Source organism: Maylandia zebra, linkage group LG13 (genome assembly GCF_041146795.1).
Source record: "Maylandia zebra isolate NMK-2024a linkage group LG13, Mzebra_GT3a, whole genome shotgun sequence".
Classification (NCBI taxonomy): Eukaryota; Metazoa; Chordata; class Actinopteri; order Cichliformes; family Cichlidae; genus Maylandia; species Maylandia zebra.
In genome coordinates this window covers 15184100-15451227 of record NC_135179.1, presented here as the reverse complement: position 1 = coordinate 15451227, position 267128 = coordinate 15184100, and the positions used below count along the sequence as shown (strand labels likewise).

Below are 267128 nucleotides of genomic sequence, written 5' to 3'. Positions count from 1 at the left end.
TATGGCATGTGCATTGGCTGTACCCATCCACAGCTTCCAGAGACAACACACATAGTACATACTGAGGGCTGCGCACAATGATAAATAAACACACAGGCTTATGCCAGTTCCACTCGCATTCATTTCAGGCTATTAAGCAAGACAGGAAACTGTTGCATATCTATAAGGTAAAAATGACACAACTGCTGGTGTGAAGAGAAAGACACACAATGTGGCTTTCCCGTAGACCACAAACACTACCTGAAGTAAGAATGGCACTGCTGTAACATTATGCATGCATGTGCAAACTGAGTAGGTCATTTTGGACTTTTGTTACATGCTGACACACACGATTTCTTACTCAATTTCTTTTCAACTTGAGCACCAACCACACAATTAGCTCCCTGGAAGTTAATGACTGGTCTTCTCCATTGCTTTTAAAAACACCAGAAGGCCAAGAAATCAAATTTTCCCTGCATATTTAGAATTAGAATTAGAATTCAACTTTATTGTCATTGCACATGCACAGGTACAGGGCAACGAAATGCAGTTTGCATCCATCCAGAAGTGCTTTAGTGATATAGATATATTACAATATATATTAGCAATAATATAGATATGTGAGTATATTACAGAAATGGGTCTATTATGGTATGTTATAATGTACACGGTATGAAGTATGTTGTGAATATTCTATAACTATAAGTATGTACAGGCTGTAGTGAGTACAAGCTATGTACAGGATATGAACAGGATATAAATATGAAAAACTATACAGAATATGAAATAAATAACTTTACAGAATCTGGGATATACAGCTATACAGAAATGGGAACTATGCAAGTTGTAAACAGTTGTAGGATTAAAGATTATCGAATGTACAGAATGATTATTTACACAGAGCTATACAGTAGTGCAGTTAAGATAAGTGAGGGTGTAGATAGTTTCTACAGAGGCTATATAAAGTGCTAGTGGTTGTGAGTGGTGGTTCAGTCCATGTTATTATTGTGTTTGAGGGTACAGTTGTCCATTGTGGGTGTGTGTATGTTCAGTCCATGAGTTTAACGTGGGTCAGATGTCAGGAGGCAGAGTTCAGGAGTCTGACAGCTGTGGGGAAGAAGCTGTTCCGGTACCTGGTGGTCTTAGTCCGGAGGCTCCTGTGGCGCCTCCCAGAGGGCAGGAGGGTGAAGAGTCCATGTGATGGGTGACTGGGGTCTTTGATGATTTTCCCAGCCCTTTTCAGACACCGCTTCCTGTAGATGTCTTTTATGGCAGGAAGTGGTGCTCCGGCGATGCGCTGGGCAGTTTTCACGACCCTCTGCAACGCCTTCCGGTCCGAGGCAGAGCAGTTCCCGTACCAGACTGTTATACAGTTGGTCAGGATGCTCTCGATGGTGCAGCGATAGAAGTTCACCAGGATGTCTGAGGACAGGTGGTTCTTCCTCAGAGTCCTCAAGAAGAAGAGGCGCTGGTGAGCCTTCTTGACCAGCTTGGAGCAGTTGGTCGTCCAGGTGAGATCCTCGGAGATGTGGACTCCCAGGAACTTGAAGCTGCTCACACGCTCCACAGCCGTCCCCTTAATGTGGATGGGTGGATGTGGGTCAGCATTCCTCCTGTAGTCCACGATGAGCTCCTTGGTCTTCTCGGTGTTAAGCAGCAGGTTGTTTCTGTCGCACCACTCAGCCAGACGATCCACCTCCTCCCTGTAGGCGGCCTCATCGTTGTCACTGATGAGGCCAATCACCGTGGTGTCATCTGCAAACTTAATGATGGTGTTGGAACCATCAGCAGGTCTGCAGTCGTGGGTGAAGAGGGAGTAGAGGAAAGGGCTCATCACACAGCCTTGTGGTACACCGGTGTTCATTGTGATGGTAGATGAGCAGCGGTTATCCAGCCGGACATGTTGGGGGCGGTTGGTCAGGAAGTCCAGTAACCATTTGCAGATGAGGGAACTGATACCCAGGTCTGTCAGTTTCCTGATGAGTTGTGAGGGGTGGATTGTATTGAATGCTGAACTGAAGTCTATAAACAGCATTCTGGCGTAGGTGTTGTTGTTGTCCAGGTGTGAGAGGACAGAGTGCATTGCGATGGAGACTGCATCCTCTGTGCTCCTGTTCCGGCGGTATGCGAATTGGTGGGGGTCCAGGGTGGGGGGGAGACAGGATTTGAAGTGTGCTAGGACCAGTCGCTCTAAGCACTTAGTGATGATGGGGGTGAGTGCTACTGGGCGGTAATCATTGAGGCAAGATGGGTTGGAGTTTTTGGGTATCGGGACGATGGAGGTGGATTTGAAGCAGGCCGGTACCACAGCGTGGGCCAAGGACAGATTGAATATGTCTGTGAGCACTCCTGCAAGCTCCCCAGAACACGCTCTGAGAACACGCCCGGGGATGCCATCAGGGCCTGCTGTCCAAATATTGAACTATTTCAGCTCACAAGATTGGCATGCTCTGTATAATTTACAATATTTTTTCTTCTTAAAAAGCCACCTCATTCATGTTTAATGGGAAATATGCATTATTGAAGTCGTATCTACACTGAACTGGAGGTTAACCTTTGCTAACGAGAGACAGATGCAGCGCAAGTGGGAATGGAGAGAGGGAGAGAGCGAGATACGAGAGAGGAAAAGGACATAAAAGTGGAGTAAATTTGACGGCGGTTCACCACAATACACTGGAGACATGAGGGATGAGTCAGAGAGAAGATGGCCGTGTCAAAGAAAATTACAAAAACAGAAGAAACAAAGGGGGATTTTAATGCACAAGTAGCATTCTGTTTGAACTTGGCCCTTGATTTTGAACCCGGAGAACAAAGTTATGACGATGTAATCGTATCTGAGTCAGAGACAGCTTTTTTCTTTTGCTCAGCGCTTCAGTGGGGCTTAAACTAATTGGTTTGAACCTCTTCCTTTTGTATTTAGTCCATCTGTGTCTTCATGTACACCAGACCTACCAGATTTTTTTTTTTCACACTTTACAATTGCAAAGCAACCCGCTGAAACCACATGATCAAGAATGTCCCCACGCCCTTAAATAACGGTTACATGCCCGTGTATGTGTGTGTGTACGTGTGTGTGAAAGAAAGAGAGAAAGAGGTAAAGAGGTAAAGAGAGTGAGAGCACGCCCTGATGTTTCCTGTCTCCAAATAAAGCTTACACGTTCACATGCATGCATGCATGCAGCAGTATAATGCATGTGTGTGCACAAGCGAGCCTATCAGAAAGAGCCTTTTTTTCCACGAGGAAAACAGGCGATATGAAAATCAGCTGCAAGCTGCTGTGCTCATTGTGTTAAACCACCAACATGTTTAATAAATGTCAGTACAATGAAATAGATCAAGGCCGCAGAGTCACCGAGACCACGTATGACACTGCCAATTCCAGGTGGGTGGGTTTAAATCAAGATAAGATGACACATCGTGCAGCCATTTGTTCTGCAACACGGAAACTTTTTTTCTCTTGTTTCCAAATTTAATGGAACACATGACACTAGTGATGGCTTATATGACCTGACGCAATGGCGGAGATGTAAACACACAATTTCGGTGTCACAATAAACGCTATACCACGTGCTGGATGAGTTCAACCGTGACAAGAGACTTCCATCAGATAGAAAACTGACAAATTGCTGAGGTTTCATGTCTGTTCACTTCCTCTGTGATTTCTCGAGAGAGAGAGAAAAAGATGGTGTGGGGTGGGGTAGGGTGGGAGGACGGAGGCAAAGAGAAAGTGTGAGTGTTTGTGTGCATGTATGAGTGCGGCCCTATCTGTACTCGAACACTCACCACTACCACAAATAAGTGAGCGTGATTCATCACTTCCTTCCTATTAAGCATGAATAGTGTGAGAGCAGAGGGTGTAAACTAAAAACTACAGTTCAGAGCACTGGTCTCTCCACCTTTTCGCATGCATGCATGCTTGTAAGCGTTGAGCACAGCGCTCTGTGGACAGCTGGACTTGTTGTGTTACTGCACGCCTCCACCCACTGCATCACACCTGACTTTTACTCACACTTAAATCCAATCTGAGAACCTGCAGCAAGGCGGCTCTTCTGATCATCAAGTTTAGTTTCTTTCTATGGTAAAGTGTGAAGCTTTGTGTGTTTGCACGTGTGTGTGTGTGTGTGTGTGTGTGTGTATCTGTGCGCAGTGTGTGCTGCGTTTGAGATGGCCTCCAAAAAAAAGCTCTGCTCTCGACCTCTGGTGCCATCTGCCAGTGACAGGGCAGAAATGCAAATCAGATACAGTCAGATAATACACCAGGCTCACTCCTTCCATTAGAGCAGCCTACAGAAATAAACTAGGTCAGACATACCAGCAGCCAGCTGTGTGCGTGTGTGTGTGTGTGTGTGTGTGTGTGTGTGTGTGTGTGTGTGTGTGTGTGTGTGTGCAATAAAGCACATGCGCCTCTCTTTGTGTGGGGAGACAGCTAAGTGTGTGTGTGTGTGTGTGTGTGTGTGTTGGGGGGATGGGTTTTTTTAGCATCGAGGGTGCATGATATTCTTACTTATGATATTGCACACTTAACAGTCAAACGTAACATACAGACATACAGCATCTCATCCAGTCAGCACTCCTTTTTAAGATTTCAGACTGAGGAGCACTTCTAGGCTGTGTGACAGGGCAAAGGAGCTGGGTGACAAATACAGGCTCTTATCTGAGGCTGAAATTAGACCACAGCCAGAGCGCAACTGATAGGGAGCGTATCAAACTCTCGAAAACGAACCTCCTGGGAGGGTGATGCAACGCAGTGGCAACGCTGGCGTAATGCAGACAGATGCGTCCTCCTCTCTCCTATCGCTGCGACGCCTCTGAATTATGAATGAGGCCCCATGCACCTCTTCGGTGCAAAAGGCTTCGTGTCTTCGTGCTCACAGTTTACCGTTTGTTTTTTCTAATGCCTTACGCTCATGCGCACCGTGTTAGCTGTGCTAAAAAAATCTTAAATAAAGGTTAACGCAGTGTTTGAGAGGCGTTTTTTTTTAATCCCCTTTGTCTGAGTGTAGTCACACTGTGCACAAAGCAGATGGCTGATATGTGCTGAGCTAAGACAATTAGATTGTCTGGTATTGCATTCGAGGAGCTGAACTGATATATGCTTTAGAAGGATACAGCAATTTTCTTTCCTTCTTTCTTTTTCTTGAAAATACACATTTGTAGCATCAGAAATCCATTTGCTAATAAGGCCACTTACATGTAAATCTTAGTTTAATTACCCCAAATACTCGCTCGCTGTAGACGTCTATAAATGCAGCCGATCACAAGTTTTAGATCTGCTACAGTCAAGTTTCTTTTCCTCTTTCTAATATGATAAACATGGAGCAATATGAGCTGAATAATAAATGACTGCATGCCTTTCAGAATCATTTCAAACACGGGCCTTCTATTTATAGATGCTCAAACATTTCCTTCTCCAGCTAACTTTCTCTGTTTTCTTTCTTCCTTCAACTGATTTCAAGCACAGATTGTAAGTTCGGTCACAAGGGAGGGTCAATGATTCTCATTTCCTGCAGTTTGGTCCTCTTTAACAAAATGACTCTCCACTCCCTGAATTCTCTGAAGTTCCTCTGAGATATCTGCAGCTGCCTTTGTGTGTCTCTGTGTTTGTGTACACGAGTCTGCAACTGCTTCCCCTGTAGTTCACGATGTGCATGTGTCAGGGGTCTGTAGGCATGTGAGCGTGGTGCTTGCAAAGGACAAAAAAGGTGACATGAGATGAGGAAGGTTAATATTTTCCAGGATATAGGGTGGGAGGTGATAGACTGGTGTGTTCATGCAGTGTGTGTTTCATAACACATTTATCTGTACTTTCTGCGTGGGTGAAGAAGAAAAGTTTCATGTATGAATATGTTCTCAGAAAGTGGATTATTTTCTCTGAAGTGAATGAGATACATGAGGTTTGTTCGCTGTTTGTATTTATTAAACTATCTGAAAGGGTTGAGTGCACACGTGGGAGAACATCAGGTGAAAGGCCGGGGTCAAAAATGGCTTGGTTGCTGCAATCAATAAAAGATGTCTTATCAGTATAAGAAAAAAACAACAACAAAAAACTGATCTCTGTTTCTGTATACAGATTTGATGCATGAACACTACAGGTCACAAAGTTATTTACATCTCCATTTTTTCAGTTACTTAAATGCATGTTCTGTAATGTCTCTGTGTCTTTATTAGGTATACCTCAACCACTCATTAGTCAGCCATGAGTATTTCAGAAACTGCTCATCTGCTGGGACTTTCTCACAACCATCTCTGAGGTTTACAGAAAATGGTCCGAAAAATGAATCTGATGCAGAAGCGCTCCAAAGCTGCATTCTATCTGAGGACCACCAGATGGCGATAACTATGATTGCAAAAAGACTTCCGGTCCTGTAAATGTCTGTGGGAAAACAGCTTTGTGACTTGACCTCTGTAAACCCTTTCCTGCTGATCCTATGAGCTTAGTCACTCATTTTGAGTCATACTGAATACAGTGAATAAGTTTTGCAAATCTTGGTCATGTCATCATACTATCATGTTCGTATGTTGCTTATACTCAACAAGACATGTGGACCAGTCTTCATGAAACATTGCACAAACATTGCCTGTATGGCATAGACGAATATTTTATACAAATCATCCATCCATCCTCATCCGCTTTGTCCGGGGCCGGGTCGCGGGGGCAGCAGCCTAAGCAAAGAGGCCCAGACCTCCCTCTCCCCAGCCACCTCCTCCAGCTTATCCGGGGGAATACCAAGGCGTTCCCAGGCCAGCCGAGAGATATAATCTCTCCAGCGTGTCCTGGGTCTGCCCCGGGGCCTCCTCCCGGTGGGACATGCCTGGAACACCTCACCCAGGAGGCGCCCAGGGGGCATCCTTGTCAGATGCCCGAACCACCTCAGCTGGCTCCTTTCGATGTGGAACAGCAGCTGCTCTACTCTGAGCCCCTCCCGGATGGCCGAACCTCTCACCCTATGGGGCAGGGATAGCTCAGTAGGTAGAGTGGTTGCCCCATAATCGGAAGGTCGGGGGTTCGATTCCCCTTAACAGCTACCCTGAGGTACCCCTGAGCAAGGTACCGTCCCTACACACTGCTCCCCGGGCGCCCAATGGCTGCCCACTGCTTCACTGAGTGAATGGGTTAAATGCAGAGAGCAATTTCCCCACGGGGCACAATAATGTACACACTTTCTTCTTCTTCTTCTTCTTCTTCTTCTTCTTCTTCTTCCTCCTCCTCTAAGGGAGAGGCCAGCCACCCTTCGGAGGAAGCTCATTTCTGCCGCTTGTATCCGCGATCTCGTTCTTTCGGTCACTACCCACAGCTCGTGGCCATAGGTGAGGGTAGGGACGTAGACCGACCGGTAAATTGAGAGCTTCGCTTTTACACTCAGCTCCCTCTTCACCACGACGGACCGGTGCAGCGTCCGCATTACTGCAGCTGCAGCCCCAATCCGTCTGTCGATCTCCGGCTCCCTTCTCCCATCACTCGCGAACAAGACCCCGAGATACTTGAACTCCTCCACTTGGGGCAGGAACTCATCCCCGACCCGGAGTGGGCACTCCACCCTTTTCCGGCTGAGAACCATGGCCTCAGATTTGGAGGTGCTGATCCTCATTCCCGCTGCTTCACACTCGGCTGCGAACCGTTCCAGTGCGAGCTGGAGGCCCTCACCCGATGAAGCCAACAGAACCACATCATCTGCAAAAATCAGAGATGAGATTCTGAGGCCACCAAAGCGAAAGCCCTCCGCCACTTGGCTGCGTCTAGAAATCCTGTCCATAAAAATTATGAACAGAACCGGTGACAAAGGGCAGCCCTGGCGGAGCCCATCACCCACCGGGAACGAGTCCGACTTATTGCCGGCAATGCGAACCAAGCTCTTGCAACGGTTGTATAGGGATCGAATGGCCCGTAGCAATGGGCCAGACACCCCATATTCCCGCAACACCTCCCACAGGACACCCCGAGGGACACGGTCGAATGCCTTCTCCAAGTCCACAAAACACATGTAGACTGGTTGGGCAAACTCCCATGCACCCTCAAGTATCCTGGAGAGGATAAGGAGCTGGTCCAGTGTTCCGCGACCAGGACGGAAACCGCATTGTTCCTCCTGTATCCGAGGTTCGACTAACGGACGAACTCTCCTTTCCAGCACCCTGGCATAGACTTTCCCAGGGAGGCTGAGGAGTGTGATCCCCCTGTAGTTGGAACACACCCTCCGGTTCCCTTTCTTAAAGATGGGGACCACCACCCCGGTCTGCCAGTCCACAGGTACTGCCCCTGATCTCCACGCAACATTGCAGAGGCATGTCAACCAGGACAGCCCTACAACGTCCAGAGCCTTCAGGAACTCGGGGCGGACCTCATCAACACCAGGGGCTCTGCCACCAAGGAGTTGTTTAACTGCCTCAGTGACCTCGCCCCCGGAAATTGGCGGGTCATTCCCCTCATCCCCAGACGCTGCTTCCTCCTTGGAAGACGTGTCAGTGGGATTAAGGAGGTCCTCGAAGTATTCCTTCCACCGCCTGACAATTTTCTCAGTCGACGTCAGCAGCGCTCCGCCAGCACTATACACAGTGCAGGTAGAGCACCACTTTCCCCTCCTGAGACGTCTGACGGTTTGCCAGAATCTCTTCGAGGCAGTCCGAAAGTCTTTTTCCATGGCCTCTCCGAACTCCTCCCACACCCGAGTTTTTGCTTCAGCCACTGCCCGAGCCGCATTCCGCTTGGCCTGTCGATACCTGTCGGCTGCCTCCGGAGTCCCACAGGCTAACCAAGCCCGATAGGACTCCTTCTTCAGCCTAGTGGCTCCCTTCACCTCTGGTGTCCACCATTTGGTTCGGGGATTACCACCACGGCAGGCACCAACCACCTTGCGGCCGCAGCTCAATGCAGCAGCTTCGGCAATGGAGACGCTGAACATGGTCCATTCGGACTCAATGTCCCCAGTCTCCCTCGGAATGCTGTTGAAGCTCTGCCGGAGGTGTGCGTTGAAGATCTCGCGGACTGGGGCCTTTGCTAGACGTTCCCAGCACACCCTCACTACGCGTTTAGGTGCACCAGGTCTGTCCAGCGTCTTCCCCCGCCACCTGATCCAACTCACCACCAGGTGGTGATCAGTTGACAGCTCAGCCCCTCTCTTTACCCGAGTGTCCAGAACATATGGTCGCAGGTCTGCTGATACGATTACAAAATCGATCATCGACCTACGGCCTAGAGCGTCCTGGTGCCACGTGCACTTATGGACACTCTTATGTTCGAACAGGGTGTTCGTTATGGCCAAACTGTGATTAGCACAGAAGTCCAATAACAGAGCACCGCTCGGGTTCAGATCACGGAGGCCGTTCCTCCCAATCACGCCCCTCCAGGTCTCGCTGCCGTTACCCACGTGAGCATTGAAGTCTCCCAGCAGGACAACAGAGTCTCCAGGTGGAGCACCCTCCAGCACACCCCCCCCCCCCCCCCCCCAGGGACTCTAAGAAGGCTGGGTACTCTGAACTGCCACTCGGCGCATAAGCGCAGATGACAGTCAGGACCCGTTCCCCGACCCTAAGGCGCAGGGAACATACCCTCTCGGCCACCGGGAAAAACCCCAACGTACCGGCAGCAAGCCGAGGGGATATTAGGATACCCACCCCAGCCCGCCGCCTCTCACAAAGGGCAACTCCAGACTGAGACAGAGTCCAGCCCCTCTCCAGGAGACTGGTTCGAGAGCCCAAGCCATGTGTAGAGGTGAGCCCGACTATATCTAGCCGGTACCTCTCAACCTCACGCACTAACTCAGGCTCCTTCCCCACCAGAGAGGTGACATTCCATGTCCCTATTGCCAGTCTTGGCAGCCGGGGGTCAGTCCGCCAGGGCCTCCGCTCCTGGCCGCCACCCGGGCCTCCGCTCCTGGCCGCCACCCAGCACACAATGCACCCGACCCCTATGGCGCCTCCTGCGGGTGGTGGGCCTGCGGGAGGATGGGCCCATGTCTCCTCTTCGGGCTGTGCCCGGCCGGGCCCCATGGACTAAGGCCCGGCCACCAGACGCTCGCCCTCGGGCACCCTCCCCGGGCCTGGCTCCAGGACGAGGCCCCGGTAACCCTATCCCGGGCAGGGTAAACTGTTCCCTCGGTTTCCTTTTCATAAGGGTCTTATGAATATACAAATCACACAATTGTATATATATTTGTACATTTGTTACTTCAATATAGCCCCAAATGGAATGTCAGATTAGAATGGTGTGTTACAATATCTCATAGCATTGTACTAGAATGATTATACTATATGTATATAGCATATGTGTACATATACATACATACATACATACATACATGTATGTATGTTCCTTGAAGGTTTGTTGGTGTTTCAAAACAGACGACAAAATCACACATTGGCTAATGAGCAGTCATTAGCTAGTGGGTCTGCAGTTTCACAGTCAGACCCACCCTTCCTTGTCAGATTTTTTTTCTCTGTTGCACTGTCTATAGCTACAACCAAGGTATGCAGAAGAGCATCTATCAATGCTCAACACACTGAACGTATGTGTCACTCCTGTCAGCTGAGAAGAGAGAACTGAAGCTAAAGTTTGCACAGGCTCATCAAAACTGGACAACAGAGCATCGACAAAAATGTTGCCTGGTCTGATGAGTCTTAAATGCAAAATTTGTTGTAAAGTACAGATACATCAGGACTTGCAGTTCAGACTATGGGGTTTTCTATGGAGGATTATTAGCGACCATTTCCATCCCTTTATAGTGGTTTCCAGTGTTGGGTAAGTTACTTTAAAATAGTAACTTAGTTACATTACTAGTTACTTCTCTCAAAAGTAACTCAGTTACTTCAAGTTACTCGTTACTTTCAAAGTAACTAGTTACTAGGGAAAGTAACTTTGGTTTTACTCAGAATTCTCTTGTTAATGTGTTTCTTCCATAACTTTGCCAGTCTTCTAGCTTGCTTACTTGCCACAAGTGCACTGTGCCACCTACCAATAGAAAGGAAAAGATAATGTGCATATTTCCACGAGAGAAATCCCACGCCTGGACCGTCATTGACTGCTGCCATGATTCTAGCCTACGTCACAGCGTCATGTGCGTCTTTTACATCCAACACAAAAACTGCAGTCGTGGTGCTTTCGATTGTACTAAGAACTCGGAAATTCTGCCTTCTGAATAGGAAGATGTAGGTAACACCAGACTGCAGATGAGCTGCATCAGAGCGTTCTCACTCCCGAGGCGTAACATGTCGACGTTTTGTCACGTCCCGCGGCGTTCCTGAGGAACGCGAAAGGAGACCTTCGGCGTTCTTATGGTACGCGGCGGGTTATTGCTGGAATCCAGTGCAATGACGCTCCCGCGGTAGTAGACGTTCCAGCCCTGTATTTCAGCCCTAAACCTAACCTTATCCCTAGCCCTGACCATAACCTTATTCCTGACCTTAACCAGGACTTTAATGATGTTAAATAGCGTGTTTCTAAGCGATTTGAAGAAAAAGAGCGAACATGTGTAGGTTCAGTCCAGACGGTTCTCATATTTCCTCTTTTTCCGAGGTCGTCATTTAGGAACGTGGTGGGTAGCCGAAAACGTAATATGGTGACAATTTGTCACCTAGCGTAAAATGTTACGCTTTGGGAGTGAGAACGGGTTGGCTGCATACAGGGCTGGACTGGGACAAAAAAATCGTCCTGGGCATTTTGACTAGAGACCGACCCACCATTATAGGAAAAATCATAAAGCCTTTGAATGAAAACAAACGCTGTTGTGACAGTGATGTGCACTGTTTTGATGGTACATATGCATCAATCTATCAATCGTTTGTTGTAAGATTCAGATAATTATTTTTTAAAAGCGAGACATTTTAAATGAGAATAAGAAAGAAAAGTATTTCTTTGTGCCCCCCTTTCCCTGTTAATGCCCTACCTGCCCCCCTGGCAACACTTTGCTAGATCTGCACCTGCACAGTTACCAGCTGTCAGCTACCTAAAAAAGGATCCTGGGGTTATTTGTCTCTCAGAAACAGTTCATAACTTCCCTTCAACTCATTCATGTCACCTAAAAGGTTAACCTGTTTTTCCATCACCTGTTCAGCTCTGATGATTCAGTAAGGACATCTCCTGGTTTCATCTTCATGTTTCCCTCTCACCACATATCCAAACCGACATCCTGACCAGCAGCTTTTTTGCAGCTGTGGCTCCAGCAAACATCAGCTGATACTAGAAATTAATATTAAATAAATTCTAACAATAGCTGATCAAGCTTAAACGTGCTGCTGTTGTTTAGCGCGACATCCGCTGGTTTCCTCTTTCGGCGCAAAGTGGGCGATAAACAAACAAGAGAGAAAAGCTGATCATTGATCAGTTTCATGATTGAAGTAGAAACAGGAGAGGGAGGGGCACAGGATGAGAGAAGAAGAGGCAGCTGTGCAGCAAAGACACAGAATAACTCCAGCTTTGTGCCTTTTTCATTGTAGCTGAATTACGGGACAAACTGTTCCTTTTCACCTCAATAAGAAACGCCTAATATTTTCTCTGAATACCAGACGGGACGGTTGGCAACTCTAATAACTTATGAACAAAATAAAGTGCAACATCATTAACTTCATAGCACCACCCAGCTGTATAGAAACTCTGTCATGCTAGCTAGCACGCAGTACGGAAAAAGTCAGAATGACGAAAATAAACTCCACCTAAACTTGGTTCATATCTGACCCAGAGAGACTGCAGGTCATAACTTCTTACCTGAAGTTCAGTTCACACTTGGACCGACGGCCGCCTCGGGTCTCTTTTCCTTCTGCGTCCCTTTTCCTTCATCCACCTGCTGGCCTCCACCACTTGCTAATGTTACTGAATCTGTGGAAGCTCCGCGATAGCCACCACACGAAGTAACGAGTAACGACCCTATCTAAATCCCAGTAACGAGTAACGCGTTCCTGGTTTTGGCATAATAACTAGTTACCGTGCTCGTTACCACAATAATAACGTAGTTACTGTAACGCGTTAGTCCCAACACTGGTTGTTTCCAACAAGAAGACATACCACGTCACAAAGCCCATCTCAAACTGGTTTCTTGAACGCTGAAACTGAATATGAGCCAAAATCTACACGAATCCTAAATCATAAAGAAGGTCAAAGGGATCCAACGTGGTATTAGTAAGGTGTATGTAGTAATGTGGCCGGTGAGTGTCAGTGTGAGTACAAATTAAAAATAAGTGTAACCGAGGACAAGGGATGAGTAAACGGGGCAAAGAAATAATTGATCATTTATTTATTACATGAGTTAAACATACAAATTCCCAGTCGTTTCCAGACAGGACTTACAACACATCCTGCTGATATCCCAGCTGCACATGAGACTTACCATACAAACTGCGCGAAATAACACTGCAACCCGTCACACCCCGCTTAGCGACACTGCAATCGTGGCACACACTGCAAACAATTCGGGTCTCAGCGCAACTGGGAATCAGTGCTATGTATGGCCTGTGATCTGAGAGATAAAGGGAAGTGGCACAAACATTTAAAATAAAAAAACAAAAGAGAGGTTAGTCCGCCCTTACAAAACTTACTCTCAATCAATAACCGCCTCTACGGCTGGACGGACTAACCAAAACAAAATTACAAATCAATCAAAAGAACAAAAAAAAAAAAAAAAAAAAGGACAGCAGAGACAGCACAGCTGAAAAACAAACAACATTATCAATTAAAATATTACCCAATAAAATAGCAATTTTATAAAACCATTCAAAATCATGAAGCTAAAACAAACACTCAATATACCTACAATATTGATCAGTTTCCCTGCGCGCAGTCGATCTAGGGCTTGATCAATTCTTCTATTAAAATTCGTGGTCACACTAAAAAAGTCCAATGACACATTAAAAATAGGCACATACAATAGCAAAAGATCCAAACAAAAATGGCAAAAGTCTCTTACCGACAGTATACCCACTCGCACCTGAGTGAATTAATTGCCTCTGGTTTTTTCCACAGAAGAGCGCTGACTTCACCCCACACACCCACTACCTTTTCACAACTCTTCAGCCAATCACCTGGCAGAGAGCAACAAACTGCCAGGTGACACTTGTTACATAAGTAATTAAATTTTAAATCCTAGATTCAATGTGAAAACCTGATGAGCACACTTATGACATTCTTCTTACATTAAACGAAACTTTGGTTGAAACATTTGTCCAAACAGTGTTGCAGAAATGTGTGGCACTTTGGTTACTTTGCTTTCTCTCTGCTATCCACTTCATCTCAAAGCATCTCAGTGAGATTTTAGTCTGGAAACTTCCATTATTTGAAGCCAATCACCTAGTTCTCTCCTTCTAATGCTTTTGGTCATTATCTTATAGCTATAGGAGGAAATAAGTTAACCTGGCATTGTTACGCATTGTTTCATTACTTACTTTTATGACCTCAACTAAAGATTCTTATATTTTATTGAAGAAATAAAAAAAGGAGTCATTGATGTGTAGTAAAACATTTGACTGGTTATGCATCCTGTAATTCGATACATACCACTGACTTCTGATTGAAATGCATAAACATCCATGTATTAAAATAATAAAATGAAATGATTGTGCAGCCAGCAGCTGGGATTCTGTTAATGAAAGTCAAATTGTTTAGCTAAACCCCCTAAGACCCGAACTCTTTCACGGCATGCATTTTTAATTTCTCTTTGCTATTTGGGCTGATTGGGACGAGATGAACGTAAAAACAAAGAATTACCAGATTTTTATTTATTTTTTACCTGATTTTTGTTTCTGAGAAAAATGAGATCCACATATGAGGATGTCTTTGATAGAACAGTGGGAGTATAATGTCCTCATAAGGGGATATCAGGCCCTTGTAGAGCAAAATTAAGTATTTTGGTCTAGACGGCCCAAAATGTGATGTCCACACATGTGGACGCCAGGTTCCAAAGAACCATTAAATAAATGAACTTAAAAACGTCACTTACACAACCTTCATGTACCAAATAAGCTTAAACTGAACATCATTGGACACTGTTGTATAGTTTTATTGTGTTTGTGCCTTACATTTGATGTATTATATCCATATTCTATGTGTTCTGTTTTATTCCTGATTAGTGCTTAAGTAACTCTTGAGGTCTAGGTATCCCTGATTTGGAGTTTCACAGCAAAACTCTGCACACAGACAGAAAAATGTTCGTATATTCTGCATGAGGTCACACGCAGAAATGAGGGAGGGCTTATCCTTGAGGACAGGAAGGGAGGACGCCCTTTCATATAATGGCTCAGACAAAGGATAAATGAGTGGAGTGGACCCACTCTGAGGACAGAGAGGACAGGTAAAGGACAGGATATGCAGGGCTGGCTTCAGTTTGGCCTGGCCTACAGGCTCAGCTTAGTCTCTGCTGCTGTTGCTGCTCTGTTTTGATTAAGTCCCTAACCGGATTTTTCCAATACCAGCACTCCCAATAAATCCATCTCTATGGGATATTCAACCGGCATTATTCTTTTTTTCCTCTGGAAACAAGAAATCCAATCTGCAGCCCTCACCATTGTCTTCCCACCAGACAGCCGAGTGAATGAATGCTCCCGGCCAAATCCCCTTTACATTTGCAGATACAGACTCCGTTGCCCACAGATACACTCGGCTCTAATTAGGCAGACCGCTGGACGTGTTGCTGGGGGAAATCTCGCTGCTCAGACTTATCATCTAGTGGCAGCTTTACAGATTTACGTCCTTTCATCTAGTTTGCGTGCATGTGTGTAAGCTGGTGCTGAGGGAGAGAAAGGCATATCCTGTAGTTGTGTTTGACAACTAAGTCAAACTTAATTGTATGCCATAGTTTTAACATACAACACAAGATAGAACTTAAAGAAATAATGTATCTCAATGCGTGAACGTTTGTGTGTGTGTGTGTGTGTGTGTGTCCATGCTGAAATATGTTGCACAGCTTTGCACAGGCAGCCTTGCACTTACACAGTTTACAGTTTGCTTCACCTCTACAGAATTTGCTGAGCTTTCCCCTGAGACCTGCGTCATCGGCACAGAGGGTATTTCCTGTAGTTGAAGAGCAGCGTGATTCTCTTCCTGTTCTGTGTGTGAAGAAGCATCAGGGTTGTCCTCCCAGTCCTGATTACTGCTACACTGGGCAAAGTCAAAAGCACATTTTATCTCCACAAGACCAGTTACATGTGAATCTTAGCTTACTTACCCAAAATACTCTAAATACTTGCTGTGGACTTCTCATTCAAGATATGTCCAAAAAGCATATTCATACCTGGTTTTAACCCCTAAATATAACTTTAAATTTGTGCATTCCTTCCCCAAAGTTTAAAATAAAGTCTCTTCGAGACACAAAAGGAGAAAACTAGCATGGCAGTTATGCTTAAATTTCAAAGCTGCTGCAGTATAGCTTCTCTGAATTTAAAAGCAAAGCCAATATGGATTTGGTATTCAGTCCCAGTGCATTTGTAGATTATGATTACCACCTGTAGGCCTAAAAGCGCCAGCTCTATAAACAAAAAAGATGCTCTGCAGCTAAATTTAAAGAAGTTCAACTTCAAGGAAGTTAAAAAGAAATAGGAAGCGCTCTGCCACAACATCGCATGAAAATTGAAATGAACAAATGCATAGTGCACTTAAAAGGAGACGTGTCAGCTTCAGAGCAGATTGCAGCACTGACATGCATGCAAAACAATTTCTGGAAAAAAAACAAACAAAAACCACAAAACAAAACTTGTTGCTTTGCTTGTTATTCTGAGTTTACATTGATGTGACCCAGTTTCTAAAAAAAGACCCAGGGCATTGTGACTAAAGTTAGCTAAATCTATGAAATGCACACCATTAATGAACTTCAGCATACGTGAAGCTGCATGAGTGGGAGACGAACTGTTACCTGCCGCCTCCCCTGAATCATCTCCTTACCGTTTCTTCTGTGTCCCTAGGGATGCTTTGCAACACGGCCCCTTCCAGCAGCCTCTTTAAAACAACAAAAACATTGTCTTACTTTATTTTATTTTTGTTCCTTTCCTCCATCTCAGTGGAGCTACTACACTGCCTTATTCTGCATATGACCCGGGGGCGATGGGAGGCGGAACACATTGGCTGCGGATGATAATGCTGCTCCACGGAGCAGAAATGTACGAGCAGCAGCTCTCTGGTGGCGGTTTTGCAGCTATTTGGTTTTGTTGTAGTAAAGCAGAACGCAGCAGAGCAATGCTCACATTGTGGCCTGTTGGTAACAGCTTTGTGTGCTATTATTGCATTAAGCATTAAGCCCACACAAGACACAGGACAAAGCACCAAAATTATATGCATCTGTGCCAAGAAGACCGCAACCAGCTCATCCACTTACTTATCCTCCAGACTCGCAGCCTAGGAAGCCGATTGTTTTCAAATCTAACTTGTGTGACGTCCATATCCTGTCACAGCCCTTCAAGAGTCACTTTTTAAGGTTTGACTATGCAGCACACATTGCACTGGGTCTGTGTGTGTATATATTTATCACATCTGCAAACCAAGCAAACAAAAAAAGGACTTTTTTGTGCACTTAAATAACAGACATTAACTATGAATTCACAGAAAACAGCTGTTTTTTCTATGTAAAAGAAAAAACTGAAAATTAAGTTGTAAATAGTAAAACAAATGTAATTTTCTGTTATTAAACTGAATTCTAACAATTGTTCTTCATTTTCTTAAGACCTATAATGTTTAGCAGGCTGCCTGGAAGTATTTTGCTGTTTTAGCTATAAAAGTGTCCTAAAATCTCCTGTGAGTATGTGCTTGTGTCATTTATTTTAAGGACCACTACTTCTTTCAACATCTGCTAGTTAATTTGCTTTATTGTATGTTATAAGTGTGTAATAAGGGATTAAGAACAGAAAAACACAAAACATTTTTTTTCATAATAAGCTGATTCTCAAAAGTTTGCCCTTAATCATTGGAGCTGTTTAAATTACTCAATTCAAACTCAAGCACCAGAATGAACTGTGCAACTTTTTAAAGTGTTTCATTGCCTTTATTCTATAAATCGAGTTCAAGCCCCTCGCTGCTGCAGAGGACTGCTAGCTTCAGTATACAGGATACCTCTCAACCAGATGATCCATCTGATCGCCTGTGAACTGTGCAACTTAATACACACTGAGATCCTTAGCCAAAGATTTGACCAAAGATATATTTTGAGAATTACTTAGGAAGCAGGCTACTGCAAAAAAAAACAAAAACTGGTTGACACTGCCAGCAATGGTCTGAGGGATGATGGTGTCAAATATTTTGTCCTCCCTCACATGTCTCTTCGCATGTATCCTTAACCTTGCAATGTCCTGAGTGAACAGCACATCATAATGTTAGAGTTGTAAGTTTTTACTGAGAAAAGGTGGTCTGTAGACTTTGCAGGGCACCAGCCAGGTCATCAATTCTGAAACCCTTATCCACCATTACAGCCATATATTAATCCAGAATCGGGATACTGCCAGATTGCCTAAATAATTCTTTTTCACTTTTTCTCTTCATCTGTAAGAGTAAAGATGAAGGCATTTGACATCTCACAGTCATGGAGTCAACAATGACTTGGGTGTCAGAGTACTTTCCAAACACACTTGGCATCGTGGTTCTAATCACCTCAGGAGACAACCATATCTCAACTGCGCCGAGTAAGGTGTACAAAAAACTGACCCGGGTTTTGATGATCCTGCTGATTGTGGACTGCTGAATGTTGTTGGCCCATATCCAATCATGGTATGACAGTTTGAACAGCATAAATCCAATATTTTCAAATCCGACCTAGGTCACTTTTGTATGTGGTACTGAATCTGATACATTTCTGATGTTTTAGAAAAAGCGACTGCTGTTTGAATGGTCATGTCGCATTAAATCCGTCTTTTATGTCACTGACACAAGACAGACGCCAATTATCAGTGCCAGAGAAGACAAACGAGAAGCATGGCAGCAGAAACTGGGGGCGGAGCGAGTCAGTGGACAGAAACTGAAGTTTTGAGGTTTTCTCTCACATCCCAATCCCACCACTCCTGGTTCCAACTCCGTGTCCATATATACCAAACAAGGCCATTGTTAAAGCACGGGCTCTCTTTTTTCTCAGTGTCCTTCTTTCTCTAATTAATTTGTCAAAATTCTGTTGGTTACGACTGTGCAGAACTTGATAGACTGCTGGAACAACACCTACTAGCTCTGTAGCTGACATTTTTACTTCCGTAAACAGAGCGCGTTGTGTGTGACGTCTTCTTTTGTGCATGCGGGCCGTTTTGAGGGCCATGAACCATTCACACTAGAGCGCATTTGCGGTCACATTTTATTTGTAGTGTGAACAACCAGACAAAAAAAAATCAGATTTTATAAAAAAAAATATCAGAATTGAGCATTAAGACCTGCAGTGTGAACGTAGCTGTAGTGGCAAAAAATGTTTTTGAGTGCCTACTTATCAGAAAGCTGTAAAAGAAAAGAAAAAGAAACAAAAAACATGATGTATGAACTATGCCTACTGGTCGGTGAAGTGGATCAGTGGCCTTGTCAGGAGCTGCTATTGCACCAGAAGTGGATGAATGTATCACAGCACGCACAATCCTCTTTGTTGCGGGTTCAGTGCCAAAACGTCAGTAGATGACGGTAGCTTGCAAACGTCAAAGTGAAAAAAAGTCATTATTACATGTATAGAAGTTTTTTTATTTTTTATATGCCAGATAATAGTTTAATTAATCCCCAAAGGTAAAATTCACGGCGTACAGCAGCACATAATCTGCTTAAAAATAAAACACATAACACATAACATGTAATAAAAGAACACACAGAAGACTTCCAAAAAAAAGCACAGCAACGACCGAAGTTACAGTTACAGAATTGTTATATGTATATATATATATGTATATATATATATATATATATATATATATATATATACACACACACACACACACACACACACACACACACACACACACACACACACACACACACACACACATATATATATATAAATACAGAGACAAATATAAATAAAATATACAAAGGGGATAAATAGAATAAATAGGAATAAAAAATAAACTTAGTTTTAATATTACTCTTTCTGGCTCACAAAATAAACTTTTAGGATACTTTCAGGCGAGAATGTAGCTATGTAAACTTCAAATATCTCCTCGATTTATCAAGAGCACATAAGTGGTCTGCATTCGCTGTCAGAATAAAAGACCCGCACCAGATAAGAAGTTGCAACGCCTGTTTGCATACATAAAATTTTCTGGAGGAGGACAGACATTTGTTTAGAACTCTTAAGGATGTCGAAGAAGCAAGCTCCTTTAAGCAATTAGTTTGGTGTTCCTCCACCTCCAAAGAAATGTCAGAAGGAGTCCGAACCGCAAAGGAAGCGCGTATTCTCGGAAAAGTGGTTGCAGGTGGTGAGCTGGCTTCAAACAAATGATGAATGCGCAGAGATGTGGTGCAGAACATGCCATGAAAATCCCACTCTAGCGGACAAAAACAGTGCCTTTTATTTGTATGCAAACGCGTGTTGCAACTTCTTATCTGGTGCACGTCTTTTATTTTGACAGCAAATGCGCACCTGCGGACCACTTATGTGCACCCCTGGTTATACAAGTGTCTCAGCTGATTAAGATAAAGTGAGGGTTATTACCAGTTTTCAGAAGGCTGACCTCATGGATGGTGATGGTTGCACCCCATCTCAGAGGAGAGTTAGATCCTCCCTTGGCATGGTTATGTTTTACCAGCATTTTATTCTAGGATGCTCTCGTATTGCAATGCCACTCTTTGCTCCAACTGCCGGTCAGAAGAGGATTAAGGGCTGCCATGGGTGTTGGAAACCTGCGACCTTTCATGAGCTGACCTCTCATGACTGGACTCCTGCTTGTGAGAAGGCATTTGAGGAACTCAAAGGTGCACTCCTCAGCTGTGTGGTGCTGGCATATCCTGACTTTGAAAACCCATTCATCCTTTCAACTGATGCTTGGACGGCTGGGCGCTGTCTTATCCCAGGTGCCAGCTGCTGAAGAGAGAGTAAGACCTATATTCTTTGCTAGTAAGTATCTCAGCCGCAGCCAGGCAGCACACAGACTCGAACTTTTGGCTCTGAAGTAGGCTGTGTGCAATAGGTTCAGCCACTGGCTTAAGGGTCATTAGTTCATTTTCTGGACTGATAACAGCCCTCTCACATACATTATGACTAAGCCACATCTGGATGCCTGTGAGCAGCTTGCGCCATATTTCTTTGAGATCAAATATGTTCCTGAAAAGCTGAACATTGTGGAAGACACCCTGAGCAGAAAACCATTTGTGAGACCTTTGGCCCAGCGCCTCTAGCAAGTTGTGAAAGATTCCAGTATCCAAGATGGCTTCCGTTTGACCTGTCAACCTCAGTCGATACGCAGTGCTCCTACCTCTGCTGCAATTAATGTGTCTCTGTCAACTGATAATGTCTCTTCTCTCATGTCCTCCCTCTGTGAGTGGGAGTCTGCTTCTCACCAGCGCGCAACATCCCTCGTTGCTCACCTGATCTTGATTAGTCCACCTGCCTGTGATGTCTCTCATGTTGATCTCCTGTCTCACCAAATAGGGGATCCTGTGATCTCTAGAGTAGCCCACTATGTTGAGCATAAGCACAGGCCCTCCAGAGTTGAGCGCTGTCACAAGAACCAACAAATATTGCGGCTCCTAAAACAATGGGACAAGCTCACATTCCCCATTGGTGTCCTCTACAGAGTTGTGAGGGACCCAATGACCAAACACAAGAGATTCCAGTTTGTGGTGCCTGACTCCCTAAAACAAATGGCACTGTCTGACATACACGATGATGCTGGCCATCAAGGTCAACCTTGCACACTCTGCTTAGCTCGATAGCGTTTCTTCTGGTATGATATAGAGAAGGATGTGCGCAATCATGTGAGAAATTGCCACAGGTGTATCCTCAGCAAGACCCCAGAGCTCCTTTGGAAGGCATTAGGACCTGTTCTCCACTGGAACTTGTGTGCATTGACTTCTGGTCAGCTGAGGACAGAAACAACAAGTCTGTGGATGTCCTTATGTTTACTGACCACTTCATAAAATTAGCACATGCATTCAAACGCCAGTATCAGACAGCTAAGAGAGTTGCTAAAAAGCTGGGATGGATTAATTCTTCTGTATGGATGGCTTCCCTCAGCGCATTCACTCTGACCAGGGAGCTAGTTTTGAGAGTGAGCTGCTTGCATAGCTTCTGGTTTTGGGTGGTGTTGGCCATTGGGTGGTGTTCACCATACCACCCCATGGGTAATAGTACCACAGAGAGATTTAATCACACCCTTTTAAACTTGTTATGGTCCCTCACCCCCAGAGCTAAGCAAAAATGGCCACAGATGACAGTCCATGATATTTGGCTTACAGCACATCACAGAGTACAGGGATGCCATCAGCACCATCAGCTCTGCAGGCAGTCTGTTGAATGACCTCAATCGATTCTACACCCGCTTCGAGACCCCCCAGACTTCCCAGACCTTCCAGAACCCCCAGACCTTCCGAACCCCCCAGACCTTCCAGAACCACCAGATCACCCCTATTGACCATAGACCAGTTGCACTCACTCCAATCATTACAAAGTACTTCGAGAGAGTGGTGCTGGCCTACATCCAGAGCAACATCGCAGACACCCTGGATCCCCTGTAGCTTGCCTATCGGCCCAATAGGTCCACGTCAGACGCCATCGCTGCTGCCCTTCACGATTCCCTTTCCCATCTGGAAAACAAAGACTCATACATCAGGGTACTTTTTGTTGTTTACAGCTCCGCCTTCACTACTGTCATCCCACACAAACTCACTCACAAGCTGGCGCTGCTCTTGCGGCGACCAGCAGGTTGTCTCTGTCTGTCAGTGTCAGTGTCTTAACTTATTTTTATTCCTTTATTTTATCCTATTTTTCTTTCTTTTTTTTTTGCCTGAGGAAATCCTACAGCATCGGCTTGTGCTTTGTGGAACTTCTTTTAATGAAGATGGGTTTTTTATTTCGCTTGGTTTTATTGGCAATCCTGACGGTTGTTTGGAGTCAGTGCTACTCCCACACAATTACATACTCACGGGAGTTTCTTCTGGATCTTCGGTGGACAGGCCCGTCTTTGGACTCTTTTCACCCTCCAGTGTTTTCCAGCTCTGGATTATCCAGTAATCACAGGGGCACTTTTGTTTTTAACAGAGTCAAAGCAAGGAAGTGGGGTAAGAAGGGAGGCCTACGTCAGCGATTGCGGAAGCAAATACGGTACAACCGTATTCCTTTACCATCAATAATCCTGGCTAATGTGCAGTCTCTGAGTAGTAAATTAGATGAACTGCATTTGAATGTTGCACATTTACGTGACTACAGGGATGCATGTCTAATGGCATTCACAGAGACTTGGCTCAAGGATTCTGACCCTGATTGTTCTCTGGAATTAAATGGCTTCGGGGTTCCCATACGTTTGGATCGAGACCCCGGAGCTACCCAGAAATCGCAAGGAGGAGGGGTGTGTTTGTATATAAATCAGAAATGGTGTAAAAACGTGACCGACCGTTCGTAGACAAGTGTGTCTGCCTGACATTGAGCTCCTCTCTGTGTCTTTGAGGCCGTTTTATCTGCCGAGGGAATTCCCACAGATCAACGTCACCGTCGTTTACATCCACCCCAAAGCGAATCCTAAGATGCGACTGACACCATCTCCAATGCTATCCACTCTCTACAATCTCTCTCTCCTGAAGCCCCTAATATTGTTCTTGGGGACTTTAATCGCTGCGACTTGAAGAAAACACTGAGCAGTTTTTATGAGTATGTGCACTGTCCCACTCGCTTCAATAAGACTCTGGATTTATGTTATGGCTCCATAAAAGGTGCGTATACATCTGTGGCTGGCCCCGCCCTCGGATCCTCGGATCACAACACGGTGCATCTTCTGCCAGTCTATAAGACTGTACTGAGAAGAGAGAAAGTGAGGAAACACCGCATAAAGGTTTGGAGTGATGATGCCTCTTTAGCCCTGCAGGGCTGCTTTGACTGTACAGACTGGTCGGTGTTTACTGAATCATGTAGAGACATTAATGAACTCACTGACGTTGTCTGCGGATATATATCCTTTTGTAGAGACATGATTATTCCCTCAAAGGTTGTGAATTCTTTCCCTAATAACAAACCATGGTCCTCTAAAGTTCTTACGAGGCTGATTTACGAAAGGAATAAAGCTTTTACTGAAGGGAATACCTTGAAAGTCAGAGAAATTAGGAAGGAGATTAGATCAGAAATTAAAAAAGCTAAAATAAAATACAAGGATAAGGTAGAGGCGGAGATGGGTAGCAATAACTTAAGGGTGGCTTGGGCTGGCATGAAACACATGACTGGTCACTGTCTCAGTGACTGTAATAAGATAAGTCTCCCTGGTTTTAGTTCAGATTTTCAGTTAGCCAATGAGCTGAACAGATTTTATTCGAGATTTAATGATAACTATATTCCAAGGAATACACTTGATTCCTTAATAGAGAGCACCAGAGGCCCCCCAGTTTTGTTCTTTGATGAAAGAAGGGTGGGAAATCTTTTTAAAATGAGTAAGACTAATAAAAGTCCAGGTCCTGATAATATATGTGGCCAGGTGCTTAGAACATGCGCTGAGCAATTATGTGGTATTTTTTATCACATCTTTCTTTTATCTCTTCAGCAACAGAAGGTTCCAGAGGTATGGAAAAAATCAATTATTTCTCCAGTTGCTAAGACCACAAAACCTACATCATTAAATGATTTTAGGCCTGTTGCTCTTACATCTTTAGTGATGAAGTCCTTCGAAAAACTTGTCAGGAAGGAGATCCTGCAGCAAGTAGAGAAGCTGATAGATCCACTACAATTTGCATACAGGCCTTGTAGAGGTGTGGATGATGCAGTGGTCACTCTGTTGAACTTCCTTTATCGCCATCTTGATGGCGCCAAAGCTCATGCTCGGCTTTTATTTATCGATTTTTCTTCTGCTTTTAATACTATCCAGCCACATCTTTTAGTGGACAAGCTTCTTAACCAATTTAAACTTAATTTTAATCTCGTTGGTTGGATCTTAGACTTCTTAACTGATAGATCACAGTGTGTGAGAATAAACGGCTGTTTTTCCAAACAGCTGAACTCTTCCACTGGCTCACCACAAGGTTGTTGTCTCTCTCCTCTTTTGTATATTTTGTACACTAATGACTGTCGCAGCACACAGGCCAATAGGCATTTCATCAAATACGCAGTCATTGTAAGCCTCCTTCATGGTGAAGAGGATTCCCATGGGCCTGTTGTGGATGAGTTTGTTTCATGGTGTGATCAGTCCTTCTTAATGATTAACACCTTGAAAACCAAGGACATGGTTATAGATTTCAGGAAGTCATCCCCTCATCCTGCGCTTACAGTGGTAAATGGTGCAGCCATTGAAATGGTGGATAGTTACAAGTACTTGGGGGTTGTTCTTGATAAGACCCTGTCCTTTGAGTCACATCTTGCTGCTACAGTGAAAAAGGCCCAACAAAGACTGTACTTTTTAAGGAGGTTGAGAGGTTTTAATGTTTCATCTGAAATGATGACTCTCTTTTATAAAAGTTTTATTGAATCTGTTTTAACTTTCTGTATCATTGCTTGGTACGGTAGTATGTCCATGGATAAAAAGACCAGACTTAACAATCTGGTTAAAGTGGCGGGCAAGATTTCAGGGAGGTCTCAGGTCCAGCTTGTGGACTTTTATAACAGGCAGGTGCTGAGGAAGGCAACTTCTGTCCTGTTGTGTTCAGATCATCCTCTCTTTAACGATTTTCAACTGCTTCCATCAGGTCGTCGTTATAAAATGACTGCAGTGAAGACAAAGCGACACAAATTGTCGTTTGTACCTAGTGCTATTATCTTAATTAACAACACTAAATTGTAAGTGTTGTTGCCATTGCACATTGCACTTTTTTCGATGGAATATCTAGGTTGTTTTATCAGGCTTATATTATATTATAGTATTTTTTTTAATGAGTGTACGTGATGTGTTGGTTGTATGTTTGTTGTTTGTTTTGACATACTGCGAATCAATTTCCCATCAGGGACAATAAAGTTACCATTGACCATTGACATTGACCAACACTTGGCTTACATCGCACCCTATGTGACTGGCTACAGGACTTTTTGTAGGCCCCAGTCCATCAGGATGGGCAACAGGACTTCAGCCAGCATTAGTACTAACACTGGCTTCCACAGGGTTGCGTCCTCAGTCCCATCCTCTACGTCCTGTCCACCCACAACTGTGTTGTGGACTCCAATAGGGATAACACCATACTGAAGTTTGCGGACTACACTGCAGTGATTGGTCACATCACTGGAGGGGACAAAGCGGCTTATAGGAGAGAGGTGGCCGGTCTGGTGCCATGGTGTGAGGACAACAAAGCTCACCCTCAACACTGATAAGACCAATGAGATGGACTCACTTGCAGAAGAAGCGAATCACATTCTCCTGGCTGCAGGCACGTGGAGAGGGGGGGGCTAGAGGGGCTTGAGCACCCGCCCCTTTCCTGATGGGTGCCCAAAGTGCCCTTTTGTTGAGGCAACTTTTTTTTTAAATTTTTTTTTTTTTTTAATGTGTGTGTGTGCGTGCGGAGTCCTGTCTGTGCCCCTCAACAATAATATTTAACTATTAATCATAGTTTTGCTAAATAAAAGGATCTGGCTTGCATCAGTCACATGATCACATTTAACCAATGATCGCCCTTGACGGCAGAACGCGCTGGTTACGAGCCGGGAACGAGCTCACAAAGAGCACGCGCATTTGTTGCGGTCCGGAGCTGTAGGAGAAACACAAGTTAATTATATTTCACTAAAAACGATCTAATATGCATGTCCACATAATTATGCATTATTATATTTATAATATTTTAAAAAACACGCGCTGTATTTTAAAGAACATACATTAAGTGGTAAATGGCCTGTATTTGTATTTTACTAGTCCCTAAGGACCCCAAAGCGCTTTACACATCCAGTCATCCACACACTGGTGATGGCAGCTACATTATAGCCACAGCCGTCCTGGGGCGCACTGACAGAGGCGAGGCTGCCGGACACTGGCGCCACCGGGCCCTCTGACCACCACCAGTAGGCAACGGGTTAAGTGTCTTGCCCAAGGACACAGTGACCAAGACTGTCCAAGCCGGGGCTTGAACCGGCAACCTTCCGATTACAAGGCGAACTCCTAACTCTTGAGCCACGATCGCCCCAAGAAGCAGGTTATATTAGATTTATATTTTAAATAAGACAAAATTTGGATTTTATAGCAGTAAAATGATTGTATCTCTACAGTTTAAAAATGTAATAAGCTTTGCCCCTGCACAGAGTGGATAGTGAAACAAATGGAATCATCATAATGACATTATTTCATATTTATTACTTCCCCCTCCTCATTGCTTTATTATTGTAGCTCTAGTAATAAATAATAATGTAAGGATTCTGGATCAGCACCATGGATGCCCATAGTACAGTATTCTGAAGAAGGTCTAAAATGTCACTGTGCGTGCATGTGTTTGTTTTATGTATATGAATTTTTTAAAATTATTACTCATGATATAACATTGTCCAGACATGGCTGGTAAGGACATGAGGAGGAAACAGTAGGAGCTGTGTGAGGCTACTAAAGGCAGTGCTATAACATTTTTCTGTCATCATTTTATTATAGATTAAGTGCAAGAGTTGTTAGGTGTGGATAATTAAATTATAGTTTATTGCAATAGCAAGTTGTGCCTTGTTCTCAGATGGACAGCAAGTGGAGAGTGATATATGAAATGATGGGATGGAAGGAAGAAGAGAAGCAAAGAGTGATTCACAGGCAGAGCCTAAATTATTTCTCACAGTTTTTTGCTGCCTTATGGTTCCAAGCGCTGTCACCAATCTTTGCAATTTTGTTATTATCTCATGACACTTGTTTAATCAGCTACCATCTCTCCTATGGACTTTTTACTGTCTACAGTCTCAGATCAACACAGCCCTGCCCTCCAGAACTATCCACAGCAACCCCTCAACAGCAACATTGTACCCATCAGGTAAAACATCGGCTATGTTTGCTTTGCCTTGTTGCCCATATTAGATTCTTGATGAATGTGTGTCGTTGTTATTCAGCCTGGTTCAATGTGCCCCTTTTTAACTTTGAGCACTCGCCCCTTTAAACCTCTCTGCACGGCCCTGCCTGGCTGCCAGGAACTTCAGCATCCAGGCAATAGTTCCCGACTCACCAACAACATCTCCCGCGATTCTCTCGGGGGCCTCCAACTCATCGATGGTGGCTGGGAACATGGCACCGTGGAAAAGGGCTGTGTTTTTGCCATCAGCGTGACAGCGCATTGCCGCCTTTGCAGGGAAATGAGTCCGCCAGGGCTCTGTTGCTGGCGATAAGGAAAGGCTACTCTTTATAGAGGACTCACACTCGGGGACATGTTTTCTGGTGGACTCTGGCTCCCAGAAGAGCCTCTGGAACTCTCGTGTCATCTTTGCATTCCTCCACAATGGTATTTTATTTAATATTTAAAAAAATTGGAGATTTGCCGTGTACCACCAGCGAGAGTACCACACTTTGAGAAAGACTGGGCTGTGTCCTGGCATCTTACTAGGTGCTAAGCTGGTCTCAGGTCTCTTATCCTCCTTGGAGGAAGCTATGTTGCTGATCTAATTCAATATTGTATATGTGATGACAATTTGTTTGAGGCTAATGAATTTGTTATTGTGGTTGTATTTCTAGATTTGCTTCTTTTTTGTGTGTGCTGTTTAGGATTTTATGTAGTTCTTGGGGGGGTGAATGTAACCGGGTTTTAATGCAATTAATCCATCTGGAATGCAGAATGACTCAAAATCCCTCTGTCAACGCATTTCAGGCGGTTTGTCCAAAGTTTGTCCATTCTGCACTTCAGATGGGTTGTTGCATTAAAATTTTTAATCGCGTTAATTGTGATGACGCGTTAATGTTTTAACGTTGACAGCCCTACAACAAACACAAAAATAAAAGCCATCATTCTATAGACTTATAATTTGCACTGATGTGTTTTCTAAATTCTATCACACACATATACGTGAAAAGTGTATATGTGCGCCTGTTTGCTGCTGTTGCTTGTGCTGAAGTCTCACACACAACCAGTCGAAAGGGGAGGGGGCGGGCTCCTTCCAAATAGTGCACATTTCAGTCATAATATTGTCAATCCAAGTCCATTATGTATTAATTATTTTTCCTGGATTGTGTGAAAAACAAAACCCTATATCATCGAATCTGTGCATTGAGGTGTAGGTCTGTTAGGTTATGTTTTAGGGTTGGGTGTTGATACTGGAGTGCAAAATTACTGATGGACAAGAAAAGGTCAAAGAGATCAGGTTCTCAGTTTAGAAAAAAAGAGCAAAACAAGAGGAGAAACGAGCAAAAGATACAGGCAAGCAGATGTGTCGTTGGATAATGACAGGTATTATGTATCCTGAAACAAGATAACATTCGTTAGTGGGGAAAACTTCTGTTTACCTTTGTTAGCCACTTGGCTACTATCATAGCCAAGTGGCTAAACATTTGTTCTGCTCGACTGACCTGATATCTTAAATGATTAGATTGAACTTTATTTAATAAAAAGAAATATCGTTTCAATTAAGATTTTCCTTTAATTTATGATAAATTAAAGGAAGTGTAATATGTTTCTTTATAGATAAATGCACATCAAAATAGCACATATGCACCAAACACTTTGTGGGATGCACTTTACCCACGTACACACATGCACAGACACACACGGTACGTTATTGCAGATGTAACGTTTATTAGTTTTGACAGTCCGCCGTCTGGACAGCTCCCGTCTCAGCTGATCCCAGCTTCCCCTCCGCTCCTCTCCCGTCTCACTAAAAAGGGGAAGAAAAGACGTCATCAGCCCAAACTCCATCAGTTGTGTTCTCACCTGCCTCTCCAGCACCGCCCCATTGAGCTCACTGCACCACTCCTCCCCTGCAGCTGCGCCCGGGACCACACCTCCGCCACACACTTACTGTAAAAAAGTATGGCCACTAATTACAGTGTTGGCTCTAAGTTAAAAAATGTCCCAAAACATTTTTTATTAGTAATCTCAATATGAATTAAAACAAGCTGTTGTATTTTTTTTTCAGTATATTGCTTGTAATATGAATTTTACTCACATAAATGTACATATTATAGTCCTAAATATATCTTCACTTAAATGTTATTGAAGTTGCAATGTAATATCTATAATTAAATTAAATTAAATGTAACACAAAGTGCATAGTGCAGTCTAAATCATTCAGATATTAGTTACTATACAAGACGCATAATGGTCTTTATACAATGTGTGCCTGAATATTTTGTGTAACTGTACCACTTTTTGGCAATAACTTCAAAAGATACAGAATTACAATAAGAAATGTGCTGTGGTTGCAACTGTTTCCACTTATAAAAGCTCTATAAATTCTCTGTTGATTAACCAACATGTAAAATGTGCCTCTTTTTGTTTTAATTTCCACTGCTTTCATCTAATTTAGAGATGTACTTACAGCATTAAAGTACACTTAAACAGTTTTATCAATTAAATAAACACATCATAGCTATGAAAAAAATATAAGTTCTCAACTGTGCTACAAAATACTACAATTTTTAAAAATTCATGCACATTAATAGTAGACTACAGTAAAAATAAAATCATATTTACCACATTCCTTTCTTCCTTATGCTGAAGAAGTGGTGTGCGTCAATCAGACTGTATGTTTTCTGTTATTTATCCTGTTTATTCTTTGCTGCAGACATTATCCTCACGTGTTTAAATCCTTGGTGTACACTTTGTTTGCCGAATGCTAAGAGGGTTAGGGTTAGCCTGTCCAATAAATGAGTGAACGACAAATACATGAGTGGAAATGGATTCTTTAGATAAGCCATCTGTTCTTATCAGAGAACCCTGTTGAGATTGTGGATGTATAGAGTCAGCATCTTATCATCCTGTCATGCATAGTTCTGGAGGTGAAGTTGATCTCTCTTAAAGATGTTGCATCCGCATTCTGCCACTAGATGTCGCCATAACACAAGTGTTGGGGCACACAGAGCAGGCGAGACACAAGAGGCTGCTTCTTCTCTATCCTGGAGGACAGAGAGATGGGCAGTGCTGTCAACTTCAGCCTGGGTGGTCAAAACTATATCACAGGGCTACGGGGTTCAGAGCCTGCAAATCCTGGATGGGGATTTGCAGGCTCTGAACGGAATTCTCAGAAAATACAAATACAATTAGCACCACTGAGGCAGTGGGGCATTCGTCTGGCTACATACACTCAACAAAAATATAAACGCAACACCTTTGTTTTTGCTCCCATTCCCCATGGGATGGACGTAGAGACCTAAAATTCATTCCAGATACACAATATAACCATCCCTCCCAAACAGTGGTCACAAATCAGTCCAAATGTGTGGTAATGGGCACATCTGCTATATTGAGATAATCCATCCCACCTCACAGGTGTGCCACATCAGGATGCTGATCTGACATCATGAGTGACATCATGACAGGTGTACCTCAGACTGCCCACAAGAAAAGGCCACCCTGGAATGTGCAGTTTTTTGCGCTATTGGGGGTCTGGGGACCCAGAACCGGTCAGTATCTGGTGTGACCACCATTTGCCTCATGCAGTGCAACACATCGTCGCATGGAGTCTATCAGATTGTCAATTGTGGCCTGTGGAATGTTGGTCCACTCCACTTCAATGGCTGTGCGAGGTTGTTGGATATTCGTGGGAACTGGTACACGCTGTCGTATACGCCGGTCAAGCACATCCCGAACATGCTCAATGGGTGACATGTCCGGTGAGTATGCTGGCCATGCAAGAACGGGGACATTCTCAGCTGCCATCTGCCCTGAACAATGTGAACCATGATTCATCCGTGAAGTGCACACCTCTCCAACGTGCCAGACGCCATCGAATGTGAGCATTTGCCCACACAAGTCTGTTACGGCGATGAGCTGGAGTCAGGTCAAGACCCCGATGAGGACGACGGGCATGCAGTTGAGCGTCCCTGAGACGGTTTCTGACAGTTTGTGCAGAAATTGTTTGGTTGTGCAAACCAATTGTTCCAGCAGCTGTCTGGGTGGCTGGTCTCAGACGATCTTGGAGGTGAACCTGCTGGATGTGGAGGTCCTGGGCTGGTGTGGTTACACGAGGTCTGCGGTTGTGAGGCCGGTTGGATGTGCTGCCATATTCTCTGAAACGCCTGTGGAGACGGCTTATGGTTGAGAAATGAACATTCAATGCACGGGCGACAGATCTGGTTGACATTCCTGCTGTCAGCATGCCAACGCTCCCTCATTGCTTGTGGCATCTGTGGCATTTTGCTGTGAGACAAAACTGCACATTCCAGGGTGGCCTTTTGTTGTGGGCAGTCTGAGGTACACCTGTGCACTACTCATGATGTCAGATCACCTGTGAGGTGGGATGGATTATCTCAATATAGCAGATGTGCCCACTACCACACATTTGGACTGATTTGTGACCACTGTTTGGGAGGGATGGTTATATTGTGTATCTGGAATGAATTTTAGGTCTCTACGTCCATCCCATGGGGAATGGGAGCAGTAACAAAGGTGTTGCGTTTATATTTTTGTTGAGTGTATTTAGATCACTGCCTGCTTCCACCATGGTCGGAAGAGGAGGCTTCCACCAAACTTCTGTTGTCATGAAGCATCTGGCCAACTTGGGCTTCATTATAAACACAGAGAACATTCCTCGGACAGTCCTCTGGACTCGATCTCATTTGCAGCTCGTTTGTCAGTCATCTTTTGATACACTGTCAAGGTGAGTGAGGTCACATCAAAATTGATAGACTGACCTGGTTTCCAAACTGTGGCACACTGAACCTCAGAGTTTTTTAAGACAGAGTTTTTTGTTTTTTTATTTTCTGCAAGAGTTCTGACCTTGCACCTGAGGAGGTTTTGCCTCACTCAAACCTACAGGCTTCAGGACCCCGTCAGGCTGCAGAGAGACTTGGTTGTGTCATCCAAACAGGTAAAAACAGACTGCAGAACATCTCAGAGAATCAGCCTAATTATCGCACTGATGTGATTCTTTAGCTGTCATAGGGCGAAAGGCGGAGTACACCCTGGACAGGTCGCCAGTCTGTCACAGGACTAACACACAGGGACAGACAACCATTCACACTCACATTCACTCGCACATTCACACCTAGTGACAATTTGGATTAATCAATTAACCTATCCCCACAAGCTGCATGGCTTTGGACGGTGGGAGGAAGCCGGAGTACCTGGAGAGAACCCACGCAAACACGGGGAGAACATGCAAACTCCACACAGAAAGACCCCGGCCTGATGGTGGAATTGAACTCAGGACCTTCTTGCTGTACGGCAACAGTGCTAACCACCGCCCTATGACAGCTGGGATAGGCTCCAGTGACCCCCGCAACCCTGAAAAGGATAAGCGGAAGCGAATGGAATGGATGTGATTCTTTATAAAACTAACACTCTTTGGCTTTGTACCTTCTCAGGTTGGAGGCTGTTACAGTCTTGTAAGCTTCATTCATAATTATGGAAGCACAGAGTCAGGTAAAAAAAAAAAAAAAAAAAGACAGAGAAGGATTTAATAGAACGTGTTACTTTTCATTGTCAAAATCATTGTATGCTTAAATCAGTTGACCTTCAGAAGTTGGATTCATTTGTCCTACTATGATTTCAGGGCACTACAATGGTAATTCTGTCCATCCTGAGGAGAGTCCAGACTCTACAACAGATCACTGGCTCACCTACAAACAGGTGTTCCACACAAGTGGGTCTGTAGTACTTGGCCTAAATCCTGTTTTACAAGAAAAACGTAAGAAGACAGAGCATCTCATCCTGAAGTGAGAGAATTTTTAAATGTGCCATCACTTTGTTAATCAGTTTTTTCTTCATCCTCAGGTCTAAAACTGGATGTTGGGAATCATCATGCCGAGAAAGAACAGCAATCGTCCTAGCCCACCATCGCCAACTGGAGGACAAATATTGGTAATAACTGCCCTTAGGAGGAAGGGTCCTCCCAGAGAGCCTGATTGCTCCCAAGATTTCTTCCTCGAAGAAGGAGTTTTTTTTCTTGCCACTGTCGCCCCACATTCATCTCATCAACAGAGACATTGTTAAAACCCACGTAGAGTCCATGTCCTGCTGACAAGACTAGGGGTGCACCGATTTACAGTTCAAAGGGTTTGTGTTACATTGCTACAAAAAGAGAAATTACAACCAACAAAAGACAAAGAGACAGTTCTCCAGCCAAAAACAGGCCATTTCAAAGTAAAACTTACATGAATTAGAGCACGAATTTGACTAGGAAATTGGAAATTCTAAATGTAAAACAATGAAAAATATTTATAGCTATATCATTTATGTCTGATTAGTCTACATTCAACTTAAAGTAAAACAGCACGCAGCACATTTACAAAGAATTAGAGAACTTATTGATGAAAGAAATGAGTAATATCTGAATCTGCGCACCACTAGTAGAGATGGTCCTTTTCTGGACCAGTGTACTTTGGTTTGCTCTCTGGGAACATCAAAAAATAAATAAATAAACAATTTATATTTATAATATTTACCATTTTTCTAGCAGAATGTAATGATATGAAGTAGTGTAAGACTTTTGCACAGTACTGTATTTCTAAAGATACTGGTGTGTGGAAGGTATAATAATCAATTGATGATAATCACCAGCTACGACTTATATATTTTTATTAAAAACAAAGTACAGTTTAGACTAATTGGTGATATCATTAATTTTACAGACATTTTATTTATACATGTATCTATATAGCAGAAATGATACATGGGAGAAACTCAAATTTATGCCAGGTTAGTGATTAGAGGGGAAACAGGGAAGCAAGCACATCAGAGCCTTCCTGAAGATTACTGCAGTCATCTGTGGGCAAAACGGTACACTAGACACCACCTAATGTAGATCTGGGGCATCAGTGTGGCTAAAAGTAGGTGTGGCTGTGGTTCGGGATTTAGAGCGGATCATCTACCCATTGGAAGGACCAGCTACTGTAGTCTGCATGCAGGTGTCCTTGGGCAAAATACTGAACCCCAAGTTGCCTCAGATGAATACATCCAAGTGTGTGTGTGTGTGTGTGTGTGTGTGTGTGTGTGTGTGTGTGTGTGTGTGTGTGTGTGTGTGTGTGTTAGACAAGGAGTTGGGGTATAGAAAAAAGCACTTTTATGAATATGTGTGTGTTTGGTTGACTGAGGCTTGTAGAAAAAATAGAAAAAATAGTGCTTAAAATAGAAAAGTGTTATACACCATTTAAAAATATTAACTCATGACTGTCCTGCGACACCTATTTGTATGTGTGTTCATTTTGATCTACAAAGTGGGCCACGTGAGCATGCAGTAGACTGGTACAAATCTGACACAGGGACTGAGTGTGACAACAAAGAGCTGAAATTTGATATAGATGAAAAAAAAAAAAATCCCACAGGAGTTCTCTTTCAAGTTAAGTTTTTTTTTTTTTTTATTCCCTAGTCAAACCCCCTTTTCTAGTTTTGTTCAAAGATACATTTGCTGTTAACTACAGTTGGCAGAGATCAAACAGCATTTTATGGGGGGGTGAAGCAATCATTTCCTACATGAGTGGCACTGGCAGGAGGGATTTCCTGCTACAGAAGTGGCACTGGGAGCTTAATAAGTTCACTCTAAAAGAGACGTGTTCAAATCAAAGACTATTTTTTACTTCCTTTAAAACTTTAGTATAACATAGACGTGAACAAATCTGACTTCCTGCAGAGCTTTCTTTTAGCTTTGATCATCTGCGCAATTTTATTTTTAGGCGGCAAATTTTCTTTTAAGAAACAACAACAAAAGGGAGAGAAATCAATCAGTAACTGGTTGTGAACGTATTGTTTCACATATTTAACTCATTCCATATTTTAACACCCATGTTAAAATATCAGTTGTGCCAATCTTTTAGAACATTCTGATAAATCAAGTCAGAATCGATAACATATCTTGTTAAATGTTATAAAGAAAATCATTTTGTTAAGTCGAACTAATGGATGTGGTAGGCTCCACCTCAGAAAAAGGTGCAGAGGGAGCAAGAAGAAGAGCAATAGCACCACCTAGTGGCAGAAGTTAAAATACGAAACTTTCTTTTTTGTCATGTTCTTCTTTTTATTTTTATCTGAAATAGATAATAACAAACAAAATAATGTCATAGTAGCTCAATGTGTATCGTTTGTTTTTGAAAAGAAGAACAACACAGACTAAAGCGATAAAAGATGATGATGATCTGGTATGTGTAACTTTCCTGTTGTACTATTAACGTAATTTTGTTTTTGGTTATAATTGTGTTTGCTTTTGCAACATAGTTCTAGAGATATATGTGATTTTCTGTCATTGCTGACTGCTTGACTAAGCGGTGGTTTCTGGGACTTTCCGTGGGGATTAGACAAAGCGCAACAGAAACAAACAGGAAACCCCGCCCCGTCGTGTTGCAAGCGCGCCTCTACACATTTCAGGCTCTGGACTCACTGCGCGATGGCGACGAAGTTTTCACTGTGGTTTAGTTCCTGTGTTTGGCTCGCTGTGTCACTGTAAGTAATCAGATGTAGACTAGACAGTCCTCTATTATCTGTCTCTACTAGCTTTACTAACTGCTCGGCTCGGTGTGAGGTGGTAACCACAGGGGCGTTTGGGAACGAAGGGTGATACAACTTACCGTAACACCTGAGTTCAGAAGTGTGCGGTAAATGTAATCTTTAATAAAGCAATGAATTCGTCTGTTTGGCGTCTTAACACCACCTATAAACTGCTATTTAACCTAAACGAACTTATTATTCTAAAAGGAAACCAAGCTGCTGCACTTTCACTTTCGTTTTGAGCTTCTGGGTTTTTGTTTTTTTTATACAGATGCGTTTGCTTTGCCTCGTCCCAGCGCCACAGGTCAGTTAATGGGGCATCCCGCATCAGAAGAGAGCCGAAATGTTTGGATGGCACCTACAACTTTACAAACTGGAGCTGTTGTAACTGCCCTGTTGGTAAGTGTCAGTGGTTATGTGAACTTAAAGAACTCAAGCAATGTAGTTTGTAATTTGTAGTCTTTGTAATCTGTAGGGTTTTTGTTCTCCATTTAATCAAAACCCGGGATGTCCAAACTTTTTTCGAGAGTGTCATAAATTGACAATCACCCAGGGGCCAACAATTCTTCTTGCCTTTTTGTGAAGCATAAAAAATATTATTTAAAAAAAAAAAAAAAAAAAATATATATATATATATATATATATATATATATATATATATATATATATATAGTGTTAATCATCACAGTGATCAGGTTAACAAAATAAAGCAATTGATCATTCACATGTTGCGAGAACATAAGAAAGATCAAGCTGTCTGGAATACCTGAAACTTCAATGAAGCTGCTGAGTATCAGTGTCTCAGGTTCATTTTGTGAGTGTACAAAACTTTTATACATTCATTGGTTGCACAGCGCAGTGCTGCCACCATGTTGTGAAAAGAGAAATTACACTATATTAATTCTGTTTGTGGCCATAAATAATATATTTAAGGTAGGAGTGAGGGGCCTGCAAAGGAGAATGACCTGGACTTGCTGGACATGCCTGATCAAAACATTTACTTTTGCCAGCCTGCAGACCAGCAACTCTGCAAGTCGTATGCTTTACGAGGGCTTTCCAGATTATGTTTGCTAGAAAATTTCCGTTCATATTTCCAGTTATTCTGACACCTATGAGTCATCAATCTTATGACTGAACTTCTCCCAGAATTTCTGTAACAGAGTGAGATAGCACAACCTGTTGAGCCAGAACAGCCAAATAACTGGGAAAATAAGCCTTAATTAAAGATTAAAATAAAAATAACAACAGCAAAACATCACTAACCTGTCTTTTTTTTTCTCCCATTAACTTATGACCCCCTTGCTTATCTCTGGTGGTGCTGTGGAGCAGTCAACTCTTAGGATAGGACCCATTAGAAAGGTCTATGAAGCTTTAAAGGGGGAAAAAAGTTAAAACTTCACTTTTTAATTGTTGCTGTATCTATAGTACCAATTAATTATGTAATTGGTACTATAGATACAGCAACAATACTCTCGCGATATAACAGAAAACAACAAGTTAACACAGATAAGAAGTTGCAACGAATGCGCACCTGCGGACCACTTAATTGCACCCCTGGTTATTATATTCTATTCATGTAAACAGTGTAATACCATTAACAGACTTTCTTCTGCATCATCTCTCTCCACTCTGTAGGACAGCGAGTAATAGAGCATTGCACTAATGGCAATAAAATGAATGGAAAATGTGAAATCTGCGAGAGGGACACATACAACAGTGAGCCTAGTGACCGGGAGACCTGTCACCGCTGCACCTCCTGCGCACAGGCAAATGGTACAATTATGATAGGACATGGCTGTTCCTTTTATTCACAGCTAAACTAAAGACAAAATATTAGAGAAAAGTTCACCTTTTGCTGCAGAATGTTTGACTGGTCACAGCTCTAACGATGCTTAAGTCCAGTATGAGGACCCTGAAATCAAATCAGCTATCATTAACCATTATCTACTGGATTATACATGTGCTATATTGATTAGCAGTTTCTTAGATGTCATATTTTAATATTTTATTTTTAAATATATAAGGTTAGCAGATAATTAAAATGCAGTACCAGAATTATCCAAGCATTATTTCAATTTATATATGAAAGTTCACATCCCATCTTTTTATACGAAAAAGTGAAGGAAAACCATCCTTGGTCTATTTCACAATTAAAACAATGCAAGTTTCTTTTTTTTTAAAGACTTTATAGCCTCAATAATAACTTGTGTGACTTTTCTCAACTTTTCAGCTAATTTAGAAGTAGAAGAAGAGTGCACTGCTGGTAGGGACACCAAGTGTCGATGCAAGGAAGATCACTTCTGCAGCAGTGAAAGTTGCACAATCTGCCATCCATGTAAAAAGTAAGTTTGATTTGACTTTGAAATCACATTCAGCATGTAAATCTGTGCATATTCCCTAGCGCTAATGTACTAGACCTGAGTACAGTGTTCATATTAATACATTGTACAAAATAATAGGAACACCTATTAATGTAATGTAGCTCAATACACCGCCATCTTAGTAATACACTTAAATAATTGGAACATTTCCAGCATGATTTGCTGAAACTCATTCATTTTGTAAAAGCAGAAGTGATGGCAGAGCTATTGTAATGGTTTTCATTAGATTGCAAACATGTTTCTAATAAAGAGTTTGTGACATGTGTGTGTAGCTCCTTTAAAGAATCTGTTGTCTATTGACTTGTCCTTTAAGGCTTTCCGCTCCCTTTGTAGTTATTTTTGATTCATTCGTGGTTGTTTGTTGTTTTGGTTCAAGATGTGGAATTGGTGGTGTTAAAGAAGCCTGTACAGCCAACAGTGATGCAGTCTGCAATGGAAATGGTGGAGGTAAGGTGTTCTTAAGTATTATTGGATTTTAATAAATCATATTGGACACATTTTGCATTGCAAAATATTAATGGTCATATCTTCTCATTTCAGCTATTGCTGGAATTATTATTCTATTCCTTGTTTTTCCTGGAGCCGTTGTAGGAATAATCTGGATAGCGAGTGAGTATTTCTGCTAATATATGAGTAAAGTACCACCAGACGACATTGTGTGTTTCCTTGCTCAGCACTGAAGGCTTTATTTATATTCAGTTCAATATTTAGTCGTATCTTGATTAATTTTTCTGTGTAATTTCTATTCGTGTTTCATTAGAGAGAAAACAAAAGAAAGAGGATGAAAAAAGCAAAGAGGTAAGTTATTTTCTTTGGACACCTGTGACGTGATATTTACTCTTTGATCTCTGGTTCATCCAATTGCCTTTCTGCACACACTCTCACACACACACACACACACACACACACACGGACATGAGCAGTTTGTTACTTCATCGCAAACAAAACTGAAAAGAATTAAAACTTTTATTTTGTTTCTGCTTCACAGAAGCTCATCCGTCGTCTTTCAGGTAACAAACATGACTTTATTCAAGCCAATATAAGAGCTTTAATTATTCTCTGTCTTTTGAACTAACCAGTCAGAATCAGATTTTAGAACAAGTTATTGTGCATTTGCATTTTTTCATGTGGTTAATTTTCTCTAAACTTTTAATTTCTTTAGAACAAAAGTGTATTACCCTCTTTTCTTTCTGATCATGACTTTACCATTTTCATCCATTAATCAAAAAACATTGCATATTGCCTGCTCAGTAAATTATAATATTGTGCGTTGTGGTCTTAATACCCATCTTTTAATATTTTTTCTTTTTACATTATTTTCAGATGTTGACATTGTTCCTCACCTGCCTGATATTGCAAGGGAGCTTGGATGGAAAAATGCAAGAACCCTAGCTCTCCACACTGGGATAAGTGTGGTTACTACTGAATCTTATGAAATGGAGTATCGAAATGATGCTGAGGAGCGAACGCTGCAGCTGCTGTTTAAGTGGGTGGAGAAGGAAGGCAAACAGGCTTCAAAGAAACTTATCGAAAACCTTGTGGATATGAAACAAAAGAAAAAAGCGACACAGATCAGAGACATATTGTTAAAACATAGTTCACCATCAAACAATCCTGTAAATAACTGCTGACATGTATACACAATGAACTTGAAGAACTTTGAATTCTAAAGAAACAATCTTGCAAAGTTACCTCTTGATTTTCAATTCAGGTTGTGAAAGCTGATTTCGAGTTGCAATATATCTAAATTTGATTGTTTTTATTTTTCAGTGTTTTTAATTTCATGATCATAATAATAATGCTCATTTTAAAAAATCCACGTGTCATAAGGGACAGATGAATGTCTTGCTACAGCTTCTATATTATGCGATAATATTTGATGAACCTGGAGTTTGTAAAAGCTTGGTTTTGGTTTTGGTTCCTTCCTTGCTTTTCATGGCTTATTTTTAGGTCTATTACATAGCTGTTATCTAATGCTAATAAACATTTTTCAAACGTCAAAAGAGAAAACACCTGACAAAAAAACAACTAATAAAACTGTCCTCTTTCATTGGCCCTTTGGCTCGGTTTTGCACAACAAGATCTTTGTTTAAAGGAAATATATTAAAAACTATCACCACTTCCGTGCTTTTTAACATTATTAAACCCATCCATCCAGTAATTTCTGTTAATATAAACAGTGTGGTTGTGGTGTAAACAGGCTAAGAAGGGAATTCCAGGTGTGCAGCACTTCCAATCTTTCCTGCCTGAGAAGAACTGGGGTGTTCCCACATGAGATATATAATCTCTCCAGTGACTTCTCGACCAAGGCTATTGCTGTTTACCAAAAACAAACTAAAATCTAAAACTGGAAATGAAAAAAAAGTTAACTAAAAATAAAAACTAGGCTTTTGAAAAATGTACTAAACATAATTTTGTGAACATGGAAAACTAACTAACATGTTTTTTAGTTTTATTGGAAAAAAAAAATCCAAACTTTTATCCTTATGAGACTTTGTTGGGATGTTAACAAGACAGGGAGTCAACTGTTTTCAAAACACTGTAATACCTGTACTGATTTTCCTAAATCTTGCCCTTCATACAATGATGTCACGGTTCTGGGTCTTTCTGACCCAGCTTTTTGAGTTCTTGTGTTTTTATATTATGGTTTATGTTTTGAGTCCTTTGTTGTACTATGTTTGTTATTTCCCTAGGTTTCAGTTATGGTTATCATAGGTTTAGTTCTTAGGTTTTGTAATACGGCTTCACTGTGTTCCATGTTGTGTCTACTGTGCCTTTCTGTACCATGTTTCTGGTCCCTATGTTCTGTCTCCACAGTTGCTGTTAAGTTTACATGTCTAGAGTTCAGTCAGTGTGTTTCCTGTTTTACTTTGAAGGTCCATGTCTCATGTCAGTGTTTCTAGATTGCTTCCCTTGTCTCATCCAGCCTGATTACTCCCAGCTGTGACAAATAATAATTAATAGAGACTATAACTAATACAAAAACTGAGTAAAAATACCACCAACAGCTGACTGTGGAATATTTAGAAGTAAGGAAATTTCACAACTGGACATGTTGCACAGGTAGCATCCTATCACGGGTATTTACTGGAAAAAATGTATATACTGCAGTATTTTGTTTATAATAAAATGGAATGGTTGTATCTTTGTATTTCAGTTATTGCAAAAAAATTGTTGTGGTTGGTGTTGTTATTGGCGTCATCTGTCCAGTGGGTTATGTTGCAATCTGGAGAACTACCACCAGAGGGCACAAGACCTATGAAGAGTTCCTCAGTGCAGCACTGAAGGCTATGCAGCACCATATGCAACAAGCTGTGATGTGCTGTGTATTCTGACGCCTTTCTGTCAGAACCAGTTGCAGTAACTTCTCTGTTGGATCTTAACACATAGGACCACTTTGCATCAGAGAAAAGCTTGACAAATGTAAGGCACTCAGCAGCTGAGGTAAACATGAAGAGAAAATAAAACTGGGACAAAAATTAACTCTATGATCTCTTAGTCAGTCCCCCAGAACCAGGAGAACTTGCCTCTCTGTGTTTCTCTACGAGTTTGCTGTCGCTGACGAAGCAAAATGTAACTGCGCTGAGAGTTTTCTGAAAAGATTGCATGATGATGAATCATTACATGACAAACAAAGCATTTCCTGCTTTTTCATGTCAAACAGCTTCCAGACTTTGACCGCGCTCATTCAACAGAGCAATACTAAGAGCAATGGTGAAGGCTAAGGAACTCTGAGGAGATCTAAGAAGGAGAACTGAAGATTTACACAAGTGGGGAAGATCTCATGGAGCCATTTCCAAATAACTGCACCTCACCCCCAATCAGTGAGTGGCAGATGGCTTCCCCTCCATGAGACTCGATCTGCTGGAGATTTCCTCCTGTTAAAAGAGTTTTCCCTCCCCACTATAACATTCATCCCATGATGTAGGTAGACATCTGACCACAACTTTCAACAAGCTCGGTGCACTTTCCTTTAAGAAAAATAAGGTCATATACAGCTTTAATCTATGCTAATTGTAAGGAATAATGGTTTTACTCGGAGAAAACTTAAATAATAAAAAACAGAACTGAGAGAGACAATTTTGGTATCTAATCAGTATAAATCTGCTTTAAAATTTAATAATTGATCTTGTGCGCCTGTGTGTGATAATAGTTTTTGTCTGTTTCCATTATGAGCTCGATGTAGAAACATCGTAACTATAAATGTCATTTGATGCTACTAAGTATACATTTACACAGAGGCACGTCACAACTTCCACTAGTGGCCCAATCCAGGAACTCGCTGCTGTTACGTAATGCAATGCTGCTTTCACTTGCATTTGGAAAAAGCTGTTGCATTCACTGGAACTGGAACTTCACAGCTTCGGTGAACAACTGCCTATCAGATTCGGGGTGGTCACGTCTGTACCACAGGATTACTACTAATAGGCTTATTACTGTGTATTTTTGTGCCGTTTCCAAGGTAGACTGAGATTTTTATCCACGAACATGAAGCGCAGTTCATTTATTATTTTTATATTGCCCATTAAATAAATATATAGATCTTTTTAGTGTGCTCAATGACTGCACACACACGCTTTCACATTTTAAGACTAAATATAACGGACTTAGTATTTGCAACTGTATAACACTTTGTAGCAAAAGCAGAAGAATCACTAAATAGGAAAAAATAATCAGATTCCTTTACACTAGAGCTGAATTTCACAATATAGCAGTATCTTGCAATGTAACATGGCTACGATTAAATGTTGTGAAGTTGATTTAAATTGCAATATTTTATATAAATATAAAATTTATTTAAGATGTATTTAAAATTCTGGATGACATTAAGAATTGTTGCACGTAATTTATGCTCCATTTCATAAAAGTCCCTGCTGTTCTGGGTGATGAGAGGAAGCAGGGCGGTCCCTCTGTCTATGCATGGGTGGAGCGCGCAGTGAGGAAATGTCAGAAGGAAGCTGAGAAACGGTCCCCGCGCCACTCGCATGAGGCTGCTCTCACCGGATGACCCGAACGATGAACTTTATCACCATGAACTCACCCAGAAACACCACACGGGTAGGTCTGCTAACTTTTTACAATAGCATTCGTCTTTTACGCGCACGTCTCCAAACTTGATGGGACGACAGGAGCTCCAGGCTGCTAAGCGTGCAGTTATTTTACCAGATTACGCGAGGCACGTTTAAGCTGCTCTTTGTTGCTTTATGAAGCTCCACGCAGGATGAAACGGAGCAGCGTGTGGTAAGCGACCGGCCTGTGAAGTGAGTGATGAGTGTGGAATAATATTTTTTTAGTCTGTTTCCCTTTTTTAGTCCCTCTCTATTTTGTTGCTAAGACAACAGAGGAGGTGACCGCTCGTAGGGCTATTAACCACGTCACTGTGTCAGCACGCAGCTACGTCAGCGTGGGAGAGTCGCTGTTTAGTATTTTCCCCCCAAAAACACCAGGAGATAATTGGATGTAGGGTGGTGCAGCAACAGTGGTGGAAACATCTTTCATTCATTCCTGTGCGTATGAATCATTTTAAAGTAGGTTTCGTTTGAACGCAGGATATTTCATGTTGCTCCTAAATCAGAATATTTGCAAAAAACAAAACAAATCATATGTATATACGGTTATGTCTTTGCTTCATCATTTATACGCTTCTGTTTCGTATCTATATTTAGATGCTTTGGCATTTCATCTGCTGTTTATAAAAACCTCTAAGTTGCCACAGACTGCAGATAAAAAAAAATGAAGCCTGCGTGGTTAAACCTTGCATAAAGTCATGCCTTTGAAAAACTACACCCTTACTCCTCCACAGGAATTAGGAGGGTAAGTAGCAGCCAGGTACTGCTATTCAAATAGGCATTATTAGTGGATAGTCTGTCAAGTGTCACCACCTCTATAAAAGCACAGGTTTGGCAGTTTGCTGGTCTGGAGTGTGTTAACAAAATGTCACAATCTGCCCAGCAGTGGACGTCCCAGCAAATTGAGGCCTCAGTTAGCATGTTAAATGTTTAAAATAAAAACGGAAAAATTATAGCTGGGTTTCCAGGAGAAAACCTTGTCTCTCTTAAAAGAATATGGCGGTATGGCTTTGCAAAGTTACATTTGAACAATATCCTTTGGACAGATGAGACCAAAGTGGAGCTGTTTGGATATAATGTATAGCACCACAGTGTGAGAAAACCAAACACAGCATATCAACACAAAAACCTTATACTAATCTTTCAAGCACGGTGGTGAAGTGGTGATGATTTGGGTTGTTTGGCAGCCACAGAACTCGTCTGTATACCAAAGTATTAAAATTAAATTTGAGGCCATCGGTCTGACAGCTCAAGCTCGAGCCAAACTTGGAGGTGCAATAGGACAATGATCCCAAGTACAGGAGCAAATCTGTAACAGAATTGCTGAAAAAGAAAACCTTAACCTGATCAAAACACCATGGTGGGAACTTTAGAGAGCTATGCATAAACAAATGCCCACAAGTGTCATTACATCACGTGCTGCTAAAGATGGTTCTACAAGCTACTGAGTCATAGGGTGTACTTAGTTTTTATAGGAGTGCATAGAGTCCTATGAAGAATTTGTCTTTCACATGATTTTACATGATGGAAATAACTGCTCATGACCTTTTAAATAAATTAAGCATAAACATAAACTGGGACAAGCTTCCTGTTGCCAGGATGACTAATAAAGGTGCCTAACTTCAGCTATGTCTGTAGAATTTCTTCTTAAATGCATGCGTGGCAGAGAAATATTTTTATGAAGCTGCACTGATCATCAGTGCAATTATATATTAAGTGCAGGTACTTTGTGAAATCTAATCGTTTATGAAATCTGCCCCTTTGCCATTTTTACCAACTTGAACTTGAACTAGAAATCTGAAATAAAGGGAATTAAAACCTTTCTTTTACCCTTCCTAAGTGTTAAGTGTGTGATTAAAAAAACACACTTAACACTGCTTTGATATTTTCACATGATGGTGTTTCATTGAAGAGTATGGGTACTTGATCCACCTCTGACAGTCTGTTCTTCTCTGACTTTCTGTAAACCCTCAGTTGCAAATACTTGAAAAGAGTCAGTCTCCAGTTATGTTTCTGTTATGTAGCAATCGCTACTCCAAAATGATTGAGAAGAGCTACGTCTCGAGGCTCTTGGCTGTCGCAGTGTTTGTTTGGGTGGTCTCATTAATGCAAGTCTTGGAAATCTTCCCAGTGAATAAGTCATGGGAAGTTTCCCCCTGCTCTTTGGCCTCACATACTTCATTACCGCTGTCTTTTTAAAATCTTGAGTCTTGCAGAGAACAGTTCATCATCTCATGATGTTACGGTGAGATCACGATGCATACTTCCCTGTTCTTGTTTCACTTGTGTGCTAGAGGAAACCTCATTTTTGGCACCTTTTATGACAAGATTTTATTCATGTCAGAGTTGACAGTTTCCGTTTTTCAGTCCGGCCAGCCAAGCACGGATGCTTCTTAATCTCCTACCCTTTAAACATCTGTAACACAATACTAAATAGTGAGTATAAGCATCACACAGGGGCAAACTTGAAGCTTAAGAAAGACATTTATGTAATATCCTCTTTCTCCTTGTATATTGCATGTTGGTTATTTGTTGAAATCTAGGAAAGTAGATATGAAGTCAATGGAAACTGTTTTCTGTATTGTTTTACACTGATGCTGAATTGCACAGTGTACAAACTTGGATTTTCTTTCTTTTAAGAAAGCAGTATTGTTTTGCTATATCTTCGATAAAAGGATATAAATGTCAACAGGCACAATGTGTGGTAACTAAATATGTTTATCGGAGGAGGGCAAAGTTATTCTCATGGGCTCGGTCTTCCTTCCTCCTGTGTTGCAAAGCCTGATACTGGACAAGTGCGTCACTCAGCGCACTTCTTCTATATTTAGAGGTACAGTCTGTGCTTCCCTTGGTGGGTGGAGAGCTTGATCAAAAATAACTGGATTTTGTATACAAATATGTCATGATTTTATACATCACCCCTACACCAGTGGTCCCCAACCTTTTTTGTGCCACGGTCCGGCCTTTAAGGTGTCACGGATAAATACAACAAAATAAAACCTGCACAGCTACCAAAAAAAGAACATTTATTCGTAATACACGGGAAAAGACCCAGTGAAACCGGGTTAATGATAAAAACAATAACAAAATGACGATGAAAACCTGAAAACCACAAATTTCACACTCGAGACTCAACTCTCGCGGCCTGGTACCAAACGATTCATGGACCGGTATCAGTCCGTGGCCCGGGGGTTGGGGACCACTGCCCTAAACCAGTGGTCCCCAACCTTTTTTGCGCCATGGACCGGTTTATGCCTGACAGTATTTTCACGAACCGGCCTTTAATACAACAAAATAAAACTAGTACCGGTACTGAAAAAAAGAAGATTTATTCATAACACACGTGAAAAGACCCAGGAAAACCGAGTTAACGATAAAAACGATAACAAAATAACGCTGAAAACCGATAAAAACCCTGAAAGCCATACATTTCACACCTGAGCCTCAACTCTCGCGGCCGGTACCAAACGATTAATGGTATCGGTATCGGTCCGAGGCCCGGAGGTTGGGGACCGCTGCCCTAAACCATTTGTATCTGCTCTGACTGTATTTATGTTTCTATTTCAGGATCTGCTTGAATGTGCACATTAGAAACGAGCTAAAGATGCAGGGGGCCATTGCACGGCTGTGCGTGGTGGTGGCTGCTGCCATATTAAACCATCCCTCGCTCTTTCCGCATGAAAACACCACACTCCCGGATCAGGATGAGGAGCTGATCGCTCGAATGCGGGAGCATGAGGCAAGACTGGAAATGGAGAAGGCCAAGTTGGAGAAAGAGCTTTCACAGATGGACTCAAAGCAGGAAGAGACCAGCTTGCAGGAAGGTTATAGTTGGTACTTCTGGAGCACGGTGTCTTTTATAATATTCTTCACCATCGAGATGTGCAGGGTGGATCTGGCTGATGGAGAAGTCCGGCAAGTTGAGGAGGAAGAGGTTTTTTCAGAGAGTGGTTCCATCAACCCCAGGATGATGGTACTGGATAAGGACATCCTGAGTAACTTCTGTGATAAATGCACCTACACTTCAGCACATGAAAACTGGAGGGTGAGGGAGTTTGTCGAGGGTTTTGCAGATGACTTGCTCGAGTCACTCAGGAGCGTGTGCAACAGGGACACAGACATGGAAGTCGGGGACTTTGTTGGCATTGGAAGCATGTTTGAGTCCTGGAAGTTTTGCAAACCGCTCACATGTGACCTCATCGTGCCTTTCTCACCTCCAGATCCGCACTCCTTTCAGTACCACCTGTGGTGCAGCTCCTCCAGTGACATACCTCCTGATATGCAGGGCAGTGGGAAGATAAAGGTGACCACACCTGGGGAGAATAGTGGGGGCTGTCTCTGTGGCTCTGCTAACCTCGGAGAGGACATGCTTTGTCTGCTGCATGGCAGAAATGACACACCCAAAGTCAGTCTCAGTCCTGATGAACTGCTGTGCTCCAGAGACACAAACTGCTTGGCGAAAGACCAAGTCATGAAGTGGTTTCAGATCTCTGTAACCAAAGCGTGGGGACGCATCTCTCACAAATATGACTTTGATGTTACCTTTCGCAGCCTGGATGCTGCCGGTGCGCTGAAGATCCGATTCCCGTCAGGAAAAATCATCGTAATGAACATCATTCCGGTGGTCCAGCTTGAGGATACAGATGCTTATTTTGTCTCGCACTTTCCATCGGATGTTGACAGCTTCCCAGACCCATACTGGCCCCTATCTGTTGCTGTCTACGAGAGGAATTTGCTGAAACATTTTTCTAAACGCCTACCAAAACATTCCTGTCATTTACACTGCCTCCAGATTGTTACTTTCTTACACAAAAAGCAATCAGGGCTAACTGGAAAAAGTGCCCTTACAAACTATCACTTAAAGACTGCTCTGTTGCACTTGTTGCTGAGTAAAAAGACCATCACGTGGAGCATTGAGAGTATGCAGCACAGGGTCCAGGACTTGCTCAGCTTTGTGCAGAGGAGCCTGCAGGAGAAAAGACTTAACCATGTCATGTTTGGCAACACTAAAGTGCCAGAAGAGGTCCAGGTTCCTGAGATGATTCGCAGAGCAGAGCCCATCAACCTGTTCAGGACACTGGTGCTGCAGAGGGAGCTTTATGCAGCAACAGTCAGGCATTTTCAGGAGATGCTGAGAAATGCACCTGTGCTCATACAGGAGTATACACCGTACTTATCAAACGGAGGTTTACATCACAGCCTGGATGAAAGTTTATAGGCACTCAGCAACTGAACTATTTTAGACACATATATCAGACATATCGTTCAGTGATACTATAAGTAATGTTACTAACAAAAGGTGCACGCGCATCAGCTGATTCAGCTCTTGCTGGTAACTAAATTTGTAGTGGTTTTGCCGTAGCTGCTACTTACAAAACCTTTTTAAATAAAATATGGTCTACTGCTAACACCGATGCTAAAGGAGGAACTGGAAAATTTAGTGGAGAAACCCAGAAATATTATTTACAATCTTATTGTAATAAATGTTTAGATTGAAATAAAAACAAAAAACAGCACAGTCGTGAAGAAACACGTGCCAACACGACTCAGTACCATTAAAAACAGCAGCATCACTGCTCCACCTAGTGGTTGCAGATTGTATCAACCAAAGTAAAGTAGTCACAAATAGAAGGCTGATATGTAGACTTGGTTTTATTGCAGCTGCTTTTTTTTAACATTTTCTTGAGAATACAGCTTACCGCTATCAGACGCTGAGGGAAAAACCTCAACATCTTAGTGGAGATGCCAGCAATGTATACTAACTGTGACACTGGTATCCCTCGGCTCCTGGATGCTACATTTTAGCAGGAGATCTTAACATAAATACCTCTCATATTATACGGAGCCACACAGGAATCTTTAACAAAACAGTGCACTGTCTGCTTTGTATAACTGTGTTTTATGTATCATTGTTACTGTTGCAGATCCGATGGCAGCTATTAAGGATTGTTATTCTTTATGTATCTTTTATTGCTTGTTAGAGCTTATTTTCTGAATTTTGCTTGTTATATTTTTACTGTGTGTGTCTCTAGGTTATTAAATGAGACCATAAAAGGGAAACAATGTATTGTTTTTATGTGTCTTAAAGCACAAATAGAAAAATCAAATTTGCTGTCATTTCATTGACAGTATTTTTATTTTTTTATTGAAAAATCAGTCATAGTCACTAATGCAGTAACATTAAATGATGGCTGAAGGTTTTGTTCAGTACTCTAACTAATAACTTCCTACAGGCCATAGTCAAAGTCTGGGTTTCCATCAAGGAAGGTCTTGAAGAAGGCCTTGTGGGCGTCTGGGCTGAACATGAGGGCTTTGACAGCCGAGTCCTGCAACATGAGTTCTGTCCACTTCTTCAGTTCAGGTGTGCCATCCAAAAACCTAATAAGACAAAGGGTAGAGCCATTTAAATACAAGTAAATTTGAACACTCAATTTTTGTAATAGTTTCAGCAACTGAGTGAAAAGTAAATCCATTAGCTTTGGCACACGGTAATAAATATTCCGCTAAAGTCACTTTGTTACTCCGTTAAAGAGACAAACGAGAGGCATTTTTTCCAGGTGCAGAAGTGGATCAGTGAACTCGCCACAAAATCGGACATTTGACTGAGAGTGCACAATATCCTCAACACATTTCCATTTCTTTTTTAATTTTTGAGTCGGCTCAGGCTTTAAAACTAGTTGCACAGCTGGTGAATGACCTCTTTTTGGTTTCAAAGAGACATGAGGAATACATGAGCAGTGTTGCTAACTATGGACACAGTGCTTGCTGTGGCAATAAAACACAGCAAGCGATGCCCATTTGGCAGAGTTACACCTTTGTCTTTTAAAAAAAAAACAAAAAAACTAGAGATGGACCGATCCAATATTACGTATCGGTCCGATACTGAACAACAGCAGCACGTTGAAGCTTAAGCTGTTGTTAGAATTTATTTAATATTACTTTCTACACCAGGATCTTTTTCTACGTAGCTGGTAACCGTGCAGGGGCGGATCTAGCGAAGTTTAGCCAGGGGGGCCGATAGGGCATGAACAGGGAAAAGGGGGCACAAAGACATACTTTTCTTTCTTATTCTCATTTAAAATGTCTAGCTTTTAATAAATAATTATCCGAATTTTACACCCAAATTTTTAATCTGATGAAAAATGTATAGAAGTCCATTACTGTATATAGTAACTATTAAGTCTAATATACCCTAGTAAGCTATAGTACTTTTTCCTTTGGGAAGGTACCATCTGTGCAGTCTGCAATTCTGTTGAAGAAAGATGCTGAATCTATTTAATTATTCTTGAAAAATAATTGAGTTCTGTGCATTTTTCCCCACATTGCATCAAATTAAAGTTGATTATGTCAATTAAGCATCATGGGGCGGGGGGTGGTTCCCTATTTTTTTTTTTTTTTTTTTGCTGGGAATTTGCAACCCTATTAGTTAGGTTGCTTACTCTTTAAAATACCAGAATAGGGAGGATGGAGTAGGTTTAAGTTTATTAGATTGATCAGTATTGCTGAACTATGAAATATTTTGGGTGCAGTATATTTTTTGCATACAGGTATAACAGAATAGCTTTAGTGTTTGTTTTTTTTGTAACTTGAATATGAACTTATACAAAAAGCAGCAAGATATTAAAAAACATTTTTATTGATTAAAAAAACACACTATATCGGATTCATATCGGTATCGGCAGATATCCAAATTTATGATATCAGTATCGGACATTAAAAAAAGTGGTATCGTGCCATCTCTACAAAAAACAAAAACGGCAACATTTGGAAAAGCTGGAGTAAAAAGATTAAGGTAAAATTTATCTCTGTTGACCACAATAGTGCAACTAGTGGCACAGGAAGAACAGACTCCACTAACTAAAGTGTAAAACATGTCGGTTTTAGAAAAGGATGCTTCTCTCGATTGTTCATTTCTAACTTTTGTAACATTTCTAGTAAATAATATACTTAGGCTCCCCACAGTTGACCTTTTTTTTTTTTTTTTTTTTTTTTTTTAATGTTTACAATTTTCTATAGGCTAAATATCTGTAAAGATTATTACTTACTGTTTGACCTGATACGCTTCTACCCTCTCAAACCACGGCCACATCATGTAGTCGATCATTGTTATAGAATCGCCACCAAAGAACTTGGTCTTCTTGTTAACGAGGTCCTAGAAATTGAATGTTACATTTATTAGAGTTGTAATTAACTGGAATAACCAGGCACTGACAGGAAAGATAAACTTATTCGTTTTAATAAAAACAACCTTTGATCAATGACTGTGATTCACAGGCACACACTCATTCACACACAGTGTATCACCTCATATGTTGGGTTAATGGATAAAGGAACCAGAGGCCTCAAAGGTGTGGCCTACCTCGTTTAACTTTGCAAACTTTTCTTTCAGTTCAGCTTCCAGTCCGGAGACATCCTCTCCCTTCTTTTTATCCATTGGGATCTTGTAGAAGTACGGTATCACCTGTAGGAAACAGTGACATTAATATTATTATTTGGTGGTGGTTAACAAAAAACAAAACGTTAAGGTTTATATGCAAGTCTTTGTGTGACCTACTTTGGAAAAGTGCTCCAGCATCATCTTTTGTTGAGCCTTAGCAAAGGGAGAGGAGGGAAGCAGCTTCTTTTCAGGGTAAACTTCATCCAGGTATTCACAGGTGATGGGTGACTCGTATATCACCTCACCAGCAGGTGTCTCAAGCGTTGGGACAAGACCAAGAGGATTCTTCTTAAGATACCAATCGGGTTTTTCTTTCAGGTGGACATTTATGGTTTCGTATCTGAAAACAAAAAAGCAGGTTATGTGTGCATGTTTAAGCACAGGTTGAATGACTGTGATGATTTTTCATTTCTACAGCAAACTAGAATAAAGAGTAGTCTTACTTGATTCCTTTGGCTTTGAGCACCAGTCTGGTCCTTTGGGCAAAAGGGCAGAACCTCATGCTGTAAACCCTGATGTAGTCTTCAGGGACTGGGCCAGGGGCAGCGCTACCTGAGGGATACAAAAATGTTTCTTCCATTAAAAGACTGGTCAGTAGGGAAACCTGAAGAGGGATTACGTAAAGACTTTTCTCCTGTTTAACTTACTAAAGTAAAAGAAAAAAGAAAAAATCTATTTTGTACAGTAGTATAATTTTCAGAGCTGACAGTTTGGGTTATGTTGTGCTTCCACATCAGCATTTTGTCTTCGTAGTATTTTTACACAACATCCCAAGCTTTTTGGAAACAGCATTAACTGACCTTTATTTTCAAACTTACAGTGAATTTAGCATTTCTATTTGATTACAGGGCAGCTGACTGTGGATTATGCACATTTATACATTTGTGCTTGTACTTCAACTGGATTTTTTTTTTTTTTTTTTCCTGACGTCTGCTTGTTTTCAGAGACGCCACAGTGAGTCGCTGTTTGTTCAGACAAATTGGTTCAGGCATAAAGAGTTTCGTTTATAAACGTTTATAAATCAATAATCACCTGGACCGTTTTGCGCTGCTTTCAAATCGGCACGAAGAGGTTTCATAGGACTAAAGCATGATTTTGTAAAAAACGAAGCTAAATCCTTACCACAGATCGAATCGGAGGGAGAAAACTATTGCATTTCACATCGATAAGCAGCCTTCAGTTAACAGAGTAATACTTTATTTCTTACCTTTAGCGAGACACTTTTCAGCAGACATGCTGGCGCTTGAAATAACGAATGATTTGAAACAGACTGTAAAGGACGGAGCTAAAGTTTATATTTTACGCTCTAGTTCCGCGGTGGGCGTGTCAAACTGAGTCGACACGCCCACCGTTGTCTCAGAAGGCTGGTAAAGACGTGTTTCTTTTCTTCTCTTCAAAGGAGCCGCCGTGGAAGTTTAAACTATGTTGCTCATACAGACAGTCATATGACAAATAAAGTTCCCACAACACGGACTTTGTGCACTTTAGTGAAAATGAAGCACACCCCATGATTCAGCAGCTTGCAGAACCAACTTTGGCAGCAGTAATGTAAAGCAATGGTTTTCTGATGACTTTATTAGTGTCTCACATGTAGAGGAATTTTCTCCCACTCGTCTCTCCAGCTTTGTTTCCGTTAACTGGGGCATTTGTTTATGTACAGCTCTCTGAAGGAGTACAGCACTTCAGGCAGTTTGGTGTCTGGACCTCAGCCCTTGAAGCACCTTGAGTCTTTTATTTTACAGCCATTCTGTTGTAGATTTGCTGCTGTGCTTAGGATTATTGTCCTGTTGCACTTTGGACCAAATGTTAGCTGTCAAACAGATGTCCTCAAATTTGACTCTAGAATACTTTGCTATGCAGAGGTGTTCATGCTCCTCTGCAAAACAAAACAAGCCTTAATCATCACCCCCTCAATCACCATTTTCAGCTTGCAGTAAAGAGAAATCACACTCACCCTGTGAGAGGGTGCGCCCTCCTAGATCAGTCACATAAAGATAATTGTTTTTATGATCAATAGTTAACAGTGAATTAGCTGCTTCTCTTTTACCTTCAACACTGTCAGAAGTGATTATGTAATGAATACTCATAATGACATTGCAAATACTTTGCCCTTTGTTTCCTTCTGACATCTTCACTGTAAATCATGACTTTACAGACATTTTGCTCCCTTTATTTTTCAGAAGCCAGAACTGTAAACCCTTTGTGAAGTCTGGCTTTTACTGAGGAACAGCAAAGAAAGTTGTCATGATGAATGATGGATCCCCTGCAGGTTAATATGTCACCATCTTTTCCTTCCTTTCGCCGCCTGTTTGAATCAACTCCAGATTTTTTCTTTGCTTATTTTCTCATGAGGGTCATTGCCTCTCAAATCAGCCTAAGCTTTCTGCTTGGCCATCTCTAATTTGCATAAAATTTTTATAGTATAAAATTTGCTTTATATCTTCATATCTGAAATACTTTAAGATATATCTTTTTGGAAAATGGTCAGTTGACCCATTTTCAGGCCTTTTGTTTTGCACATTGAAACTGAGGCAGTGTTTAAACATAAATAACTTAAAGACTACTAAAGATAAAAGCCTGAAACTTCTCATGTTTCTTTTCTACAGTAGAAATACTTTGGGATACCGTCTTTAAATATTGTTATGCCATGAGGCAACTCTTGTTGTGATTTGGCAATATACAATTAAATAAAATACAAATAAAACTGAATTTTCATTCTCAAAATGAACCAGAATCTGTCATTTGGGACAAATGTATTAAAAGAATATTAAAATTAAATTAAAATATGAAGACAAAAAAACCCTCCTAAGTCTCATATGTGACCACAACTTTGAACCGTAAAAGACAACTACTGATGTTTTTTCAAAGGTATAGTTGAATATAACTTTATTCAGAAGGAAACATGTAGAATACTAATAGGAAAATATATTTTCTAGTGCTTATTTGCAGTGTATTTTGTTTTATGCATTTAATAACAGGCCAGTATATTAGAGGCCACCTTTTAAGTTATAAACTGTGTCATAGGTCATTAGATTGCTTAGCCAGACTGAAACTGTGCAGAACAGGAAGCTTTGTACAGAGTTGCAGAGAACATCGCCTATTTTTATGCTGCTAAGAGAGAATAATAGGAAACAGCTTGGAGTGAAAGAGCGTTGATACTGTTAGTGACGTGCAAGAATACTGCCTTAGTTACAAAAATGAAAAAAAAAAAATCCAGATTTCATTCAGTTTTCATACTGGATTTAAGCAAATCTGAAATAGAACAAAATATGAGAGTTTGCAGGTGATACTCTAATTATAGTTCTAAAAATGATGTAGTTAAATATGTGCATATTCTTCATTTTCGAGACCTGGGTCACTCCATCTCAAATGATCAAACTTTTAGAAAATTGTCTGTTCCTCCGCCTCTGATTTGCACTAAAAAATGTTATGGTTCAAAGTTTGAATATACAATATATTCTGTTAACGACTGCCGTTACTTTTACCTTCATATATCATATGCCTTTTTATTATGACTTCCTGTGTTATAATAACCATCTTGAAACTTCAGGATTTTGTTCTATTGGGTTTAGATGCTCTACGCATATTTTTGTTTTGTTATACATCGTGTTAATTTCACAGGTATTTCAGCTGTGGCTGATATCTAGACTTGCAGTGTTTTACTGTGGCTGCTTTCCTTAAATCATTTGTAAATAATATTGCTGCATTTCTGCGATCTTCTTGATTGTTTTTAACTCACAAAAATATAAACAATAACCAGCACAGTCAAGTATGAAGCAGAGTCGGAGGCAGACATTTGATACACCCGGGGCTTAGCCCTAAAGGGTATATATGTATATATATATATATATATATATATATATGTGTATATATATATATGTGTGTATATATTAGTCATAATAATTTGACAATACTATAATATTGGCCATATTATATTTACATTACCACAGTGAGATGACTTTAGTCTCATGACCAACATTAACTAATTGTCATTTACTAACTAATCTTAAATGACTGTTCAGTACAGAAATGAAGCCCAACAATCATGTTTTACAGTCCCGTGGTCTCAGCCTCAGATACTCAACTAATCAAAGTGATGTCATGACAAAAATGAATGACCAACAAAACATTTTTCTCCTTCATTTCTGTCAAACAATGCTGTATGTAACGTGTCTCGCGGTTAGTATCATGGTTGCTAGGCAACCTGAACAGCGCGACGAAGCGTATACTGTCCCATTTCACGAGCCTCCCACTTCCGCACTTCTCGTACTTATAGTACGCACCGTACGTAGTACGCGTAGTGCGCGTACTTCAAGCGTGCAGACCCTGAATTGGGACACAGCCTCAGTCTGCTTAGTAGCAACCCTGCTCCACCTAGTGGTCACAATGTTATCAAGTAGAGTACAGTAATCTCCCATAGATCTCCCATGTACAATAGTTATTTCAGCTGTGGCTGATATGTAAACTTGTAATTGTTTTTTTGTAGCTGCTTTCTTTTATCATTTTCTGGAGAATACAGCTGATCAGGCACTGAGGGAAAATCCTCAACATCTCAGTGGACATGACAGTAATAGAGACACTTTGACACAGGTGTCCCTCAGCTCCTCAAAGAAGCAGAAACAAGTAATCTGCATGTAGGATGATACATTTTAGCAGGAAATGTTAACATAAAAACCTCTTATATTATACGGAGCCACACAGGAATCTTTAAGAAGACAGTGCACTGTCTGCTTTGTATAACTGTGTTTTATGTATCATTGTTTCTGTTGCAGATCTGATGGCAGCTATTAAAGATTGTATTACTGTATGTATCTTTGACTGCTTGTTTGAGCTTGCTTTCATCATTTTGCTTGTGATGTTTTTTAATGTGTTGATGTCAAAGTTTTGGACAGGGAGATCTAGGTTATTAAATGGGACCATGAATGGGAAACTGTGTTGTTTTTATGTGTCTTAAAGCACAACTAGAAAAATCAGAATGAAGACAGTTATTTCATGAACAAATTTATTGAAAACTCAGTCACTATCGCTCTTCACAATAACATAAAAGTAACACAGTAACATTAAAGGATGGCTGAAGGTTTTGTTTGATACTCTCATCAATAACTTCCTACAGGCCGTAGTCAAAGTCTGGGTTTCCATCAAGGAAGGTCTTGAAGAAGGCCTTGTGGGCGTCTGGGCTGAACATGAGGGCTTTGACAGCCGAGTCCTGCAACATGAGTTCTGTCCACTTCTTCAGCTCAGGTGTGCCATCCAAAAACCTAATAAGACAAAGGGTAGAGCCATTTAAATACAAGTAAATTTGAACACCCATTTGTTTGCAATAGTTTCAGTAACGGAGTGAGATGTAAATACTTCAGCACACAGGTAATAAATATAGATATACTGTATACAGATAGTCAGTGTTACAAGGGAGGAAAAACATGATTTTGATGTTAAACTGTTACTTTACGTTAATGAAGTCTTAAAAGTCTTAGAATTTTCTTCATACATTAGACCTTAAATTACTTTTTATTTTGATTTAAGTAAAAACAGCCAAACTGGGAATCTGAAAAATCTTTCTGAGGCTGTAAAAACACGTGTTTTCCACTACTGTAGAACCAGCTCTGCCTTTTTGCCTTGAAAATCAGTCGACATTTCCATAGTCTTGAGAACCAAATATAATTTATGTAGCAAACGTTTATGTAGATTATGTAGAAAGCAGCAGACAGAGTCTTCAGGCTGCTTCTGTGAATTGCTGTGTCTTGCATTAGCATCTGCTAAAGTCAGTAAGTACAGTGATCCCAACGTTGCACAGTTATTTTTTGCCACAAGCACCAGTTTTCTGAGGTGAAAATAGTTAAATCCTGATCTAGATTGGTTACTGGCACATCTCTAGTTGAGTTAAGGTCCACACAAAAGAGTTAAACTTTCACTGTTTGTCTGTAAGAAACAGCAACATTTGGAAAAGCTATTATTTAGTCTAACTTACGGTTTGAACTGATACGCCTCCGCCCTCTCAAACCACGGCCACATCATGTAGTCGATCATTGTTATAGAATCACCACCAAAGAACTTGGTCTTCTTGTTAACGAGACACTAAAAATGAAATGTTATATTCATTAGAGTTGTATTTAACACTCTGAAATAACCAGGCACAGTAATGAAAGATAATCATCCTAATACTGAATACTCAAAGGTGTGGCCTACCTCATTTAACTTGGCAAACTTTTCTTTCAGATCAGCTTCCAGTCCAGAGACATCCTCTCCATTCTTTCTACCTGTTGGGATCTTGTAGAAGTACGGTATCACCTGTAGAAAACAGCAATTTTAATATTCCTTGATGCATGCTCAATCATTCAGGTAAGTAAATCTCCAAAAGTTGATGCTGTTCATCTGGACGTAGCGTAGATGGAGATGTCAATATTATTATTTGGTGATGGTTGATAAACCCCCCCAAAGCTCAAGATTTATATGCAAGTCTTTGTGTGACCTACTTTGGAAAAGTTCTCCAGCATCATTTTTTGCTGAGCCTTAGCAAAGGGAGAGGAAGGAAACAGCTTCTTTTCAGGGTAAACTTCATCCAGGTATTCACAGGTGATGGGTGACTCGTATATCACCTCACCAGCAGGCGTCTCCAGTGTTGGGACAAGACCTAATGGATTCTTTTTAAGGTACCACTCTGGTTTTTCTTTCAGGTGGATGTTTATAGTTTCGTACCTGAAACAAACAAACAACAACAACAAAAAACAGAAGGTTATGTGGGCATGTTGAAGCAGACATCTGATAGATTGAAGTACTATCATGATTTTTCATCTGTACAGTAAACTAGAATAAAGAGTAGCCTTACTTGATTCCTTTGGCTTTGAGCACAAGTCTGGCCCTCTGGGCAAAAGGGCAGAACCTCATGCTGTAAACCCTGATGTAGTCTTTAGGGACTGGGCCAGGGGCAGCGCTACCTGAGAGACACGAAAAAGATTCATCCATTAAAAAAAGTAACAAGGAGAGCAGGTGGCAGTATTTAAATGTATGCATTGTGCTTCACATTGAATATTAAAGTCATATATGGTTGTAATAATCCACCAGAAAAGCAATGCATTAAAATTACTTGCAGAATTGACATAAATCACAGGTCGGTAGCGGATTGTGTAAAAACTTTTACCAATTAACCTTCAAGTAGAACAACCGTGGCAGAAAATACTCTGCTATTACTGTAAAGCACAGTGAATTTAAAGTAATTTTATACTTGCAAGTTTGGATCAGTGTGTTGTATTGTCAATTCAAGGGTTTGATTGTGTTTGTCTTATTTACACTTTACTTAACATCCTAAACTTTATGGAACCAATCTTAAACCAGCATCACAAATATCTTTGTTTGAATACAGTGAATGTTGCAGTTTTATTTATGCCTGTACTTTAGTGCGAATATTTTTTTTCTGACGTCTGTTTGTTTTCAGAGAAGCCACATAATGTTTATTAACGTTCATAGAGTTTAGTATTTAGATGTTAATGAAGCAATAATTATAAGGACCATTTGCAGTTACCTGCTTTAAAATCGGAAGGAATAGGTTACTTAGGTCTAAAGAATGACTTTGTAAAAATGTTGCTCTCGGTATAATAACTCTTCATCATGCGAGCAGAAGGAAACAGCTTTTTGCATTTGAGCTTTATAAGCAGCCTTCAGTTCCTCGAGTAATATTTTAGAGTCTTACCTTTAGCGAGACACTTTTCAGCGGACATGTTGGCACTTGAAGTAATGTGTGAATCAAAGGGCTTGAAACGGACCGCGCTCAGAGTGGTGTCAGTGAACAGCGCTGCTCAACTTTTCATTTATACACTTGTGGGCGTGTCCAATCAGTCTGCCATGTTATTCTTGGAGATAAGAGGCGTTTTCCTGGAAACCAGTCATAACCAGTTCTAACAAACAATGCTTATTCGTTTTTTTTCCTAACTGTACTGTCACGAACTTTATATTTTGTGTTAACTTAGACTCTGAGATGTTGCTCTTGAATTATTGACAGTTGCCTGGGCCTTGTACGGTTTAATCTTGAGGTGAATTTGCTGCAACAATTCCTCGTGGTCACAGTTGTTGATGATCAGTGAATCGATTGCTTTTGATTAGCAGCACTGGCTGCTACTTACCTACATATATCTTAATTCTTGTGGAGGTGGTAAGGGTGTAGATGCTTAATTCTTTCACTCGAATGTAGCTTATTATCATTACTATGTTGGTTTTTGTCGGTGTAATTTTTATACCCCCTTTTTAAAAAATACATTTTAGGTCATTTCCTGCAGTACAAAATGTTTGCAAAACTCAATGTTGTGTAACACATGTGGGGAAAACGTGTCTCGTGAACCTCCTGAACTTGGAAATGAAGTGTGTTTGTACTGGCTAAGATAACAATCTTGAAGGAATTCCTTGAGTAATCTATTTGAACACAAGACTTTAAAAAGTATTTTTATTTATTTATTTCACATTTGATTTATAAAAAAAAACCATTGGTAAGTGAAGCTGCTCAGTAGCCTACTTTCTTAAAAGCATTTCTCATCGTATCTCTTATTAAATTGCAGTAAAGACAAACCGCATCAACTGTCTCCTATCTTCGGAGCATCCACTGTGAGAGGCGGTACCCGCCTGATTCAGGCACATAAAAGTCACTATTTATATGATAAATTGGACTTGTGTTAATAGTTGACTAGCTGGGCTACTTTTACCTTTAAAACCGCCAGGATAGACGTTTGTGTAACGCATATTCACAGTGACTTTGCAGATACTCCACTCCCCGTTTTTGTCTTGTTTTTACATAACCCAGAAGAAAGTAAGACTAGTTATGACTGCGAGATTACCGCCCCCTTTGTCTCCTTCTGATATTGTTGCTGTTAGACATGTTTTCACAGAAATGTTGCTCTCTTTATTCTCAGAAGCCAATACTGGAAGCCATTTCTAAATCCTGGCTTTCACTGAGTCGCAGTGAATAAAGGCTGTGATGACAAATGATGGATCTCTTGCAGGTTAACATGTCAGCATCTTTTGCTTTCTCAGACAGCTATTTGGAATCAACTCAAGATCTTTTGATCTGTTTATTTTGTCATGTATTGAAGAGGTTACAGGTTTCACCTGCCACAAAACTGCCTCTCAGCAAATCTTAACACCCCCCCCCCCCCAAAAACCCCCCCCACCCCAAACACGTGTGTAGATAGAAATGGCTGTAATTTCTTTAGTTAAAGCAACATGTTTGTTAAACCCCTTTAATTAAAGCTGAAAGTCTTCCGTTTCAATCACATCTTGACTTTTTAGAATTTAAAATCTACTGTCATGTAAAGAGGCAGGACTACAAAAAAGTGTCATTATCCAAATACTTTTTCAAAGATTCCAGGTGGTTGACATCTTTTACCACAGTGGAGGAAATTGTTATTTGACTCCCTGCAGAATTTGTAAGTTGAAATTTATAAGTTGGAAAAATACCACACAAAGAAAGACCCAGCAGAAACATCTGTCTGTAATCTTCACTCAGTGAAAGGGAAATCAATTTATAACTTTTATGTAATGTCTGTTTTTTTGTTTTTGTATTTTTGGTTGATATTCTGTCTCTCACCAATAAAATGAAACTACCATAAAAATTTGAGACTGCTCTTTTTGTTGTAAATGAGCAAACGTACAAATTTATCAGGGGATCAAATCATTATTTCACCCAATGTATATTTTTGTCTGGAACCTTTGGTTAGACTGCTTTAGCTTTCAGACACAGAGCAAAAAAGCTCTAATAAATGGAGAATTGCGGAGGATCTTCATCAAAAACAGGAATCTCTCTTTGCTGATTATACAGGTGCAAGTTTTTGACCATCGGGATCTGAATCTGACTTTTGTCCTTTTGTTTCACCGGATGTTTCCCATTTTAAATCTCATGTGAGTCTGTTTCCTTTACTCTCTCCACTACTGACCAAGTGTCAGCCCAGAGGGACCATTTCTGCTGGTTCCTTTTGTGGTTTTCGACTAAATGCCGTCCCTTTTTGAAATATGATTAATTCATAGACTGTTATTCAAACTGTAATGTTTGAATAGTTACTCCTACACAGCGCATTGGATTTTAAGTGCAAAGCTTTGTGTGCACCTTCAACAACAACAGCCACACCTGTGCACACATGTACTGACTAACTCTGTCCTCCTTTGTTGACCCGCAGCACCTGCAGCACCTGCAGCTCCATTGCAATCCAGGAATCCTGGTCATAAATAAGCACAGTTTTCACTATACATAGTTTTCATTGCATTTTTCTTGAGAAATTAAAAGTTCAAACAATGTCTTTTTTTCCTTGCAAATATATATAAACAAAAATAATACAGACCAACATGAATCAGCACTGTTAAAAGCCTGAGCAACACCCATGTCAGTTACATAACACCAGGCTGACTACCTAAGTGCTCCACCTAGTGGTGGCAGATTTTAATCACCAAAACTACACTGTTCATAGAGTAATTACTGAAGCGTGGTCACACATTTCAGATGGGACTGATCTCTACACTTTATCTGATATTTTTCTTGTATTGTTTTGGTGGAGCTCCAGTTTATCAAATGACCACACTCTGTGGCCTAGAGAAAAGCATGAAATTGTTTGTTTTTTTAAAGCACAACCCCCCCCCAAAAAAAAAACAAAACAAAAACCCAAACAAACAAAAACCCAAACAAACAAGGATGATCATTTCATGGATATTTAATTGAAAAAGTTATTCACATTTGTTCTTCAGATGTTTCCCTTTACATGTGCCACATCAGTATTTTGATACAGACCTGACTCATCGGACATATAAAAGGACGGCTGAGAGTTTTGTTCAGTGGTCTCACTGCTAATTTTCTACAGGCCATAGTCATAGTCAGGTTTCCCATCAACATAGGTCTTGTAGAAGGCCTTGTAGGTGTCTGTGCTGTACATGGTGGCTTTAACAGCTGGATCCTCCCGCATGCGCTCTGTCCACTTCTTCAGCTCAGGTGTACCATCCAGACAGCTAGAAGACAAAGAAAGTAATTTAAAGAAAACTGAATGACAGAACATGAATACACAGATAAATGAAAACGTTAGGCAAATGAGACGTTCTGTTTCAGTAATATAAATATTCAGTTTGATTTAAATAGCACCAAATCACAACAGCAATTGCATCAAGGCGCTTTATATTGTAAAGTAAAGACCCTACAATAATACAATAAGAGCAGGTTCCATTAATAAAGATGAACTAAGATTTAATTTTAACCAACACCACTCTTACTTAAAAAACACAGGCTGAAGCTGTTGGACTCAAACTCAGTGACTCAAATGCTGTTGCAAACATGCTATGTGAACAAGGCAGCATTCAATGTAACCACACTCGTCAACTCGTAACTATCATCAAGTGAGATTAATGCATCAGTAAAGTGTGCTAAGCACAAATTTAGAGTTTTCCCTGTCAAGGAGCCCACTCTTCTTTTACCTTATTTGATCAATGTTTGCAAATTATGCTTAACACCATCAACATCTGTAAAATTCACTTTGCACTTTCAATTTTAAAGAGGCAAAATAAATATAACTTAGGAGTTCTTAAGATCTGCTCTTCCCTGCAGCATTGCTTTACTTGGAGCTCCTTTTGCCATTATATGGATTTTATAGTGATTCTTTATGGGTCCCTATCAGCAGTTCCTCTGATAATGTCTATGACTAAAAGGAGGCCGCATTCGATTGATCCACATTGTGTGGCGAAAGAGCGAAATTATGTCATGTGTCCCCCTTTGTGCATTGAGCGCAATGCAGAAAATCTGTCTTTAATCCAACACTGTGAGGCGTGTAGTGTCTCACTGGGTTCTCAAGTTTTGACAAGCCAACAAACACAAAGAAAGCCTGAAAGTATACCACTTGCTTCACAGCATACCCTTCTGGTCTCACAAAAGGAACAATGACAAATAGCACTGATCAATGTGGGAATCCCTCTTCTTTCTCTTGTCTAAACCTTTGTATAGTTAGGTTCCACTCAGATGACCTCAAGTTTCTTTAAATTATTGTATGAGTTAAACATTCATTTTAAACACCCTTTAAACTTAAAGACTGCTACTTACTGTTGCAACTCAAAGGTCTCCAGCCTCTCAAACCAAGGCCACATCATGTAGTCAATCATTGTTATGGAATCACCACCAAAGAACTTGGTCTTCTTGTTAGCAAGGTCCTATGATTGAACATTTTTGCCTTTACAAGCTGTAATATTACATTTTGAGTTAATGGACAAAGAAACTACGGGATTCAAATACATTACCTACCTTACTTAATTTGGCTAATTTTTCTTTCAGTTCAGCTTCCAGTCCAGAGACATCCTCTCCATTCCTTCTACCCATTGGGATCTTGTAGAAGTATGGTGTCACCTGTAGAAAATAGTGACATTACAATTATTTGGTGATGGTTGAAAAACAAAAACCAAACCCTTAACATTTTTATTAAAGTTTTCATGCAACATACTTTGGAAAAGTGCTCCAGCATCATCTTTTGCTGAGCCTTAGCAAAGGGAGAGGAGGGAAGCAGCTTCTTTTCAGGGTAAACTTCATCCAGGTATTCACAGGTGATGGGTGACTCGTATATCACCTCACCAGCAGGTGTCTCAAGCGTTGGGACAAGACCAAGAGGATTCTTCTCAAGAAACCAGTCTGGTTTGTCTTTCAGGTGGATGTTGACGGTGTCATATCTGAAACACAAAAGTACCTACGTTATGTTCAGTGAGTGGGATGAGATTTGTAAAATCAATTGTAATAAAATGCATGTTTACGTGATTCCTTTGGCATTCAACACTAATCTGGTCCTCTGGGCAAAAGGGCAGAACCTCATGCTGTACAGTCTAATGTGGCCTTTGGGCACTGGACCAGGTGCGGCACTACCTGAGGGAAACAAGAAAAGCTTAAAAACTAGAATAAAAAAATACTGAGGTGGAAAGACTTCTGAGGGTCATTCATCAAGTTATTTTTTGATTTCATTAACCACTCCGAGAAGAAACTGTCAAGTATTACTGCTTTCATTTTTTTGTTTGGGCTATTTTTCTGTTATTTCTGCACAGTTATTTGTCACTAGAGTTAGACCTAGGACACAGCAAATTTATGTTTTAGCATTTCGTCATAGCTGAGACAGAAAATGTGATGCAGTTGTAGACTGGCAGCTGTATGCTCTTAATTTAGTCTTTATTTCACAACACGTTTGATCAGTGGCGGTCTTAGCCTGTTTGGCGCCCTGGGCGAACACACCCTCTGCCCCCCCCCTCCTGCCCCCACCCCACCCACACACACACACACACACACACACACACACACACACACACACACACACACACACACACACACAAAGGATTGTCCATTGACATAAAACTGTTGTCGGACCCATACTGAATTTCACCAGAGAAACACACACACACACATATGAAGAGAGAGAGTATGCATAGTATGCAAACAGCTACCAAACAGCCATCATAATTCATCATACAATGAGAACAGGACAAATCAACAATTGACAATGTCTAATTAATATTAAAACCTGTAACATAATGTATTGTTTGGAGTTTAGTCTGTTACTGTTGCTATTTTTACCATTTCTTCTTGGAGCAACTGTAACCCACATAATTTCCTTAGGGATTAATAAAGTATTCTGATTCTGATTGTTTCAGGATGACCTGCCATTATCCAATGACACGTCTGCTTACCTGCATCTTTTGCTCGTTTCTCCTCCTCTTCTTTTCTATTTTTTCTAAACTGAGCACCTGATGGCTTTGAACTTTTCTTGTCCATCTTCCATTGGTTTTAATTTTGCACTCCAGTATGAACACAAATCCCCCATATCGAGGAGCACCACAACATAACCTAACAGACCTACACCTTAGTTCACAGATTCACTTTGTCTAGGGTGTATTTCTGGGATTTCACACAACCCAGGATTCAAATCATGAATACATAATGGACTTGGATTTACATCATTATGAATGAAATGTGCTCTATTTGGAAGCAGCAGGGCCGCTCCCCTTTCGACGGGTTGTGTGTGTGAGACTTTAAATCATCAAACTGTAAAATATAAATTTTAAATTGTTATTGATCCCTTTACCCCTGGTCCTAAAGTGCATATTTATTTTCTTACTCTTCTTATATATATTGTTTGTTTACTTGCACTGCTGTGGAGCCTCGTCGTCTCGTCTCTCTATATACTGGACTGTATGTAGCGGAGATGACAATAAAGTTTTACTTTGACTTCAGCAGCAAGCAGGCGCACCGAGGGCTCTCGCGCTCACTTTTCGCGTATAGAATTTCGAAAAAAACATTGGTGCAAATTATAAGTCTGTATCATAATGTCTGGTGTTTTGTTTTTATTTTGCGAGTTGGTTATTAGATGCTGCTCCAGCCAGCCAGTGACTCCCCCGCCGCCCCGCCCTCTCCTCCCTGTGCCGGAAGCAGCAGGAGCACCTCGCAAACGGAGGGCGCCCTTATTCCAAGCAAATGGGCAATAGAAAACCGATCGGTGCCTATGCCATTTCCAGTATGCACTGGCATGACGTCGGGGCAGCATGAGTACGAGCAATTTTTATTTTTATAAATTTTTTTTACCGATGCCCGTGATGCCGCCCCCCGCCACGATGCCGCCCCGGGCAACCGCGCGTGTCGCCCATATCAAAAACCGCTACTGCGTTTGATGACACATACTAAAAATGAGTCCATTAAATGGGCTATTTGATTTGCAACTACAGTGTATCTGCGTTTAGCTTTAGTGTTGTATCTCGTTACTTCCTAAATTCTCCCCTGTAATCAGTTCAGGGCAGAGGAAAATTCATCAATAGAAAGCCTCCAGTTTTAGCCGAGTAACAGCGTAGGTCTTACCATTAGCGAAACATTTTTCAGTGGACATGTTGGCACTTGAAGTGGTAGACGAAGAGCCGAAACGGTGACCGACTACACCTGACCGAGAAAGAAAGTCAGAGAGCAAGCAGTATGGCTGATTATTAATTTTATACACTATTTCCGTGGTGGGCGTGTCAAACAGCGCCTCAGCCAATAGTGTGAAAGGCGGGTTACTATGGTTACACAACGCTCTCCCGGTTGAAAGTACTTATAAACATTGCGTAGTTTGGCTTTTTTTCTTCTTTTTAATCGTAAAATGAACGAGTTTGGAAGTTTAGAACTCAGGTATGTTGTCGCTGCAATTACGACACTGGTTATTTGTTAACAATTAACTGATATTGGATTGTTACAGGTGGATACAAGGTTTCGGAAACAAAAATACCGAGTTTGTTGAAAATAAAACAGTATGCTACACATGTGGGAATCATATATGTTTCCTGAATTTGGAGACAATGACGCAAAACGCGTTTCCGAGTCCTGGCAGAGGCATTGGTGCATTGACAGCCAACGGAAACAGTGGGATTTTTGCTTTTTCCGAGGAAAAGCTATCCCCGTCGATATATGTGTACAGTTTCCCTGAGCTTCAGTTGAAGAATGAACTTAAGGGTAAGGCAGACGTACTTTAATTTGTTAAACTGCCACATTTTTTACTGTAATCCTGCCAAAGATGTGGACTTTTGCTCATTCATCTCTTTCTTTAGGAGGAGCACAACTGGACTACACATCTCTGGCATTAAGCCACGGTGGTCCATATTTGGGCTCCTGCTCCTCTCTTCCTGACCACATCATTACTGTGTGGTAAGCCACTCAAAGCAGAACACTGCCCTATACTGTGTACCATGTGTTTTCAGTTACTCGGGCTGAGCGGCAGTGTAATAGTAATCATAACCTTCTGATGCAGGAACTGGGAAAATGCTGAGCCACTTTGTTCTCAACCACAAGCTGGACAGGATGTCGTTTCCTTGGCATTCAACCCCATGAATTGGCTTCAGCTTTGTTCCTTGGGCACTGCTTCACTCACTGTCTGGAATATTGCAAAGAGTGACAGCCTTCATGTCCTGCAACCGAGGTAAACGCAATACAGCAAATGCATGTGTTTAAGTTTCTTTCAGCCTTGCTGCAAATGCATGGAAGGTTGAAAGAAAGTGGGGAAAGTAAAGAGTCAAATAATAACATATATGTGCATATCATATTTGTCATATTGCAGTACAATTAAGCTTCCAGCACCTGGTGGGACCTTTAGTGAGAGCCAGGCACCATCCTCTCAAAATGTCAGCAACATTATGGTAACTTTCTAGTTTGTGTGATATAACTGCAGTTTTTAGATCTTTAATTTATCCATAAAACAATTATGTTTTCCATGACCCAGCTCTACATGTGTTTGCACAGGCCAAACTCCACCAGAGCACCAGAGCCAGGCTGACTCCTTCTGCCATCTGCTGGACAGCCACTTCAAAGCTCTATGTGGGCTGTGCTGAAGGATTCCTGCTTCTTGTTGACCCAGAGAGCCACTCTGTCTCTGTCCTTTTCAATCCTACAAGTAAACAAACCCACACTTGGATGTGGAACATATTTTTTACCCAATTCAGAGACTAGAAAACACATTGGACATATTATTTGTTCTTCATTTTTGTTCAGGTGCTGAATCTATCCCTGAACTCAGAAGAAACAGCTTTCAGCGTTTAACTCCTAACAACAATGGTTTGATTGCTGTAGGAAAGGTACAAGCCCACTCAATGGTTACTGTATTAATGTATACAAGCACATCAAACATCAGGCAATTTAATATTGTTCTGTGTTGCAGGAGAGCGTGGTACACCTGCAAATCAAAGGGAGTCAGATAAACATTGCACAAACGTGGAAGTTAGAAAGACCTGTCACAACTGTGATGTACTCTCCTGACTATAAAACATTACTTTTTTCCTCTAATACCGTAAGTACTTAAGTGCGCAGGAGCATAACATGATATAGCCTAAAATATCCAAATAATAATATGTTACATGACAGAAAAGAACAAACTCTGACACCTCCTGCTTTTCAGGGGCAGATATATGTGTTGAACCCAGCCCAGTCAGATAGGATTGTGAAGATCTTCGATGTTCTCAGTGGCAACTTTGTGACAGCAACTCTCTTGCACAATGACAAGAACATTTGTGTGGTAAAGCATCTGTGTTGCTCAAGAACTGCAGCGTCTTGTAATTTGGGCCTGTGTCTCTTAATGAGCAGTGATGTTTGTGTTTACATTGGTTGCAGTCCTTGAAGGAGTCTGGAGAATTGCAACTGTGGTCCTCAGATGGCATCTGCATCAGTTCTCTCTCACTCCAAGTGGAGGTCAGATTGCCACCAGGAGAACTTACAGGACAGAGCACTTTAATATAAAATGTGTAAAATTGACATTTTTAAGAAAAAACACAAGTCTCTTTGTCTTTAGGTGACATGTCTGGCCTGCTGTCCTGTTGCACACTATGCAGCTGTAGGAACAACTACAGGAAAAGTGCTCTTTATTGACCTAAACCAGGAGCAGAGGCCTCGCCTGGTGCACGAGGTTCTCCTTTACCACAGTGCTGTTGATCATTTAGTGTAAGTATCTTCCATTTTTGTGATGCTTTCACGGGCATTTCAGTTAAAAACTGCACACAAAATTATATTATATTATATTATTATATATTATTATATTTGTGACATGGAAGCATGAATTAGAGGGTGACTTCTTCTCCCCTTCTGCTCAGAAAAGCAAATAAAAATGTGTTTACTTTTACAGTTTTGATCATGACGGGCACTATCTTTTCACCGGTGGCTCAGATTCACATATCTATGTCTTAGAAGCTAGGCCGTCCAAGATGTTTTCAGTCATAGGGTACACAGGTAAATGCTTTTATTCTTACTCCTTTCAAAATATTATAAATCAACATTAAATTACAGCACACATCAGTGTAACTAGATAAGAACTGTCACACACTGTAGCGTTGCAGAAATGTGTGGTCCTACTACTGTAACCAATGCAATGTGTGGGTTTATTTTCCAGTTCTTTCTGGATGCATTTTGTCTCTTTCCACTCAGTGCAACAGGGACATGAACGAGGTGAAAATTCTTGCACTGTGTGCTGGTGAAGAGGACAGAAAAAAGGACAGTAGCCTGCTTACATTGCTCTCTCTGCCTACCCAGAACCTTGGAGGTACAAAACTAAAAGTGTTGATGAATTCTCTACTTAGTCTCTAGATGTTTAAATCATTTTAAAACAGTTTTATGATAGGACAGAGTTGTTCTTTAAAAAAAAAAGAATCTGTAGAACATAAATTACTGTGGTACCTTTTTAAGAGCGTGAATCCCTCTTGAAAAATAGTAGGATTTTTTGGCAGTGTCTCAGAGGCAATGTGAGAATCTCAAGTCTAATAAATGAATCATTAAATCATGGGGTAGTAAACTAAGGCAGTTAAAAAAAATGTAAACATTTAGCCAAGGAGGGGCACTGCATACATGAGAGGAGTGAGGTTTGAGAATCTGCAAAAAGCAAAAATTCATTTTGAAACCAAAAGTTGAATCATCTCCTGTGGGCGAGGAGAGGTTTGGAAGGTGATTAATGGAAATAAAGTACAAGCGAAACTTAAGGATCATGTCCTGGTTCCCGTGGTTTCCTTTATATTCCACTTACAGTACTGTGAAAAGTCTTGAGTCACCTATCCATTCTTTATGATTTGTTTCCAGGGAGCAAGGCTTTCTTGTCTTTTCTTAAAGTGGTCTTTAGCAGTAGTTCTCCTGGCTTTCTGAAGGTCTTTTGAGTGTTGACATATAACAAAAAACTTTGGAACTTCTCACTCTTATTGCTTGTTTATGCCCTGCCCTTATCTTCAACGTCATGCTGCTCTGTTGTATCTTAATTGCCCCTTGGGGATAAATAAAGTCTTTCTGATTCTGAAAGAATCAGTTTTAAATTGTATCTTTAGGACTTTGTTATTAGCAGCTCGTTGCAAAGGCATGAATTTTGCTTCCATTTCTTTAGTCAGATTTTAAAAAGTCCCAAAAAATGCATTTTGAAAGGCATACAATTTTATTTTTTCTTCAACAAGATGATTCCCAAAGGTGATTCCTTTTAGCTAAAAACTTTGGATATCTTGACATGGTGTACAGTGTGTCCTTAAAAAAAATTGAGGAAACTTGAAAAATGAAGACAAAAGAAGTGGGAGGACTAAAAAAACACACACTGGGACACTATGAGCCATAGATCATCCTCCCCAGAACCCACACCTAAACATTATGGAAACCACGTGGAATCTTCTTAACAAAAACAAAAAAAAGCAGCCATCATCCAGAGAAGAGCTTTAAATTTCCTTCAAAAAACCTGGAAAATTACTCCTGAAGATTACTTAATGAAATGACAAGAAGGCTGCCTAAAAGAGTTCATGCTATATTGAAGAATGAAGCTGGGCATACCAAATATTGACTTTAAAGATTTGATAGAACTGTGGAAACTGTTCTTGTCTCATGTACTATATTTCCATTTATGTTTGCACGTTTCACTGCACCTATCTCCCATTGTAGGAGCAAAATATAAAGAACTGGGAGACAGCCTGAGATTTTAAACAGTACTTTACACAGGTTTAATAAACGATGAATGATAGGCTTCTTCTTGTCTTCTGTTCTTATTGTTTTAAGCCTGAAAAAATGCATTATTTATCCATTATGTTTTATTTATCCAAGGAAATATCTTGGCAGTGTTCAAAACAAGGAACCGACACTAGACCACGTTCCCATAATGGATTAATAGTACTTAACGTGATGTATCACACAGAAATGTTTAGACATGTTGTTACTGACACAGTTAAAATGAATACAGCGAGTGAACAGTTTACAAAATCACACCCTTTATTTATACAGCAGACTGGAAAACTATGTTGGACAACACACACAAAGACACAAAGAAGAAGCAAACACCAAATTGAGAGTTCTAATACTAACGCTGAGATGCTAGTTTGCTTTAAGGGGCCATCTTTGAGATTAAAGCGCCAGAAAAAAAACAGGCTTGGCAGTTTGTAATTCTCAATTTATCTGTTTTTCATTGCATATTACAACGTGTCTGCTGTTCTGCAGGTCCAGATAGTATAGACCGACATGGTTGCCTGTCTTCTCACGTCCTCAAAGTGTTCACATTCACCGTGCCTCGTCCACTTACAAGCTGTGTTCTGGGATTAAGTGAGATCTTTGCTTACTGCCACAGGAGTAAAACACTTCAGCGATTTGTACTTCCTGAGGTTTGCTGCTGTCTTTTTTGGCTTTTTTCTTCTCAAATCATCTGTATAACTAAGTCACAGCATAGCATCACTCTGATTTGTTTTTGTAGTTTTACATACGTAATGGTCTCAGGTGTGCATTTTGAATCTTATTATTCTACTCTCTGATCTGTTCTCTCAGGACAAAGGGGATCTCTCTGATCAACAGAGAGTCGAGCTGAAACCAGTGCAGGAAGTAAGGGGTCATCCACTGGGCCCTGCCTCTCTTGCTCTCTCCCCTCACCGCTTATGGTTGGCTTCTGTGGCCCGAGATGGCTTACTACGGATTAGACAAACTGCGTCCATGGTTAGATCTCATTTAATTTCCTGTTTTTCATTTTTACTGTGAATGTTTTTGAATCCTGCTTTTCATTCCCTGTGGCGCTGCCACACCTCTAGGAGCGGTACATTGAACTGCAGTGTCACTCGTGCCGTCTCGGTGGAGTCCGGAACGTGTCCTTTTCCACAGACGGTTGCACACTCCTCACTGTAGGCCTCAAAGATGGCTCTCTTGTGTGCACTAACATCAGGTAAAACAAGTTGCACGTCACGCTTACATAATGCACAGATGTGAACAGCAGAGGGAACCGTTGCTCACAGTCACCAATAGGCTGATGAGGGTTACGTAAGGCAGGGCTTTTTCTCTATTATAACTGGCAATGAAGGACAAAAGTAAGTAAATATAACTTAGTGTCCAGGGGAATATCAGCAGGAAGACAAAGATCTAATAAAATTCACAGCACAATCTTTCCTCAGAATAACATCCCACTCACATTCCACATCTGACTACAGCAATTGTTCCTGCATGCTTCTGTTTTCAAGTCGTTTTTATCTTAAAGGTTTTAGTGCTTCAGAAATATTTTGTTTTGCATGCACCATTTGCGAGATCATGGTGTGTATAACCCACTGCCTATATTATTTATATAATAATAATATTGCGAATAATCTGTAAATGTAACCCCAATTGACCAAGCTATATATATAATGTTTAATTTATCTGTGACAGATACTCTAAAATGTTCCCATGTTATTAATTATAGTTTCAATTGTTTTTTGTCAAAAACACAAAATTTACAAACAAAATTACATATTTTAGGCAATCCTTGTGTGACTTTTATCTTTGTTTCAGTACTGCTAAAAAAGACTGACTGAATTAAGGATTGACTTTATTAAAACATGGCAGTATCATTTTATTGGCAAACATATATCAATGCTTTTGTTTAAAGCAAAAGCTAAGAAAACATCTTTCCTCTCGATTCTGTTGTGTTTTAAATGTTTTCTGACGTTGAGCTGTTTTCATTGTCACTTTGGAATCTGCCTCAGGGTGTTGTAGCGGAAAAATGTCACTACTGTAAGTCTGTTAGCCGTGGTTCGCAGACCTACTCATAAATTTCCATCTTCTCATCACTGATTTAGAAGTTGGAAATTTACAATAAAATCAAAGCCAGTAATGTTAAAAACGGGTGTGCATGCATGTTTCTGGGATCACAGATGATCCCAGAAACAGATGATGCCACATAACAATCCATCATATTTTCAGTAGGATACTTTCTTTGAGAAACAATGAAAACCTTTTCATTATGATCCATATAAATATACAGCCTGGGCCATAAACAGACCTCTGAGGTGATAACCCTATTCTAACTCTGTATTTTAGAGAAGGAAAAGAACAGATTTTTTTAAAATACTTTTTTCTTTTGTGCTTCAAGTAAAATTATTATTATTTTTGTTCCCTGATTGACAAAACTGTATAGAACAGTTTAATTGCACAGTCCGATCGCCTAGGGTTAAAGTTACATGCTTAGGCTCTACAAAGATTCATTGCACCGTTAAACCTGAGGGGGTTAAAGGACATGCTTGATGATAACATATATTTTTATTAATAGCAACAAATTCCATGAAAAGATCAAATATTATCTGTGCAACCAAGCTGTGTAGTCTGTTCTCAGAGATTCTTTTGTCTAGAAACTCTTAAATGGATTTGTGTGCGCTGTTACTTGTGCCTTCATTATGATCAATTCACCGTTGACTGCGGTCTTCTCTTAAAATGACAGCTGATAAATACCTTTGCATATTTTTGTGTATTTCTGCTTGGGTTCACACAGAGTTAAAGGTGGGGATGTCAGTACGATGAATGAAGCTACTCAGTACAGCAAGTCTACGGCTTATTTCTTGAAGAATATCTTTGATACTGAAAATCCCATCCTGATTAACTTTCCTGTGTGGGGTCAAGTGTCTCCGGTTGGCACGGAAACTCTAGAGGTAAGTAAGGTTAAATTGATCCATTGCGTTCTGTTTTACTGTAAAAACATGCTCTATTTGCTCAGGACAATGGGCTAAAGCTATTAACTAACTGCAGTCTAGTGCTGTAAAAGTTTCCTTTGTGCAGACTTCCCTGCTTCCATGGCCTCTAGTAGCTCAGTGCTGTTTCTTAACTTCAGCTGTTAATGATTTTAATGTGGTAGGAAAAAAGTAAATGTTTTTCAATGCCTCACAACTCAGTTCCCAAACTACAGCCTCCAAATCTGAAGGAACGCCTCCCCGACAGAGCTTTAACATAAACAGATTTAAGTTATAATGTTTTGTTATGCACGTGACAAACTTATTTTAAGCACCAATTAAACCTAACTTTTTCTTCTTAAGAAAGGGCCTGATGTTTTTTCGTTACTCCATTTAATACACTGTTTTAATTTTCTTATATTTTGTTTTTAAAATATGTTTGTTACTGGATTTTTCATGTAGGTTTTTTGTTTTTAGCTCATTTCTTTTGTTAATTGTCATATATGTCTTTAATTTTTTTTAAATCTTTTTTTGGCCATATTGTACTTTATTACTAAACTATTCAGCTTTTTAAGCTGGTTTGTTAGAGGCTGTAGTTAAAGTTTTGGCTGTTGTAACATGGGAATTTTCCAGCTCTTATGCTAAATAAAGTATATCTTATCAGTTGTAATAGATATAAACTGCTATTTATTGCTTGTGTGCCATTTACTGTTTACTTATCTAAATCTTTGAGTTATTTTTATGTGTCATAGGTCAGTGGTGGACCATCTGTCAATGTGACAGAGCGAGATAGGGACGATAACAACCTCCTACGTGCTCCACCTTCACAGCCCACCTGGCTGGAAAGCAGGCGAGAGGGGGTCAGTGACTAATATGCTGTGATATTTGTGGTGGTGGAATGACATCTGGATGTTGTCTACTATTTTTAGATACTTATTCTGCTGGGGGGGGTTTTCTACGCGCTTGCAGATTGGAAGGTTACAAAAGTCCCCTTTGCACCAGTGTGTGGTATCTAGCTGGAAAAACAGCTGTGTGGTTTTTGGCATGCAGTCACTCTGTGCAACAGCTTGATTTATTTTTTTTATGGAGTAAGAAAACCAATTAGCTATAGGTATAGCGCAGTAAAGAACATAAACATGTGTAAGAGCATGTTAGGTACTTTGTCACCTGACAAAGAATTTTGTTAACAATAAATTGATGTTGAAGGTGTGGCAGGTTTTTAAATTTTAGGTTTAGCAAACCTCACTGATTATCTTATCACACATCGGAAAGAGGCACTTTCTAGTCTGATTTATGCTACATCTACCACGGCGTTGTGGGTGGGCCTAAGGGGCCTGAACCCACCCACTCCACTAACGGGCCCACCGTGATAAGATGAGTAAGTGTCTTAGTATTTATTTTCAATTAATACAAAGGAAATATTTAAATAAATAAAAACTAAATGTGTTTTCCTTTATATATAAGTAAAAGGTGATATTTATGAAGTTATCAAAGGCAAATTCTGACCAATCACAACAACCCATTTCACATGAACCATGACCTGATAAATCTGAGGGAGCACATCACAGTTCAGAGGTTGTTCAGCAGAGGATGAAGAAACTTCTCTGAATTTTTCTGATACGATCATGAGGTTTTACTCAGTTTGATTCTGGGATTTTGGTCATACTGAACCTTCACGGCTTCTTTGTTTCAAAATATTAGACGAGTCTCAGCGGGGACAAAATAAAATTTGTCCTGAGAACTGTTAAAAAATAGGTGGCCTGTCTGTTTTATATTCTCTTTCAATGTAGAGGCAGTTTCTATTGGGTTGATGAATATACAGGGCAGTGCTGTTTTCTCACTGTTGTTATAAGTCAGTGTAGCTCACCCTCTCATCCATAAGAGGATTTATTTGTTTCTTTGATTACACTTTGGATCTCTGTGTTTAAGAGGATGAACATATTGGTCTTCACAATCCACAGCAAGAATATTAATGATAGATTGAGTATTGTTTTTTTCATTTACACATGCTTGTGGGTACGCGCATGCACCCACTTGTAATAAATATAAGCGTCAGGATTAAAATCAACTTCTATAATTACTTTGTCCACAATCGGGATCCTGGCACTGACTCTGTGCTACAGGCTGAAGTGTTTTCTTTTCTTGTCAGTAATTACTATTTCTAATTTGAATTTTTACGAGAGATTCTCGATTCTTGTGAATCTGACAGTCTACATGTTGTCAACAGCTTCTAAAAGAAGATCAAGAGAAATACTCTGAGATGAAGAAGAACCTGATGGAAACCATCAAAGAGTTACGCGACAGTGTAAGTGAAGTTTATTACAAATGCTGGTATTAAAAAGATTAGGAGAAAATTATAATGCCCATGCATAAAACCTGAAAGAATTTAACACAATTACTGTGTCAATAAACGTTTTTCAATCCACTGAGAATTCTCCGTACTTACAACTATACTTAATACCTGAACAAAACCTACATACACGTAATTAGAGTGATCTAAAAACAGATTTCATGTAGCCAAAATACTCCATATCTAAAAGCTAAAAACTTTATGGTAAATACTATACAGCAGATAAAGCATAACATGATATTTGAAAAAATGATAACAGTTCCACAAAGAGTGGGATCCCTGCACTGTATTTCCTGTGATGTTAGATCCAGGAGATGATACGTGACAGTGAGAACCAGCCTGAACACTTTAACCTGGATGTTGAGGAGGAGAGGAGACTCGAGGCCATGGTGGAGCAGGAGGTCACAAGGGTACTGCTACACACACACACACACACACACACACACACACACACACACACACACACACACACACACACACACACACACACACACATACATAAATGGGATGACACTTTAATTCTGAATTCGGGTGATTGTGAATTTGTTTCCCTGTTGTAGGTGAGGACGGAAATTGAATGGGACATTGTAGAAAAATGTTACCTCCGTGATGTCCTAAAGAGAGAATGCTGGGATACCATGAAGGTCATCGGCAGAACCATAAAGGTGAGAAGGGTCAGAAAAAAACAGCGAAACATCACACTGATGACTTTTAACATTTTTTAATCATCGCAGTTTCTTTTTCTCTTGTCTGCCGCAGGCCTTTCACTCTGACCTTGAAGTGCTGAACTACCCTCTGAAAGAGCAAACAGCAAAAGAACTTGAGGACCTTTGCAGGGTTCAAAATATGAGGAAGTTAGAAAAAGCTGCCTGCAGCGTAAGAAAAACAGATCCAGAAGCTCAAACAGTTTAGATTCTGAGTAGCACTGCAAAGAAAGGCACATGTGATGAATTTGAACCAGTTAAATCGTGTTGCTGTTTTGAAATGTGACACAGAAATGCAGTAATGCAGCGCTGAGTGGAAGCTGCGACAACGCAGCCTCCTCTGTGTTTTGGGTTTTCCTCTCTGGAAATACATTTTATGGCTGAAGCGTTCAAGTCAAAACAAGTTTACAGCTACAAAATGATTGGATGCCATGAATCTCAGTCCTTCATCTGACCTTTCACTGCAGTAGCATTTTGAAATGCTTGAACACATGCCAGTCCACCAGTGTTGAAACTTTTTTAGATTTATAGCTGTGTGGCTAAAAGTGAGTTGTTTCGATAGTTTTATCTTAGTGCAATGTCCTGTGGATGAAGTTTATAATCACATGGCCACAGATTCAGTCCTCACTGTTTATCTCAGCCCTTGTGTCCACCTTTAACCCTCAGCTAGGCAACCTAAAGAAAGATCTCAGTGCACAAGAAGAAGAGGAGGAGAAGAAAGTCCAGGACGCTGAGACTGCCACTGTGACGGGGAGTATCTCGGCTCAGTTAGGATATTCAAATCCTTATGTCTACGATCAGTTCAGCCTGAAAACCATAGAGCAGAGGATCAACCAGATTGTTTTGTTACAGGTGGGAACCTGTTTCAAAAAGGTGCAATAATTATGTCTTTATATTCAGGGAATATCCAGAACTGTAATTAAAACACTTTCTTAAAAATAATAATTATGGAAATAAAGAGCAACTTCATCATATTGTCATGCTGATCATTAATAGCAGGTTTTCTTTGCCCAATTTCACTAATCTGCACATTGCAGGATGTGATTTATCGCGTCAAGACGGCTTTCAACGCTGACTTTGAGGCATTACACAAGCAGAAGATGAAGGAGCTCAAACGTGTGAGAGACAGGAACAAGCACATCAGAGAAATCATGCTGCAGCTGGACATGCACGAGGAGCTGTGGGAGCCCAGCCTGACCAACAGCGAGTGGCCAGAGAGGCTGCTCGCAGTGGAAGTCTCTGAGGTTACTGTCCTCTTGAAACATCTAATCAGTTCACAGAGGGTTCAGAGAAAGTTCAGGGGACAAAGCATCTGTACAAGTTGAACTGCTCGTTTGTTTGTTTGTTCTTTTACCAAAGTGTGAAATGGTGTGTGGTTTTTGTCTTATGAGATGTCAACTTTGTCCAACTCCAGATAAGAGCTGAACGGTACCTCACAGCGGAGCAGAAAGAAGAGGAGGAGAGGAGAAAGCTGGAGGAGGAACGTCGTTTGGCTGCCCAAGTATGCTGCCACAAAACAAAAAAAATATGTTTTTGTTTTTCGGTTTTTACATGTTAAAATACTTCCATAAAGGATGATTGCTTCGATGGTGAGGATAGCTCAGTTCTGCCATGTTAATGGGTTTTGTTGTTCTATTGTTCAATTGCAGGCTGATGATTCTAGAGAAAGGGCTCTTGATGACATGATGGATGGAGTACTTGAAGTGAAAAAAGAGGACATCTTGAAAATGGTGACCATCAAAACATTTTTTTAAGACATTAATGCTGAAGTAGACCAGTAGACAGCAGAACACAGTATGAAATATTATCTACTCACTTCTTTGATCAATCTGTTAATTTTGAGATTGTCTCCAAATGCAGAATACAATTAAATATAAAATAGAGTTTTATGTTAAATGAACTGGTACCTATGAAGTGCCCTTCTCCTCTTAAGCCCGATTCAACCGGGCTTAAGAGGAGAAAAAAAAAAACAGTATAGTTATAAACACACACACATTCATGTAGCACTTTATTCTGTGCCTTTGAAAATCATGCTTCAGCACCTTGACTATTGCCGCTTTGACATGCGGACTAGAGTAGCCAGGAATTGAAACACTGACTTTTTAATTGTTAGATGATCTGCTCTCAAGTGGGAAGACGGGGTTTCGGGGGTATATGGTTGAATAAGACATTTGAATGCTGTTGTAGAATGTAATTCAATTTAAAAAAACAGAAAACCAAACCAAAACAGTCTTTTAAGTGAGAAGATAATATAAATAAATACAACATGATGTACTTAGCTATTTAAAACTATACTGTTTTTTAATTACTGGTAGTTATAGATAATAATGTATTCTGTAATTAGATAATATAACATATTAGAAAGCTGGTCCACATCTCATGTCTTTGTTTCATATTACATACAGTCTAGCCAGATGAACCACGTGTGTGTGTGTGTGTGTTAATGATGTCGCAGGATTTCTTTCTTTTTTTTAAAACTTGAATTCTTTTCTAAGCAGCGTCAGTTAAATTAGACAAATGAGCAAGAAGGGCACATAGTTTCTATTGAATTTACTCCACAGGAAATACCTCTGCCTGAGTTTGTTTTGACCAAACCTGACATTCAGTGGAGTGAGGAGGAGAAAAAAGTTTTCAAAGAGTATGAAAAGAAAGCCAAGGAGCTCAGCGAGGAGAAGGAGAAGTACAAAAAGGTATTACATAAGATGCTCTTTTTGCACTGATCTGAATTATAATTCACTCCTGATGTGAATGGTAACAGTCTGTGGCCTGTGTTGTTGCAGCTACTGGAAATTGAAATAAAAAAGCTTCACCAGTCCACCAAGGAAGCGACCGAAAGGTTTGATGAAAATCTGGCAAAGCTGTTAGAGAAGAAAGTGAACTGCACAGTAGCTATATACCAGGTAAGCCGTCTCTTCTCATTTGCCCCTTGCAATGTCTTTTATAACATCCTGCTTAAAATTGGTTTCGGTGTATCTTACAGGAAGAGCTCAAGATCACATATCTCGTTGAGTCAGTCCTCAGAGAAGAAGAGATGAGAAGCCAAGAGCAGGAGCTCAAGCTCCAACTTGAAAAAATGTTGGCATACAAGGTCAGAAAACTGGTGCACAGTAATGCTGTAGGAATTTATGAGTGCCAGCTTCACACTCTGTTCTTTGTGAGAAATGGCAGCAACATCATCCAAAACTGTAGAACAAAACCTTCTCTTCGTTCAGGCATGTTTTTTTAAGAGCTAACCTGTGTGGCACACTCATTTTGTAGGCTTCAAGACTGCTTATCGCTAATTTCCATACATGCTCGTCTCCTCTAAAATTGGTTCCTCTGACAGGATGAAACTGAGGAGAGGTTGAAGAAGCTGGAAGATGAAGTAGAGTTGTTACAGGAGACGTATGACAATGTTGTCCTTGAAGACAAAGTAAGCCAGCTGATTAAATACCGTACTAAAATCATGGCTGAGAGAGATGGCAAACATAACACAATATAGTAACCTAACGTCTGTGTCTCTGAAGTCGCTGGATAAAGACTTCAGGAGGGCATTTTCAGACCTTCCGAGCCATATGGTCGATTGCCTCTATAAGATGTTCAAACGCAGACCCAGGTTTGTTTCCTGATTGATGGCTACGCATGAAGAAAATTACATAATTTGAGTTGTAAACTGTTTATCGTTTTTTGTGGGCAAATTTTCACCCCACAGGGCTCAGAAGATGAGGGCCCAGATGGACAACAGCAACAATTCTGACCCGTTTAAAGAGCATCGTCTGTGTGGTTCTCAGGCCCCTGATGCATTCAGCCAAATGCTCAGAGCTATGGACGAACTGGACGCTCCAGCGAACATACCAGAGGGCTTGAGCACAGTAGCCTGGGAGAAATTCTGTCACGTTCGCAGAGCTAAAGTAGAGAGCGAGCAAAAGGTATGACGACGAGGAGAGGTTAAATATGGAGGAGAGTTGCTGTTCCATTAAGATATGCATAAATGTGCACAATATCTTACTCCGGCTCAACTTATGAATAGATGTAAAAAACAACTATTTCCATTCTGTGCTTGCAGTCATGCACTCACTGCTGGACACGTCTTTTTCAGGTAAAAACAAAAGCTTTGACTCTCGCTGAGATGCAGGCGTTCCTGCAGAAGAAGAGAAATGAGGATAAAGCTGCTCAAGAGGAAATTAAAAATCTTTCTAAAGCGCTTGAAAGGTATAAATCAGATTTTTCACTCTGATTCCAAGCAGTTGTAAAACAAGCCTTAAACTTAATGACTAGTGTAAGTACATTAAATCTATTTTTTAATGGAAGAATGACCCGTGAGTGCTCCCCCCCCCTTCTGCTGTAGTCTGCACCGGAGGAGGACTGATCTCCTGATGGACACCATGGTCCAGATAATACTTAAACAGGGACAGGTGGAGGTGACTACCACAGACCCAACTGCTGACAACGCAGACACCGACTTCATGCTTTACCACAGGAGCGTCGTGGACAACCTGAGAAATGTCATCAGGGTCAGCCTTTTCCTACTCTCATCACAAAGAATTTGATTTGATTCAAACCAAATTGGTCAAATTCAGGTGGTTATGGTGTCGTTGCCTGCTACTGATTATTATCGCTATGCTCAGACACTTGCAGAGCAGAAAATAACATCCATGGTGGCGTGCAAAGACGTGCGTAAGGGCATGATCCAGCTGGAATGGGAGAACAAGGTGATGAGGAAGCAAATAGAAGACCTCTACGACAAGGAGAAGAATATCAAGATGCTACGACTCTCAGAGGAGCAGCAGAAAATGACAGTAATGTAGATTCTAAAATATGCTAACACTGCCTCTTTTTAAATGTTTTATTCTAAACTAAACTGAGACAGTGAATAGGCATTACGCTGTATAATTCCAATTTATGAAAACGTTCAACATCTGCTTAAAATAATAACAAAATGTCTGCGTTTGAGGTTAAACATTAATCCCATTTGCATTTCTGGCCAAACCTCAGGCGGTGATATGAAGGCAGGTATTTGGCAGCATCACATGTTTTGCGGGCAGCAAATTGTTACCATCCTCCAGCACAGATGGATGATCTTTTATTGAAGACACACACCCTATTCACGCCAGCTCCCCACCCTGTTTTTTTCCCTTTTTCAGCTCTTAAAACTCTTACTCAATAGGCGGAGACTGGTTGGAAGATTATCCTGTCCTTCCGTTCTTTTTTTTTTAAAATACGTTTTACTTTGTTTACAACCTAATTCGCATTGAACACGAGTAATATCACAAGTTAGAGCGCTGCAGTTGAGAAATAAAAAATACAGATCAAATGAGTCATCCGTCATCTTATTTTTAACAAGTCAATGAGCATCGCATGTGTTTCCAGGCCTGAATGCCAGCTTCCGTTGGAAAAAAAAACTTCAGGTAGATCTTTGGTGGCCATTTCCTGCCATTGTTCAAGCCCATGAAACCAACCAACTAAATCCAAAGTTTTATGATGAAGGTGTTTTACTTCAACTGTTGTTGGATGCTGATTTTCTGTTCTTTCACTGCACACTCTTTTCTTTTCAGCATCGCAGCAAGTCAGATCAAGAAAGTCACACATCCAAGCAGATTTCCAGTTTGGAGAAAAGTATTGCCTTGATGGAAATGGTAATAAAACAGTAGCTACATGTGTGTAATTTGTGCAGCTGACTGTTCAGATAAAATGTGCATTTTTATTTCAATTTTATGCAATTATGCAAATGCAATTATTTTTAATTTCAGACTCATAAGAAGAGTGTGCAGCAACGCTTAAGAAAGATTGAACAGTTAAATAAGCGGGCAGCAGCAAAAGCTAAAAAGAGCGCCGATTTAGAACAGCAGCTCCCTGAAATGCAGGTCACCGTGTCAGAGTTGAGACACATCTGCAAAGCAGCAGGTAACGAAAACAGCCATTTCAGCTCTAATTAAACACAATGCAAATGGGAGTTTTCTTCATCTTCTAGCATGTTTGGTATTTAGCTATGGCAGAAAATGAGGCTGCTGCACGAGAAGAGCGCTACCAGGAAATCGTTAAGAGGAGCAAGTTGAAGGAACTCGCCAGAGCTCAGGCAGAGAACCTGGCTTTCCTTGGGGCAGAAGTTGAGCGTCTCACCATGAAGAACTTTCCTTCGCTTGATCAACTGAAACACTAATGAGCAAAGCTTTCTTCTTCAACAGATTTTTACGGTTTTATTTAAGCTTCTCTCAGCAGATAAATTGAACATAAAGTGTACAACTTGAACTGTAGCAGCAACAAATTAAACAATAAACAGGACATCTGAAATGTGATTGTTCCCCTGTAACATTTTATTAGGTAGTGAAGTCGTCCTCTGTGCGGTCAAAGTGCAGAATGCTCTCATCCAAATTGAACAGGTCAATCAGCTCAGACAAGCTGGCTTTTCGTCCATCAATAGGGACTTCTGATTGCAGTTCATACAGCGCAGCTTGAGCACAATGCCGCCACTTATCAATCAATGTTTGGAGATGAGTCAAATCATTCTGTGGGAGAAAGATGGGAGAACCTGTCGTGAGAAATTGCCAGCTTTGGTTTAAGTAACCAAAAACATATCCCATTATGTTCCATTTAAATGTCGCCAATACCTTGCTTCTGTACATTTTAACCATCTTGAGTCTACGTAGAGTCTCTGTTTTGTCTTTCACCTCCTTCCTGAGACGTTGTGCAAAGTCTCCTGAAGGATATTGTGTTGATTTGGGAGCAGGCCCAGACAACGTTTTACTCCCTTCTCTCTCCCCATTTCTGTTTACATCAACACTGCTTAAAACCACTGGAGGATTATTAACGGGCTGCTGGGAATCTGCTGAAACTTGTTGGCCATTCTCCTCATCATCAACACAAAGGCGTTTGGCCACAGAGAGGGGAGAGATGAAGGAGCGCCTGGATCTCTTCAGCCTCTCCCTCAGTGAGGCACTCAGCTTCGGTTGATGCTGTGGGGGTGACAGGAAAGAAAATGACTCACAGGGAAAGTGCATGGGCAAGTTTTGATAGTTAATTACAAAAGTTCCTATAAAGTCAACCATCATGCCAGGTTATATTATGTAAGACAAATGGTGCTTAAGCCCTTCTAACACCTTACCTTCTCTTTGTAGTCACACGGGCTTGACTCTACTGAACTACATGGTGAACAACAGTCCCTCTGTAATTTAGCTGCTTTAGGTGTGATCTCCATCGCTGAAACTTGCTTTGAATCATGTAAACTTCATAGTTTGGAACGGTAGTTTAAGTTAGCCAAGTGGATATCGTTAGCTAGGCACTTATCCATTTATCACATTTTAACAGACGCGGCTGAAAAAACAAAACTACTTTCAGCACTTACAGTAAATGAAGGGTTGTTAAATGCTGCTACAATAACCACTGAGCAGCCAACAACTTTCACTAAACGCAGACTGAATCAGAAAGCTAGGACCGACGCGAGACTTTTTCCGTATTTTGCGGCTCGAAACCTTCGCAGTCTGTGATTGGATAGAACGTAATGACGTATTACAGAAACGCATCTTGGGAGCTGTAGTTAGTATAACATGTAAGGCACAAAATGTTCTTTGTGCCTTAAATCCGGTGTTTTCATGATATTTCTCAAACTTACAATAAATCCGTATGATTATATTGACTCGCTCTTCTGCTTTGAGAAAATTATACATGCAAAATTAGTTAAGTGTTCCTAAAAATAATTTTTTTGAACTTGAAAAAACCTGCTGGAAATACAGGTTACTTACAGTAAAACTAAATAAAGTCAGGTAATTATAAGAAGAATATTAGAGCAAATTATATTTCTCATTAGATTTTAAAGGATAAAGCGTAACATTCAAGAAGTAAGGACTTCCAGTGAAATTAAACTCAACTATGCTGCTTTACAAAATAAAGTGCCACAGGAAACACAAAGTAAAACTGATTTGTGTGGACTGTTGACAGGTTTAGTGCTGCTTGTCACCCTTGTTGCTAGGGTCGAGTCACATTGTGATTCAGCTCTTCTCATCAGTTGATTCATTTCCTTTAATGGGCTTATTTTTAACTCCTCCAGACCGATCCATTCATGGTTTGTTTGGGATGGCGTTCAGACGTTTGCGATCACCTGCTTTTTTTTCTGCTGCCTTGAGGATAAAAAGTGGGAATTAAAACGTGAGGCTGCCTGGACTTGAACTTCAGCACTTGGCAGTCTGATATTACACACCTTAGGGATCTGGGGATTTTTGTCATATTATATGGATGAATGTTGCAGGGCTGAAAGCTGCAGTTAATTACTATGTGTGAGTCAGGAGACAGTTTTCAGTGTTTTTTTTTTTTACTTTTGAAAACTTGACAAAAACTCTGTGCTCAGTCCCCAGCAATATGGGTAGCAACAGAGCCAATGTGAGACAGCGAACGCAGGTGCCATGTCTTTCATCAAATACAGGTGTGCAGGCTGGGCACTCTTAAATATAGACTCTAGCCATGTTTTTGCATGCTATTGTCCCCCTTACTTAAATTATAAGATATGGTCAGCCTTTTGCTTCCCCTTTTCCAGTGGATTAGACGCTACTGGGCTGTGCACAGACTGTCACTTGACTTTGGCTGAAAGGGTGTTTTGTATTTTGGGTTAGCGGGTTATTTTGATTTCACAATCCGCTGTGTGCTGGTTTCCCTTTAATGCGTTGCCAGTGAGCCTCATCTGTAAAACACTTCCTTATCTCCCCTCCAAGGTTTACATAAACAGCACATAAAGACCAGTAAACTACAGTCTGACACAGGGGCCACAATATGGGGACACACAGGTGATAAAAATCACCTGGCTAGCAGCGAACTTGAGGCCTCCTGACATTTGGTGTCACATTTTCCACTCACTTTCCATATTCATCCAAAGAAGGAAAAGGACAGGTGTTATTAATGGCAGCTCCTTTCTGTTTAAGTGTCCCAGTCAGAGTCACAGTGTCTGCAACACTCTCACTGTCAAACTGAACGGTATCAGTGCCCTGAAACCCAAGACCTATCTGGACCATAGCCATCAGTAACTTTGATTTACACTTGTTCTTTTCTCCTGCGAGACGGTAAAGTGTCTGCTTGTGAAAAAGGATGCAAAAATAACGTGGTTTCAAAATCAAAGTCAATTTGACCTTTAACCTGCAGTAGCTCAGTGATGGCTGTACGAGTTGGATGACTGTGGTTGTTACGAATCCTTCCTGATGATCCCCCTTGAAATAGCGACGTGTCATCTTTCACTGTCAAAGACTGAAGCAATTATGTTGACCACATAGATCAAAACCCACATTCCTTTTCAGAAATAATAGTCTTTTCATTTTGGAAAACAAAATAGTCCCAAGTGTGTCTCCCTGTGTTAAGGTCATGCTCTTTGTGTTGCTTCTTTTATACAATGAGTTTATTGTTCTGTTTTTCTAATGGTGCATATGATTATAGCCTTCATTTAATGTTCAAATATCCATCCATCCATTTTCTCAACCACTTATCCGGTTCAGCAGGACTGGATCCTGCAGTACTTTCAAGTCATCTACGGATTATATTCTCATTTAACTGCTAAATTATTAGGTCTTGGAAAAGAACTAAACAAAGTTTCCTACAAGAAAATATCAAATCACTTATTTAGTTCAGCAAACTCTCCCAAAACCAAAGAACGGTGCAGGCTATAATCAGAGATGGCACTAGCTGTAGCTGTAGAATATTTGGTGCTTGAAGTATTAATTATAAAAATAAATGGCGGTTATTTTTCTGTAAGTCCGCAGAATCAAAATGTTTACGGCTCAGGAGTTTTACAAGTGAGAAGAAAACCAATAAAAATCAGGAGGTTTATAAATAAACTATTACATGCTCTGTCTCTCTCTTTTAAATTTGCATGCACTTTCTCTGAGCCAAGTATCGTCAGAAGTTCCCTCTTGGTATTTATTTATTATACCGGAGAGGTTTACTAGCTCAACTTAGAGCAAAGCCTGATGTCTGTGCAAAGTTGAACCTCAGCTTCATCTCTTCAAACACCTCAAAATGCCAAGCCAGTCTGTTGAGGTTTCCCTTAAATCATCTTCTATAGTTAAATACAAATTATGCCAGCAAGAAAAAAAAAGTCCATCTTTCAGCTCTGTAAGTGCTGACTCCTTTACAAAGAGAACCAATAATACTCCTTCAGAAAACCTAATTTGTACTATTTTTCTGTCAAGAACATTTAATCATTTATGTGTACATGCCCGGTTATCCTAATAAACCCTGAACAAGATTTTTTCTTTTAATTTTTCTGCTGTGTAAACATTGTTGAACTTCCTGTCAAATCTTTTGAAGCTGTTTCCCCCTCTCTTCGAACGAATAATAAGAGCTTATCTGGAACAGCTGTTATCCTCAACACAAACAGGAGTGTGTTTCATACAAAAAGGCTGCACAGGCCAGTCTGCTGCAGCTCCCCCCCACCATCCTGGAATCTGTTGCTTTCCCTTAAGATTTGGCATTATTCAAACTTGCACATAGATGTGAGCGGAGCAGCAGCTCCTCCTCCGTTACACTGTCCTTGGGGCCATTTCTTTTCCATCCTTTGAGCAGATTAGAGTCATACTCGCTGTGAGTCATGCAGGGTGGGTGGATGTCTGCACAGGGTGTGGTGGGTGAGGGAACCTACTGGCGCTTGCGGCTGCCAGTGTAGAAATAAAACATCTATAATTTAGCTGCAAAATTGCATAAATGTAAATGAATGGATGGAGAACTTTTATTATTATCATGCAGTTAAAAACAGCTCGTGTGTCCTCTCATTTGGTGACTGCACGTGGTGGAAGCTGTTGATTTCTTCTGAAGTCTATCAGCAGTGTCACATGAAAACTATCAGAACTCCTAATCTGAGCAGTAAACAGGAAAGGCACAAACTGATGCTGAAACAGCTGGATTTAAAAAAAAGCTGAGGAGCCTTTTACGCAAACATTGCAGTCAGTTAAAGTCACCCGACTCCAGCCTTGTGCTTTTAATTTTAAAACGTTGTAAAAATACTGCTTGGTTATGTAATAACAGTTGCTGAAGCCATAGGATATAGATTAAATGCTCTGTTTCTTGTTCCAAAAAATGCGCACCAGATGCGTTCCAGATGCAGCAGGATTGATTTGTAGCCCACACTAGATCAGCAGACCCCGAAATGGCTGCACTGCTATCCAACAGCAGGAAAGAGAAGGTGGTGGTGGGGGGGGAAAAAATCCTACCTCCCATATCAACCCCTTCCCACCTCCTCTCAAAACTTTACCAGTTTCGAAAAGTAAGGCTAAAGCGCTGAGCAGTAGCAGCAGCAGGAGGAGTTCATCACTTTTCCTTTTCACTGTCGAGTATCTGTGCCTGTTAGGCTGAGTCTGACAACTTAATTGGTTCCCTCGGGAGCTCTTTTCTTCTTCTTCTTTTTCTTCTTCAAATTCAGCTTTTCGTGCCGTCTGCCACACCTGCCTGCCAAGCTGATGGGCGCGGCTGGGACCGGTGCCAAAATCTCTGTTTTTACTTGCCTGGGAAAGTTGAGCGAAAAGACACAATAGGATCGAGGACTTTAAGAACATCCCCGCACGACGCGTCAGCTTCACATAAACACATTGTTCCTCCGGTGGTGGATCAGTCGCTCCATCCTGGGAGAAATCCGTATTTGATCGGTACTTGTTGGAAGTGGCTGAAGGTATGGATTTCTTTTTGTTTTGTTTTGTTACAATGCAGTGCTCTGAAATAACTTGGAGACTTTAAAGGGGGTGGGGGGAGAAGGGGAAAGTTGTTTAAGGTGGATGTTGCGGATGTTTCTTCCCACCTGGCTGCTGCATCTCTGCACTAACTGCGCTCTGGGAGTTTGCTGATGGGCTGTCAATCTTTTTTTGGGTGTTTATAGGTTGGAATTGTTATAGTCTTCAAAGTTCTCCGCACATACTTCTTGGCTTGTATGTACAATCCATTGGAGGGGTTTTTTGGGGATCATTTTTCGGTTATAGTGATCTCAGGATAGTTTTACACATTCTCCTTTTGCTGTGCTATTTAGATCCGTCTAAATATACCAGTGGCTCCGGCCTTTCTGGAGCATCACGCTTTAACTGACATGTGCCTATATTTGCTGCTCAGATCAGTTACAGCCTATGATAAGTAACTGGTTTTTTTTTTTCTTTTTTACAAGCTTCAAGCTAAAAGGATAACAAGGAGTGGATTTATTGGGAGAAATATCTTCACTATTAACTTTTCTCACAGCAGTAAAAACAGCATAAATGTGTTACTGGGCACAGGTAGAAGCTGTGGTTTCAGCACCACGTGGTACAGGAGAAAAGTAACAAAAAGGGCATCTTATGAAGTTTCTCTGCATTGCTGTTTCTAAATAACCTGAGTGTAGATGAAGCACATGCAGTTAAATGCCCTTAGTTGGCTGGCAGGGTGTGGTGAGAGGATGGTCTTTCAGAGCTGAGCGGTGATCCACCAGACTCCTTTGTTCCTTTGTGAGTTTGCTCGTCAAAGAAACAAAAGTAAATAGAAAGTCTGCTGAAAGCTATAGATGATGCTTTTCTGTGGTGTCCTCTGTTCACATAGAGGTAAATGTGTGCTCTTGTTGCATATGTTCTGCCTGTCTGCTGTTAGTGGAAGGGGAAACCATATGGTGGTTTTAAAAAATACAATCAGGAAGACTGGTGTGATGACATTTTGTGTTTCAGCTGGGATGAAGTATCAAATACATGCAGTAAACAAGCAGCCTGATCTTTAACCCAGATCATTCCTGGGAGAACAATTTTGTCTTTTTTTTCATTAGATGTTAGCTAAAATACCATCTAACCACAGTTAAGAAATAAGCAGACGGCTCTGAATATACATGACTGTGGTCAACATTTTATCATCATCTCACCAGATTAAAATGGGATGGACGAGTTAACAAGGCAGATGGACTTCTCAGAAGAAAAGGGTGAGATTTCTGGATTTCCTCCGAAGTTTTTGGAATGGCAGTACAGATAGACAAAGCCACCATTAAATCCCAAAATAAAGGCTTGATTCACCCAAAATAGACACACATTAAACAAAAACTAACTGCCACAGACAGTTTTTGTTCTATTTGAATTGGATTTCATTCAGAATCTCAGCGTCCCATTTTCACAGACCTCATAAAGTGATTTCTTATTTGAGGGTTTAAAGACAGATTGGTGTAGAGGCTCAAAAATACTTTGTTGCTACACGGTTTTAAATAGCGTCCTCCTTTCCTTGGTGGTGGTTTTGTCTCTCTCTCTCTCTGGGGGGTCTTATTATCACTAACATCACTGCATGCCTTCACTGGTCTCACTTTCCATTGCTCATCACAGTGTAAGTCATCCTCTGGGTTTCCCTTCAGTAGTCATAGCTAAATGTTAAAGCAGAGCTCATCGCGGCCTAACAGCTTCTGACACAGGGCGGAGAGGTCAAGCAGGCCCGGATCATAAGTTTGACCATTGCCGAGAGAATCAGACACGCTGTCCTCTTGTTTTATTGATCACTTTTAAAGCAAATCTGCTGAACTTTATTTATTTAACACATTTCATAACCAGTGGTTAGAATGTGTTCGAGGCTTTGCCAGAGTCGAGGAGCATCGGCAGCAGGAGCATAACAGGCCTAAAACAGACATAAACCCCTAAAAGGGAAGGAAAGCAGGAGGGAAGAGGAGGAGATGAAAGGAGGAAGACACGAACGAGAAGCCAGCATGAAATTAAAGGAATTTTTATAATCTATAGCTGATGCCAGCAAAACTCAACAGGCTGCTGCAGGAGAACAACTTGCCTCCTGCTGGAACAGGGGTGTTATTAACATCAAATTTATCTGCACCCATAATTTATGCAATCTTTATTTAATGTTCTTGTAATTCATGCCTACATATATGATGAGCATGAAGGCTCAGGCTGACCTGAGGACAAAGTCTTTGATTACAGTCAGAACTTGTCAGAAAGTGTGAATCCAAGTTGGGACTGAAAATTCATAAAGAAAACGCGGTCACAGGGCGTAGGGTCCGGCTCGTTCCTGGAGGTGATTTAGTTGTTATTCTCCTGTTGCGCATTGTGATAGCAATCACAGGGTCAGCAATCTGCAAATTAAGACCTCAAGATGCTTGTGAAATTTTTGGTAGGGGCGTTTTTGTCAGTAAGAATCAAAACATTGAAAAACTTGACATGTCAGATGTCCTCATTTGATACTTTAGCTTTATTTAAACGCAAGACTTGAGTTTGATTTGATTTTACGGGAAACCACCCAACCCGATGACCTTAACCTGGCACTTGGTTGTTTTAGAACCAGGTAATTGCAAGTCACCTGTTATTAAAGGCTTCAAGGTTGCAACTAGAACTTTAATAGTGTTTAATAGATCAGTTAATACTCTATTAAAAAACTATGAGGCACTATTAAGACTAGCATTTTGCATTTTTAGATGGTTGTCAAAATCATTAATAGTCAGAGTGAAGTTTTCATTTGTATGCCTGTTAATGTTCGTAAGCAATCACATCAATTCACTATGGTTAGAAATTGTTCATTTCATTAAATTTCATTAAATTTAAAAAACAGTTGTAGGAGGACATCGACCAACCTTGCTCTCCAAAAATTGTTATTAATGTGCTATAACAGTTTTGTAATCCTCTCTCCTAACCCCTAGTCTTTAGTTATAGTATAAAAACAATAACAATAACAATAAGTGTCAAGATGAGTCTACACACAATAACATGTTATTTCTGTTTATTTGTTTATTCTTTTCATATTTATTTTTATTCTGATCATTTCTGTTATTTTTCTGTTGTTATGTGATCTGTTTTCTGTTATTCCATTATGTCATCCTGTCTATTACATAAAAAACAGATAATATACTGGCAAAAAAAGTACATTTTCAGTTTTTTTACAACAAAAAAAAGTGTAGTTTGCTGTAATAACTCTCAGTGTTATACCTATATGGACTCAAATACTGTGTGCACAGTAGTAATTATTGTTTCCTTTTCATCAGTTGTCACAGAAACCATAACCTCCACAACCAGACTGACATCTCTCCCACCAAGTGAGTCTCTATGGTCTAGCCATGTTTGCCTTAATTGTTGTCAGCAAACTAAAAACAAAAAAAGAAATAAGAGTAATTATAGTTCTAAAGGAAGTTCCCGATGAGTAACTGCTTCTTGTGTTTTGCTGTGTGTCTTCGTTGCTAGAGGGAACCAGCGGATCAAATCACAGGAATATGTCCAGCAGTGCTGGAGGGCTGGGCTTGGAGAAGAATGTCTTAACCCAGAACAGCAGCAGTGGAACTTACTTTTCTTCATGTGAGAGCAACTTTCCACTTAAAATGAGGAAGCTGCAGTTTTGTTTTGAGATGCTGAATGTCACATTTTTAACCCGAATTACAAAAGACAGATTCTAGTTTTTTGCATCCAGGCAGGAATATTTTATTTCTTGAAAGTAGCTCTGACGTCATTATTGATGCACTAAGATACAGCGGAGAGCATTACTATTAAAGGAGGCTGAGGTGGAGCTGGTTTACTGAAACGTTATTTTTCGGGTGCCAGAGGGAAACGGTTACTGTATTTAACTTTTAGCTCCAATCTCAGTAAAGATACTTACTTAGATGTTATGGTTTCATGCTACTATATACTTCTGCTCCACAGCATGGCATAGGGAAATACTTTACTTCTTTTAGTTATTTAGCAGGTTTTTAATTAGAAATGACTATTTTTGTGCAATATTTATGGGGAACTTTTTTATTGAATTGAATGAATAAGTTAAACCAGGGTTTAATGTAAAAATGACAGATCTGGATGTTTTCACACACTAAAACAGGAGTTCCTCTTGTTGTAAAGTAACTATCAGTACTCTAATTTAGTTTCTGTACAGTTTGTGGACTGTACAGAAAAACCAAATTAAATAACTGAGCCTGTTTCAAGTGTTTCAAGTTTTGCACAACTGGTCAGCTGAACGTGTGGCAATGCGAGTGTTATCTGCAGAATCTGTATAACATTAATCATATTCTGCAGGTAAACACGTTCAGGAGTTTCAGTGGATCTGTTTTAGCTGCTAATGTACACTTGCCACAGGAAATCATTTACTTTTCTTTTTAGAAACAGCAGTTTTTATTAAATAAAAACGATTATCTTATGTAGCATCTTCTGTGGAGGTTTCTCAGGAATATTTTCCAGTAAGTGGGACTTTAAAATGGATCATCACTATATATTTTCTGTGTGCTATGTAGTATTTCCAGTATGTTCAGTTTTTCTGAGATGTGGCGGAGCAGAAGCTGTAAATACTCATGTAAAATGGCACTATCTTAAATTTACAGCTGAGAAAAGGGACTTAGTTACTACTTCCTGGTCATATTAGTCCAATCATGACTGAAGAGTTCTGTGAAATCATAAATAATTTTGGAAATCATCCTTCCAGCTTCTGTAGGTGTGAACACCGGGAGCTACAGCTCCTCCTCGGGAATCTACCTCGGCGGAGACTCCTCAGGAGGGGGTGAGGGAGGTGGGACCTACATAGATGGAGAAAGCTTTGGAATTGCCACAGGAGGAGGAGGAGGTGGAGGCAGCGGAGGCAGTTATCTCGTGAGCTCCGCGTCCAAGGTCCGGTCCAGCTCGTCGGGCGGTGCCAGGAGGACGCAGACTGCTGGCTCATCAGGAGGCCTGTCGCCAGCTTTCCGGGAGAGGAAGCACATATCCAGCCGCTCAGGGGGCTATGATGGTGAGATCCTGTTAATAAAACAGTTGGCATCAGAGAGTGAAGGAAACTGGCACAACTCAAGGGTGCTGTTTATACTCCTGCTCAACCATTGTGCTTTCTTCTAGGGAGTTCCAGTGCTAATTCCTCTCCAGAATTTACTCGCAAAGATTATGGAAACTATTGTAAGTGAAAAGGCTTATCAATGTTCTCATTGCACAATATCTCTCCTGTTTTACCCTAAACATACCCTAAACATGTGTCTCTGTTTTTCTTTCAGGCTCTGGTGCCACAAGAGGGAGAAGCGAAAGCAGAGGTATTTAATAATAGCTCCTCCCCTCATTATTTCTGCACCATCTGACTCTGAATTGTTATTTATTTATTTATTTTATTAAATGAGGATTCCATTGTCCATTGTGTGTTGTGATTTTTTTTCCAGAAAGCGAGATCAGAGTCAGATTGCAAAGTGCCTCCCCCACTCCCTGCAGATGTAAGACCTCTTAATCCATTTGCTGCTGTTATGCAAGTTCTCAGAACTTTTTCTCATTTTGTCCTGTTCCTGAGTACATTCATTCAAAGAACCACTTGCATAGTGAAAGACTTTTTACTATGGGGTGTCTCTTTTGAATCATGTGGATCAGATTTATATTACGTTCCACTTCTCACATGCGAGTCTATAAAATTCTAATTTGTAACACGTGTTGCAGTTAGTTCTCCAAAACAGAACATATACATCAGCAAAAAGAGACGAGGGGAGGTTTAAACAGTGGGGACTGTGCCTTTGTTTGCACTGTAGCCATGTGGAGAAAAGGTTATGGGGCAGAGTTTTGGTGGTAGCAACGGCACACATGACTCACTGTTTGCAGTAAGTCCCATTTTAGACCAAAACGGTGCAGAGTTAGAGCTGAACAGATGATCATCGCTCCCCCTGCTGATTGAAGTCCATAAGTGCTGTTATTTAATCCACATTTTTTAAGAGTTAGTCACTCTGTGCCACCTTTGGCCCCCTCAGCCTGCCACGGTACATCGTGTGTAGTGGTGGAGAAAGCACTTTTACTAAATATAATAAAACAAAAACAAGACCGTAACTCTCAGAAGTGGAGTGTAAGTCTCTTCTTTTGTAGGTTTTGCAGCTATTATCACTCGCAGAAATATTACAAATAAAAATACTTTCAAAACAATAAATCATGGCCACTTTTACACTGTGAGATTATTGCATGAGTACATGTTAGATATTTATATGATTGATTATACCTGTTTTATGACAAACGGAGATTAACTAATATTTTCAGAGGACACATACCCCCAACTAACCAAACTAAATGAAGAATAAATATTAAGACAAAATGTTAAATTTTCTTTAAAAAGTGTTTTTTGTGTTTGCCTCTTGCAAAATTACAGTCTTCTGTTTTTAGGATTCCTTTTAGCCATAAACTTCTAACAGTTTCTGCTGTTGAGTTTCTAGTTCAAATTCAAGATGAAACAATATCTGAGATGTGCTGCATTGTTGCATTTGTTTGTGTGTTTGTGGTTCTGCAGGGACAGAGTTGGATGACGTGAAGAAGCTGCTGAAGGGACGCTCTAGCAGCGTCAGCCCCACTCGCTCCTCCAGTGCCTCCATCACCCTGCCTGTCCCTAAAAAGGCCAGCGTGGAGACCAAGACCATCTCAGTGGCCTCTCAGTCAGGTATACTACAGTGCTAAACCCTTTAGCGTTGGAGATTCACGTAGAAGAACATCTTGTCAAAATAGTCAGGGTTTATTAAAAAGTCATTATATATTAGAGAGGTGTCACAGGAAATCTTAATATGGAATAAAGAGGGAAAAAATAACATTAATAAAAATGTATATTAATGTGCAATAAAGTTAGTTGTCAAGTTGTGTCCAATATATAGATTTAGTCTGAATGTGGAAACAGGTTATAAGGGGTTAAACTGTTTAATAGACTCTTATATATTGGTTTTACCTTTTCTCACACACATTCATACTATGTCTTTAAGCTCTTTTTAACTGTCACACGCACACTCACACTCTGATGGATGCATCAGAGGCCAATTATGGTTCAGTATAACACAGACAGTGGGGGGCTACCGACCAAACTACAGGACAACGCACTGCCGCCTGAGCTGCACATCACAGACACAAAGTGGAGAAAAGTGAAAACTAGAGACACATTTAAAATGTTTGTCTTTGTGTCTTTTCTCTCCTGCAGTTTCAAGTTCTTTTGGCTCTGGTGTGAGATCACCTGGGTTCAACACCATTGATTTATCAGGACTGTATGATACCGGCCTGACAAATGGAAAGCTTGATAAATCAAGCCAGTATGATATCACAGACAAGTATGATACTGGCGTCAAATCAATTCAGTATGATGGTAGTCTGAAATCAGGACAGTATGATACTGGTGTGAGATCAGTGCAGTATGATGGTAGTCTGAAATCAGGACAGTATGATACTGGTGTGAGATCAGTGCAGTATGATGGTAGTCTGAAATCAGGACAGTATGATACTGGTGTGAGATCAGGACAGTATGATACTGGTGTGAGATCAGTGCAGTATGATGGTAGTCTGAAATCAGGACAGTATGATACTGGTGTGAGATCAGGACAGTATGATACTGGTGTGAGATCAGTGCAGTATGACACCACTGTAAGATCAGGTCAATATGACACTCTGGACTCCACGGTGTTCCCCACTTTCTCCTGGTCCACCTCCACTCTGCCATCCTCCTCCACTACAGTCATTGCTGGCAACACCAGCAGCTACACATACCAAAGTGGGCAGGTCAGCGCCAACAACATGGCTGCAGGCTTGGCACCAGTCATCCCCACCTCTCCATCATCCCTGTCAGGTGAGACCAAATGTTCCTGGATATACATGGATATGTTGTCACTACACATGCATTTATTATGCTCCATATCTACACATGCTTACATATAAACAAACATCTGAACAAGGAAACAGGTACACTATGATAAGTCTTATATTAGAAATCAGCAGATGTCATCATGCCCATCCTGATGGTCCATAGTGTTGAATTTGAATATTATATATTCTCAGAAAAACCTTGGAAGTATTTTCCATATTTGATGCATGAGTTTTTGTGAGTTTTTGATACTTTTCCATAGTCAGTGTAATTCTTTTCCCTGAAAAAACAAAATAAATTGCACAAACTCCAGTTAAGTCTTTCTTCCCTATTCTGGCTGGTTAGCATAGTCAAGTTGTAAAACTACTCTGGGGCCATAAATGGAAATGAAGGATGCTTCCTTTCTCCACTGTGACTTTCCTCCAGTGTGAAATAATTGGTAGTTACTTAATCAAATCTCTGCATCTATATTTTCTAGTTTACGGCTTTCAGAATAACCTGGCACCCACTTCGGCCAGTGTGCTCACCACCAGTGGAGCCAACGTAAATGCTAACCTGGGAGGTAAGAAAACCTTTTTTCTATCCTCTTTTTGCCCTCATTTCAAAATTGTGTCTTTCTTACATATTCATCTATGCGTTTGTATTTACAGGATATGGTGTTCAGAAGAACGTGACCAACGGTGGCAGCGGCATCAGCACTGGAGTCTCTACGGGTAAGTCTGCAACAGTTTAAATCCCCCTGAATCTGATAAAAATAATCAAAGGCTTAACAAGATTAATTCCTGGTGGTTTGTCTTTTATCAGCCACTAGATCCCAAACTGATGACGCCTATAAGAAAGACTATAAGTTCGTGGTTTCTGAAAAAGAAAACGTTCCAGCCAAAAGGGAGACAGATATGCTCATTTTGGCAAAAGACACCGGCAAGCAGTTTACCAGCAGCGGCATTCATGTAGGAGGAGGTGAGCCTCACACTCAGCGCCACCTACTGGGCATACAAGTTCCTCAACTTTCCTTAGAGTTTTAATCGGGAATTGGTCTGACATGTATTTAATTGCACTGTTTTTTATTCGTTTTTTGGTTATAATTTAAACTCCTTTAGAAGCTGATTGTCTGTTACAGTTTGTCATTGTATGTTTTCAGTTTAGTTCCTTAAGAAAAAATAAATAAATACATAAAATGGGTGCTTTTTCTGTTTTCACAGGGTCACTGTCAGGAGACTCGATAAAGAAGGAGAAGCTTATTTCGAGCTACGGTGAAACGGCCCAACTGAAGGCAGAGACTGGCAACTCTTACTGTGAGAGCATCTTAAAAGCATCTCCAATGTGACTGATTTACAAGAAAACAACAACAATAACAAAAAATTGGTGATGTTGGTTTATTTCTTGCACAGATGGTTCATCTGGAGTTGTAATGAAAGACAAAGCCACCTATGCAGGTAAGTTTCATCGACATAAATATTGAGGAGTTAATTGACAGTGTACTGAAAATTTAATGTTGGATTGAACTCGTCACTCTTTCTGCAGAGATTCACAGGGACAGCGGCATCTTCGGAGGCGGAGGACTATGCTGTTGTTCGGACTCCTGTTGCTCCTGGTGGAAGTGGCTGCTGGGCCTTCTCCTTCTCTCCCTGCTCTTGCTGGGACTCCTGTTTGGCCTCATTGCTCTGGGTAAGATTGAACTGTGCAGCCTTATGAGAGTCCCCCACCCCAAAGGCCACAGATAAGATAAAACCTCAGGAGTCTGAAGGGCCAGTTTCTAAAGCTGCTGTGCTGTGAAGGATCAGAGAGTGACTGTTTTTTAACCAATAAAAAGTGTTTCAGCCTTTATAGACTAGTCTCCACTATTGAGCTGAGAAACAATAAATGTAATTCTCTCCCTGGAAATATGATCTCTTAGTGCCGTCCCACCCCCATAAAGTCTGGCATTCATTCATTGTCTACAGACCAGCTCTGGAAATCGTTGCTGGATGACATCAGAGACTCGAGTTTGCTTTGCCTGTAGCACGAGAGTTGTTGTTGTGGATTTACCCTGATAAAAATGTGATGTCAAGAACCTGAAAATACATTTGCAACTTACACTGAAGCATCCACAGCCTGCTCAGAGTCTGTGAACTGATAAACGTCTGTTTTTCATCATTCAGTTCAATACATATGTTATAACTTATAGCTTAGTTATATGTTAAGTTAAATATGTTCCGAGGGGAACACAAATGAATTTACGAGTCTTCACTCTCAGTCTTAGACTGTGAAGCAACAGCAGAGTTTGAGAGGATATACACTTCATTTTTATGTCCCTTGAAAACAAAGGAAAAATAAAAATTTGACTCTGTATGTCTGGATAAATAATAGCCTTTTTATTGCTTTTAATTGTTCCAGTATTCCATATATAGTTTAGAAACTGAGGCTTAAGTGCCATATTACAGTTCATTCATTTCTTTCTAAAAATCTGCATTTCCTCCTTCATCCTGGTATGAAGTTGGAGGGCTAAATAATCTGTTAAATTGTACAAGTCATCATAACTGAAGCACAAACTTCTGGGATGGTCTGTACCACCCAGAAAGCCACGTTGTAGATCATACAGCTCCACTAAAACACTTCAAATAGCACCAACACCACAAACACTGTCTAAGACCCCAGTACAGGTAGTATGGAACGGGAAACCGCCAACAGTAACCAAAAATGCTTCTTCTATCAGGCTGTAAACATACTTTAAATGTTGTATAGTTCAACAGCATCTTAACATGGAAGTCAAAGAGCACTTACATGCTTTTGGAGGCAGCCTCAAGTGGCCTCTAGGGGAACTGCAGTTTTGGGCTCTTATCCACTGGATTTTTTTTTCCTCGGGCTTGGAGGCTCCCACAAAGGGAAGCTGCAAGAATCCCGTTCTATACTTGTGCTCACATTTACTACAAATATGAGCAAGTAAATATGTTACATTTTAGATTTTTAGACCACAGCTAAAACATCATAGTACTTTCATCACGGAGTCATCTGATGTTAAGTGTTTAGTCTACAGAAGAGAAAAAGAAAGATAACACTTTACATTTGAGAAGCTGTAAATAAGAATTTTTTACTTACGGTGGAAACATCTGCCTGTCTTTTTCTCAGCTGAGGATGTGAGAAAGCTGAAGAGTCGAGTGGCGACCCTGGAAGCTGCGTCATCGGTCGCTGGCGCCCACACCAGTCGGCTGTCTTCCAATGATATCAACACTTATGTGGATGGTGGAGGTATGGGCACTGACAACACCATAGGCGTGGGTGGAGGAGGTGGAAGTTCAGGATCCAGGACACAAGTTCAGATTTCCACAAGTGATGTCAGCGCAGGTGGTAATGGCATTGGAGGGTCTACTGGTACTTCTGGTGTTGGAGCTGGTACCAGTTCCAGTGGGAGCTCCAGCAGTAGTGGAAGCAGCAGCGTCGGGAGTGCTGGTACAAGTCAAAGTGGTAGAGTTGATGCTGCTGGTACCGGTCAACGAGTTGGGGTTACCGGTTCTGCTAGTGGTGCCGGTACTGGCACTGACCTCAGGATCAGCGTGAGTGGAGGACACATAGATTCTGCTGCTCTTCAGCTGGCCATCCAGCACATGTTAAGGGCTGAAATGCAGTCGCAGGCATTCAAAGGTACCACACACACACACACACACACACACACACACACACACACACACACACACACACACACACACACACGCACACATACATATTTACATATCATGCACTACATTCATGTAATTGTTTTCCTTTTTCAGCTACTTTAGCGTCCTCAGTACAGGGAGAGAGAGGATTGCCTGGGCCTAAAGGTAAAATATAAAAAAGTTTATATAATTACATCTAAAACTATAATGTTCTTGAGGTAATCAAAATCAGCTGCATGCCATTTAAAATTTTAAGAATGTTTATTTTCCTACTCTTTTTATGCGACCCTGGAACTAAAGGTTTAACAGCAGTATCTCTTACTGACCAAAATATTTTCTTTTTGGAGTATTTCGGGTGAAGTCCTGCTCCATTTTTCTGCTCTTATTTCTCTTGTGTTTTATTTTTTATAGGAGATCCCGGTTTCCCTGGCATCCCAGGTGAGTAACGATGACTTACATTTTCATTTATTAATCACTACAGCCCACCCAATTTGTTTTCAGGCTGATATTATCTGTGTGCTGATCTATCAGTATCAGCATTTATAACAGCAGTTACAGTTTTTTACAGACGCTAGGACACATTTCTCAATACTTAGGTCACGTTTGCAAAACTCCTCACACAGTGAGCACAACAGAAGTCTATGTGGGCTAAACTGAGGACCAGTTATCATTGTTTTGGCACAAAATGCATTCAATGACCACATCTCTCAAATTTCATGAATTATCTTCTCACTCAGACACAACAACTGCCAAAAATCTTTGTACGTACAGGACATTTTGCATGTGCTTACATACTGTTTTCAAAACTGTTAAACTTATGGCCAAAACAATAATACAATGCAAAACTTGAAAAGACAGCAAAATCCAACAGCAATATTTTATTGAAACATATTTCCAATCTAAAAATGCAGTTTAACCAGCCACAGCTGATTCTCATTGTAGATGAACATCTACACAGATGTTACTCCTTCAATTTCATTACAAAAGGAGACAACTGCTGAATAGGTTTTTTTTGTGATGTAAACATGGACCCAGCCAGAAATGGAGTAGATTAGCATTACTATTGTATGTGTATCAGTGGATGGTGTGTATACAAATTCTTGTATTTTGGGATTACTTAGTGCAAAAAAATAAAAATACATAAACAAATATTACAGTTTTTTACAGACGCTAGGACACATTTCTCAATACTTAGGTCACTTTTGCAAAACTCTTCACACAATCCTCCTAACTGACCGTCAGCTTGGCAAAACAGTTCATTTCACATTCAAAATGCACTACAACTACCAAAACACTTCATTCAGGTCTCAAATAAACTCATTCTTCCAGAACACTAGCAAAGGTTGACAGCCGACAAACACACTTTGTCACCCACAAAACAATGACCTAAAAAACACTAACAACATGTAGCATTACACAGTGTTTCCTTGTGTAAAACAAGGACACATCTCTGTTTATAATTTCAATATATGTTACTGGAATGAATCAGACATCATGCAGAATTCGTTAATATTTGTTTATGTATTTTTATTTTTTTGCACTAAGTAATCCCAAAATACAAGAATTTGTATACACACCATCCACTGATACACATACAATAGTAATGCTAATCTACTCGGTCTCCTCCATTTGGCCACAGGTTCTCATCCACATCACATCTTATGTCATCTAGGCCAATACACCTAGGAAAGAATCTTCTGGCTGCCAGAATTGAAGGAGTTGAAAAATTGAAGGAGTAACACCTGTGTAGATGTTCATCTACAATGAGAATCAGCTGTGGCTGGTTAAACTGCATTTTTAGATTTAAAATATGTTTCAATAAAATATTGCTGTTGGATTTTGCTGTCTTTTTAAGTTTTGCATTGTGTTATTGTTTTGGCCATAAGTTTAACAGTTTTGAAAACAGTATGTAAGCACATGCAAAATGTCCTGTACGTACAAAGATTTTTGGCAGTTGTTGTGTCTGAGTGAGAAGATAATTCATGAAATTTGAGAGATGTAGTCATTGAATGCATTTTGTGCCAAAACAATGATAACTGGTCCTCAGTTTAGCCCACATAGACTTCTGTCGTGCTCACTGTGTGAGGAGTTTTGCAAACGTGACCTAAGTATTGAGAAATGTGTCCTAGCGTCTGTAAAAAACTGTAACGAATTCTGCATGATGTCTGATTCATTCCAGTAACATATATTGAAATTATAAACAGAGATGTGTCCTTGTTTTACACAAGAAAACACTGTGTAATGCTACATGTTGTTAGTGTTTTTTAGGTCATTGTTTTGTGGGTGACGAAGTGTGTTTGCCGGCTGTCAACCTTTGCTAGTGTTCTGGAAGAATGAGTTTATTTGAGACCTGAATGAAGTGTTTTGGTAGTTGTAGTGCATTTTGAATGTGAAATGAACTGCTTTGCCAAGCTGACGGTCAGTTAGGAGGATTGTGTGAAGTGTTTTGCAAAAGTGACCTAAGTATTGGGAAATGTGTCCTAGCGTCTGTAAAAAACTGTAAAACACACTTCAACCATGTTAGGACCATTAACGTTAGATACAATAGTTTGTCCACCAGAGGGCGGGTTACAATTTTCCTGTTGTCAGCGTGTTTGGCACACAACACAAGCTGATCTGAGTAGATTTGGGCAGGGTGAAAATGGATCGACAAGTGTTACAGAGATCTGTTTGTGTGTCGTGTGTCTGAAACAAAAACATTTCAGCCGAAACACTGGAAAAGTGGATTTAAAATACCTCCAAATGTCAGTGTCAGTATCAGCATTGGTATCGGATGCTAGTCATCACATTATTTTATATTTTTCTTAGAATTACTGTGTGGTATTGTGACGCCATTTTTACTCACTGTGACTGTGACTTCAGGTCCTCCAGGTGCGATGGGACATTCAGGCCCCGAAGGTCCCAAAGGACAAAAAGGAACTCAAGGTACACAAAACATTTCAAGTTAAAATTGAATTCATGATGTAGCTGCTCAGCTGAGTTAGAGCCACTGATCATCTCTGTGCTTTATGTGTGATCAGGTGAACATGGAGCTGAGGGGCCACCGGGTCTCAGAGGTCGTGAGGGCCCAGTTGGCCCGAGAGGTGAGCCAGGACCTCCAGGCTTTGGAATTAAAGGCGACAGAGGTATGGTTCATACTCAGAGCAATCAAAGACCTCGTCCAGCTTGACTCGCAAACAGTTTGTCACTACAAGATCTTTTATGTTTGGCTTCTGCAGGTGCTCATGGAGATCCTGGGGTTCCTGGGCCTGTAGGACCTATCGGCCCCCCTGGACCAAAAGGTGAGATCAGTAAAGATGGAGCTTTCAAGTTCAAGTAAACAAACAAACAAAAACATCTATGAATGCCTCCTTATTGAGCCATTTATGAGATGACAAGCATTTAATCCCTCGTGGTGTCTGTACCGTTTGCAGCAGCAGGTGGCAGTATAGAGTCAGTTTATGAATACAGCCTCAAGATGCAATTTTTCAGCTGACATTACTTATCAAAAAAAACAAAAACAAACAAAGAATGGCCTATCATTGCTTTATTTTTATTCATACTCTCCAGAAATATGTTTTATTTGTGACTTCATGCATAATTAAACTCATATGTCTTTCCTGTTTTTCCAAATAGCGTTACCAAAACACTTAGAAAGCTTTGGTTTAGAAAACACTGGAAAAAAGTTGTTGTTTTTTTCACTACAGTTATTTATTTACTTATTCGTTTATTTTACATCTGTGTCACTTTAGAGCAATTTTGATTTCTCAGTGTAATGAAAGAAAGAAAGCTCAAGCTTTCCTAAAGTGCCAATGTGAATCAAAACAGTTTTTAAATTCTTATTTTTGTCCAAATGCTGTTATAATTATTAATTGCTAATTATTCTTTCAGGTGCACAGGGGCTGTCTGGACTTTCTGGGCCACCAGGTTAGTGCATTAAATCGAATTCATCTACTTGCTTAGCGGAATTTACCACAAAATGTATTTAGCACCAGCTGAAAATAGCATCATTAGTGTTTTAACTTCATTCCTGGCCTTTAACATGAACTGCTTTGTGATAGGTCAACCAGGTCTTCAAGGTTTCCGTGGCGAATCAGGGCCTCCTGGGGCTAAAGGTGGGTTTCACACTACTCACCTGCTAAATAGTGTGAAATTCATAGTTAAATTATTTATTTTTTGATATATTATAACATCTTTTTCTTACTCTGCAGGTGATAGAGGGCTTGCTGGATTCCAGGGACTTAAAGGTTTGTTGTACATCCTGTCAGGATTTTAAAGGACCCTGTGTTGGGCTTGTTGATCAGAGTTTAATTCATTGTTTATTTCAGGTGACACTGGTGACAAAGGTCCCAGAGGTGCACAAGGTCAGCACAGCTTTGTAATTGAAACTGGATTTGTAGATGCAAAATTAGCATGTTTTAAACTCCGTTCAGTCTCTTAATTTTCTGATCGAGTTGTCTGACTTCTCAGGTGAATCCGGTTTACCAGGTCCGCCCGGGCCAGCTGGAGAAAAAGGCTCCAAAGGATCAGTGGGTGAGTCAGAGGATGTCTAACCTCGGATAGTAGATTCTAATAGATTCTCAGACACTCGGACTGTGGTACTGTGCTCGACTGCCTCCTGGTGTTTCATGTGGTTGTTTAGAACCTGCAGGAGCATGAAACAACATTCTCTGTCAAAGAGGAGTCTGCTCATAAGGCTTCCTCTGTCTGTAGCTAAGACTTGTTATTAAGTCAGCAGCATATGCGTTTATGTTTTAGATAAATTAAATATAAAATATTTTCTGCTTTTTGCCCATCAGGACTTTCTGGACAAGATGGCGCAAAGGGATCAAGAGGTGAATAACTCATCATATAAGCACTGCATTTGCACTAATTTACATATTATTTAAATAAGAATATAGAACAGATATAGGTAGAATTAATACATTTATTTCACACAAGTGTAAAATAGAATAATTAAAATAAAAATACATCAAAATAAATAAATCCTAATGCTATTCCTTGGGCCCAGGTGACCAAGGACCAGCTGGGCCTCCTGGACTCAGAGGTCCTGCTGGGCCTCCTGGGGATAATGGACTTCCAGGTAAGGTTGCTGCTCTAACACATTAGCAGATAATAAATCTGCTACATATATTCAGAAATATATTCATAATATTTTCCTTCTGTAGGAACACCTGGACTTCAAGGACCACCAGGTATGACTGTGCCATTAATACCTCTCCTGTTGTAGCATATTATTAATTCTCTGGGGGTGACACTTTGAATGCTGACCACACTGATGATGTACTTAAATTGTATTTTAGGGATACCAGGAAATCCAGGACAACCCGGCACCAAAGGTACAGCTGCGTATGTCTGCCTGCAAGTTTTTTTTGTGCTGTTGATTATGACTTTAACACCTTAACGTGAGATCTGCATGTCTGTTTAAGGTGACACTGGTGCACCAGGACGCATCATCAATGCAGGTAACAGAACATCATGAAATGTATATTTTAACAGACTCCTGATAAAGACAAGAATTTGACATCTGATAATCACATACATTTAGCAGCTGGCTCCACTGCTGTTGGCATCCCAGGAGCACCTGGGCCTGCTGGTCCTCCTGGTCCCCCTGGGGCTCCAGGATTATCAGGTCTGACGCTTGATAGCCCAAAAAAATAGTTGGACATTCATTTCATCGCTGAATTATAGTACCAGCATTAATGTTTTGTTTTTTTTATCTTCAATTTACCTCCTCAGGTCCCATCGGCCCTGCTGGTCTGCCTGGCCAACCTGGTACGTCATTGTGGTTTTTCTTGTTCTCAACTTGAATTTTCCTTTCAGATTCAGATTAAAACCCTAAATGTTTGCCTTTTCAGGTCCTAAAGGTGACAGAGGAGAAAAGGGAGACGTGGGAGAAGCAGAACTATCCTTGAGTAAGAGTGAGACGGTTTCTTCAAGCAGAACAGACAGTGAGTACTTTTGAATGAATCTATCTATCTATCTATCTATCTATCTATCTATCTATCTATCTATCTATCTATCTATCTATCTATCTATCTATCTATCTATCTATCTATCTATCTATCTATCTATCTATCTATCTATCTATCTATCTATCTATCTGTATTGTATCAGAGTTTGGTGGCCAATGCTAACTTTTTTAACTGTTTTACTACCACTACAGAATCACATTTTTTACTTTAACCTGTCCCCCACTTGAGTTAGCATTACTTTGATAGTAGCCATTATTCAGTATTTGCCACTTCTCTTTAATAAACTTGTTTTTGTTTGTGCTTCAGGGCTGTTTCGTGAAAATGGAGGTTTGGCACAGTCTGGCCCACCCGGCCCACCGGGTCCACCTGGGCCTCCAGGACGTCCAGGTAGATAACACATTTTATATTTAGTAGAAGTTTCCAGCACATCTTCACATTGTTCTAAGGCGCACAGAGGAGAGGATAAAGTCTAAAGAGCCCAAAGCCCCAGGAACACTTACTGTAGTCTAGACTAGTCAATCAATACAGTTGTTCTATAACATTATAGACATAATAACAGGTAACATCTTTAAAAGTTGTGTGGGATTTGTTTGACACAATGAAAAATACCTACTGAGTCATTTGAAAATGTTTTTTATTAGGAGATTCCAGACAAGGACCTCCAGGACCACCTGGGCCCCCAGGCCAGCCAGGCAAGTTTCTGTCTCAGCGCTGTTGTCACTGCGTGTGAATCTGATCCATTCTTCATGTAAAAACTCTTATTTTGTTCTTTCTAGGTTATGGAAGACCAGGACCTAAAGGAGACAAAGGGGACTCCAGCTTTGTATCCAGCGCTGGTGGTATGATCCACAGTCATAATTCTGTTATATCTAGATTTGGGTTTTACATGTAATTAGTAGTAACAGAGCAATGCCACTGACTTCAGCACTGTTCTTCTTACAGCAGCCTTATATCCAGGACCACCAGGACCTCCTGGGCCTCCCGGGGCTAAAGGATCAACAGGTGATTAGTCTTTGTGAAGTGGTCTGATCTCTGCCTCTCTATTAGCTCTTTAACATACAATTTTTTATCTTTGTTTTAGGTCTTCAAGGGCCCAGGGGATACCAAGGTATAATTTTTATCTTTAATTTTTGTCTATATTTTGGCTTTTTTTAAAATCATGCATCCATTCATACCAAGCCTCTCTGCTTATATGCTTATATAACTTATATAACTCTTAAATAATTGACATTTGTGTCTCAGGTGAACCCGGTCAGCCAGGTGTGCCCGGCACCCCGGGAACACCAGGAACCAACGAGAGAGGTCAGGACTTCTAAATAATCACATTACAATTAAATTAAGCCATGTTTACACATGAACTTCAGAGGGGGCAATTGCACAAGCTGACACAACACAACGTCTGAATTAGAGAGCTGGCACATTAAAAAATATAGTATGCTGTATCATGTTACTTCAGATGTTTATGTATCAATTCTGACTTACAGTGTCAACATATGGTGGAGGACGTGGGCTCCCAGGACCACCGGGTCCACCAGGGCCTCCAGGGCCTCAAGGACTCAAAGGTAAAGCTAACAGCACTCTTAAATCAGTGGATGAGATGCGTTATATTAGCTGTATGAACTGTGAGTTTGTCACGCAACAACAATACATTTGTTGTTTATCTTCCAGGGGACACTGGAGCTCCTGGGATTCCAGGCGCTTCAAGAGGTAGATAAAATCATGAACCATGTCCTCATTTCTGTTTACAATTATAGACAAAGTCACGAGTGTCTTCTTCTTAAAAACAGAAATAGTTCACAGTGGCTTTAAAGTCCACTTGTACTCCACAGGATTTTAACTGTCAGGTTTTTTTTCTTCCCCAGGCTCAATCTCAGTCACGTCAGGTCCTCCTGGTCCTCCAGGTCCTGCTGGCCCTCCAGGCTTGCCGGGCTCCTTTGCTTCTTCTACTGAGATGCGGCAGTACATCAGTGACTATTTAAGTAAGAGTCTTTCTAAAGGGAGATCACTTTCAGAGGGCAGAACATGGTATTGACTTGTTCCATTTCAGGTAGAGCCAGGCAATCTGCCATTCCTGGACCTCCAGGTCCACCTGGACCACCAGGACCCCCTGGAACCTACTCAGGCTCTATAGATGACATCTCTCTTCGTGTCATTGCATACCTACGACGTAAGCATTTTTTAATTATGTGAGAGAGATGAATACTTATTTCAGAGACACAGTCAGTAAACTAGAACCACCTCTAAATGTTTTGTGTAATTTCAGGTTCAGACTCAGGGTTCAGCTTGGGTGTTCAGGGTCCTCCAGGACCACCTGGTCCTCCTGGACCTGCCTCTGGATCCCTGACAGTCAGCGGTCTCATAGCTATGCTTCAGAGTGAGTACAATATATATTTTAGCTGTATCATACCCAGCTTGCATTCAGTACAGCACCTCTACAGTCTCTTCATCATCATCTATCATGCATCATTTTTTGTTTTAAGCTTGGATGCACCAAGCTAAACTGTGTCTTTGCTCTGATCTGTCCAGGAGATGACGTGAGGAGATATTTGACAGGACCACCAGGGCCACAAGGGCCACCAGGACCACCAGGGACATCAGTAGGACTTTCAGGCAGTTATAGAGTAGAGGAGATAGCTACATATGTCTTCAATTTCATGAACGGTTAGCAAAGATTCTTACCTAAAAACACTAAACATGGATACAGCAACTGGGCTTAAACTAATGGGTTTTATGTTATTTATAGAGAGAGGGATTGCAAGAGGTCCACCTGGGCCACGTGGTCCTCCTGGGGTTGCAGGGCCTCCTGGTCCAGCAGGGTCTGGCTTCACTACCGCTACTATTGACTATTCTGCACTAATAAAGAGTAAGAGCATTTAATTAGTGTCTGTCTCTTTTTATTAACAGACACCAACATGTTTTATCTGGATAACCAAAATAACCTGCATACAGAATGATCTGGATTCAAAGTTTCTATAAAGTTACTCACTCATCTTCTTCCTCATATCTTCAACTTTTTTTAGATTCAGATTTCCGTTCATGGATCGCATCTGCTGTGCAACAAGGCCCTCCTGGTCCTCCGGGTGTTCCAGGGCTACCCGGCCCTACTGGCCCTCAGGGCCCGCCAGGAGTCTCCACTGCTACTGTGTATGGGGCAGGAGGTCGTGGCTACAGCTTGGAAGAAATCCAGCGTTACTTGCAGGGTATGTCTAACAGAGAGAGTGACAATAGTCTTGTGTTTACGAAGCGATGTCTAACCATGAAAAATCACTTGGATACTAACTGTTTAAGGGTCGACTAAATAATTTTACACCAGTGGAAATAATTTTAAAAGTATCAGAAATGTTATCCATCCTCGAATTAAATTTCAATTAGTACTCAAAGAAATGTTATTTGTGAACAAAAATTAGAAGTTTGAGCTCCTGTCTCTTTAAGACCATTTTCGCCCGATTGGTTGCCCCTCACCAGGCTTCCGCAAACAGAATTCAGTGCTCCACCGCTTTATCTGAGGCCAAGATAAAGCCAGAGTAATGTCATCTTGGCACAGTAGTAGAAAGAAATAATTTAAAACCAAGTATTTGGCTCACCACAGTTTATTTTATGTATGCTGACCATATTATTTAGAACATCCAAATTCTATAATACATTCATATTATATATTACTGAAAAATTAGGACAGGTTTAGAGATGCAAATGAAGAAGAAGAAGAAGCGGTCTTTTGTGGGATGAGACATGCAGTTCTGGCTTATTATGAAATTCATATCAATCATATCTTTTAATCTTGAGTTTAATACAAGATTAATTTTTAATTTGTAAAATTTAATTTGGACGGTTTTTGCTTTTTTCTATTCATCTTCTTATTTAAACATGCAGTTAGTGGGGATAGGTTAATTGGTCAATCTGTGAGTGAATGTGGGTGCGAATGGTTGTCTGTGTCTCTATGTGTACACCCTGGACAGACTGGCGACCTGTCCAGGGTGTACCCCGCCTCTCGCCCTGTGACAGCTGGATAGGCTCCAGCACCCCATGCGACCCTGGAAAGGATAAGCGGAAGTGAATGGATGGATGGATGGATGGATCTTCTTATTTAATCCAAAATCAGTTTGTGCCAGCTTTGTTCATCTTGGTCTCTATTCTCTGCCAGGTTCTGGGTTTAGAGGTCTTCCTGGCCCTCCTGGTCCTCCAGGTCCACAGGGTCCACCAGGCACTTACACTGGATCAGTTTCTTACAGTGGGAACTTCCCCAGGGAGAGCATCCGCACTGAAATTCAGCAGTATCTAACCAGTAAGCTTTGGACATCCCACACAGATACAAATATGAAAAAACATTCCCAGCAGCACAGAGGAGAGCAGATATGACACATTTTCTCTCTCCAGGTGACAGTGTTCGTCGTACCATCACGGGACCTCCAGGGCCTCCCGGTCCAAGGGGTCTGAAAGGAGAGCGTGGAGAGCCAGGCTACCTCCAGACCTACGCACAGAGCCAGACCTACGCTCAGGGTGACTCTCACAACAACCCACAGATCAGACAGATTGATGTCAGCAAGCTTGCTGAGACACTGGACTACTCTAATGTCGCCATAAAAGTTACAGACTACATCAAGAGTAAGTAGATTACCAGTTACTCTACCAGTTTTTGTACCTTTGTGGCAGATGTGCTGTTAGAATTACAGTTCCTATATTGCTGGGAATTCTACATGCTAGACCTGACGTTCAATGTTTCTTAAGGCCTGTTTTTTAGCCAGTATGGTTTTTTGCATTTTTTGGCAAAAAAATGGCACCATAACAATTATATTATGATATTAGCAATAGTGCATTGGTTAATGCATCCATCTAACAAGTGTAAGATTCCTGGTTCAAGTCAAAGAGGAGACAAAAAACCCTCACAGGGTTGCATCAGGAAGGGTATTATCACAACTCTGAATTCAGATTCAGTTAGAAGAATTTGAATTAAGTCTCTGTCTCCAAATTAAGCACAACAGTGCTGCATCCATTATGAGCAGCCTCTTCTGTGAATGCTCTATGCTTGGCAAACCATTGAAAAATGGTAGCGTGTTGCATGTTAATAACACATACACAGAGCCTAATCCCAGTACGGGGACCTTGAGGATTTGAGTACTTCTCACTTAGGCCGATGAAAGACATGCAAATTAACTTATATGACTACAGTGCCTTCTTTTTTTTAAATTACTTTTCTGCAGGTCAGGGCCTGCTGCAAGGGTATTCAGGTGGGGCTTCTTTGACCACAAATGTTCGAGCTATTCAAGGCCCGCCAGGCCCGCCTGGCCCACCTGGACCACCTGGTCACAGTCGTGTTTTTGCAGCTTACGGCAATATCACAGCTGATCTCATGGACTTCTTCAGAGGTAAATATACTTATGATTTTCCACCCACTTGAACTGTCTCAACTTCTGAAGTGTTGCTAGACAGTGCAGTTTTACCTCTAACAAATCTGTTTTCTGTCCTTTCACAGTCTATGGCACCATTCCCGGACCTTCAGGAAGCCCTGGGCCAAAAGGGGAAAGAGGGTACCCAGGACCCAAAGGAGACAAAGGTACACAAAACAGATTTTATTCAGTGCGTACAGGTAGAGTAACATTTTAGTGCAGAAACAACAAGAGTGTTTTGTATGGTTACAGGTGATCCTGGACCTCCAGGTTTACCTGGAATACCAGGGACATATACTGTCCAAATTCCACACAGAGTGCAGAAGAGGGAAGCAGGTAAGCTATTATGATGTCAAACTACAGGAAAAACAACCAATTACATGCAATACTGTGCAAAAGTCTTGAATCAACGCTCATTTCTTGACATTTTGCTTCTAAGGAGCCAGACTTTCTTGTATTTTTTGTTGAGGAACAGTTCTCTAGGATTTCTGTAGGTTTTTCAAAGGTTTTCTTTCAGCATTGGCTGCTTTTTCACTTCTTTTCAGTTCACTCATTGTTCCTGACCATTTTTAGAGGAATATTTATTTTATGTGATAAGCCACTTAACACTGACCTATGAATCAGTCAGGCATAAAAAATTATCAACTGTCATGTTTACACATACCAGACAACTTATATTTTTAGGCTCTTAGTTATCAGCAGTTAGTTTTTAAACCAACAAGGTGATTCCCAAATAGATCTTAGCCAAAAATACAGACTATCTCAGCCTGGTGTGCAGTGTGACCTTTACAAAATTTGAGGAAACTGGATAAGTGGCAGGTCTAAAAACTATGTACAGAAGATGAACAGTATCTGAAAGTGAATCTGAAGGGAAACTTTGTGCCACACGACACAAGAACGGGACTGAAAATCAGTGGCGACTGGTCTTATTATCAATATGTGCAGGGGAGTTTAGGTGACAGGTACAACAGTGTGTCTATAAGCTATCTAGAAAACACAATGGTTTTGAGGCTATGGAATACCATCTGGACAGTTTTCATCATGACAATGATCCTAAACACACAGTCACTGCAGTAAAAGCATACCTGAATAGAAATAGAATAAAACTGAACACAATGAATCATGGATCTATCTCCTCTGAGTCTAGACCTCAACATTATTTGAGCGTAGTGGGATCATCCTGACAGACAGGAACAAAAGGAAGCCAGCGTCCAAAGGTCTTTGAATGTCCTTCGGGAACCCTGGAGAACTATTCCTGAAGACTAAAAGAAAAAACAAGAAAGCTTTCCCTAGTGTTTAGGCTGTGTTAAAGAGTAAAGGTTGTCGTACTAAATATTGACTTCCAAACATGTTAGAATTTTCCAAATGCTTTTTTTTTTTTTTTACTGTATTTCCATGTTTGCACATATTTTCAATTTTCCTAGCAAAATATAAAGAAATGAGGGGTGCCGGTTTTGCACAGTACCGTACATATGAACCAGTGCATTCCTACACACTCTTTTTCATCCCCTGCAGGCAATAAACTTGTTGGTCGTCGTCAGAAGCATCGCCGTCAGGCTGGCAGCGGTTAAAGGGCTAACATACTACTGGATCATAACAGATTTCATTTCATTTTCACTCAGTTTTTTTTTAGGTCTTTAACTGTACCAATTTAAGTAGCTAAAATGCTGTTTCCAACTGTAGAAAAGTCAGTTTGAGAAAATAAAAGCAGCCAGAAAAATGCATCAGTGTCTTTAAAACAGCTTCAGTAGACATTAAGGGTTTTTCAGGCATATACTTCATTTTGTTTTAATTATGTGGGTGTATAATGTTTACTCTGTTTAATTAGAAGCTTGCAATCAGACTTTTTCCTGGGGCAGCTTTGTTTACGAGAATATATTTTTAAGCAACAAGTAGCAGTCGCTGATATTTTTTGCATCTTTTTCCACACTGAGTGCCTGGTGTACCTTTTTTTTTTTCTTTCTTTCTTTTTTTTAAATTGTTGTCATTTGAGGATTATATTGTATTGAGGGCTATATAAGTGTATCCATAAGCATTCGTTGCATACAAATTACAACAGCTTACTCTTTAAATGCATACATATATTACTATGTAAACCTGACAGTCTCAGACAGAGGGAGGGTTACAGTTAATGTTGCTGCAGGCACAACTGATAATTGTGGGTTAGAGACACATTGTTGGCGTGGTTGAAAGAGTGACTTGGATGATCACTAAGAAGTGGATTGGATTGTATATTTTTTGTGTGAAAGGGCACTGAATTTGATATATTTTTCTTTATACCTTTAAGCGTTGCAGAGATTAAGTTATAAAATGTTCCCAGATTATGTTTTTACATGATTTATACCTATTGACATTTTGTCAATATAAAAAAAAGAAGGAAAAACAATAGAAAAATAAACCTATTTTTGGACTTGTGAGTTTTGATATTTGTACTACTAAATTTGTCTAAAAATAAAATTAACTCAAGTTGCCGAATAAACAGTCAATATTTTATTTACAAGAAAAAAAATGTCCATATATAAAGACACATTAAATACATTTCATCTGACATAAAAAATGCATATACTAAAGAATATTCATTGTGATAGAATGAAACATTAAAATGCTGTAACATAAAATAAAAAAATATTTGAAATCTATTGGTCGAATGGTGTAATTCACATGACAGCCTCCAGAAACTCCAATAAAAATCCAGCATTTATGACAAAAATCAAATCAATGTTTATATATAAGCATACAGAAATTATAACATGCATCGATGCTATATGGTGGCAAATGAAACTACAGTAATTTCTTGTTGTGAACCATCAATACTTTATCGTAAAACGCAGCAGAGGGCATCTCCTCACACACTGAAACTCGTACAGTTAAAGGACTGCTCTCAACAAGTGCAAAAGTTCACCATGAAGAGCGATTACAGCATACCAGGAATACAGGCTTCGATTAGGCATGGCTGTAAAATACTAAGGGCATATTTGAAAAAAAGGAAAAGAAAAAAAAAAGAAGAAGCTAAAAGTAATTTTAATAAAAGGAAAACAATATGTTGAAACAATTCAGCTTGGAGTTTGATTAGGCTTTGGTGAGGCAAAATTTTCTACTGCATATTTTTTTCTTTAGCTCATGTGGCAATACAGTGCAAATCAAAAGCTTTACATTCCTTCGGTAATTATTCTTTACAAGACGTCATTAGTTTGTGAGATTGCTGCTGAAAGTCAAAGGGAGAACTGATTTAGTTAACGTCAAAAAACCCCAAAAAAACCCCAACCCAACAGGCCACCTCTGTGTTTTGCTGACCGGCACTGAAATCAAATTATGTGCTAAATCAACAGATATATTTTTTGTTCATTCATCTCTTAAGATGGTGAAATGCTTCTGGCAAGCACAGTATTTATTTAAACCTCATATCTAGGTACACACCTACAACACAGTACATTATTTTTCATCTGAACTCACAGCCTCCCGATCCCAACATTTTAACTCCCGTTAGACATCAGACACTGTGCACAGAAGACTACACAGACATAACAAAGTCTTACATCTATACATGGTTGTCTTTTGACTCCGTCGCCCTTCAGCAAGGTCTACTACTACATGCAGCCAAACTAAATCTCAGAGCAGTCTTTGATAACCAGCTTGTGTGAATCGATTACACTGATCTCATGACATCTTGTGATTATGAGCAGAATTGATAACCAGTTTTTTAAGTGCAAAACATTCAGGTGGGAATTTATTTACTGCAAGCTGCAGAAAATGCAGGGAAGGGCCTAAACGCAGAGAAAAAAAGAACACGAGGCACTGGAGATTATTCATATTGTAGCAGAGCTAAGCTTAACGATAATAATCTGAAAAGCATGACTGACCTCAGCTACCAACCGCAGACTTTTAAAAATCTGAACATGCTCAAAACAAGTGCATATCATTCATTTTGAGTCTTCCCAGCAAGCTGAGGAAACCCAATTAAGTAATGGAACGGTGTGTAGGCACGTCATGCTCGCGAATGGTGGAACTTAAGTAGTGAAACGTGTTCACGTTTTTCAGTTAGCGGTCAGAGAAATGACGCCTCGGCTCGTCCTTCAAACTCCACTCCTTTTTAAACTCTGGAGGAGTCGAGTTTGAGAGCAGAGTTTGACAGCAGTCTGCTTTGCAGCACGGACGAACATTAGGCTACAAGCCAGAGTTATTCAGGTTTGGGATGGGATAAAATTTGGATACTCGACTCTGAGTGGTTGGATTAAGGCATTCAGATTCACCACTCATCTTGAAGAAGACCTCCTGCTCCTGGAGCTTCCGTGTGAACTCCTCCTCTAACGCCTGCAGGGGGCAGCACATACAAACAGAGTCAACCAGTTTGAAGATAATATGAAAAATTCTGTTGAGACAGCCTGCACAGGTGGATCCTGAACATGGCGTCACTAGAAAGAAAATGGAAGAAATAAAGTCACAAACATGGATAATGAGCATACCTTCTTCCTTGGTCTTAGCTTCTCTCTCCACTCCTTGATCTCTTGGCTGTGTTCCTCATCCAGCTCCTTCAGCTTTTGGGTCTCATGTTCAATCAGAAGGTGGCATTTCTCATTCTGAAAGAAAATGTGTGTTAACACGGTGCTGTCATGATTAATGAATCCTGTATACGTCCCTACACTGCGACATATCTTGCTTTTTATTCCTTTAAAAATAGATGCTGTCTGACATCTTTAATTTGTCCTCTACTTATTTTCTGATAATCTTCATAAGTCACTGTTCATTTATGAATCTGTTGCAGTCACTTTCAGTCAGCAGAGCAAAAACTTAAAGGATTAAAGATTAAAAACTTAAAATGCACATTAAATATGCAGTATTAAATAAATGATAAAAAAACCTTATAAATTAATAATCATGTTAAACTAGAATTACTGCACTGCAGTTTTACTTCATAGCAAACAGGCTGCAGATTCCATTCGAGTTCAGACTCATAACAAATGTAGTTAAGACTGAAAGTATTTAGTAGATTAGAATCAATCTGCTATAGCAGAAAGATTAGTATCTACCTGCTCTAGAGTTATGGTGCTGAATTAAGTGTTTTTGCAGCGCATTTGCAGTTTCAAAGTGAAACTGACCTTTAACCTTTTGGATAAAAATGAATTAGATTCAACTTTTTTTTTTTCCAGAATGACATTTTTGTCATAATTAGTATATTAATTATTTAACTGTTGCCAGAAAGCATTTAATTCAGCTCTGTGATCAGAATAAGATCAATAGTAAGAGTGTGAAGTGACCGGCAACACCTAATAGAAATCGATACCGCCGGCCTCCAGAAACTCTTTCTACAGGCTGCACATAAACATTTGCAACATGAGCATGGATTAACCGAAGCAATAAAAACAGAGGATAGATATACAAGGAAGCCATAAATATTAATGGAATTTAGTGAGAATATTTCAAACAATAGTACCAAGTACAATTATGATTGCATGTTTTAAATAGCCTCTGCTACAAATGTAGCCTTGTTAATGTTTACTTTTCATTAGCATTAAAAGAAATATGTAGAAAAACTACTGAATCCTGTTGAATTTGAATGTCACAAATGATTATTTTTTAAACTGTATATATTCTTGATATGGTTATACTGCAGCCTACACAGGAAGTACCCAGTCTTTCACCCTATCACAGCTGGAATAAGCTTCCTGTAACCTAAAGGTAGATGAGTTGTTAAGAAGATGGATGGAAGGATGGATGGATGGATGACGTGGTTATGTGTGTTTTGCTCAATACTCTGGAGCTCCATAGAAATGTAGTTTAAAACATATACGATAAACATAAAAAGATAGAGTGTGAATGTGAGCGCGTTGAGCCCCACCTGCAGCTGCTGCAGCTCCCTGATGTTTGAGTCACACTGTAGCTGCAAATCTCTCATCTGGTTCTCATGTTTCTGGTGTTGGTGCAGTCTCTCGCCCTTTTGTCTCTTTTCTTCCTGCAAAGCAAACTGGACCATGGAGACAAAAACACAACAGACAGATGTGAGCATGATTTGCGGTTTTCACACAAGGCATAGGAACTGCTAAAAATGATGCATTTTTTTTCTCTATGCCTTTGGTCATAGTGTCTATTTCAAATAAACTGACCGTGACTACAAAACAACACAAGCATGTTGCGTATTAACATTCAGAATGTCAGCGAATAAACTATTTGCACAAACTAAAATTTAAGATTTCCTCCAAGATCGTTCACTGAGCTTTCATCCACAAAACTAAACTGAAAGTGCAACTTGAGAATGATGGCGTCAGTATGGATTGTGAAATGGTGAGTTGGAAAGTTTCTGGTCTGAGATCCAAACAGGCTGGAATAATAAAGGGTACTGTGTTTGTATTGGTCAGCGCCCAGGTGTGAGTCTAAGCCAGTGTGAAACATTACTGCTGAGAGAAAGAGGAGGAAAAAACCCCCAACAAAAACTGATGTCCAGTCACTTCTTTTAAAAATGGTCAAACATCACTAGCCCGAGCTCGCAGCGCCTCTACCTGTTTTATCCGCTCTCTCTCCTGCTCGGCGGTGATGGATGCTGTGGCGGTGATGCGGAGACTCTTCTTGAACATAGCCATGCGGGTCTTGGCCTCGCTCCGTTGGATCTTGGGCAGACGCACCCTCTCTTGAGTCTGTTTGTTCTTCAGCTCCTCTATCAGACGCTGGTTGTAGCCCTGCATTTGCTCCATCTCCTATAAAACACACGAATGCCCACAGTTTTGTTTTAGTGGGGTTATTTAAATTTTACAGTTACATTTACAGTTCCACTCTGTGCTTGTACCTTTTCATGCCTTTTCAACAGCTGGTGTCTCTGCATGAAGTACTGGTCTTTCAGCTGCTGCTTCAGCAGTTGGTGCTTTTCCTGCAGATGGCGCTCCTCCAGCTCCCACATGGCTGCCTCTCGAGCTACAAAACACATGTGAGCACAAACAAGGCTAAAAAAAACATGTGCATGCATGTTTGCTGGTTACCAACAGGGGTCTGAAAACCAAACAAAAAGGCAAAATTGGATAGGCAGCAGCACATCCCCTTAAACACAGTGTCTCAGTCGTCTGGATGTCACAGTCAGAATTTACACACTTGGCAAGCAAAGGAGGCATCGCTGACATCAACTTCCTCTACACGCTGACTCAAAAATAAAAGTACATCTCAGGCTGTGGTTTCTTTCATGTCTGTGTCTGGCATGAAAATGAGGTTTGAGACACTTGAATCTTGCACAGGATACGTGAGGTAAGTTGTTTGCCTTTTTGTCATGTTTAAAACAGCAGCAGTCTTAAGACAGAGTGGCACAAAATGTGGTATCTCTGACTATGTTCTCAGTGTTCGTGTGAATATAACACTGCAGCGTAATTCGAATCAGTGATCACCAGATTTACAACACAATTACAAGTCAACTGGTAAACACGAGGACCCTGTAAACCTAAAATACCCTGTGATCATTTGTGTAGCTCAATAATTAATTCCTATGGCATACATTACACAATTACCCTTAAAAAAGATTAACTCCAAAACAGAGCAGTAACAGAGTCGAGTCTTCTACCTCTCATAAACTGCTGTTTGTGGTTAAGGCAGTCTCTCTCAATCGTGGCAATCTCCACTTTATGCTGCTGGATGATTTTCTTTAGAGCTCCATCCAAGTCTTGCTGCTGCTTCTGTAGGAACTCTTGCTCCTGAGGAGAGAAGAGCAGTGAGAAACTGCCTGGGGAAGACATGGAGATCACTCAGAGACAGCAAAAAGTAGAGAGGGGAAGCACAGCAGTGTCACAGTTAGACTGCATCTTAATGATCGAATCTGCCTGAAGCAAAATAATGTAATCTAGCCATTCACTTCAAAATTCAGTACAACACAGAGCACTAAGATGTCACATCATCAACTGGACTCAGCAAAAGAGACACTCAGAGTTCATGGATGGCAACGATCCACAATGGAAGTGAAGAAAGAGAGAAAAGTTAACAGTTTAGTAGAGATACTGTGGCAAAGTTTTATGCAAGACAACATCTACAGTGACATTCACATCGTCCAGAAACCAGCCTACATTACGCATGACTAATTGCATAAGAAGCCAAATCTTCTATTTATTTTATTTAACTTTATCTAGCTAGTGTTAACTGTAAGTTGTATTGCGATTATAAAACTATTATTAGGTAAAACTGATCATATAACTCACTTGATTATAAGAAAACTAAGGTAACGCTGTTATTATACAGTTGAATCCAAATTAAGATGGTTCAAGTGTGATCTCATAATCCACTTATACACAATGAGTGACTCATCTGCCCTGAAAGGCAGGCTGTCTATATTGGCTGACAAAGACAAACATGGATCCAGACAGAATTCATCAAGAGCTGCCACACAGCGGTGCAACCCAGATTTAATCTAGTCTTAAGCAAACGGTGTAATACAAGATAAATACCATATAAAATACACAGACTTGATGTATAACATTTGTGAACTGGTGGAGGAAAAATACTGAGCAAGAGAGGAAGAAAGAACCACTGCACAAACACAGTGATGACAACACTCAAAAAGGAAAAAAAAGAAAAAAATCCCAACGTTGCCCATGCTTACATGTGTTGAACCATCACAAACTATCCTGTCATGTAACTTCACACACATCTAAGTATGGGCCAGAGATGGAGAGATACGGGGCGGGATGGGGGGGCACTTACATCCTGCATCTGAGCGTTGAAGAGTGCGCATGAGGACAACTGAAAAGACTGTATCATAACCTGGGCCACTGCCTGTGGAGGAGAGCACACAGCGCACTTGCCCTGATCAGGGACAGACAGCACACAGCAGCCTGAGGATCTCTCACGTCAACACTCACTCAGCACTCACACAGATCCTTCCTACATTAAAAATGGGTTTTCCACTTTGGGATTGTTGGTGAGTTTAAGGCTCGTGGCGAGGTCTGGATGAATGTTAGGAAGTCAATCAATTAGTTGTCAAAACTCTTTGTCTTGCCATGCTTCAAAGCGGCTCAGAATTTTAGCATTTTTGTTAAATCCAGCTGGTAAAAAAAGCAGTTTTGTTACTTTCAATGCTACTTACAGAATATTTAAAACAAAATAAATTAAGGTTTACCTTTCAAAGAAAAGAAGACATTTGTTTGTGTGTCTCAGACTGAGCGCAGGAAAACCAAGTTTTGAAAAGGTCTTTCAGTAACGATCTTTACTGTGGAGACAAAAGCTATGTCTGCAGTCGCTCCTTTGTTAAGAGAGCCTGAATGGTGCCTGAGGTAGCTGGTAAAATGAGATCTGACACTTCTGAATCATCATCACCACCACAGACTGTATGATCACCACTGACAAGTGTAGCATTACATAATTAAATTCCACATATGTAGTGTCAGGAACAAAGATGAAGAATTGCAATGTGGGATGTTTTGTACTTGATGGACGGGTGTGGGATGTGCAGTATTGAGTAGCAGACTACATGTTATGGTTATTACATTTTGGACACTTTTCAAAGGAGAAAACCTTACAGTTTTGTAATAATGATTATTTTTTGTTTTGAGCAGTCATCAGTTAAAATAAATGATTTTTCCATATCAGTGAAGATGGAGGTAAACAAGTATTCAGATTTGAAGCAAATCTAAAACATTAAATTTGTGTTTCTTTTGTTTTGTCGATTAATTTTCTGAGGAAAAATAAAAAATATTCAGAACCCGATTTGATTTTTAACACTGACATGTGTTCAGTGGCCACACCACAAATTTTACTTCCATAAAGATTCTAATATTCATTTTTTGGTGACAGCTGGAAATCTCAAAGTTCAATTATATTTTTCATTACTGAGGAAAACAGTAAAAGGTGGATGTTGCTTCCTTTGAGGCAATTTAATTTTTTGTTCCTCCTACCTTTATTTAATAAAAGGCTGAATATTGTAAAAATATTTTTAATATAGTCCAATAGAACACTTCCACTGCTATGTGTGACAAAGTAGGAAAATTAAATCTTTATCATAGGATAGAAATCATGAAAGCAAAAAATTTGTCAGAAACCTTGTATGTAACTTCACTGGTGACTGTATGTTATAATTTATTTCTCCTGAACAAATCTTCATATATATGTGTAACATAAAGGGAATTGCTATTTTTTTAAAGCTTCTACCTGAAGCACAAATTTGGTTTTGCCAAAATTCAGTGAGAGCTAACCATTTAACTGTAGCGTGTACATGGTATTATTAAAATCTTAGAAAATTTTTTTTATAAAGAAGGAGAATATATTCAAAAGTCAATACAGCTCAGTAGGTAGTAGATAGATAGCAGATAGGGAGCAATTACATACACAGATAATACTCCAGACACAGAAGGTGATGCTTTACCTCTGCAGTGTTGAGGAGTGTGAGGTCCTCCTTTAAGCGTTTCATGAGCTCTTTTTTCTTGTGTTTGGGTGAATGTCCAACTTCCTGTATGGCCTAAAGTGTGTATGTGCAGAATCGGTTTGATCTCTATAGTCAGAAAATCTAACAAAGCTGGCCAACAACAGTAAGAGTCATGCACTGCCCAGTCTGAGAGGAGAGATACTGGATCCAGCCACCAACTGATTTAAAGTCAACATGCTTAATTTCCACCTCCTGCATTTAACATTTCTTTGAACTGTCGACTTGACCCCCATGAGTTAGAGTCATGTTAAAAGAAAGAATTTGACTTGTGCACGGCAGAAGATGTTAGCCTCAAAAACAGCTCGCCCTACATTACTTTGCATTCGATTAAGTCTCGCAGCCATGAACATGATGATTCGTGGGGGGAAAAAAAGAAAAAGAAAAAAATAGAATAACTGAGTTGGAATTGTTTTGTAATTACAAACTAGATTTAACAGTGTAATAAAGCAGGTTCAACATGGTTTTCTTCCAATTTGCCATTTATAGAGGACTTATAATTTTGTTAATAATGAATCTGTTGATTATTTATCCATCTTGACCTTAAGATTTCCAAAAGAATACTGCAGCACTATTGAAGACAATTCCATGTCAGTTAGTCAGACCAAAGGCATTTATTATTTGACCCAAATAAGCCCAACACCACTTGGAAAAACCTTTCAAATCTGGCCATCCCATGACCAAAGCAACCTCACACACTCATACAAGAAACATGGTTAGTTAAATACACAGTAACAGTACATTTCAATAAAGATTACAACATGACAAAATGCAAAAAACACATCTTATCCATAGCCTAATTCTTGGATTTTTACATCTAAACACCAAGAAAGCAAATGCAAGCCAACCTGTAAAACAGCATTAAGTAGAATGGCAATAACAAGTAAGTAGCCTAAGCATCAAACTGGGAGGAGCATGGCAACCACCAAGGCATCATCGTACACAACAGATGGCAATAAGCACTACTGCCCTTAAGAACATAAAAAGGCACACCCAGAGAAGCATTTAAAGGCTACTAAAGAGCACAGAAAGAGCCAGGAAAGACTTATAAAGACCAAGCATGAGAACATCTGCACCATCAAGCAAAAGCTTAAGACATCAACGTGTCAAGATACTATCCTGACTTTTTGTAAACAGTTTTCTAAAAATAACAAACACACCCCAGGAGCAAAGTATTTCTTAAGCTGCAACCAGAAGCCTCTGGGCAGATGAATAATGGATACAACAACATGAATGAGCAGCATCTAGGAGAAGGATAGCACAGCCTGTCTGGGTAACATTTGCACACATACAGCAGGGCGCACCACTCCCATAGGATTAGTATGAGACAGCCAGGTTAGCCACCGGCTAAGTTGTAAACACATGCACCATTAAACGGCTTGTGCAGTACACATCACATGCAGCTGCTCTGGATCACAAGCTCCCAAATTTAAGTACTACTCAGCCCACTTCCACAGAGAAACACACATGCAGGGTCATACCTCTTTCTTGCGGTTCTTCAGCATGTTTTGGAACTTTGAGAGCTCCTTGTCTTGATCTGCTTTGATCCGTTTGGCTTCGTCTCGGAGCCGGCTGGTGTGATCCTGTTCCAGTCGCTCAATGGTCTGTTTCTGCTTCTTCTCAAGGTTCTCCACTTCTTGGTCGTATTGACGCTTTTTAGCCTGCAGAATTGATACGCTGACTAGGGTCACCCTGACTATTCCAAAACAATATTTATTTATATTAGATTTTACATAATCTCTTTGTTTTTTTTGTACGTTTTTTCATTTTGCTTTTAATGCAAATTAAAGTTTCCAATATTGTGAAAATTAAGCAGTTAAGGAAAATCTGGCAGCACATTTGATGTAAACACTTGCATTAAATTTAGCCCAGATTTGACATTAAGGTGCTTGTTTTTCAAGGAGCTAGCCAAATGCCAAAAAAAGAAGAAAGAAAAAAAGCCCATCACACTAGTGCAGTACAACCAGAGTGACTCACAGTAGTTTCCTGTTCAAAACGCCTGTAGATCTGCTCTCGCTGCTGCTGCAGCTTGTCGCTCAGCTGCTGCTGGGCCCTTTGCTCCTCTTTCTGGAGGAGGCGAAGCTCTCTCAACTCCTGCCGCCTGCAGTGAACATATCAATATAAGGGCATGATATTTACTTATTAAAAAAAATCTAATACTATTTTCACAAAAACATGGATGGAATTTTATGGTTGCACATCAGTGACTTTTAAAAAAAATATATCTAAATGTTTATTTCAACTTTAGTGACTCATTCATACTCTATGGCTTTTCGTGCTTTGATGAATCTTTTTAAAATGTTTGATTCACATTTGTGTCATATATTACTAACAGGAGGGTCGTGCAGTAGTCAGACAGCACTTGTACACACAGTAACAGCAACATGCCTCATGTCTTTACAAGGCAACATGAGAAATGACAGTAATATAATGCGGCATTCATCACGGGAGATAACCCATCTGGCATTTGTAAAAAGCTGTGGGAGTTGTAAAAAGAGCGAGCACTATTTAAGGCAGGCGAGTTAAATGGGTCATGTCACACATTTAGAACAACTGTATGTCAAGCAGATTAGATACAGACGTACCTCAGGAACCTCATCTCCTCATTCCTGGTGTCGTTATCAGTCACTATCTTAGACGTTGTCACACTAACCTCCACACCATCCACCATGAACTTGCGTGTCTTTTTAAGAGTCTTCTTCTGTCGTTTTGACTCCTACCAAAAAGCAGGGTTGCTTTAGAGGATCGAGTAATCAGGGTAGTGTTGATAATGTAATAACTGATGGTGTAATAGTGGCACAGACTGTATTACCTGCAAGGACACAGAGCCCCCTTCTTTGCTCTTAGACAGGAAGCTGGAGATAGACAGATTGAGGTCGAGGCTGTTGCTATCAGCAGCAGAGCTGCTCCCAGAGTCAGAATCCTTCTCCACATCTGGCCTGATCACAGCAGGGCTTCCTTGCTCCATCTTGGCTTCTGAATCCGTTTCGCTCTCTTGGACAGAGACAGCATCTTGGGAAGTGCTCTCATCTGCGTGGGTTGCTTTCTCTTCTTCTTCGTTCACACAGGAATCTTTAGGTGGGACCACTGAATCCTCAGGGGTGTCTTTAACTTCATCACAGATGCCATTTGTAGACTCAGTTGGTACTTGTTCCTTTAGCTCAGCTTCCTCTGTGATCTGGCTCTCTTGTTCAGGCTGCTGTGACTCCTCATGGGCCTCATCCATAGGCTTCTCTTCTGGTTTTGTTTCTATAGGCTCAGCAGATGACTCATCCACACTTAATTTTGTGTCTTCATTTATAAACGTGTGTCTTCCATCTGATTCCATATTCTCAATGTTTACATTTTCATCTGTGCCATTAGCCATGGCTTCCATTGTGTTCCCTGTTAGTTTGGGTTCAGTCGTTTCCTCCTCGGATTCTTTGCTTTCTTTTTCTACCTCTGGCTCATCTCTTGGAATGGATTCTGTTTTTTCTGCATCTTCAGGTTCTGCTTGTGATTCTCTGGATTCTTCTTTACCAGCTTCTTTTTCTTTCTCTTGCTTCCCCTGCTCTGGCTCTTTTTCTTCCTCCATTACCTGGGTAGTTTCATCACCCATTATCCTTTCTTCTGTCTCCTTCTGTTCCTCCTCTGTTTCTGTGACAAGTTCTTGGTTGTCTGTTGTATTTACAGGTTCTTCTGGCTGTGAAACTACTTGCTCAGCAGACGTCTCTTCACCTTGACTCTCTTCTGGTTTAGGCTCTGTGGAGTCATGTGAGATGACATCTTTGCTGGGCTCTACTAGTCCAGATGCCAGGTCTTCATTACTGGCATCAGACACCTCATTTAATTTCTCCTCCTCAGTCTTGTCTACCTCACTTGTTCCAAGTCCTTCATCAGATAACTTATCACTAGTCTGGTCCTCAGCAGGCTCAGCTTCCATCTTTTCTTTAACAGCCTCAAGAGTGGAGGGAGTTGATGGAACTTTGTCATCTTCTGAGCTGGCCACACTGACATCAGAAGGTGCTCGCTTGTGCCCGGGACCAGCCTAAACCAACAGAAATTGCAATATGTCCACAGTGAGCAATAATAAAGCTTACCGCAATGAGTTTAATGAAGCTATCAACATCAAGTGTTCATCTAAATGATAAAAAAAGTAAAATACTATAATGCTTGTTATACACATATCCCCAAAAAACTACATACCAGAGGTGTATCAGGTTCGTCCTCTTCCTCCTCCTCTTTGCTGTCCTCAAGCTCTTCTGTGACTTCGGCTTTGGCTTCAGCTATGAGTTCTCTGAGAGGTCTGCTGTCAGTTACACTGGTGACAAAAGGATGCTACATATATAGACAAAAGATATCAACATTAGATAAAAAATTTTATCCTGCAAAATCATTTAAAGTGTGACACATTAACATCTGACGGACATTTATGCATCACTTAGTTTTATAGTAGTTTGCAACTGCAGCTCACCTGCAGAAGCTGTACTGTACTCCACCTATTGTCCACATTCTTGTCAAGTGCTTTGCGCAGAAAGTCGCTGAATTCTGGTGACCTTTAAATGGTAAAGAAGACTGAATTTGTTGGTCCCAGAACAGAGTAAGTACCCCGTTTTTTTCTTTATATAATGTAGTAATTCAGTAGTAGTTATCCTTTTAACATTAATATTTTATCATGCTTTCACACATGCAAACCCTCAACATTTCCTCATCTCCCATTCGGAAACAATCCAGCACCACCTTCCCAGTTATCACCAGCACAGTATCTCACCAGCGAGAGGGATTCATGAGTGTGGGCGGCTCGGACTTGGCTATTTTCAGTAGCACTCTCATGGGATTCATCTCATGGTTGGGCGGTTCAATCTGTGCCAGTTCTATGAGCGTTACGCCAAGGGACCAGATGTCGGCCTTGTAGTCGTATGGACGGTCTTTGGAAGTTTCGCACATTACCACCTCTGGAGCCATCCTGCGAAATTCAATCAGTCAGTAAGAGCCACCAATCAATAACCCACATTTTGGAATGCAGGTAAATGAGGTCATTCAGCATATCTTCTAATGCTTAAGGGTCAATGCTCTTATTTTCCAGGAGGAAAGGAATATAAAATAGGAAGTTTGTTTAATACATAGATTTTTTTCAAATGAGTTGTTATCCCACATTTTTTGATGATTTAAAACAACAACAACAACAACAACAACAACAACAACAACAAAAAAAACAAACCCACTGTCATCTTAGCTGTGGTACAGTCTGAGACAATTATCAAATACTAAGAGGTGAATGCCCTCTTGTAAGCAGGCAGTGTGACTCACCAATATGGAGTGCCGATGAAAGAATCTCTTCTCTGTAATGTCTTGGTATTTTTAGCAGACACACCAAAGTCAGCTGAAAGTAGAAATAAATCATGATTCTTTTCATCAATGAATTAAGCTAAACTGTAAAATGGCACCCTGTGAGACTAGAATATAAAATATAAAATAGCATTTTCTACCAAAACAAAACACAGTAGAGAGTGCTTTACACTTATAATATTTATCCCCAAAGTGAGCAGAAAAGCCTCACATTCCCTTTCATAATGCTCTTAGGGTCCATCATTGTTGTGTTACCTGTGCAGTTATTTCAGCCTGCTCTCTTTTCTTGCAACACTTACAGTATGCACACATTAGAGGGAAAAAGAGATCTATCATTAAGTCCCTGGTGACTGGCTTGATAATTATTGTTTGCCAGGCTCCGTCATGACCCTCTGCCTACAGAACATGAATCATCAGGCAGCCAGGAGCTATGGATGCTGCAGCAACAACATGAACATGAATACTCTTACTTCTGAAACATTATGCATCACCAAAACACATACATAGGTAGAATATTATATTAAAAAAAAAAAAAAAAAAAAAAAACACACAGCAAGCACATCACTTTGTTCTCCAAGTTTTTGAACCCGATGCCAAATGATGACTCACTACATTTTTATGTGTAAACAAACCACAGTGCTGCACTGTCACCACCAACCCCAAAGTCAAGCTACAAAGAGATCTACAACGGCTGTTTTAATACAGAGCCAAGGACAAATCAAAGAATGAATATAATACTAAAGTGAGTTTAGTAGACACCCCCCCCGTTTTGTTACTAATTCATCCCAAGTAAGTAAGTCGTGTACTTAAGAGGTTATGTGGTTTCAGAACTTAAAGATTCAAACCAAACCTATGTACTTTATTAAACATTCTTTTTGTAAAAAATACAAAACAAAAACCTGATTCTGCGAGAACATTTAGTTGATTTTAGTATTTTTTTAATGGAATAACCTCTCATATCTCCTTTTGTTAGTAAATGGTTAGAAATGGTTAAAAAAACAAAAAAACAAAAACACAATTACCCAGTTTTACATCTCCATCCAGGGACAGGAGAATATTCCCAGCTTTCAAGTCTCTGTGGATGATCTTGCTCTCATGAAGGTAAGCCAAGGCCTCCAAAGTCTGCTTACACACCACACGAATCTGGGGCTCAGTCAGGGGTCTCTCCAACTCTAAGGACAAACATGCACAGAGAAAATTCCAAAGTCCCAATTTTTCCCAGTGAATATTTTGCTGTAGGCTTTGTTATACACAAATACAAACACAAAATGGGTCATCTCCACCTTTACATCAGCAAGCACATATGACTAGACAAATCTAGGCGAGTCATAATGAATCAACATTGAATAGTGAAGTGAATTCATTATCATCTTCTTTGCAATGCAATTTGCATTTTAAAATGAGTGGTTTTGTGTTTCTTTAGGCTTCAAAACAAGACAGAGGAAGTGCATGAACAAGAAGTACTTTAACTGCTTCTTGAAACCTGAGCTACAATAATTACAGTTGGAATTGCTTTGCCAACTTAGTAGAGGGGGGAAAAAAAAAATCCTTCGGTACAGGCTTCTGGATGGAATAAAAGAGTTGGCACTAGAGGATGGAGAAAAGGAAAAGCTGCAGAATTTCATAGTGTTACTCTTTTTTTTGCTTTAGTGAATGAGGGACTTACCCAGCATGATGGCATCGACAGCACCGCCTGCACAGAACTCTATCAGAATCTGTAATGGTAGAACAAAAGAACATTAAGTAATACACTTATATAATACAATAAAGTCCCAGTTTAACCTACCCTTGCAGCACACGACTTGATTAAATAAGGAATTTGCGACTTTCAAAAGCTGGAACAACATGATGTTTATTGAAAAGATTGATTATACTGTAGAGATCAAGACGCCAATCAGCCATACTGAGCTATACGTCTTTTGGTTTCCATTCTACATCCATCTGTCTTTTAGTCCTTCTTGAACTGAAATATCTGTAGAAGTTCAAGCTTTGAACTTGATAGTGACTGGGATCCTTTTCCACTATACAGAGGAGGTTGTGATGAATGAGTCTATTATAGGAATTTCTACAAAATACAAATTGTTTCTTAAAAGTATAGAAAAATGTTTAGTGCAAAATGCATGTAAATATTTTACACATACTATGTATGCTTCATCACAGATCCTAGTGACAAACGATTTCCTCATTTTGGTAAACACTTCAGAAGAGTTTGAACATGTTTGTTTAGGATGAGCACGCACGCTTTAAACTAAACCGCTGCATTAATACTGAAGAAAATCCCTTTGCACATTTTTATGTACAAGGGGCAATACTTAAAGGAAGTGAACATGAGTCTCTCCATACTATGCCAGTTAAGAAGACATGTTATTTAAAATACTTAACTTCCATTATGAATATTATTTTTTAATACAATATTTCTAAAATGTTTAACATTTGCTTATATGTTTATAAATAAAGGTTTATAGGTTTTAATATGTAAATGAGGGTTTGTCATTAGTCTAAATATGTACTAATTTATACACTTATACTTTATAGAAACAACAATATTGAAAAATGTTTTCTGTGACGATCCCTTTAAGCCTAAAGCATTTCTTCACAGTACTGTGCTTCTGTCAACAGTAAGAGGAAGACATCCATTATTGCCATCTTTGTTTGTTTCAAAACAGTATGCACATATGCGCATGTTAAAAGCTTGGGAATACACTAAAACGTTGGGTGCAAGTGTCCTTTGGACGTTTCTAGCTTGGAAGAAATTTCCCCAAGGGAAGAAAAAACAAAGAGGGGAGATGCTTTTAAATATAAAACTGTGTAATTTTATAGGGGATATTTTAACAACAAATATCAACATAAAAAGGTGCCAGTTAACTACTTAATTACAAGTTTCAAGCTGATATTTTAAGATGAAATATCAGTAACCTCATCAAATATGCAATAATTTTCATAAAGTGCAGTGATTCTTTGGGTTCCAGAGAGGTAACGAAATAAAACTAATGCTAATCCCCTATGCTAGGATGTAAAACTGCACAGGTTCTGACCTCAGTTGTAAGAGCTGATGTAATGTACCCGACCAGTACTTCATCATTATTGGCTTAGCCTGCACGTTGCTTGGCAGCTCATGGTATCAGATGATACAAAAATCAATCGAAGCTACAAACAGAGCACCACCCTCTATTCAGTGATTCAAACAAAAGGAAGAAACAAAGTGGTTCTTCCCATTTGGCAGTACACTTTCTCATGCCATCTCTTTTGTAGTTTACAGGTGAGTATTAAACTAAACGTACACTGATTGTAGACACAAGTCAAAGTAAACATCTGTTTTCTAACAACAGATTTCCTTTGTAGAAAATTAATGAACATATTATACATTAACTCAACACCCGGCACAAGCTAAATGTAGGCAGTTACACATTCATCATGCTATTTGAACTCAAAGGCCAGAGGGACAACCTGCATGCGGCTCTGAATTATTCAAAAGCACTTTCTCCAGCCACCAAAACTGCTCCATTATCTTCCAATGGTTGTGGCCAGTCCACAAGGGACAGTCACATGACACCCCCTGCTAGGACCTAATTGCTCTGGGGCCTCTTACTGCACACAATGAGATCTACTGACCATGTATTAAAGCTGCACCTCTGTGCTCACAGTAAAACACCAGGATGAGGATTAGGGGCTGTGTTCAGAGATTTATACGTTCTTTCTCATTATAAAATACACTGTGCACACTGGTTATGATTTGAGGGAGATAGGAATAAGGCCAAATTGAGGAGTATTCCACTAAATACATAAATCCCTCATTATAAATAGGAAGATGTATAAAGTATGATAATGCATTTCTCAGTAGTGGCCTATTACTTCTTTACTTCCTTATACAAAGACTTCACTTGCAGAATTTTGAACACAGTAACAAATCAGGTCGATTTCTAGCTAACCAGCTAAAAATAAATAAAGAAAAAACAACTATATGTGGCCTATTACTTCTAAGCAGTCAGGTACTCTCCAGTGAAGCATGCAGTCCTAGTCGTGTATTAGCCTCTGTTGCTTGTCATATGACCCATTCTAACTCTTGAAGAAATAAGAAAAGTTTAGTGTCATGAGCCATCAGTCAAATGATCTGAAAGTCCTGTGAGAAACAGCATAACGAATGGTGCCTTATAATGAATTTCTGTCTCTCCATGCTTCACTGCTTCCCAGCACGAAACTGACGAACTTACCCAAAGTTTGCTTTCAAAGTAGAAAGCGTCCAGCAGTTTGACAATGTGATGATGGTTGCAGGAGGCCAGAATGTCAATCTCAACCATGTAATCCTCCAGTTCATCCTCAGTCTTTGTGTCGATAACCTTAGCAGCAGCCAGGGTCCCATTCTGCTTGTTCTGTGCCTGCAAGCAACATTGACAAAATGATAAATTGTAGAGTATATCCTTACAGCACACAGTGTATAAAATGGGAAAGGATCATGCTAATTATAAGCCAAATGTTGCTCAGCATAATTTTACAGAGCAACAACTTGTAACTTGTACACAACAGGAATTATGGAAGAATATCAACATTAAGAAAAAAGTCATTTGGAGCAATATAAATTACGCAGCTTACAGAAGATTGTATCTCAAGAAACTCATTTCAGAGATTTAAGACAACTCTTTGTCAAACATTGATAAAAAAAAGAAAAAAAATTACAACACATCCTGTCATTCTGAGCTACTCTAACACAGGCCGATCTTGCAACGCTTGCTCACTTCCTCCACTCCTTTTCCTCCCCTCTTTTCTTTCTTTCATCTCACTCTGTCACACTCATTGCAGTGATTATTATACCAAATATGTATATGATTTAACAGGTTTGTGCCATTTATTGCACAACTCAAACCCTAAATTCTCATTCCTGATAGAGCTGCACCAAGGAGACCAATAAAAATGATCACTGAACCTGTGAAATAAAGCACTGGGAAGTTATTTTAAGGCCAGCCTAGGGCCTAATGTTTATGGATACAGACACAATCTCAGGGAGTTAGGGAAAAAGAAAAGGGAGGGAGTGTAAAGACCAACTGCAGCAGAGTGTGTCAGACCCTATATTTACACTCTTCTGACCTGACACACTGCCTGCCTCTTTTTCCCTTTGTAGTGGCTGATGCCTGTCAGGCACAGGCCATCGCTTACATGCAGATTCAATATTAGCTTTACAGTGAAGAGAGACACCATAATTTGTCTGTCACTTGACTCATTAAAAAGCCTGTGACCTTTGCTCATCATGAACATGACGTTTTAATGTGCTAAATGCTTAATGTTGATCTGTTTTGAGGAATTAAATGAGAGCGCAGGAGTGCTATAATCATGTTTAAGAGGGAGGGAGAGCGAACTTTGTGGTTCTTTGTAAATAATAATCATTGACAGTTCAGCACTGGTTATTCAAATGTACATCCATGAACGCAGAGTTTTTACTTTATTAAATAAATAAATACATTTCCGTCTGTCAGAAAAAATTCATCTGAACTCTGGAGTTTAATTTACTCAAGCTTAAATATATTTATGTTTGTAAAACAGCCAAAAACAGTAACAATAAAAATGTATGTACCTCTGTTAAATAAGGTAACATAGACTTTTTGTTTGCAGACCATCATGCTTACGTGTATAGTAACACCCTGAAGGCCCATTCTGAGCCAGAAAAAACCCAACCTTTAATGTGAATAAATAGCTGATAAATGAAAACTCCCATATCGCACCACCTGTAGAGGTCTATCTTTGAATAGGTAGATCAGATTTTTAAAAAATGACTCATTGCATGGAAAGAATTATATAAGCAGTTTGTTTGCAGTACTAAAAGTGTCTATGAAACACTTAACATGTAATACATTCATCTACTAGTTAAGAATTCTCTCTCTTCCGGTTGACCTCACTTGAACAGCTGATTCACATGTTGCTTGCAAACTCTGCGACCCCACCCAAAGGAGTTAGCTGCCAGAAGCCTGTGAAGTAGCAAATGAAAGCACAGTGCGCTTTCATACTAATGTGGCCTGATTAAAGATATCTTCACCTGAGCTCACACAAGTGATAACTGGGAGTCAGGTGTATATTTTGTATACTTTGGTGTGAGAAGGCACTCAAGTATTTCTTGGCTCTCATCTCGTGTAGCCAATCAGCTAACAAGACTAGGAAATAAGTGAAGACAAATTAAGATTTATGGGCCATTTGCTGCATTATTTGAACACAAGAGCACCAGGAAGGAACAGCGTTAAGTAGCTCACAATGAGAGAGAGAGAGAGAGAGAGAAAGAAAGCTCTTTAACAGGGATTAGTGCCAAAACAAAAAGAGGCATGAAGGCATGGAAGGTTGTGGAAACTATTTTTCACTAATCTACTAAAACAGTTATATACATTGAAAAATATTTAAAAGAAACTATGTTTAAAAAAATACAAGTTAACCAAGTTAATCTACTTGTGCTACAAGTACACAAACACTAACTTTTTCTAAAGTGTGTTCTCAGCCTAGAGCAAACTCCTGCAGAGATAACCTGGAAAGGTAAGTAAAGTAGCAGAGATTACAGCTGGAGGACACAGCATTGAATATTTTTCCATGTAGCATAACTATACACCAACAAACTACAACATTGGAAGGCATACCTGACTTTCTCGGCAGGAAAACAAACCTAAACAAAATAATAAACAGGTACTCTTCTGTGTCATCAAATTGTTGTAACAGTTCCTATATATATGGGTTAGTGAAGACAAACCAGATGTGACAAACCACTGCCCTAATTTAAACCCAGCTGTGCACCTGTCACAGTAATTAGCATAAAGTGTGTGTTTTTTTTTAAAGTCTGGGTGCACCTGCTCTGTCATTTTATTAGTTTAAACTATTTATTGTGGTTGTCCTGACATGTCACAGGCCCAAATAATCCAACATGTCACATGTGAGGCCATACTGATTCTGTATGTGGACCACACCTTTATCAGTTTTTAAACAACCCCAAGTGCAACTCACTGGTAAAGTCATGTCTATACTCCGGCAGTGACGCAAAGCCTGTGCTAAACCTGCTAAATAGAAAATATCCAAAAACTAATTGAGTTTAAGATCCCAGCTGCTGGTCACATTTCTTTACAGGATATTAGCAGTTAGTCAATTCCTGCATGATTTATATGAAACAAATATGTTATTTGCTGAGGGTTAGGTGGCCGAGGTTGGAATATGTTACCCAAACAAGAGCTGTAATCATCGCTGTCAGCTTTACAGCTTATGACCTCGAGACAGCAACATGCGAAGAAACAACTGAAGCTAGTCTATAAAGAAATGCAGGAAACCAAAGGCGGATGTAACGTAACACGTCAACTTACCTTGTACACTTTCCCAAAGGCTCCATCTCCCAGTTCCCCAATAATTTCCCATATCTCCTCAGGATTGACGTCTCTGTGTACATGCTCATACTGCTTCTTTTTCTTATCCGGCCCTAGTTTGAAGATCTTGCGAAAATTGAAGAAGGACATCTTTTTTAGGTGTGAACTACAGCACCGCGAGTACGCTCTCTTCGGTTATTTCCGCCAAGAAAATATAGCGGTTCCCTCCGACGCGGAGCTCAAAAGGCTATCGAAATGAGAGCATTCAAGCGTTAAATTAAGCCAGACAGACCGGTGCTTTAGCCATTCAGCTATGATAATGTCAATTATAACTTCCCTCGACGGCGGATATCACAGTCACATCATAGCTAGCAGCCTTCACAGGACGCTGTCGGAGGAGATGAGGGATACAGAGAAGAGTTAGCTGTTCCGCAGAGGCTCGTGTTTCCGTTTTGAGCGAACAAAATTAAACGAAGCGGAAAAAATATTTACCATATCATCACTTTCGACAGAATATTTTCTTTAATCGTATAACGTTACCAACACGAAAACGCAGTCAACGGACCTCATGCTTAGGTTGACTGACCACACACAAGTTAGTGGACTAGCATCAAGCTGCTATCGCAGCTCTCGATATTTCCGCTAAAGTCTTTCAAAATAAAACGCAACTGTTACGCAGACCTTTTTATTTACATTATTTCGCTTTATTTTTTCAATTTCGTCAAAAAAAAAAATGGTAGCGATATTTTGTTTTAATTATTGATGTCAGAAAAAAGTTAAAAAACCACAAACTTCTAAACTTGTTTTGTGATACAGTTAGCATAGCTTTTAAATGACATAAAAAAAACTACTACACATTAAAAGTTTTTCTGTCCCACTGACTACTAAAATAAAAATACCATTTGATTTAGATGATGCTTCAAAATAACTGCCAGAATAACTTCCCGTAGGAATGACCAAAATGGCTGCCAGGTGAAAAGCTTAGTTGACTAATACAATAAAGGGTTTTAAAAACCCCTCACATATTAAACTTATAAGACAAAAAGAAAATCTATAATAGACCTTCGACTGCCTACGTCATAACTATACAAGGGTCTATAGCGTTTGGAGTTAGGTGGTCATGGATGTCATATTACATCTGCCTTTCTGAGCTAAGATGTATTTTTGCTGTGGCTTTGTACACTATATATTCCGCATCTAAATAAACAACCAATTATAATTTACATACATTATTCACGTTAGATCAAATATAAGTATATTACGATAGAATATATAGGATTATAATCACATTTTATAGTAATACATTGTGTGACGGTACTGCGTGACAAGACCGAATTTAAACCTCGATGGTTAGGCGTTTCAATGTACGATAGGTGGCGTAAACGCAGTATCAACGTGATTTTACCGAACCGGTCCGCTTCACTGGTTCACTTTGGAGTACGAGAAACAGACTGGTTGACTTGAGCAAAACAACAGAGTGGACGCTTTTACGTCGGAGGATAAAAATAGATTTCCGCTGTCAGCAGGTCTATTTCTAGTTAGCTTGACGCAGCTGGGTAGCGGCTATTTCCTCCCCAGCAGGACGTGCTCCGCTCAGCCGGGCTCAGCCCCCTCGCCTCTACCACGCATGCCAGTTGTGGTCCTCCTGTTGGCATAAAGAGGAGAAAATGGTAGAATTCTTCCCCCCCCCCCCCCCCCTTTTTTTTTCTTTAAAAATATTTATTTATTTATTTATTTTTTAACCCTACAACTGTTTACAACTTGCATAGTTCCCATTTCTGTATAACTGTATATCTCAGATTTCTGTAAAGTTATTTATTTCATATTCTGTATAGTTTTTCATATTTATATCCTGTTCATATCTTGTACATAGTTGTACTCACTACAGCCTGTACATACTATTCACAACATACTTCATACCGTGTACATTATAACATACCATAATAGACCCATTTCTGTAATATACTTACATATCTATATTATTGCTAGTATATATTGTAATATATCTATATCACTAAAGCACTTCTGGATGGATGCAAACTGCATTTCGTTGCCCTGTACCTGTGCATGAGCAATGACAATAAAGTTGAATTCTATTCTATTCTAATTCTATTATTTTTCATTTTGTGAATACCTGGTAATATTAGTTTAATTAGTTTATTAGTCATTAGTTTTCACATTTAGCAACAAAACTCAGTGCATCACAACTCATCTTTGGATTTCACTGTAAAATAAAATTGTCTTTCACTTTTTTACTTCTCACTGGTTTTAACAGCTAAACAGTAAAAACTACAGTAAAATTAAAAGTGGACTACTTTTATAGAGTTACCAGTTAACCCGAAAAAAGCATTTTAACTGGTTGATACTTACATTAGAAATAATGCTGTGGTACAGCCTAAAATATATAGCAGAGTATTCATCTCTAATCTGAATTTGATAACAGCCAAAAAATTATAATATTTCACTTGCCTACAGTGAGCAAAACATTCAAATAATATACTTTAGTCTATGTTGGGAGCCTATTAAGAATACAAATGTCATTATTTATAGAAATTACGTTACACACATCTGATATGTCAACATTAGCAATATTCGCATATGACACAAAACCTTTTTGTTCTAGAGGGAATGTAAAGGCGTTACTAAATATGGTCACTTCAGAAATGTGCAAAGTAAAAATAAGTAGTTTTAAAACAGTTTATTATTATTATTATTGTTGTTGTTGTTGTTGTTTTTAAAGCAGCATATTAGGACGACACAAAAAAGGTTTTGAATTACTGTATGTGGAATGAAGCTGTGGAGCAGACTGAGAAATGTTCCAGCATGACTCAGTTTCAAAAAGTGGTGCAAAAATATCTATGTCTGTGTTTTTTTTGTATGTTACTATGTTACTAGATGTTATAAACAGTATACCTGTCATAAATTATAAGGAAAGATTTATTATAGGATAAGGCACAAACAGGAAGGAAATTTATCTAGACAGGAGGACAACGCAAACAGACCACTTATGTTCTGCAGCGCCACAATGTGGGAATAATAATGAATTGTTCTCTTTACCTCCTCCTCGCGCTTTACCTCGTGTCTCCACAAGGAGGGAGCAACGGTATGCTGGCTGCTTTAGGTGCTGTCGGAAATCTAATGTATAACTTGGAAGCGATAGCCAAATTAGACAAGTATATACGCGTCAGCCAACTAGACAAATTGCCTGTTTGTTTGCAAGTAGCGAACACGGTCAATGTCCGTGCCTGCTCAGACACACGGACTGTTTTCTTGACTGTTTATTGTTGCAAAAAAGCGTTTCAAAATCATTAAAAAAAAAAAACTACAGATGTTTCATCTTATACAGCAGTTCAGCCCATCGCCCATTTATGGAGAGGAAATGTGTCTTTTCACTATTCACATTTCACCCAAACTATCAGTCACTTTAGGGATGACCAACAAATCCAAGAACCTGTTTGAAAACAGTGTGACCTCCTTGGTCCCGTGTGGTGTGTCCAGCCAGCTGAAGCAGGACCGCCCCATAGCCTACATATTAAATCGCTGTACTGCTCAGACTGCCCCCCGTTTTTTGGCAACAGCAGCGGCGCAGCCCCTCCCGAAGGAGGAGAAGTCTGATTAGACGCCAGTTTTATTGCGTTGTCATGTTTCACAAGGAGTCCAGATGCTCCGAGGCCGTCTGACACTGTAATTTCATGGATGCACCCAAAGCCTGAAAGAGGAAAGTTATTTCTTTTCATTCCTCTCAACTCTTTCTTCTTCTTCTTGCGCTTCTACTACAAGCAACCAAGTTTTCATGGGTGAACATCGTTGGTGCAAACTGTAGTATTGTGTTTGGTGCAAATCTTGTTCGCTTGTCAAGATGCAGTTCCGCACCTTCCTTGACGTAAATGTTGTGGACGTGCAGAAAAGAAGGAATCCTTCGAAGCACTATGTAAGTTGTATACTCTCTCTCTGTTCTGTTCTTGTTCAAGTAGATCACCAGTGCAGTTATTGTGTATTGTCTCTGTGGAAATTTAACCCATGCTATGCAGCTCTGTGGACGCCAGTGTTGCTCTGAGGGTCCATTACTTTCACCAAACAGCTGTTGAACGGACCTGGTGTTTTTTTTTTTTTTTTAAATTTAATTTAATTTTTTAAATAGAGACATTCATGGTACCCAGAAGATGTCTCTTTATGACTGTGGTGATCTGAGGCGTTGTATTTTTTGTCACCACATGGCTTTGATTGAAATGTAGATACAACCTATTACATTTGATTTTGTATATACTTGACAACAGTGATTTAATATCAGGTCATTTAAAAAATATCAGATGCTTTGATTTATTTGGGTATTTTAATAAACTAAAGTAATTGTGTTTTAAAAAATGTTTAAAGTAATAGTCTTCTTGCAAGCTTTTGCTTAGTGCTGTACTGTCGTGCCTGAAAAACACCAGTATTTTATTTTTGCCTGTAAAATACAGTGTCACTGTGTCTGACGTCTGACAGAGCCGACAGCATGCACTGAGGCTTAAAAACACAAACAAACTGAAATCACATATACGTGACAGCCAGCTGGATGAGGATCCTAAGACTTGGGCTGCACCCTAAGCAGCGCCATCGTCTAAATAGACGTAGCAAAAGTAGTAGTCAGGGATTTGCAGCTATATTTTTTACACACATATATATTTAATCTTTTAATTGTGTATATGGCATGCAGACTAACTGTGGTGCCCTGTTTCCCAAGTGATTTTTTGCTTTTCATTGTTCACCTAACAATCTAAAGTGCAGAAAAAGTGATGTTTTCATGTTTGAATGTTAGATGAGAACGAGCTAACCCAGGGATTAACTTTATTTAAATTCTGTTAAGCTGGGACCATTGGTAACTGATATGTTTTTTTTCCTCAAAGGAGAGCTCATTTACAAAGCAAATGTGTATGCTGTAGATGTCAAACCTGTAATTTAAGTTTTGAGCCTTACTTCTTGTTGAGGCTAGAATGGGTTAATATGGATTTGAACTAACACAACACCAAACTTAGCATACATATCTACACAACAACTACCCAAATTCACTTAAATATATCATATTAATGGATGAACAGATCACTCTTTACAATAACGTTTTGGTTGACAAGTAGTCTCCTTTTTATTTCGTGTTTGTTATTCATTAACAAACATTTTGCCCCATTGAAACAAACAAACCCCTACTTTAAACAAAACAACTACAAACAAATAACTAAAAAGTATTTCAATTCTACACTGCATTAACGTTACAAACAGATAAAAATCACAAGTTGCCTTCAATAAATGCATTTTTTTCACTCTGACCTCAAATGTCATTACTGGTTAAATAATAGTGCATCCCTAGTCACAGTTAAAGCAGGAAAAGTAATTAATTAATACTTCAGATGAATACTTCAAATACTAGTGCCCCCGAGCACCAACCCACTTTCTTGAATTTGGCCTACTCGCAGTGAACATAACTGTGTTTGTGGATTACCTGCAACATATGAAAACATGACAAACACTTTCGACCCTTAGACTATATTCAAAAGCTGGAGATTACCTCCCAATCTGAAGACTTACCTCAACTCAATTCACATTTGACTGTCTATATGGGCAAACGTGATATATCAGTTTAAAACTTTTACATAATTCAATGATTGCTGTGACTTAAAGTCATAAAATGCAATATCACTAACCGTAAGTTTAAGTTTGGATCGTCCTAGTCGAATTTGTGACACCACATTTCAGATTAGGGTCATTTATTTGATGCCACATAAGGTACATATTATTAGGAAAGAATTGGTGTACCAAGAGGTAATCTTTAAAATAGCAAGGATCATATTGATCTATTTTTTTGGAGGGAATGTACCATCCGAATGTCTTTATACCGATATGAGGTGCTGGTGCCAGTTTTGCTTTTTCCAGGCACATTCCCATATAAACGTCATCAATAGGAAAAAGTGGAATGGCATTGGAATAGCTATGTATCATTAAAGCTGTAAAGCTGGACAAAAGAAAGCCCCCACCACCACAATAGTTGGGGTAAACATTTTTTTCATATACTTGAGATGGAACAAAATACTTGCTCCTGTCCCATCTTACAGGAAATCCATTCTTTATCAGAAAACCAGTAAACAGATGCTGGCTTCCATTATTTTCACGGCGACCATGGAGGTAGTCCACAATATTGTCCGTATTGGCAAAAACGTCATCATCACCATTTAGCAAAAAATTAACTTGTTGACAGTTCCTTTTCATCCATTTGAGGAATAGAACCTGCTTTAAAGTGAGATTAAAAAATGTATCTCGAAAGTCCCATTGGAGGATGTCATTGTGTTCCTGGTGCTCTGTTTTGAGGAGTTTGTTCAATCGCTCTTTCTCAAAGTCATTACCCATTGTTCCAAGGATGAAAATCCTTCGAATCCGCAAACCTTTGTATGACCTCTCTTGAGCCCAGGTTTTTCGCAGCACTTCACGTCGTTCATAATGCATGGGGGAGCTTTTAATTACAAGCAGAAGGAAGATGTCTTCAGGTTCTTCGATGCCTCCGCATTTGTCAGGAAGGTCCAGAATCATGGGAAAATAGCGACAGTGACGATAGTAAAGAAAGTCTTTAAGTATATCAGGGAAACCATCGAAGCCTGAGATTCTGGCAGCAGCCATGTTTTGTTCACATTTTGGGAATGAGTATTTATAGGAATTGTTATACATTTTTACAAGTTTTGGTGAGCGGAACATTTCAGTGTCGCTATAATATTGAAGAAAAAAAACAATAGAGAGAAGTGATCCTAAGAGCATAACAATTCCGATGTGGCCGGCCCTGGAAACAGTGAAAAAAAAAAAAATAGTCACTCAACAGAAATTTCAATCAGGCATGTATCAATAAATAACGCCTTAAGACATTCAGGTACTACAAACATATCATATCGTACATACATAGCATAGTTTCTATAGGCCGTGTCTAATGCATGACTAACTAAAAATGAAGTGTGGTCTCTCTGACTTGGCTCCCTGTTGAACCAGAAATGAATTGAAAATCCAACTCCTCACATACAAGCTCTTGAATAATCAGGGCCCATCTTAATTTAATGACCTTATAGTACCGTATCACCCCATTAGGGCTTTTTGCTCTCAGGCTGGTTCTGTGGAACCAGTTTCTAGTTTGGATTTGGAAGACAGACACCCTCTCTGCTTTTAAGTTTAGGCTTAAAACTTTCCTTTTTGATGAAGCATATAGGTAGGATTGGATCAGGTGATCCTGAATCCTCCCTTAGTTACGCTGCACTAGGTCTAGGCTGCTGGGAGATGAACATCCCATGAAGCATTAAATGTTTCTTCTTCAGTCACCTTTTTCACTCACTATGTGTTTTTACACCTCTCTGCATTTAATTATGTGTTATTATTAATCTCTACTGGTAGGGAGTCATATTCATTTTGAGGTTTTCTGTTTTCTGTGTAACATTGTAAGGTCTTTACCTTACAATGTAAAGCACCTTGAGGGAACTTTTGTTGTGATTTGACGCTTTGAAGGTAGGCCTCTGAAAAGCACATCACTGATGTTACCAGTGATGACATACTATCAAACTACCAGGCAACCTTGCTTTTATACAGGAGTATAGCCAGAATTAACCAGCTACTGCCCAGCTGACTCGAGTCCACTATTACAAAGAGATGTATTGCAGAGGAGTTGCACTCACTGGCACAGACTGACTTGGATTGATTGCAGCTTGTTGATAATATTTCTGCCTTTAAATTACACAGCTGTTATTTGCAAAAATGACAAAAATTCGTCCTAGAGGGCTTGGAGTCAATCAGAGTGACTCAATCTTTGATTTCCCCAACTACCTGCAGTCCTCTTTGATAAGGAGGTTAATAAAAAATAATAGCTTAATATAACTGATATAGGAACAGTACATTTTGTTGTGTTACATTTTAGGATTGATCTCTTATTGAAACTTCTTTGGAGGAATTCAGATTTTGGAATCATGGTTTATATCGGATTAAACATTTTTTATTTTATTTGACATTTTTCAAAAAGCTCCGGATATTCTGTAATTATATAATAAAACATTTAAAACTGTGTCTAACTAAATGTAACCATTCTTAGGTTACACCATAAATGACAGAAGTATATTAAAAAGTAAAAGTGCTTAAAAGTCCTAAAAGCTGACCAAATCAGTTAATAAAAACAATGTGCTAATTCTGCTGCTGACTTCAGTGTAGACAAAGGAAACAAGCATAATAAAACTAGCTACAGAAAATTCACAATCAAAAACATGATTCTTTGCCCTCAACAAAACTTTCATCAACTGAAATGTATCAAATCAAAGGTGTTTTTACTAAAATAATATATCATTAAAATTAGTTCGGAATAAACTGAATATATACCAATCAAGTACATTTAATTTGATCATATTCTAATAAATTTACTTTTGACATTATACTTATGTAACAAAATTGCATGCAAAATGTCCATATAATCAAATTACTTAAAGTCAGCATTTTGAACATAACCTGAACTCTTCACCTTGAACAGGTGTGACAAAGACTGAAATGGATATTGTCACTAGAAACAATCTTCCATTTCACTGAAACGCTAGAAGAAGCAGATCATCCTGTTTTCTTCACTGTTATTTCTTAAACGTCTGCGAAACAGTAAGTTTTCTAGCGAACTATTAACTGTGATAAAATGCAAATTCAATGAATAATAAATCATAATGCTACAGAAACCCCCCCCCCCAATACACACACACACACACACACACACACACAGAGCGTTAGTATTATATCATTCTAGCTTTAATGCTAAAATTGTTTGACTTATAACTTATCTTTATTTCCTCTTATAGTTAACTTGTAAAGGAATAGAGTCTCTCAGTGATAGTGTATTTGAAAGCTAAGAATCTTTTTCAGGACTTCTTAGAATGACAGAAAAGTTCTCATTCAAACATCATCTCAGCTTATCTTGTCTAAACCAATACAAGTTGTAACAAAATTAACCTCCTAAAGCAAAGCAAAATTCAGTATTTTGGTCTAAATAACCCAAAATGTGATGTCCACATATGTGAACGCCAGGTCCTAGGAGGTTAAAGCACATTATTGTCTTTATACAAACGGCATATGACAGAAAAGTCAATGATTACCTGATCATTTTGTCTGACCGAAGTGAGGGCCAAGTCTCCTCTGATAGCTGAGTTAGCTGTGTGAAATACGAGTCACTGTGGCACACAAACTTGTTTAACTTCTCAGGTTGTGTTGCTCGTCATCGCTGAGACTTAACGCTCTAGCGACTAAGCTATGCAAAACCCCAGTCAAACAGGCTTAGAAACTGGCTGTGGTCTCTTGTCAACAAGTGGCGACAAGGGAAAAATGTGGGGTTGACCCATCAAATTAAAATTTGAATTTCCATTTTATTACTGCAGTTCCTGGTAGTTTGGGATTAGTAGTTAGTAGTTAAAGCGTGTATTACTTCTATGCTGTACTATTGTAATTCGTTACAGGCTGTTTTAAAAGCTTCCTAAAAAGCCTTCAGCTGATCCAGAGTGCTGAGGTGTGATTACTGAAAGGGACTAGAACAAGAGACCATATTTCTCCCATATTAGCTTCTCTTTATTGGCTCCCCATTAAATGCAGAATCAAATGTAAAATCCTTCTCCTGACAACATTATTTAAAAGTAGACTGGGAGGGAGAGCTTTTAGGTTCCAGGCTTTTCTTATGTGGAACCAGCTCCCCAGTTTAGATTCAGGAGACAGATACTCTCTCTACTATTAAGACCAGGCTTAAACCTTTCCTTTTTAAGATAAGATAAGATAAGATAAGATAGAACTTTATTAATCCCTCGGGTGGGTTCCTCTGGGAAATTCGATTTTTGATAACACTGGAACTGGTATTATGGGTGGATCAGTTAAAAAAATCCCTTAAAACCCTTGTTTAAAATCCCCTTTAACAGGAAGAAATCTTTGGCAGAACCGAAGCATAGTTTAAAATTACATCACTTGAATACACGAATATTCTTGATTCACTAGTAGTAGAAATAGTCTATGAGTTTCACTTTCTCAGAAAAAAGGTTACGTAAATTACAAGGTCACAATCTTAAGCCCACATTACATCTTATTGTTAACATGGATGGTTTGAGACCGTCTGTGACAGCTGAGTTGTCATTCGTGTTATACTAGTCTGCTTGGAGCCTGGCCTCTCGTGATAGGTATAATATGTTGACCGTCCATGTTGAACATGCTCGCATGCTTATATTCTTGATAGCATAACATGATAAGAGAGAAACTCTGAGAATAGAAGTATAATCAGGCAAGAAATGTCTCAACTGTCCAAAATATCTCTTCATATGATAAAGTCATTAAGACATGGCTTAGAGCCATACCTTTCTGAGTACACCTGATCTCATCCGATCTCAGGAGAAAAGAAAGTTTGGGCCTAGTTAGGATTTCGATGGGAGACTCCCTGAGAATACCAGGTGCTGTTGGTTTGGACTTGAGTAGTAGCGTGGGTCACCTACCAATTGGAAAGGATCCCTGGCTCCTCCAAGTATGCATGTTCAAGTATCCCTGGGAAACATACTAAACCCGAAGTAGCTCCTGATACTTTCACTCAGTGTCTGCGTGTGAAAGTCTGTGGTATGAATATGTTACGCAAAGCAGCTAGGCGTACATAAAAGTGTTGTGTGAAATTATTATTATTATTATTATGAGTTATTATGATTATTTGAATGAATTCATTTTAACAGGAAGAAACCTTTGCCCAAAATTGGCCCCTCCCCGAGCCTGCCATGTCTCTTTTTAACAGTTGCCAAGTGCTTACTCATCTTTCCATCCATCCATTCGCTTCCGCTTATCCTTTTCAGGGTCGCGGGGGGTGCTGGAGCCTATCCCAGCTGTCATAGGGCGAGAGGCGGGGTACGCCCTGGACAGGTCTTACTCATCTTTATGTTTGCATTTTAGGATGACAATGTAATTACAGTCTTATCATCAGCAAGTGCAGCATGTTTGTTTTGTCACTGAAAGGTGATCTTTACAGGACATCTTTGTTTATATATATTTTAAATACCAAGTTCACACAAATAACACCGAACCCCAAATACTACTCTGTGAATGTCCACTGTGTGAATGTCTGTTTGAATATTAGTTAAAGTACTTCACAGGTGTGTGAATGTATGTGTGTGTGATTGTGTGACTCTTGCCAAAATTGAGTAGAAAGCCACTATATAAGTACCAGTCCACTGACCATATTTGGCAAAAATTAATATGGGTGTAATTAAAAGTGTATAATGCTTAATAATGTTAAGAACAATGTTTTTTGGAAATGGATAATTTGCAGATTTTCCTTGTATTACTGCAGGGTCTTTACCTCACATCACCTTTGGTATGATTTTGTGCTATATAAATACAATTGCATTGAATAACCAGAAATTTTAGGTATTGACAGTATGGCTGTGAAAAGCGATGAATCCTAGACCTTGATTTTTCATTCACAAACTCAAAATGTGCATTTTTTCCTGTGCTTTTATTTATAGTTAAATACTTGACATTAAAACTAACTGCATACAAGTGCTCCTTTAAAAAATATTAGTATGCTTACATGCTAATGTAATTCTGTCAGGATGTGTCAGGATGTTAAACTCCTTCTGTGCCTGTTAGGATTCTTTATTATAGCCTCTAAGAGCTGCTTTTAAGCTGTGGACTTTCTGGCCTTAATGTTATCTCACTCAAACTGTTGAGCCATAACAGTTGAACCATGTCTCAGTGGGACAGCAAAAAAAATCAATTAGCCCATCAGGTCCAATTGGATTAATTAACCTGAGAGTTGGGATCAATTGAATCATCCATCTCCTGCTGAGGGAGGGTCCCCAAGGCAGCTAAAGACAGGGCACAGACCTTTTCTCTTGGGATTAAAGCCGGAGGTGAGGTTTGACTGGGAAGTCCCCCAGAGGGAATCTCATTATATATGAGCTAAGCAACTGGAATGCTTATCCGGTATTGAGAGAGGAAAGAAGCAGCCCTTTGTCTTTTGTCTCAACTGTCCAAGTGTGACTTCCTTCCAGGCAGTTGTAGCAGTGGTGCCAAAGAGTACATAGCAACTAAGCCTTGTTTACATATACTTCCAAAGGGTGCTTATGGTAGAGGAGATGTCAAATCCTCTGTTTACTATATTAACACTCCTGGTAACTAGATACTTACACATTTACAGTAAGTGCATGCTTATCAGCTGTGACTACCAATCGAGGTATTTAAACTCTCACAGCTTCGTGAATGTGTGTGAACAACAGAATTACACAATTGCTCTGAGCTCAGCTAAACACGGAAAGAAGAATGCAAATATCCAATGCATGTGGTCTGGTTTAAGCAGTGTTTTTTCTAGTTAACTCAACCTCCATGTTGAAAAAGAAGAAACATGAAATGTCTTTAGTTTTAGTCTTTGGTCAAATTAGTTAACCAAGCCTGAGGAGGCTTTGATGCATCTGTTTAGTAAGGCTTGGGAGGTCTGCATGACTGTGAGTCAACAGCCTTTACAAAATGTGATTGTGTTGTAATTTGGTATTACAAATTACTTTGTCAGCTCCTGACAAAGAACACCCTATTATAATGATTAAAAAGGCTAAAACACTGAAACTGATTAAAACAAAGCTAAGCTGAAATGAACAAACCCACTCTGGAAACAATTGAAAACTGATGGAAAATTACAAAACTAGCTAGAGTCAAGTCTGTGTGCCATTTGATTGTGCCAAAGTGTGAATACCTCAGTAAATAGCATGGTGCATTCAGTTAGTGAGTGTCATGTGTGGTTTCTTGTGTAAGCTCTCTTTCCTAAACTACACAGGTGCTATACATTTCTCCTGAAATCATGTGTGTAAGCAATTATACATGAAACAGAAGAAAAATATTATTATTGTTATTATTATTATTATTATTATTTAAAAATCAGAATAACATAACATAACAATAAACATAAATATAAATATAAATACAACTGAAACATGACATTTAAAGTGTCACACATTATATCACTACTGTGTAGAGATCACCTTAAATTACCAAAAGTGACATCAAATATTAGCTTGGCAGCTGTGGCTACCCATCTGTTAATTGCAAGGTTAGTGGTTTAATTCCGTCCCAGCTTCTCCAGATGGCAAATTAATATTCTGATAATATTCTGCAACCCCTCCGCTTCTGAAGTGAACCGTGCTTTTGCCTAATATGAGAGAGTTTGGGCTGTCTGTGTCTAATTAGCGAGCTGCTGGAAAACTCTTTTGTAATAAGCAGAAGACTTCATTTCAAACTAGTAACTGATGTCCTTGCAGCTTGCCACCATATGTGTAAATGATGCTTTTATAAACACTCTGCGCCATGGGTTTAGATGAAAATGTATTAGGTGTAGCCATCTGTTTCCGAACCTCAGGGTGAGTGCAGTTGTTTTTGGGGCTCTTTATTGTTGAGGTAAATAAAAAATTTATTTTGGGAGTATTTTGTAAGTGACCGATTTGTGCCAAGGAAAGGATACTCCTGTTTGCGCTTTAGCATGAGTCAGCACTTCCTTTCCTTGTTATCTTTTGTGGTGGTAGAACTGGCAGAACTTGACACAACGGAAGCAACTTTTCCCCTTCAAACGGTGGACTCATGAGACACTGGTAATGTAAAACTCAAAAATGAAAACTAATGAGAGTCTCATATTCATGTACAGCAAAGAAAATAACAGGCTTACAGCGTTTATTAAACCGCCGCATTCAATATTTGTACTTGTGAAATATTTGAATCAGCTGCATTCAATCGGCTGCACTTAAATACACAAGAGTAATTCAATATGCATGTTTTTAATGAGACACAATGCTTCAAATCTATTGGCCCTCTCATTGACCCCCTGATGGCTTTCCAATGTGTGACTGACAAAGAGAAACATAATGAATTTATTTGACCTTTGATGATCCTTTGAAGTAAAGTCAGAAAGGGGTAAAGCGGTGCCATGTTGTCTCTGACAAAGGGATATTGTTCCTAATGGGCTTCTTTTGTTTGTTCTTTTCTCTGCAGGTGTACCTTATCAATGTTACTTACTCAGACTCCACTTCCCATGTCATCTACAGAAGGTACAGCAAATTCTTTGACCTACAGGTACGTTACACTGCAACGACTACAAAATAATTTTACAGATTTAATTCATAGTTGCACAGGCAGTTGCCCAAAAGCTCAATGTTTTGTATTAAGAATGGTTCTAATATGTCTTATATGTTGTTGTATTGCAACATTAAACTCCGCAAGGCCAGTTTGACCTTTCAGTCAATGTCTTTCTGTTCAGCTCCTGTTTAGTGAAGGTCTTATTTAAGGCGACTGCATGGAAATAGGAAAATAGGGGAAATCCAGTCACCAGATGCAGGAAAAAACATGACCTCAGAATGCAGAATGCAGTATGGGGCAAACTTCTGAGGCTCTTCTACAGGATCCTGTAGCAGTAAAATACAAACCCAATTCCAAAAATGTTGGGAGGCTGTGTAAAATGTAAATTAAAAAAAAAAAATCCAGTGATTTACAAATCTTATAAACTGGTATTTTTCTCAAAGTCTGTAAATGTTTGGGGACTGAGAACCGGTGTGTCTTTCCAATTATGCAAGGTCCCATTTTCTTAGGCATTAATGCACCCCCAAAACATTCTTTTAATGAAATTGTAAAATGTCTTAGTTTAAAATGTTTATATGTTTTCTATGCCCTGTTGTAAATAAAATAAGGGTTTATGAGTTTTGTGAAATCATTGCACTCTGTTTTCATTTAGATTCTACACAGCATCAACGTTTTGTTTTGGAAATGGGTGTTGTATCTGCCTTTTTGTATACTATAGTTTGTTTCTTAGAAAGAAAGTTAGAGTTAAACCCTAAATGAGTGCATTAAGTCCTTTTCTTGTAAAAGGCCGTCTGTGGACCTTCTCCAATGGCCCTCTCAAAGTGCAGTAAAGCACATTGGCTCTGGTGGGCTGACTGTAGGAAACCCTTTGTTCTCTTGTCTCTTGCTAATAGCCAGGAAAAGTCTGCCCTGGTCTGTTTGACTGAAACAGACCTCCTCGCCTGTCTTTGTAAACATTAGTCTTGTGCATGGATCTCTGTTGCCAGGGTATGTTTGTCTGGTTGTGGTAATCATGAAGAACAACAGTCTGCAGCTGTCAATACAGAATGGTTAGGTTTAGGGCATTTGTTTGTATATATGTTGCATATAGTATGGATTGCTTAATACATTTTTAGAATTGAAGTCAGTAAGAATACTAAAGGACTATGCAGCTTAAGTAATGCAGTAAGGCCAGTCCCAAAATGCATTCGATTCAAAAGGGAGGCTCTTGTAGGTTGGGGGTTGTGGTAAAGAGCAATTTTGTCACCCTGACTTTAAAGATATAAGATAATAAGATAAGACAGCTATTGGATGCCTCAGAAGCAATAATTTGCAACAATAAAGGTTTCGTTGTCATCTGAATTTTCAAATACTCAATTCTCAAATGAGTTTGAGCTTGTTTGTGTGTCTGCCAACTGACACCTACAGTCTTTTCCAAACTCTTCACAGTTGCTCTCTTTTCGTAGCACAATTGCGTGTTTTGTGTTCGCAAGAAGCTGAAAAGAGGGGGGCCAAATGTGACCATGATCTCATCAGATAACCATGAATTCAAGTTGAAAAGCTAAATAAGGTCACAGAACAAGAAACGCCTTTTTAATCAATTTTTCATACCGTGTCTAAAATCGTTTTAGTAATTTAAAGCTGGCTATATACAAATCATTGTCATCAACAAGCTGTTTGGCTGATTGTCTTTTTAAAGATGAAGTATTTTCTTTTACTGCCAATTTGACATCCAAAAATGCACTCACTGCTGAAGTTTCAAACCTCTCCAGCACACTTAAGATAGTTCATAACTGCTCCTTTGGGAAGCAGTTATCATAAATTACCAGGATCCCGTCACCTTTTTTATCTGATTCCTCCCCCCTTTGTCTTTTCTGCTGACGTAAAGTGAAGTGCACTCTTTGTAATGCATGTGCAGAGTTAAGCACATTGATTTCTTGGTTTAGAGACATTTGTTTCTACGCTAGAAGATTGCTGAGCCTGAATTTCATCAAGCACTGTTTCTGTCGTCAAAGGGAAATGTTATTGACCTGCACATGTTTGACGTGAGCAGATTTGGTCAGTGTGTCAAGCGAGTGTGGTCTCCCCCTCCACACACACCCTTAAACCACAGCGTATAGGTCGCATGGGTCACAGCATTCCACAGGGGGGATTGTGGCGTGTGCAAGCTGGCCTGGTTTCCTTTTGGACAGAAACCTCTCCAAAATCCCTTAGTTGTCATTATTTTGGGATTGAGTGACTAGGCCAGCAGTGAGCTCTACCCTGTCTACATTATAATTTCTCTGTCCTACATTCCTGACATGAATCAGGACTTTAAAAGCTTTGAAGGGTTATTTTTCTCCAACATTGGTATCACACATTCAGAACGGCCTTTATTTAAAGGTTATTTAAAATGATGCAGCAACAATTTAGCATTGTAATAGTGTAGCATAATGACAAGAGTTAGATCTTTTTTACCTTGGTTTTAACACCCCCCCCCCCCCCCCCCCCCCCCCCCCCCCTCTCTCTCTCTCTCTTTAAGCTACATAACCAAGATTTCTCCTTGAAATTAGACCTGGAAGTGTAGCAGCTGTTAATGTAGTCCTATCCTGTTTGTTGTAATACTAAAAGCAGGAAGTGACAAGAACTGAGAAACACCTGGTAGGAAAAGACAAGGAGACACCTAAGACACAAATAAACTAAATGTGATCAAACTACATTACCCAGATTAACTACGTTAATGAGAACCAAAAGTAAGATGTGGAATTGGCAAAGGCACCATAATATGGTATACAGTGGGGCAAAAAAGTATTTAGTCAGCCACCGATTGTGCAAGTTCCCCCACCTAAAATGATGACAGAGGTCAGTAACTTGCACCAGAGGTACACTTCAACTGTGAGAGACAGAATGTGAAAAAAAAATCCATGAATCCACATGGTAGGATTTGTAAAGAATTTATTCGTAAATCAGGGTGGAAAATAAGTATTTGGTCAATAACAAAAATACAACTCAATACTTTGTAACATAACCTTTGTTGGCAATAACAGAGGTCAAACGTTTACTATAGGTCTTTACCAGGTTTGCACACACAGTAGCTGGTATTTTGGCCCATTCCTCCATGCAGATCTTCTCGAGAGCAGTGATGTTTTGGGGCTGTCGCCGAGCAACACGGACTTTCAACTCCCGCCACAGATTTTCTATGGGGTTGAGGTCTGGAGACTGGCTAGGCCACTCCAGGACTTTCAAATGCTTCTTACGGAGCCACTCCTTTGTTGCCCGGGCGGTGTGTTTTGGATCATTGTCATGTTGGAAGACCCAGCCTCGTTTCATCTTCAAAGTTCTCACTGATGGAAGGAGGTTTTGGCTCAAAATCTCACGATACATGGCCCCATTCATTCTGTCCTTAACACGGATCAGTCGTCCTGTCCCCTTGGCAGAAAAACAGCCCCATAGCATGATGTTTCCACCCCCATGCTTCACAGTAGGTATGGTGTTCTTGGGATGCAACTCAGTATTCTTCTTCCTCCAAACATGACGAGTTGAGTTTATACCAAAAAGTTCTACTTTGGTTTCGTCTGACCACATGACATTCTCCCAATCCTCTGCTGTATCATCCATGTGCTCTCTGGCAAACTTCAGACGGGCCTGGACATGCACTGGCTTCAGCAGCGGAACACGTCTGGCACTGCGGGATTTGATTCCCTGCCGTTGTAGTGTGTTACTGATGGTGACCTTTGTTACTTTGGTCCCAGCTCTCTACAGGTCATTCACCAGGTCCCCCCGTGTGGTTCTGGGATCTTTGCTCACCGTTCTCATGATCATTTTGACCCCACGGGATGAGATCTTGCGTGGAGCCCCAGATCGAGGGAGATTATCAGTGGTCTTGTATGTCTTCCATTTTCTGATGATTGCTCCCACAGTTGATTTTTTCACACCAAGCTGCTTGCCTATTGTAGATTCACTCTTCCCAGTCTGGTGCAGGTCTACAATACTTTTCCTGGTGTCCTTCGAAAGCTCTTTGGTCTTGGCCTCTTTGGAGTCTGACTGTTTGAGGCTGTGGACAGGTGTCTTTTATACAGATGATGAGTTCAAACAGGTGCCATTCATACAGGTAACGAGTGGGGGACAGAAAAGCTTCTTACAGAAGACGTTACAGGTCTGTGAGAGCCAGAGATTTTCCTTGTTTGAGGTGACCAAATACTTATTTTCCACCCTAATTTACGAATAAATTCTTTACAAATCCTACCATGTGAATTCATGGATTTTTTTTTCACATTCTGTCTCTCACAGTTGAAGTGTACCTCTGGTGCAAATTACTGACCTCTGTCATCATTTTAAGTGGGGGAACTTGCACAATCGGTGGCTGACTAAATACTTTTTTGCCCCACTGTACATCTGAGACTCTATAGGCATCAAGTGCATTTTAAATGTTAAAGTTTACAACAGTGCAGTTAAAACAGGAATGCATATGAACAAGTTTGGCTTGTTCCAAAGAACTGTCAGGAGAAAGACTCTTTTGCTTTAAAGAATGTGAGCGCTTTGGTTTTGTCTTGGAAATGTGCATCCGAACAAACAGTAAGTCTTGTTGAACACTGTCCTGTGGACAGATGAGATCGTGATAACAAAACAAAGCATATCAGCACCTTAAATGACTGTCAAGCATGGTGAGGGAAGGGTGATTATTTGGGCTTGTTTTGAAGCCACAATGTGAGACGATCTGTCCAATAGCCAAAGCTTTATTGAAACTGGGTCCCACAATAGCACAATGATGCCAAGCAGCAAGAGAATGGTTGGAAAAGAAAAGAATCAAGGTGTTGCAGTGGTTCAGAAAAAGTCCAGACCTCAACCTTAAAATGTTGTGGCAGGACCTTAAGAGAACTATGCATGAACTGAAGCAACGTTGTAAAGAAGTGTGGGCCATTCCTCCAGAATCTTGTGAGAGACTGTCACATAGAAAATGATTTCTTTAAGTCATTGCTGCTTAATCATGGGGTGTTTCATAGGAATTTCTAGATTTCTTTGAAATATTTAATATGACTGTAGTAAATTGTTATTATTACTCTATCCAAAAGGGTGTTGCACCACGATCTCGCTGCAGTAGACAACTGCAAAGAAGATGTCAAAACACACCCCAGCAATGAAATCTGATTGTTTTCCCACTCAGACATTCCTATCTCAGAACAGTTTCTTTGTCTTCTGTTACAGCTCAGTGTCTGTGTCGGTTTCTTCTTCCTTTCTCCTGTGAGCTCAGTTATTTTTAAATGGCTCAAGAGATTATCATTACAGTTTACAGAAGCTATTTCTGTTTTTTTCCAGTCACCATAATTCACATCATTGTGACAAAATAAAGATATGTTTGATGATTGACTTTTTATTGCAGTTCCTTCCTCTGGTATTTATTCACAACACTGATTACCAAACAGTGTGGAAAGAGACAGGACATGTCATTACATCATAGCACCTGTTGCCTGATAGACATTCCCCAGTGTTAACGCTACAACTTAAATACACTGCAGTTTCCTGGGCAGAGCGTGGGATAGAAATATAGATTAATTACACCATCTCTGCTCCCCAAAGCCTCTGAATTAAAGGTAAACAAAATATGAGGAGTGTTTTCAATCAGATTTTTGTTCCAAACTGTCCCATGGAGCTGTGAGTGTAGCCACGTAGATCTCCAGTAGTGATGTCATCCTCACTCCCAAATGAAAAGCTGAGGCAGTTTCTTACAAGTGTTGAGTGAACACTCCTGTATTAGAGGGAGTACACAGCTACATCCAGCTGTAAGCCTGATAACATGATGAGCGTGTAGCTTTGTGTATCAAATAAACAATATGGTTGTTATAACTACTGGGATTTGGAGGAATTACAGCCTAGCCTGTAAAGTTATGTTATTGCCATAGCATCCTAAACTACACAGTCTGGTTTACATACATATTTGATGTCGTGCCTTCTCGGCATTAGACTGTAATCACCGTAAGATTAGGAATTTTACCATGGCTATGTGCAGGTGTGGTTAACCAGGACGATTCTTTATACTCTGCACTTTGCTTTGCCCTTAAAACACAATAATGATGACTGTCCATTTCAAAGGAAAACATTTCTTGTTAGCAGTCTGTAGTTTGGGGGAGAGGGGGGAACATGCTATACCCTGGGAGAAATTTTTAGATTCAGCAAAGCCAGCAGATTAAAGTGGAAACGAAAGAACCACAACATCAAACCAAACCACCTCTTGCTGCACAAGTCCTACAAACAACTCCCACAGACCCAGACAGACTGGATCCAACTTTAACCTCCAAGCCTGATTCTGTTTGTCCACCTGGTTTCTTTTTGGCTCAGTTTAAACTGAGACCTTTCCTTCTCCTCCCAGTTGAGTGTGCTTCAGCTTGATACTCACAGAATTTGCTGGTAAAGCACATCTAGAACAAGGCAAGGGAGGAAAAATTAAGGCGTGGTTACATCTACATCTTAAACCTGTTACTGTAAGATGCTCTCGTGTGAATACAAAGACGATACTACAGTTAAGGTCTATCATTTGTTTGACAAAGATATATTTTCCTTTTGAAAGTACCACATCACAATGGATTTTTTAAATCAGGCAGTCAGCATGCGATGAAAGTTCAGACAGTCAGCTTTCTTTTATTCAAGGGTTTTTACATGCATTTTGCATTAACTGTTTAGAACTGTTAAGGTTAGTACACCCATTTTATACCCAGAGGCTCAAACGCAATTGGACAGTTGACTGACCAGTAGTTTCCTGGCCAAGTGAGGCCTGTTCCATTGTTATTTGGAGGCAAAGGAATTTATGGGCTTTGTATTTATGGCTTTCCACTGTAATTTAAAATATGAGGTCGGTGCAAGTGAAGGAGCCCATCGTTTGGCTGAAAAACAAAAATAAACCTTTCAGAAAGATGGCAAAAACTTTGAGTGGCCAAGTCAACAGTCTGGTGCATTATTTAAAGAATGAATAAAGCTGCCAACTCAGCAGCACCAAAAGGCCTGAAAGACCATAGAGGACAGCTAAAGTGCATGTTGACAGAATTATTTCCATGGTTTAGAAAAACAACTTTAGAACATGTAACCAAGTCAAGAAATCAAGATGGTAGGTGTATCATTGTCTGCAAAGTCTGCAATCAAGAGACGCCTTCACGAATGTTTACAATAAGGTGTAAACAACTGGTTACGCTCAAGAACAAGAGAGCCAGATTAGACGTTGCCAGAAAATAAACATAAAAGAGCCTGCACTGCTTTAGACCCATGAAACCAAGGTTAACTTGTACCAAAGTAAATGATGGCAAGACAAAAGTATGGAGAAGGAAAGAAACAGCTCACGATATCATCTGTCAAAAATGGTGGAGAAATAAGACATTGCCATATATGGTTCCCACTACGTTCACTGATGATGTGACTGCCAATAGAAGCAGCAGGGTGAATTCTGAAGTGTACAGGGATATACTCTGTGCTCAGTTTCAGCCATATGGTGCAAAAGCAAAAGCAGCCCAAAAGTGGCCAGATTCAGCCAGTAATACGATCTCAACCCAGATGAACATGTTTTTCAGTAAATGCACAACCAAAGGGAAATATCCACAAACAGGAACTCCAGGTGGCTGGAGAAAAAGCCTGGCAGAGTATAAAGAAGAACCCACATTTACTGGGGTAGACTGGGGTAGACTTCAGGCAGGAGATTTTCATCCAGGTTTTAAAAACATTCCTTTTTGTGCCTCTGGAGATTTGGGACTGGGTTTAAAAAGCGTTGCAGTTTTTTAAATATTTAATGTAAACTTCTTATTGAAACCCTTTGAATTAAAGCCAAATGCCTACACTTCAATCACATACTTACTGGTTAATTTAAAATTCACTGTGGTAGTGTAAACAGGCAAAATAACAAAAACCATGTCCTTCTGCGGCAAAATACATACCTACTCTTGTTTGTAGTATGTAACACACATGCAATGCATGTTTGTTTGTTTTTTAGCACTCATCAAAACTTCACCAAATACAAAATATGCGTATCCAAGGAGAATCATGTTGAAACTGTTAGGGACAGCTACCCTCAGAAGGAAATCTTCACTGTAAAACAGTTGTTTTTCATTGTTTAGCTCTGTTTCGCTCCCTGCTTAATCTCTTGAGAGATTGATGCTGTAAATAGACATACAGTGGGGCAAAAAAGTATTTAGTCAGCCACCGATTGTGCAAGTTCCCCCACTTAAAATGATGACAGAGGTCAGTAATTTGCACCAGAGGTACACTTCAACTGTGAGAGACAGAATGTGAAAAAAAATCCATGAATCCACATGGTAGGATTTGTAAAGAATTTATTCGTAAATCAGGGTGGAAAATAAGTATTTGGTCAATAACAAAAATACAACTCAATACTTTGTAACATAACCTTTGTTGGCAATAACAGAGGTCAAACGTTTACTATAGGTCTTTACCAGGTTTGCACACACAGTAGCTGGTATTTTGGCCCATTCCTCCATGCAGATCTTCTCGAGAGCAGTGATGGTTTGGGGCTGTCGCCGAGCAACACGGACTTTCAACTCCCGCCACAGATTTTCTATGGGGTTGAGGTCTGGAGACTGGCTAGGCCACTCCAGGACTTTCAAATGCTTCTTATGGAGCCACTCCTTTGTTGCCCGGGCGGTGTGTTTTGGATCATTGTCATGTTGGAAGACCCAGCCTTGTTTCATCTTCAAAGTTCTCACTGATGGAAGGAGGTTTTGGCTCAAAATCTCACGATACATGGCCCCATTCATTCTGTCCTTAACACGGATCAGTCGTCCTGTCCCCTTGGCAGAAAAACAGCCCCATAGCATGATGTTTCCACCCCCATGCTTCACAGTAGGTATGGTGTTCTTGGGATGCAACTCAGTATTCTTCTTCCTCCAAACACGACGAGTTGAGTTTATACCAAAAGGTTCTACTTTGGTTTCATCTGACCACATGACATTCTCCCAATCCTCTGCTGTATCATCCATGTGCTCTCTGGCAAACTTCAGACGGGCCTGGACATGCACTGGCTTCAGCAGCGGAACACGTCTGGCACTGCGGGATTTGATTCCCTGCCGTTGTAGTGTGTTACTGATGGTGACCTTTGTTACTTTGGTCCCAGCTCTCTGCAGGTCATTCACCAGGTCCCCCCGTGTGGTTCTGGGATCTTTGCTCACCGTTCTCATGATCATTTTGACCCCACGGGATGAGATCTTGCGTGGAGCCCCAGATCGAGGGAGATTATCAGTGGTCTTGTATGTCTTCCATTTTCTGATGATTGCTCCCACAGTTGATTTTTTCACACCAAGCTGCTTGCCTATTGTAGATTCACTCTTCCCAGTCTGGTGCAGGTCTACAATACTTTTCCTGGTGTCCTTCGAAAGCTCTTTGGTCTTGGCCATGGCGGAGTTTGGAGTCTAACTGTTTGAGGCTGTGGACAGGTGTCTTTTATACAGATGATGAGTTCAAACAGGTGCCATTCATACAGGTAACGAGTGGGGGACAGAAAAGCTTCTTACAGAAGACGTTACAGGTCTGTGAGAGCCAGAGATTTTCCTTGTTTGAGGTGACCAAATACTTATTTTCCACCCTGATTTACGTATAAATTCTTTATAAATCCTACCATGTGAATTCATGGATTTTTTTTTTCACATTCTGTCTCTCACAGTTGAAGTGTACCTCTGGTGCAAATTACTGACCTCTGTCATCATTTTAAGTGGGGGAACTTGCACAATCGGTGGCTGACTAAATACTTTTTTGCCCCACTGTATGTATCAAGTGTCAACATCAAAGTGCCTGTTATGCACCCTGATGGCTTTTTAAGCTGCTTAAGTGGCTTCCTTGTGAGGGTTTTTTCAAATAAGAGGGTGATGTAACCTTGCCTGCTGCCCCAGCTATCAAAGTGAAATGGTTTGCACTTTAAATGGTTTTTCAGATGATATATAATTATACTCTGTGTTGAACTCATGTACTGTTACAAAATGGTCAGTTGTTGCTGGAGAATTTTCAGACCCCCTTTTCCTGTATCTCATCACAGATTACTCCACTTTAAACTCGCGATAGATAATTGACAGTTTGTTTGATTTTTTTTTTTGCCATCAAGCATTTGCATGATTATAATTGCTTGCCTTTCATGTCTTTATTGTATTCGAAAGGAGGATTTTAAAAAAGTTTTGCTCCACAATTAATGTTCGTGTTACATTTTCATTTTTATTTCTTAATTTTTTTTCTTTTTTGCAGATGCGAATCCTTGACAAATTTCCAATTGATGGAGGACAAAAAGACCCCAAAAAGAGAATAATTCCTTTTTTGCCAGGTGATTAAACTCAGTATGCACACACTCGGCACTGTCAGTGTTGTCTTATTAGACATTTTGTTGTTCCTCCTACACACTCCATAGCATCGCCTACCACATTGCTTTGTTTTATTGGCTTCCATTCTCCATCCGGGCCAAATCATTTTGTGGTCGGCCATCTCAGTAGGAGGCTAGCAGAAAGGGATTTGTCTAATCTGATAAACTCATTGTGGGCCAGAGCAGAGGAGAGCAGTGAAGAGATCCTTTGTTAGACAAGCTGTAAGCCCACCATGGTGTGAACTGTATTCCTTTAAACCCCCAAATGGTTTGCATTATTTTTCTATTTAGTAGGCTTCATGCTCTTAGCAATCTCAGTCTCATAAGAGTTAGAAATTAGGAAATGGGAAAAAGCGAAAAAGTGGATTCAATTGCCTCACATTAGTCCCACTAGTTGAGAGCAATCAGCTCCAGAGAAGTTCTCCATATGTTGGTTGGAATTTTATATCTCAGTGTCAGTACCAGCTGAGCTGGAAAGGGATCATGCTGGGATTTTATAAATGTCTAAGCCTAAATTATAGCACGATTGTTAAGCATTTAATCATAATATTTTTGTGTTTTTTGTTATATACACCTGACAGTGCTCTGCTTTTCCTCAGGTAAAGTCTTATTTCGCCGCAGTCACATAAGAGATGTAGCCGTCAGAAGGCTGAAGCACCTGGATAATTACTGCAAAGTAAGACAAAAGCTGCATGCCTCACTGTTTCCAGAGCTGGATTTTTCTCAACTTGTGTGCAGCACAATGCATCTCTTATTGAAGAGACTACTCATTTTTAATTTATATGTTGTTTGGAAGAGTGCTTTATCTCTGTCAGTGCTCTACCCTCTGAACATTTACCACAGTTTTTTTCAAGGCCTCAACATTTATCTCCCCTCCACCAGCCTCAACAGGAAAGCAACTGCTCTCTGTGCTTGTCATTTCCTGTCACCAATGTAAATAGGCAGCATATGAAGGAAACGAGGGAAATGGGGGCACGCAGGGGTAAAAACAAAAGAGAGACTAAGAATGAATCAGCAGACTTTAATTGTAGCAATGAGTGCAGATAGCTACCTGATCCTCTTATGCTTATTAGCCCACAGATGGGAATGTGGGGCAGGTGTGTTGCCAAGTGTGGCAGCAGTTTCTCATTTATTGGACCTGAAATGAATGAATGAAAGCACAAAGCTTTCTTGAAAATACAGATTACATGAGGGTGTCTTTTTAATTTCAATCAAACTGAGGTCTGTGTTTTTCTCTTTGTTTTAACCCTCTCTCTCTGTGCTCAGAGCCTTCTTCCTTCCCCTGCACACCCTCCACATCTCTGCCTGGTTTTCTCATGTGACTGGGTAGTGACTAAGTGTTATAAACCAGTTACTCAGTCCAAACTGACACACATTAGTGTGACCTTTTATTGTTTTTATTGGAATCAGTAGCTTTCTCCCACCCTTCTCTCTCCTAGGCTCTGATGAAACTTCCCACCCACATTTCCCAAAGTGAGGAGGTCCTTCAGTTCTTTGAGACTAAGTCAGAAGACCTCAACCCTCCCACAGAGTGAGTAACTATAACTATGTGCTAGAAATCACAAGCTGTTATTGAGCATTGGCATTGTATGCATGAACTGTTAGACGCCAAACATTGCCCTCTGGTGGGATGTGAACATTGGATATGGAAGCAAACTGAATGTGTGTGGCTCAGCAGCTGCCTTTAATTCGTGCTGACCCATCCTGATCCAGAGGCTTTGCTTTGTCAGGGATGATTGATTGATCTGGCTCCAAGAAGCCCTGCTTTTTATTAATAATGATTTCTTGGAGGTGACACCTGATGCCAGAACAAATGGGGAAGGATTAGCAGTGTAACGACAGCACGTCGGAGTTCACGTCTCAGGGCAGATAAGGCTCTCAGGCGAGCCATTTATCATACTCAGTTCAAAGTCAGAGTGGGAGTAAATCTGGCCTGGCTGCAATATCACTCATTGTCTACATTTTGTTCTTTCCGTTAGATTTATGTTCAGTCATATGTCTGGGATATTATATTTTTATCAGCAATGTGGGCCCATCACCTCTAACCTCTAATACCCCTGCATGTTAATCTCACTTCAAAGTGAGAGGCTCCCTTAATCTCAGAGACAGTCCAGCGTAGCTTAAATTAATATCTTAAAGTATAATACCCGCTGCCCAAGTTGTTTTTTTACTCCTGGGGTGGTCTGGGCAATTCACAGAAAACATGTTCTTTTTATGCTCTAAAATTATGATATTTAACACCCAGCTGTGAAACAAATAGTTTTTCTAAATATTTAATATGTTAAAAATGTAAAAGAACCATTCTGCTGTCCTGTTCGGCTAATTTATTTAATTACAAATAATGGTTTTAGAAGTGTTTATTTGTGAAACGAAAAACCTTGCTGTAGATTTAATAGAGCTTCACTCACACTCACTGAAACACGATGAAACAGATGAAAGAGGTCATGAAAGCAATTAAAAATGCGTCCAATCAACCTAGAAAATTGGTCCTGTCATGACATTTCCTTCCACACCGTTCAAACATGCCCTGCAAACAGCCTCGATAGAGATGCACTGTTGCTCATGTCCAAGCCTGTTGATGCTACTGCCATCTAACGTTCAACAGTGGTCACTGCACAGGAAAAAAACACAGGTACTGTTTTGCTTGTCACAAGAGGGAGCCACATGATTGGTTAAAAATTACAAGACGTTTCTATAGCATTTGGGTGAATGAAAGATGGTGCCTCATCCATCATAAATGCATGCCTCAGTCTGCGTTCAGTTTTCGATTGGGTTATTAGATTTATATTGATAATTAAATGTGTAGTATATTGGTGAAGTAAGCCTTGCAATCTTTTGAGTAAAGACACTAAAAGACACTACATATCTCTATCTATTGCTCTATCGATCTATCTATAAAGCTGTGTTTGGCTATATGGAAAGTTAGAAAAAAGGCAGATTTAATGAGAAAAAAACTCACCTGTGTTTATGCCTTCGGCTTTTTAACAATGCCATCGAAAAGGATTAACTAATATGTTGATACTTCTTAGACATCTGAATATTTCTTATTGTTAGGAAATCACTAAAAATGATTTTTCAGTGAGTGGTTGAAATGCAGTTAAACAAAAGGGATTCTTACAGTGCTTTCGCCCAATTCGTTCAAATTATGATATCCTCTTTTAAAATATTTCCAGACGGTTAATGGCCGAGAGCCACTGTATATTTCATAAGAAAGGGGAACTTTCAGAGAAGCTTTGAGACAAATTTGGAGAGACAGATGTTATAAATTTGTATAATAAAAACATGTTGTTGTTTTTTTTAGTAGTCTTACAAATCATCTTACATCCTGGAGTCCAAATTAGGTTGTGATAAGAAACATGCGGAAGACCTTTTGAAGTTAGAGTTCCTTTTTGAGAATGAATGCCAGTGGCTAAATATAAAATTAAAATTCAAAGTTTTAGTCATCGGTCTTTGAACACTTCAGTGTTTTACAGTGATGCAGAGTTGAAAGTGGATGTCTCTGCTGTTTGAAACACAGCAATTTAACTCATTTTGACATCAGTTAGCTTTAAGGTGTTTTGCTGGAGATAATACATTCTCCGCCAGCCTCTGTATTATTGTTGTTTAGTGAAAACTATCCATGGGCTGTATGTGCAGTGTGACTGCAGAAAGTTCCAGTTTATTAACCTCCGAGGGGAAATGTTTTCAGGACTCCCACCTCTGAGGCCAGCATCTACGGGAGTGTTGTGAAGTATAATTAAATCTAGTTAACAGGCACATATGCCCATAATGTCAATTTAAAATAACATTTTATCTTTCATACAGACAAATTAAGTTTACACCACGCCATCTCATTTTTCTTTTCTTTTTTCTTTTTGTTAACCAAGGAGCTTGGAAACTATCCTGATTCAATCAAGAGGGAAAAAAACAAAAAGGAGACGAGATACACCACCTGTTCTGTTGTATTTGTTCTTTCATTTATATAAAAGAATCACATACATTTAAAATATTAACAAAACAAATGTTAATAAAAAATAAAGAGAGAGTGATATTTGATTTTAAATTTCTCTTTTTGAACCAAGTGGTCCTATTCTAATATAAGAAGTCACCAAGAGGACACAATCACAGTGTTAATGTATGGGATGCAATACAATAGCAGCCTGCAGTAGTGATGTTACACATACACACTATATTTTAGCTTATATTATGCATAAGCTCTAAACAAATTCGGATTAAGATGTTATGATTCAGATCAGTCAGATTATCCAAGTATTGCTCGTACGAGAATTTTGGAACATTTGCAAATTTCGATCATATCCAAGAGAAATTAGTATCAGAAGTTACAAAATCATTAAAATCAAGATGACGCTAATGATCCACAATGATTCAGAGCAAAAGCTCTGTTGGCAAAGGAAAAGAAAATCTAACAGCGATGCAAGAAACAAAATTGCCTCCATAAGGTGTGACTTTGAAGGTCAGTCCTCCATCTTAACTTTAACTTCATTTAGTCACTTCTATGCATATGACAGATGAAGGAGGTTAATCATTTTCAACAGTGAAATAGTTGAATTTTGTTTAAATTCTTATCACTTTTGCAGCATCAGTTCAAAACATATAATGTTTTTGTAGAAAATCGGTGGCCCCTTTCTTCCTGATATATGTATGTGGATGTAAACACAAGCAATTTGGGAAGAAAATGTCCTGACTAACCTCCTTTACCTTAATTATAGTTGTTACATGCCAAACCCTAACCTTAATCTCAGCCAAAACACGTGTGACAGCTTGCTTTTTGTACTTAACTGGAGGGTGAGCCCTCACATTGGGATTGCATATACAGAACATGATTAATACAACAAAAGGCAAAGGATTTTAAAAAGTTATGAAACGCAGTTGTTCTTTACAGCTTAAGTCTTAATTCGACATCATTGTTTCACCACAAGGAGAGTAATTAGTGGTTGATACACAGTCAAACTAACATTCTTTTAACCTGACATCAGTGTGTGATCATAGCCAAGCTTTGCTGGAGATTGGGGCCAGTACGCATGAGGTTGACTGCAGCAGTGTGTGTGCCTTTGTGAGGATTTGAGTCAACCTCACCACCTTTTTTTTTTTTTGTTACAGGATATGCACAGAAACGGTGTAGTAAGAGATTATGTGCAAATCACAACCCTATCGTAATGGATTGCTGCTCAATGATGTCGACCCATTGACTCGAGCTCGAGGTTACTCCTGCAGAGGTTAATCCGAGGTCGTGCAGAAGTGTCTGTGTGCTGAAGAAAGGCAGATACCTCAGTCCTCTGGCTTGGATGAAAAATGCGAGCACTAATATCTTACACATTCCTTTTTTGTAATAGGCCCACCTACAAAGAGTTTGCAGTTATGTGCAAACAGATGGTCACTCCCAACTCAAGCTTCAGATGGATTCTCACGGGTTTGAATTTTTAATGATGTGTTCAGTGCTAGTGCGTGTGTCCTGCACTGTATGTGCGTCCTGGTCTGAATGATGAAACTAAAGCTTTATGGCTTGAAAAGACTATTTTTCAGCTTCTTGTGTATTTAGAGGTTGAAATTTACCTCTAAATACACAAGCACAGTCTTAAACTTTTAATAGTGTTTGGACATATTTTCGTTCCCCTTGCCTTCCTCTCACCTATTAGATTTTACTGGTGATAAGAGGAAAGTACACAAAGCCAGGACTGTGTGCTCAGTCTCCTCTTGGGAGAGATATTACTCCACCTCTGTGCTACAGGTCACAAGCAAGCAGGGCATGTCAAGAGTCTCCTTTATCTCCACTTTTCTTCCCCGCCTTACTTCAGTTTCATCTCTGCCCAAGCAGATTTTGGCAAAATAAAAACAAATGAAGACATCTTTAAAATAATTAAGAAATATTTAACATCTATAACAATTTTACACATAGGAAAATCTGAAACCAATGGAATAACACACACTTTCCACATCTCCCTAGTACTGGGTTGGAGCCCTTTTTGCCTTCAGAATTGCCTCAGTTCTTTGTGGCACAGGATCAACAAGGCGATGGAAATATTCCTTAGATTTTGGCCATCCTTGAAATGATAGCATCACACAGTTGCTGCAGATTTGTTGGCTACACATCCAAGTTGTGAGCCTCCTATTCCACCACATCCCAAAGGTGTTCTGCTGGATTGAGATCTGGAGTTTGAGTGCAGTGAACTCATTGTCAGGTTCAAGAGTCAGTTTGGGATAATTTGAGCTTTGTGTTATTCTGCTTGAAGCAGCCATCAGAAGATCGGTAGATTGTATAGATGAACGTGGTCAGCATGCTGAGATAGAGCATTTAAAGGATTCTCAACTGCAACTAAGGCACCCAAAGTGTGCAAAGAAAATGGACCTACATCACTATGAGCAGTGTGAATCGCTGATACATGCTTTTTACATGCTATTTACATTAAATTCTGACCCTACTATCTGAATGTTGCAGCAGAAATTGAGACTCATCAGACCAGGTGACATGTTTCTCATTTCTATTGTACAATTTTTGTGAGAATTGTAGCCTCCGTCTAGAGTTCTTAGCAGACAGTAGTTGCACACTGTGTAGTTTTCTGCCCCTGTTCTTCTTCAAGGTTTTGCATTTACAGATGCTCTTCTGCATAGACTGGTGGCGACGAGTGATTACTTGAGTGACTGTTGTCTTCCTATGAGCTCAAAGCAGCCTGCCCATTCTCCTCTGACCTCTGACCCTAGATGTGTTTTCCTTATAAAGTTGGGGTTTTAAAGTTTCCCATTGTTAGTTGGACTATGCATTTTTAATTAATCCACAGCTTTGTTTATGTGGCTTGGCACAAAAGTTTAACTTTGTTTTTTGTTCTGTTCATCAATCTTATCGAAAGATATGACATTTATATTGCTGATGAACGATTAATGATTTTTCTTACGCCGTCGAAATTCAGTTCATGGCCTTTTTGTTTCAGTGTCAGTTTAGTCAGTCTATTATTTAATCTTTTAATCAATCTAATGTATAAGCAATTCATTATTATAATTGTCTCATAAATTATCTGTGTTTACTTTGCTCATTCATCGGGGAAAAAGAGAAATTGTGCCGATATTATTTTATCACGAATATATATATATATATTTTACATTATTTCATTATATAGATGTAAAACAAATGCGAAATAGCTTATTTGTACAGCAGTGTCAAATAATCTACTTTGAAAATTGCAGGGTTTTTTTGGTAACTTGGTTCAATCAAACACTGAGTATTGATGAACAGACTGTAACCTGGCAAACGTTGGACAGGTTTTATCCAAACATGTGCTCATATCCATAACTGGCTGTGGCTCCAGTCCTGCTGCTGGCCCTCCATAGAGCCAGGTGTCTGCTTCCATCTGTGTCAAAACTCAACTTCTCCTCGGTGTTTTCTCTCTGCAAGTTAACTAAACCAGGGCATAACACTCAGCCCGAACTTCCTAAAATGGTCTGGCCTGAAATGTTTATGCATTTCCACTTTATAAACAAATTCCCATCAAACTGAATGGAGTAATTATGTGAAGTACCATCACTTGTGTGCCTGCATGCAATTAATGAAGCGTGAGTGCTCCAATTGAATCAACAAACCTATAATGAATTAATTAAAAACTATTCATCATTTATTTATTGCCTGTCTCTAAATGACAAATTTCCGTCAGTGTGAAAGAGGCTGAATAGAACAACGGTGACAATTGGAAATTAGGCTAATGACCTGTTCTGCTGTAATACGAGGTGGCCGTCACAAATCAACGCTCATTTTTTTGAGAGAATGCGTACAAATAAAGAAACCACAAACAGTTCAGGAAAGCATTTTAACGAATTCAACAGCGCATGCACTGCATTTAAAAAAATAGAGAAAAAAACGCTTTACTTGAGTAAATTAAACACATAAATTCTCTATTGCTGTTACCTGCAGCTTGGTACTCTATTTGGTAGACTTTGCATGTGTTTTCACAAGTTGCAGTACACTGAGTGGGAAAAGTGCATATAGTATTTTGACAAAGTAAACATAAATATCCCATCTCTGCTGATTAAGCTCAGCTTTTTGAGCAGCGCAGTAAGCGTGGGTGCAGTGAAGGGATAGTCGCTGCTCTGTGACCTTCATGAGTGTCAAAGCACAGAGCAGGTTCATTGACACTAGCTCGCTTCCTTTCAGTGTTTTTTTCTGCAGTTCATAGTTCGGAACAGAAAGATGCTTTCACATCTTAAGATGAATGGGACTTAAAGGGGGATATGATACTGTTGTAAAGTCAATAAACGCTGTTCTGTTAAATAGAGGCAGCTGCATTCCCCTCATGTACAACATATCTGGCTTTTTAACAGAAATATACACACATTGGCTAAAAGGGCCGATGGGTTCCTTTGTTGCTGTCCTTGACACACTTATTGTGCGACTCACTCATACGTATCCCACCCTGTCTCCCTCCCACTGGTAGTGGGTCAAGTTCTTCATGCATTCTCAGCGAGGGTTTGGCTGATACTTGTGTGCCAACTGTACTTGGATGGTCCCGGGCAAAGATTCAGCTGTAACCAGTCATATAAATGCTCTGGCCTTTCTTGCTTACACACTCATTCTGACCATGTTGCTCTGCTGTTGTTTCTTTTGCAGAGACTGTGGAGGCACTGGCAAACGTAAATCGGGTAAGAAAATATCCTTATGTTAATTTTCATGGGTTTTAAAAAAGTTGTACCGCTTTAAATTTAAAAGAAAAGGCAACTCCTGCAATTCTACCTGTCAAAGTCTTAAGGAGTCTTAGAACTGAAAATGAGATCAGTGTTTGTTGATAATGGAAAAAAATTGATATCTCTTGTGGGGGCTTAAGAAGATAGATGACCTCAGTAAGACGATAAAGATTTTAATATATCAGTAAATATATGATATTAATATTTTCAGCTTCGATAGCAATGCTAAATGTTTTTTTCTGCTTCTTTAATTGCAGAATTTGCTTCCTTTCATTGCCCCATGTGACAGTAAATTGATTATATTTGGTTTTAGGCCTCTCTGGAGACTAAACAATCGGAATCTCTCAATTAATCAAGAAAATAAGTTGCAGATTAGCTGGTTATGAAGATAACTGTTTGGGGCAGTTTAGAAATAAAACTATTAAATAAATAACATGTACATTTCTGGTTGTGCTGCTGTGAATTATGTGTTGTTTTCTTTTTTCCAAACTGTCCGCCATGAGTGTGACTCTGGTGCCATAAACAATCCTGTGGTATTATTAAATGGTCAGGAAAACAGTGTAATGTGGGCGAGACCACCTGTCTGTGCCTCTGCATTTGCATTGCCAGAATAGGCCGTTGCATTAATATTTTGTGTGTTAGAGTGCTGAGTGACTCAGCTGAGCATGGGGATACGAGCGTAGGAGGTGGCAGGAAAAGCATGAGAGGAGTTTTAGTGAACAGCTGTCCAGTTCTTGTGCATGCATCCACTTGCGTGCTCGAAGTCTCAGAATACCCGCACGCGTTACAAATTACACGTTCGTCCTGCAATCAGATGTAAAGTTGCTTTGGCAATCCCTTCCTGCAGTCTGCCGCAGTTACATACGGCATAGCTGGGCTATAAAAGCTCCTAGGAAGTTAATTTTCTGTGGGTGATCCACTCTGAGGAAAAGCTGCACTGGAATTGTCACCAAACGAAATAAGACCCCAGCCTAATTTCATTATGCGTTCCACGGTATTGAGGCTTTATGTAACAGTGAATTCCAGCTACATACTGGAATGGAAAAAATTGTCGTATTTCAGCTGTGTGTGTCTGTGCGTGTTGCCTGCATTCAGTCTGTGCAAGATATTAGATTGGCTTCCAGTTATATTCATATCAGTTGCCTGGAAAGTTTTATCATGTAGTAGCTGTCCTTTTTATTTTGAATAATTTAGTTAGATCTAAAATTGATCTGTTTTGCAGACTTTATTATATGCATGTATTTGTTCTTATTTTAAACATTTTTTTGGGTTCAAGTCTTATTAATCAAAGCACAATAATACACTTTATATCTGGTACGTATGCTGGTTTGTTATTCATACTGTTTTAAGCTCCCCATACTTGATCTTGAAGCCCCCCAGTATAGTCCCCATGCTGGACATTAGTGGTTAAAGATGGATATTTCTCTTTCAAAGCAGGACAGCAGATAAGTGCAGTGAGTCTGTGGTGAATTTCTGCTGTAGCTGCAGCTTATGTATTCCATAATTACACGTTGCAGGTTTCCCTTAAGAGTTTACTGATCCCCTGCCTAAAACAGAGAATGTAACCCCTCACCACAAAACTTTGAGCGATTAGAGGTTTGATTTGGAACGCTGTTTACCTGGGAAGAGAAGAAAACAGGAACAGCACACTCACAGATGATCATTCACTTTTGTTTTGTTATCATCTTTGGCTTCGTGACAGTTCTGTCATCATTTGCTGTGTTGGGATTTTAAAAAATGTTCTTCTTCTCTTTTTGTGTTTTTTGGTAGAGCTGATACTAGATGGGGGGTAGTGAAAAGAAGTGTAGTGAAAGGAAATTGTGTTATATAAACTGGGGATCTCATCTGTCATGTGTTTTCAGTAAAATTCAGACCCACATCTCATTTCTTGTTTATGACTCACGCTTCTGGAGCCCTGCAAGATCGAAGCAGTGATTGATTCTGCATCATAGCCTTGCAACAATCTACACGAGATTCAAAGAAAGCCATGCCATTTTTTTTTAGCATATAATGGATTTGTCAGGGCTGACTGCCGATACTCAGCTGGTCAGCATGAATCACTGTTAGGTGAAGAGACACACTGTCAGAAGCGAACCTCTAAAGGAAACAGGATCAACTGCTGCTTACTGTGCTCATAGGATGCCGAAGTTCAGGAGCTTAAAATATTTAGTATTTATGTGCGTTCAGAAAGAGAGCTGGCTGACCAGAAGACAGATAGAAATTGAGTAGGAAAGAAAGAAATGGAGCGCTCGAGGGTGTAGTGCATGTGAAAAGCAGCTGGAGAGGAGAGGAGGTTTACGTGGCAAGTGGAAACCATGTCAGTGCTGCGCAAAGGCCCAGTGAGTGTGTTTATGTGTGCAGACTTGCTGTCTTTATTTGAGCTGCAGGTCTCTCAGGACCTACGGGGGTGCATATGTGTGGATGAGGTTGTGTCTGTGAGGGAGTTTACATACTACATGTAGTATGCATGGGTGTACGTGTGCGCGTGTTGGAAGGAATCTGGTAACAAGTCAGATGGTGGGTGGGTCAAGAGGGCCGTGTGTTTGTTTGTGTTTGCAGATGGATGTGATTTTTAAACTGGCATAGGAAATCATTAAGGCAAATGAGGACTTCCAAACCACTTTAACAGCCGTACGCTGCTTCAGCAAGCTTCCCTGTCAATGACAAGCTATTGAATACTGGGCATTTTTGTTCAGTCGTACATAATTATGCAGTACATGAAATGTGTTAAGGTTTAAATCAAATGTCGATCAAACAGATGTTTTTTTTTATTAGTTGTTGTCATATAACAGCTCATTTCATGCACAGATTTCTAGGTTTGGTGTAGAATTTTTTTCCATTTCTCCTGAACTCTGGCCCCTGCAGCACAGAACAGATACAGTACAGGATGCACGGTTTCTGATAAGAGATGACTAGTGACAGTTCTTCAAAGACTATACTGTTGAGGAAAAAAATTGCAAATGCATATTTTTTATTAGGATTTTGTGTAAGTAAAACCGAGGATCCATTATGTTTCTTTTTCCTTACGTTCTGTTTGTTCGGTGGTGCAGGCGTCAGATTTTCTACTGGAAAACCTGATGAAGTGGAGGAGTCTCGCTCATTAAATTAGCGGTTTGAATCTGATTCCAGTCTCTTTTTTTTCATATCAGCAACATCCAGTGAAGTTAAAGGTGCACTGTGGGTTGTTTTACACTGCCTCTAGTAGTGCTGTAGAGCAGTGTTTTTATGAGTGGGTCCCTGTTCTGTTGTTATCATGCGTATGTGGACAAAGATGCGGCTCACATGATACACAGCCTGGCAGTGATTTCATATTTTCCAATGATCAGCACTTGTTTTTGTGCACTTGTTTTTCAAGAAATGTAGCTTTGTGCCAAAAAAGGCAACAACACAGAGTGAAGTAACCCCCCCAAAAAAATATGTTTGATTCCTCCAGATCATCAGCTCTGTAGTTTTCATTCAATTTTTTTCAAAAGCAGAAACCCGTGTAGCAAATATAAACATACCGTGACTTTCAGTGTTTACCAAGTGGATCATGAGATATTTGGAACTCCAATAGTTTTATACTGCAGAGCTACGCTTTACTGCGAGAATCAGCAGGCAAAAGTGAGGATGATGAAGCTATTCAGCAGTTTCTAACTGAAATGTGAAGGCTGTCTAACTGAGATGATTTGGGTGAATGTTTCTGTACTATTTATTTGTGGTCTGCCTCTTTTCCCTTAGGGCCACATACTGATTCAATGACATGAGTACATCTGTACTACATTGAACAGCAGTTCTGTGTCCCTTTCTAATCCAGCTGCACATCTGCTGCTGATGAGCCAAACAAAGGCACTGCACTTTGCCAAATCTTCTCAACACGGTTCTGCTCTTACAAAGATACCCCAGGGTTAGAAATGTGGCACTAAAATATAACGACCTGTGCCAACCATGTTACCAAGCAAAAAGCTTGAAAAGCCTGAAAACCGTTTTTTAGGGAAAAAAAGAATGAGTAGACTAGACTCTCTGGCTTCCTCCTGTTGGTGATGAATTATTGCAAAGTTCCAAACTGTCATCATTCCTGGATGGAGCTGATGACGGAAGAATGGGGGTGGAGTTGGGGGTTGAATGGAGTTGGGACATTTGGGAGTGGAAGGGTGGGAGCAGGAAGCACGTGTATAAATAGGAGAGAGGAGAGATAAACACCGAGTGGTTAATATCTGATGGAAGCCGAGAAGAAAGGTAGGTCTGACAGGGAAATCGCACAGTGTGCACACTGTACCAGACACAATCCTCAGTTTTAAAACACTATATGAACCAAGTTTACAAAATAGACTTATTTTGTAAATGATGGCTCGCCCATAAAAATAAAACGTGTACAGAGGTCGAGCCAACTGTTTTTTTCATAAACTTATATAATACCAGAAATCCTTTTTTTCAACTACAACTATCGCCATCTGGTGGCTTTCAGATAGAAGGTGGATTTAACAAACTTCATGCTAGCTTCATTTTTCTGATCTGGATGCTACGTCCATGTTTTGTACTGTCTATGGTAACAAGACAGTTTTCACACTTGTAGCTCTTCTGACGCACTAACCAATCAATTAAGTTCACTCACAGTGTCACTTCTAATTTAACACAACAGAAAATAAAGCACATTCTGGGCAACTTAACAGTAATGTGACAATCATTAACAAGTTAATATGGCATAACATGCATAACGTGTTAGATAATGTTTCTGCACGTAGACACACATTTTAAAAGACTAAAATAAATACAGTGAAATGATACTTTTTAAATGTAGCCTATTTATTGTGCAAAATAGTTCAGCCTAATGAAAAATAGTTAGCCATGCTGCAGTGTATGTTGGTTCTGGGGTTGGTTATGCTTTTTGTTTAGAGGAACAAGTTTGTTCTTTCTGGTTTCCTCCACTTATACATACACATTCACAAAGATATAAACCTGATCAGGTGAGCTCTCAGGATATTACAGATACTACAGGGGCAGGATTACTTTTAGCTATTGATTAAAACATTTAAATATATTTTCTTTTTCAGCAGTGTTTGTTGTGAGTAGTGTTCATACACTCTGCAGCTGCCTTTCTTTTGCATATACTATGTATATATTTTAGTTGTTATGATCACTATGTTTCACTGTGTTGTCTGAAACACTGTTTTGTACACAGTTTGTATGATTCACATTTCGTACACTGTTTCGAAATTAGGCTTATCCTGTTCAAGTCTGCTTTTTTTTCCCCACACACATGTTCTTCTTGCTCTGTCTTCCTGCTGTTGCAAAACATTTCATTTCCTGAAAGAGGATGAAATATTAGCTTTTGTTTTTCAGGCCTGTTGACTTTACTGACAGAGTCTTTAGTCACTCAGGTCACAGATTTACGGTTTTCTCGCAGCAGCTGCTAATTGTGTGCTAAAGAAGGTTACATTTACGTCTTTTGACACAGAGTTTTATGAGCTCATGACCTGAGTATTATTTTCATCTGTCTTGAAAATGCATTGTTGACAAATGAGCCCTCTGTTTTCTTTTTCTTTGATAAAACAATGTCCAAGTTTGAAGATATTTGGAGGCGGGTTCCACAGAGGTCAGTGTTTTATTTCACAACCAGCAGTAGCTAAATCAACAGAATGAGTCTATGGCATTGCTGTTTATTAAAGCTATTTTAAATTACACTTGGTAAAAGTTATGCATGCTAATACATTTTAAAATCTGGACAGACCGAGCACAGGGATGATGCCTGGAAACATTTAAATTGTCCTCATGTTTTAACATTTTCTCCAGTCTACAAAATTTGTGATATTTGACAGATATGAAACATGATAGAAAACATATATAGTTGGAGATATTCCATAAATACAGGCGAAATTATAGACTTGAAATTACTCACTTACCCAGTACGCAGTAATTGCTCACATATCCTCATAGAGAGTTAATTGACCTGTGAGTTAAAACAAACCATTTAACAACACTTTTCTATTAATAGTGTCAAAATAAATAACTCTGCCTGCTGTACCAAAGTAACTACTGTCATATTATACAGTGAAGACTAAAAAGGCAATATTTATATAATATTCCTTCCATTGTTTCTGCACCCAATTTTGTGGTCTGACAAAACATCTTGCATAAATAACGTGAAGCTTCATAAACCGCAGCCCGACCACAGTAATCCAGTGTCAGACTCTTTGGCAGTTTCATCATGTGAGATGCTAATGGTGCTGAGTTCATCTATGTGAGTTATTAGCTCCTTGACATTTCAAGTGCAGTCCCTGAATTGAATGTGAAATATTATCCAGATTTAGAGAAATGTTAATCTCTAGTCTGCGGGACTGTAGCCAGGTGAGCTCTTTAGAGAAATGGCAGCTTAATCCGAACCTTCTCAATCATTCCTTATCTAAGGCTCAAATCTTCCATTTATCACACTGAACTTTTCTTATTTTCCATCATCAGGATACAAACCGAGTTGCTCTTTCCAGGAACTGTGATTACCCCATAAAAAGGCTTTTATTTGTATGTGCTTGGCTGTTTCTGTTAAACTAACCCTACTGATGGCAGTTAGTTAGAAGTTGGACCAGTGTGCCCACGAAGAGATGAGGATCTCCAGGAAGTTTGTTGGTATTTTGCTGATATTAAACCACCATTAAAGTAAACATCTGTTGCAACTGCAGTAATAGAGTAAACAGATATAATCTAGTGTGCACACAGAAGCTCCTCCTGTGTCCACACAGCTTTGAACTCGGTGATCAACAGAAGGTCTTGTTAATGTTTGAGCTCAGTGTCGCTGGCTTGTGACTAGATTCCAGCTGACACTTGTTAGACCTGCTTTAGTCCATTCAGGGATGCTTGTTTCAGAGATTGTTCCCGATTAAGGCTTCAGCCGGACTCAGTTATGTAAAGCGGGAACCAAAAAATGTTGCGGGTTGTCGGTTATGTACGATGCCTTCTTTAAATACCTTCACGAATGAAAACACATGTTTGCTACTTGAGAAAGCTGTGCTGGTGTTAGTTAATGAACCAAAATCTGGTGAGATGTTGACCCAGTTAGGAAACGAGTGCAAACCAAATCAACAAATCTAAGTCACTGCTGGCGCTTATATGGTTAACTCAGTTAAGTACACAGAGGAAGATTTCCATTGGCTGGGTTGCACGCTGTAGTCAGAGCTCTAGTGTTTCAAGGAGACAGAGGGCCATCCCTCTGAGCACAGCTCCAGCCCCTTCATCTGGTTCTATTTAAGGCCCCTTATGCCGACTCTTATGATTGGTGTACACAACCCCCCTACTCTTCCCCCAGTTCCAGCCCCAACTGAAGAGAAGGAGGCTTTTTAGCAGATGGTTTATTTTCCAAGGGAAACCATTTCTTTCTCCCACTCTACTGTCCTGTCCTCAGCTGGCTTTAGCTCACTTTTCTGTCACTTCTACACCTCCTTTTGCTTTCCCGTTGCTGCGAGCCTTTCCACTGTGTTCATGTGTCTATGTGTATCTACTGACTGGGAGTCAGCTTTGTTGGAGAAAACGGATAAAGTCCCTTTAGTAAAACAGAATGGATTTTCTGCACTTGAATGTCTGATCCTTTACTTCTTGGTGGGAGGTTCTTTTTTTCTAGACTGTCTCCTTTGCCCCTGATGTTGGGCTGGAGGGACATGCAGCTCTATGGCTAGACTTTGGGGAAGATGCACTGAACCTCGTGAATATTGTGATTGGCTAAGCTCTACAAACAAAGTGGCCTATGGCACAGCGAGTGCCCAACAGTCGTTCTCGTGGACCTATGGCTGGCAGCTGGCTGACAGCATGTTTTTTTCCATCAACCCCAGGTCTGGATGCTTCGGACCCCATGCTTCTGGAACAGTATGTGGTGGTGGCCAATTACGAAAAACAAGAGCCTGCAGAAATCAGTCTTCAAGCAGGCGAGGTGGTCGACGTCATTGAAAAGAGTGAGAGTGGTGAGTAATCAAAACAGATGCACAACAGTATTGAGCAAGAAAAAACAGCACGCATGCTATGTGTATGTAAAACACAAACATTCAGTATTCAGTCATATAGTTCCTCGAACACTCTGCCCTTTTCTGTATCTCGACTCTTTCACCTTCTTTGTCCGAAGCCTGCTAGCTGTTGCTCAGCCCCCATCTGGAGGCTCGCTTTGGCCTGCAGTCAGCCCTGTTTTTTCCCACTGTTGGTTTAGGCTGAGGGCCAGAATGTTGCCTCTAGCAAGAGGAATGTCTTCCAGACTCATATTAATTATTCAACCTCACTTTAATGGAAAGCCAGCAAGACATGCTGGATTTACAAATGCCAGCTGCAGAGAGTCCTTAGTCAGCTGTTTAACCTCTTGGAAGAGCTAGCAGACAGGGCCAAGATTACAAATTTAGGGTATATGTAATTTAGTTTGACAATACTGAATCTTTAATGCCAACATAAAGCACAGTCTCACGTTAGTCAGTGATTATTCTGTAGTACTCCCAGGACTGTTTTATCGTAGGTTGAAGAAGACAGTAGGACCTAATGAAGTATATAATTTATACATATGAAATGGATTACAAATAATATCACAAATTTAAACATGTGTCCTAAATATGCTCAAATATCAACGATGCCAGGTCTAAGCACGTGTCTGAATTTGCCACATGAAGCAGAGGAGGGACTGGAGAGAAATAAACCTGGTAACAGGGTCTGACGTCCAGCTTTAATGGTGTGCTGAGACAGTAAAACAGTAATCAGACTCATGTGTTCTTCAGCGGGAGGATGGCAAAAGAGAGATGGAGGAGGAAATAGTGAAGGGAAGGCAACTGGATTTAGGTTCCACTGTGGGTGTGATTGCCACAGTGGCCTTAAGGAAAAAGGTCCACAGAGTAGGATCACTTTGAAGTGTCATGTGTCCTGCCTTTGGGTTCATGTATTTGTTTTCATTCTCTGCTCCGGTAGGATTTCAACCCAATGGGGAGCCACTGTGAGGCGGATATTCCACCACCTTGAAGTCCTTTTATTGGGGGCCTTATACGAGTGCTTTTCTCCATGAATTTCAAGTGCATGGTCCTGTTTTTATTATGGGCCCCTTCACTTTTGTCTTTCAGCTGACCACTGTGCACTGTTGATCCATGTGAAACTCATGCACATCTCATTGCAGATTTATGATTTCCAGGTTTCCGTGTTATTGCTCTAACTTTGTTTCATGTTATTATTGCTTTGCTTGCCTCTCATCTCTGAAGCAGGCTATATTTTGCTGCCACTTTCACTTCAGCTCATTCATTCATCTCTGGTTAGATGGATTTCTTATGAGTTTCTAGAAAGCAAAATAGTAGACGGCAGGCTTTTGAAAACACATCTGAAGGCTATTTGACAGTTTTATTATACACTGACACTTCCACAGAGATCACAGAAGTATAACCCGCGTTCCTTACAATTTGCTGTGGAGACTGTTTCCAGCAGCACTGCTAGCGTTTAGGCTGAAATATCAACACCTTTCCAGTGGAAGCTGGCTAACTCTGCTCCATTTGGCTGGGTGACATCACTCTGTGTCCCTCTGCCAGCACTAACAAGACCAGGTGTGTGCTAAGAAGATTTCAGAGTTCATTTGATTTAGCATCCATTCCCTTGCAGTATAAGTACAAACCCTTTAATAGCTTCTGACAGATTGATCTGTGTATTACAGCTCTATGTAGTGAATTTGCTGAGTTAGAGGTACTAAAAGTGTCTGGTGTATTTGTTATGATAAAAGGGCTGTATGGATTTTCAATCTGGGCAGATTTAAAGCCGCATGAGTCCCCCTGTAGAGTCTTGGATGCAGTGAGTAGAAAACTTTGCCATCTAATTTTATATCAGCATCTAAAGGTGCAACAGCATGAGCTTATAATAGAGCCAGATCTAGAAATGGAAAAGTGCAGCTTTGTATTGTTTCTGCCATTCACCCAGTAACGTCAACCAAAGTCCTGCTGTTAAAGCTACTGCACCATAGACATTGGCTGTGACTCCTGCCCAGTGCAGTTATCGACTTTCCCTTACCTTGGATTAGATAATGTATGCCTCTGACGGGGCACTGAATCTAGGTCAGCCCTATAAGTGAGCTCCGCTTTCTCCACTTTTCCAACCTGCTATCCCAAGCCAAGCAAGTATTTTCCGTCGCCCTGGCTTGATGATATAGTTTGTGTTGTGGTCGTTGTTTCAGTTGGTACAGTAGTTTATACTGTCGGCTGTTTTTTGGGGTGTTTGAAGTGGGTGCAGTGTGTGGTAAATCAGCAAGGTGGCCCACTGATTCAGTTCTCTTGAATAATACTATTTACTAACACAGATGCAGGAAAACAAAAGCTTTCTTAGAAAATGATTGTTAAAGTTTAATAATTTTTTGTCCTCACTCTTTGTGAAGCTATTTTATTTGTCTTTTTTATGAGAGTTTGCCAGGGGGAGATGGTGGCTCAGGAGAAGAGAATAGTGCAGGGAGAAACTCGGAGAGAAAATGGAAAAAGCAATTTCCTGCCAAAGTTAGTGGTTCAGAGAGGTTGGTTCATTATAATGGCTTAATGGATCCTCCAGGATGCCTCCTCAGTTTACACTATATTGGAGAGATGTTAACCAAAGCTAAGCTAGCAGGCTTGTTGGTCAGTTCAGTTGCTCTGTATTCAGCGGTTTAAACTTTGCCTTTTAAAGGGCGACGTAGGAAAGGAAAAATAATTTGCAGACGCTTCTGGAAATATCATAATTATTGTGCTAAGCGTGTTGCCCTCAGTTCTGTGTTGACAATTTCTCTATGTGGATACCATCAGCTTTTAACGTCTCTCTTCTAAGGGTAGATTAGCATTTGTGAATTACGGTTTGCCACATGAACTCCAGGAATGTCTGTCTGCTGTGAAAAGATCGACTTACAGCATCCCTCCATCTCCCCAAAGACCCCCTGGCACCACCTATGTACAGTATGTTTTGTGTCTCTGCTGCTTCACCGGGCTTATATAGGCGGGGCGGGGTTAGAGGAATTTCAGACAAAACCTTAACTTTCACTTACAAGACAAGACATTTTTTTCCGAAAGTCACTTGTTGGCAAGAATGATTCAAAGTTTGACAAAGCTTCACAGAGAGACTGGAAAGTGACAGGGGTATTCCTGCAGGTGATGTTTGATGGCTTCACTGAAAGCCCACAAAGGCTGAACACACAGATTAAACGGGTCTGGCCCTCAGCGTGGCATGATAGATGGGCAGGATGTCTGCTCAACCTTCACATGGAAAAAACGTATTAATACAATACTGTCTGTCCTTCCTGTCTTTAGGCTGGAAGTAAGCTGATCTCAGGGTAAACCTCAGCAGGGACTCAGTGTTCAGATCAGCTAAATCTCCTTTATCTGGAGTTGACTCAAGAAACAGAGAGCAATCTGCAAAATTATACAAGGCTAACCCTCCAGGTTCACATTAATAATTCACCTTACATCTGTCCATTACCAGCCATTTCATTTTCTACAAATTCACTTTTCCAAGTTTGTGTGTTTTTCTGTCTGACCAGATGCAGCTTTCTGTACCATCTTTACAATGTCACTATACAATTTCACTACACTGTGTTTATGTGCTAAAAGAGAAATCATATCCTTCCTCGTTACTAAAACAGATTCTGAAGTATGATTTTACTAACCCAAAGTATAGCAACCATGGCCATTTGTCTTCAGAAAAACAACTGTAATCTCCACATTTAGACTTTTTTCTTTTCATCACTTTTTGTTTAACTAATTCTCTTAGCATTTGTCACTGAGCTGATCAGTTCTGAAAGTCATTATTAGTTAATATAGGACATCATCTAGTCTACAGTTCAGGGCCACTTTTCTTTGTTTCGTAATGCTGTAAATTCTTTCACTGAAAACTATCTCCTGTGCTTTCTCTCTGTCTTTGGAGTTTTCCAGTTTTAATACTATAAATAGCAAATGTGTTTTGTGTTTCCTGTTTGCTTAAATAAGCAAGTTCTTCCATAAAAAAACACCAAAAGGAAAAAAAAAGAAATCTGGTGAGCAGCATTTGTTTCCACAACTATGTCAGTCTGCTGTCGCCTAAAACCCTCAGAACTAGTTTTCAGCCTTATCTCCTTAACTGCTTTAAATGACATTTTATGCCTGTGATTAAATCTGTTAATTTGTTGTAATTTAACATAGAGTAATACACCAATTCATGATTTTTCCACTTAACTGAATTAGATGTGAAAGCTAACACCAGTTTAGTTTAGTATTACACAATATCTTCAGACGTTTATTTCCCCTATCCCAACTTTCTTGGAAGGTCAGTGTTGACCTGCTGCTAATCCTCAAACTCCAAGTTTCCCAATTTGGTATGTGCAGTTTCAGCAGGAACATGTTTCCTTGTGCAAGAGAGGAAAAACACTATAATTCATGTCAATGAACCACCAAAGACATTATACAGAAAACTCGCCAACTGTTAAATGTCTTTTTTAAGCCGAAGTTGCAGCAGCAGATGGAAGACACATTATGCACTCAGAGCAATCCTCATCCTTCACATTCTTTCAGCCCAGTGTAGGAAGTAAAAATGACCATCTTTAGAAATTAACCTTAGCCTATATTTTCAGATAGCATTATTTCCTTGCATCTTGTCACAGAGGCATATGGGGATAAAAAACAGGCATGGTGATGGTATTTAAGTTACAGTAATGGCTCTAATAATAGTGTACAGAAATCTATGTCTGGAGCCAAAAAAGGTATGTCTCCCTCTCACTTAAGAATTGACCATTGAGTTAAACCAGCATTTTAAGGGGTGGGTTCAGGCACTCAAGGACTGCTGTGTCTCCCAACTCGGTGGAGAATAGAGAGCACACAAGCTGTGGGTTACAGCTTCGTTCAGACCATGAGGGGATCCTTTCAGAGACTGGGAGGGAGTGAAGGTTGTCCCTTAGGTCAGCATTAGCTCTTAAAAGTCGTTTTGTGCCATTTCTTGCCCCTCACCCCTCCTTGTACCAGAGCCACCGAGGTAATTGAAATCCAGTGTTTTATGAAAACTGGAAGTGTGTGTATTGGGCTGGATGCCTTTCCCTTGTGCTTTGATACATGATCTACTGTTAATAAATACAGAAGCTGGAAATGAATGGGGTTTTCTCCTGCTTTACTCAACAGTGGTGTCGAGTATCTGCAGGACTGCTGAGCTCCTGCATTCCTCATCATTTCGGGCCATGAAAAAAAAAAAAAACGACTCATGCTGCTGAGTCTGTGTTTCACATGTTCATGGAAGATGTGGTCGAACTCTTTTGTGAGGAGTTATTCCACTGCACAAAACAGTGTGGATTTCAACTTTAATCAAGTCGAGCCTGCTTAAGTTAATTATACATTTTTGCGGATATCTGGTCATTAACAAGTGTGTCAGTCACACTGTATTAAACATGCCAATGCTAAGGAATCAAACTTGATTGATCGCATTCATAGATTGTAGCGTTGTTTTATGGGTTTTTCCTGTACCTTAGGAAAAGAGCAGAGTTCCATAAATCTAGTTACTTTGTTGCAGCTGCGAATCTGTTGTTGATTACAGTAAAAATGAAGCATGGCTCTTAAAACTGATAGAGTTTCCAGATGGTAGATACTGTATGAGAGAGAAAGAGCTTAGAAATACTGTCTGTGCTTATTGTATGTCTACATTGTGCATCTGCTCTTGAAGGGGTATAATATATACTGTAGGTTAAGTGAGACTATGAAGACAGCCTGGAAGGAGCATCTGTTTACATAAATAATATAGAAATGTGTCTCTCTGTAGCTATTTTCATCTTGAATTTCTGTATTTACATAAAATAATCTAACCTAAATTAATGAGACATCATCTTTATCTTACATTTTTTAATATATTGTTTAAAGTTAAAAGAATGTGCCCCCTTTAAAAATTGTTTATTTAGTTATTGTTGGCGATGAGGAAGTTGATACCACTCTCATCCATGTCTGTTCAGTATTAATCTACAATGAGTACCAGGTTAGCTTATGTTAGCACAGTGACTGGAAATGGAAAAACAGATAGCTGGTTTTGTCCAGCTGTAAGAAAAAGTCCAACTACCAGCACCTGTATATTTAACGTTAGTCCTACTGTGTTCAATCCTTACCAAAACTAAAATGTAAACATAAAAAAGTAACAAATGCATAGAAATGCAGATTCCAGGAAATAAAAAGATTTTTTGCTAGGTCTTTACTGCTACCGCTTTTAGTTGCTAGTTGTTTTGGGGTCTTTCAGTTTTGTCTTCAGTAACTGCCGTGCTGGGTTGAGATCAGATGACTGACGGACATTGAAAAATATCAAGTTTCTTTGCCTTGTGAAACTCTTTGGTTGCTTTTGCAGTATAGTTTTGGGTCATTAACCATTTGAGTAGCATGTGTAGCCACTGTAGTATATCAGATCTTCAGTCAATAATAGTGACGCGGTTCCACTGGGGGCTGCAAAGTGCCCATGCCGTAACCTTGCCTCCACCATGTTTAATAGGGGATGCGTCATGCTTTGGATCGTGAGCTGTTTCAAGCCTTCAGCTTACATTTCTCTTCCAATCATTCTATTACGTTAATCATGGTTCCATCAGTCCAGAGATGTTTTCTGGCGATGTCTGATCTGGCCGACTTGTTCTTGAGGGTAACTGTGGTTTGCACCTTGTTGTAAACACTTTGCAGTTACATTCATGAAATGTCTCTTGATTGAGTATTCTTGACTTGGTTTGATGTTGTGACATTGCTTTTATTAACCATGAAAATGTGATCATGCACTTTGTTGGCCAGTGTTGCTGAGTTTTTTAAGGAATGTATCAGATTGTTGATTTAACCACCACTACATTTTTGCCATTTCTCTTGTAGACTTTTTTTTAGCCTAATGATGGTCTCCCTCACTTGCACACACATCTCTTTGGGACTCATTTGTTATGAAATAGCAATGGAGTAGGGCTTGCCTGCTTGGGGGGACAGCGGTCCTAGTATGATAGTGAAAAAAGGCAAAACTACAAAAACTCTCTTTGTCCAAAAAAAATATTAAGCTAACTGTAGGTAGGTTTCGGTGCAGCTTGTCAGGATTTGTCAACCAGCACAAACCAACTGCTGTCTTTAGCTTTATATGTGAAAGACAGAATTTGGGTATTTTAGACTGTCTAAATTAGATCATTGTTTTTGTTCAAACAAGGCCATTATTGGCACCAAGCAGACATTTAACTTGATATGAGCAGTCTTATTTATACCTCAGCAGGCTGCTGCGGGAAAAAAACGTTATTACAACTTGTTCTCTCCGTAACATTCAGTTTTTCTTGGTCCTTGTAGTAAAATACAACACTGTAGTTAAGACAAACCATCCAGTTTCCATCTTTCCGAGGCTGTGACATTTGAGGTTGATGTCTGTGGTCACGATCCTATGGTGCGATGGTGTTATATGAGATTCCCACTAGAGTCTTGTGGTTTTAGCTATTGTCTTATGCAAACGCTGACCCTAAAATGGTGGTGGGGGGTTACAGAACTCAAATCTGCTCAAACGCTTTAAAACCTTTTTGATTTACTCTGGATGTTGACTAAATTGCTATAATCGTATTATTGAATAATGTTTAGCAAAGTGTATTGCAAGTCAGCATTTGGACATATTTGTTTTTCTTGTTTGTGGTTGAAACTTTGCAGTAGCTTTCCAGGGTTTTTAGCTTTTTATAGCAAGGCATAGAGACATGGAGGAAAGCAGGTTGTTATGCAGACCGATCAAAAAAAACCCAAGAGATAATGATACACAAGATGCACAGATGAAAACAAAGGTGTTGCTTTGCAATGTAAGTCTGAGCTCTGTGCCGTGGCAGCCTAGACAGTGGGTGGATCAGAATCTGACACATGCACATGCACATGCAAGTGTACCTGCCCAAACCCTCACATAGAAGTTTCCAGACACAAGAGGTATGCTTCTTTCATGTATTTCTTCCACATCTGTACAGATAATTAGAAGTGAAGAAGACACTGCGTGTTACTCTGTTATGAATCTTATTTCTGTTATCTGCAATTTCACTTTTAAACAACTGAGTCTTATCCTTAACTTTCTCATTGTTCAACTTCACCGTCTGTAATTAAAATCACTGTAGTCTGAGAATTTAATTCCCGAGGGTTCTAGGTCATACAGGGGTAAAATGAAGGTCAACATATTCAGAAAACCACGTAAACTTACCAGTATGATTTCATCGAAATCTTAGTCACCATGTAATTCTGCAAGATTGCTGTCTTGGCAGCGGGAGACTCACAAAACAGCTGCTTCTTTTGTAATGACCTCAGTAAAAGGTTTATGTCACTGGGAAGAGTGTACAAATGATAACCCTGTCAAGTATGATGTTGATATTATCCAAAATCTTAGAATCAAATTCACCTCCCAGCCCTATGGAAAAAAATAGTCCAGAGGAATTATCATAAGATGACACACATGTATCAATTATAGGTGGGTTTCATTTTTAAATCTAATAGAGTTTTTTCACCACATGGTTCCTGACAGCTGTATTTGTGTAATTTTGTGTTGCCTATACACAAATGCTACGGAGCAGTGAATGAGTGCATGCGATGAAAGATGTGGAGCAGTTTTTTCTTTCCCCACATTTCGTATAATTGCAAGCTCTCTGATATAAACCTGCCAAGGCCAGGAAATCAGCACTTATGTGTGTTTTCATTTTAAGGTTACTTTTATTGCTGCCTTTGAGGTTCAGTGAACTCAGCCTAAGCACCTGCCATGTAAAGGGATGGTTGAAAAATACAGACAAAGCCACCCAAGCCATCAGTAACAATGTGTATTCACTCAGGTCGTTTAAACTGACGCCGTGTCTTTGCACCATATTTAGATTCAGACTTGCAGCCCAACGGTCACATTTAAAGTACATTCACACACTTTATCCTTGTGGGTGCTTTTGTTGCTGTCAGTTGTCACTTCCCTAAAGTGAACCTGATATTTCTCCCCAGCTGCAAAGTAAGTGTGAACATGGCAGTTTGCAAATGTAAAGATTTTTTTCGTCCTTTGAGTAGATTATAGAGATTTTTCTCCTGCCAAGTTGACCTTTCTGTATAATGGTTGATTTAGTTTAATGTGCAATTCATGTAATTGATCTTGCCCTTCCCTGTTCATTAAACTCGGCACATCAGACTTATTTAAATGCTTTCAGTGACTTAATGAAGTATTGCAACATTTTCCTGTCATTATTTTGACACTAATTACAGTGAAATCCGCAGTTATGTTTAAAATACGGTAGAAATTTGTGATCTTCTAACAAGCTTTCAACTCCACAAAATAGGATCAACATATTAAGTCCATCTCAATGTTGTAGATGCCACTTTGTGCTTTTTTGTGGTTTGCTTTCTCAGCCTGATTTATTGACATGGGGTTTTTGCTCAAGCCAAAGCTTTGGTGAGCACATTACATGGATTGTTACATCCCTGAGCACAGGCCAGCTCAGTGTTCAGAGCCAACCAATATCCGCCTATCTAGACCCACCCTTACTTTATGCAGAACAGGCCCATAGCCCATCATGTTTTTGTTGTATAGCTAGGCAAGTTAAGCAATTAAATAAATCACCCTTGATATGAATCACAGAGATTGCACGTGTAAGTGACCAAGAGGCTTGGAAAGATTTTCTCGGTTATTGCTTCCGCAGAGAAAGCCAGTGGAAGTATTAGTCTGTCAGCAGGACATCTGTTGTTTTTCTAAATTCCAGTTTAATTTAGTGGACGAAGTCATATGGCTAGGGAGTCAATCCGATTCACTTTATGTAAGTCATCAGAGTTTGCAGTTGCCAGCATCAAGCAGATATTGATTATGTAATCATAACAACTAGGGATGCACCAACATAGGTGATCAATGTCAGAGGCCCATATTTATTTATTTATGTGTCATATCAATGTTTAAATGGCATTGGATGAAGAGTGAAACACTTTCTTTAAGTTTTCATGACATAGAATTAAGAACAAACAACAAAACAAACAAAAGTATTAGTATCAGCGTGACTCACTGCTACTTCATTATGTACACCTGTTCACCTATTCAGTCAAATGGCAGCAGCTTAGTGCACTTTGGTATGTAGACATGATTAAGATTAAGTTCAAACTGTGCATCAGAATGGAGAAGAAAGGTGATATAAGTGGTTTTGAATGTGCCAGATGGGCTGTTCTGAGTATTTCATAAACTACAGATCTACTGGGATCTTCCCACACAACTATTTATAGGATTTAAAGAGAATATATCCAGTGAGCAGCCGTTATCTGGTCAAAAACATCTTACCTAAAATCAGAAGTCAGAGGAGAATGGCCAAATTGCTTTGAGCTGATAGGAAGACAACAGTGACTCAAATAATCACTTGGTAGAACCAAGCTATGCAGAAGAGCTTCTCTGATGCTCAGCATGTTGAATCTTGAAGCAGATCGACTACAACAGCAGCAGATGACCACACCGCTGCCACTCACTTCAGCCTCACTATGGACTCACCAAAATTGAATAATAGAAGACTGAAACAACATTGCCTGGGCCATGAGTGATGAGTCCAGTTGGATTGTACGGTCAGAATTTGATGTAAACAACATGAAAGCATGGATCCATCTGTATAAAAAAAAATGTATAGGAGAGGTTTGAACCAGCTGTGAAATGGAACACTGCCATTGTCTTTATGGGTTGTCCAGACAGCTGTCAGCCATATTGGGTTCCTGTTACCACAACAAAGTGTGTGTGACAGTTTTTTTTTCCATCCTTGTCAATCAAGTCTCTCATTGAGAAGCGAGACACAGTCCTAATATATAAATATACATATGTATTTTTAATGTTTTAATATGCAGAGAGGAAACGTTTGGTTTAGCAAAGACTTCAAATGATCTCTTTAGTGTATGAGGGGAGATGATAAATAAAAATCACGTTTACTTTTTTCTTAAAAGCATAAAACTTGATATAGCTGTACAGTGTAACAGAAATTGAGCCTTAAAAAATACAATTACTTGCCATGGCATTCATTTTAGTTTCTAGCATAATAAAATGTGTTTTGCATTCTTGAGGAGTTCTTGAGTGCTTCACAGGTCTCTTCTGTGATTGCAGCAACACCAAACTTAACTTCAGTCAATCTGGTGTGGAATAATTTACAAAGGCAGAATAATAGGTGGAACAAATAACCCACCTAAGAAACACTGGTGCAGCACCTTAAAAGAGCCCTGCATCAAAAAGGACAATGATGGATTCAAACACTTGAAGTGACATCAAATACGCAGTCCCCAAAGATTGGGACTGGATTTGCTCAAGCAATTGGAGACCAGTATGATCAGCTCTGTCTGAATGTAATTTTACATGACACCATTTCCCAACAACAGCCATCTAAGAATCCTGCAACATTCTTGAGATAAACCCAACAGTCCAGCAATCTCTGCGACAATTGCAGGCAAAAAAACCTCAGTTTAAAAGGGAGAAATTTCAGGTCGAAACAGGCACAGAGAAAAAAGAAGAAAGAAAAGAAAATCAAGCCGGACCAACTTTGAACTCTTTTGGCTTTGGATATGCAAGGTTTTCTCTTTGGATGACACAGGGATACAAAATTCACGGTTCGGTTCGGTTCGATACTTTGGTGTCACGGTTCGATATTTTTTCGATACAAAAAAATGTTCATACCTTTTTAATTTGTCATTTATTAAAATTATAAATATATATTTTAACTCAAAAGTACAGTTTTTAAATTTAATGTTGCTGAAACAACAAAATAATAAAAAATAAATAAATAAATCTTTCTCGATCAGAGAGTTTATTACAGAGAAATGGCTCTTTCCAAAATAAAAGCTATACTATACGCTTCTTCTGGGCTATATTCTCAGCAGCATGTGAAACATAGCAGATCCCCATGAGGAGAATCATGTGCTAACGGCTGTCTAAATGACTCGGGTAAAGTTTGTAGCATGCGTGCTTGTTGTTTTTGTCTGCTTCCACTTGTCTTTGCACTAGGATGATATCGGGGTAAATGTGCAGTCATATTCATTGTGTTCCCACTAGTGCTGTCAGCGTTAATCTCGTAAAAATGACTTTAACATCATAACACGGCAAATCTCTGTTAACGAGTTACCATGGATCGCCCCGTGCGTGGGGCTGGACGGCGTCAACACGTTAACAAGCTAACTGCGCTAACGCACTAGTTCCCACCAATTGAGCATTGCATGGCACATCCGACATACTGTTATACTTTTTTCCATGACGCGCTTACCTTCAGGGTCATACTTCACATGAAAACCAAGATAGTTCCAAACGCCAGATCTGAATGAGGGTGGGGGAGGTTCAATTTTGGGTAGCGTTGAAGCAGTTGCCAAGTTGCAATGAGCTTAGCTTCTGTCTTGCTAGCTTGCGCTGCGCTCAGTGGATCTGCGCTCGACAGTACAGCCTAGACGGAGTAGTCGAATGCAGATCCACTGAGCTCAGCATCATCAGAAGAAAAGTTGATAAAATAAAATAAAAAAATTGTATTGTTCAATACATATGCGTACCGAACCGAAAGCACTGTATCGAACGGTTCAATATCGATACGAGTATTGTTGCACCCCTAGTATATATGTATGTATCCTACACACCTTGCATGGATAGAAATCCTATGATTACAGCATCTCGGACTGTAATGCATCTGTTTTCTGAACTGCTTATCTGTCTAGGGGATAGACCCTTTCCCAACTTACATTAGATGAGTGGCAGGGTAAACCCTTACCAGCCAATCACAGGACTAACACAACCACACACATTCGCACCTACAGCTAATCTAGCATGCATGTCTTTGAACTGTGGAACATTGTTGAAAGTAGCCAAAGAAAGCCCACATTGTCACAGGAATAACTATTAAATAAAAATGACCAAGGAAATGACCAAGATTATCATCAGGTTCGGTGAGGTGAGTTGGAAGTGCTGATCATTAACAACCTCCCATTGCGCCACCCTGACTGTAATCACTGACTTTCAAAACACAGCTTTGGCTAGGAGATATGATGCAAACCTGGAGTTTATAGCATGCCACTGCTAGTTTTAGGATCCATTTTTAAAATGAGCATTATTTTTTACTTGCTTCTCTCCAACTGAGGCATCTGTCATAAAGATGTAATAGCAATGCTGTCATACCCAGGAGAATGAAGTCAAATCAGCTGCAACCCTGCAAATGGATATCTTGGCTTGTAGGATCACTTCAGCAGTTTCCTGCCCACTGATTTCATGACTGATCCCGATGGAACGTAGGTCAAACAAGACCTCGTCATGGGTTGAGCCACAGCCAAGCAGTGTGTCCTCTGATGTTCTTGGTCCTGCCCTTAGTGATAGATTTCTGTTGGCAACACAATAAAATGCATCATATTCATGTTCATTTGTAGCTGTGATTGGAGATATTTTATCCAGCTGAGGTTTAATGAGTAAAACAAAGAGGAAGTGATTAACGGGAATGTACAAATGGCATCTGTCTTCTTCTTTCATCTCTCTTTCTGGAGGCTTATTCTGTCTACTTTTTCTGGTGCAAGTCTTATCAAAGGCTCAACTTCATGAGGAAAGTTCAAGAGCAATTGCAGACCTCTGAAAACTGTTGAATTCCTTAAAGTTAACTTTAGGCTACGCTGATTTCTTGCTATCCAATTCATTGTTTGAAATGCAATTTACAACCTCTGTATGTTTCCATAGGTTGGTGGTTTGTCAGCACTGCAGAGGAGCAGGGCTGGGTCCCTGCTACCTATCTCAACTCTCACAGTGGCACACGGGATGACTTGGAGCTGGGTGCCTCTAAAGTTGGGGAAGGTAAGTAACTGCAAACGCTTCAGTCTTTGCCCACCCACACACGTTTGCACATGTAAACACAACCTCACCCACTCCACTGTACCCACACACAGAAACCACTTTTGCCCTCAATCCTCAGTCTTTGATCCGTGACAAAATAAAAATAAAAAACCTCACCGCTGCTGGTCTACGCTAACAACTGAGGCTGGGCCGGGTGAGCATGTTACTCTGTCTGCTTGCCATCATAAGCACATCAGAACAGAGTGTAGATTCAGACCTGGGTAAACATCAAGGAGGAGGGCCAAGAGAGACCAGACCTCAATGTTTCAAAGGATGTGCTGTGCAGTGCTGCACTGTACAAGAAAGATACAGTGCAGTATTAAGTGATACGCCCGCCGTGTAGTGTAGCTCATGAAAGAGGCGTGTGTTTTCATTGAATAAAAATGAATATTTCTGGAGTCATGCTCTTTAAATCATGGTTATCGTTAAAGAAAGAAAGCTCTGACATGACTCACGCTATTTCATATCCGCTTACCATTGAAGATGATGGATGTTAAGTTTCGTGAGCTTACTGGAGCCAGAGAAGGATCCAAAACAGTCGTAACATACACACCTATGAAGAGTTTGGTTTGCCAGAAATGTGAAACTGACGTGTGAAGCTGCAGACAGCATCCAACTGCCTTGATGGCCCTTTCAGATACAGTTATCAAGCCATCTACGAGCGACTAATGCTGTCTCACTCCCCAAGCATTTTCAACGTTAGTGGAGAGAGCACTTTAATCATAGGCCAGAAGAGCTCAATTAGTGTCAGATGCGCAAACTTTGATCATTTTGGCAGGTATTGCAGCAACTGCAGGATATTTGTTAAGATATATGCAACATTGTGTTAGAGAAAACCCAAAAAACTGGAGGTACGGAAATAATTAAGTTGCATATTACACTTCCAAACAAACATCAAGATTTTCCAGCACTCTGGCCAAACATCTTTTTGCTGCACAACTGGTGTAACAATGGGACTCAGAATCCCTGCGGTGTTGTATATCTTATGACTCAGTGGTGGAAGAAGAGAGTGAACACACAAGGCTAGTCAGTATTAATGTTTTGCATTATGTTAAATAAGTTAAAATGCCCTTTTCTCCTCTCAGAATACAACAAATGGATAACACACAGGCGCATAGCTATATGCAAACCATGCACTCCTATCTCCTTTTTTGGAGTTATCTCTTTACTGAGTTAACCAGTAGGGGGTTTAGGAAGGACAGTCTGTCAGTGTAATTAATGTTTATGTGTCTCATGAGTCTTAGAAATGGCATGAACCTCTTAAAACAACTCTTTATCAGTTCTGCGGTCTTCAGCCGATTGTGCACAACCACATAGTCACTTTGACCCCTCCCCAAGAAAACAACAACATATTTTTCAAAAATTGGTTTTCTGATTCTGATAATGATAGTTGTTGAAAGCTCAGACATCTTCTGATTTGAGTTTACCCACTGATGGAAGCGTAAACAAACCCTCATCCTCCTTGTTTTGGTAGTAGAAAATAAGAGGAAAATAATGATACTGCCAGCACTGACACAAATGATAGTCATGTATTTCTGGGAGTGCAGCTATTTACCTTAGTCCAATATATCTGCCTACCAGTATCACTAAACACATTATTTTTGCTTTGTTTAGCATGTGCAAACAGTAAGGTGTGGAACAATAATGTGTGACTTTATGAAGACGTTTTGTGCCGAATTATTTCTTTCCTCTGAGGAAACTGGTGGGGAAAATAGACTGGCATATAGCCACCAGTAAAATGGCAAACTGATGTACTTTGGTTTTTGTGAACATTAAAGAAGTAAAATAAAATGTATTAACTGGTTAGATGCTGAGTCTTTGTGTAAAGTTTAGCTGCTTTGTGTGTATGATTCAGACTTGAAATCTTTTATAACCAAATGTTTTTACTGTCTCTTTAAAATTTCTATATAAAAAGGATCTTGTTTAATGTCTGAACTGTTGGAATCATTTCCATTTTAGCCATCTTATATTTAAAATACAAGGAAATATGGACCCTTCTAGGTACACATCTCTAACCAGCTCCTTTAAGGCAATATGCGTCCCACATGCTCAAACCTAATGGGGGGGGGCTCTGTGATAACAACATGCTAATTACAAGCCACAGAGGAGATGTCTTGGTTTTTAACATTTCTTTTGTAACCTCCATCCACTCATGCTAACTGTCCACCATGTTTTGCGTTGTGGTCGTGTTTTAGTGTCCTCCATGTAGCTAATAATGGATCCATGTCATTTGTGTGTTGTGTGTTTGTGTAACATTTGTGCTTGCTCTTCATGTCTCCGTGTTTGTTTGATCCTTCCTTGTCATCTGGTCGCCGTGTGTGTGTGTGTGTGTGTCAGTTACTAAGCGACACAAGGCTCATCTGAAGAGGCTGGACCGGAGATGGACGTTGGGGGGTGTCATCAGCAGGCAGCAGAGCCGAGGTGAACTGAGAAACATGCTGCATCGCCTCCCTCCTTCCTTCCCTCCCTTCTCTTTTTGTTACTGTTGTCCTCACCCCATCTCATTTATTGTCTCTTATCACATGACTCAACTTTTATCACATGCACATATTTGTTCAGGCTTGCATTCTGCATTGTCCTCCAGCAAATGCAGTTATCACGAGCCACAATCCACAACTAACCACTAACTGACGTTAATATGAAACGGGCCTGGAAAGCAAAGGTGAAATCAGCAACTTTATATACACTAATTATTGATGCTAAGCTCAAATTATGCTACAAAATTGCTCCGCGTAAGCGTTTTTATTAAAATTATACTCCGCATGCCAAAGCCAATCGTCTCCAAATCACAGAGGAAAAAAAAACAAAAAACTACCCACTCATCTGAAAGTAGTTGCGTAATAGACTTAGGAATGCCTTATGCTGCAGTTTAGAGTCATATTTTACGTTTTATGAGCAAATGAAGCGTGTATGTAGATCTGTAATAAGTGTGTGTTCTGTCAAAGTGTGGTACAAACAGACATTTCTCTCCTGGTTTGCTGCAGATAACAACCAGTATTGACTGATAAACAAAGAGTCTTATTAATCTTCCACTTAGTTTGCGAGCAAACTTGCACATTCTTACCGCAGCCAGGGGTTTTCTTCACAAGAGATGCATTTGGATGGCTGACAGAGGAGCACGGATAGGCTATTGAGTTCAGCCCAAACTTTGCACTTGGCAGTGCATGCTGCTCTCTAGAGTGGAGAGAGAGTAGTTTCCACCCCATGACTGAAATTCAGCTTTGCGTTTTGTTTTGTTTTTTTGCTGACTCCACATGAACACTTTATAACACCGATGCATGTTGTGGTTACTATAACATCTGATTCAGAATTTCCCTTCATTGGATATTGTTGAAGACTGTTTGAAAGAAGTTGGTAAGAGGCAAACGATTTAGCAGCCCCAACACAAAGTGGCCGGAAGAACCAGGGAAAAGGAAAATAAAGCATTCAGAAAATATCCTGTACCCAACGAGTTTGAAAGGACTTACTATCCCACAGCCATTTAAGCTGCCTACACAACCTTGGAAATGGGTGGAGAAAAGGAAAACAGAATAATTTGTTACCACAGTGTTGATTCCTGTGAACCAGCTGAGAAGACGGCATACAGAACAGCACTTTTTTTATGTGCTCCTCTCTTTTTTTATGAGCACACCTCTTCTCCTTGTGTTCCCTGTGTTTAGACAGGAATTGCCATAATGACAGGAAATGATGACTTGGCTCTGGCCCTCGGCCTCATGGGAATGTATAAATCAGCGTGGTGCCTCTGCTTTCTGTTATGTGCTGAGTTAGGAGATACTCCCTGTCGAAAGGACAAGGACACTAGTCCTTAAGACACTAGTTTGACCCATGTGCTGTAGTTTCCCATTGTCATGTTATAGAACTAATTACGTTCTGTCAGTGGAGCTGAAAATGACCACAAGGTTTTTATTCTTGGCTCTATTTGAGTGGAGCTGCATGATTCACAGTTCATAATTATGCTTATGTGATTTATACTGCACTTTTTCACTGCCTGAAACATTTCGTCTCACTTTGGGCAAAAACTTTCTTCTGATTGGCTGTCCCTCTAAAACAGAAGGTTTGAAAGAGGAGGCTTCTGTGCTGAGATGGCCCCGCTTAGTGTATCTGCTTTCACTTATTTTCATACAGAACCAAGACTAAAATATACGTTCACATGCCAATAAAGCATTTTAGAATATTATTTTGCCAACACTGGCTGCAAGCAGAATATTTCTTCAAGGGCTTTGCAATAAATAAATAAAAACTATATTCTTAGATTTAGCTGGAGCTAATAGGAGCTTCATGCAATCTGAGGGGTTAAATCAAGCAGGTCAGTTGTTTTTTTGTTTCGTTTTTTTTAAGTTGGCCTTTCTGTGTGCCTCATTTTCTCTTTCCACAAACTGTTTCTCTGCATTGCTATTAGGATTTGTTTTATCTGAACTTGGGCATTATTCTTCTTACAGAGATATATTCCTTCACTTACATGAAAGCACTGCTATCACGTGTGCATAATCACTGTGTATATTTAGTGCTATTTTAAGCAATGCGAACCTATCCTGCACCACCAGGGTGCCCCACTGCTCCTTATTTGTGCTGGGAATCAGACTGAAACTCATAATCCATTACCAGTGATAATGATGCAAACATTCCAAGTTACAATGGGTTTTATTGCTGTGTGAGACATTGCTAAACAGTTGCTAACACTGCAGCACATCTGTGTACGTTAACGACATGAATTAATTATGTCCTTTAGTTATTTCTTAGGTTGATAAAGAAAAATTTATAGACAAATCTCACGTGCCATTTGAGCCATACTCACACATCTGCCTGAAAGCACATCCAGTCTGTTTCATCTCACAGGTCTGGTGTATCTCAGGGTAATCTATCATTATATATTGCTTCATAATTTAATGTGTCATCTCATTACTGAAGTGTAGTCATAAAAATACAAGTCTATAAAAAGATTTATAGATTATACAGTTTTCTGTCTTGTTTTTTGTTTCCATTAAATATTTTGTTTTCGGAGATCTCGTTGCTGTCAAAATCTGAACTCATTCTCTTTTGCAGAAGAGAAGTACATAACAGTGCAGCCCTACTCGAGCCAAGGGAAAGATGAAATTGCTTTTGAGAAAGGTGTCACTGTGGAGGTGATTCAGAAGAATCTGGAAGGCTGGTGGTTTATCAGGTACAGTACAGCTCTCCTTACTTGCTTCTGACATTTTTTTTTTCATTCTACACAATTTTATCATTTTCTCCTCCAACTTACTTCACAGGTACCAAGATAAGGAGGGCTGGGCTCCAGCGTCTTACCTCAAAAAGATGAAGGATGACTTCTCTCCCCGTAAGAAGACTGTGACAGGCCCAGTGGAGATCATAGGAAACATCATGGAGATCAGCAACCTCCTTAACAAGAAAGCTTTAAGTGAGAAGGATGTGCAGACTGAAGGTGTCCCAGAGAGTCCACAGGTCGCCAGGAGGGAGATAAGCTTGCCAATCCCCTGCGCTGACGCCAGCCCTGTTAATGCCCCACAGGATGGAAACAGCAAAGCAGAGCCTGCTTCACCCGCTATAGCCAGAATTGCCCCACATCGGGTAGAAATTGGTTAGTCATGCCCCTGACATTTTTTGTCATAGTGACTTGAATATTTTCAAATGTGGGCAGATATCTTTTGAATCTATGATATATTGACGTAAAGCAAATTCATTAAATGTAACCAAACCATGTGTGATTTTTCTGTTATTTTCTCACAGGTTCTCCCATTCTCAGGCAAAAACCTCCTCCTCGGAGAGATGCAACCCTGGTAAGAGTGATGATATTTCAGTCATCCATCTATCCCTCTATACATGTAATTATTATTTTTGGTTGATAAAGGTCAGAAAGCGTGAAAAAATGGTGTTAATAATAAATGTATACAACTTGTAAGCAATTATGAATGATTTTGATCATTGTTGAAGAACAAACCGGTAAATCTTTACTTAAAAAGACACATCACAGGGAAAATGTTACTGCATTCATCTCTAGGTAATGAGTGTGCACGGGACTTTGTTACTCGTGACTTTTCCTTCATACAGACATTTACCAACATACAACAATGTGTAATTGAAGAAGTATTCACATTGTTTAATTTAATGTCCTGTTCATCTACCAGCATATTTTAATTTTTAAAGATAAAAGTACCCATTCTGATAAAAACAAACAAACAAACAAACAAAAAACTCCAACCCTTATGAAAGTGACACTGATTCAATATGTAAGCACTCTGTAGAGCAGCGGACCCCGACCTTTTATGCGCCACGGACCAGCCATACAACAAAATAAAACAGTCCCGGTACCAAAAAAAGGAGATTTATTCATAACACACGGGAAAAGACCCAGGAAAACCGTGTTAACGATAAAAACAATAAAAAATACCGATATAAAGCCCTGAAAACCATAAATTTGACACCCGAGCCTCAACTCTGTTACCAAACGACTCACGGACCGGTACCAGTCCGTGGCCCGGGGGTTGGGGACTGCTGCTGTCGAGGATAATGTGTACTGCTGGAAACACTGTATTATTTATTATTATTATACATTTAAATTAAGTGGAGAAAAAAACTACTATTAGCGTCTTATATGTAGGGGTTTGAATATAAACTAGAAATGAAATTTTTTAATCACTGACAATAAATCTAATAGAACCCATTTTGTATTCATGTAGGGATTTCAGTTGCCCTCTCCTCCAGAGCCCCCTACAGTTGAAGCAGAGTATTACACCATTGCAGATTTCCAGTCCTGTATATCTGATGGCATCAGTTTCAACGGAGGACAAAAAGCTGAGGTAAGCACTCTTTATTTTAAGGCACAAGATTACCACAAACATCAGTCACATATCTCTTGCTCAATAGCTCAATAACACCTCTGAAATTAAAATGTGTAAAATGGCTTCAAATAAAGACAAATATATACTTTTTTTTTCTTTGGAAATGTGTTTTAGGTCATTGAGAAAAACTCTGGTGGCTGGTGGTATGTCCAGATAGGAGAAAAGGAGGGGTGGGCTCCCTGCTCCTACATTGACAAACGTAAAAAACCCAACCTGAATCGTAGAACAAGCACTTTGTGCCGCCCAAAAATTCCACCTCCAGCTCCACCTGTCAAGAAACAGGACTCGGTGGAGACTGCACCCCCCAGCAGCCCTGGGTCTGAGGCCCCAGAATCTCCTGTGTCTCCTGGTAAGCCTGTCTATGAAGAGCCAGAATATGATGTCCCTGCCATTGGCGATCTGGACCTGGAGTCTGAGTTTGAGTTTCTGAGAGGAGAAAGTTCCTTGGTTGATGGAAAGAATGAGGACACTTCCTCAGAGAAGGGCTCTCACATGTCTTCAAAGCCTTCACCAGCCTCATCACTCCACAGTGCCTCCTTCAAGATGGGTGAGTCATTTGAAGATGGCCACGAGGCAGAGGGAGAGGCCGAAGGTGAGGAAGAATGTATCTATGAGAATGATGGCTTTCGACCATTCAGGGAGACCCCAGAGAGGCAGTGCAGCAGGGACTCCAATTCCTCCAAGACAAATGTCTTGTCACAAACTGACAAGACTGCACACCCAACATCTGGTGGACGGAAACCTGCAGGTAATAAGCTCAAGATTGACTTGAATGGGAGCTCATTTTCAACCAAAACTGATGAGGCATCCAGTCCAAAATCTGCCTCCACTGAGTCCACCCCAGATCTATCTAGACCTAAGAAAGACCAGGAGGAAAGCAAGCCATCCTCATCCACCAAATCTTCCTCTAAGCTAAGGCCAGTGGTGAGGCCCAAACCACAGCTAGCAAAGAGTTCCAGTGCAGAGAAGATGGACATCAGCACATTAAGAAGGCAATTACGGCCAACGGGACAGCTGAAGAATGGTACCAAAGCTAAAGGTGAGGACTTGGAGACTGCTTCAGTTATCTCCTCTGAGGACTCCTTCTCATCTCAGAGCACATCAGATCTCTCCTCCATCTATTCTAAAGGCAGCCGAGGAGACTCTGACCTGGAAGGTTGTAGCCTGTACCGCACCACAGACCCGTACGAGAAAGTCCAAGAGTCTGAGCTTAGCTTTCCTGGTGGAGTGGAGGTGGAGGTGCTGGAGAAGCAGGAAAGTGGCTGGTGGTATATTCGCTGGGGAGATGCAGAGGGTTGGGCTCCAACTTATTACCTGGAACCTGTCAGGCCACAGGATGACACGGCAGGATCCGAATCCGATGGCACTCCGACTAAACCTGGAAGCCTTAGCAAGTCCAACAGTCTGGAGAAGAATGAACAAAGGGTGCGCGCATTGAATAATATTAACCAAAACCTAAAGAAGGTCACTCCACCCATCCCCTCCAAGCCTCCAGGTGGTCTCTCCAAACCTACGGGTTTGTTTGGCGCGTTCAAGCAGAACAGCATCAAGCAGCAGCAGGTTGTCAGACCGCAATCTGTCTTCATCTCAGCCCCCATCAGAGACGGTCCCAGCCCTGTTGGCTCTCTCAGGAGAAATGAGTCTCTCAACTCAACAGATCACCCACGCGCCAGCCCCACAGTGCGGCGCAATGCCTCCTTTGGCACTGTGCCACGCAGTTTGGCACCAAATAACATAGCACTGCCAAGCAGGAACAGATCTGGTACTGGCAGCTCTGAATCCCTTGGTGTCAGCTCTCAGAAGAATGCCCTTCCTGTATCTACAGTGAAACCCAAGCCCCACATCATCCATAACAACCTCAGAGAGGTTTACATCTCCATAGCAGACTACCCCGGTGATGAGGAGACGATGGGATTTCCTGAGGGGACGAGTCTGGAGGTTCTTGAAAAAAACCCCAATGGGTGGTGGTACTGCAAAGTTCTGGACAATGGCAGACCAAGGAAAGGATGGGTGCCCTCAAATTACCTCGAGAAAAAGCACTAGCACTCGTGTATGGAGCTGGCAGAACTCTGGACATGCGTGTAAAGACTACTCTAACAGACTTATTTTGTAAAAAAAAAAAAAAAAAAAAGCTAACTCCCGGACATTAAATCCGGATTGAATTCCGGTACCTTTGCCAAAGCGAGCACCCCCATCAAATTTTAACTTTGTAATGAAACAATGCATCTGGTAATATGAATCTACATGATAGAGTGCCTAAGACTTTGCATCAGGAACAATATATCGGGACTTAACTACAACCAAAGACAACACCAGAGAGTGGAAGAGTGAGTTAACGATATTCTCCAGTGGTTACCTTTAACTTGAAATAAGACGTCATTTTGTGTCTGCTCCTCGAACCCCTTTCTGTTAGTTTTTAACATAATTTTATTAAACACATTTTAAGAACTTAAAGCTTACTGCATGTTTGAAATGATTCATTATACTGACGATGCCTTGAGCTGTTGAAATTAAACCTTTTTTTAATTGTTATTTTTTACAGTATTTCCTAAAGAAAATCTCTGTTGTTGCCAAAGCTGCTTTGTGTTAGTAAAATTTTGGTGCTGCATGTTTTTTTTATATCTCTTTATACTGTATGTCACCTTCATGTGAAATATTTTATCCATTTAATTATGTAATTTTGTCCTCATGAAATAATTTGCAAGCATTTTCTCTCCCTTAAAGTTCAAAACAGTTACAGCAGAGCTCCCTTAACTTTTTTTTTTAATTTCAGAGGCAAAAGCTCAGTGAAAATGTTGTAAATTCATTACTTAATAATTATGTTAATACATGTTTTATTATTACAAAGGCAAAAGTCATTTAAACTTTTCTAAAATGAACTGCTCTATTAATTATAATAACATTTTGAATTTCTGCTGGGCAGTAAATTTGACAGTATTCCTTTTTTGGGGGGACGCTCACCTTCTCACTTTTGTTTGATGTTAACTGTTTGATCAGTGATGATAACTAAAGTGCCAAAAGAATTACTTTAATAAATGCACTTTTGAACATTCATTTGTTCTTTCATCTGTTTTTTTAAATTTAATTTAATTTTAAAATTTTACCTGTACTTGCTGTTTTCCTACTTCCATGGTTCCCAACATACATATAAAAAGAACATGGCAGCATGGAACTATTTTCTTTGGACGGATGAAACTAAACATATCAACACAAACACCTCATACCAATTGCCAATTATGGTGGTGGAGGGGAAATGAGTTGGTTTATTTTGCTGCCATAGGACCCAGGCACCTGATCCCTGAGTCTATTGTGAACTCCTCTGAATACCAAAGTATTCTAGAGTCAAATGTGATGCCAAGCTTGGCCAAAATTGAGTCATAAACAGGACAGTTTACTTTTTTCAGCCATTCTGTTGTAGAATGGAAAGAAAAGAAAAGAATCAAGATGTTGCAGTGGACCTTTCAAAGTCCAGACCAGAATTTAAATAAAATTATATGCTGGGACATATATAAATGTTTCAAAGAACTAAAGAAGGGTGGGCCAAATTTGTTCATCAGCACTTTGAAAGATTGCTAAACTCATACATAAAAAGGATCCTTTCAAGTTATTGCTGCTAAAAACTGTTCTAAAGTTCTTTGAAAACGGTCTTTTTCACAAAACTGCATTATTGAACAGCATTAATTATGTAAAATGGGATGTACATATAGAATTCTGATACTCCTTAAATGCTGCTAAAATGCTTCATTTTTAATATTTTCTGTCTCGTTTTTTTAGGACCTATCAAGGAAGAAAAAAATAACGAGTCATCTTTCACACATTTAAAAAACTGATATTGTTGTAAAAGTGATAAACCAAAATGAGATTATTCCTGTCTGCGTTGCAGGTGTGTTTAGGGGCACTTCTTTATTGTGAGTGAATGTGATCATTATCATCTGAGCAGATTGAGAGCTAGAAGGGCACACTAAGAGGACATCCTCTCCCAAGGCCAATACCTTGTTTCACAAAAGCATTTTGATTCGGCACCCACTCACAAAAGTTTTTTTCTCTTAATACAGCTCTCCACCAAGTTTCATGAAATTCTGGTGGGTAGTTTTTTTTGTATAATCCTGTTAACAGTTGACAGAAAGTATGATGAAATTCATTACCAGCCATAATCACTGGCAATAGGATACCCCTCAGTTCTCTTTCCACCTTTAACTTTGTAAAAGATCTCAGTATTGGATGTGTTTATATCTAGTTTCATTCCACATCTGCATATATCTATAGCTCTAATACAGCTCAAGTGTTTTACCAGCCAGATGATTTCATTCAAATAAATTAGATCATCCTGGGCTGCTTAGGATTCCATTCATTTCTAATTGACAGCAGCACTGCTTTAGGAGAACCTGCACGTTTGACATTGGCTTTCATTCTGCGGTTGCTGAGCGACTTAATTTAGCATCAACTCGCAAAGCAAACGTTTAAGTTACCAGTCTGGAGACGTATAATATGATCGCCTTCAGCTGCAATCAGAGAAACACCAAATCAAAACACTGGAGTGGTTTTCCAGTGTCAGACTCTGCATATTTCATATATATCGGATTTGATTCCGGAATTGTAATAAGATTTACCGCCCACAGGAATTTAATGTGGAATATGTCCATCCCACTGTTGAGACTCGTGCAGTCATTGGCTTGGAACTAATTGTGGATGTCCATTCATCATCTTTATAACAAGTTAAATGTGCACAATTGCATGCATGTTTATTTACATGCATGCAATCGTGGCTCAAGAGTTGGGAGGTTGCCTTGTAATCGGAAGGTTGCCGGTTCGAGCCCCGGCTTGGACAGTCTCGATCGTTGTGTCCTTGGGCAAGACACTTCACTGTTGCCTACTGGTGGTGGTCAGAGGGCCCGGTGGCGCCAGTGTCCGGCAACCTCGCCTCTGTCAGTGCGCCCCAGGGTGTCTGTGGCTACACTGTAGCTTGCCATCACCAGTGTGTGAATGTGTGGGTGGATGACTGGATGTGTAAAGCGCTTTGGGGTCCTTAGGGACTAGTAAATATACAAACACAGGCCATTTACTTGTGAATGCAAATGATGAATCACATGGGTAAGACAGGGAGAAGAAGGGAATGCATTACACCATCGGGGACTTCAAATTTAAAAGCGATGTGCCCCTCATTGTGTCACCACAAGTATCTGAAAACTAGCTGATAGTTTATGATGATGAAATATGGAAAATGTGATTTATAGCACCTGGAAAGAAAATATTTGATTAACTATATATATGTAATGATTAAAGAATGGTACTAGAATCTATATTTATGGCCAATGGTCAAAATTGATTCTATAAAATGAGATTCTTGTCAACCTACTGCCATTACTATTTATAAAAAATGGACTTGCCATGTATTGACTGAGTTTTTGAATGAAATATTTGTTTTTTTCAAAATGCACTGAAAGCTTTTTAAATCATACTGTCTGTGTTTTCTGCCCGGTGCATAAGATGCTGGACATGTTTCTGGCCACTGGATGGCAGCAGTACTCAGCATCTTGGTGCAGACAAAGCACTGCATCACTGTGACCTTCACCTGTGCCTTCATCAGCTCAATAATTACTGTAAGGCTGAAAGGACTCATTTGATATCAGGGACTTTAAAACAAAAAAATTGCAGTTTTTAAATAACACTTTTTAAGAGTCTGTCCCTCGATGCCACCAATCTGACTGAGGAAAAGACTTTTACATCACACTGAATACCAAAAGCTGCTTAGTGCCTCGGCTACAGCAGAGGAACAAACACAAACTCAGACTGTCTGATGTGTAGTTAAAATTCAAAATCGATAGTGCCTTGCCTTCTTGGAATACAAATTTAATACATTAATACAAGTTGATAGTTTGCGCGTTTGACCAAACAGCTGTCTAGAAGAGATACCATAACACAGCTCAAACACGTCTGGCAAGCCCTTAAGCCTTCACAAGGCCCACAGCCAGGTTCACTGAGAGGTCTGAGTGGAAAGTCTGTGTGTACACAGACACCAGCGAGATGTACTGTATTCATGTCACTTTCACAGTCCCTGGTTGTGTATTTCCCTCTCACCTCTGAACACACTGCTGCCTGTTTCATGTCCGAACGTCGCAGGCTGTATTTGTGCCTATTGGAGTGCAGCTTAAAACCTTGCTGCATTAGAGCCAGGCCTGCAGGGTAGTAAATAACAGATGATGTTCACTCTGTCCAGGTCTACATACCACAACTCTAAACAGTTTCCCTGTGAGTTATAGCCGTTTACTAAAAGCCATTGCCTTTGTTATTCATATAGTATATGGTGGGATGTTAGTCAAGTATACTACTGCAGAGAATGTTTGTGTTGGGCGCCTTTTTAGTTCTCGAGCTATTGCCTAATTTGAATTTTCATGTACAAGAGGTAAATCTCCCACAAATGAAACATTTGTATAATGTATATTTTGGGAAAAGGTAATGGCGCTAATGCACTTTCATTCCCCGTCTGTGCAAGATTGACTTCTTTTTTCCTGCTGTGCATAAAACAGAGAAAGCACCCCGGCAGTTAAATGGAAATGGTCAGTTTTCACTCTTTATTGTATCGAAAGAATTGCTCTGTGTGCTCTTTTCTTTTCTTTTTTTTTTTTGGTCATGTTATACAGTCATCGGAAATAACAGACAAAGAGGAAAGCCAGTGATTTAAATTTTATTTAACAAACAGAACATAATTAGCGAATTCAGAAACCACAAAGTAGCCCAGAAAACCAAAATAAAGAGACAATTTTCTTGTCCAAAAATACACAATGCCCATCTTCACGTACTGCCTCATTCGGATTAGTTTGGTCACGTTTGGGGGGAAAAAAAGAAGCTCTCGGAATCAACAGAACTACTCACAGGCCACAACACGGTTTAAATACGCTCAATTAGGAGAAATATAAATTACCAAAAGGTAAAGCTAAACAATTCCAACTTTACATTTGATTTTCTCTTATTTGGCCTTTTGGGAAACTGATGAATAGAGTGATACCACTCTCTTATCTGTCTGGAGATGCCTTTCTACAGAGTCGGGTGAGCTGCAACAAGTACCTCCAAAAATATCACACGGCTGCAATCAAAGTGTACAAATTACACCATTCACCACTTTTCCAGAGGATGTGTGACAGATTTGGCTGCACTATTATTTGGCAGGGACAAGTTGGCAGGCAAACAGCGAAGCCTTCGGGGTGTTTGTTCAGGTAGGCCACGGTTTGACGTGGTGTGGCAAACTTGTAAGCAAACAGTTGCTTTTTTAAATATCCATCAGTCGTGAAGTAGCATTATCATCTGGTTCTCAGTTTCTCTAACTTTTAGAGAAAGTAATATTTGGTTTTCTAGCTCCATGAAGAGCAACAGACTGAGATGACATTCCCAAAAGTCGAATGTTTCTCTCTGAAATCCTGGAAATGCTCAAGCGAAATACAAAAATGTAGTTAAATAGAGTGCTTGACTTAATGTACGTACCATGCAACCACTGGAGAGCGGAACGGATCATCTCATCTGAATCTTCACCGCAAAATGAATAAGCATTTCCCAAAATGTCAAACTATTTCTTTCAGTGAAAATCAGCTGACACATCCGCAGGGGCCTTTCAGGGAAATAAAAGTTTCCTTTTGTCTTTGTCTGCTAACCATAAAATAAACAATGTTCTTACTTTTTGGACACTACACCCACACATACGAAAGAAACAGTGATAATTTCTTATTGTAGCACTGAAAAATAAATAAACCTCATAATGTACAGTTAATATTACACTCATCAATACCGTTTCATCCATTTCAAATGTTCAGCAATGCTGGATTTCTGCTAGGTAATATTTGGTCAGGAAGGAAAACGAACCCAGGTAGAAATGTACACTGTGAGCATCTCTCAACGCTCACAACTAATTTCCAGTATTGTACACTGTAGTGACACAAACATTTCATTAGTAGCCGTGAATAAAAAGCACACGCTGATATTAAGCACATTGATGCGTTTGCTTCCAATCTTTTTGTGCTTCCACCTGTGGCTCCAAGATAAAAAAGGACCTTGGCATCCCTCTAGGTTTTCACAGTGAGGAGCCTAACTTTGTCCAAGCTTCTCTTTATTAAAAGGCACACTAGAAAACTTAGCTGTCCTTCAAATGATCCACACAGTAACTGCCAATTTTCCCCCACAAGACGACAAGCTCGAAAAGAAATCGGCACTTACTACTTTAAAGATGAGCAATGTTTCAGCGAGGCCAGAGTAACACCTGAACATATCTTGTGTTTCTTAACATTTCAAAGCAGTACATAATGCAAGAGATTAGTCAAGTGAAAGTGTCCTTGGAGTTTGCTTTTATCGATGGAGAGCAGCACTCAGAAACTGATATGCAAATGACATTTTTTACACAAATGTCCCACAATAACAAGCTACATCCTTGCCGCTGATGACAAACTTGCGATTTGTTTTAAATTTCCAATCTGCTCAAGGACACATAAATATGTCATAACTGAAAGCAATTATTCACGTTGAGATTCGATGCATGAAAGAGAGGGGCGTAACCTGAAGTAAGAGGAGCCATCTGTAACTTATGTGGGATTTCGTATTCCCTGATTCTTTCAGGGATGAAGAGGTTGATTCATCATCTTCATGTGCTCTTTCAGCATTTTAAAATGCTTCCCTGCCCACCACTGTTTATTTGGATGACGTTTGTGCAATTATAGCATCCAGCAGGCTTTAGCAACCAGCCAGAGATGGTGTGAACGGCTGCCAAGAAGCAGGACATGCAATCCACGCAAGTCCCTCATTTTACAGGCTTTCTAAAGTTGTATCTGGTACGTCTGCGTGAACATTTTCTTTACCCTGACATGCAGCAAAGACGCTTCTTTCTTCCCTGTCTCCATCCCAAACGTACAACATCCTCTCGCCTCCTTCCTCCTCCTCCTCACTGATTTACATGCTCATTCACCGCCAGCGTGACCTTCTGCGGTGACAACATTCACACTTTTTTACCCTTTGCGCAATCTTGCTTTGGCTGACATTCACAGAAGCACAGCAGGTGCTGAGATATTCAGCAGAACACTTCATTTATAACCCAACAGAGCTCCCTTTCCGGCTTTTCTTCACCCTGTAGGGTCAGACATTTCTTTGTGTTTTATTGCTAGAGAAGCACTTTCACCACAAACACACCACACTCGCCACATTCTTTCTCTGTCTTTCTACTCATTCCTCACCGCAATCTGATCTTGCCATGAGCTTCTACTTAAAACCCCCCCAAAAAAACACTTTAACCAAGGCGGCCTGAAAAACTGCAATGGAGCAGCTGGTGAAACCACCGATTTATTTCTCCACTCCTCTGGACAATTTTAATTCTCATAAAACTAGCCAGCAGTGATGCTATCACCAGCAGACTGATGAGCTACTGTGGCAAAGTAGGACAGATGCCTCTTCAGATTACTTCTTCTCTTCAGTGGAAGTAGGTCAAGGTGTGTTGTTGTTGTGCTGTTACTACACAAAAATGTGTCTCCGTTGATCACACTGTACGTTTGGATTGATCTCTGATGAATCTCAGTGGACCAACTGTTAGCTTGCTAAGGATGTGCATTAGACATGATATAATTAAAACGCTTTAATGGTGGAGTTTAAAGTACCTGAGCCAGACTGCACACGCAAACGATCAAGGCTTGTGCCGTGTCTTTACAAAGTCTCACATGGCTTTGACAATGTGCTGAGCTGAACCTGACATCGCCTATCGAGCCTACGTGCTCCGGTAGGTCTTGATGATATCTTTGATTGTCCTCCTGCAAATGGGGCAGCACGCGTTCGCCATCTTCTTGAGTTTGAGACCGCAGGCGTAGCAGAGACACATGTGCCCACAGGCGTAGAGGACCGTGTCCACTGCATTCTCATAGCAGATGGTGCATTCATCACTCCATGAGCTGGAACAGGATGGGAAGGTGGGGGACTCTGGATGGTTAGAGAATGGAGAGCTTGGGGTTGTACCTGGGGTGACAAAAGAAAGCCATTAGAGATATGAGAGTCTGAAGGTGAGGCAGAAAAACGGAAGAAACCTTCCAGGTAGTTCACCCAGACAGATTCAGCTCTGCTCAATCCGACGTACCCTACATCCAACGCATCTTTTATTTTACCTGTCAGCACTATTCCCCTATTTTTCCTGCTAATGAAGCTTCAGGACAACTTTGTGCAAGAATAACTGAGTGCGCACTCCAATCATCACTCCTGTTTTGCTGTCATACTGCCGGCAGCTTGGGACGGTAGTGATGTCAAGGATCGCTGCTTCACATCACCAAGGTAAATATTTGCTTCATGCACTGACGTGCTCATCGCGACTTGACGTCTTGGTGCTGTTCAGTCAGCGTTTGCGTGCTGCTGGCTGTTTCACTGCTCTGTTGCACCTCTGCATTTTAATAAATGTAAATTTCATAAACATTTTCTTTTTATAAACACAATGGAAAATCTGGAAAAAACAAGGCATGTGGAAATACTTGAATCGGAGACCATGACATGGCTTGTAAAGATGTCACGAAACTTCTCCGAAAAGATACGCAAAGAAAGGAAAGAAAAAAACCCAAAACGCTTGGACAAACCTGTTGAGGAGGAAAAAAGCGTGTGGTAGTTGGAGTTGAGACTTGAATTGAGGTTGATATTCAAAGGAGTGTTGAGGTTGGACTCAGAGTTGCCACTGCAAAGCATTGTGGGTGTGTTTGGTGTAAATGATGGAGAGCTGGGCACCGATGGGCCTCGCAGGTCTGGGTGCTGAGATGAGCCTGGGGATAGAGAGGAAACGATACCTTTATAGAAGTATTCAAAAGTGCCAAAGTTTCACATGCAAAGATTAAACATTTCACTTTTCAATCGTCCGCATCTTTGAGAGTCAGGGCTGATAATTAGCTAATGTAGGAGGTTTGATGTCTTGTTACATCTCTGTCACTATCTCAGCCTGTCATTCTCTCCCTTACACGTACGTCAAATATTCTCTATCACCAAGCAGATGACTTATGAGTCTACAGTGTGTGTGTAGGCGTGTGAGTGAGTCAGGAGCCTATGAATTGATGTAATCTCCCCTCACCCTACTTTTCCTTCTTCCTTCACGAGCCCACAATACCTCCGGGTAGGGTACAAAAAAAAACCCTCTCTACAGACGCTCTCTTGTGCGTCCCATGTGATGTGTCCCCATCCGCAACCGATAACTACAGGCTCTGGCGTCATACTGGCACTTCATCTCTCCTCACAGAAGAGCGTACCAACCCCGATTTCATAGAAAGACAAAATCTGATCAAGTCTGCCTGGCAGTGATGTAGCATTGTTGTTTTACATTGAAATACTGCTACACAGTTGGTTTGGTCACTTACTTGGCGCCACCATGCTTCCATGTGTCAAATTATCTAATGTCAGTGGTTTTCATTCAATTCCACTATTTGCTTATCCAAATTTTCTTACAATACAATGTGGAGTGGAGAACAAGAAAAAAAACGAAGAACCACAGATGGTGGGAAAATGCAGGAAAAAAGCAAAACGCTGTAAATTCACAAAAAAAGGAAGGGAAAACGTTAATAGGGTTTGTAAAATGTATACAGTTTGTTGCGTAACTGTAGCTACGTGCCCCTATTCGCTGCCCTGAACTCTGATGCCTTTTCCTTGGACCACTTGAACCGCTTGCAGTTCAGTTTCAGCTTATGTAAACAAGTCATAGTAGCTTTTTAATCATGCAACCACCAGTGTGTTTGTGTGAAAGAAAGAAGAAAAAAAAAATCAGTAGATGGAGCAAAGTCTGCATGAACACACTGCTTCTGGTTATGCGTGCTTAAACGTTCCCTAATTTGCTTGCATTTAAGGTCAGCGCTGGGACTGATGATCGCAGCACTTTGCTGAGACACACTCTTCTCAGAGTCATCTGTTTATTTATTCCTAAAGTTATTATATATTTTAAAGTGAGAGGACGTATGCATACAGTAGCATTTAAACGGTACTCCATTAAGCGCTTATGTGGCAGCTCTGAGTTAATGTGCTGGTGAACTCCAATAAGGCCAAATGGATAACCTTCTTGTCTATTCATGTACCCTTCTGTCTTCTCTTGTATTATGCATTCATGGCTGGCTGTGAGATCGTGAGTATGTGTGTCTTTGGTTGTGCTGGCAGTGCAGGAGACTTATTTGTGGTTGAGCATGTGTATAGTGGCTTTCAACACTTGTTTATTTACACATCAAGCAATTATGGATGAACATTAGCATTCCTCCACCAAACCCAAGTTTGATATTCGCTCTCCTTTTAGCCCTGTTTTACCCCCCACTTAACTCCTCCATTCATCCAGTACTGCATATTTTCTTTTAGCAACTAGCTTATGTGCTAGTACAGTGAACTCACTGCCATGCTAAACGTGTTTTCCTGGTGTCAGGTGTGAGGGAAACTCATTTTTTAACTGTGTTTTTGTCCCCATAAATTTTGCTAAAGGTTGACTAAATATTATTCTTTTTTACCACCATACCCCAAAATCCAATCAATTATGAGTCAGCTCTAGTTACTGCAATGCAGCCATGGGTTTTATATTAACGATGGATGTCATACCAGCATTTAAAAGAAAACAAACAAGCAAGACATAAGGAGGTGGAGGAGGAAAGGCAGCCAAATCATAAAACATACCCTGCTTTGTCTTCTATTTTACTCTAAATGGGACCATAATTTAGAAAATGAACATCATGTAGTATTAAAGAAGACCTGAATCTAGTGATTGAGACCACAGACTCACTGGAAAAGTATTTGATGAGATCATGAAATTAGTAGTAGGGTCATTTTCTCGTACTATCAGATTTCATTTGGGAACCAAAGAAGCGACCTTCTGCTGGCCATCTGAAAGATTGCTAGATTTTGATATTCTGTTTTGACAGCAAATAGAAAAATGCTGCAAAAGCACACACAACCCCCCCCCCCCCCAAAACAATAGAAGTGGAACATAACTCACAAAACAAAATAGGAATTCTTTTGGGGCGACAATAACGTGAAGCAACGGCTGCAGAAGTGACGAACTAGCAGTAAACAGCTAATAGCAACATGTATCTACAGGATTATATGAATAATGCACTTGCATCTACTTCTCCATCATAACACTGATGAACCGTTTGCTTCCTTTAAGCGTGTCTCAATGCAGTCCTTCACTTGCTTTGGTTTCTCTCACTTCTGCAGCTGTTCTATCACGTTAGCTTCTCTGTGTTTTGTGAGATTTTTTTTTCTAACCAAGAACACGTTAATAGGGTTTGTAAAATGTATACAGTTTGTTGCATAACTGTAGCTACGTGACCCGATTTGCTGCACTGAACTCTGATGCCTTTTCCTTGGACCACTTGAACCGCTTGCAGTTCAGTTTCAGCTTATGTAAACAAGTCATAGTAGCTTTTTAATCATGCAACCACCAGTGTGTTTGTGTGAAAGAAAGAAGAAAAAAAATCAGTAGATGGAGCAAAGCCTGCATGAACACACTGCTTCTGGTTATGCGTGCTTAAACGTTCCCTAATTTACTTGCATTTAAGGTCAGCGCTGGGACTGATGATCGCAGCACTTTGCTGAGACACACTCTTCTCAGAGTCATCTGTTTATTTATTCATAAAGTTATACATTTTAAAGTGAGAGGATGTATGCATACAGTAGCATTTAAACGGCACTCCATTAAGCGCTTATGTGGCAGCTCTGAGTTAATGTGTTGGTGAACTTCTGGTGTGTTTTGCCCAGAGACAGTGCTCCTGACTGGACAGTTTTTTTGTGAACACTAGAGTCCATCTGGGGCAAACATCTATATAACATTAAGTCACTTAAATCACCTTTTCTCTCAATTCTGACGCTCAGTTTGAATTTCAGCAGGTTATCTCGACCATGTCTATATGTCTGAATGTGTTTGGTTGCTGATGTGCGATTGGCTGATACACAAGCAGCTGAACAGGTGTACTTAACAAAGTGGCCGGTGACTGTACAGTCTATTCATAGCCAACGCATTAAGCTCCACAAGCAACACCAAGTGGCATGATACAAGCTGTCCTGTCCTACTGGTGAAGGATTTTGGAGCTGTCTGCAAGAATACCTGCAGAGTTTTCTTGCATCAACTACATTTTTTGATATTGTGATTGATCAAAATTAACATAAATATGTAAGGCACAAATTTTAAAAGATGCCAGTTCAGCAGCTAATTCTGAGTAACTGCCATCTAAAACAGAGTGCTAAAAAATAAGTAGCATTAGTATTAAAAAATACATTTTTTAATACTAATGCTATTACTATAGATCACAACTTTATAACAAATGGTTCATTTAAACCCTAATTTAAGAAGAGGTTACTTGCTGTGGGGAGCACAACCACAAAAATGAACTGAAAGAAGCTGGAAGCTCTGTGGTCAGAGTTAGGTGATAATTCTCTGCCGAATCTTTCTTGAAAATATTAATAAATTACAGCTCATATATGTATTAATCACATTTACAACTGAAATTAGCATGTAATTACACGAGTAGACCCTTAGACCGACCCATGAAAAGATCAAATCACTGTTTCTGAGATAACATGGACAAAATGACCACGTGAGAGCAACAGTCTCCCATCTGTTCCGCTTCACGGGCTTGACAACACCCAGCCACGACAAACTGTCACTTGCCTCACTGGCTAGATGTTTCCATGGCAACTCATGGCGTGCGGGATGCTGCGAGTGGGTGAGCAGAGACGTCACAAATGCACTCCCCACAGCTGGAGTGGGTAATGACTCGAAGAATGCTCATACCCCCAAAGAATCAGGATGGGAGGGAGAAAGAGGAAGAAAAAGGCAGAAGGAAAAGAGGAAGTACAGAGACGACTCGAGGACCAGTGTGACAGGAACTGGCTGTGGGTGGAAAACCCAGCATTGCAATTCTCCATGCAATTACATTTTAATAATGCATATGGAGGGCATCATGAGGAGCGATCACAGGCACCCTCCTGATACATAATGCTGACTGCTGGGAGCCCACGCAAGACAGAAATAACCTCTTCAGTTCCTGGTCTGACTGACTACATGAAAGGAGAGAGAGCAGAGAATCCACAGATGAATTATTATAGGAAAAAAAAAAACTAACCAACCAGAGTATTTTGACCCTCTTTTTCATCTCAAATGTTAGATTTTCTATGAAAAGATGTATATCGTGTAATTCTGAGCTGTAAGAAAACTGTTCTCTATCAAGACTTAATCTGCGATGAAGATAAACAGATCACAAGCACTCACTCATGATTCCTGCCTGCTGTGATATTTTACCAATACAGGCAAATAAACTATGTCCAAGCTCCAGCTTATAAAAATCCTTAAAGTGCAGGAGACTTACCACTGAGGAAATCAAAATAAATATTTCAATCTTAACCTCGTTCTGCACAAAATGAGGGCAGATGCTGAATGTCAAATGACCTAGAAAAATAACCTTTTACTGACACGAGGGCCTTCAATTTTCCACCTACAGTAAACCCTGTTTTGAAACTCTCCCAAAGAGATTCAAATATGTACAGAGTAGACTGATTACATGTTCTGAAGAGTTGAACAATCAAGTGATCTGTAGCTCTTGGACAGAGCCTGAAGGCAAATCAATTTCCTCAAAGCTCCCTGAAAAGAAATCTGTTTTTACTCAGTCATAATCACTACAGCATTTACATATAACCCATATCATTTCATTTCCAACCAAGAAATTATTTTGGAGAGCGCAATTATCTGTTCCTACTTTTTTTCATTCTGAGTCCTGAACTGTGTACGCACACCCACACTTTTAGTTCAGAGTACCTTGAGGTAATGTCACGTTACCACTGTGTGAAATCTGCTGGAATCAAACCCAGCTGATACGAGGTCTGTTCATCCGACGGTACAAAGTTAACATTCACGGGCAAATCGTGGGGGTTGGATGTAAATTCCAAAAGCGATATATGAGTTGATAAAAAGGCAGAGAGCAGCCCCAGACAACAGAGGAGGGAGAAACTATTTCATGACTTGACTGAGTGGGAATTCAGCTTCCAAAGGTCATTCCACGATCACGCACTCAGTTAAGAATGGAAAGTTACAACTGACACCCTGCAAAGATCTGTGAGCACATCTGATTTCCTTGAACGAAGATTTAATTATTCAGAAGGAGGAAAAAGGAACAAAAATCTTGAAAAACTGAAATCTAATAAAAGACTGAAATCTAATTACCAAAAACTCATTTTCTAAAAGGGCTGTGGCTCGACAGTTAAACATGGCTTCAATGCAAGCAGCTCTTAGGTAAAAAAATCTTAGTGTTTTCTGAGGGAGCAATAACAGTGATGGAGTCCATTCTTGTGATAGCTTAGGTTTTTCCTGAATTTGTTCTAATCCAAATTTGATTTAAGAACATAAAAATAGATTCTTAGGTATCTCTCACACACACACACACACACACACACACACACACACACACACACACACACACACACACACACACACACACACACACACACACACAGAAAAGATAAAAACATGAAAAGATCAACTGAATCTACCTAAAATCCTGAGTTGTGTGATGGTGCCGTGCAGACCGAAGAACATCCAGAGAGGCCTGGAGTTATCGACGCACAGCTGCATCCCTGCACTGACGCCATTATGGCTCATCATAACCTCCCCCTCTGCGTTCACCACAAAGCCCAAGATATCGCCGCTGTGGAGTGGCATCGCTACGCGACGCACAGCCCAGAATTCCTTGCGGTCAACCAGGGACTCTGGGTTAGACGGCAGATCAATGGGCCTCAGGGTGGCGGGGTCACAGGATGTCACGCCATAAGAAAGCGACCCGGGCCGCGAGACACCTGCTTTCACCTTCACAAATACAGTCTCTGAGCAGCGCATTGGTCGGCTGGTGAACACCAATGTCCTTTCATCACCGCGGTGATCCAGCCGAGCCACCGTGTGCTTATCCAGCATGGTTACGTGGATGCCGTGCACAGAGTGAAAGTGCAGATCATTGTCCAAATGGCTGGGCAGAAGCGAGCACTGCTGTGAGTTCTGTGAGTTTTGGGGCACATGGCAGGAGGAGGAGGAGCTCAGGGGATGTAGCTGCTCCTCATCCTCATCATCTTCCTCCAGATGCATCTCTTGCTGCTGCAGGCTCAGGTCACACAGGCTGACGGAGAGGCGAGGGTCACCACTGCTTCGCTGAATGGCGGTCTGGTGGGCGGAAGCGAGAGAACGAGGACGCAGGCAATCCAGTGGGACCATCTCGCTGTCTGTGGAAAAAAGAAGAAGAAAAAAAGAACACACACACACAGCGATGTTATGTAATCACTTGTTTGTGGTGGGTTTTTTTTTTTTTTTTTTTTTTAACAGAGCACATTCAAATCTAAATTCATGCACACTGCCTTTATTTGTTCTCTAATAATTTTTATTAGCACTCTGGCTTTACAGCTGCAAAAAATGAATCAATTTACAGTCTTTGCAAGTAGAAAACAGAGTCAGGAGGACTAAATGAAATTAATGTAGCCACTTAGTAATCTGCATATTTCCTTGTATAACACTATTTTGTTTTATATCCTCAGTCTATACACTGTTTATTCATCACACCTGCCACTCTAAACAAATGGTGGCTTCCGGCTTCTCTGTTTTATAACATATTCATTCTAAAGCTCTCTCTGCACTAAGGCTTCAAAAGTATGAACAAAATTTTTCAATGTTTATATGTTCCCGAAACATATCAGCACTTTAAGTGGGGGAAAGCTATAGCTGCAGGCCCAGTGGCTCCATCACAGTAGGACATAACAGCTTTATGTAACACTGAAGGAAAAAGAGGTCCTGTGTTTGAGGCCCTGTCTCGCTGTCTCTAGCTCAGGGTCCTGTGGTTTCTTTTGCTTGTTTCTTACAGTCATGGTAAAAAGAAAGTACACCCTCTTTCAGTTTTGAGGTTTTATGTATCACAACATGATGAAAATACACTGGTCTCTCGCACGTCTTAAAATTAAGTAAATGCAACCTCTGCTGAACCACATGACATGAGATTTGTGCCATTACTTATTCAACAGACACTGAGCCAACATGCAGACACAGCGTGTGAAAAACTACGGACATTTTCACTGCTTCAAGTAGGAATTAGGAGGGTAAGTAGGAGCCAGGTGCTGCTCATTAAATGCACTTGATTAACTGATCATCAGCAAGTGTGAGCACCTCTATAAAAGCAGAAGATTTAGCAGTTGGCTGCTCTAGTATATTCAGGTATATGTTAACACAATGCCAAGGATGAAAACTTATCTTAGAAAGTCAATTACTGCTACCCATCAATCGTTCTAGGACATCCCAGCTAATTCTGCTAAAGGTCAGATTGTACAGTGCAACAAACCTAAAAGCTACGTCTTAGACCCTAAAGGCCTTAGTTAGCAAGTTACATGTTGAAGTTCATGACCTGTCCAACAGCTAAAGCTTGTCAAATTAGGCCATGCAACAGAACAATGATCTCAAGGACAGCAGCAAATCTGCAACAGAATGGTTGAAAAAGAAAAGCGATTTCCCAGTCAAAGTCTTGAATTCAACCAGAATGAAACTGTAGGTGGACCTTAAGAGAACTGCGCATAAAACAAATACCTGCAAACCTCAATGAACTGAAGCAACGTAAAGAAGACCGGGCCAAAATTTCTCCGCAATGATGTGAGAGACTAATAAGGTCATTCAGAAAACAATTACTTTAAGCTGTTACTGCTAAAAGTTGTACAAGCTACTGAATCACGGGGTGTATTTAATATTTCACACTCTGCTTCTGCATTTGGGTTTAGTTTTTGTTAAATAAATGATGGAACAGTGGAAACTGCTGGGTGTCATTTTACACCTAAGGCTAGATTTAAATAATTTTAATAGCTGCTAAAGAAAGATGATTTTCTTAAACTATGTCCTGATGATATAAGCCTAGAACTGATAAAGGGTGCACTATTTTTTTTTCTACCATAACTCCAAGTGTGCAAGTGAGACTTACCACAGCTCCAGTCCTCCGAGCCTTTAAATGCAAAGATTATATTTCCAAAAATTTACTGAAGCCAGTTTATATATAGTCTTTGTCAGAGAGTAAAACCATATGTATACATCCAAATAGCTACCACAAGTGTTTACAAAACAAACTGCCTCAGCACCAGCAACTTAATATACCTCTGTCTACTGGTGACATTTTCAGCTATGTGTCTGGATGCTAAAATCAGCTTTTTTCCAATCGTTGAAAGGTAAAGGGACTCCTAAAAACGGCATTACATGTCTCTCCATGCTCTCCACCCCACCTCACAAATAGGCCTTCCTGTGCTAAATCTGCTCACTGTTAAATAGAAACCACACAGGAGCATCATTAAAAAAAAAAAAAGAAAACACAGCGTGAGTGTGCTTTCCATGCACACAGATCATCTGCATCATGGCACGCTTGGGGACACAGAGACATATTTAACACGGCCATCTAAAACAAGCTAAAATTAGGCTGATTGGACATCTGAGGAGAGCAAGCAGAGGGCAGGCTGAGAGATGAGTGACATGACGGCTCCCAGCCTCGATCTGCTTTGGGCTTTCCCTTTGAGAAGTGGATGAAGAAGGAGAGCGCAGCAAGGGACGACCTGACAAAAAAAAAAAAAAAAAAAAAATAGGGTAGGCACTTGAATGAAAGGGCAGACCTCAACATCTCTCCTTTATCAAACAAAGATGGCACATCTCCGGCTAGCCTCTGATAAAGTGCTTGACATTCATTACTACCTCAGCCAAGAGCGTGCACGATCAGGCACGAGAGTCTTATTATTAGCCGCCTTATCATCTTCAAGGCAAAGTTAGCCGACTTACAGGAGATAATTTCTATTCTTGCTATTAAAGCTTCCTGTGGTTCACAGTTTTGGTTTCTGAGATTGGCGCAGCACTCAAGCCAAGCTGTGAGGGGAATAGTAACATTCAAAGATATACAAAAGATAAAAGAAGACCAAACAAAGAAAGACAAAGACGTGAGGCAACTAAATATGTATGAGCTCTTCCTGGGTTTAGCCTGAAAAGAGTCTGGGAAAGAATTTTACTCATGAAACTTTTGACAAACTATGAAAATCTTTGGGTAATACATGGTGAAGCTTGAAACACCTAATACACCACATTTATCTTCTGTCTGATAAAATGTGCAAAACAATGTCTTTTTACCAAGTATCAAAATGGGGAAGCAAGGTGATTTAACTGTCTGTGAATGTAGCATGGTTGTTGGTGCCAGACGAGCTGGTCTGAGTATTTCAGAAACTGTAGATCTACTGGGATCTTCTCATAAAACCATCTCCAGGGTTTGCAGAGACTGTTCCAAAAAAGAGAAAATACCCAGTGAGCTCAGTCCTGATGGAGAAAATGCCTTGTTGATGCCAGAGGTCAGAAGAGAATGGCCAGAATGCTTGAAGCTGCTAGGAAGATTGAGAAAATGTTGCCTGGACTGATGTGTCTCAGTTTCTGCTCTGAGGGTAAGAATTTGGCATGGACTATCCTTCCTTATATGTGTGTGATTCTTGGCATGCTTTGGATCCCTTAGTACCAAATGAGCATCATTTCAAGTATTAGTGCTGACCACCTCCATCCCTTTATGGCCTGAGTGTACCCATTTTCTGAAGTCTGCTTCCAGCAGGATAACGAAGGATAACAAAGCTTAAATGATCTCAAACTGATTTCTTGAACATGACATGAGTTCACTCAACTCAAATGGCCTCCATAGTCTCCAAGCCACCAAATAAAGCAGCTTTGCGATTGCGGCGATTCAGACCACGGATGTGCAGCAACTGTGTGATGCTATCATGTCAGCATAGAGCAAAATCTCTGAAAAAACTGTTTCCGGCACTTTGTAAATCTACGTCACAAACATTTAGGGCAGCAAAAGGGTTTCAACTCAGTACTAGCAAGGACCATAGGTTAAAGGTGTTAGCTAAAAGTATTGGATACAAATGAAAACTGTTCTAACAAAGCAAATTCATAAACCAGTGAGTTTCCGCACACACACCTTTTTGTAACTGTAAGCCCTTTGGTTGATGAAGAACCAACTCTTCCTTACAATCTGCACTCTCATTAAAATGTCGCACACAGTCTTCTGAATTATGTGAGAAAATTAAGCACGGTACCAACAGAAATTCATTGCAGCTTAGAGTAACAATTTTTTGAGTCGTAACAGCTGGCAGTGCTCCAGTGGTTTCTTTAATAACATGTCCTAAACATAATGGTAATTATGTTCTACTTCGAAGTTCATGTCCTTAAAGCTTTTGAATAGTCTGAATTCGGATTTTTTCTTCTTGGATCTGGGACAAAAAACAATACTGAAATGATTAAGTGCATGGCTGCAATTGGCCCAGTAGCATTAAGAGGCCTTTTAACAGCTCCAGCTTCTTGGTCCCAGGAGAAGGAAAAAAACACTATTTGAAAAGAGGAACACATACCAGACTGATACTACAGGGTCAGCGGCTGACCGCTTTGACTCTGGCTCTTTATACCATCATTGTAGCTGTGAGAAAACATCAGTAATCAGTGTAGCTCAACTCCTGCTACACATTATGGGGACATTTCTTGGCTTTGAGAAAGCAAGAACACATCCATGCCAAAATATACACCTGTAGGAAAAAAAAAGAAAAAAAAAAGTAGTCGACAGATAGATAAACATCCCTCTGCCTCTTGCGTTGTTACACATTCAAACAAGTCCCAACATTCACAGGCATAAATGTCTTCACACTGCCTGGAAAAACCTGTTTCTGGAGACGATATTTCATGTGCAATGGGAGGCTGTAACCGAAACCGAAATCCTGTTTTACTGTAAACACAAGCCAGTTTAACAACAAACAAACTGCAGACAGACAAACTCACACACAGTCTAAACAAACAGTATGCTTTATATTAAGAGCTAACTGCATCTTGTGTAACTCACAAGAAATGCACATATTGCAATAGAGCTGTTTTTATGTACATTCTTTTTTTGGGGGAATGCTGTGCCTCTTTTAGTCATGGACACCTCTCAGTCAGACAGTGGCGTGGCACTATATAGACGAGGGAGATTTCTTCCTCTTCCTTGCGCTGGTAGAACAAGATTAAGAGGTATTTTGGTCTTTTTATGAAGCTGCAACCTCTATACAAGGTCAGCAGCACCGACTGTGTGCGTGTGCATATATGTGTGTGCGTTTGGGGATTTGCCGTAAGTATGCATGCATTGCAGAGCTATCCAGGGCTCTGTCTGCAATGACTGAGTGAAGTCATCCGTCATAAGAGAGGTGTTTGGCGAGGGTTATGCGCCTGTCCCAAAAAGGAAAGGGATGGGCTTCCGCTTATCAAAGAAAGAAAAAAAAAAACCCAAAAAACCCCAGACTGAGCTCACTAAGGAAAGTGTACGTGAAGCAAGAGGGTCTAAAAGCTATAACAGTGATACATGATAGGACCCCATGTGCAACAAAAGCCACATATGTTGAGAGACCAAGTTAAGCAATTGGTTTTTAGAATTTATGATTGTGATAGTGAAAAGTAAAGGGCACACACTGAAGGGAGAAATGGCAGCAGATGAAGACGCTGCTGAGCACTTCAAGGGCACAGTTTCCTCTAGGGTCAGCCTTCTGAAACTGCCTGTAATGCAGTGCTTCTACACAGCCTTACTCATCTTAGGTAATTCCACATTGGACAACCGTCCACTGCTTGATGAGGTGTCTCAATCTGAAACACATTTCTCCAATTATTGATTCATCTCATTGTTTTTGGTGAAAGTAATATCAAGCGAACATCTGTGCACACATCGACACACAGGAAAGAGAGCACGCTTTCACGTCTTCACCGGGTCATCTGAAAGTGATTAGCCTCCTCTCCAAAGGCTTCCCCCGGTACAGTCCAGCTTCCTGGATCCAAAACTGACAGGCTCCATTACGATTTCTATTTTGATTTCCTGAAAATCTGTTCGATTCCATCTGCACCGATTAAATCACAGCTGAAGCATAATAGCCTGGCCAGCGGCATTTATTTTGGTTCAACAAATCAAGTGAATTCCAAGCCCTGAGATCACCAGAAACAGAGCTCTCATAAATAAGTGGACTCTAATCCCAGTGTGTACACTCTGGCAGATGTTAGGTCAAAATACAGCCCTTTAGTTTATATCAAGCCCCTTATTTAATTGTAGCTGACTGTCTGGCAGATTTAATTTACTTAGTTATAATCCAAGTAAAAACACTCAAAAGTGACTTAGAGAATACAGTGCTATAGGGAGCTGTACACTTGTGTCCTCCACTCACACCTCACCGGCCTGTAGGAGAGGATGTGTGATTAAAATACAAAACAAAAAGCTGAACATGCCATTCCTGGGTGTGTGTGCAGCATTAATAAAATAACTACTTGGAGATGAATGGACACATTTAGAAAGAAAGTGTGTACTTTATTGAGCCCCGTGGGGAAATTGCTCTCTGCATTTAACCCACTCACTCAGTGAAGCAGTGGGCAGCCATTGGGCGCCCGGGGAGCAGTGTGTAGGGACGGTACCTTGCTCAGGGGTACCTCAGGGTAGCTGTTAAGGGGAATCGAACCCCCGACCTTCCGATCATGGGGCAACCACTCTACCTACTGAGCTATCCCTGCCCTTTATGCAATCACTTAACAGTGGCTTTAAAATAGTGGAAATATAAGCGACCAAAAACTGTCATGAGAAATGGGAAGCGCTAATGGGCCATAATGTTGCGTAACACTCATGCACTGTGTGTCTTGGGGACGGTGAAACCAGCTCGTCTCTGTTCTGACTCCTGAATGCAGCTATAGAAGCTGAAAGGCTCTTCAAGGCCCCTCGGCAAGCACCCAATCACTTCACTATAATTATACCAAATACCAGCAACTGTTCAAACGCTTTCAGTGGTAGCTTTTGATTTTTTTTTTTTTTTTCAGTCAGCATGCTAAAATAAACGAACAGTAAGGCAATTCTTCCTTTGAATTTGCAGATTCTGTTTGCTAGTCATTTATCAGGTCTTTCCTTGTGCTGATTGAAGCCACTGTACTATAAACTCTTTATTTACATAGCATCCAAAACATGCAGTATTATGAAAGAGAAAGTTTTCACAAGTACATACACCTCATGACTCAATAAGCCATAGAACAACATTTAGCTGCAATAAACTGAAGCAACGGTTTCCTTAAGGACTATCATTTGGTCACATCATTATAGAGGAATTATGGCCAACTCTTCTTCGCAACGTTGCTTCAGTTTACTGGATTTGCGGCCATTACTTTATACACAGCGCTCTTAAGGTCCCACTACAGCATTTCATCTAACTACAGCATCTAGATGAGGTCATGTTGTTGTTTTTTTAAAGAGAAGAGGCTTCCTCCTGTCTCAGCCATACTTATTCATATATTAGTCTTTTTCTGGTTGTACTTGCATGAACTTTAATATTTAACATGCTAACTGAGGCCTGTAGAGTCTGAGCTGAAGGTTTTAGAATTCCTCAGAGCATTGCACATGCTGACCTTTGGTGAATTTGCTTTGACTTTAACACACTGCAACAATCCTCTAAAGAGTGAACACACACTTGAATGCTCCAGACCGGCAACCTGTCAAAACGTTTTGCTTTTACGGAGTTTGTCACACTTGCATTCAGTGAATCAAAATCAATCATTTGAACTGGCTGCTACTTGACCTCTTAATTTAGATAGAAGGAGTAAAGGTTGTCCTTTTGACACGACTGTGTCCAAGAGTCTTGTTTTCTCCAAACTGACGTTGTATCTCCACACTGTATCTCAAAAATGCTTTTTAAGTTAATAAATAGTTTTGCAAGGTTGGCTGCAAACATGCATGCAAATGGGAATTGTTTGGCTGCTATGAAATAAAAGGGTGACTCAAGTACAAAGATCTGTACTATCAAGTTACACTACAACTATACTCTGAGACTGTTATGTTTAGCAGTTTAATAATTTGTATTTCAAATACAGCAGTACAGAAAAATAATTTAAATATAGCAATTTCTGCTATTTTTATGACCTTTACGACCACAAATTTTGATTTATTTATTCTTTTTTTTTCTTTTTAAACTTAAAGGACGGGTGGATTATGGATAGATTTATCACTTGCCCGAGAGCTAGCAACCTCAGTATCAAACTGGTTATGACATAGAAGCAAAGACAATGTACCTAGTTAGGAATGAGTAAGGTTACCTCAGATCTTGCACAGGCCTCTCTAGCCTTGCATCGTTTTACCCAAAAAGGTATTAACATGGGCCTAAATGTCCTCTTGACCGGAACGTAAGTTTTAAGCTTCAGCAATTTCCATAACAGGAAAACTTGGGACGGCGTCCACAGCCTTGCGAAATCATAATGCGACTGTAATCAGGTTTAAATGTCCAGTCCCTTGAAAAAAAGGATCACTTTTCGTTCGATTTGTTCAGGTTTTCATCACACAGACAGCAACTGCTGAAGAAAACAGAAAGAAAAGCGCGACAAGCTGAAGTATGATTCATGATTTCAGTCTAATTCTGCCAAAAGAATTCACCTCAAGGAACTTACCGAATGTTTATAATATGGAGACATTTAGCATTTCTTTTTGCTTTCCTCTCTCACTGTCTGCCTTTTGCCTTTGGCTGCAAACTGACTTTTGACAGATGACTTTGCATATTGTTATTATCATGCTGAATTTCAAGTTTATTGTTTTTGGAGGATTTGGCTGTAAGCAGCAGACCAGAAACCCAATGTATTAGCACAACATCCATTTGCAGTACTTCAGGGTAATAAGAACCCTGAGGCCTATCGCGTGTCTTCATCAATCAAAATTAACAAAGAGTTTAGTTCTGCTCCCTTATGAAGCCCCTTTGAAAAAGGTAGGACCACATCATGACTGGATACAGTATAAAAACTGAATTAAAAGTTTTACTTGTATGCTATTACAGAAACCACTTTGGGCATCATTTTATGATACTGAATCTTTTTTTAAATCAGCCCCACTGACCCAATCCTGCGTGCACTTGTTTCCGACTGCACTTATCAGATCTGCCTCTATATTTATAACATATTAATCCACAAATCAAACCTTGTGAAAGGCCACATAATCTGTGTTGACAAGAGAAACAATAGGTGAGATCTGTAGCAAGTGAACATAAGTATGTGGCATACGGAGCGAGCACAGACAAAAATAGACACAAAGAAAGGAAAGTACAGCACAATCAGGTTTCGTCAAACATGTTTGTGCAGCACCGAGCTTTTCATCGTGTGCAGTTTATCTCTCTTGATAAAACAGGTATGAGTCAAAGGCAACTGCAAACTTTCGCTTTTATTTGAGTAACATGAAAGTAACACAATAACAAGAGTAAAGAATTGCTATGGACACATGATGAAATACTGTAAATCTGTTCAGCGACAAATTTGAAATGGGACTAAGAGTCTCTGCGGCCCTTGGGGAAAATTTGATAAAGTGATCATTTAAAGAATCTGGGTTGCAGTCTCACAGGCAATTGCTCAATTATTTTGTCGATATTGTTTCATATAATCAAATTCTCAGTAATCGGTCCACCGTTTTAATAAGAAGAAGAAGAGCTACCTCGATAGCCTTCCAGGGTTGATCCGTGGAAAACATGGAGATGTTTTGATAATACTCCATGTTTTCACAGCACTGCCAAAAATAACAGACACTACTATGTTTAATGTCCTTAATGTTTACATTTACTGAATGTTTATCTTCTCCAAACTAACTGACACAGTGACGCTGTTGTAAACTTTAAGCTTAGGCCTCAATTACACAGATGTAGAGACTAGTCTGTGACTCTCTTGCAACAAAAATGTGTATTCTCAGACTGAAGAGTCGTTGTTCCAGCCTGCTGGCTGTCACTAGTTAAATTTGGTGGCAAAGATGGTGCTGCACTAAGACATCCTGGTGATCGCTTTTGTCACTAGCAAACTGGTCGCTTGCAGTTTGCATGAAACTTGTCTGCAAACACTTGCCAACTAAAGTAACTACAGTAAAAGTTGCTCGTTTGGAAAAGTGTAGGATTCAGCAACATGATACATTTTCTACTAAGGTGCAGATAAGCTGGCATCTTCCATGCAAACTAAAGGCAACTGTGGCATTCTGCTAGGAAACAAAAACAATTGCAACAGGGTTTTTAATGCCACACTTTTTGGAACCACTTTCAGCTAGCAAATGTCAGCAACATCCAGCAACCGCTTGTTAACCAGTTGGAGAATACACATTGTTCCTTAGTGACCAGTGTGCTAGGGGGTTGCTAACTGGTCTCTAGGCCTGCGTGACAAGAGGCAACCACTTGCCAATGATTTGAGGAATACACATTTTTCCATGGACTATGGTAGGGTCACCCTCCATTCTTTAGGTGTGTGTGACTAAGAATTTAGCAGTCATCTATCATCTAAACCCTGTAAGCCAACTTGTCTAAGTTAGACTGTTCTGACAACTGTTTAGTGCTTGATGTTTCCATATTTGACTTGGCATATTTCAGTATGTGTGGTCCAATTCAGCCACAGCTTCACCAGCTCCAGCGGCAGCCAACAGCAGCAGCTGCACCCAGACAAGCTGGATGTGAAACCTCTTCCATCATTAAAATGGAAAAATATGATGATGAGAGCTGTGGAGTTTATTGCTTTGGACTTGAGGCCCGTCAGTGTTAATCTTCAATATTTCTCGAGTAGGGATAAATTATATGATTACAGGGAGGTGCATGCTTGTCAGCTCCGAGTCACTTTATAATAAAATAACTAGCTTAAAAATTGTTTAAACATACAGCCAATGCTAACTTTTTTGTGTTCTTTATGTTTATTAATATTAGCTCTTTTGGCAAATAGCTGGTTTGATAAGATAAGATAGGATAGAACTTTATTAATCCCTCGGGTGGGTTCCTCTGGGAAATTCGACTTCCAAAAAGCACAGCAACGACCGAAGTTACAGTATTGTTTTATATATATATATATATATATATATATATATATATATATATATATATATATATATATATATATATATATATATATATATATATATATACACACACACACACATATATAAATACAGAGACAAATATAAATAAAATATACAAAGGGGATAAATAGAATAAATAGGAATAAAAAATAAAAATACAAGTGAATTGCACATTTCAAGTATTGAGTCTATTGCACTGTTGACTATTTACAAAAAGTATTGCACAAGGTATTGTACAGTGAGGTGAAGAGGCACTACAGCTTAGTTGTTCCCCCCTCCTTTGTCCTCCTGTTTCCCCTCCCTCTCCCCTCCAGAGAGGAGTTAAACAGTCTGATGGCGTGTGGGACAAAGGAGTTTTTAAGTCTGTTAGTTCTTGTCTTGGGGAGAAGCAACCTGTCACTGAACAGACTCTTCTGATTGTTTATGGCCGTGTGCAGAGGATGCCCAGCATTGTTCATAATGTCCATCAGTTTCTTTAATGTCCTTTTCTCTGCCACTGTCACCAGAGTGTCCAGCTTCATGCCGACCACAGAGCTAGCCTTCCTGATCAGTTTCTCCAGCCTGGATGAGTCCCTCTTTGCTGTGCTGCTCCCCCAGCACACCACAGCATAGAAAAGTACTCCAGCAACCACCGACTGGTAAAACATCCTCAGGAGCTTCCTGCAGATGTTAAAAGACCTCAGCCTCCTGAGGAAGTACAGTCGGCTTTGGGCTTTTTTTATACAGGTGCTCTGTGTTGCATGACCAGTCCAGTTTATTGTCCACCCACAGCCCGAGGTACTTGTTGACCACCTCCACCTCCTCCCCCTCTATCTGAACCGGCAGTGGACCTGCTCTAGACCTCCCGAAGTCCACAACCAGTTCCTTAGTCTTTGAGGTGTTGAGTTGCAGGTGGTTTGTGTGACTCCATGCGACAAAGTTCCTCACCAGACTTCTGTACTCCTCTTCCTGATCATCCCAGATACACCCCATGATGGCTGTGTCGTCTGCAAACTTCTGAATGTGGCATAATTCAGAGTTGTAGCAGAAGTCAGAGGTGTACAGGGTGAAGAGAAGAGGGGACAGCACAGTTCCCTGTGGTGCTCCTGTGCTGCTGACCACAGTGTCAGACGTGATGTCCTTCAGCCTGACGTACTGTGGTCTGTCGGTGAGGTAGTCGGAGATCCAAGCCACCAGGCAGGGGTCCACCTCCATCCTGTTCAGTTTTTCCTGAAGCATACAGGGCCGGATGGTATTAAAGGCACTGGAAAAGTCAAGAAACAGGATCCTGACCGTGCCTTTTCCCCCATCCAGGTGTGAGTGGGCTCTGTGTAGGAGGTACAGGATGGCATCCTCCACTCCGACACCCGCCTTGTATGCAAACTGTAGTGGGTCCTGGGCATGTTGTACCTGTGGTCGGAGGAAGTTGAGGAAGAGCCGCTCTAGAGTCTTCATAAGATGTGACGTCAGTGCCACCGGTCGGAAGTCATTCAGCTCATTGGGCCGGTTCTTTTTGGGGACCGGGACGATGCAGGATGTCTTCCATAGGGCGGGCACTCTCCCCAGTCGCAGACTGAGGTTGAAGACTCGTTGTAGCGGCTCCCCAAGTTCAGCAGCACACGCCTTTAGCATCCTAGGACACACCTTGTCTGGGCCTGCTGCCTTTCTGGGGCGAAGCTTCCTCAGTTGCCTCCTGACCTGATCCACTGTGACACTGGGAGATGTTTGGGAGGAGGGGAGGGGGGGAGATGTCTTGCTGCTGAGAGAGGGATTCGAGGAGGGGGGTGTCATGGTGTCAGGAAGGGGGGGAAGCGAGGGAGGCAGGAGAGTGGGGAGAGGACTCTGTAGTGAAGGTGAGGGTGAGGGTGAGGGTGGGGGGGTTGTGGGCTGATTTAAAGGATAGTGATGTCTAATTTCTCATTTTATAGACTGAAACAATTAGGAATTAAAATAGTCGAAAGATGAATCATAATAAAGATAACCAACATTTCAGTAGCAGCAGCCATAAGGTAAATGAAGATTGCAGTTGTTGTCAGATTTGCACTCCAAACTAATCTGGACTGGCAGGAAAAAGAGTGCAAACTGGGTATCTTTTTATTATGGAGTAGGAGAGTGACTTGTGCTAATTTTAAGTGATCACAATTCCCAGTCCACAATAAAATAGTTCAGATCTCTGTATAATGCACAGTCTAATGATCTACCAGGTGAAAACACAAGAAATGACTAAAGCAATACAGATTTATCCTTATTGTGGACAACTTTAAAAAACATTCTCTCCACTGTTAAGTGAAGCTGCCAAAGCCATGCATGGATACTTGCAACTACTACGGATATTCTATGCAGCATGCATTTTAAAAAAAAGGAACCTTTCCTGTGTTTCATCAGGTGTAAATGTTAGGGATGTCCCTGAAGACGCTAGTAAGCATGAAAAGCAAATAGCAGGAGTTTTCCCCACCATGAAGCTCTACAGTCTAATGTGTCGCAATGCCGTGTATGGAAATGATTGATGTCAACAGTTCCCTCTTAATCACCTGAGAGGTACGCAGCCTCTTGACAGTCTGGCAGTCATTTTGGATTCTTCTCTAATGACTAGAGGACAGGTTGCAGATGATGTTAGCTGATGCCGGCCTCACGGATCACTACCATTCTGTCAGTGATTAAGTGACTCATCTACCTCTAGTAAACAAACCCCCAGTAAAGCATCTTGCATCTATCAAAAGATGCCTTTGACTCTGTCGGCTTATCTAACTTGGAAAAAATCCATCATACCTGTACAAAACCGAGGATGCTGTGTGGTCTCTTGGGATACGTCCCATAAACAAACAGATTCTGCTAAGACTGCAGCTATATAGGTGTAAAGGGAGCATTCGGATCCCCCATTACATTTTTTTTACCACAAAACGGTGTACCATTTCCCTGTGTGTTTCTTTTCAGATATTTATGACCTGGTTTCTGTAGCTTGACAAGTTGCCTATAAGTTAGCAAGTAAGAAAAGAAAACTAACACTTTTTGATTTCATATTAGTGGGGGGGGGGGGGGGGGGGGGTATTAAAAAGGTTTACGTAAAGCCAGGCTTTTGGTTATACTGCTAGGGGAAACATAGTAAACAGAGACCTTTTTATGAAAACACAGCTGAGAAAACTGAGCTTTAAAACCAGTTATACTGCTTGGGACATATTATACACTTGAGGAAATCTTTTGTCAATCTTACTAAGGGCTAAAGTGGTAGTGTCGTGCATCCTCAACAGCACAGTCCGTTCTGTACAAAGCCCAAGCAATGCACTTTAGTCTTTATTGATAGCTGTGTGAGTAGGACAAGTGTGGTGATGTAACAGATCTTTCTTAAATTGCATGGGCAGCATTGTTGGTCTGGACAACCCCCGAGGCTCAGTTTGATTTCAGCAGATTAATTTAGGTTCCTCTCTTACGTAACGCCATCTCAGCTTTCAAGCAGTCTCACTGATCTCAGGATCACCTTTGGCTTCTTTCATGGGTGGCTAGCTACTGAACTGCACTCCCATGATAAGAGTGGAAACAACACTGCACTGGAAAAGATCCTTGAACATCAGAATAAGACCTGAGAGCAGTTAAGCTGTTTGACAGCAGACCGCATTAAGAGGCAGCACAAGTGAAATGGTGATGACGGATAGCAGCTTGGTTGAATCCCTTAATATAGCATGTTTTGGTTGTAAAAGATCAAATGGACACAAAGGTATGAGAACGATGCAGAGCATGCGTTTGATGCGGATAAGCCACTGGCTAAAGAAAACAACAAAGTTTTGACTGCGTCTCCTCAGGGGAGGTTGCAGCCACTGAATGAAAAACATCTATTGAAAAATGACTCGGATAATTATAAAACTTCATCATGCGTTCAGAATAAATTCAGATTTTTAAGAAATATTCACCCTGGAAGGGATCACAGAAAATATTTGTGCAGGAAAAGACAATCAAACCATCACCTTTTAACAGGGTAGTAATACTCAGGTGGCACTTTGCAGAAGTAACAGTTGTGATGCTGATGTGTGCAGGAACATTATTATGATTAATCCATTAAATATTAAAGACATGGATTCTTTTTACATAAAGGATGAAATCAGATCACAGCGAGCTCACTATGTGTGTCTCAAAGTGAATGGAGGGCAGTGTCTGCCGTGTCAGCTGAGGAATGAGGTAATAAGACAAGACTGGTTCGGCTTACAGGAATAGACATAAAATGTTACGAGAAGTGAAATCTGTTATCATACCATAGATTTTCTTAAGCTGAAAGTGAAACAAAGAAGACATGTTTAAAAATGGACTAAAACAGACTTCTGATATGCTGAATCTCATATATCTATTAATGTAAATAAATACCAACTAAATACCAAAAGCTGACATTTTTCTAAATGAATCAAGCTCCGGTCTCTGATGCGGCCTTCGGTTTTTAAACATAAAAGTCTGTTTACAGTGCTTAGGAAATGCATTTGGGAGAAAATCTTGATGAAATCATCTGCGGCTCTGAGGGAGGTGCATGAAATCTGATAAATTGCTTCCAAAGATGTCACTTGAATCAGGAATTGGTTGGATATGAAGACTCTCAGCTTATAATGTAAATTAAATCTCATGTTCGGGAAGAGGTGAACATAACAGCCGTCATCAGTGCTGGAGATTAGCATCTTGAGGCCACATCAGGCACCTGCAGCGAAACCTCTGACTGAAATGTCTTGGAGTGAGTTGTTTGGCTGAGTAGAAACGATTTTGCAACGGTCCTAAATTTGGGTGGAGTGGAGTACTCCCTCTGTACTAAAGTAGTCCTATGTAAACTTAGTGGTGAAGCCCTTTAACACTCCTGAAGCACATTATCTAATCAGTGATGCACATTATTATTATTATTATTATTATTATTATCATCATCATCATCATCATCATCATCATCATCATGAGTAAACAATTGATCGCATCTTATTCTGCCTTTTTTTCTTTTTAAACTGTCCTGCACATTTATCTCAAAAGCCAAATCAAGGTCACCCAACCAAGCCTTTCTCCACACTCCGGGGAGTCTATTCACAGCTCCTCGTACAATTTGTCTTCTGTTAAAAAAAAAAAAAAAAAAACAAACAAAAAAAAACTGCTGGCGATCTATAATTCCCACCTGGGAAGATTGTGTAAGCCCACAACAGGTGAAATTTGGCTCAGCTTTTAAGCATCATTAAGAATCAAAAAGCAGCCTTCTGTTAAAGGAAATTGCATGCCAGTTTGCAACACCAGACTTTGATGTGTCTGCCCATATTTCAGGCTAAGTGTTTGCTGAACTGCAGCCAACCCCTGAGACAATACTGGCCTTTTGAGATATACCATGCTCTTGAGCAGTGACGTTCTCAGGCTATAGAGGAAAGCTGATAGCCAAGTGATCCTTTAGCTGACTGAGGGCTGAGGCTTTTCGGTTTAAGCCATCAATGTGAGGATAAAAGTGATCAATATGGAAAAACTAGAGTAGAAACTGTGGGATTTATGGCTGCTGGCCTCATTCACATTATACACAGGCATAGATTGCGTAAAGTATGATCTCACATTCCAGAAAACCCCAGATTTAATTGTAATTGTAAAACGGAAAAATTCTCTTATTATACCAATGGGACTTTCATTTAAACATATGAATCCGAGTTTGGGTTGAAGGCAAGTTGTCTGCATGTCAAACGAAGTCAAACTCAGACTTGGATCCACAGAGTGAGACATTCCACTGATTTGATTGTCTTGGAAAAACACCCCAAACATCTCATTACCTGACATCATCCCTACTGTCGTCTATCCTGTTGGGATGAACACCACACCACATTGCTCTTGTGAAAGAACAAGAGCAATGTGCTGGTCAGCACCATGAGGCCAGTGAACCCCAGATAGCTACACTCTGGCGCTGGATACCAAACAGCCCATCACGAGATAGCACGCTTCTCGCTGTCAACCACACCACAAGAAATAAGGTTAAATGGCACTATCTACACAATATGGGAGCCTCTTCTATTTTTATTACTGGTGCTGACAGCCTCTTTTGTTTAGAGGGAGAGGCAGTGCGGTTCTTGGAAATGGTTATAAATAAGTACTGAGGCAACCACAAGGATTCCTATTTGTCCATTTGCATTGTTTTCAAAAGCTGGCTTGGTTATGATGTGTTTCATAAATACAACACAATCACCAATCCAAACACACTTGAGATGGTTTAGATTGATGAAACACTGCTGTTAATAATTGGGACGGACCGGTTTGCTTCACATTTCTTTGATGTAATGACCCTTTAAGCAGAACGGCGGAATTGTAAGAAAAGATTTCAGACATTTTGAAATTCTCCCTTCAGGGAAATTTCTTTGATACTAACGGCCATGCTAACTATACAATCTGCCTAATCTCCCACCATCTTTTTCCACTGAGCCATTTGGCCGGTGTGGGAAAAGCAGTGCAGCTGTATGTAACATCACCTTTTAATCAATTGATGAAAAAGCAGCAGATGCAGAGTGTTTTTCCAGTGGCAAAGCATTACACCAAGAACACAGAGTCTGCAGCAATGCTATCAACTCTGTAAGTGTCTACCCAGGCAGAGAGGTGCTGTGAGATAACTTCTAGCTGATGTTTAACAGTATAATGTTTACCATTTCAGCTTAGCCTCCTTAATGGGTCTCATGACCTAATGCAAGATCATTACAACAGCTGTAAATAGAGCACAAATCAAACTTAGAACTGGCAGGAATATGAGTAGTTTTAAAGGTTTTTGGGAGTAAATAAAATATTTGAGATAATAAAACGTAGACCTGCCTCTGAATGCATGACTCACCTAGCAGTTGGACCCCCCTAGTGAGGCCATAGACGTCTATGAGAGCCCAGAGGGGTTCTGAGACATGTACCCCACTGAAGAACAGTATGGGGCTGGAGTCGTTGATTCGATAGAACACCCGGCCCTTCTTATCTACCCAAAACGAGATGACGTTTCCCTCATTGGAGAGCTCCTCTGGAAGTGCTTTTGCCCAGAAGCCACTTTGGGAGACCAGGTCAGGGCAGGCATACTTGGGCAGGGTGTCTGGATTGATCCTTGATGGGTCTTTGGATGTAAAACCAAGACGTAGAGCACCACTCCAGCAGCACTGCTTTTTAGTGATCTGGAGAGAACATATTTTAAATCAATGAAGATAATTTAATTAAGATAAATATGCAAGATACAATATGAGCTAAAAAGAATAAAGCCAAACTTGGGCCGGCATAGTTTCTGCTGAGTTGCAGTGATACTACCTGCACTGCACTGTGATTAATTCATGACATTCAAAGCTTGCATTTGGGTAATTTTTTACCTCCACCCAGTCATAATTATAGCTGCAATTACCTTTAAAGTGGTATGGCTGTGTTTTGTCAGTGCCAAGAGCAGCTAGTCCTAGATTATTGTGAAATGTGACTTCTTTATGAAAATGGATACAATCCAAAATGTTTTGCCTGATAGATCGGAGCATGTTAGCACCATGACAAATGGCCTATGGGAACCATTAGAATGGCAGAAACATGTACTGGGCATTAAAGGCATATACTATAAGAGCATTAAGATTAAAATATTGTCCAAAAATATCTAGAGTCTACAGACACATATGCACTTGTTGTGCAGTGTCGCTTTGAGTTTAAGAATGTCACCATGGTAAAAATGTCTAACTGATGATAATCATGTCCAACAGCTTATCTTCTAGCATGCCAACAGCTGATGATTACACCACTGTCCCAATTGCAAGCCAGTATACCAATTAAAACTGGTAAGGCTTAAATTAACCACTATGGCTGTTAATGTGTTTGAAAGATGGATATAACAATGGTGACATCACCCATTGTTTAGTGAAGTCTCATGGTGAAGCCTCAGCAGCACGTGGAAGACATTACAGAGAAAGTGAGTGATACCATGCTACTCAATACTCACATGTGACTGGCAAGTCATTGGCCCATGAGTGTACTCATAATTTACAAAATTTACTTCAGGTTTTATTCTGTTTGTTCTGAAACTAGCACTTGTTCCAATACAATCATCCGGAAAGTGGAGGCTGTTTACTACAGGAATAATTTGTACTACCAGAGGCACTTCCACCTTGGCTTCACTTTTCAGAACAACAAGAAGCAACATCCATGTCTTGTCTATTCCTCAAGCCATCAAATTTCTAAACATGGGCAACACATGGCCTGCCCAGGTGGTTTAGCCAAAACAACCTCAAGGTGCAATGAAAGTGTCCCTACGTATTGAAAAAGATGTGTTTGCTCCATGTTGGTGTATGGAAATGTGATTGCAAAAGAATTTCCCTGTGCGGGCAAATAAACCTTATTAACGTTATCGCTCACATGTGGTCCACAATGCTGACATAGAGGGAGCTGTAGCCGATGGTTGTCTGCTTGAACTCTCCTGCACTAATTCAATTCACTGAAGTGGACCTCTCAACCATGTTTGTGCTGTTTGTGCCTCTTGGAGCATTTTGAAAGAAACTATCTGCGAAATAATATGGCCCGCTGCATGGCGAAGCCTGTCTAAGCAAAGCTAACATCGAGGCTTTGAAATGTGGCTACATCAATCATTTACATAGAGTTACTGAGGTTATTTTTACTTATCTTGAGGAATTTAATTTGGTTTGGCTGGATGAGTGCTTAAGAAAATAGATGGACGGATGGGCTTCTATGTCTGTAAGTTTCATGCCAATTTATCCAATAGTTGAGATATTTCAGTCTGAACAAACAGACAGCACAACATTCCCATCATAGTGCCAAACCACTAGCAGGGCTAAAAAAACAACTTATCACTTTCAAGATTGGTTACCTCGGTATGTTTATCACCTGCAAACGATTTTTGTCTTATTTCGAAGCACTATTTACTTTGCATTTACTGTGCCAGATAACAGTGTTCCTCACATGGCAGTGCTTGCCCTACTCTCTCACATTCGAGACATAGATGGCCTGATAGGTGAAGTGGAAACTTGTTCTAAGCTGCTGCCGCTTTGGCCCACACAAGAGCACAGAGAGGAAAGAGAGAAAATGAAAACAGGAGAGTGAAGAGCTGGGATGAAGAAAGGGAGGCAGACAGGCAGGGAGAAGAAAATGAAAACATGCTAACAGAATTAGAGGGACAGAGATAAAAGAGGACTACTTTTCATCACACTCACAATTTGGATCTTCTCAGTAATTGACTGTAATAATATCAGAAAGTACAAGATGTGCTAATCTATGGTTTTGTAAAGTAACTTTTTTGTTACAGGAAATTATGAAAATGACAACCAGTTGTGCTCTAGTTCTGGTGTCGGACTTTGGACTCATTGTGCAATAGGTCAATTTTTAACCCAGTCATTTTCTGTGTGTAGCATACCGGGGCTCCAATAGTAATTATCCCTGTGAATACAAATGACATTCGAATAGTGCATCGTTTACCTTCAGTCGAACCTGCTCATATACAGCGATAGGTCTGTTGCTGAAGGTGATGGCATTGCAGAAGCTGGCCTGTCTCTTGACAGTTCTCTGAGACATGTCCATGACGATCTGCGAGCCCTTGGTGCTTGGGTGGAAGAGCAGAGGGAAGGAGGACAAATTTCCACATGGCTGGATGGGAAGGCAGCGCTTGGGCTTGTGGTGATATCGGTGAGGTCCTGCTGGAAACGGTCCATTTAGGGAATCTATGTGAAGAATGAGAAGCGTAAGAGTTGGTTATTTTGGTCAAGGGTTGAGGGGGAGTTAATTTTCTTGGGGTGCAATTTACAGTAAAATACCCAAATATTAGATTACATTTGACTGCAGTATTGAATCAGGCTGTCTGTACCACTGCAGGACCACACTGGCTGGTTCATTCTCCTGAATTATCCAATTTGGTAACAAAAGCACTCAGAGAACCCAACTTTCCCCAAAGGGCAAGGGCTATAGTTGTATAGTGTTGTATTGAGAAAATAAAAAGCGTGTTGTATAGCTCTCTCCATGCCCTTTTTCCATGCCCATATATATGATATATGATATTTTGCAAGGTCAACTTGCAACAATGACGGTCAAGTCAAATGCTTATCCAATTTTGGTACTCCAAGGCCTAGTATATTGTTGTAGAGTTTAAAGATGATCCATAAAAAGAAATCATGGGTAACATAACGTTTGGACTGATTTTCACATTTGGTGTGACCTTGACCCAATTTTCGCAAAAACTAAATCAGCTTGAGTTCTTGTTGGTAACTACCGTCACGAAAAATTTGAAAATGAAATCTTAAAAACTTTGGATGCTAGACTGCTAACAAAGAGACAGACAGATAGACAAACAGAAGCAATTACATTTATTTAAGCAATTTAAAGCATAAGTCTGTTTCCATCTTCTCACGGTAGCACAGTAATAGCACCTGTATTGTAAATTAGAAGCTAAATGTCCTTGGATTTAAAAAACAAAACAAAACAACAACAACAACAACAAAAAAAAAAAACACAAACCCAACAGCACAAAGACAGACCTGCTCTCCTGGCACCGTAATTTAGGAGAACAATGCAGCTGCGAGAAGTCTGTGCAAAACACTCTCATTTCAGTAAATGGTCATTTCCGGTAACACCGAAATCTCACTTTTGTTATTCTACATCTTTCAAGATAATCATCTGATTTGTGCTGCATTTGGTTTTCTTTTTTTTTCTGTGGAAAACTTTTTGTTTGATAATCAGCAGAAAGCGGTAAAGGAAGCAGAAGGAGGCGGAGGACAAAGAAAAAAAAAAAGATCAACTTACACACAAATAAGACCACAATTAGCCAAGGAGAAAATGACCTTTGGGATCTTACGGGAGTTCTTGATGCGTGTATGTTCAGCTGGCGAATACAGTATATTCAAAGCTACACCAATAATAGTGAGGAATGGCTGTTAACATGTTATTTCCAGTTACGGCTCGTGTTTTAATGAGCATATATCAATCTTATCATAAGTCTTTATGTCTGAAAGTCACGTACACGTGACGCTACAAAATCAGTGGTGCAAAATGTGAGGCATTTATTGTGATTTGTAAGTCAGAGGAAGTGGTAAAAAAAAAAACAAACTCCACAGGTACACAGTGAGTCACACCATGCACCCGGGTTTCTAGATTTTTTCCCATGTGAAAATGTGAACAACTTGTCCCACTTACAGTAACTCATAAAAGAGAACCAGCTTTTTTTTTTTCTTCCCCCAAACGTCCAATCTCAAAGCCTTCATAATCATGATTCACACGGACTCCCTCTCATTTGGATCCACTCTCCCCATTCTCATTTCCTACATTCCTCTTCAAAAGGACCACACCAAGGTCACTGTGGTTTTAATGGAGGAGGTGTTTTCTCACAAACTTTGGCTCACTCAAAACCCAACTTTTTATTCTACTGATAACACAAATAACTTTTATCTCACGACACGGTTTGATACAGATTTTATTCCATAAAACGCCAACCTCGTCTACAGCAGCATTTCAGGGTTTTAAAATACCATCGAGCACGAAGTGTGAACAAAATAAATAATTTAAGCCTCATTAACGCTTCTTCATCCTCGGGAACTGGTTGCATTTTCGCACCTAAACTTGGAAGACTGTGTATGAGCAGCTTGTGTTTGTCTGCAAGAGGAGAATGTGAGCCACTGCTGAAAGACAGCTATTTTTGCTCTCCTTTAATTGACCTTGGAAGGTCAAGAGGTATATAATGCACCACAGAGACAAATCAGTTAGGACTGCCAGGATTGGAGACGAGTCGCCATGTGACTTCTGAGGCCAGGTTTAATAGAACATCACAGCGTTCTAATTTTAGGGCAGAGATAGAGATTTGAGCAGTAGATGAAGACATGATTTATATTAAAAAAATAAAATAAAATCTAAAAAACTTGTCATAGTCAACCCTGAAAAATAATTACAAATGCTGTCAAATGGGAATCGTTGTCACATATTTCTGTCCAGTCCTGCCCTTCAAATCACAATCAGAGAGCCTCTGCCAAGTGTTCTGTACTCAGCACAGTGTATTTAGTAAGTTTTTTGCATGCTCTTGTCAATGCTGAACAATGCTTAATTGTGCTCTGTGCACAACAGTGGTCTTAAATGAAGTCATAACAAACCCTTCAACCATATTGCATCCATGACGTCGTGTCAGACGTGATGTCTTGGGGAAAACAAAACAGCACTGCATTGTACTCCATCAAAGAACAGGCTTGAGAATAGAATAGAATATTTCCTGTTAGGGTTGAAAACAGAAGCAACACCTCACCTCACTGGCCCTGCAGACCGTGGCGTCTCTTATCCTCCACCATCTAACCAGAGAATCCAATATATTCTTTCATTTTTGCTATATTACTACCATTTCTGCTGCTGTGAAATTGAATTCTACAGACTTTCTTTTTTTTTTTTTAATCAGCTGAAGGTTTATTTCCACAACCCAGACATCCTGTCAGGGGTTTACAACTTTCAAAGGACTATATAAACTATGAAAGTCAAAAAAGTAAATAAAAGGATAAATAAAAATACCACATTTGATTTACTGTAGATGACAACTGATTAGAGCCAAAAGTGCTGATGATACAATGGTTGCTGAAGTGTGTTTAAAAAGTCATGCAACCCGACGGTGACGTCAGGGTAACCACCGACCAGAGCCCTGCCACGATAAAAGAGAGGTGCCATGACAAACGTCAGATGAGCAACTTAAGGATAATGTTACTTAATGCACCACCGCACACAATGTGACTGCCTCTGCTGTCATTAATTGGAAAAGACAAACAGTGCAGAGACAATGAGTGGCCCTGGCCAGTGTCACCTGGCCTCCTACGCTCCTCTGTGTTTTATCCTGAGGCTTGGTCTTACTAAGACGCCTCAGCAGAGGCCCTAATGTGGTGTGACGTTAGTATCAAGGCATGGTGGCCCCTCAAATGCATTCTAAAGAGCTCCAGGGCACATTTAGCTTTTTCCACATATGTCATAGCTGGCGTTGTTTCAATAAGAGATAAACATTTGTGATTTAAAAGTTTTTAAACGTCTTACCAGAGAAGATGCTTTGTATGAGGCCTCTGTAAAAGGGCTGCGCCTAGTTCAGGTTTGACAGGACCATCACTTGAATCTGTTTAAGTGGGTTTTGTTTCCAATGTTAGATCAATTCATTGTTTTTAAACTGCTTTATTTAAAAAACCTAAAGGAAAGCCTATTTTATTTGTCATGAGCTAACAGGTATACATGCACAGTGTTAAAGATGTATACTGGACTGTAACATGATGTAAACTTTGGGCTGGATTAGTTGTTTGCTCTAGAAAATTATGAAAACATGTCAAACAATTTCACAGCTCAAGGTGATACCTTGAAATGTCTTGTTTTTATTTTCTCAGCAACAGTCCAAAACCGTCCAAAAATGCAGTGTTCCTATTTGAAAACATCGAACTAAAGAATTTTTAAGTAAGAACAATGCATGCCAGAGTCGTCATGAAGGTTTACCAAACGGGGAGGAGTGAAGGTTGAATGATTCATGAGCCCTTAAGATGGAGGTGGGCCCTGCAATGCGACAGGGATTACTAAGGTTTACATTTTTAGGGCCCCGATTGAACACATGGCTGACAGCCAAGAACTTCTAGCTGTGCCCCTGTCTGCACCTGTATTGTGTCACACCAGTGGACCCTACAACTGAAACTGGAAAAGGGATCACATGAACTGGTTCATCTGGGTGTGCTAGAAAGCACTTGGTATATCAAAAAGTACCAAACTGCAATTGTAAACTAAAGCAAGATAATACCAATATGGAAGAGAGATGAAACCAAAAATATTATAATATGGATATGGAACGTAAAAGTTAGAAAAATAGGATGGGCAGGTTGGTGCTGATAGACAGCATTGGAGACCTGAATAAAAAGTGAAAAGGAAGACTGTAAACTCGATATAAGTTATCACCTTCATTGTACCACCTGAACAGAAAAATGAACCCAAAAACTGTTGCTGTCCTAAAACATTTATAGCCAGAGACAGTGGAAGATCATTTGTGCTGGTATAAAATTATTTCTATCCAATTTAGTTAATCTGACTTGAGTTCACTGAAATATAATGGTCACAAATGATCAGAAATACAAGAGAATGCCAGGTTTCTATCAAATAAGGCCACACAGACTTGTGGCATTTACTGTATGTGGACTGTTTACAATAACTAGGAACCAAAAACCACAGAGCATTCAATCATCTGGCAAATCTTTGCTGATGTAAAGCAACTGAAAGCTAATCAAAACACTACATCCCACAAAAGACATAGTGTAACACTAGAACTGCATCAGTTAGGCCCCCAACAAGACGCTATTAATGGGATTCTTATAATTCAATTTACCTGATGGTTATATTTCTTTATTAGTCACTTCATGTTCTTCCATAAAATGACAGAAAAGAGCGTAAACTCATCAAAATTCCCTGCCCGTCAACCATCAGTTCATACTCAAGGTTATTAAATTTAAAATGAGTAAGCCACAGAAAATCTGCAAACCATCACATGTGAGAGGCCAGAGCCAGAGAACTTTCTACTTGGTTTACTTGGGAATTAACTGAAACAATCACATATCCAAAAGCATTATGTTTCTGGAGACTGAATAATCGATTCAAAGTATTGCTTCAGCTCTACCCTAATGCCTGATACATGAACTTTTACTGTGCCAACTTTAAATTTAAATGCTTAATCTTAATAAAACAGCACTAACGAGTTAAACGCTTAAAAAAAAAACAAAAGACCACAGTCATCTTAAATTCATTTAGTGCTCAGCATAGTTTAATAACAGGTTTAAGAAATTTTACTAAATGCATGTTGTGTGTACTTATATCAGTGTCAGACTCCCAATAATCATTCAAAACTAAACGGGGTTCTATATGACTTTTACCACTGAACGTACACCTAAAAAGTGAAACAGAATACAAGCAAAAAGCAGAGGAAACAAGATACCCTGTACCTGCTCACTATTATAATTTCAGACACGCAGGTTCATTAAAAAGAGGCAGGAGACTCTAAAAGTGTTAGGCATCAACTAAAGGCAGAGATAAATAAATAAATAAAAATAACAAGCAGGTGGGTAAAAAAAAAAAAAAAGTTGAAGGCTATTTAATCCTCTAACCAGCTCAGTTCAGTTTGTCCTGTTTCGTTTCTTTTGCTGGAAGTCGGTTAAAATGTCGCAGAGGATTTTCACACTTAAAAAACACCAGTGTCTTTAATCCTAAACCAGTCGTGACTTACAAATGGTGCTTAAACTTGGCCAAAGCGGCTGTAATTTCACTTCTCCTTTATTTTAGGCTCCCAGGACGCCTACAGTTTTCATGCACACTGGCTTGAAGCTGCACAAGCCAAGCCTACAACTCGTTTATATCGTCTCCTCTTATAATATTACAGTTGTGGCGCATAATAAACAATCGGCACACGCTCTCCTGTCCGGTGACGCCAGATGCCCTTACCGTAAAAGGTATTCCTGGTGATCTGACCTCCCATGGCTGGATGCAAGGTGCGTTCACCTCTCCCTCTAACTGCGACCTGGATCCACAGTATTCACATTCAGCCTCGCGTCCTCAGCAGCGACATTATATGGACACCACACTGTTCACACACGCACAGGGGGGAAAAAAAGAGTCCCGACAGTGATTCAGCGTTAGGTTGTGTCTATCCAAAGATTCATCGACATCAAGCAGCAGCTCACAGCAACTAACAGATCCAGCACGCAGTGGCTCACTTCAGTCCGCGCGGAAATTAACATAAAAGGTGGTAGTGGAGGTGGAGCTTCACAGGACTATTGACGCTGTAGTCACCAGAGCAGACTTCAAGAGCGTTAACTAGCAAGAAATAGTTATTATATTCCCAGATTATATAGACACTTAAAGCACAGTTATCTCCAGTACAGTGTTCTGTTCACATTGTACGACTGCGAGGAATCACTCATCCAACAAAGAGCTTGTTTTGTTTTTGTTTTTTAATACTTTTTATTAAACTGTAAAATTTCTAATCATTTTCATAATCATGTTGTGTCCTCGTGTTCCACAGTTCGTGTAGTGGCTACTGCTGGTGCACCACAGTATATCAAGCACGTGGCGCTCGGTTTTCCACCCCACTTGTTGCCCACCATGTGTGCTGTCCCTACTATCCTTTCATCTTCCTCCCCCCCCCCAAGTAGGCAATTTACATTCCCATGGAGAAACTCACTGAATTCAATAGATGGTAAAATAAAAAATCCAAGGAAGAATATTTTCTGACAGTGTCTGATTTTTGTAGTTGTTTTGGCATAAAAATCCAGTTGTGACCTCAAGCATCCCTCTGGAGGATTAATCCACTTGATCAGCCATAAAGATATGTCACACAGCTGGAAGAAGTTCCTTCCAACAACAGGTTAAGGAGTTTATGTTCCTCTAATGCCAACATCTGTACTCAGAGCAGCATTTCAAGATTTACTTGGCAGTGTGTATGAGGATAAATAAAGACACTTTCTGATGGGTCTTGGCAGAGGAGTTGCCATGATGACCAGAGCAAGACACTCCTGGCTTGAGGCTCAATGCGATACTGGTGCTGTGAAACAGGGAGGCCATGTAGTATATTAGGTTTATTTGAGAGCTTTGATTGATCTTTGAGCTGGAAAAGTTTTTTTTATGCATGCAAGCAGATCTCAGAACAACTTTCATTCAGTGCAACATTTTCAAATTTCCAGATCATGACTGGACTTTCCACCTGTTAAATCAAAGGGGGTGATCTCACATTGAAAATGTTAATATAACTGACCTTTTTCAAATTAAAGTAAAGGAAGAGCTTGTTGCACACACATCTCCAAAGTGTCTGGCTCTAGACATTCAGAGTTGGCATGCTGGCCATGTTTCCCAGCGGGCACCTCTCAGGATCTGCCTTATTGTCGCTTTAGCATTTATATAACTTGTATCAGCAGCCAGGCCTGTGAGACACTGTATTGGCTCAGTAGCATGGGCTATATTCTTGTGTTGTTTATACAAACTGATTGCGGTTTACTTGACTGTCTGTAAGCAATTTCCAACGGGGGTAAAGCCATATGACTTGGGGTTTTTCATGCAGCATTTTACATCGTCATTTTCTATGAAAAGTGGTCAAAACAATTTTATTTGTCAAAGAAAGCAGAGATAAACTAAAAGTATCAAAACAAAATGTGTGAACAGAACACTTAGGAATTTATAGCATGGACCCCGTAGCGATCGCAGTCATGCTTAATGGTGTATGACATGCCACCTGATCACTGGGCTGTCAAAAAAACTGACTGGCTGTTCTGTAATACAAGAAGAAGTGCAGTTCACTGTGAAATGATAAAACGTGATGGTTTGTGTCCTACGGTAATAGTTCAAAACTGCATGCTGCTAATCATGCACCATGGAAAGTTGCCAAAATACCTAGCAATTGCAAAAGATCACTTAGAAAATACAAAAAACCCCGAAATGTGTGTTATTTGTGTAAGCTCTAAGTAGCACCCCATACCTAACCTGTTACGGTGCCGTGATGTGTGAGTCATCTCATATAAATGCAATGGCACAACCTTATATAAATAAACAGACTGACATATAGCTATGATATTTTTGCAGATGTCTTTGTTGCAGCTTTGCATGGCTAGAATACACCTTTGTTTTACATACCTATATTTGTTGTTGTTGGGTATTTCTATTTGTAGTCTTTGCATCTCTTTGTAATAGTTTTGCACCTGTTTATGCCTCTAGTACACTTTTCCTTTCTAATAATAGTGTATAGAGACATATTGCCCTTATATTCTTATGTGTCTATATTCTAGTTTTAAAAATACATATATATTCACACCTTTAGATTTAGATGCTCTGAAATTTTATTTTGATGTGCACTAACTGTTGTATGGCCTATATTTGTATAGCGCTTTACTTAGTCCCTATGGACGCCAAAGCACTTTACGCTACATTCCCAAATGTCAGTAAAGTTGCCTTTCTCTTCTATTGTAAAAGTAAAGTAAGCGTGTTAGTCCCCATAGGGAAATGGTTCCTCTGCATTTAACCCATTCACCCAGTGAAGCAGTGGGCAGCCACCAATGCAGCGCCCGGGGAGCAGTGTGTAGGGACGGTACCTTGCTCAGGGGTACCTCAGAGTAGCCGTTCAGTGGAGTCGAACCCCCGACCTTCCGATCATGGGGCTACCACTCTACCTACTGAGCTATCCCTGCCCCGTATTGTATTCTTGTATTCTTTTCTTCTCCAAGTCTTTGTAATTCTGTTGTCCACTTTTATAATTTGGTAGTTGTTTTGCATCTTTAATAAGCCATCATGCATGATTTTAAAGTCATTCTGCAATAGTTTTTTTTTTGGCTCTTTGTATTCATTTTTCTAACTATTTTGTAGACGCTTGCATCCCTTGCAGTCATTTCTTCTTGCAACTCTTTGTAGTTGTTTTGGATCATGGTGTAGTTGTTTTGTATTTCTTTGCAGTCACAATGTGCAGGGTTGTTGTTTTTTTGCATCAGTGTTCATTATTTTTGCAGACATTTTGCATATTTTTGTAGTTGTTTCGCGTCTTTTATTAGTTATTCTAGATGTTTTAAGTGTAATTTTGTATATCTCCAAAATATGGTTCTTTGTACCTCAACTCTTGTAGCCCTTTTGCATCTCTTTGTGGTTGTGTTACAACATTTCACATCTGCAGAAATGCACATTGCATCCATTTTCTTAGTTATCTTGTGTCTCTTTGTGGTTTCATGTCTCTTTTTTGCAATTACTTTGCACCCATTCTAGTAGTTGTGTGTTTATTTATAGCTGTTTGTTACATTTGTAGTTGTGTAAATGCTGTGGTTTGCTCTATGTCTCTTTGTAGTCATTTTCAAAAGAAAAAAAAAGAACACTGTTTTGCTTCTCTTTCAAGTCCCTGCTAGGTTCAGTAATCCCTACATGGAAGTCACAGAATGTGGCTTACATTTCAGAACTGGCTCAGTTTGCTTAAATACAAACACTATTGAGATTTTTATTATTACCTAGTTCTTTGTGCAATAGCTTTGAACCATTCACTCAGAATTGGATACACACTGTATACCCTGACAGAACAGACTGACACCTCCTCCCACAGTAGATTATTTGTAGATGGGCGCCTGGCAGGCAGCAGCTGCCTGGTGGGGTGTGCTGGCGTTGGGCCTCCACGGACATCTTGACAGGCTTGTTTGAGGGAGCCGTGTGCACTCTTGCTCTCTTCTGGGATGATCCATGTTGAACAAAAACACCATTCAACTCAGAGTTTGGATCCTCGCCCGGGAGCCATATGCAAAACATTACAAAGCAACACAAGAGCATCATATGATCCTCAACAGGGGGGTGTCGGGAGAAAAGGAACCCCACCCGGCAGGCACGTATTAGAGGTGAAATATAGGTTGTCACATAACATTGCAAAGTGACACTGACATAGGAAAGATACCAGCTGACTTTTTTAAAACTAAAGTGTAGCTAGAAGGCAATCACAGCATTCATTTAATTGCACCAGAATCCCTTTCTCTGTTGGCAAAGAAGTTCTGCAGAAAGATTTATTAGAATTACAATCACAGTTTGTAAGAAGTTGTCAGTGTACCTACAGGCGCTGCCAAAATGTGCAGATAAACAGAGATTCAGCTGTTCTGCAAAGAAAATAGGTACACAAAAGATCCTAGTTTCTCTTCCATAGTTCATTGCCTCACTTTACGGCATTACTCAACTGTGTTTCAGTGATATTTTTATTATATCATGTGGTCCTTTTTACTTTTCCAACACACTTTTGTGTTTGTTATCATTATATCACAGCATTATGTGTTCTTTATTTTAAATGGGTTTTTTTAGCCTGGCATTCAGTGGTGTTAAGTCATCCAAAGACGGAGTAACTGAAGGATTATCTATGCGATTATGACCTGTGAGACTACGGATCAACTCACTGAGAAGCAAGCGTCTCAATATATGAGATCACTGAGAAGTGTGGATAACAATCCACACTAATCATCTAAAAGCTACTCTAAACAGCAGCACAAGAGCATCTTTAGCCCATTTTACACAGAATCATAGGCTTTCAAAGTGTAATTGCTGTTTACATGTGACCAGTCTATGGATAATAAAATAAGTGTCCAATAGCACATCTTTAATCAAACTTCTGGGTCAAATGTCTGTGTATGTTCTCGGTCCTGCAGGTCATGGTAGTCTTAAGAGCTTGAAAAGAGCGCAAGTCCTGGGTTAAATTCTTTCCATGTCACTAATAGGCAGGATGAGGATAGATGCAAGGAGTTGCCTCAAATCAATTAGAGTGAATTTTGCTGGATTTACTGGTTCAGATGTTAAATAATATTATTATTCTTAATGCTTTGCATAACTGGTCAGATGAGATTATTAAATATATTATATTTGGAAATAAATACCATGTGACTGTATTACTCCTACTGATTATAAGGGAACTGCTCTCACGTGTGGTGCTCTGCATGGCAACATATAAATACAGAATTTCCACATCAATATTTGCTCATGTAAGCCTGCATTATACACTTAAATCAAACGGACAGGGTGTTATTGTTTCTTCTCTCAGTTTTTTTTTCTCTTTTTCAGGAAGACAATTTTTAACTCAGTGGCTTGAGTTCAGCCAATGCAACAGAAGTAACAATAGGTCATTTGGAAAAAACAGCTGAAAAAAGTCAGTAGTTGGATGAAATTTTTAATTGTACTCAACTCTAGAGATCATCTGTGGTGTCATAAAACATTTAGCAGGAGTCATTTGCTCTCTGTCTGCACAAGTTATTATTTCTTTTAAAGAAAGGAGCAGCTGCAGTCACCGGGAACAAACTTGACATAAAACACCTGCTAGGTTGTCAAATGAGGTGTTTTAAGCTTCATGAGTGTGTTATTGAGTCAGGAAGGTGCCTGGTCACGAACATGATCTCAAGCAATAATCTTGACATGACTGCGTAAGGGTTCCTCTAGACACACCGGTAAAATTGGGCTGCCTCGAGTGAGCAAATACAGCAGTCCACAGTGACAGCTCTTCACATTACGAATGTGGAAATGAGCAGCAACAGCAAGTTTGGAGAGTAGAAGCACTCAGTCGGATTACCATATGTACAAACCTGTACAAAAATTTAGGATGTTGCATAAACTGCGAGTTAAAGCGACGTAAAAGCACATCATTCAAACGCTATACAGTACAGTGCAAAGGTCTTGAGCCAACCCTCATTTCTTCATATTTTGCTTCCAGGGAGCGAGACTTTCTTTTTCCTTTTTTCATGACCATTTTCACCTAATTTCATCAAATTCAAAGGATGAGCCTGTGTTGTGTCTACATACATAATAGTGAATGAGCAGTATCAGGAGAAAAAATCTAGGAAAGCTCTCACACGTGACCTGAGAGATGCATCTAGACCTTCAGTTGCTCTGTCTACTGTTCACAAAAAGACAATGGGCTCAGTAGAAGGGTGGCTGTGAAATACCATTCTTAAGGAAATAAGAAATGGCTGAAGTATCACACAAGAACTGGACTGGAAATCAGTGGCAGCCAGTCTTGAGGAGGTGATGAATCCAAATTGGAATTTTTTTTGGTTCAAATCATCTTCAGTATGCACAGAGGAGGCCAGGAGAGAGGTATGACTGTGAGTGTCTACCATCTGTAAAACATGATAGAGGCGCTGTCATGGCTGCATTTCAGCCAGTAGTCAAAATGGAGAAAAATTATGAACACGGTAAATTACTGTCAGATTTTAATCCACCATGCAATTCCATCTGGAAATCATCTGATTGGCAATGTCTTCATTTTTCAGATTGACAATGATCTCAAACATGCTGCCAATGTAAAAACATACCTGGAGCTAACAAACACACAATGGAACACTATCAGTCATGGATTGCCTGTACCCCAACATTATTCAAGCAGTGTGGGATCATCTTGACAGAGAACAGAACAAAAGGGATCCAACATCTAAAGAAGAGCTTGGAATGTCCTTTTGAAAGTTTGTTGAAGAAAATACAAGAAAGCTTGCCTAAGAGAATTCAGGCTGTGTTGAAGAATAAAGATTGACCTTCGAGGGTTTTTAGAGTTGTACAAACTCTGTGTTTCTACTGTATTTGCAGATATATTTGCACATGCTTCCATAATTTGTTGCACTTATGTACCATTTTCCATGCAAAATGTAAAAAAAAATGGGACTTTTGAACAGTACTGTATCTAAAAAAAAAACATATCATACATGGAAAGTGGAAAATATTGTTGTTTTTTTTTTTTTAAATCACTTTAAAGCTCTTGTTTTCACCACAAAAAACAAACTAACAAAAAGAAAAAGAAAACAAAAACAGCTAGAGCTTCTTAGCTGTTCTAAATATTGGCAGTTTCTCTGTCTGCTCCAAAAAAATCAGTGGCTCAACCTTGCACATTTCACAATAATACTATCCATTGTTATATTGATTATGGAAAATATTAACTAGACCATGACCTGAGCTCTGACCTGAGAACTGCTTTTATTTTGACTTGACTAAACACTCCTCACCCTCCTCATTCTCCTCCACACTCCTCATTGTATTCCTGCATTCACACACATCTCACGCAAAACTCCGGTGACATTTGAATAACCATCAAATAGTGATTTAGTTACATGTCATTTTTATCTGAGACTGCTGAGGTTACTAATGGAGCTGTCATTTACAGCCACAAAGCAGAACAAAATGGCCAACGCATTTCTCAAACCAGCTCGTGCACCATAATATGTATTTGTAGTCAAACAATTGCGCTGCAGGTCCAGTCATTATCCCTTCAGCTGTTCTCAGTGAATGTGCTTTGTCGTTAAAGGGACCCCCAGTCACACCAGACAATGTCACCAGGGTGCTGCAGAAAATAATTAGGTATTCAGGGAATAATTTAAATCAGATTTTTTCCTCTCTCCTTGCAGTTTGAGAATTGGCAGGGAGTAAACTGCACAGTATTAGTCATAGCTTCACTTGGATTCTGACAGGTGATTGGATAATGACAGTTAATGCTGTTTTCTGTGGTTGACTTTGAACTATACTCTTCGTAAAATCTACACTGAACACTGAACAAGTACTGCATGTGTGAATATCCCATTTCTAATGAGAGAAAGGCCCTGCTGCTGACCTCATACACCAAGAGGGATATTTTCTCAGTGAAGTCCCATTTTGAAGTCTTAAGCAGAGCATTTCAGCAGTTGCTATGGTGTTGGTGTTGGTATTTTGAAACCGGATGTGAAAAGCGAAGGATGGATCTGACTCAGAAACCAAGGGACGCTGTACACAGTAGGTAAGTTGGCCCATCCTAAAGCATACCCTGCTTTATCCTTCCTGATGTCTCCACTGGGAAAATTTTCAAAATAAGCCACAAGCAGCTAAGACCATGGACTCGTAAGGAAAGCTTTTACCGAAATCATAGATGAAGTAAGTAAGATCTTGTCACTTTTACTGTGTACATACTGTTTTTTGGCAAATGGCCTTTATTTGTATAGCACTTTACTTAGTCCCTAAGGACCCCAAAGCGCTTTACACTACATTCAGTCATCCACCCATTCACACACTGGTGATGCCAAGCTACATTGTAGCCACAGCTGCCCTGGAGCACACTGACAGAGGCGAGGCTGCCGGACACTAGCGCCACCAGGCCCTCTGAACACCACCAGTAGGCAACGGGTGAAGTGTCTTGCCCAAGGACACAACAACTGAGACTGTCAGAGCTGGGGCTCGAACCGGCAACCTTCCGATTATAAGACGAACTGCCAACTCTTGAGCCACGGTTGCCCCATGAAAAGACAATATGGATTCACTTGATACACATTGATAAGCTGATACCAAATGAAAGCTGCTCTGTGCGTGTAACAGTAAAACTAACCAAATGAGCCTCTTCATTGTGGAAGAAAAATGTTATTTTCACAACACCTGCACAACTGTGTGTCCCAACTGTGTACAGACTTCACCTAAGCTAACCCTGAAGTAACAAACAAACCCAAATCCAAAAAGCCTCAATTCCTCTAAGCTCAATAAATAAAACTACAAACAATGTCAGGCAGAATAAATGGATGCAAGTCAGCCATGTAAATATTTGACAAGGTTTAGAAGGGAGCTGCGTCAAAAAAGTTTTATTCTCCATCAGTCAGCCACAACATTAGAACCACCTGCCTAACACTGTGCTGCCAAAATAGCCCTGACAAGCCGAGGGATGGACTTCTTTGCAAAACCTCTGGATTTTCCCTGTGGTGTTATACACCAAGACAACTGCAGCAGATCTCATCTAACCTACAGTTGCAGTTAGAGGTGTACATGTACTTATCATGGGCACAACTGTTAGAGCAATTTGGGGCTTTTAATGATTTCTTTGAACTGTTCTTTTTCCAGAGTAGAATGATTATACAGCACACTTTTAATGACTTTAAGAAAACAAGAATTGGGTGAAGTTTAAATTTTTGGCAGGATTTTCCACACAGAGTCAAAACCATAAATACAAGCTCAAACACATACCCCACTAATATTTACTTGAATGTTCTTTAACAAGTTGCACCTTGATCAGATGCTTTTGGTAGCCATCAACGAGCTAATGACAATTTTTTGGGCAGAACTGGTTGATTTAAATTTAAATTGGTTTCCCAGTTCAGATTCAGCTTTATGCACAGTACTTGTTTATGATTATTCAATCCACTGTCCAGTATGCCATGTACCTGGCAGCAAAACTGTCCTGGAGCACGATGCTACCACCACCATGCTTGACAGTTGGTACAGTGTTCTTAGGTTTGAAAGCTTCAGTTTCACTCCTTCACACATAACTCTTGTCATACTGCTTTCTGTGTAGTTCCTGAAGATCCTAACCAATTTCTTCAATCTTTTTTTCGCCTGACCATAAAAAGTTCCTCCAAAAAGGCATTTGACTTGTCTATGTGGACAGCTGAGCTTGAAGGTGTCAGTTTTGGAACAGGGTCTTTCTATTTGGTCTGTGCCCTCTCACTGCATATAAACTTGGTTCACTGTGGAAATTGATGCTGGTGTGCTAACAGTTTCCACTACAAGGCAGGCTGGAGCCTTAGCGGTTTCTGGGTTGCTCCAGAACATCTTTATTAATTTCCTCTCATTTGAAGGTGACAGTTTGGGTCTTCTTCTGGACCTTAGCAAAGTGGTGACATGGCAAACTGTTTGAACTGTTGAACTTGGAATCTGTAGGTTTAGAAATAGTTCAAAGAGATTGTCAAAATTTGTATAAACACTAACTACAGTTCTTCTCGGCTCTTCACTGAGTCCCTTGGACTTTCCCGTTGTTCTGAGTGGTAGTCAGTCCAAAGAGTCCTGTCAAACAAATCATTTTTTATGCCGGCAAACAGAGAAGTAACAGTTGTAGTCAATAATGAGCAGTCACGAAAAGTTAATAGGCCTTGGTCTTGCCCAGTAAAAAGACACTGTAGAACCTTCAGCACCACTTCCTAAAAGATTTAAGTTAGTGTACATGTATATATTTTAGCCTGTGTGTATAATTTTGACCCTGTGTGGATCTGAGAAAATCCATAACATATTCAGATTTGTTCACATACCAAAAAGATGTATGCTGTACAATCATTCCACTATGAAGAAAGAAGATGTTAAAGAAATTATTAAAAGCCCCAAATTACTATGGCATTCATGCCCATGAGTGTATTTACTTCTGACCACAGATGCATACTACCTAACGAAGAGCAACAACAACATATTTAGATATATATGGTAAATGGTAAATGGACTAGTTCTTATATAGCGCTTTTCCACTCTTCTGAGCACTCAAAGCGCTTTACACAACTTGTGCATTCACCCATTCACACAAGCACAACTGACATTCACACTCCGATGAATGCATCAGAGAGCAATTTCGGGTTAGTATCTTGCCCAAGGATATTTGGCATGCAGACTAGGGGAAGCCGGGAATCGAACCACCAACCTTCCGATCAGTAGATGACCTGCTCTACCACCTGAGCTACAGCCACCCATATAAAGAAATGCACAACAAAATCCAGACATTAAATCATGGCTATTTAAATGTCAAGACATTCACTTATAGCTGCAAAATTAAACTTTTATCTGGCTTTAAGATGAATGTTCTTCACAGACACTGCAAGGTGGAGCAATATTGCAAAACACAGCTCTGCAAAATAGTCTCCACAACCTTAACGTCACTAACAGCAGATCCTCACTTACCAAGCTGAGCAGCCACAGCACAGAAGTAAAGAGGGCCACAGGTACATACTGGAACAGCAGAGCAATGATGATTGCACAATCTCTGAAACGCTCTACAGCACATAATTTATTACATTTGTTGTCAGCCTCTCATTTAGATTTTCTTTCTGATAACTTTGCAGTTGGCAATGCTGGAATAGGAACTCTTTCTGAAGAATATTTCACCACTGAATCAGTCTTTCCATCATCCGAAGAGATGTGCATATGCATATGAATTTTGGAGACAAGTTAATAGGAACTGTTTCTTTGAAAAGAATCTCTTTGTGATCAGCCAAAGTCCCCCGTCACGGACTAGATTTTCTAAAGCCTGAAAACAAAGCCCAGATGAAGTGCAGAAATCTAGTTTAATTTCAAACCAATTGAATTACAACATGCTGAAAGGTTCTATGAAATTTTTCTCCAATGCTGAACAAATTTCTGCTCATTCTAGCTTTAAAAATAAGTTGATTTATAATACTTGAGCGATGGCTACTTTTAAGGCAGAGCTGAGGAACTGTTCTTTTATTCTGACCACATTACCATATTTTTAAAAGCACATAATGCTAAACACCTGCTGACATATTCTGACAAGACCGTGTTGACAAAAGAGGAAAAACAGTAATTGCAGATGCATGTCCTGGATTGTTCCAGAAACCCATCTGTCTTAAAAAAGTAGATATTATTGACAACAAAAAACAGCAATTTTCCATATAAAAGTGGGTTATATAGTCAATGTAGTCAACAGTTTCGTGGCACCTTCTCATTTAATGGTTTTTCTGTATTATCATGACCATTTACATTGTAGATTCTCACTGAAGGCATCAGAACTATGAATGAACACACATGGAATTATGTAGTAAACAAAAAAGTGTGAAATAACTCAAAACATGTTTGTATGTATTTGGTTTCCTTTAGACCTCAGTTACCAAAAATTATAGACTAGTCTGCTATTGTTTAAAATCTTGTGCCATGACTCAACCGGTCTCATGTAAATATTGGCCTACTCTTACTAATAATAAGCTAAGATGGGAGGGTCTATAACAGCCACCTGGGCTCCCAGGATATAAAAACTCAGATGAACTGTTCACTGTCTCTCTTCCACGAACCCACTTTGGTGTTCATGTCTCGGATGATTAATGTTAATAAATACTCTTTTATTTAAGTAAATCTCTTTTGTGGTCCTTTGAGCCAGTTTGCGACAATGATCTTCATTCAGTTTTAAACAGACTTTCTTTGTGCATTAAATTCATCAAAGCGCATTCAGAGCCTCTCCTAAAAACAGTGGTTTTTTTTCACTCTTTTTTCGAAAAGCAGCACACACCTGGTATACTATACCTGTAGAACTACAGAACATAACTTACCTTTTTTGTTTTGTGGTGTTTTTCACTGTAATTATTGCATTAATACACTAAGAAAACAACATCGCTTTCCACAGTTTTAGCTCTCACAAACTGATACTTGATATACCAGGTCGAATTTGATCCATTTTGACATTTGACCACAGAAAAATACCACAAATGTAATTCTTTTAACCTGAAATTTGACACTTTTTCTGAAGTGATTGCAAACACACAAAATATATAAGAAATTATACTGCTTTTGTCTGCTTTTGATCTGAAATAGGGCGACATGGCGATCAAGTGGTTAGCACTGTTTACTCACAGCAAGAAGGTTCCTGGGATCTTTCTGTGTGGAGTACCTGGAGTGAGGTTTCTCCAACTACTTCCTTCCACAGTCCAAAAATATGCATGTCATTTTAATGGGTGAGTCTAACTTGGCCATGTATGTGTGGCAGGTAAAGTGCTGTAAGAATGTGTGATCAAAGTGTGAGTTCTAGTTAAAAATAAGACAAGAAAAGGGCAATATAGCACATTACAAGCGTATATGCTGGTGCCTGTGATTTGCAAGCACCAATATACTGAGGGAAGTACCGACAATGTAAGAAAATAATCTAATAATACCAAAAACAAATTAGAATCCCCTGATTCTAACTGAGATTAAAACAGAGATGAAAAGAGGGGCTGGGGAGATCATACAGGTAACATTATAAAGGTACCTGAGCTGCCATTTCACTGAATGTGGAAACAAATGCAAATACCACATGTGAATGCACAGATGAGTCTGCAATGAGCAGGTTTTGTGTTGATTAATATTAAAATCATACTGATAATTAAAAATGGTACTTATGAGGTTTTTATTCTAGAGAAGTGAGGAAGTGTTTAATGGTTGTTTAATGGATGAATGGTTATATAAAAAAATCCTAACAGTCCCACAATTTTCCTGCCATCTTCACATTTAATGAAAGATAATTAAATCAGTCTGTTTTTTATTCTTTAATGTCTTAAGTATAACAGGACATGTTATTGTGTGAGAGTACATTTTTTTCTCCAAAAATGTATTTTTCTGTTTCTCCAAAATACACGCTCCTGCTCTCTGAAACATCACTTAATAATTAATCATCCATTTATAAATGTCAGATAGGCTATTTACACATTCTAAATTAATCAGTAGTTCAACATTTTTTCTAAACACTTATGAGGGAATTCTTGGCCTGAGTCAAAAGCAAGGTTGGCGCTCCAGCAACACTTGTAGTATGATGAACAGCTTTATTACTTTGACCAATGTGTTTTGGCCTGCGGCCTTCATCAGGGTCATCAAAGGACATAGCCTGAAATGTGCCAGTCAAATAATAAAGCTGAAATTTATACTACATGTTTTGCTCAAGCGACCTCGTTACACCCCTGTTATTCTTCATGCAACTTGGAAGAAGGCGAAGTTGAGCCACAAGGAGGAGTCTCTATCTCCTCCTTTTTGGGATTGGTTTTTGTAATATATATTATAGCTGGGGACATTTGCAGCTGGAACAGAAGTAAGGCAACAGAAAGCATCTGGATAATTTAATCAGATCAAAATCATGTTTATATGCAATGGTCGTAAGAGGGTGATAAAAAAAAAACAAAAAAGGATTCTGTTTTGGCAGAGGCCTCCTTCTGTTCATGACCCATGACCTATATATATATATAACATCCAAGAATACATTGTGAAGATGGCCCCAACTGACCGAGTGCTCAGTGAATACCTCAGGCAGCAGAAACCCAAGAAAGAGGAGGGAGACGAGGAACCATCATGGAAGGACAGGCCCCTGCACGGTATGTACCACCGGCAGATAGAGGAGGTGGCTGATATCCAGAAATCCTACCAGTGGCTGGACAAAGCTGGACTGAAAGACAGCACAGAGGCACTAATCATGGCAGCACAAGAACAAGCTCTGAGCACAAGATCCATAGAGGCTGGGGTCTATCACACCAGGCAAGACCCCAGGTGCAGGCTGTGTAAAGATGCCCCAGAGACAATCCAGCACATAACAGCAGGGTGCAAGATGCTAGCAGGCAAGGCATACATGGAACGCCATAACCAAGTGGCCGGTATAGTGTACAGGAACATCTGTGCCGAGTATAACCTGGAAGTCCCGAGGTCAAAATGGGAGATGCCCCCAAGGGTGGTGGAGAATGACCGAGCTAAGATCCTGTGGGACTTCCAGATACAGACGGACAAAGTGGTGGTGGCTAACCAACCGGACATAGTGGTGGTAGACAAACAGAAGAAGACGGCCGTAGTGATCGATGTAGCGGTTCCGAATGACAGCAATATCAGGAAGAAGGAACACGAGAAGCTGGAGAAATACCAAGGGCTCAGAGAAGAGCTCGAGAGGATGTGGAGGGTGAAGGTAACGGTGGTCCCCGTGGTAATCGGAGCACTAGGTGCGGTGACTCCCAAGCTAGGCGAGTGGCTCCAGCAGATCCCGGGAACAACATCGGAGATCTCTGTCCAGAAGAGCGCAGTCCTGGGAACAGCTAAGATACTGCGCAGGACCCTCAAGCTCCCAGGCCTCTGGTAGAGGACCCGAGCTTGAAGGATAAACCGCCCGCAGGGGCGTGCTGGGTGTTTGTTTTATATATACACACACACATATACACAGATAGATAGATAGATAGATAGATAGATAGATAGATAGATAGATAGATAGATAGATAGATAGATAGATAGATAGATAGATAGATAGATAGATAGATAGATAGATAGATAGATAGATATTGTGAAAATAAGGCTGCAGAGTTATTTTTCTGCTTTTTTTTTTTGCTGATCGTGAATGTTTGCTATCATGTGATTATCAATAACCAGATATGATCGTCATGGAGCATTTATTGGAGCTTGTGAAAACAGCATCTGAAAGCAGGCTTTCCATCACTTTCATTGCTATGGAGAGTTCAAATGATTACAATTGATCTTCCTCCAGTGAGGATAAAATCCAAGCCTCAGGGAGAGAAAAAAAATCCTCATAATTACAGAACCAGGATCACTATGGCTCAAACTATGGCTGGTCTGATTTTCATCATATTTCCATTATGCAGCTCAGTACAGTTTTTCATACAAATCAGAAAGAATGCAAGAAAAAATGGCTTTGCTCAAAACAATATATACTGACCTAGAAAATATGCATTTTAAAATGGAAACTAATTCTGCAGTAACAGATAATAGAGGAGCTCAGCGTCAGATCATTAATTAATTAGACCTATTTTTTTTCCACATCCTGGGATCACTGCTGTAGCTGTGGTTAGAATAAGAACCATCCAGTCTACAGATGTTCCTATATGCTCACTTTGTGCTTCATTTAATGTAACGAAGCAAGTCAGAGGAATTCAGTGTAGCGCAAACTCTCACGGACCATTTCTTCAGTTACTTGCTATTATTGCTTGGTTATGTAATAACAATAAAGTGTCATATAACCTGTGGGAAAGCCAAATTCACATGACGGCAAAACCTATATTGTAAAGAGCACATTTTTCACTTGAAACCCCTGTAGTGCAGTGCAGATGTTTACAGTTGTTTTACAGTTGTTAGCACTGTATTATAAACTGTTTAAACTTTACTAATATAGAGCCTGTAAAGTATTACTGGAGCAGAGGGTGACTGCAAACATGTTGGAATGTTAACTGAAGCAAAAGTGTAAACCAGTCATGAACAAAGAAGGTTTATAATGAATTACGGCATTTATAATCGATAAATATTTAAGGTGGTCCTTCAAGCTTTGGCCTTGTGCATAATTAAAGCACTTTACATGAATTCATAATGATGTAATGACAAAACAAGGCCCAACACAAATACTGTCTGTCTCTCTTTGCTTATGAGGTGTAAGATATTGATTTTATACTGCTGCTCTGGGCTTGTTTTATTGAAGCACAAGCATATGTGCAAGACTTGGACAACTTACAGCTGAAATTCACTGTGGAATTTTCTGTAGAATAATAAACTAAAACAGAACTCAGGTTTGTTCATTCCACTCATGAAAAGACAGCCTTTCAGAGACATGGAGTCAACAAATAGAATAAGTTTCATCATTCGAGTTTGGCACTAATTTACTCTGTAAATTTCATGGAAATTGTCCCATTAGATTTTATTACTTGTTGTGTGTGATGGATTTTGTGATGGGTTCAGAAGAAACACTGTTATAATATTAGGATCAATCCTCTGGAGATGATGAATACTCTCAGTAAATTAGCCATTGTACACTGATTTACTGAGTGCAAAACAATCCCAAGGGTGGTGTTAGACTACACCATAAATTCATAATGATGTAGCTCACTACATTTACGCAAATTCCTTCTGGGAAGCTGGTCGTTAGAATATCTGATTTGCTTTATACTTGAAACCATCATAGAAGGCGACTATGGAGTGCCAAATGTGTCCAAAGCTAGGGAAGTAAAAACTAAAGGCTGGCACAGAAGCAGAGGCAGGAACAGTTTTACATACAGTTAAAAAAAAAATAAAACAACTAACAGAAAAACTCAGGCTGGGGTGGAAAAAAGCTGGTGGTTGCTGTGGACCCGATGCTGGGATGAACCTGGCAGGGGGAAATACCGAGGGGAGCCAGGGAGAAAGAAATCCAGGAAGTCAAAAGGGGGCGGATGGGGCAGGAGGTCTGCAAATGAGCTGACTCATCTGTGAGAAGTGAGGACACAGAAAACATGAATTAAACTGAGCAGTATACTGAGGGAAGAGTTGCGAGAATCTGCTTATACTAAAGCTGTGCATGAGAAAAGTCTACGCTCTGGCGAGAACACAGCTGAGAACATGATGGAGGTTTGATTGGAGAAGTGGTTACAGCTGGTGAAGCTCTGCTCAGGTTTCGAGGCACCTGTCTCCACTCCTGCAATCGAACTTTCTCCAAGACACAAAAAATATGTGTATGAATGAGAGAAAGGCACAGAGTGTGTTACAGAGACACAGCGAGAGAAGCTGCAAGCAAGATGGGAACAGAGAGAGAAATGAAGGGTGTGACAACCTGAACGTCTTGTGGAGACCTGAAAAGCCTGTTTCATCAGGCTCAGGATCTCATAATGTTTAGTGATCCTGTCATATGTACGTGCCTTGCAGACGGAGGCAAGTAATGACCAGACTGGGTCGTTTTTAAAATCAGATCAGCCAGAAATGAAGGTTTACACTGCTCAGTGTTATACCCACCAAGTTTAAATGAATGCTTGCTGAGTTAGCCAGACAAACACTCAAACTTGGTGTAGAGATTTATTCACTGTTTTTTGAAACAGTAAAGCAGTTGTGATACCTTAAAGGAAATTTATGACAGTATGTTTGCACTGAAGCACCGCAGCAATTTCCTAATGTTGTAAACCTGCTCAACATTTGGCAATAAAACCCTTTCTGATTCTGATTCTGATTCTGAAAACAACTTCAAAGTGTGTCTGGTTTGTGGCAGCAAGTACACCTTTATAAAAAGCAGTTGAACTGACGTTGGTGTTATATAAAAATTGGACTTTTATTTAAGGGCCTTAAATTGCAGTGGAGAAATAAACCATAGCCTCAGACTTCTCATCGCAGACTCACTAGACTTGCGTCAGCAGTTTATACTTTAATAAATACCAACAAATCATCAGCATATAAAAAATTATTAGAGATGATTTGAATTATTAGTCTTCCCAAGTATACACACACACGAAGTGGAAAGCACTTGTATCTGTATTTCAACAGCATGATGTAGACAGAATAAAGACACAATCAGCATAATTTTCATTTTATGCAGACGCAACCAGTGAATTTGGTACACTTTTCAAATCATGTAGAGTTACAATTAACTGGAAGTCATGACTGCAGGCGCAGTAAGTGAAGACTGTATGTAAAATATCTGTAATAAAAATGTAATGTTTTTGTGATGTGCATGTTACTTCCATCCCCACATTTATAAATAGATGAAGAGAGTGAAACTACAATTAAAGGCTAAATGGCAGATTGCAAAGTTCTCTCCAATTTTCTCCAAAAACGAATAAGGTAAATTGTTATTTAACTAATTTATGTGCACCTGTTTCATTTCAGCTCCAGCCTGAGAGTCTATGCTGGTTTGCTTCTCCCTTGTTTTAATGTTCAGTGTGGAGCAGAGGAGCGTTTCACACCGAGATGCTGAGCGTGATTTTCTTTTGTCCTGAATATTGGCTACGACATCGTAAAATAATCTCCTAGCAAAAAAATTGATCAAATAAAATAAAAATCTAATCGAGGGTTAGATAAGTATTGCAGAAACAAAACTTTAGGAATTTGTATGCCATCATCTTCAAGTACTCTGCAATGTGCAGCACTTGAATGTTGCGCAACACATTGTGCAACAACTTAAACTAAAATTGAATGTCTTTTCTGTTTGGCAGGAATTTTTGGGGATCATCAAGATTTGAACGTTTTATTCCTCATATGAATAAAATCAATATTCATATGTGAGTAGGTGCAGCAATCTTAAAATATGCTGCACAGGTTTCATTGCTGCACTGATGTCTTATTTTACAGACCGTTTAAATAGTTGGACCGCTCGGGTGACATACAGAGAGGACACAAATTGCAACACTGCAGTCTTTCCACTCCTACATAAATCACTGCAAGACAGAGCGAGGAGGGAGAGCAATGACGGAGAGGCTAATGGAGCAAGGAGCACAACCATGTCATCTTTCAGACAGGTTTATAAAGCAACTAGTATACAAAGTTTAAACTTCTTTCCACCCACTTTCTGGAACTTATTGGCATACATACCAAGACAAGTAGGATTAGCATACGTTATACAATGAAAATGTATTGGCAGATGTCCAGAAGCTACCCTCTTTCCTCTCATTAGAGAAGTAACATTTTCACATACCCACAGAGCTTTGGAAAAGGTCACAAGGTTGATTTTCTTCTTTAACATCAGTCTTTCACTTTTGTTATACGTTTAGGAATCTGTAACATTTTCTTTTACAGCTCAATAATAATAATGTGGTGATATTAGGGTAATAAGTTAATTTAATATTAACATAAAATTAATAGGAATAGGGAGTTTTACATTTTGTAGCCTTCATTGCTGGTTATTACACAGAACATATCAAATATTTCCAGGTAAGAAAGAATTAGAAATACACAGGTTTGCATTTTGCAGCCACTGACTACCATAGTGTTCTGGGTAAAAAGCCACTGAATTAACTGTAATATTGACATTTTTACCTACATGCAGAGCTACCATCATTATATTGCTGATTATCATATTGTTGACAATATATTACTTCATTAGTTGATTTTGCCTTGAAGGGATATGTTTGTTTCCACATTTTTTACCCCCAGTTGCTACTGAAATACATACATTTCAGTGCAATATTACACATTAAGCACTGGTGATTCAAGATAACTAAATCAATATTACTTGACATTTACTTGTGTAATTAAGTAATAGTAATAGTGCCATTTCCACGTTACTACCTTGATGGCCCACTGTTACTACATTGAGCTGTAATAGAAAGTGCTTTGTAGAAATGTTAAGTGTCCTGAATCATTGCAAATAAAAATTTTGGGTGTAAGAAAAAGAAGAACGTGTCAAAAGCAATTTATTTCTCAACTCAAAATTCTTCACTTTTTGTGGAGCTCCTTTTGTCCTTCTTGACATGTGAAGTTTGAGTTTTTGATGATGTTTCTGTGCACCTCACAAGCTTCTTGGCTCAAGCAGTGGTTATGCTTCTACTTCTCGATATTTTAAAATAAATGATTTCACTTTTTGCTGTTTTACTGTGTTTATTTTCTATTTAGCAGCTTAATTAAAAACACATTAGAGATCAATAACAGCTTTTTGAAAACTACCATATAAAAACATATGCTTAGAATTAAAACACATTCTAGATAATTAATGCTTTTCCTCCAACTTTAAAAAAATGGTGTTTCTTCATGGAGGTGAATATCTTTAAGAATAATTTAAGATTGAGCTAATAATTATGAGTGCTCCTTTGTGTAATTACCCTTTTCTTCACATTCAGGATGAAATGGGGCTTTTTATTTTCAAAGTCAGTGCGTAACAAGATAAATGACACTTCGCTCCCGAGTATTGATTCTTGTGTGCCACAAACAGATGCTCTGTCATTTGCGGTGACACACAATCATATTAAGCTGACAACAAGGTGAAGGCCACGTTACAACTGAATGACAGTTCTGCTCCTCCTGATACAAATTACCTTTCATTTCTTTACCTTCTTCCCCTCCCTTCCCCACACACTCTCGCACACACACACAACCCGACCTTCACATCTGTAACAGCTGTTGCAGATCTTTTCAACGTTAGTTAATAATATAAGATGTATTAAGGAAGCCCATTCATATTGCATGATGTGTTGATTTTAATTTTGTAAGTCTTCTGTTTATGTAAACGTGATTTTCCATTGTTGTGTCTATTATGGGTTATAATTTGAAGCCGCGTGACAATGTGCAGACTGTCTGGTCCAGCTTTCCACTCTTGTTCCGCCTGTTGTTTCAGCACTCTCCAAACAGATGCTCCATCAAATCTCTTTATACTTGGCTGAGCAATGGGAGTTACGCACTGTCACTTTGTGGCCTCCATTCAACGGCACCCAATGTATAAGCTGTCATTCACCGTGATGGCTTTCACGAGTATGTGCAACGTGTATGTGCCTGCCTGTTCATGAACATATGCCAGCTCTTTTTTCTTTCTTTCTTTTTTTTAAAGCATATGTACTTGCAGTTATTTGAAAGTTTGTTGCAAATTCAGCCTGCCAGTATGTTTGTGTGTTTATTCCCATCTGGTCTTTATCCAAAAATGACAGTAATTCAAAACATTAACCTCATATGAAGTCTCTTGTGACCGCGCCTATATTTGTCAAAACTTCCTCTCATTGAGTTGTTGTTCAGCCAGCCTTTAGGATCTTGCTATCAGGGCGGACTTTGCTTATCAGTGCCCATCTCTTTAGGAGATTGGCCAGGACTCCCTTGCAAAAGAGGTTTTTAATCTCAATGGGACTTTTCCTGGTTAAATAAAGGTTAATAATAATAAAAATGTGGGTTGTTAGGCTTCAACTAATAAGACTCTTCTATATTATGGAGCATCTGACTGTCATGAGAAGCCACAATAACATTATCTGTACTCAGAGGAATCATAAAAATATCAAAGGAATCTCCAGCAGATACCAAAGGCAAATCAGAGCCCGAGCCTGTTTACAATAAGACTTCTTGTAGTTTTAAGAGTAGCTGCATATTTTTAACCCCACACAGTATTGCTGTATCTTAGATCTCTCAGAGAGGCAAACTTCCACTTGACTCATAATAAATAACATGCTATATATATATTACATGTAGTAGGAAGCAACACATATTTATAATGCTTATGTGGATCACAGAGATATTATGTAATTTTTTGCTGAGGGGGATTAACCCTTAACATTTTTTTTTCTGGAGTTTATTAAAATCATCTTTTTTTACTTGCTTGGCTGACAGCATCAGCTTGTTCCAGCCTTTCAGTAAATATATAATTACACTGAGAGATACATTCAAACACAAGCTTATTGTGGATGGCTACCCTTTGCTCCTTTCATAAATGACTTATAGTTTTGCACCTGAGCCCTGCTTTCTCCATCAGGATCCCACATGGTGTCTGCTTTGCACGCTTTCGCTGAGCATGGACTCATATGGAAATGCATCTGGTGCAACATTTTAAACACATTTCACAGACTTTCAACCTGATTTAGTGACTTTGAGAACTTGGGAATCTACATTAGAAATTTTAAAAATGTATTCACTTTTTATTGTTGTGGGTCTCAACAGGAGCAGTATCCATGAACGCACAACACGTTAAATCTAAAAGCAGGTGGGCTACAGTAACTTAAGACTAAGTGTCAGCTAAAAACAGAAAACTGAGGCTAGTGTTTGCACGGGATCACCAAAACTGGGCAACTGAAGATTGGAATAATGTTGCCTGGTCTGCTGAGTCTTGATTTCTGCTCCAACATTTGGATGGTGGGGTCAGAATTTAGCACACGAACATGAACGCACGGATCCATCCTACCTTTCATCAACGATTTAGGCTGGTACTGGTGCAGTGGGTGTGGGGGATATTTCCTTGGTGTTTTTGGTCCCCTTATTATCAACTGAGGATTGTGTAAATGCCTTTCTTCCAGCCTTCCTGAGTATTGTTGCAGACCATGTTCATTATTATGACCACATTTTAAAACTCAAATCAGCTCAAACTGGTTTCCTGGACATGACAATGGATTCCCCAAAACTTGTTTTTGTTCATCTGGATGACTGAGCATGCATCAGGACATGGCAATAGATTCATTTTACTCATTTGGCACTCCAGATCTAAATCCAGTAGAACATTATGGGATGTAATGGACCAGGAGATTTCCATTATGGTTGTGCAATGCAACTGTGTTGCGCTTCATGGCAATATGGACCAAAATCTCTGAGCAATGTTTCCAGCACCTTGTTGAATCATTATCAAAAACAATTAAGGCACTTCTGAAAGCAAAAGTAGGTCAAACCCAGTGCTAGCAACATATAACTGATGAAATGGTTGGTGAGTGTACATTCACTTAAGATGACGAAATGACATTTTCCCAGGCTCTTCTCACAAGCCTTGAGGGGGCGGGATGTAACTGGAAAAACTTGATATCATGTTCTTTACACTCTTGTGGGCACATGTGGGGCTGTTTCTGTTGTCAAATCTCATCACCCACACCATGGGAGTGTAAAGCACTGAAAATGAACACTCCCTTGTTTCTGAATTGTTTCTGCTGCCATATTTACTTTGTTTTGATTTTACATTATGAAGAAATATAAAGAAAGACACTCTCATAGCAATATCTGACATTTTGCTGACACTGGCAAACATAGCAGAGCAAAAATGGACGTAGAGAGGGAAAATGAGGCGAGTTTATTGAATTGAGCAAGAGTGTGGTATATTTTCTTTTAGTTCTTCTTAGCTTATGAACTAAAGCTGCAAACAAGTATCATTTTCTGAGAGTGAAATCAGGACACTGCAATTTTATTTTCATTTAATGATGCCGCTATGACATGAAATGTATAAAATCCTTCAGATTTTGAGCCAAAACCATCATTTGCACAATGCTTAGTGTGTAGATGTAAAGCAAGCAGTCTTTTGTGCAGCACAGCACGTTTCCCTTGACTGTGCCTGTACTCATGACACAGTCTGTCTTCAACACATCTGTCTTTACTCATACTGTATAAAGCTGACATCATCTCCACACATGCAAAGCCTTGCATACACATCCAGCCTCCCCCCAGCACAGGGCCTGTAGACTCTTCAAGAGTATGAGGATGGAGGAGGGGTAAATAAATCAAAATCAACAACAGGCATCTGTTTAAAACAACTGACAGTATCCAGAATACAGCCCCAAAGCAGGCACGGTGAAGGTCAGTGGAAAAAAAGGAAGCGAGGTATTGCCTCTGTCTTTCAGGAAAATGGATCCAATGTTTTTTTTAACCCATAAATCATCCTAATTAGTGTTAGGCTTGATCACCAAGGACACAGACAAGAAAATGGCTGAGATGTTGCACTCTGTTGTCAAGGAAACTGGTCAGTATCCTTGAAAGATCTGAATAAACTGCTGACCATCACATACATGCAGTACATGGAAACCTCGAGTGGCAAAATCTTCCACTGCAGCTTTATTTCATTTATCTATTTCTTTTAGGCTCGTACATTTCAAAACATTGCGAAACAAGTAAATATACAAATATAGCAGTTGTTTTACATGTTGCGGGTTGCAAAGACTTCACAAATACTTGTTGCTTGATGCTTGTGCGAGCCTGTTGTGCTTGTCAAAACTGATTCAATTCTTCTCCACTGACGACTACCAAATAACTCGAGCTAGCTTTGGCGTATCAGTGCTCATACACTGGTCACTTCATTACGTACGCCTTCTTAGTATCAAGTTGAACTGCTTTGCCTTCAAAACTGCTTTAAATCTTTGTGGTATAGATTCAACCAGGTTTTGGAAACATTCCTCAGAGATTTCAGTCCATACTGACATGATAGCATCACACAGTTGCTGCAGATTTTTTGGCTGCTCATTAATGATGTGAATCTCTCGTTCTATTATATTCTCTATTGAATTGAGATCCAGTGACTCTGGAGGCCATTTGAGTACAGTGATATAATTTGAACTCTGAGACATGGTGTGTTCCCCTGACTGAAGCAGTTTGCCCATCAAAAGATGGGCAGCAACAACATTCAGCACCCAGAAAACTACCACTCCATGGATATTTTCTCTATTTTGGATTTGTCTGTAAACCATAGAAAATCCCTGTAGATCAGTTGTAGTTTCTTAAGTACTCAGCTCAGCCTGTCTTATCCCAACAAACATACCATGCTAAGAGTCACTTAAATCACCTTTCTTTCCCAATCTGATGGTCAGTTTGAACTTCAGTAGATTCTTTTGACCTTGTCTACATGGCTAAATGCACTGTATTGCTGCTATGACATGCATGATATTTGCACCAACGAACATTTGATCAGGTATACCTATCTGTATCTCTCTTTCTCAAAGCTTGCTTAAAAGGATTAGTTTTGGGATATATCAAGTTCAGCAAATTGGTAATTGTAAAATATTGCAAAACAAATTCTCACCCATCTTACTCCCTGTTGCTTAGCTTTGTCAATTCTGTCACTGGAAAATTGGGAAGCAGCACAAAGTGCATTTCACACTGCAGAGATGCATTTCACCGTCCAGCTATCGCTTCAACATAAATGCATTGGTTCCCGTGTCTTTATACAAGAACTATGGTGGGTATTCTGCATGCATTAAATATTCTGTTTTGATACGAAGTAATTCATGATTGGTGTGTGCATGACAAGCGTCTTGAACGAAACACATCTGTGAAAGAAACTGCAACACAATCATGCGAGCTTAGTAAACTCATCACAACAGGAATGATATCAGCATCTCATGCTGGAACTGTTTTTCCTTTGGATCTCTTACAAAATATGTATTCAAAATCAGAAAATGATGTCCCGCTGTTGTCTTTTTAGACTGGAATTTATCATTAACTCAATTTTTGTTGTGTCACTTAATGAGATTTTGTTCCCTCTGGAAGGCAATTAAACAATGGACCCTGTGTTCCCATTCCTGCCAATATTCTGACAGTCCTCCTCTATCAACACACAACTATCTAATACCAATTAGTTTCTGTCTTTTCAAATACATGCAAATTAAAGTTGCAGCAAATTAACTGGCTTTCCAGCTTATCCCAGCCACTGAAGTGTGGACCCACTGCGCTACATCTTTTATTTTGTCATTATTTCAGCCAACAGTCAATGTCAGCCCATTCTCAAGGGTAATATGATGGGAGGAGGATTAACTTGACCCCATTTTTATCATATTCAGTTCACACTGATGTAGCTGTTGATCTATTCTGTATGACCAGGAATAATTGCAAATTTGTCTCTCTGCAGGTCACAGAGCGAGAGGCTGTGTAAAAATGTGGCTGAAAAACATAACCACAACACTTTCTGTAATCACAATCAGCTCATATTTAATGCGACTTGCTCCCAATGATCTAGCCCCCTCTAGTGTGTAAAGAAATGATCACGTAGCAGTCTGTTCCCTCAGAGGTCCTCTTCAGAAACGTCCCTCATTCATCATATATGCAACAGACCGTTTCAGTGTATTATTCAAATATTGCAGCATTTAAAACATATTTTAAAATCTATAGATATTTGCTCCTAAAAGGAATAAAGTCTTATTTTAATATCAGGTTGAATCTTGGCTGTATGTTTTCTAATATTCCTCCTCCTCCCCAGTCAATTTCTCCCCTCAGCAACTATTAATCTCTACTGTTGCATACATTTAGTTTCCTAATCAACCATCTCCCTCAGCATAACAGAAGCCAACTTCTTTTGAGCCACTAGGGGGCACTATGAATCAACCCAGCCATTAGCAAATTAGCAGGGGAGTCATAAGAGGTGGTTATTTCTCTAGCAGTAGCTGTTTATTGCTGTATTACTGAAAATGAAATCCAAAGCAAACAAGTCTGTTTGGTACATTGCCCCCCCTCATTCCCTCTTGCCATTCCTCCGATTTTCCTTTTCCTTTTCTTTTCCCTTCTGTCTTTCTCTTTTTTGTTTTCTTTCTTCTTCTTTTTTCCCCTAAACCAACCGGTGGTTATGTTGTCTGGAATATGCTAATCTGTTATGCACCGGCAACTCCCTGGGTGAAGATCACTTATTAAAAGCATAGTTGGGAGGGTTTATGCAAATTGAGTCAAATCAAAGCAAGCTTTCCCCTGGTTGGTTACCCCTTTGCATATATTGTGAATTTGAAACCAATATTTTATTCCTGATATTCCTTCTTGTGAAAGCTTTGGCACTGTCACATCACCTCTGAGCCCTCACCGTTGAGTATTTCATGTTGAATTCATGTTTTGCTCCTTTTAAATCTTTTTTTCTTTTTTTGGGCGTTGCCTCAGACAAACAGTTTGCATGCCTGTAGAAAGGAGAAGTTTCATTTCCCGTTGAGTGGACTGACAGATTTGTTAGAAGGGAAAGATGGATAATATCCGTTGCGGCCAAAGGCTGCCGTGAAGTAGTCTGACACAGACACTGATTAAGCCTCTTGAGATCTGAAGGGATTGTGAGTCTTAGTTGAGGAAGAAAAAGAGAAAGAAAAAGAGAGGAGTGAGCAGGCTAAATAACAAAACTGCAAATTGGATGAGATGCAAGTGTCCTGTGGGTGGGTGTGTGTAACATGGCTTTTGTGTTACTTGTGCAGGTTGGACCAACAATGAGTT

The 267128-nt window shown here is 40.1% G+C and overlaps 12 protein-coding genes across 22 annotated transcripts; 5 read left to right on the top strand and 7 right to left on the bottom strand.

Moving 5' to 3' along the window:
• Positions 1-36387: 36387 nt before the first annotated feature.
• On the top strand, positions 36388-42068 carry fas (Fas cell surface death receptor). The gene is made up of 9 exons (XM_024804799.2): positions 36388-36499; positions 36816-36943; positions 38180-38317; positions 38775-38886; positions 39302-39372; positions 39466-39534; positions 39686-39723; positions 39914-39935; positions 40249-42068. The coding sequence occupies exons 1-9, from the start codon at positions 36444-36446 to the stop codon at positions 40554-40556; spliced, it is 942 nt and encodes a 313-aa protein (XP_024660567.2). The 5' UTR covers positions 36388-36443; the 3' UTR covers positions 40557-42068.
• Positions 42069-43832: 1764 nt separating this feature from the next.
• Positions 43833-50069, top strand: itprip (inositol 1,4,5-trisphosphate receptor interacting protein). The gene is made up of 2 exons (XM_004551560.5): positions 43833-43983; positions 47562-50069. Exon 2 carries the CDS (start codon positions 47599-47601, stop codon positions 49210-49212), a length of 1614 nt encoding a protein of 537 aa, XP_004551617.3. The 5' UTR covers positions 43833-43983; positions 47562-47598; the 3' UTR covers positions 49213-50069.
• A 27-nt stretch (positions 50070-50096) lies between these two features.
• Positions 50097-53791, bottom strand: LOC101487645 (glutathione S-transferase omega-1). The gene is made up of 6 exons (XM_004551559.5): positions 53639-53791; positions 52875-52983; positions 52549-52771; positions 52354-52455; positions 52040-52146; positions 50097-50372 (listed from the first exon to the last, which is right to left on the bottom strand). The coding sequence occupies exons 1-6, from the start codon at positions 53664-53666 to the stop codon at positions 50222-50224; spliced, it is 720 nt and encodes a 239-aa protein (XP_004551616.3). The 5' UTR covers positions 53667-53791; the 3' UTR covers positions 50097-50221.
• Positions 53792-57416: 3625 nt separating this feature from the next.
• On the bottom strand, positions 57417-60273 carry LOC101487361 (glutathione S-transferase omega-1). The gene is made up of 6 exons (XM_004551558.2): positions 60119-60273; positions 59258-59366; positions 58905-59127; positions 58618-58719; positions 58400-58506; positions 57417-57689 (listed from the first exon to the last, which is right to left on the bottom strand). The coding sequence occupies exons 1-6, from the start codon at positions 60144-60146 to the stop codon at positions 57539-57541; spliced, it is 720 nt and encodes a 239-aa protein (XP_004551615.2). The 5' UTR covers positions 60147-60273; the 3' UTR covers positions 57417-57538.
• Positions 60274-63100: 2827 nt separating this feature from the next.
• LOC101486407 (glutathione S-transferase omega-1) lies at positions 63101-67427 on the bottom strand. The gene is made up of 6 exons (XM_004551554.3): positions 67268-67427; positions 65185-65293; positions 64881-65103; positions 64685-64786; positions 64487-64593; positions 63101-63408 (listed from the first exon to the last, which is right to left on the bottom strand). The coding sequence occupies exons 1-6, from the start codon at positions 67293-67295 to the stop codon at positions 63258-63260; spliced, it is 720 nt and encodes a 239-aa protein (XP_004551611.1). The 5' UTR covers positions 67296-67427; the 3' UTR covers positions 63101-63257.
• On the top strand, positions 67419-84164 carry cfap43 (cilia and flagella associated protein 43). 3 transcript variants are annotated; one of them, XM_076891622.1, is made up of 38 exons: positions 67419-67573; positions 67641-67894; positions 67990-68086; positions 68190-68357; positions 68496-68559; positions 68678-68828; positions 68927-69009; positions 69093-69221; positions 69330-69446; positions 69542-69619; positions 69720-69868; positions 70050-70153; positions 70314-70463; positions 72377-72537; positions 72698-72862; positions 72955-73085; positions 74661-74817; positions 75588-75695; positions 77063-77140; positions 77491-77595; positions 77746-77850; positions 77945-78061; positions 78556-78741; positions 78927-79133; positions 79304-79390; positions 79539-79619; positions 80451-80579; positions 80670-80789; positions 80870-80977; positions 81215-81301; positions 81396-81484; positions 81581-81797; positions 81968-82080; positions 82217-82382; positions 82497-82667; positions 83424-83504; positions 83619-83772; positions 83856-84164. In XM_076891622.1, the coding sequence occupies exons 1-38, from the start codon at positions 67545-67547 to the stop codon at positions 84026-84028; spliced, it is 4869 nt and encodes a 1622-aa protein (XP_076747737.1). In that variant the 5' UTR covers positions 67419-67544; the 3' UTR covers positions 84029-84164. The 3 variants fall into 3 exon arrangements, with proteins under 3 accessions (XP_076747737.1, XP_012774725.3, XP_012774726.3); XM_012919271.4 differs by having other exon boundaries at positions 68496-68574; XM_012919272.4 differs by having other exon boundaries at positions 68496-68574; positions 83840-84007.
• On the bottom strand, positions 84044-85363 carry sfr1 (SWI5-dependent homologous recombination repair protein 1). 2 transcript variants are annotated; one of them, XM_004551557.2, is made up of 4 exons: positions 85211-85358; positions 84971-85091; positions 84477-84821; positions 84044-84374 (listed from the first exon to the last, which is right to left on the bottom strand). In XM_004551557.2, the coding sequence occupies exons 2-4, from the start codon at positions 85061-85063 to the stop codon at positions 84186-84188; spliced, it is 627 nt and encodes a 208-aa protein (XP_004551614.1). In that variant the 5' UTR covers positions 85064-85091; positions 85211-85358; the 3' UTR covers positions 84044-84185. The 2 variants fall into 2 exon arrangements, with proteins under 2 accessions (XP_004551614.1, XP_076747740.1); XM_076891625.1 differs by having other exon boundaries at positions 84971-85363.
• A 3749-nt stretch (positions 85364-89112) lies between these two features.
• Positions 89113-114977, top strand: col17a1b (collagen, type XVII, alpha 1b). Of its 3 annotated transcripts, none has more exons than XM_014409860.4 (55): positions 89113-89506; positions 90707-90760; positions 92807-92857; positions 93003-93113; positions 94225-94524; positions 94629-94685; positions 94781-94816; positions 94940-94990; positions 96040-96186; positions 96712-97350; positions 97844-97927; positions 98016-98078; positions 98170-98325; positions 98568-98660; positions 98757-98801; positions 98890-99033; positions 100474-100986; positions 101115-101165; positions 101412-101438; positions 103863-103925; positions 104021-104125; positions 104219-104281; positions 104871-104906; positions 105041-105094; positions 105191-105226; positions 105308-105343; positions 105450-105512; positions 105779-105814; positions 105991-106062; positions 106148-106174; positions 106283-106318; positions 106409-106444; positions 106531-106611; positions 106719-106754; positions 106838-106930; positions 107261-107341; positions 107596-107646; positions 107731-107793; positions 107897-107956; positions 108036-108062; positions 108197-108256; positions 108439-108516; positions 108623-108661; positions 108817-108933; positions 109002-109121; positions 109218-109328; positions 109481-109615; positions 109698-109817; positions 109975-110154; positions 111096-111236; positions 111329-111556; positions 112153-112317; positions 112425-112505; positions 112591-112674; positions 113854-114977. In XM_014409860.4, exons 2-55 carry the CDS (start codon positions 90718-90720, stop codon positions 113907-113909), a joined length of 5481 nt encoding a protein of 1826 aa, XP_014265346.2. In that variant the 5' UTR covers positions 89113-89506; positions 90707-90717; the 3' UTR covers positions 113910-114977. The 3 variants fall into 3 exon arrangements, with proteins under 3 accessions (XP_014265346.2, XP_014265345.2, XP_014265348.2); XM_014409859.4 differs by having other exon boundaries at positions 106528-106611; XM_014409862.4 differs by lacking the exon at positions 90707-90760 and having other exon boundaries at positions 106528-106611.
• slka (STE20-like kinase a) lies at positions 114816-135993 on the bottom strand. 5 transcript variants are annotated; one of them, XM_076891624.1, is made up of 21 exons: positions 135862-135993; positions 135370-135757; positions 132259-132423; positions 129714-129762; positions 129070-129219; positions 128009-128081; positions 127470-127664; positions 127173-127254; positions 126905-127036; positions 125532-126746; positions 125305-125435; positions 124697-124820; positions 124201-124380; positions 122663-122755; positions 121006-121077; positions 119876-120005; positions 119117-119241; positions 118833-119027; positions 118175-118300; positions 116802-116915; positions 114816-116649 (listed from the first exon to the last, which is right to left on the bottom strand). In XM_076891624.1, the coding sequence occupies exons 2-21, from the start codon at positions 135517-135519 to the stop codon at positions 116503-116505; spliced, it is 3648 nt and encodes a 1215-aa protein (XP_076747739.1). In that variant the 5' UTR covers positions 135520-135757; positions 135862-135993; the 3' UTR covers positions 114816-116502. The 5 variants fall into 5 exon arrangements, with proteins under 5 accessions (XP_076747739.1, XP_076747738.1, XP_014265350.3 ...); XM_076891623.1 differs by having other exon boundaries at positions 135370-135988; XM_014409864.3 differs by lacking the exon at positions 121006-121077 and having other exon boundaries at positions 135370-135988.
• A 2928-nt stretch (positions 135994-138921) lies between these two features.
• On the top strand, positions 138922-200070 carry LOC101485065 (SH3 and PX domain-containing protein 2A). 2 transcript variants are annotated; one of them, XM_004551548.6, is made up of 14 exons: positions 138922-139300; positions 149389-149469; positions 159658-159733; positions 160369-160445; positions 161209-161300; positions 168363-168394; positions 176236-176364; positions 190025-190138; positions 192515-192598; positions 195221-195338; positions 195427-195755; positions 195905-195954; positions 196855-196974; positions 197131-200070. In XM_004551548.6, the coding sequence occupies exons 1-14, from the start codon at positions 139229-139231 to the stop codon at positions 199057-199059; spliced, it is 3303 nt and encodes a 1100-aa protein (XP_004551605.3). In that variant the 5' UTR covers positions 138922-139228; the 3' UTR covers positions 199060-200070. The 2 variants fall into 2 exon arrangements, with proteins under 2 accessions (XP_004551605.3, XP_004551606.3); XM_004551549.6 differs by lacking the exon at positions 192515-192598.
• Positions 140479-144616, bottom strand: LOC105940915 (N-acetyllactosaminide beta-1,3-N-acetylglucosaminyltransferase 3-like). Its single transcript, XM_012919276.3, has 2 exons — positions 144495-144616; positions 140479-142171 (listed from the first exon to the last, which is right to left on the bottom strand). The coding sequence occupies exons 1-2, from the start codon at positions 144500-144502 to the stop codon at positions 141055-141057; spliced, it is 1125 nt and encodes a 374-aa protein (XP_012774730.2). The 5' UTR covers positions 144503-144616; the 3' UTR covers positions 140479-141054.
• A 3615-nt stretch (positions 200071-203685) lies between the features above and the next one.
• LOC101484782 (E3 ubiquitin-protein ligase NEURL1) lies at positions 203686-240589 on the bottom strand. The gene is made up of 6 exons (XM_004551547.3): positions 240294-240589; positions 234300-234541; positions 231694-232015; positions 213523-214242; positions 207603-207782; positions 203686-206997 (listed from the first exon to the last, which is right to left on the bottom strand). Exons 1-6 carry the CDS (start codon positions 240325-240327, stop codon positions 206753-206755), a joined length of 1743 nt encoding a protein of 580 aa, XP_004551604.3. The 5' UTR covers positions 240328-240589; the 3' UTR covers positions 203686-206752.
• Positions 240590-267128: the final 26539 nt, after the last annotated feature.

Excerpts from the sequence above, each read along its gene's own strand:
- fas (XM_024804799.2), top strand. The coding sequence starts at position 36,444 with ATGGCGACGAAGTTTTCACTGTGGTTTAGTTCCTGTGTTTGGCTCGCT. Across the intron at positions 36,500-36,815 it reads GTTTGGCTCGCTGTGTCACT|ATGCGTTTGCTTTGCCTCGT; the intron begins GTAAGTAATCAG and ends TTTTTTATACAG. Across the intron at positions 36,944-38,179 it reads CTGTTGTAACTGCCCTGTTG|GACAGCGAGTAATAGAGCAT; the intron begins GTAAGTGTCAGT and ends TCCACTCTGTAG.
- itprip (XM_004551560.5), top strand. The coding sequence starts at position 47,599 with ATGCAGGGGGCCATTGCACGGCTGTGCGTGGTGGTGGCTGCTGCCATA.
- LOC101487645 (XM_004551559.5), bottom strand. The coding sequence starts at position 53,666 with ATGTCTGCTGAAAAGTGTCTCGCTAAAG. Across the intron at positions 52,984-53,638 it reads TGAAAAGTGTCTCGCTAAAG|GTAGCGCTGCCCCTGGCCCA; the intron begins GTAAGAAATAAA and ends TGTATCCCTCAG. Across the intron at positions 52,772-52,874 it reads CTCAAAGCCAAAGGAATCAA|ATACGAAACCATAAATGTCC; the intron begins GTAAGACTACTC and ends TTTTGTTTTCAG.
- LOC101487361 (XM_004551558.2), bottom strand. The coding sequence starts at position 60,146 with ATGTCCGCTGAAAAGTGTCTCGCTAAAG. Across the intron at positions 59,367-60,118 it reads TGAAAAGTGTCTCGCTAAAG|GTAGCGCTGCCCCTGGCCCA; the intron begins GTAAGACTCTAA and ends CGTGTCTCTCAG. Across the intron at positions 59,128-59,257 it reads CTCAAAGCCAAAGGAATCAA|GTACGAAACTATAAACATCC; the intron begins GTAAGGCTACTC and ends TGTTTGTTTCAG.
- LOC101486407 (XM_004551554.3), bottom strand. The coding sequence starts at position 67,295 with ATGTCCACTGAAAAATGTTTCGCTAATG. Across the intron at positions 64,594-64,684 it reads AATTAGCCAAATTAAGTAAG|GACCTTGCTAACAAGAAGAC; the intron begins GTAGGTAATGTA and ends GTTCAATCATAG. Across the intron at positions 63,409-64,486 it reads GAGACCTTTGAGTTGCAACA|CTGTCTGGATGGTACACCTG; the intron begins GTAAGTAGCAGT and ends TTTGTCTTCTAG.
- cfap43 (XM_012919271.4), top strand. The coding sequence starts at position 67,545 with ATGAACGAGTTTGGAAGTTTAGAACTCAG. Across the intron at positions 69,222-69,329 it reads TACTTTTTTCCTCTAATACC|GGGCAGATATATGTGTTGAA; the intron begins GTAAGTACTTAA and ends CCTGCTTTTCAG. Across the intron at positions 70,464-72,376 it reads GCCTACCCAGAACCTTGGAG|GTCCAGATAGTATAGACCGA; the intron begins GTACAAAACTAA and ends GCTGTTCTGCAG.
- sfr1 (XM_076891625.1), bottom strand. The coding sequence starts at position 85,063 with ATGGAGATCACACCTAAAGCAGCTAAATTACAGAGGGACTGTTGTTCA. Across the intron at positions 84,822-84,970 it reads CGTGTGACTACAAAGAGAAG|CATCAACCGAAGCTGAGTGC; the intron begins GTAAGGTGTTAG and ends TCACCCCCACAG. Across the intron at positions 84,375-84,476 it reads TTAAAATGTACAGAAGCAAG|AATGATTTGACTCATCTCCA; the intron begins GTATTGGCGACA and ends TTTCTCCCACAG.
- col17a1b (XM_014409859.4), top strand. The coding sequence starts at position 90,718 with ATGGACGAGTTAACAAGGCAGATGGACTTCTCAGAAGAAAAGG. Across the intron at positions 96,187-96,711 it reads CTCAGTGGCCTCTCAGTCAG|TTTCAAGTTCTTTTGGCTCT; the intron begins GTATACTACAGT and ends TCTCTCCTGCAG. Across the intron at positions 99,034-100,473 it reads GTTTGGCCTCATTGCTCTGG|CTGAGGATGTGAGAAAGCTG; the intron begins GTAAGATTGAAC and ends TCTTTTTCTCAG.
- slka (XM_076891624.1), bottom strand. The coding sequence starts at position 135,519 with ATGTCCTTCTTCAATTTTCGCAAGATCTTCAAACTAGGGCCGGATAAG. Across the intron at positions 132,424-135,369 it reads CCTTTGGGAAAGTGTACAAG|GCACAGAACAAGCAGAATGG; the intron begins GTAAGTTGACGT and ends TGTTGCTTGCAG. Across the intron at positions 127,665-128,008 it reads TTCATCGGCACTCCATATTG|GATGGCTCCAGAGGTGGTAA; the intron begins GTGAGTCACACT and ends TGAATTTCGCAG.
- LOC101485065 (XM_004551548.6), top strand. The coding sequence starts at position 139,229 with ATGCAGTTCCGCACCTTCCTTGACGTAAATGTTGTGGACGTGCAGAAA. Across the intron at positions 195,339-195,426 it reads GAAGGCTGGTGGTTTATCAG|GTACCAAGATAAGGAGGGCT; the intron begins GTACAGTACAGC and ends CTTACTTCACAG. Across the intron at positions 195,955-196,854 it reads CTCGGAGAGATGCAACCCTG|GGATTTCAGTTGCCCTCTCC; the intron begins GTAAGAGTGATG and ends GTATTCATGTAG.
- LOC101484782 (XM_004551547.3), bottom strand. The coding sequence starts at position 240,327 with ATGGGAGGTCAGATCACCAGGAATACCTTTTACG. Across the intron at positions 232,016-234,299 it reads ATGAGCAGGTTCGACTGAAG|ATCACTAAAAAGCAGTGCTG; the intron begins GTAAACGATGCA and ends TGTTCTCTCCAG. Across the intron at positions 206,998-207,602 it reads GCTTTTTTCCTCCTCAACAG|GTACAACCCCAAGCTCTCCA; the intron begins GTTTGTCCAAGC and ends TTGTCACCCCAG.